We start from the raw sequence: 288,358 nt of genomic DNA on the forward strand, positions 1-288,358 counted from the left end.
AGGGCAGGAGGAGAAGGGAGCAACAGAGGAGGAGATGGTCGAATGGCATCATCAACTCAATGGACATGAGTTTGAGCAAACTCCAGGAGACAGTGAAGGGGAAGCCTGGTGTTCTGCAGTCCATGGGGTTGCAAAGAGTAGGACACGACTGAGTGACTGAACAACAACAACTCACTTCAGTATTCTTGCCTGGAGAATTCCACGGACAGAGGAGCCTGGCCTGGGAAACGCCTGTTAGGATATTCTGCTTAAAAAAAAAAGAAAAGAAACCCTCTAACCCACACACTCAGGCATCATCCAAACTTCTGAGGTTAACACGAATGACTTTTGGCTTTGGGACTGCATGTGGGACCCTAACCTTGACTCTCCAAGGTGGCCTCTGAGGCTGGGCAGATGCAGAATGTGACAGCGCTGAAGCAGAGTGCGAGTTGGAGGAAAGAGCTCTGAGGTTCACTCTGGCAAAGACAGAGACTAAGAGTGTTACTCACTCCAGCAGTGCCTGCACCTTTTTTTTTTGTTTTTGGTACCAGCATCTTATATTCCTTTCCACCAAAGAAAGGGCAATGCCAAATCCCACAGAATACCGTGGGTGAGTTTGCAGCATTAGAAGGCGGGACTCCATGCTCATATCAATTGAAAACATCATTGATTAATTCCATTCTGTGCCACAGAGAAGAATGTTTTGATCATTAGGAATACAGCAGCGAAGGCAACAGAGGAGATCTCTGGTTTCCAGGAGCTTCCATTTTAGAGGCGGAGGCAGACAACAAACAAGTAAGAAATGTCCTACAGAGTGACGCTGACGAAACAGTATGATAACAAAGCACGGGGGAAAGGTTTTTTCCTGATTGGAGTTGTTGTTCAGTTGCCAATTCGTGTCCGACTCTTTGCAACCCCATGGACTGCAGCACCCATCTTCACCATCTTTCCCTATCTCCCAGAGTTTGCTCAAACTCATTTCCATTGACTTGGATCTTGATTGGGGTATTGCTACCCTCAAATGGATGTATACCTTTGTCAAAATTCTTTATGCTGTACTTTTAAGATAGGTACATTTTATCTTTAATAAGTAGAATTTATCTTAATAAAAAACCTTCTTAAATAACGAAAAGAGTGACTGGAGAAGGAAGACATTACTAGGGTGATCAGGATGGCCTCTTTGCAGAGGGGACATCTGAGTTGAGACATGAAAAATGAGAATGAGCTAGAATAAGAATGAACTAGTTAGCCATGGTAACCATGCCGCTGAGATACTTCAGGAGGAGAAACCTGTGTGTTAAACAGCCCAAGTTGAGAATGTGTTTGGTGGCACGAGGAGGAAAGCATGAGCAAAGGGAGCAGAAGAGCAGGTGTGTGAGATGAGGTTGAGGACATAGCCAGGGGCTGCTGAGGAGGCCTTGAAGGTCTGTGTAGGAGTTCATTCTAAGTGCAGTTGGAAGTCTCTGGGAGGAATGAGAGGAAATGGAGGAAAGAGAGCTCCTGAGCCTGGTAAGCCCCAGGCCGTCTCCAGGCAGAGTCTAGAGAAGAGGGAGGAGGAAGCAGTGAAGTCAAGAAACACCTGAGAACTAACATTAGTGGCCTGGACAGCAGACAAGCAACAGGGGTCCAAGCTGTCCAGGGTAGGCATTATGCCCACAGATGGAAAGTACAGCAGGGGATGGGCAGGACGTAGAGGAGTCAGAAAGATCCAGGTTCACCTGGAGGGCTCCTAGGCCTGGAGTATTCCACAAGTGGGCACCAATATATGCCTCCTGAAATGAGCCCCAGGAACACAGTTGAAAAGTGAGTCAGAAGAATAGGGACAAGGTCGAATGCCATCAGCAGGAAGGGCACTGCCCAACCACTGACCTGAGCTCCCTGTATGCCCACTCCTAGGAGTCCAGCAGCCATCTTGTAGACACAGCCTGGGAAGTCCAGTGTTCCAGGATACAGGTGCCTGGTTGGTCCATATGGTGCATAAATTAATCCACAAGTCTGTAAGGCAAAGGGTTTCTCTCATATGGTCAGGTGACTGAAATATCAGCAGTGTGTCCCCAAAATGCCTGCACTCCTCATTGTTTCTGTCTGGTAGATACCTTTGGGTTGTCAGCTGTGCACTCTCAGAATGAAGAAAACCAACTGAAAGCTGCCACCCCAAACATCTAAATGACTTGGAGAAAGAAAAGCTAAGCTGGATATCTGAGATGGGGCCATCTGTTGTCATCTGAGAATGGAAGCGATCTCACCAAAGTGAAATAAGTTGGAACTAACTTCTGGGCAGGAGCAAGAAAATAGAGGGGCAATTTCAGCATGTCATTCAGGCTTACATAGAGAAGGGCTCCTCCCCTGAGACACACTGTCTTTCCAAAAAACACCCTCTTTCTCATCTTTCTCTGTCTGGGATCTTAATTGATTCCAGTGTTAAATGAATGACAAAGCAAAAGAACCAAAGCTTCCTTAGGTCACTAATTGCTTTTACTGACAATTATATGGTAGCTTGGAGATGGCCTAGAAGAAGGGAATGAGCTTCAGGAAGTATGGATCCTAGGAGTTGGAGGTCTGGGGTCAGCCCTGCTTTGACCTTGTTTCTCTTGGACTTTGTTTCTCGTGACTGGGCGTTATTCCAGGCTTCAAAGTTATACATTTTCTAATCTGCTAAACAGGATCATGCAACCAACTACGGGCAACATTTGTGTCTAACTTCACTGTTTCCAAAGTAGCTCAGGCTTTCCATAGTTCTGTAGATTGAAAAATGATGCCCAAAATATAAGGTCCTGATCCCTGGAACCTATAAATGTTATCTTATATGGAAAAAAGATCCTTGCAAATGTGCTTAAAGATTTTGAAAGGAAGAAATTATGGTGGAATATGGACCCTAGATAAATTCCTGGAGTGAAGGAGAAAAGCCTTTCTTTTTAGGACATCCAGGAAATTGTAAGATGGAGAATGAAGAAACAAGTTTACAAACCTGTGCTGTGGAATAGCTTTAATATTTACATCGAACAAATTGTTGCTTTTAACATATACAGATACAATGACTTCATGTAGGAGATAGTGTTCATGTCACTTGTTTCTGCGTACACACACCTGATCATTAACAGCCAGCACCTGCGTTCTTTGGCCACCAGAGTCTGTGCTCCCTGTGTACACTGCAAGCTGATGTGCTTAGGGAATGAATGGCTCCCTCCTCCCCCAAGAGCAGCCCTCTACCATTGCCTGATGAAGGTTGGTATTTAAATACCCCGGCTGTCTTGCCCTGCAGTGGGGGAACTCTGAGGTGCACTCTACAGTGTTGCCAAAGGTCTTCAGTAGGATTGAGCTGCAGTTGCCCAAGTGGTAACTTAATAACAAACCGTATATTGGCTTCCTTCCTTTCCTTCCCTTTCCTATCACACTTTCCTATTCCACCTCGTCTGCGGAATCAACTCCCAAACTAAGTTTGAATCCAAACTAAAACACAATTGTGTGTCATCTAGTGATAATGTCAAAAGCAGACATTTAAGGCACTTCATTAATTTGAACCTGAGCAAAATGACCTTGCTGGTCCTAACAGAAGCTCCAAATGGGCAAGAGATAGAGCATTAGCTCTTGACAGGACCTGTCAAAGCTGACCAAGTCATTGGTTTGAAGATGCCAGAATGCGTAGCCAGTATGGAGTCACTGATGTGAAAAGGACCACTTGGGCCTTTGGTCGGCCATGCAACCAGACACCTACAAGACTTTCCTTGTAGAGAAGAGGCACTCCCCTGCTCAGGAGAGAGGGATGTTCTTCAGCCTCCCCACCTTTTAGGGCCCTGGGGCATCCAGGTTCCTAGATGAGGAGGATGGGTTGTATCCTATCAGCAAGCACTTACAAAGGGGCTTCCCTGGTAGCTCAGTGGTAAAGAATCCACCTGCAATGCAGGAGACACAGGAGACACGGGTTTGATCCCTGGGTCGGGAAGATACCCTGGATGAGGGCATGGCAACCCACCTCGGTATTACCTGGAAAGTCCCATGGACAGAGGAGCCTGCCAGGCTATAGTACTATGGACTCACTAAGAGTCAGACATGACTGAAGTGACTTAGCAAGCACAGGATAATTTTGGATCAATTAGAATTGTTTAGGGAATCTAGAATATAAGCATATTTAGGATTTCTTGGGGTTTTTTTAATGGCCTTTTGGACTGAAAGGGTTTGGATCTATTAAAATAGATTTAAATTCATTAAAATAGATTTAAAGCAAATGTGAATTTTTTAAGGCGCTTTAGGGAGGTATGAAGCTTAAGATTTTTTAGAGTCTATTATGATCCTTAGGTCATGTAGAGTTGTTTGAGTTAGTTTAGGTAATTTGGGGCTTAAGATTTTAAGCATCATTTAAGAAACTTGAGGATGTTTTGTGTTGTTTAGGATTTAGGGTTTAGTTTTGTTTAGGATCTTTGAGGGTATTTTAGAATGTAGGGTAGTTTTAGTTTTCTTAGGATCCTTTGGGTTTATGTGGCTTCTCGCCTTGTTCAGAGTGTGATTTGTGAACCAGCACAGGGGCTCAGTTGCCTTGTGTAATCTTTGTGGACTGAGGATAGAAGCCATGTCCCCTGCACTGGGCCACCAGAGAAGTCCTATTATGATCATTTTAAATTCAGCTTCTACTTGTTTTCTTTCAGTGGGTCATGGATGTTGTAGTTTGTTCTTTCTGCTGAGTTAACTAAGGGGCTTCCCTGGTGGCTCAGATGGTGAAGAATCTGCCTGCAATTTAGGAGACCCAGGTTGGATCCCTGGATTGGGAAGATCCCCTGGAGAAAGGAAAGGCTACACACTCTAGTATTCTTGCCTGGAGAATTCCATGAAAAGAGGAGACTGGCAGGCTGCAGTCCATGGGATCACAAAGTGTTGGATGTGACTGAGGTTAGTTAACTAAAGGATTCTGGTGAGACTACTAATATTAATTTTTGTGATGACTCTTGCTATTGCCAAAATTTGGAAAAGGAACTTTAACAATTTAACTCATTACATTTCTGTAAATATGTCCCTTGCCTTTAAAAATCTTTCCTTGGGGTCATTTTGGATTCCAGGCTTTTTACAGTCCAGACATTCAATATGTGTGGGAGTTCTCATCAGCAGTTTGTTCCTGAAATTACACTTCAGACATCTCTAAGACATAATTATTTACATTAATAAGACAACCCATGCTTGTCCTGTTCCTTTGATCCAAACTTTGGTACCAACTACACTCTGGGAGGGGCTTCCCAGGTGGCCTTAGTGGTAAAGAATCCACCTGCCAGTGCAGGAGACATAAGAAACACAGGCTCGATCCCTGGGTCAGGAAGATCCCCTTCAGGAGGGCATGGCAACCCTCTCCAGTATTCTTGCCTGGAGAATCCCATGGACAGAGAAACCTGGAGGGCTACAGTCCATAAGGTCACACGCCTGAAGTGACTTGGCATGCACACTCTGGGAGCCCAGGTTTCTCTCAGTAGCGTTCCTGATCCCTTAAATGGTTCTGCAGACACAGTTAGGGTGACATTGAAAGTCACGAGTTTGAATTTGAATTGTGTTCAATTTTACAACTTAACATTTAAATCAGCATTATCAAAATAGTGATAAATAAAATATCCATGTTATAGTCTGCCTTCCACCAAAACATGGGTTTAGATTTCAGCACTACTCTAAAGTTTAAATTTAACATTTAGACTCTAATTTATGACTTTTCTTAAACATCTTACGTATTAAAATTGTGATAAGCTGCTTTTTGGCCAATGCACACAGTGACCATATTTATCACCCACACGGGGACATTTTGAGAAAAAAAGGGGGTGCTATTGATGATTACACTAGAGTAACAGACATAAGTTGGAGTTGTCCTGAGCAACCAGGACTTACAGCCCCTACCAATGAGCCCATAGTTTTAAAACTGCTAAACTTATGTATTTATAAAATATATTTATAAGTTACTATTATGATAAAGTTAACTTACATAGTTGTACAACTACTGCTGCTGCTGCTGCTGCTAAGTCGCTTCAGTCGTGTCCGACTCTGTGTGACCCCGTAGATGGCAGCCCACCAGGCTCCCCCGTCCCTGGGAATCTCCAGGCAAGAACACTGGAGTGGGTTGCCATTTCCTTCTCCAATGCATGAAAGTGAAAGGTGAAAGTGAAGTCGCTCGGTCGTGCCGGACTCTTAGCGACCCCATGGACTGCAGCCTACCAGGCTCCTCCATCCACGGGATTTTCCAGGCAAGAGTACTAGAGTGGGGTGCCATTGCCTTCTCCAATACAACTACATACTTAAATAATAAGTAAAAAATTTTACTTTGTTTGGTTGCCTTTTTTCCCCCTGCATTCCCTCCACCTCCTATTTTGTTTGGTTTTAAAACAAAAAGAGCACTGCCAGTTTTTACCCATGTTCAATTTTCAGTAGGGTTGCTTGCATCTAAGTGTTCCAGGAAAACCTACTTAAATTTAGTCAGAACTTTACAGTAAAGTCTTGCTCTCATAGCAAACTCCAGTTAGTAATAGCTTCATTACATAAAATAGATACCAACAAATTATTTCATAAAATCTGTTTTCATAAAGCAAGACAGAAACTACCAACTCCTTTGGCAGCAGCTATTAGTATTTGTTGGGTGACTTCGGGCACTCTAACTTCTATAAATTTTACTGCCTGACTTGAGGTCTTAGTAGGACCCCCAAAAAGACCATTTATCTTTTGTTTATGTTGCCTACATCCACATACTGTACAGTACAAAAACCTCAGTGCTTTATATGTGTTAGCTGTCTGCTCATCTATTTCACTCAGTTTAATTAATTCAGCACCTAAAAAGCTGCTGCTTGGAGTGAAAACTAAATATACAAGCATTGATCGGTGGCACTGATCAAAATAGAGTCTTGGTTGTTATCTTTTTCTAGAGGCCAAATTATGCTGTTCATTCTTTATGCTCCATGACCAGATATTCTAGGACAACTGTCAGTCTTATATTTAAATGTTGTAAACCAACTACACAACCTCTCTCTGTGTTAGAGTTCTGCAGAGAAATAGAACCAGCAGGATGAAGATATATATATAGATAGATACATATATAGATATATGCATATACATATATATATAGAGAGAGAGAGAGTGTTACTTTAAAGAATTGACTCATGCAATTGTGGGAGACGAGGAATCCAAAATCTCAAGGGTAGGCTGGCAGTCTGGAGGTCAGGGAAGAGCCAGTGTCGCAGCTGTAGTCCAAAGGCAGACTGGAGGCAGAATTCCCTCTCCCTCTCCCTCAGTGTTTTTCTGTTAAGGCCTTCAGTTGATTGGATGAGGCCTACTCACATTATAGACGGTGATCTGCTTTACTCAAAGTCTATTGATTTCAATGTTGCATGCATGCCAAGTCACTTCTGTCATGTCTGACTCTTTGTGACCGTATGGACTGTGGCCCGCCAGGCTCCTCTGTCCATGGGATTTTCCAGACAAGAATACTGGGGTGGGTTGCTGTGCCCTCCTCCAGGGGATCCTGCCAACCCAGGGATCAAACCTGCTTCTCTTATGGCTCCTGCATTGGCAGTTGGGTTCTTTACCATTTGTGCCACCTGGTTGATCCCATCTAAAAATATCATCACAGCAGTACCCAGACTAGTGTTTGACCAATATCTGGGTGCCATGATCTAGCCAAGTTGTGCATAAAATTAACCATATCCCTTCCCCCATACCATCTGATGGAACTTGGGCCCTAATTGGTAGGTCTTAGGTTTGGCAACCTCTGGGGGCTGCCATCAACAGAGATAAACCCAGGTCCCCAACCCAAGAGAGCGGTTTGACCATTTACAGATGAGGAAACAAGTCCTAGAAGAAGGTTCAATGAATTGGCCCCCCAAAACCCAGGGTAGAGTTAGGACAAAAATCCAGCCTCATCGAACAGCTGTCCCCAGCTATTCCTACAATTTTTGGTCCCACCAGGGGCCTGAACTCAAGATTCCTAAGGAATATTCTAATTTCACTTTCTATTTGGAAAACTGGAACCGAGTCCGAACACATTCAAACCATAAACTCTGAAGGAAGAAAATCAAAGCCTCTCCCAGATGCACCTTCACATTCCCATCTCCAACCCTCCTATAATGCAGCAGACACACATACTCGTCCACCAGAAAATTCTTTTTGAGTGCTTTATTCAACAAGATCTAGGTCAGGTGCTTTAAAACATATCAAAATGTTACAGAAATTCACAGCTCCCTACTGAGGACTTGTCAAGTTACATTAAGATATCTAAACACATCAGTTTATAAATTCAGAACCAAACATTGAACCAGGTCATGTACCATTGTTTGAAAAGCAAGTTATGATTAAGATAAAAGATACTTCACAAAGCTAAATCAAATGGGGAAACCCTTAAGAAACACTAGCAGTTATACACCAGAAACCAGCAGCTTGGAAAACAGGTCTGCAATCTGCTGGGGAGGCTCCGCAGGTAAACTGAGCTTCTCCCTTTACAGCTTGTCCATGTCTAGTGTTTGGCTACAACACAGGGGGAGCCGTAACCTCCCGTGACAGGGTAAATGCTGTCAATTCCCTCAGAAAGAAAGGGTGCCACATTTGTCTATTTTTACCTCTCTAGATCATTTCTCATCTCATCTGCCTCCAACAAGAAGACTTTGTGTAAAACAATTTAAGTAGAGACTTGACTAGAGAATCTGTACTGCTGCATCGGTGCTCAAGGAGATCTCTGCCTCCTACCTAGACCTTCACATCTTGGTTTGGGTGCTATGCTGGTGTGTTAAGTTGCTTCAGTCCTATCCGACTCTGTGCGACCCTTATGAACCATAGCCTGCCAGGCTGCTCTGTCCATGATTCTCCAGGCAACAATATTGGAGTGGGTTGCCATGCCTTTCTCCAGGGGATCTTCCTGACCTAGGGATTGAATCCGTGTCTCTGAGATCTCCTGCACTGGCAGGCAGGTTCATTACTAGTAGGGCCACCTGTGGAATTCCTTTGTTCATACAGAAATTTCTCTTGGAGATGTACCTATGGCACCGTGTTCTCTGTCCTACAGAGCTTTGAAACAGTTTTGTTTTTTAAAGAGAGCATCTCTTTTCTTTGAGAGCTTCTTCCCCTTCTGTGATCCATCTCTCCTTCCAATCTCCTAACCCTGAAATAACTGCCCAAACTCCAAAGAATTCTGGCCAAGACATTTTTGCATCAGAGAACAAGGTTTGTGTTTTGAGTGACTTTTTTATTTTTTGGTCTTTATGTCCTAAAGTCTTATCTACATAGATGACAAAATATCATTATCTGGAGGTCTCTAGGACAGTGTCTTGTTTTGTTTCTGGTAGAAAGGAGAGAAAGGTGAATTATATTATTCCTTGAAGTCTCAGGCCAAAACCTCAACCTCCGGGATCAGCATTTGTCACAGGGATGGCTAATCTCACATTCTCCCACCTTAGCCTCAACTCAGAGTTAAAATCCAAAAGCCCGGAGGTCAGTATGCATTCCTCACCAGTTTGCACAGTCAAGCCTATTTTGTGCTTTTCAGTTCTTCCTGAAGGTAACCCCTCCCCCTCCCCCTCCAATTTAACTCCTCACATTCTCACTAATGTGATTACTAAGAATGTTACCTTGTGCTTAATTCCAACATCACCTGGGGGACTGGATCCCCTTATTACCAATCAGATAAACTCAAGTTTTTCCTTCATTTGATCACCTTATAACATAAGCTCCAGGAAACAGATTAAGTCGGATGAGGCTATGTCGCTTTTCACAAGTGAGGGAAAAAAACCTATAAATTGGCCTTTTGTTCATCACACGGTTTCAGGTTCATTGCACACACTTACATAAATGCACACAAATCTGCCCAGGAGTTCAAAGCTGCAAGGCCATGTGATACCAGTGAGAAAATACAGCTCTGCATCACAGCAGTGTCTCTGTTTCAAAGAATCTTTCCAAAATTCCTGACTGGCTTATTAGTACATGAGAAATGATTTCTAAACAGGGCGAGCCAAAATGGAAAAGTGGGGTCTGCATTAAGTGGAATGTATCATGTAAGAGATTTCCCTTAATTCCACCCCAATCCCCAATCTTTAAAAAAAATCAAGCCTACCCCAGAATCACTTTCTCAGAAAGTGACCTGGCAAACTGACATTTGGCAACATTTCCATGTTTAACACTATCATAATGTTAGTGCAAATTAAAGAGAACTTTGATAAACCAAAACAGCTGTCCAATAAAAGTTAGTCATTAGTAATTTACATTGTGGAAAAATTTTTCCCAAGCCATTCAAAGAAGATTATTGGGGCCAACAAAGGCTTTGAACGTTCAAAATAAAAATAACCAGAAAAAAAGTTTTCCAAGTCATTTCTCAAACGCAAAATTCAGGAAGTATGTTTGTATTCACAAAACTGTTCTTTCCCATCTATAACAGAGGAAGCCTCTCCCTGGGCCCCTATTATTTTCTGTGTGTTTTGCAGAAGCCCACTGAGGAGGCTAAGGCCCTCCTGAATTCCAGTCCACCCTGCACAAGGCTGGTGGATATCCCCAGAGAGGCAGTAAGCTTGCTAAGAGACCCCTAGCAAAATGACAGGTGGCAGCATACCATCTTCTTGAAAGTCAACAATGAAACCACAGCTGTAAGCCATCTAAAGAGGTCTTTCTTGGAAGCCACAGTGGCAGATGGGGGCAAGGGTGCCCAGGGCAGGAAGAACACTGCTGCAAAGGTCCACTTTCCTTGCAGGCACAGATCAGTGGCTCTTCTTTCCTCAACTGCCCAGCTCTCCAAATCTTCAGAGAGGAGGTAGAGGAGAGATGGGGGGTTCTACCCCAACAAGGCTCAGACTCCTGCTGTTAGGAGCTTCTGGCCCTGCTTGGTTGACCTCCACAGCCAGCACCCTGTTCCAACCATCCATCTAACCCTCTTCAAACAGTATCAGCTGTACTGGGGCTGAGCTACTTGTCAATCTTCCCAATGGGGGCTCCAAGGGACAGACTCTTCTTGCCCTTTCCCCTCCACTGGAGTCTCTAAAGATCACCCAGGTAGATGCTCAGAGAAGCTGAGAGAGAAGCTCCATCCTAACTATGCACCATCACAGGGCAGTCCAAAAGGCATCTCTGAACCCCATACTTGGTAAATAGCAGAAGTCTTCATTCCTAAGAGTCCATTTCCACATACAAGGTGAGAGCAACTTGCAAGAATATAGTGGCTGGAAAGTTTAAAGGCTTGACTTCAAACATAGGACTTCAGCTCCAAGTGCAGGAAGACTCCTTGATTATATGCAAATGGACTGAACTTACAGGCACCTGTCATTCTACAAGAAGTCTTCACATTTCCCTAAGGAGGGGAAATTTCCCAGCCACCCAAGACTAGGCGCTAGCCTCGCCAGCCAGTCAGCACCTTATACAAATGAGTGAGACCTGTTTCATAAGACATTTCTTTCAACTCAGGAGGCACCAAAGAATTGGGGTCAACAGCTTGGCATGCTGAGAGAAACATCAGGCTGCCCTTATCTCTGAGAGGTAGCCAGGGTGGCAAGGGCCAAGGCAGAGTCCATTCTTTACTGGCATCCAGACAGACACGTCCTTGTTACTTAGAACAATCAAAGTTTCCAGTGTAAAAACCTGTGGGCTTATTGCATCTACCCCACTGATAGTTTTTCTTTTCATCAGACCTGCCTTGAGGGCATGGTTTGTTAATTAATTTATTTCCAAGGATCTCAGACTCACAGATCCTTCTAGGTATACAGAGGGACTATCTATTAACACAGTGAAAGTGAAAGTCGCTCAGTCTTGTCCGACTCTTTGCAACTCCATGGACAGTAGCCCACCAGGCTCCTCTGTCCATGGAATTCTCCAGGCAGGAATAATGGAGTGGGTAGCCATTCCCTTCTCCAAGAATCTTCCCAACCCAGGGAACAAACCCCAGTCTCCTGTATTGCAGGTGGATTCTTTATCATCTGAGCCACCAAGGAAGCCCAAGAATACTGGAGTGGGTAGCCTGTCCCTTCGCCAGGAGATCTTCCCAACCCAGAAATCGAACCAGCGTCTCCTGTATTGCAGGTGGACTCTTTACCAGCTGAGCTACCAGGGAAGCTCCTATTAACACATAAATGCCCCAGACGGTGAGTTTGCTAGGCCTTCTTTTCCTTCTAAAGTTGAGCAGACATGTATAGTTGCTCCCTGGCACTTGAGAGGAGAAATCTTTTCTTCAGTCTAAAACCCCTCAGATTGGCGGTGACTCCTCTGGTTTTCCTGCCTACAAGCAGCATATCTGCCAGCCTCAAGCCCTAGTGCTGGTTGCTTGGAACTGAACTGCATGTGAATTTATCATGTAGGCATGTGGATGTGTACCATCTGAGCACACACGTGTACACGCACATTTTGGGTCCTCCTTATAATAAAAATTGAAAGTCCTCGTGAGTGAAGGAAAGGAGCAGGGAAAGAAAGGACAGGGAGTTGCTGGCTTCTCCATTGTGGTTTGAAAGCTGGCAAGATTTGCTTTTAAATGTTTCCGTGGAAGGCATCCAGCTTCCTGTGAGTCTTCTCTGGGCCACAATGGCCTCTGCAGCATCTGGATCCCCTTCTTCTAGTGGCTCAGATTGTTGCTGGGGTCTCAGCTATCTCCTCCAGCCTCTGCCGAATCATCAGGCGGAGCACAGTGTACCTGGGGAAAGAAGAGCTGCGGTGGAGAGCGGAAAGCAACACGCTCCCTCTCGGGACCCTCCCCCACCACTTGGGTCACAGCGGGGCCAAATGTGTCAACCCTTTGCTTCTCTTACTGGCCCACTCTTGAACCACTTCATTACTTGTGTTCATTACAACAGGATGAAAGAGCTGAAGAGGCTCACTCCAAACTATTATAATTATTAGAAAATCTGACAAAGAATGAGAAGGTGAAATAACATGAACAGTAATAAGGTTCCCTTCACTGAGTGCTTAATATGCTTAAGGCACTATACACAGAGGATCATCTAATCCTCAACTAGGCTGGACCACAGGAAATTGCCATTATTTTTACCATTTGGAGGAGCCTACAAAAATGGCAACTTCATATGGTTCAACCTAATATCAGTATCTGCATTTTGCCAAAGAGGATATAGTAACTACCAGGCATGGAGGTCCATGGCTTATTGATAAGTACTGTTTTTTATACCTTTCCTGAATTATGGCAATTCAGATACTGGAGTGGACACTGTTATACAGAGTGAACATGGCTTTGCACTACACAGCAAAAACTATATTTAAAGTTTGGCATAGTAAGTGCTCAATAAATGTTAATTGCTATCATACTACTTATCACCAACACAATAAATGAAGCATTGACTTTATTCTCTAGTGGCAAGAAAACCTCAATTGTTCTTCCATCTCTGTGAAATGTAATCTACTTTGTGACTAAATATGACAAAAAAATAACAAAATCCTTCCTAGAACAAAGTTTTAGTACTGGACTTTTCAACTCAAATGCAATTTCCAGAAGAGATGTTTAAAAAAAAAAAGGAGGAAAGATACAAGGAAGGGATTTTAGAGGTACTCTGCTCAAATGAATTTCCATTACTGAGACAACCGTCCTAAAATCCTTGGAATATTTTTATGTCCCATATCAAAATGAGAAGTTGAACAAGAAGCAGAAAGATGAACACATCAATACAAGTTTCATGTCCCCACCTGACATATGGCATTGTCAACAGGAAGTCCCCTGAACAAAGTCCATAAGACCCAGATCCCGGCAGCAGCTCACATAGCCCCTGCAGGGCTCCAGAGCAGAGCCTTCTCTCATTGAGGCCTCAGGAGAATCCAACCAGCCACCCCAGGGGCCATGCTTACTTGCGCATCAGCTTCTTGACTTCCCTATCTTCTTCCTCTTGGAGCTTCTGAATGAAGCTTTTAAGGACAGGCATCTCGAACTTTATATACTGAGCCACCTGAGGAGGAAAAAGTAAGTCTGGGGTGTAAGACCCCTATCAGCACTATTCCAACTTTTTTGGGCATCTCTCTCATGGCACAAAGGCTTGGGAAATCTGTTTCTGTGCTAATTCAGGATTTCCTCAAAGACAGGAACCAAGTGTTATTCTTCTCAAGGTGGGCAGAGTCCATGATAAAGATCGCTTTATCTACATGATATTTAATACATTATCTCATGACTTCTCATTTTTATCTCATGTATTCAATACCACGAGAGGTAATGTCAAACACAGAAAAGCACTTTCTCTTAATTCAGTCATGCAGAGAAGACTGGAACTCATAATATTCAATAAACCCCTCTGATCTCCCCTAAAAGAATTTAAGGAACCATGTTCAGAATGATGATTTGTGCCTCAAGTCTCAAACAGGTATCCAAATGTGAACTTCCTCCTGAGAAGCTGTAAGTGAGAGAGTGGCCCCCACCAGCCACTCTTCCGTCCTCACCCGAGTCCTTACCCTGCTCTATCAGCTCTTCTCTATGCAAGAAGTATATGTCTTCACCCTGTTAATGTTGGGCTCAGCTATGCAACTTGCTTTGGCCAATGGAACATGTATGTGGATGTGACATATGTCAAATCCAAGTGGGGGCTTTAAATGAGCTTACATGGTTTTTTGCACTCCAGCCATCTGCCATAGGAAGCATACCTAAGTAGCCACTGCCTCTGAACCCTTGGCCTCTGAATAAGACATACAATGTAGTGAAAGTGAAAGTCACTCAGTTGTGTCCTATTCTTTGTGACCCTGTGAACTGTAGCCTACCAGGCTCTTCTGTCCATGGAATTCTCCAGGCAAGAGTACTGGAATGGGTTGCCATGTCCTTCTCCAGGGGATTTCCCCAACCCAGGTATTGAGCCTGGGTCTCCTGCATTGCAGGCAACTTCTTTACCATTGAGCCACCTGAAGTCAACCCACATCTAGAGCAGAATGACTGCTACCAGCCTGCAGAATCCTGATCAACAAAGTAAATGTTTGCTGTTTTAAGTGACTAAGATTTGGGAATGTTTGTTACTATAGCAAAAGCAGACTAATGCTCAAGGTAAAATCTCAGCTAACTTCTTGAAATTGCTTAGAAAAGGTTTGCAGAAACTTTTCAGCCCTTAAGTATACCAAAAAGCCTGAATAAATTTATTCCTTCTATGGAAATCATCTTGTGCCTGAGCATTCTTTCAATTAATTATCACAGGGCACACCCTCAGCCTAGCCTCTACATTAATTTTCCTTGGCCCCAAGATCATTACCATTCAAGAAAACCTAGTATTGAGAAATAGCAACAAAGTTGGGCAAAAAAACCAAGCTATAACCCAGTTATCATTTATCCAACCCACCCCCTACCCTCCTGGGACAGATATCAGACTGAAAAGGGACTCACATCATAGGTAACTTCCTCCACCTGGTCCTTCTCCATCAGGAACACTTTAGAGACCTGCTCACATGGGCCTTGGAGGATCCGGGCAATTAGAGGATAATCCGTGTTCTTCAGCTTCTGTTTCTCTGGAACCACACACAGCCAAGAGCAGCTCTGAGTTGCCTGAGGTCTTTCTCACTATAAGTAGCTGTCAACTCAGGGGTTCAAATGGACCCGACACCTTAGGCGATGCGGCCGTACAAGTCAGGAAACTGATTTGTAAATGAGAGATTCAACAGGTATTGTTCAAAGCAACTGCTGCCGCTCCCCTACCCCTCGGCAATATTTCCATGCCTCAAGCCTTTTGGAAGATGCTGCATTGGAGAAAATAGTTTTCTCTGTGCTTTGAGAAAATCCAGTTCTTTTTTTTATAGGCAGTTAGGTTTTAGGGTTTGTTTACTGACCATATATGGCATTCCCCAGTGAACTTACCCAGGGAGCCCACCCGCCTTGAAGACAAACAACATTTGGAGGTTTCCAAAACCAAGAACTAAGCAAATGAGGGAGAGATTCTGTTTTTAACTTGCTATTTTGAGTTAATTAAAAGTTTTAAGCGCCTTGTATTCTTTATACTTACCACCGCTGGTATGGACCACATACAGTGCAAACTCCTCTGCTGAGTTCTCAATCTGAATCGGGAAGGAGCAAAAGATACTCACTAAAAGCATATATTTACACATCTAAACTGTGGCCATTTCTTCTTCTTGAACGCTGCAAAGCTAAATAAATAATAGGCTCTTTTGAGGGGAGGACTGTTTATCTACAGTATTAAAAGTGATGAGGATATGGGGCAGGTAAGTAAGTTTATTAATAATAATAGGTAATAAGAGCTAATATTTATTGCACCATGCTAGACACAGTTCTAACAAACTCTACATGTTTTAATTCATCTAATACTCATGAAAATCCAGTGAGAAGTAAAATACTGCCTGGCATATCAGTAAACGAAAGATGTTACAGTCATCAGCGATTGCAGGCACCTCCAATGGTGAGCCAGTGAGTCCTGACAAGGACTCAGGAAGGGATCAAAAAGTACTTGCCAACTAGCAGCCATTGGACTATAGCGACTCCACACGTGACCCCAGAGGAAACTTAGGATGGGAAAAGACTGAACACTGGCCCAATAGCTGAGGTGCATATCCAAAGAACGACTTCAGGGAGCCCAGACACTTGCATCTTCCCATACCTAGAAAAACACTAAATTCCTTAACTGGAGATATCTGGTTTTCCTTTAATTCACAATAATCTTTTGACATTCAGACTACTTGCCCTTTGTTGGAAAACTATGTATTCTAGCTCCCTCCTTGTCTCCTTGGAGCAATTTTCTCAGGATTACTTGAGATGCTGCCTCCAGGGCTTGAAGTCCTAAGAATATCCGCCAAATAAAACACAGCTCTCACTCACAGACTTAGAGAATGAACTTACAGTTGCCTGCGGGGAGGAATAGTTAGGGAGTTTGGAATGGACATGTACACACTGCTGTATGTAAAATGGATAATCACCAAGGACCTACTGTATAGCACAGGGTACTCTGCTCAATGTTATGTAGCAGCCTCGAGGGGAGGAGGGTTTGAGGGAAATGGATACATGAGCATGCGTGACTCAGTCCCTTCGCTGTTCACCTGAAGCTGTTAACAACGTTGTTAATCGGCTATACTCCAAGACAAACGTCAAGATTTTGTTTAAATAGGAAAAATACATAGCTCTCAACTTTCAGGTTGAGCAATATTTTTTCTGTTGACACCAGCAATGGGTGCTCCCAACCTCATTTTACGGATGGGGAGGCAGAAGCACAGGGATTTTAAGTCACTTGTCCAACTCATCCAACCAGCAGATGATGGGTGGAGATTCAAACCCAGAGCCCATGCCTTAAATCACTAGGAGACACTGGCTTCTATAAAAATCAGAATACCTGGTTTCCAAAAGACTTAGAAGGTGATGGTGGAAAACACAGAGTAACAAGACTTTAAAAACACCATGCACTGTAATTTTCACATCTATTAAAGACTGATATTTTAAAGTAGCTTCCCTAAATGCACAGAAGTCAATATGAACATGGAGCCCTGATCCAGTCATCAGGTCTGGGGTCCTTCTCTGGTAGAGAAGGACCTGAGGGCTGGTGCTTCCCAGGCTTCAGTGGTATCAGAATCCCTGTAAGCCTTGTTGAACAGGTTCCCTGGCCTCCTCTCTGAGTTCCCGTTCCAGTGGGCCTGATTCAGGGGAGAGAGGGACCTGAAAACCTGCTTTTCCAACAAGCTCCCAGGTGATGCTGATTTTATGGGATCTAAAGAACCTAAACCTTCTCTGCCCAGTGCCCTCCTACCCTGGCAACACACACTCTCCATAGCTCCCGCCCCTATACCTCTGGGGGTCCCAAGGCACACACATCACTGTCTGAGACAGCCAGCGGAGAGAACTTGCCTTAAATTTGTTGAGCAGCAACTTCAGGACCTGTGGAGTCGTCATGGTGCTGTTGATGCGGACATTGGTGATGGAGCCATAGGCTGGCGTGAACACTGATGTCTGTCAACAGAAGAGTCTGACTCAGAGCAGGTGTACAAGAATGGGGCACTACAACCCAAGGGACAAGGACAATGGCACTCAATCTGTGCTTCCTGAGAGTCCCCTGCCCCTGACAACCTAGAAGTATCAGGCTTTAGTTCAACAAAGAGCCCTGTGTTTTGTCTAGCTCAGGAACTTGCACCCACCCCACCACAGCAGGCTGGAGGGATCTGAGCTGCCAATTTGCAGGCCTGGGGAGGGAAAGAGGAACAGATAAGGAAGGCCCTCCATCCAAACAAAACACACATAAAGCACCTTCCACTACAACTTCAACAGGAGGAAGTCTGTGATCATTCTTCCATGATGCAATTGTTTCTAGGACCAGATTAAAGCCAAATAGCAAGACTGAAGCTAGCTTGGGGTCTTGAGGTGGGAGACAGATGGGCCCCAGGCTGAACAGTTTCTCCCCGTGAGTAGAAATGCCTTAATAGTAGAAACTCCGTAAAAGCAAGATGATGGAGAAGGCTGGGCTCTGCCCAGATAAGAGATAAAAGACCACATATTTCTCAATCTTGAAGTTAAGGAAAGAAAAAAGAAAGTGAAGTCACTCAGTCATGTCTGACTCCTTGCAACCCCACGGACTGTAGCCCACCAGGCTCCTCTGTCCATGAGATTCTCCAGGCAAGAATACTGGAGTGGGTTGCCATTTCCTTCTCCAGGTGATCTTCCCAACCCAGAGATTGAACCCGTGCCTCCCGCATTGCAGGCAGATGCTTTACCATCTGAGTTACCAGGGAAGTTAAGGAGACCTTCCCAATTGCACATGCACAAAAAGGCTCCTTGGAGGTCAAAGAGGGAGGGGGTATGATGTCAACTACCCACAAGGCCTTTTCACTAGAATCTGAGGCAGGAGCTAGATGGACCACAGGCTAGGCATTTACAACTGGTCTCAGGTTTGCATTTCATGGGCAGGAAAAAGTGGGCTTCAGGCTGGACACTTACAATTAGCCTCCTGTTCATATTTCCCGAGACAGGAGATAGGTGGGCTCCAGGTTAGATATGTTTGCTCTCCAAAGGGAATAACAGAAACAGGGTAAATAGATAGGCTTTGTCTCCTATCTATTTACCTTAAGATAATAGTCATGACAGGAACAGAGATGGGCTAAATCTTATTTGAATAAAGGATAAGGAGGCCATATATTTCCCATCTTTGAGGCAAAGGAGACACTGCACATGTGCATAAAGGCTCCTTGGGGGTCAAAAGTCAGGGGACAATGCCAGGCCATGATGAGTCTTGCTTCTCCCAGGATGCTTTCCTTCAAAATCTATCTCGTCTGAAATGTACATATGCACGTAGGAGGAAGGTCTTGAGACAAATTAGCCAGGGTGGCAAAACAAGATGGTTGGCCAGGTGGAAGACAAAGACCCAAAAGGACTGCCCTATATTAAACACCTCTTAAGTATGCTCCTCCTCATTAGGGAGGACACCCAACCCTTTCTCTCCAGGTGTGTGTCTCTGCCTTTCTCATCTAAACAAACTGTTTCTCTGTGCGCTCTCCCACATGTTTGTTGTGCTATGTCTCTAATAATAAACTCTGTACTTGGATTTACAGTTTTTGCCTCCATGATACATGCATTTTTTCACTAGGAGCAAGAGCCAGGGAAAAATAGCTTCCAGCCTCAAGCCCTTGCTGGTCTGGTGGCTAGGATTCCTGGTTTTCATCCAGGCTATCCAGGTTCAGTTCCTGGGCCTGCCCTATATTAAACTGCCCTATATTAAACACCTCTTAAGTATGCTCCTCCTCATTAGGGAGGACACCCACACCCTTTCTCTCCAGGTGTGTGTCTCTGCTTCTTTCTCATCTAAACAAACTGTTTCTCTGTGCGCTCTCCCACATGTTTGTTGTGCTATGTCTCTAATAATAAACTCTGTACTTGCATTTACAGTTTTTGCCTCCATGATACATGCATTTTTTCACTAGGAGCAAGAGCCAGGGAAAAATAGCTTCCAGCCTCAAGCCCTTGCTGGTCTGGTGGCTAGGATTCCTGGTTTTCATCCAGGCTATCCAGGTTCAGTTCCTGGGCAGGGAATTAAGATTTCACTTCATGCTACTGTTCACTGGGTACCTCTCCTAGATCAAATCCATCTTGGCTAAGAGATGTGCGTGCACACAGGGGAGGACCCTGAGATATATCAAATACTGACTCAGAACTAGGCAAACCAAGATGATTGATCGAAGGAAATCTAGAAGAAATGCGCCATAAAAGTGATTCAAACTACTGTGAGGGTGTGAACTTCTCTCTCTGAGCCCTCCAGGGTGTCTATCCACACATACTGTACTCTTTCTTCCTAATAAACACTTTACTTGCTTCACTCCTTTCTGCCTGTAGGTGGAAATTCATTTCTACACAGTTGATGGGCCAATTTTGTCACTGGCCACTGGTCCCTGGTGGTCTAGTGGCTAGGATTCAGCAATTTTCCTGCTGCTGTCTGATCTCAATCTCTAACCAGAAACCAAAACCCTGCTTCAAGATGCCAAAGGCTCAGGCCACGTGAGATCAACCTGAATCCTGCAGCTCTATTTCAGGGCAGCCCTTTAACTCACAGAGAAGTCAGGCCACATAGTAGCTGGAGGCACATGGTGCAGAAAGAGAGTAACATGTGGACTGGGGGTAAAGGGGGTGATTCTGATGAGGGCTGTCTATGGGTCATCTCACATCTCACTCACTGAGACAGGAACAAAGGGGGCAGGGCACAACCATTAAAAGAACAGCACAGCCATTGTGAACAGGATCCCACAAAAACTGGTTGGTGCAAGACGTCAGCAGATTTGACTTCCAGTAGACCTTCACCTGGAGAAGGCAATGGCAACCCACTCCAGTACTCTTGCCTGGAAAATCCCATGGACGGAGGAGCCTGGTAGGCTGCAGTCCATGGGGTCTCCAAGAGTCAGACATGACTCAGAGACTTCACTTTCACCTTTCACTTTTATGCACTGGAGAAGGAAATGGCAACCCACTCCAATGTTCTTGCCTGGAGAATCCCAGGGACGGGGGAGCCTGGTGGGCTGCCGTCTATGGGGTCGCACAGAGTCGGATACAACTGAAGCGACTTAGCAGCAGCAGCAGCAGACCTTCACCTCCATATGCATCATTGTAATGCATTAGCATCTAAATGACCCACTCACAGGTGCCATGACAGTTCTGAGGTCAACCATAAGAGGCCAAAAAGTGGGTGGTACCCCAATTCATGGAAATCCCCACCCCTTCTTCAAGATAGTCAGAATATTCCTCCCACTAGGAAATTATCCACCCCATAAAAACTAACCAACTCCATAGCCCAGGGCTGCTCTCACATTCCCAGATGACCCATTGCCCTGGGGCCACCACTCTCCTTTTGAGATGGCCTACATTCTGTCTGTGGAACGTGTATCTCCCAGGGCTACACTCTCTGTGGAGTGTGTTTCTCCCAGCACTGCTCTCACTTTCTCAGGTGACCCCATGCCCTAGGTCCACCTCCCCCTTCTGAGACAGCCCACACTCTGTCTATGGAAGAATGTGTAGCTCTCTGAGTAAACCTGCCTTCACTCTACTGTGGCTCACTCTTGAATTGTGTGAAGCCAAGGACCCTCATTTGGTGGCCCATCCCAAAGGACTCACCCAAGACCTAGGACACAACCATCTTCTCACAGTTTTTCCTACACCACCACCATCTGGGGGGGCTCCTGATCTCTAACAGAGCCAGCAGCCCACCCACAAGCCAAAGACTGAGTGGTTTCCTAGGTGTCTGTAGACCTGATGTGGCAGTTGCCCAGGAAGGGCTCTTGATCCCACTAGGGCTACCCCTTGCCCCATGCTACCCTGCCTCCCCTACCTTGTGGTTGTAGAAATGGCCGTTGATAGAGAAGCGGTGGCGTCTGATTCGCCGCTGGTCACTGGGTGTCCTCACATTGCCACGACGACGTACCCCAACATCACTGCGTGTGCGCATCAACTGTGGGGTGTCTTCCTGTAGGGACTTCAGGCCCCTGGAGTCTGAGATGGAAAGAGGAAATGAGCTCTGTCTGCCTGGACCTGGGATGTGGCAGTTACAGTAACTTCTTGACCAATGCTACAGTACCTACAACTTCCCCAAAAATATATTTTATAAAAACAGTATTTCTTGCTGGGGAAAAAACATGATACATAATTTACCAAAAAGCAATGCAGTGACAAAGTTTAGAGCACAGACTTCAGAGCCAGACTCCCAGGTTCAAACCCCAGCTCTACCACTGCCATTGTAGCAAAATTTGCCGCCCCCAAATGTCACTGGTATGCTGAAAATAATCAAGACCCAAAAGACTGATAAATGGAACAATACCTGCCATATCAGTAAACAAAGGCTATCACCGTCATCAGCAACTGCAGTCATAGCCGATGGTGAGCTGGTAAGTCCTGAGAGAACTCAGGAAGGAAAGAATACCTGCCAGTTAGCAGCCACCAGACTGCAGCCACTCCCTACGGTGACCCCTGAAGAAATTCAGGAAGTGAGAACACAGGATATTTGCCTCAGATAGCTGAGGTGCATATTAAAAGAATGATTTCACTGAGCCCAGACTCTTGCATTTTCCCCTACATAGAAAAGCACTAAATTCCTTAACTTGAACTATCTGGGTTTTTAAAATTAACAATTATCTTCTGATCACCTGTCCTTTGTTGCAAAACTCCTATATATCTTAGCTGCCCACCACTGGATTCTTTGCAGCAGCTCTCTCAGACTGGGTTCCTTGAGATGCAGCCTCCCAGGCTTGAAGTCCTAAAAATTCCCTAAAATCCTTAATTTTTAGGTTGTAATAAGTTTTTAGCCAAAAAGACTCAGGAAGAAACCGACTTTTCCCCTAACTGTCTGAAGGATTTAAGATAGCAGGCCTATTATAGGACTAGAGCTACCATCAGAGATATCTACAAAGAATATGGACTAAATGTGGTAAAGGAAACAGAGATCAAAGTTCACCCCATGTCATACTGTCTTTTCAGGGCCAAGCAAACATCTGTTTACCAACCATTGCTTTTCCATTTCCGTGTGAATCGCCTTCCTCCCCTCTGAAGTCCCCAAATACCACCCCGTAAAAGGCTGGCAAGTATTAAACAAAGGGGAAACAAAGTCATCTTAGGAGAAATTTCCCTGTATCTTTGAGATGCAAATGTCCTATCTGGTCTCCTCATCTCTGCCATCTCTTTAAAATGCAAATTTTGAAAAAAGGGTAAACTAATTTAGAACTTGACTTGTTTTCCATAAATATTAGTAAAAAAGGAAGAAGCCTTTTAAATTTTTTCTTATTCTGTTATTTACAAACTAGTGAGTTCTGTATTGTGATATCTGATACGACTAAGTTTGGAAAATAAAGTATAATATTTCTTATTGTGTCTGTGTGGATATGTGTATATCTCAGTAAGTGTCTTTGGATATCAGTGTTAAGGTTAATTCATAAAAGAGCTCTGTTTAAGTTGCCTTAAAGAAAAGTAAGTGCTTACAAACCAAACAATTCTAAATACAAAGGAAATTAAGCTAAATTAGTTTTAGGTTCAGTGAACAGGAAAGTATTTAGTATTAAATTAATATCTTATGTTAATGTTTGTTGATCTAATTAATATAGATATGTCTTTGAGCCATCAACATTAAGCAGCAGTCTTTCACTGTACCTAGTTTTAATAGAGGTTAAAGGAAATTTTGTTATACCTGTTGCAAATTTGTCAGCAAGAAAAAATAACTTGCTAACTTTAGCTAAAAATCATCTGAAATAGTTTCTCCATATTTTGGTAACTATTATTTGTCTCTTGGTTTTCACTAGAAATTAAGATTGTTAGGAGTTGGGAATTCTAATTTAAATATAGAATTAAAGCTACTGAAGACAATAAAACATTTCAGTATGGTAGAATGTGTGAGGAGGTTAGGAAGGCATGAGGAGGGACTTCCTTGGTGGTCCATGTCCCTGCCAATGCAAGGGACATGGGTTTGATCCTTGGTCCCAGAAGATCCCATGTTCTGCAGAGCAATTAAGCCTGTGCTCCACAACTACTGAGCCTGCACACCTAAAGCCTGGCTCTGCAACAAGAGAAGTTAGCACATTGAGAAGCCCACACACCACAACGGAGTAGCCACCACCACCCCCTACCATCCCACACTGTAACTAGAGAAAGCCTGCATGCAGCAATGAAGATCCAGTTAATAATGTTAAAAAAGACCCAGTTAATAAGAAAACAGGAGAAGAAGGTATGAGGCATGAAATTACATTTTACTGAGAAAGTTTTATACAAGGTCAGGATTAACTAAATTTAGTCTGAAGTTGACTAGGTAAATGGATTTTGTTACGTAAACTAATATAGGGCTGGAATTTGATATATCTCTTTCTGTTAGAAGTGCTCATTTTTGATTACAGGTTGTATGAGTTTCTGGGCCCTTAGGTGATCCATATTTGCTTTCTTTTAATCATTTCGAGACTTTGGTTAAATGAATAAATATTGTTTCATAGTGACCTATGATCCTCCTGTGTTTTAAAACCTTTTTGATATTTTTAACAAACTTTCCCAAATATCAAAATCTGACTAAAGCTTTTTTAGGCTCCAGCTGACTCTGAGATACTTCAAAAGAACATCTTTGAGACATTTCAAAGAGGAAGGTCAAACTAAGTTTATTTGATATGTTAAATTACTTCAAAATTCTTGTCAAATGGTTGGAGAAGAACCTTAGGTTATAGTGTATGGATAAATGCCACTAATGTAGATATTCCAAAATTTATGTGGAATCCCTAACAGCTGATATGTCCTGATACATTATCTAAAATGTTATATGTCACAGAAATAACCAAGTTTCCTGCTAACTGCATTTTACTCAAATCTTTAACTAGGCAATTTTAAGTTTTGTACATGGACTGATGAATATGGTTTATAATTTTATGACTTGGAGAAATATATTAGATTTAATTTAAAAAAAAAGCTTTCATGGTATGACCTACAATAAGCTGACAAAGTATACCTTTGCAAACAAAGCTGAAATATTTATCATTTTCTATCTGATCCTGCCAAAATTTGGAGGCCCCAGCTGGCTCTCCTGTGGACTTGATATTTTATTGCAATTGGACTCCCTGGTGCCTCAGATGGTAAAGAATCTGCCTGGAGTACAGGAGACCCAGGTTAGATCCCCGCGTTGGGAAGATTCCCTGGAGGAGGGAATCGCTACTCACTCCAGAATTCTTGCCTGGAGAATTCCCTGGACAGGAGATTAGTGAGCTACAGTCTGTGGGGTCACAAAAAGTCGGACATGACTGAGCGACTAACACTACAACTAGCTATGCTAATCATCACTTTAGTTTGTTCTTTGTTTCCAAGTTGTTTGTGCTCTGTGTCTCCCTGCGGCACTAAGCCTTTGTCAATGTTACTAGCTGCATCACTTATATCCTGTCTTTTTTACAAGATTATCGTCTCTTACGGTACCGTGTGTAACCAGGCCTCCAACAAAACTTCTATGGCTAAACATCTTGAGAAACAGACCACATTTATTACATAAAGTAATTGTAATAGTGTGATTCTAGGTATGGGAAGAAGTAACAAGGGAGAATGTCTCTTGGATCATAATTAGACAGAAGATCTGGATAATCTTTAATTATTGACAGGGCCTAACCAAAAATTTAGCACCTGGAGTGGCATATCAAGAATGCTCGCCTGATCTTGGATGAGCCTCCCAGCCAGCAGCAGGGGACAAAGTTTGATTATGAAATGTTTCCCAAATGTTGGCCAAATTCCTAACCAAGAGGAGATCAGTCATCAGCACTTGCAGCTCTCCAGTGTGAGCTGATGAGCCCTGAGGGAACTCAAGAAGGAAGGACTATTTGCCATTTGCAGCCATCAGATTGTGGCTACTCCCTATGGTGAGCCCTGAGGAAACTCAGAACGTGAGAATAGAGGATACAGGTCCTTAGTTAACTGAGAAGTGTATCAAAAGAATGATTTCAGTGAGCCCAGACTCTTGTATCTTCCCATATGTAGCACGGAATTCCTTAACTTGAGATGCTGCCTCCTGAGTTTGAAGTCCTAAAAAATTCTTGCTGAATAAAACCTAACTCTCAACTTTTAGATTGTGAATATTTTTAAGTCTACAAGTACAAAGAAGACACTTTTCAAAGGGGAACAAAAGAAGACAAATCTCAACATTTGGAACACTGGCACCAATGGTGAACATTCCCAGATAGGTCCATCTGATAAAGCAGTTAGAATGGTCATCACCCCCTTCCACAAGATTGTGGAACAGACATTGACAGTGGGGGATTATAATACGGAAAAGCCAATTTTGATTCCATGTTGGACTTTACCTTTTTTTTTTTATTATTATTATAATAATACATAATGGCCTGCCTCAAGGAACTCTGCCCCTCTGTCTAACTGTTAAGCTAAAGTGGCTTTGTTCAGTTCACAGGGAGACAATCTGACCCTACCCACCAATGAATGGTTGCAGAAAAGATGAATTTAACAGATCTCCTATATTACAAGATAAATGGCCTTTTTACTTTATGTCCTCACCTTCTCTCCTTCTCTGTTCTACAAAAGAAACTGGAATCCAGACCCTGATAATATGGGTTTTTTGGAGACACTACTTTGCCATCTTCTCAGTCTATGGCTTTCCAATTCATATTCTTTGCCTCAGCACCTCAGCTTTCAGGTTATTGGCCTGTTGTGTGGTGGAGCAGAATGAGCTTGGACTCGGTAACAGGTAGAGAAAAATGTCTTCCTTCCCGACACCATATATCACTAACCTCTCTGGTCCTCAGCTACATCACCTATAGAAGGGGTTAATAATAGCATCTACCTCACAAGACTGTTGTATGGGTTTAAATAAGTTGATTAATTGAAAGCACTTAGAACAGTGTCAGGCACAGGATAAGCATGATATAAGGACTTGCAAGATATTATGAACTGATAATATCTATCAAAATTACAAATGCACACAGCCTCAGACCTAGAAACTTAATTTGAAAGAATTCTACAGACACAAATGTGTGAAATGAGACATGTACAAGGATATTGTCTACACTTTTGTTTGTCTAAGGACTAGAAATGACTTAAATGTTTATCAATAGGAAGTGATTAAATTATTTATTCATACAATTAAATACTGCAGAGCTGTAAAGAATGCAGAGGTTCTTTCTGGGTTTGTATGGAACAATCCTCAAGACAAACTAACAGAAATGGGATGTGCAAAATGCTGCCACTTATAGAAGAAAAGGAAAGAAAAAAATGACATCCAAACATTAAGCTTTGTTGGTGTGTGTTTCCTTGTGTTTGCAAAGAATATCTTGGGAAGAAAGCCTTCAGATTGCTTCTAGGGAGGGAAAATCAGGGGGTGGATGAGATGTGAAACTTTCAGTTCTTTTTTCTTAATAAGTTTTGAATCTCAAACTATGTGAATTTTATATTTCCAAAAAATAAGTAACAGTATACAACATTCATCACATCAGTCTTCATACAGTTGGCCCCAACTGGAGGATCCTCCCACCATGCACATACCTGTGGGGCTCAGTGTCTGATCACTCTCAGGCAGGGCATCCACCTCTGAGATCGGAATGTTGGGCATGGTGAGGGGCTTCAGGATGGTACTGGGAAGCAAAAACAAACAAAAGGTTCAGCCCCTGCAGAGGAACTCCCTCAGTCCCACCCCATCCCACTCATGCAAAGCGAATAGTTCTGGGGATCACCATGCAGTAGGTGATGAAGGACATGGTAGGCTGTGCTGAAGGCCTCATGAGGCTGGCCCAGCTCCTGAGCCAAGCACTGAGCAAGGAAGGTGAATTCTGGAGGGAGAAAGTGCTTGCTCCCAGCATTTGTAGCAACATCAAGCCCAGGACAGAGAACAATAATAATACCTGTGTGGTACCTGTGCTGGGTTTCTAAGCACCTACAAAGTCTATGCCTTATTTAGAAAACCCTAATAATGGTCATTTTTTTAAGGACAAGATTCTAGTACAGACCCATTTATGTTGGAGGAATTACTCAGAAATTTCTTCTGGAATCTAACAGGAATGGAAAGTAATAGGTTGGTTGCTCTGAGAGTCAGAATAACTATAGAAGTGGCACTGATGGCCGTGTGCTCAGGGTTGCTGGAGACAGGGTCACACGCAGGCAATCTGAGTTGAGACCTGGAATTGCCCTGATAACTGGGAAATAACTTCCCAAAGCTCAGAAGGACAATGGAAGCAGCTCAGAGAAACACACCCAAAATCAACAGAGGATTTGGCTAGAAAGGAGAATCATATTTGACCAATTAAGACCTTCCCATGGTGAGAAGAATGTAGGTGCCCTGGTGAAACCAATCAAGACCCTATGGGGGCTTCCGAGGAACAGACCCCTGCATCCTCTTCTTCTTGTTAAAAAGCTTTAGCCTTCTAGGCCTTCCCTGAGTTCCAAAAAAAAACAAAAACAAAACAAAACATAATCAGAGAAGTGAGAAAATGCAGAAACAAAGGAAAACAGCCAAGCAAGACAAAAAAATAATAGTTTAGCCATAAAACAATTCAAGAACCTTTAGTTCCTCCTCAGGGGCTATAGATAATATCCTGAGCCATATCCAGGAGTTGTTTTGCAGATACTGACTCCTCCACCAGGGATATGAAGTTAACTGCCTTCTGACCACAAGCAGGTAAACCCCAAACCAGCTGGAACCAGATGATGTTGACTCCTGAAGTACCACCTAATTACCTCACCACCAAATTAATGAGAAGAGCATCTACCACCCTGCAACAGTCTCCCTCACCTTGCCTTTAAAAACTCTTCCCTGAAAGCCATCAAAGAGTTCAGGTCTTTTGAGCATGAGCTGCCTATACTCCTTGCTTGGACTTGCAATAAATGCAGCACCTTCCTTCACCATAACCTCATGTCAGTAAATTGGCTTTACTGCATGTAGGTGAGCAGACGCAAATTTGGTTTGGTAATACTATGACTCAGCAGACATAGGACTTACAGTCCAGGGATGACATTTTTTTGTTTTTTGCCACATCATGTGGCTTGTGGGATCTTAGTTCCCTGGCCAGGGACTGAACCTGAGCCCTCTGCAGTGAGAATATGGAGTCCTAATCACTGGACCGCCAGGGATGATAATTTTAAGGAAAGACAATTGAACATTGAAAATCTGAAAGAACTACCTGTTGTATAGTTATAATCTGAGCCCCAGAATGAAATCAGAGCCTCTCAGGAATGGTGTATACTTGGCACCCACAGCAGCCACTGCCCACTCCCTAGTCTGAAACCCTCTTTATTGCCCAAGCAGAAACTGGTCTCAGCATGTTTAAAAAAAAAACAAACAAAAAAAAACCCACAACTTTTTATTTTGTATTGGGGTATAGCCAATTAATAATGTTGTGATAGTTTCAGGTAAACAGCGAAGGGACTCAATCATATATATACATGTATCCATTCTCCTCCAAAGTCAGCATCCTTCTTAAAACAGTGGTCCAGGCATTCACTTTACTATAGCAGGCACTGGAATAACATTATTTATCATTCCTGAAAACTCTGTTAAAGTATTTGCAGGTTTCAAGAAGCAACCAAGACCAGCTTGATGCCATTAGGAAGGGAAAAGAAACAAGTGTACAGCCTGAAAGACGCTGGAGTAGGCCAGCCAAAGGCCACATGGTCAAATGGAATTTTAAAAACCATCTCACTTAGGGAACGAAATGTAATACTCCACGGGCTAGGCTGGTGCTATGGAATGGGTTTGGCCTGCTTGAAACCAAATCAGTGAGAATGCCGAAAGCAAAGCAGAGTATGAAACTGCAAAGTTCGATGAAACCAAAGAACCTTGACTGGACCTCTCCGCAGCTCCCCCTATACCCCGCACCCCCAGCACTGATGGTACAAGCAAAGATTTTCCTCCTTAAATTCCCTTGGAAATAAACCAGATCAGCTACAGGCTTTGGGCAACATTGTAGCTTTCTCTTAAATTCAGCCAAGAATAGATTTGGCTGTGGAGTTGAACAAAATGTTCAATGGGGCCAACAGAGAGGGCTTGGTTCTCATTTAAAACAGAAAAAAAACATCACTGTGGTTTTGGCTGGGATCTTGGTGCATTCCATCATGCTCTGGCCCCAAGGCAGTCAGCATTAGCAAATTTTAGGATGGAGCAAAGGGTTGTCACTTTATCCTAAAAACTGAAATCCCAGATAGTAGGGATTTCCCTGGTGGTCCAATGGTTAAGAATCTGCCCGCCAACGGAGAGGACATGGGTTCAATCCCTGGTTTGGGAACTAAGATTCCTCATGCTGCAGGACAACTAAGCCTGTGCATCACAACTACTGAAGCCCACACACCCTAGAGCCTGTGCTCTGCCAGGAGAAGCCACGTCAATGAGAAGCCTGTGCATTTTAGTTAGAGAAAGCCTGCATGCAGCAATGAAGAGCTCATGCACCACAAGAAGACCCAACACAGCCACACACACACACACACACACACACACAAAACAGTAAAGAGGGTGTGCCTTGCTAGATGTACAGAGCTACTCATTTGGCTAAGGAAGGAACAGGCTTAGTCTTCACAGACCTTCTAGTGGGAACACAGGAGAGGGGACCTCCCAGACCATCACACCACCACCCAACTCCAGGTATAGCCAAGGAAGCAGAGCTTGCTTGGCTGGCTTGGTCAGGGCCTGACATTCTTTCCCCACTTCCAGGTTCCTCTAAGACACAGAGAGCTTTGGACAGAAGTTTTGAGCCCTAAATGACTCTGGGGTGGGGTCATTCTGTGAGGAGTGGTCCCAGTGGGGAGGATGCTGGGGTATTGGGTGTCCTGTCAGAAATCTTCAGACTGAGCCTGGCTAGCCACTACAATGCCCCTTAGAGAGGTAGGGTCTCCATGAGCGATGGCACGCTGCTCACTCAAGCCTTAGTGCTTCTCCTCTTGGACTCAGCATCTCCCTTCCTCACTCATTCATTGATTGTGATGACAGTTCTGGAAGCCCAGTAACACCAACATATGACCCTTTCTCCTCATTCCAAGTCTAGAGCAGGGGGGAGTGGGAATGGGAGCTTGGATCAAGGCTTGCTGGAAGTAGGTAGCATTTACCAGCTTGAGAACACATGCAATCCCCAGATACCTCTGGTCAACCCCCAGTCCTATCTCTCTTTACTCACCCCTGAGCCCCCAAGTTACAGCCAGAGTGCCAAGAGGAAGAGGATGGAGGAGGTCGAATGCGTTCATTGTCATCCTGCATCTGTAGACGAATGGGCCGGCGCAGTCCCCAGGAGATGTTCAGCAGCCCCTCCACAATAAACTCATCTTCTTCCTGCCACAAAGCAATTGGATAAGTCCAGAAAAGTCCCAAAGAAGCCAGCACCATGTTGTTTGTGGTAAATGACAGTTTTCTTGATGTGCCCAGGTAGGTGCACCCAAGTTATAGTCACACCTCAGCTCCAAGACACTCTCCAGGCTCTCAAGCTGAGCTCGGAGGTCAGCACACATTGCCTCAAAATTCATAGACATGTGCAAATTCTAACAATGGTTTCTTTGTTGTTTTTTATACTAATGACTTTAAAGAACAATAAATATATTTCTTAAAGTATGTGAGAAAATAGCCTGCTATTCTTAAATTACGCTAACAGAAGCAAGAGCTAAAACCTTGAATTAGCTATTTTTCCCCTCCCCTACTATAGAAAGTGATGTGTCTTTCATTATAACATGTTTAGCAATCTGACCCACTGGTTGATGATTTAAAGTAACATTTCCTCAAGTTTGTTCAACAGAATACTAGCTCATCTGGCAGATGAACTGTTACCTTAAAAAGAGTATCAAGTGATCTTGTGAGTTGGGAGATGCTGTGTTATCAGATTTCTTAACAGCAGAACTTCGGAGAGCCAATAATTAACTAATGTGCTACATAATAACTCTCCAAGAGGTGAATAAATTCTGCAAGAATTCCAAATTTATACTCAAGGGTTGTTAACTGATAAGAATTTAAATGTGAAGGCCTTCTAAAAATACCTGATGTTTTATCCCAAAGAGATGGATCTCAGGAATCACCATATCCCTTGAGTCATCTACAGGACATACCTCAGAAAAGCTGTTTAAGGACCAAAATCTTGCTACTGATCCAGCCACTAATTAGTAGAAGGTTTGAGGACAGTGCCTAAAGAATCAGGTCTTCTTTCTAGAATCTCAGCAAAACCTTTTGAACCCATGTTTTATAAGCAGGGTCAAGACTAAGGTCTGGGCTATGGCCACATCTTCAGGACAAGCCCCATGAAAGATGACACATGTTCAGTGAACAACCAATCCGGGTCCCAGGATCATCCTTAGAGAGGGAGGGGGTAATAAAAGAAGGCAGGAGAGGTGTGGAACAACTTTAGGGTGTTTGGGGATCTTAAGGAGAAAAGCGTTATTTAAGCACAGGTTACATGTATGGTCTTCTAAGCGGTCAAGGCTGGCATCAATACTTTATACCACATGATTAGAGGGCAGAATTTAACCCAAAGTAGGACTTTGCCTAAGTGGTGTAGTGTGAGGAACATACAAAAACCACTACATACTATCCCCAACCAGCCTGCCTTAGTAGCTGAAATTCTACCATCTGATATCTGTTTCTACAGATTAAATCAATATGGCTTGATAAGCTGAAAATGTGTTTAGAAGGGTATTACATGTACCTTCTTATCAGCCAAGAACACTTGAGTATAAATTACTCTGCCAGGCTCCCATATAATTCACCATCTACCCGAAACAGGCTCTACAGAAATGGATACAGGGTGAGTAAACTTAGACTTAGGAAGGGGGCTGAGGAAAGACATATGGATAACAAAAGACATGCTAAGAAGGCATTCTAGGAAGGCTGCTGCAGTTGTGGGGAAAAGCCAAGAGTTACCACCCAAAGCTTATGTAACTTGTCCAGATTGCTGCAACAGCACATGGGCCAGATGTGGCAACACAGAGGACAGGGTGAGGCTCCTGAATTGCCCAAGAGGAAAAAGGTTGCTTGAGTACCATCTGAAATAGCCATTTCATGAAAGCATCCTTTTGGAGGGTCCTCCTTCTGAGGCTAGTATTAGTCCAGCCACAGGAATATCTCCAAAACAGAAAACTCATTCTTTTTAGAAAAAATCTGGGCCCAGGGTGTACTTCCAAAGAACTCTAGGGACTCCCAATAACATCACTAACATTGAGAGGCTACTCACTGTGGCAAAAGAGGCAGAGACCCTCTTGGTGAGGGTGACATGGAGACATGGAGACCCAGAAGACATGGAGACGAAGACTGGGCTGGCCACTAGGGGAGGAGCCCCAAGACCTTCCCTGTGACTCCTTACCTCACGATGTCGGAGCTGCAAATTTTGGCCTTCGTAGTACAAGTTGTAGGTCTTCAAATGCAGAAGAAGTTCATTCCTTACGAGAAAAATACAAGAGGTGTCACAATCTCAGCTAAAATCACTTATAATGCAATTACTCCCTCTTTTTCTCACCTCTAATCTGGCCTTCAGTCACTCCAGTCGGGGTGTTTGTCTACATGTGTACATACACACAAATACACACCCATGGTGTGTAGAACCACCAATCTTCCATCACAAACTTTCCCAGGATCAAGATCAAGAGTAAATACTACCTAGAACAGACTTAATGTAAGGAGCAACTCCAGAAACCAAGGAGGTCTGGTCTGCTGACAATGGTTAGCAGCTCTCACTACATTTCTCAAACCCAAGCTAAATACAGAGGCCTTGTTAAACCACAGATTCATAGAAGCGAATGCACTTTAAAGCCCGCACACAAGGTTTCTTTAGCCTCTCCACAGACTTTCCTCTCTCACAAATGCTGTGAGAAGAGGACATTCACTACAGACCTTCATGAGACTCAGAAACTCCAAGGATTTCAGGAAGTTAAAAGGGAGAGCTCTGGGCCCCATTGACTTAGGCTTCATTGACATACCTTTGTTGTTTAGTCGCTAAGTTGTATCCAAGTCTTTACAACCCCATGGACTATAGTCACCAGGCTCCTCTGTTCGTGGGATTCCCCAGGCAAGAATACTGAAATGGGGTGCTATTCCTTTCTCCAGGGGATTCTCCCAATCCAGGTATTGAACCCATGTCTCCTGCATTGCAGGCAGATTATTTACCGTTGAACCACATGGGAACCCCTAATGTAATATTCTGCATTACTCTTCTAATGTACTTTTCTACTCTCCTTCAAGAGGTGCTTTTGTCTCTTTATCCTACGTGCTTTTAGTTTATAAAAACATTTTTTAAAAACCTTACAAGGCCTCTAAATACTGGTTTCCAAGTTGTTCCCCTGGGACCATAGCTGTCAATACTAAACATGGAAGAGAGAGCATATGACACCCTTTGTGATCAGAGTGAGAGCTGTCAAACCTGAAAATGCTCTGATCAAGTTTTATCCGAAAGTGAATGCAGGGAGGCCTGGGAGGAGGGAGGAGCTTGCGGAGACTGAAGTATGCTTCTGCCTCTTCTCAGGCAAGAGGCAAGGGCGTTCTGTCACTTTAAGTCCAGTCATTCAGTGTAAAGATTTGGGGCTGTCACAACCAACTCCTCCTCCTAGAAACTCTCCAGGACATCAACTCTTCCGAGCCTCTAAAGGTACCATGTCTTGACCCCCTTAACTTCACTCCCTATGGCCAGGCTCTGGGGGCATGTTCTTTATCTGTAGCAGCAAACTTGCTTGATGCTCTCACTAGTCCACACGCAGTTGCTTTCTCCTTCTCACACACATGAGCTCCTCTCGTGTACAGAGGAGGCTCCTCTGCCAGTGGCTTCCCTCCACATGGGACCGGCCACTGCAAGGACAATACCATAACAAAAAATCTTACTTGGAAATGTATTTATCTTGTCCACACGGGACTAGGGAAGTTTGGTGATGGTAGTCCATTCTTCCTTTCTCTTTTCATCAGAAGAAGAGGCCTATATTTGAAAGAAGATAGCAGTTAATGTCCAGTTGGGTCTTTAAGAAGTCAGCAGAACATGGTCCAGGGGGTGGGAGCACATGGTTCTTTGTCCCTGCCCCAGATACATAGCTTGAGCAGCCCAGCACTGACAAAGGGCCAGGGAGATGCCACACTGTTGGCTGCTGCCTCTGCTTGCCAGAGCTTCTGAGAAAAAAACCCAAACAAAAGATGACAATCCGGGCACAGCCCCAAAACAAATGCCCAAGCCACAGCCACAGACGATGCTGGCACCCAAGCTGATTTGAAGGAATGAATCTTCCTGAAGAGAACTTCACTACACAGAATAGAGATTTGTCTGAAAAGGAAGGTTGATAGTACTGAGATATACTAAAGATTGGTAAACAACCTAAAAGAATGCCCAAAGAAAAATGGGCACAATAAATCACAGCATATACATCATCATTAAAACATGACAATATGAAAGGCAATTTAATTACCTGAGAAAATGACAATACATTATGAAAACAAAGTTATAAAACTATGAGTCCAATTTTGTTTAATATACATGTAAGGCTCCCCTTGTGGCTCAGATGGTAAAGAATCTGCCTGCAATGTTGGAGACCCAGGTTCGATCCCTGGGTTGGGAAGATTCCTTGGAGAAGGAAATGGCAATCCACTCCAGTATTCTTGCCTAGAGAATTCCATAGACACTGGAGCCTGGCAGGCTACAATCCAAGGAGTCTCAAAGAGTTGGACAAAACTGAGCAATTATACTTTCAAGGGTAGTTACCTTAGTGATAAAGAATTCACCTGCCAATGCAGGAGACACAGGAGGAGATGTGAGTTGGATCCCAGGGTCAAGAAGATCCCCTGAAGGAGGAAATGGCAACCCAATCCAGTATTCTTGCCTGGGAAATCCCATAGACAGAGGAGCCAGGCAGGCTACAGTCCATGGGGCCGCAAAGCTCCATGATGTGACTGAGCAGGCATGCATGCAAGCATACAATATGCATATATATACACATTACTTTGTTGCATGCCAGCAAAGTAACGCTCAAAATTCTCCATGCCAGACTTTAACAGTACGTGAACCAAGAACTTCCAGATGTACAAGTTGGATTTAGAAAAGGAAGAGGAATCAGAGACCAAATTGCCAACATCTGCTGCATCATAGTAAAAGCAAGAGAACTTTAGAAAAACATCTATTTGTGCTTCAAAGACTATGCTAAAGCCTATGACTGTGTGGCTCACAACCACTGTAGAAAATTCTTAAAGAGATGGGAATACCAGATCACCTTACCAACCTCCTGAGAAACCTGTAGGCAGGTCAAGAAGGAACAGGTAGAACCAGACATGGAACAATGGACTGGCTCAAAATTGAGAAAGGAGTACATCAAGGCTGTATATTGTTACCCTGCTTATTTAACTTCTATGCAGAGTACATTATGCAAAATGCTGGGCTGGATGAAGCACAAGCTGGAATGAAGATTGCCGGGAGAAATATCAATAAGCTCAGATATGCAGATGACATCACCCTAATGGCAGAAAGAGAAAAGGAATTAAAGAGCTTCTTGATGAAGGTGAAAGAGGAGAGTGAAAAAGTTGACTTAAAACTCAATATTCAATAAATGAAGATCATGGCATCTGGTCCCATCACCTCATGGCAAATAGATGGGGACAAAGTGGAAACAGTGACAGACTTTATTTTCTTGGGCTCCAAAATCACTGCAGGTGGTGACTGCAGCCACGAAATTAAAAGATGCTTGCTCCTTGGAAGAAAACCTATGACAAACCTAGAGAGCATATTAAAAAGAAGAAACATTATTTTGCCAGCAAAGGTCCATCTAGTCAAAGATATGGTTTTTCCAGTAGTCATGTGTGGATGTGAGAGGCAGACCATAAAGAAGGCTGAATGCTGAAGAACAGATGTTTTTGAGCTGTGATGTTGAAGAAGACTCTTGAGAGTCCCTTGGATTGCAAGATCAAACCAGTCAATAATAAAGGAAATCAGTCTTGAATATTCACTGGAAGGACTGATGTGAAGCTCCAATACTTTGGCTACATGATGCAAACAGCCAATTCATTAGAAAAGACCCTGAGGCTGGGAAAGATTGAAGGCAGGAGGAGAAGGGGACGACAGAGGATGAGATGGTTGGATGGCACACTGACTCAATGGACGTGAGTATGAGCAAGCTCCAGGGGTTGGTGAAGGACAGGGAAGCCTGGCGTGCTATGATCCATGGGGTTGCAAAAAGTCAGACACGACTGAACGACTGAACAAGAACAACATACATTCATCTGAATGGATATATGTATAAATATTAGGGTTTTTCAACCTCAGCACTATTGACTTTGGGGGCTAGGTCAGTCTTTGTTGTGAGGGCTGTGCTGTGCATTGAAACATGTTTAGCAGTATCTTTCGCCCTTACCCACCAGATGCCAGCAGCATGGCCCCCAGTCATGACGATCAAAAACGTCTCAGGACATTACCACTGTCCCCTGGGAACTAATCTGCCCCCAGTTGAGAACTTTTGGCATATGTATATGTAAGTGAATGAAAGGCCAGCTCTCTCAGGTAACAGTATTATTAGAATTTTTCTCAAGTATTTTATTCTGAAATTTTTCAGAAACGAAATTTAAGAAGACAAGGAATACCAATATACTTTTGGCTAGTCTATCCTTAACATTTACTATCCTTACATTATAACACATCTGTCCATCTCTTTATCCATTCAATAATTCATCTTATTTTTCACAAAAAGAAGATGTCCTTTTCATCATAGGGGACTGGAATGCAAAAGTACAAAGTTAAGAGAAACCTGGAGTAACAGGCAAGTTTGGCCTTGAAATACAAAATGAAGCAGGGCAAAGGATAACAGTTTTGCCAAGACAACACAACTCGTCATAGCAAACACCCTCTTCCAACAACACAAGAGAGGACTCTACACATGGATATCACCAGATGGTCAATACCGAAATCAAATTGATTATATTCTTTGCAACTGAAGATGAAGAAGCTGTTTACAGTCAGCATAAACAAGACCGGGAGCTGACTGTGGGTCAGATTATGAACTCCTTATTGCTAAATTCACATTTAAATTGAAGAAATTAGGGAAAACCACTAGACCATTCAGGTGTGACCTAAATCAAATCACTTATGATTATACAGTGGAAGTGACAAATAGATTGAAGGGATTAGATCTGATAGAGTGCCTGAAGAACTATGAACAGAGGTTCATGATATTGTACATTGTACAGGAGGCAGTGATCAAAACCATCCCCAAGAAAAAGAAATTCAAAATGGTTGTCTGAGGAGTCCTTACAAATAGCTGAGAAAAGAAGAGAAGTGCAAGGCACAGAGTAAAGGAAAGATATAAGCATCTGAATGCAGAGTTCCAAAGAATAGCAAGGAGAGATAAGAAAGCCTTCCTCAGTGATCAATGCAAAGAAATAGAGGAAAACAACAGAATGCAAAAGACCAGAGATCTCTTCAAGAAAATTAGAGATACCAAGGGAACATTTCATGCAAAGATGGGCTCGATAAAGGACAGAAATGGTATGGACCTAACAGAAGAGAAGATATTAAGAAGAGGTGGCAAGAATACACAAAAGAACTATACAAAAAAGATCTTCATGACACAGATAACCATGGTGTTGTGATCACTCACCAAGAGCCAGACATCCTGGAATGCAAACTCAAGTAGGCCTTAGGAAGCGGTAGCAAGAACAAAGCTAGTGGAGGTGATGGAATTCCAGTTGAGCTATTTCAAATCTTAAAAGATGATGCTGTTGAAGTTCTGCACTCAATATGCCAGCAAATTTGGAAGACTCAGCAGTGGCCACAGGACTGGAAGGTCAGTTTTCATTCCAATCCCAAAGAATGTTGCATCTACTACACAATTGCAGTCATTTCACATGCCTGCAAAGCAATGCTCAAAATTCTCCAAGCCAGGCTTCAACAGTACATGAACTGTGAACTTCCAGATGTTCAAGCTGGATTTAGAAAAGGCAGAGGAACCAGAGATCAAATTGCCAACATCCATTGGATTATAGAAAAAGCAAGAGAGTTCCAGAAAAACATCTACTTCTGCTTTATTGATTACGCCAAAGCCTTTGACTGTGTAGATCACAACAAATTGTGGAAAATTCTTCAAGAGATGCGAATACCGGACCACTTTACCTGTTTCCTGAGAAATCTGTATGCAGGTCAAAAAGCAACAGTTAGAATTGGACATGGAACAAAAGACTGGTCCAAAATTGGGAAAGGAGTACGTCAAGGCCATATATTGTCACCCTGCTTATTTAACTTATATGCAGAGTACATCACATGAAATGCTGGGCTGGATGAAGCACAAGCTGGAATGAAGATTGCTGGGAGAAATATCAATAACCTCAGATATGCAAATAACACCATCCTTATGGCAGAAAGTGAAGAAGAACTAAAGAGCCTCTTGATGAACGTGAAAGAGGAGAGTGAAAAAGTTGGCTTAAAACACAAGATTCAGAAAACTAAGATCATGGCATCTGGTCCCATCACTTCATGGCAAATAGATGGGGAAACAATGGAAACAGTGAGAGACTTTATTTCTTGGGGCTCCAAAATCACTGCAGATGGTGACTGCCACCATGAAATTAAAAGATGCTTCCTCCTTGGAAGAAAAGCTATGACCAACCTAGACAGCATATTAAAAAGCAGAGACATTACTTTGCCAACAAAGGTCCAACTAGTCAAAGCTATGGTTTTTCTAGTATTCATGTATGGATGTAAGGGCTGGACTATAAAGATAGCTGAGCACTGAAGAATTGATGCTTTTGAACTGTGGTGTTGGAGAAGACTCTTGAGAGTTCCTTGGACTGCAAGATCCAATCAGTCCATCCTAAAGGAAATCAGTCCTGAATATTCATTGGAAGGACGGATGCTAAAGTTGAAACTCTAATACTTTGGCCACCTGATGTGAAGAACTGACTCATTGGAAAAGACCCTGAGCCTGGGAAAGATTGAAAGCAGGAGGAGAAGGGGACGACAGAGGATGAGATGGTTGGATGGCATCACCAACTCGACGGACATGAGTTTGAGCAAGCTCCAGGAGTTGGTGATGGACAGGGAAGCCTGGCAGGCTGCAGTCCACGGGGGCAGAAAGAGTCGGACACAACTCTTCAGTTCAGTGATTAAACTGAACTGAACCCTTAACATTTACTATTCTTACACTATCACACATCTGTCCATCCCTTTATCCATTCAATAATTCATCTTATTCTTCATACATTTCAAAGTAAATTACACACAAAACATCTTAGCAATTTAAGAAGCTGAAATCATACTATCTTTTCCAACCACAGTGTATTAAATTAAAAATCAATAGTAGAAAAAAACTGAAAAATTCACAAATACGTGGAAATTACACAACACACTCCTGAAAAACCAAAGAGACAAAGAAGAAACAAAAAAGAAATTTAAAAACATCTTAAATAGAAACAGAAGCAAACACACTAAGTTATGAGATACACCAAAAGCACCTCTAAGAGGGAAGTTTATAGCAATACACACCTACATTAAAAAAAAAAAAAAAAATCTATAATGAACAATCTAATTTTACACCTTAAAAAACTAAAAAAGAAAAAACTAAATCTACAACTAGCAAAAAGAAGGAAACAGCAAATATCAGAGCAGAAATAAATGAAATGGAAACCGGGAAAATGATAGAAAAGGTCAATGAAACTAAGAGCTGGGTTTTTTTTAAACAAGATAAACAAGCAGAAATGTATAAGTTGAATCAATAATTACATTTATTGATTTGTATATATTGAACCATACTTGTATTCCAAGGGAAAATCTCACTTGACCATTCGTGCATGATCCTTTTAATGCACTGTCGAAATTCAGTTTGCCAGTATTTTGTTGAGAATTTTTCTATTCATATTCATCTAGTATTTTGACCTTGGTTGTTGTTCAGTCGCTCAGTTGTGTTGGACTTTTTGCGACGCTATGGACTGCAGCATGCCAGGCTTCCCTGTCCTTCACTATCTCCTAAAGTTTGCTCAAACTCATGTCCATTGAGTCAGTGATCCCATCCAACCATCTCATTCTCTGTCACCTTCTTCTCCTCCTGCCCTCAATCTTTCCCAGCATCAGGGTCTTTTCCAATTAGTTGGCTTGTAGCTGTTTTTTTTTTGTAATGTCTTTATCTGGCTTTGGTATCTGGCCTTGTAAAATGAGTTTGACAGTGTTCCATCCTCTTCAATTTTTTGTAAGAATTTGAGAAGGATCAATATTAACACTTCTTTAGACATTTGGTAGAATTCACCAGTGAAACCATTTGATCTTGGGCTTTCCTTTGTTGAGAGATTTCTAACTGTGGATGCTCAATATCACTAATAATCAGGGAAACACAGATTATGCAACCTATTAAATATAGGATGGATAAACAATAAAGTCCTACTGTACAGCACAGGGAAATACATTCATCATTCTGTGATAAACTATGATGGAAAAAATATGAAAAAGAATATGTAGGTGTACAACTGAGTCACTTTACTATACAGCAATAATTAAATATGACATTATAAATCAACTATACCTCGATAAATTATATAAAAAAAAAAAACACAATGAGATATCATTTCACACCTGTTAGAATGGCTATCATTACAAAGACATGAGACAACAAGCGCTGGTGAGGATGCAGGAAAATTGAAACCCTTATGAACCACAAGTGAGACTGTGAAATGGTGCAGCCACTATAGGAAACAGTATGGCAATTTCTGAAAACACAATGACCTAAAAGCTATGGGAAGAGGTGAAAGCAGTTCCAAGAGGGAAGTTGACAGCAATACAAGTTTACCTCAAGAAATGAGAAAAACATCCAATAAACAACCTTACCTTACACCTAAGCAAATGAAAAAGCACAAAATCCACTAAAGTTGGTAGAAGGAAAGAAAACTATAAAGAGTAGAAATAAATGAAAAAGAAACAAAGGAAACAATAGCAAAGATCAGTAAAACTAAAAGCTGGTTCTTTGAGAAGATTAACAACATTGGTAAACCATTAGCCAGACTTATCAAGAGAAAAAGGAAGAAGACTCAAATCAATAAAATTGAAAATGAAAAAGAAGTTACAACAGACAATGCAGAAATAGAAAGGGTCATAAGAGACTACTATGAGCAACTCTATGCCAATAAAACGGATAACCTGGAAGAAACAGGCAAATTCTTAGAAAAGTACAACCTTCCAAAACTGAACCAGGAAGAAAGATAAATCATGAACAGACCAATCACAAGCACTGAAATCGAAACTGTGATCAAAAATATTCCAACAAACAAAAGCCCAGGGTCAATGGCTTCACAGTTTAATTCTGTCAAACATTTAGAGAAGAGCTAACACCTATCCTTCTCAAATTATTCCAAAAAACTTGCAGAGGGAGGAAAACTCAAAACTCATTCTATGAGGCCACAATCACCCTGATATCAAAACCAGGTAAAGATGTCACATAAAAAGAAAATTACAGGCTAATATCACTAATGAACATAGATGCAAAAATCCTGAACAGAATACTAGCAAACAAATCTGACAACACATTAAAAGGATCATACACCATGATCAAGTGGGATTTATCCCAGGGGTACAAGAATTCTTCAGTATATGCAAATCAATCAAAGTGATACACCATATTAACAAATTGAAAGATATAAACCATATGATCATCTCAATAGCTGCAGAAAAAGCTCCTGAAAAAATTCAATGCTGATTTATGATAAAAGAAACTCTGCAGAAAATGGGCATAGAAGGAACATACCTCAATATAATAAAGGCCATATATGACAAACCCAGAGCAAACATTATTCTCAATGGTGAAAAACTGAAAGCACTTTCTCTAAGATCATGAATAGGACAAGGGTGCCCACTCTCACCATTATTATTCAGTATAGTTTCAGAAGTCCTAGCCATGTAAATCAGAGAAGACAAAGAAATAAAAGCAATCCAGATTGAAAAAGAAGTAAAACTCTTACTATTTGTAGATGACACAATACTATACATAGAAAACCCTGAAGATGCCACCAGAAAATTACTAGAGCTAATCAATGAATTTACTTAAAGTTGCAGGATACAAAATTAATACACTGAAATCTCTTGCATTCCTATACACTAAGAATGAAAAATCAGAAAGAGAAATTTAGGAAACAATCCCATTTACCACTGGAACAACAACAAAAAATAAAATATCTAGGAATAAACCTACCTAAACAGACAAAAGACCTATGGGTATGTGGGCTCAGTTTCTCAGTGGTATCTGACTCTCTGCAGCCCCACAGACTGTAGCCCACCAGGCTCCTCTGTCCATGGAATATTGCAAGCAAGAACACTGGAGCCAGTTGCATTTCCTGTTCCAGAGGATCTTCCCAATCCAGGGACTGAACCCATGTCTCCTGTGCCTCCTGCACTGGCAAGTGGATTCTGTACCACTGAGCCACCTGGAAAGCCCAAAGCCCTGTACACAGAAAACTATAAGACACTAATGAAAGAAATCAAAAATGACACAAACAAATAAAGACATATATCATGTTCCTGGATTGGAAGAATCAATATTGTGAACATGACTATACTACCCTAAGCAATCTGCATATTCAATGCAATCCCTAGCAAATTACCAGTTGCATTTTTTGCAGAACTAGAACAAAAAAACTTCACAATTTCTATGGAAATACAAAGGATCCCAAATAGCCAAAACAATCTTGAAAAAGCAGAATAGAGCTGCAGGAATCAACCTTCCTAACTTCAGACTACACTACGAACCTACAGTCATCAAGATAGTATGGTACTGGTACAAAAACAGAAATATAGATCAGTGGAACAAGATAGAAAGCCCAGAGATAAACCCATGCACCTATAGGCAACTTATCTTTGACAAAGGAGGCAAGAATATATAACAGAGAAAAGAGTCTTTCAATAAGTGGTGCTGGGAAAACTGAACAGCTATGTGTAAAAGAATGAAATTAGAACACTTCCTAATAACATACACAAAAATAAACTCAAAATAGATTAAAGATCTAAACGTAAAGCTAGAAACTATGAAACTCTTAAGAGGAAAATATAGGCAGAACATTCAGACATAAATCACAGCAATATTCTCTTTGACCTGCCTCCTAGAGTAATGGAAATAAAAACAAAAATAAACAAGTGGGACCTAATTAAACTTTAAAGTTTTTACACAGCAAAGGAAATTATGAACAATTTTGAAAAGACAACCCTCAGAATGGGAGAAAATAATTGCAAATGAAACAACTGACAAAAGGTTATAATCTCCAAAATATACAAGCAGTTCATACAGCTCAATACCAGAAAAACAAACAACCCAATCAAAAAATGGTCAGAACACCTAAACAGACATTTCTCCAAAGAAGACACACAGATGGTCAACAAGCAAGATGCTCAACACTGCTCATTATTCAGTTCAGTTCAGTTCAATTCAGTCTCTCAGTCATGTCCGACTCTTTGCAACCTAATTGCCTGGAGAATCCCAGGGACGGGGAAGCCTGGTGGGCTTCCATCTATGGGGTTGCACAGAGTCGGACATGACTGAAGTGACTTAGCAGCAGCAGCAGAAGCAGACTGCAGAATGCCAGGCCTCCCTGTCCATCACCAACTCCCGGAGTTGACTCAAACTCATGCCCATTGAGTACGTGATGCCACTCAACCATCTCATCGTCTATTTCCCTGATGCTGGGAAAGATTCTTCAGTCTTTCCCAGCATTAGGCTCTTTTCTAATGAGTCAGTTCTTCATATCAGGTGGCCAAATTATTGGAGTTTCAGCTTCAACATCAGTCCTTCCAATGAATATTCAGGACTGATTTCCTTTAGGATGGACTGGTTGGATCTCCTTGCAGACCAAGGGACTTTCAAGAGTCTTCTCCAACACCACAGTTCAAAAGTATCAATTCTATAGCACTCAGCTTTCTTTATATTCCAACTTTCACATCCATACATGACTACTGGAAAAACCACAGCTTTGACTAGACAGACCTTTGTTGGCAAAGTAATGTCTCTGCTTTTTAATATGCTGTCTAGGTTGGTCATAATTTTTCTTCCAAGTAGCAAACGTCTTTTAATTTCATGACTGCAGTCACTATCTGCAGTGATTTTGGAGCCGAAAAAAATGAAGTCTGTCACCGTTTCCACTGTTTCCCCATCTATTTGCCATGAAGTGATGGGTCCAGATGCCATGATCTTAGTTTTCTGAATGTTGAGTTTTATGCCAACTTTTTCACTCTCCTCTTTCACTTTCATCAAGAGGCTCTTTAGTTCTTCTTTGCTTTCTGCCGTAAGGGTGGTGTCATCTGCATATCACCCATTATTAGAGAAATGCAAATCAAAACTACAATGAGGTATCACCTCACATCAGTCAGAATGGCCATCATCCAAAAAAAACACAAAAAAAACAAAAAAAATCTACAAATAATAAATCCTGGAGAATATGTGGAGAAAAGGGAATCCTCTTGCATAGTTGGTGGGAATGTTGACATAGCCACTGTGGAGAATGGTATGGAGATGCGTTAAAAAAAAAAAAAAAAAAAAAACTAGGACTAAAACTACCATATGACCCAGCAATGCCACTATGGGGCATATACCCTGAGAAAACCTTAACTGAAAAAGACACACGCACCCCAATGTTTCTTACAGCACTATTTACACTAGATAGGACATGGAAGCAACTTAGATGTCCATCAATAGATAAATGGATAAAGAAGCTGGTAGATACATACAAGGAATTATTACTCAGTCATAAAAAGGAACACATTTAAGTTAGTTCTACTGAGGTAGATGAACCTAGAGCCTGTTATACTGAGTGAAGTAAGTCAGAAAGAGAAAAACAAATATTGTATATTAATGCACATACATGGAATCTAGAAAAATGGTACTGATGAACCTATATTTTCAGGATAGAAACAGAGATGTAGACATAGAAAACAGACTGGACGCAGTGGGGAAAAGAAAGGGTGGGACGGGTTTGAGAGAATAGCCATGAAACATGTACATTACCATATGTAAAATGGATAGCTATTGGAAAGTTGCTGTATAGCACAGGGAGCTCAACCTAGTACTCTGAGACAACCTAGAGGAGTGGAATGAGATGGAGGGTGGGAGAGAGGGAGGCTCAAGAAGGAGGGGACATGTGTATATTTATGGCTGACTCATTCCCACTCCAGTACTCTTGCCTGGAAAATCCCATGGATGGAGGAGCCTGATGGGCTGCAGTCCATGGGGCCGCTAAGAGTTGGACACGGCTGAGCGGCTTGACTTTCACTTTTCACTTTCATCCATTGGAGAAGGAATGGCAACCTACTCCAGTGTTCTTGCCTGGAGAATCCCAGGGATGGGGGAGCCTGGTGGGGTCGCACAGGGTCGGACACGACTGAAGTGACTTAGCAGCATGTTGTTGAATGGGAGAAACCAACACAACGTTGTAAAGCAATTATCCTGCTTGGGGCTGGCGCCCTGGGATGACCCAGAGGGATGGTACAGAGATGGAGGTGGGAGGGGGGTTCAGGATGGGGAACACGTGTATACCCGTGGCGGATTCATGTTGATGTATGGCAAAACCAATACAATATCGTAAAGTAATTAACCTCCAATTAAAATAAATAAATTTATATAAAAAAACAAAAAACAAAACAAAAACACAGTATGGCAGTTTCTCAAAAACTTAAAAATAGAACTGCCATACAATCCAGCAATTCTACTTCTGGGTACATACCCCAGAGAACTGAAAGTAGGACCTGAAATGATATTTGTACACCCATGTTCTTCATAGCATTTATAACAAAAGCCACTCAGGTACCTATTAGCAGATGACTAGATTAATAATACATCTATACAATTCAGACTTAAAAATGAACGATACCCTGTCATATGTTACAACATGGATGAACCATGGGGACATTACAGCAAGTGAAATAATCTAGTCACAAAATGATAAATACTGTATAATTTTGCTTAAATGAGGTACCTAGGTCAAATCCAAAGAGACAAGAAAGTAGAATGGTGGTTGCCAGGGGTTGGGGAAAGGGAAATAGCAAGTTACTACTGACATTTAATGGGTATAGTTTTAATTTTGCAGGATGAAGAGTTCCGTGGATGGATAATGTGATGGCTGCACAACCATGTGAATGTACTTAATGCTACTGAACTGTACACTTACAAATGGTTATAGTGGTACATTTTATGTATGTTTTGCCACAAAACTTTAAATGGAAAAACCAGGCAGAAAATCAGTGTTATAGTGACATAATGTGAAAAAGATTCAACGCACTCCTGCTGGCTTTGAAGCTGGAGGAAGAAGGGTGTGAGCAGAAGAAATGTGGGAAAGGCTTTTAGAAGCTGGAAAGGACAAGGAAACACCCTTAATCTGGACTTGCGTGGTGTCCCAGGTGCTTTCTGGAGGAAGTGAACTCTAAACTGAGACCTCAGTGACGAGACGGAGCTGGCAAAGGTGAAGGGCAGAGTGGTCCAGGCAGAAGGCGCATGCACCAAGACGCGGTAGTACACATGCTGGAGCTTGACCATGTCAGGGAGTTTGGACTCTGAAGTGCAATGGGATGGGGTGTGTGGTAGGCTGAACAATGGCCACCAAAGATATCTAGGTCCTAATCCCTGGAACCTGTCCATGTCACTTTATATGAAGATAGGGACTTTGCAGGTGTGATTAAGTATCTGGAAACAGGAAGACTACCTAGATTACCTGCACACGTGCACTCAGTCATGTCCCTCTCTTTATGACCCCATGAACTGTAGCCCACTATAGTCCTCTGTCCATGGAATTTTCCAGGCAAGAATACTGGAGTGGGTGGCCACCTAGCTCAGTTCAGTTCAGTTGTTCAGTCGTGTCCGACTCTTTGCAACCCCATGGACTCAGCAGGCCAGGCCTCCCTGTCCATCACCAACTCCCAGAGTTGACTCAAACTCAGGTCCATTGAGTTGGTGATTCTATCCAACCATCTCATCCTCTGTCATCCCTTCTCCTCCCGCCTTCAATCTTTCCCAGCATCAGGCTCTTTTCCAATGAGTTAGTTCTTCGCATCAGGTGGCCAAAGTATTGGAGTTTCAGCTTCAGCATCAGTCCTTTCAATGAATACTCAGGGCTGATTTCCTTTAGGATGGACTAGTTGGATCTCCTTGTAGTCCAAGGGACTCTCAAGAGTCTTCTCCAACACCACAGTTCAAAAGCATCAATTCTTCAGTGCTCAGCTTTCTTTATATAAGCCTAATTAGATTACCTGAGTGGACCTTAAATATAATCACACGTATCCTTAAAAGAAAGTCAGAGGGAGATTCTGCTACAGACAGCCTCAACAGAGAAAGATATTTGAAGATGCTACTCTGGATGAAAGATGGAGAAAGGGACCATTAGCCAAGGAACACAGCGAGAAAAGGCAAGGAAATTAACCCTCCCCCTCACCCCTCCCCAAAGGCTCTAGAGGGAGGGCAACCCTACTAACTCCTTGGTTTCAGCCCACTGAAACCAATGTCAGGCTTCTGGCCTCCAGAAGGTAAGAGAGTACATTTTTGTTGTTTTAAGCCATCAAGTCTGTGATCATTTTTTACAGTGGCAACAGGAAAATAAGGGGAGTTATAAGGGAAGGGTGTAATCTGATTTGAATTTTGGAATGATTACCTCATTCTACTCTTTACTTTGAGATAGGATAAGGGAAGAAAACAGAGGCAAAGGGACCAATTGAGAGGCCTGTCCCAGGGAAGCAGGCAGTGGGGATGGAGTAACAGTGTCCAGTGAGTTTAAAGAGGTAGAGAAAAAAGTCACACTCCATCAGTAAAAAGATTTGGAAAGGGCCAGATTCCCACATTACACTGGGCTGCTAGGTAGCCATGCAGTCACAAACACTGCTGTGAGGAATATGGGCCGAGTCTGAGGCAGGTCACGGAACCCTATGATGCTGAAGACAGGAAACCCTGCCAGGTCTGTGCCCCAGGAAAGAGCCAGTGTGGAGCTCCCAGAGAGGGAATCCTGGCCCTGCTGAGGGGAGGGAGGTCAGGAGAGTGGCAAGGTCACCAAGGAGAGAGTAGGGAGGACTAAAGGGCAGGGCCAAGGGCAGGGATCCAATGAACCCACTAGGTTAGGCATAGGCAGGAAAAAAAGAGTCCCTGGAAGAGGAGGAAAAAGAGGAGACAGTATCTTGGAAACCAAGAGAAGGAGTCCGTGATCAGCAGAGCCAGGAGCTGGTGGTGGGAACCCAAGGAATAGAAACAAAGAGCAGTCTCTGATTTACCACATAAGGTCATGAGGGACCTCAGCCAGAGCCAGTTCCTAAGTTTAGATAGAGTGGAAATCAGATTAGTGGTGCCTGTCCATTGACAGACCTCATCCTGAACATTCAAGTCTTTCTCCAGCCAGGGAAATGTTATCCTATACTAGCTTTGATTGCTGCTTCTCTTCCTTCCATTCTTGGTTTATCTTCTGCAATGTCTGTCCTCTCCAGCACTATTCAGTTCGGTTCAGCTGCTCAGTTGTGTCTGACTCCTTGCAACCCCATGGACTGCAGCACACCAGGCTTCCCTGTCCATCACTAACTCCCAGAGCTTGCTCAAACTCATGTTGCTGATGCGATCCAACCATCTCATCCTCCGCTGTCCCCTTCTCCTCCTGCCTTCAATCTTTCCAAGCATCAGGGTCTTTTCCAGTGAGTCAGTTCTTTTCATCAGGTAGCCAAAGTATTGGAGCTTCAGCATCAGCCTTTCCAATGAACACTCAGGGCTGATCTCCTTTAGGGTTGACTGGTTTGATATCCTTGCAGTCCAAAGGACTCTCAAGAGTCTTCTCCAACACCACAGCTCAAAAGCATTAATTCTTTGGTGTTCAGCCTTCTTTCCATCTCTCACATCCATACATACTTTTTTACTTACCAGGTTGATAAAAACCATCAAGTAGTCTGATGGCCCAAATGTGGGAATTCTCAAAAGTTAAGTCGCTCTCTCCCTAGCGAGTGATTTCACAAGGCCATCACTATAAATCTGACCTAGGCTTCCGAGGTGGCACAGTGGCAAAGAATTCGCCTGGTATACCAATGCAGGAGATGCAAGAGATGTGGGTTAGATCCCTGAGTAGGAAAGATCCTCTGGAGTAGGAAATGTCAACCTGCTGCAATATTCTTGCCTGGAAAATTCCATGGAAAGAGGAGCGTGGCGGGCTACAGTCCATGGGGTCACAAAGAGTTGCACACAACGGAGCACACACACAGATTCATTTGGCCCAATCTTTGTCTCCAGCCTGACTTCTCCCCACCTGCTTTTTCGTTTTTGTTTTGACTTTTACATTTCTTGGATTAGGAATGTTAGGAAAATACTTACACAGTCTACCATATTGTTGAACTGAAATTGCAGATAACTGATTTTAGGGCCCAAGCCCTTCTTTGTCTGTCTCAAGGATAACATCTGCATCTGTCTTCATAAACTTTCCAACCATCACCACAAATCACTGGCTACCCCCAGCCAGCAGAAGAGGGGAAAAAAAGCTAGCTAAATTTACCTACACTTTAAGGCAAACACAGAGCAAACAAAAGGCCAGAATTTAGAGTTCAGTCCAATCTTCCTTAAACAGAATATTGCTTCTCATACAAGGAAGAGTCAGAGGAAGATGATTGATGGGGCTGGGATATGGATTCAATTGGACACTTTTGCCAAGGATGCCCACCAGTATCTACAGTCTTGAAGAGAGAGATCTGCTCAGCTAGCTAGTTGCAATTCTTCTGTCTTCTCTGTTAACAAGAATTTATGAAGCCCTTTTGGACTCCAAAATGCCTTGTAAGGATCATTTCCAAGCATCGCTTCCACACTGCCTTGAGAATACAGAACAACTCTTCACCATCTCTTGGAAGAGGGGAAAGTAAGAGAGAGGGGAAGGAGGGGGCTTCCCACATCAGCCAGCATCTCAGGCACAGAACTGAAACAGCTTACTGAGTCCCATACAGAGAAAGGAGAAGAGAGAAAGCATGGGACAGGAATGAAAGGGCAGATTTGACACAAATAATCTTTGACATTTAAAACATATTTAAACCTACTGAACCCCCACGCTGTGAACATGACCACTTAGCCCTCAAGAATTCTAAATCAGTACAACTTCTCTTTAGAAAAACGTTAAAAGATGGAATGCATGCATGTGTGTGTGCTAAGTGGCTTCAGTTGTATCCGACTCTTTGCAACTCTATGAACTGCCAGGCTCCTCTGTCCATAAGATTCTACAGGGAATAACACTGAAGTGGGTTGCAGTGCCCTTCTTCAGAAGATCTTTCCAACCCAGGGATCAAACCCACATCTCTTATGTCTCCTGCATTGGCAGGCAGGTTCTTTACCACTAGCATCACCTGGGAAGCCCCATTAACTATAAAGCGCATCTGCTAAAATGTCTAGAGACATGAATACTATTGGTCTTGCAGAGTCAGGACATGAGCCTCCTAGTCACCTAGACACTGGACACTTGCTGAGGCCACTAACCAATCAGTCCTCTCTTCTGGCACCACTTCATGCCCTAGCAGAATGTTCTAGGTTCTACTCAGCTCCATTAAATACCTGTGTGATGCCATGCAGCTTGTCAGCAGAATCTAGTACTTCTCACATGAAGACCCTTCCTGCCTGCTCCCAGGACAACTTGAGGACACAATCTTCCCTAAGATCCAAGACAATGTCTTGACAAACCAAAGGTTCCTAAGCTACTGAAGATGATGACATCCCAGCTACAGAGAACTTATGGGGCCTGCTTTTCATGCTCTGTGAGGGTACTCCTTCTTCTCAGACCCAAGGAAACTCACACATTCCCTAAACCCTGCCAAAACCACCTCCCCCTACAAACTGTTCCCACTATCCCTGGGTAGTGTTGAGGGGACGGCACCCACACCTCAGCCCGTCCTTCATCACAGCACTTACCACCACACAGAAACCACTCATTTAGTGTTTCTTTCTTCTCCTGAGCTTAGAGGTTTCTCTCTTTGGGGCCCAGATCCCACACTGTGTCTCTCTCCTGAAAATATTCCCATTCTTATTATTAGTTATTCGGTAACAATGGATTCAACAGTCAGCCCTAGGAAAGCTAGCCTGCTGTTTTATGTCAGGGAATTCCTAGAGGCAGAGGATTCTTGTGCACATGAGTTACTGAGGAAGTGACTTCAGGAGAAACCTGTAAGGAAGTGAGGGAAGCAAGACTGGGCTGGGGAAGGAACTGGAGCCTAGCCACAGCCTGATCCCATGGGAGCTCTAGGGTGTGAACAACTTCATGGAACTGTCCCACTCTAAGAGAGGCAGACCAGGCCTTTGTATCTGGCACTAGTCAGTCATTGGCTGAGAGTCACCCCTGGGAGGAGGGGGTGAGTGCCGAGGCATTCCCTGAAGAGCAGTTCTCAAGACTAGGGAGCAACTGAGACCTGTCAATAGTCCACACTTATAACATGCGGTAGATAAAGGAGATTGGGTGGATACCAGCAGCGACCACCACACATGCCCCACGTTAGGGCTTGAAACAGCTCCTGGCTCTGTCACCTTCTTCCACCCACTCTCAAGCTGGGAGGAAACAGCTGCCCACCCAGCATCAATGGGTGCAATGCAAGGCTGAGCTGCAGAAACGGGGACAGATGCCCGAGCCCTGGACCAGTAAAAACCCTGCAGCTACCCTGTAGCTGTTGCACAAGGGAGTTTTTCCTTTCTCTTTTCACAGACTCTCCACTCACAGGTGTTTCCAGACTCCCCAAGAATAAACAAGGGGCTCTCCAGGCCCTTGAAATTAACCAGCTCAACTTCCTATGAGAAGAGAAAGCATTAAATCCTTAGGAAGCTTAAGAAGGTAGAAAAGGCATTCGACGTTGTCTTAAAAGAACAGCTTTGTCTGTTCTTGGTTCTTGGTTCCTCCAAATTCCTGTGCCCTCACTCCCTTTCTGTCAGGGAGCCCAGAGAACACACTGAAGCTAATCTGGTTTCAGAGCATCGCCAGGAGGCGGCTAATCCCTACAAAGCTTCTGATTCAGCCTAGAGACCAAGTGTCTCTCATTTTATTGATCAACTGGAAAGTCCCAGAAGGCAAATAAAGAACAGAAACAGGGAAACCCCCGGCAGGAAAGCCCAGAGTGAGATGAAGAACCTCTTCAGTGGTTTCTTTGCTTCTTTGTTTCTGTCTTCCTGTTTCCAGAACCAGAGTCAGGCCCCACATCCTGACTCCCACCTCAGCTCCCCGGGTAGGATGGGAGTGAGGGAACAACAGCCAATTTATAGGACCCAGGCAGTCCCAGTCTCTAAGAAGATATAACTGGAAGAGGGAGACAGGCTGGGAAAGGGGAGGGCTTATTCCACAAAGCATTCCCAGTGGGGCAAACCCCACGGAGCTATGCCCTGACCAGTGAGAAGGATATGCACTTGGCCAGGCCTCAACTGAAACCTAGGTGGAAAGGAGTAACAGTTGACCTCAAGACACACAGCATCTGAGGTTCTAATTCTGGGTGCTCATCTGACTCTCTTGGAGTAGGAATGGGGTATGTTGGTGTGTGCTGTTGTGTCCGACTCTCTGAGACCCCCTTGACTATAGCCCACCAGACTCCTCTGCCGGTGGAATTTTCCAGGCAAGAATATGAGAGTGGGTTGCCATTTTCTATTCCAAGGGATCTTCCTGATCTAGGGATCAACCCACATCTTCTGTGTCTCCTGCACTGGCAGGCAGATTCCTTACTACCTCACCACGTGGGAAGCCAAGGGAGTGGGGTAGGAGGGTTGATTTGAAATTCCTGATGTTGAGGCTGCAACTCCGACCAATTTCTTCAGACCCTCCAGGAAGAGGTCCAGGCATGAGCATTTTTAAAACCTCCCCACGTCATGCCAATGTACAACCACGGCTGAGAGCCACCATGAAATATGATGGAGATAGAGCTGTATAAACTGAGGACACCCCCAAACGCATCTCAAAGTAGTCTTTCAAGAATGGAAGGAAAAGAATTTCCTAAAAACAAATGAGTTGTCTTTTGCACCCCCCTCCCATTACCAAACTTCAAAGGGGAGAGGGGACCGCATAGAGCATCCCCAAGGATGAGAAAAGATGCACAGAGCAGATGCAAGGGGCCCCATCCAGCAAACCAGGGCACCACACCACAGAAACCAGGAAGTCAGCTACAGGCCCCAGATGCAAATGAAACACCAACTGGAGGCCTGCAGCTTCCCCTTTTGAGGCCTCTCTCTACCCCTTTTCTGAACCCTGCTCTGCCCTGCCCTCTGGGGACAATCTGGAGCTCCAAGGTTGGAGAAAAAAGCTCTCTGACATGGTGCTTTATACTAGAGCATTGATCACTGCTTCATCAGGTCTCCAGAGGGACTCCACTTTATAACCAGGCAGTGAAAGAGGAGATAGTGCTGCCCCTCTGCACTTCAGCTCGCTAGGATGGCAGCAGGAAGAAGTATCAATGGCAAACAGGAAACCCCAGTCCTATTGCACCACATATGGAAGGAGACTTGAGCTATGGCCTGGGGCCCTGCCAAGATCTAGAGATTACAAGAGATGCCACCTGAGCCTGTCCTAGACAATGGCAAAATCTGGACTGCCTAGGAAGGAACAGCATACTTTCCCTTCCATTGCTTTCTTCAGTAAAAGGTCCACTTTCTGGCCAAACCCACATGCCTCCTCCATTCCTTTCCCACCCCTGGTGTCCAGGCCTCCAGGGAACCACCTACAGGGCTCTCAGTCACTCTGCTCTAGAAAAGAGCACTAAACAGCACAAAAAGGAGAGATAAGGTCAAGTGTACTGGGTATATGTACTCCATTTCCTCAGCTTTATTATGACTGCGAATACAAAGCTCTGCCCCTCTGCACCCAAAAAGATGTTAGAGGTTAGAGAAAAGGGAGAGGGGAAGGTAGTAAGTTGGTGCAAAAGTAACTGCAATTTTTGTATTGTTAAAATTTGCTGTTTGATCCTGGAATGCATTCTTAAATAAATGTGGTTATATGGCATCATTTTAATGCATATTTCTTGCTTTATTTATTTATTTTTGGCTAATGACTTACTACTTGTTGTTTATATTCATTTTAGATTATGGAAATGACATTAGACAAAAAGCAAATTCGAGCAATTTTCTTCTTAACTTGCAACATCAACAACACATTTGGCCTGGGAACTCCTAATGAACAGTGTGGTGGTGGTTCAATAAGTTTTGTAAAGGAGATGAGAGCCTTGAAGATGAGGAATGTAGTGGCCGGCCATCAGAAGTTGACAATGACCAACTGAGAGCCATCACTGAAACTTAGAACCACATGGGAAGTTGCTGAAGAACTCAGCATTGACAATTCTATGGTCATTTGACATTTGAAGCAAACTGGAAAGGTGAAAAAGCTTAATAAGTGGGTGCCTCATAAGCTGACTGCAAATCAAAAAAATTGTCGCTTTAAAGTGTCATCTCTTATTCTACACAACAACAAACCATTTCTTGATCGGACTGTGGCGTGCGACAAAAACGTGATGACCAGCTCAGCAGTTGGACTGAGAAGATGCTTCAAACCACTTCCCAAAGCCAACCTTACACCAAAAAAAGGTCATGATCATTGTTTGGTGGTCTGTTGACAGTCTGATCCACTATAGCTTTCTGAATCCTGGTAAAACCATAACATCTGAGAAGTACGCTCAGCAAATCAATGATATACACCAAAAATTGCCATGCCTGCTGCTGGCATTGGTCAACAGAAAGGGCCCAATTCTTTTCCACCACAATATCCGAATTCATGTCGCACAACCAATGCTTCAAAAGTTTAACGAATTGGGCTGTGAAGTTTTGCCTCATCCGCCATATTCACTTGCCCTCTCACCAGCTCATGGACAGAGGAGCCTGGCAGGCTGCAGTCCATGGGGTCACAAAGAGTCGGACACGACTGAGGAACTTTCACTTCACTTCACTCACCAACAAACTACCACTTCTTCAAGCATCTCGACCACTTTTTTGCAGAGAAAATACTTCCACAACCAACAGAATACAGAAAATGCTTTCCAAGAGTTTGTGGAATCCCAAAGCAGGGATTTTTAAGCTACAGGAATAAACAAACTTATTTCTCATTGGCAAAAATGTGATTGCAATGGTACCTATTTTGATTAATAAAGATGTGTTTAAACCTAGTTACAATGATTTAAATTTAAAAATTTATAGTCCAAAACCACAAAAATGTTTGCACCAACCTAAATAACTAAGAGGTTGGTGCGTCCTGCCTGAGGAGGGATGGCACTTTCATGCAGAGGCAGGCAGCAAAAACAACTAACAGAAGACTAGTCAAAGGAAGCCCTGATCACCCGTTTTCCTCACAAATAGTGAACAGAACAATCACAACAATATTACTACGCTAATAATAAAACAACAAATGTGAATAATAGATGACTAACAGAAACGCAAGCTTACTACAGGCTACCTATTACCTGTTTTGACTCATTTAATGTCCATAACAACCCCATGTAGAAAGAAATCTTAATAGTCTCACTTTGCACATGAAGCAAACGAAGCACAAAGAAGTTAAGTATTAATAACTTGTCCAAAGACACACAGTGAGGAAGAGAGAGCTGGAGTTCAAACTCAGGACTGTCTGATGCAAAACAGAACTTATATTTACTACAGCTGCCTTGCAGTGAAGAAGTTTTCAGCTAAAAATCACCTGACCCGGCCATATTCTAGAGAAATATATATCAGAATCCCCCAGTTCAGTTCAGTCGCTCAGTCGTGTCCGACTATTTGCGACCCCATGAATCGCAGCACGCCAGGCCTCCCTGTCCATCACCAACTCCCGGAGTTCACTCAGACTCACGTCCATCGAGTCAGTGATGCCATCCAGCCATCTCATCCTCTGTCGTCCCCTTCTCCTCCTGCCCCCAATCCCTCCCAGCATCAGAGTCTTTTCCAATGAGTCAACTCTTCACATGAGGTGGCCAAAGTACTGGAGTTTCAGCTTTAGCATCATTCCTTCCAAAGAATCCCCCAGAGGGCTCATTAAATACAGATTCCTTTTCTCCCACCCCCCAATTTCTGATTCAACACTTCTGGAATGGAGTCTGATAAGGTATATCCCTAACAAGCTTCCAAATGCTGCTGGTGCTCCTGGTAACAAGACTCTAAAAGCTTTTGCCTATTCCTTAAAAGAACTCTTTATTTTTGTCACTTTCAGTTCAGTTCAGTTCAGTTCAGTCACTCAGTCGTGTCCGACTCTTTGCAACCCCATGAATCGCAGCACGCCAGGCCTCCCTGTCCATCACCAACTCCCGGAGTTCACTCAAACTCACGTCCATCGAGTCAGTGATGCCATCCAGCCATCTCATCCTCTGTTGTCCCCTTCTCCTCTTGCCCCCAACCCCTCCCAGCATCAGGGTCTTTTCCAATGAGTCAACTCTTCACATGAGGTGGCCAAAGTACTGGAGTTTTAGCTTTAGCATCATTTCTTCAAAAGAACAGCCAGGACTTTCCCACTTTAAAGATGAGGAAACAGAAGGTTGTGTGACTTGTCCCAGGTCACAGAGCTGACATGAACAGTGTTCCTTTTCTGGTGCCTTGGCTAAGCACTGGGCATGAGGGGCTCCAAGTAGGACAGGCAGCTGGAGGCTGGCTTCAGCTGCTGGCCACAGAATGCCCCAGAGTCCTGGGGAAGACAGGTGAGTCAGTGACTGGCCTGGCAGACAACCTGCAGGAAAAGCAGACCCTGCAGGAGATAGAGATCCCACCCAGAGACCTGGGTACTTGCAATGTCACAGGGCCATGAATGCCCAGACATATCTCACCCTCTGTCTACAGAACAAGCTATTCCTCACACTCATGGGCCCCACAAACTGTCTGTTCCTCGTTCTGGAAAATGCCTGGGGGTCTAACAATAGCTCCAAGGCCCCTGCTGACAGGGAACCTCACTCCTATCCCGGAGAAGCCTCTGTCTGGTACACCTGCCAGACGAGTACATGAGATTCGGCAGGTGGTCAAGTGGGCTCCCTCGTGCCAGGAGCATGGTCTGCAAAAGCCCCAGCTTCTTCCACTGACAGCTTGGGCATTGATCCTTCTTGCTCAGGCCTTTTGCACACTGGTCTGAATTCTTCAGTGTGCCTGTGGAAGCTCTGAGGAAATGGTCTGTTTCCTGCTAAGAAGACCTGTCTCCTACTCCCATGCTAGTAGGCAGGTGGCCAGGTGAGTGACCTGGAGAGTCACAACAAACCCCCCCCCGCCCTACAATCACACCCCCCGCCCCCCACAATCCCGCTCTCCTAAACAATCACCTCACAGACCCAGGTGAGTGACCTGGAGAGTCACAACAAACCGCTCCCCCTACAATCACACCCCCCGCCCCCCACAATCCTGCTCTCCTAAACAATCACCTCACAGGCCCAGATGAGTGATCTGGAGAGTCACAACAAACCCCCCCCTGACAATCACACCCCCCGCCCCCCACAATCCCGCTCTCCTAAACAATCACCTCACAGGCCCAGGTGAGCAACTACTTGTTTATAGGGAAGTCTCATCTACATCCACAAGTTTTTGACTTTCTGGATGCATATTTAGAAGGAAACCCAAAGACCCTTAGCTTCATGTCAAATAAGCAGGGTGTTGGAATGGGACCAAAAAGACATAAAGGAAGCAAAAACTCCATATAGAAAAAGCTCTGTGTGTGAATGTGTAGGTGTAGATGTGTGAGGAAATGTATAGGTGTAAATGTGTAAGAGAGTATGCATGTGTAAATGTGTAAGTATCGGTGTGAGGGAGAGTGTAAGTAAGTGTGCAAATGAATGTGTAGGTAGGGGTGTATGACAGAGTGTATGGAGAGAGAGGGAGTGTGTGTGTGTGTGTGTGTGTGTATAAAGAACTTTGACTATAGCTCAGAGAACCTACAAGACTTAGAAAGATAACTTCCAGTATCTACAGGCCCCCAGGGAAGGGCCTAGTCACCTCTTCCTCCCTAAAGCAGCACCTCCATCACCTTCACCCAAAGGGGTTCTGCCAAGATGTGTCCCCTCACAGGATAAAACTCAACGAAGTGCAAAATTCCATATAACTGACTTGGCACGAGCAAAGAATGGGAAGTTGGTGGAGGCAAATAAGACTAAACATTCCTTGACCTGCATTTCTCAAAACCGAGGGTTATTTTATGGGATATTTAAAGTCCTACCTTCCGAAGGGCAAATTAAGCTCTCCTCCAGCCCAATAATTACAAGATTCAAGTGGAGCCCTGTCTCACAGGGAGGGCCCAAAATCTGTGTCACCCCTCGTGCTCTGAGCCTCCACTTGCCATCAGCTCGGCAGGGAGTGCTGGCTTACCCAGGCCAAGCTGGGAGGCGGCCGCCAATGCCCCACTTCCTACAAGCACAGGTTTCTCTCTGGCCACACTTCCTGTTTACTGAGTGCTTCTCTGAGACTCATCTCTGACCTCACATCCCCTTCCTAAGGATACCCCAGCGGTCCTTCCCTTTTTTGGTGCTACTGACTGAGACTCAGCTTTGTGTGCAGAGATCTTAGGGTTTCCCCTCCTTGCTTCCCCGGAGCCAGGATAGGAAACGCAAAAGCCTAAAGTGCTGGCTTCCTTCACCCCCAGGTATGGGCAGGTTCCTTGCCCTTGGAAGCAGTAAGGAAGGGCAGGCAGAGGAGGGTCCAGCAAGTACTGAGCCTCCCCCTGGGGGCAGCCATGGTGCATCTGATATCCACCCTTTCTTAACCTCGTTAACACCCTACAGTATATACAGGCAGGGAAATTCAGCCTCACACAGCAGATCTTGGACCCAGGAGAGACAGCTCATCCAGGGGTTTCCAGAACATTTCCAGGAGGCTCAGGGGAAGTTTTACACAAAACCACACTCACACTCTCCTCCTCCTGTCCTGCAACCAGCTGACTAACCTAAAGAAAAATCAGCACCATGAAAAACTGAACTTCTCAAAATGGTCTTCAAAGGCCATTTCTGTAAAGTCTTTTCACTTCCCCCTCACTGTCTGGGATTCAAAGAGCAGCTGGGCAGAGAGAAAACAGACAGAGCCAGGTAAAGTAATTTCCAGAGAGCACAGTACGTACATCTGTCCCTCCCAGACCTACATTTTCTCAGCAACTTGCTGGAGGGCGGGCAGTTTCCTCTGGGAGCTTGATTAATGAGGAACTTAAAGCATTTTCCATAGAACAAGGCGTCCCACAGCAAAGCCACTTGACCTACTCCCTTGACCCCTGAATACAGTCACGCAACCTAGTACCCAGGTTCTGGGGACTGACGCTTCCTGATGTCCTCTCACCTCAGACCAGACTGAAACACACATACATACCACCTCCCCTGCCTCCACTCCTCTGCTCCATGTCCCTGATTATCCTGTCAAATACACAACCCACCATGCACACAAGAGAGCAATCCTTGGCCCAGATGTCTATAAAAGCTTGCATGGAGCTTTAGGAAGAGGGCACTGATTATCTGAGGCCACTACCCTTTTCCCAGAGTACTTAGGATCTCATGGACTCCACCAGTTAAAGTCTTCTCTGCATCCCAGGCAGGCTGACCCTGCCTGTGGACAAAGCATTCAGCAGCCGCCACAGGTGCCATGGTGGGTATTTAGTAAGTTGAGCTGAGCCACAGGATCTGGAATACACAAAGGATGTTTCAAATAGAAAGGCTGAGGCTCTCATTCTCATTCTTTAAGGAAGACGGTATCAACAATCCAACTTCCATCTGGTTTGGACCTTATTCACTACAGGATAGCTGTTAGGTTTAAAGCACAGTAAATCCCAAGCACACTCTCTGTCCCACCACCACACACAAAAAACCCTGGGATATGATGATTTAGCAGTAGAGGCCTGGGGCCCAAGGCCCAGCTGCTAGCAACCATTAAGTCCCAAATGTGATTAGTTGTGACGCCCACTGGCTGTCCACCTTTGTTCTGCTCGGCTGAGATGGAGGTCAGACCTTGACCCCCATCCCAGGTGATGGCAGCAGAAGCAACAAGGATGGCCAGGTCCTTGTGGTCCAGTCTGAAATGAAAATGCAAGAGACCAAATACCACAGTTCTCTTCACGGCTTCCTTGTTCCTTTTCTTCTTTTATACGAGCAAAACGGATTTTTTTTTTAAATTTTAAAGATATAGAAAATCAAAAAGATTAAGATCAACAAAAGGACAATTACAGTACAATTCCACTCTTAAAAGAAACCTAGAGTAGGCAAACTCAAGAAGATGTTAACAGAAGTTACCAGCAGCTGGGGTGAGGGGAATGAATGGAGAGTTAGTGTTCAATGGTACAGAGTCTCTGGAAAAGTTCTGGAAATGAATAGTGGTTACGGTCATACAACACAGTGAATGCACTCAATGCCATTGCTATGGTCTGAATGTTTGTGTCCTCTCCCAACTCATATGCTGAAATCCTATGATGGCATTAGGGGAAGGGGTCGGGGGTGGGCTTTGGGAGGTAAATTAGATCACAAAGGTAGAGCCATGAATGGGATTAAAAGAGACCCCCAGCTGCTTCTGCCACAGGAGTGTATAATAATAAGTCTGTGATCTTGAAGAGGACCCTCACCTGACCATGTTCACAGCCTGATCTGACTCCCAGCCTCCAGAACTGTGAGCAGTAAGTTTCTGTTTTTTATAAGTCACTCATTCTGTGGCATTTGTTATACAATATAGCTCAAACGGACTAAGACAGCCACTGAACTGTACACTTAAAAACAGTTAAAAAGGTGAATTTTATATTGTGCATATTTTAAACACAATAAAAAACTGAAAATACTTAATATAAGAAAATGTAAGATTAAAATCTTCCAAAATTCCACCAGTCAACGACAATCACTGTTAATATTTTTCCATATACCCTTTCAGAGGCAAATATAAATGGACCTTACAAAACCAGCACATTGTTTGGAAATGGCAATTGAAGAAAATGGCAACCCATTTCAGTATTCTTGCCTGAGGAATCCCATGGACAGAGCCTGGTGGGCTACAGTCCATGGGGTCGTTAAGGAGTTGGACACAACTGGATGACTGAACAGTAACAACAACAGCACAATGTTTGGTAACCTACTCTTTACAAATGTATATTTTTCCATGTTAACAGATACATATCTATATCCTAAATATTTTGTAATCACATTTTAATGTATTTTAATGTAGAGATACACCATGATTAACAAATTTACTATTTGGGGGCATTTAGTCTCCATTTTTGGTTTTATTATTATTATAAACAATATTTCACAGGACATTGCTCATGCACTTATTTTTCTGCACGTGTCCAATTCCTCTGGGTGGAACTGCTGAATCAGGGACTCCCTCAGAAGGATTATCAATAGAGCCTTATGAGTAAAACCCAACCAGGAAGGCTGAATTCTGTCATATAGAAGTCTCTTCTTCCACATGAACTTTTCCTGGATTCCATGTGGGTGTCTACAACTTTGCACAGTGGTTCAGGAAAGGGCGTATCATTTCCATATCCTCTTTACCCACTCCCCAGTCCTCCTGGGGACATATCATGCCTAGGTCATTAAGTGAAACTGGCACACAAGGAAGGCAAAATTTACTGAGATGGTTCCACTGAAATCTCCTGTGCCAGCAGGAAAGACTATAGTAAAACTAAAACTCTAGGATGGCCCAGTGCTGGATGCCCCATGGTGAGTAACCTCTGTGTAGACACATGAAAGGTTTTTTTTTGTTAAAGGTTTTTTTTGTATGGACAGAAGGAGATTGCAATGGACTCTTCTTGAGGAGACCAGGGATTAGAAGGGACCTGTGGAATCATCTAATCTCTACCCTTGGAGGAGAGGAAATCAAGGCTCCACCCCAAAACTCATAGCATAGACACTTCAATAATTTTTAACTGAACCCCATAAGTGTCTCATACACAATGATTCAGTCAGTTTAGGGCACAGTTGAACATACCCAAATTTTGACACCTAATACAATTCTTTTTTTAAAAATATTTTGGGCCATGCTGCATGGCTTCTGGGATCTTAGTTCCCCAAACAAGGATCCAACCCACGCCCCCTGCAGTGGAAGCACTAGAAGTGTGGAGTCTTAACCACTGGACTCTGCCAGGGGAGTTCCGACACCTAGTATTTCTTTTTACCTAGTAATTACCTGCTGCTGCTGCTAAGTTGCTTCAGTCGTGTCCGACTATGTGTGACCCCATAGACGGCAGCCCACTAGGCTCCCCCGTCCCTGGGATTCTCCAGGCAAGAACACTGGAGTGGGTTGCCATTTCCTTCTCCAATGCATGAAAGTGAAAAATGAAAATGAAGTCGCTCAGTTGTGTCTGGCTCTTTGCGACCCCATGGACAGCAGCCTACAAGGCTCCTCCGTCCATGGGATTTTCCAGGCAAGAGTACTGGAGTGGGCTGCCATCGCCTTCTCCTAGTAATTACCTAGGTAATTCTTATCCTCCTCACCTGTGTACAAAATCGGAAATTAAGACACTGATCACATCCCAGTCCGGTCAAGGCCAGGCGTGTGCTGGAGCTGGCTCCTACTGGCTCTCGAGCCTCTCTCTCCAAAGCATAATTCTTCATGGTCCACCACAATACCCATTCCCAAATCCATCACAGCCTCACCTGTACTATTCAAAGAGCCAGCAAACGTTTGCCGGATGCTCGCTGTGTCTGAGCACGTATCACAGTGAGACAGCTATCATTTCCATCATTCAGTTGGGGAAACTGAGACTCAGAGCCTTTTTTTTTCTTCTCACTTTTTATTAACTCAACCATATTTAAAAGGAATCCAAGATGTCAAAAGCATTTTGCAGGATGCTACTGAAGTATCAGTCAAGGACTCAGCTCTCAAATTGCACAAGGTGAGAGAGAGACAACAACCGAACAAGGAAGAAAGAGATGGGCAAAATGTGAATGAGAATGCAAACGAGGGGGCTATACTCCCATGGGGCACAGTCAGGGAACAATTCCTGGATGCAGTGACATTGGAAGTAGCTGGAAACATGGCCCCAAGCTTTTCAGGTCCTGCTGGGTGGGAGGAATCTTCCACTTTTTATCAGAACCAAGGTTTATTTTTATTTTTTCCGTTATGGTTTATTACAGGATATTGAATATAGTTCCCTGTGGTGCACAATATGACCTTGTTGTTTATCCATTCTACATATAATAGTTTTCATCTGCTGGTCCCAAACTCCTAATCCAACCCTCTCCTGCACTCCTCCCCTTTGGCAAGATCTATTCTCTATGGAGAGGCAAAGACTTAAAATGACTTTTAACTACAAACTAAAGACTTAGGTTGGTTCCCCCAGAGGTTGACCATAGGGCAAGGATTCAAGTCCAAGTGGAAAGGGAGTGGGAAAGTGAAAGAGGGAAGGGAAGGCAGCCAGTGACAGGAGTCAGTTATTATTATAAGCAACTGTGAAATGGTCTTACTAAGCAACTCTGAAAGACAGCATAGAATATGCCCCAAAGCTGCCCCAGCAGAGAAGTGAGGGAGCTGGAGCATTTATACACTTGCTCCCAACAGCATTGGTTGAGGTCAAGGGAACACAGAATGGATGCTGACAGCATCTATTCCATTGCCCAAGATTATGCAGCTAGAAAATTTGAAAGTCATTCAAACTCCAAACCCAATACCTTTTTCATTATAGAAAGGAGCAGTTAATCAAACTAAGACTATGGGCAAAGTGCCATGCTGGTAAAAGTAAATGTATTTGCCAAATGACCTTGGTGTAATATGTCCAAGGAAATAAAATGTATCTTTTTGCTAATTTTTATCAACATAAGGATTAGGAAAAGCCATTCTAAGTCACTTTGCTCATCCCACAAGAATTAACCAAATGCCCATTCCCTGCCCTTTCTTCAGTGAGAGGTTGCCTTCTCTAGTTCAGTCACAGCTGCCTTGGGCAGCAATTCTACAGCCTCAAGCAGTCGTCCTTGAGCAGCTGCATCAACCTCTGATTACAGGCTCCAGAGTCCACCATCCAAGGGATGATTAAAAATGACCTCCTGGCCACCTAGCCAATGGAATCTGGAGGATGTTCCTGTTTACTGCGCTCTGCTTCCCCTCTGCCTCCCGCTCCATCCCCTCCCCCACCACGTCCTCCATAGGAACCCACAAATAATCAAACAATTGAAGTCAGCAATCATGGGCCTGTGGTAGCTAACCCAGCCTTAAGGATTTATTTAAAATTCTTCTGGAGAGGCAGGGAGTGTTTAAATAGCACGGTATGTCACTGGGATAAATAACTGGACCATATTGTGATGAGTAGTGGGATGAGCGAGGAGGTGCAGAAAAGGACAACTGCCCTAGTTTTATAAACCCTATAAATTGCAACTATGGCTTGAAGACAGACTGGATGTCTTGTTCCATCCCCCAAAACACTGCTGAGACCTTCCCAGTTTCTCACTCTGGGCAGAGGAAAAGGAATGTGGACAAATCCTGAGACTGCTCTTGGGATCGTCCAGTTTCCCCAAGCTCTCCAAGGGATTCTTTGATAATCTCGTCCCACCTCTGCATGAACCCCAGAGACGTGGACTCTGGAGCAGGGTGAAACCACTCTCAGGAGGGTGGGGATGCTGCCAGCTAGAAATACAGCAGGGGCAGATACTGCGCAGGCCCTGGCCTGCTCGGCCAGGTGCAGAGGGCATATTACCTTCCCCTGGACAAGGATGTGACTAGGGGCTCCAGGTCCCCTGGCCTTCTCTCAACCGGGTCTGCCAAAGGTGTCCTCATCATTCTAACTGGATTTCACCAGCATAAAAACAAGGACAGAGGAACATGGGGTGTGTTTAGGTTGCATGTCAAAGATCTACTCAGTACTCCACTTCTGCTCTCCCTTTTTCTGAAGGAGGAGCAGGATTCACCTGCCAGCTTTCTTAGCCCAGGGAATCCTGAATTGAACCAGCCCAGACTCCCAGGCATCTCTACATCCTTACCCCAGGGCAAGAACTACCCTCTTTCTAAAGCTACCCTGCCTCTCTGAGCTCAGCCATCCTTTGAGGCCCTCTTCCATCCCCTTGAGGCCCACTGGATTGCTGCAGCTCCCAGGCATCAGGCTGACCTGTTCAGAGGAGAAAGCACAGTTGCTGCCCATACTCATGGCCTTACTCGAGTCTCTCATCCCAAATGGGCACCTTGCAGGCTGACTTCAATTTTAGTCCCTAAACACTGAGTTTGGACACAAGTTTAAAACAAAACAACAAAAACAAGCAAACAAACAAACAAAACCTCTTCTCAAACAATGTAATATAGCTTAGCCACAAGAGGTTTAATTCTTCAGACCACCTGAAGAAAAAGTTTCCAGTAAGTAAATGTAGATTGATGAATAAAATAAATCCATCCCCAGATTCTTCAACCAGATGCTCTGGAAAGAAGGCCCCTGGTTCTGTCTCACAGCTGTTTAAAAGAATCATTGTTTCTTTCTTCCCATTGTACCAAGATCAACTGTGACAGGAATTGTTATTTGTCAGCTCATTGGTGCCTACATTCACTCATCACATGTAAAGTACATACTATGAACTTGGCCAGCTCTAGACAACTCTGTTCTCTGGGAGAACAAGCTCTAGGGATCCAGATTCCACACACCTGGGAATAAAGTGCATCGCAGGGTTCAGAAGCCTGGCCCTCAGCTCCTTCTGTCACTGAGGGGCAGAGGTGCAGTGAGCAACTCAGGACCCAAAGAGCGCCCCAGGATAAAATGGAGCCGCATGTCTCCCTGTCAGGCCACTGTGCCTCTCTCTGTCCCTAGGGCTCTCCCAGCTTAGGAACTGAGTGCAATGCAGGCGCTCAAAATGCAGTGGTGGCCAGAGTCGGCCCAAGGCACTTGCCTCTTCAGTGAGGCAGGACGCAAAGCTGAGGTTCTCAACGACCTCAGGCTCTGGAGGCAGGCCACGAGCCGGCAAAGGGGAAGTGCAAGGAGGACCCAGGGCCCTAGGCGTCCAACGCCCTTCTGAAGGCCAAGGGAGGCTCAGGCGCTGTTGGTTGGAACTCGCCTCCAGGGAACCCTCGGTTCAGTCGGGAATCGGGAAGAAGAGAACCGGATTAAGATCGGACACCACCACCCACCCAAGCCCCCGGGCTGTCGGGCCTGAGGTCCCTGCACCTGCCCGCCCGGCAACTTCTCGCCAGGGAGTCCCGGGGGACCCCGGGAATAAGGTGGCCGGGGGGGGGGTAGGGGGGTAGGGAGGGCTTCCTGACGCCGCCCTTGGCGCGGAGAGAAGGAAGAACCCCCCAGGGAATCGAGGGGGAAGGACGAGCCTGGACCACTCTGTCCCTCAGAAGGCGGGCTGGCCGGGGTTCCGCGCCTACGCGGCCCCAGCGGAGTCCGCACGCCCTGGAACCCCCAGCGTCTGGGAAAGGAGAGAGGAGAACAGGCGCTGAGGGACTGAGGGGCTGACACGGAGGAAGCGGGGGACACTGCGAGAAAACTTTCCGCCGGGGGAGAGAGGACCGCCCAGTGCGCCACACCTCGCGCCCCGCAACTTGCTCCGGGAGCCTCGCTCCCAGCCGCCCGCGCCCCGCGCCTTGCCTGCGTCCGGAACCGGCTGCATCTCGCGCGCGCTGCGGGGACCGTGGAATTGGAAAGTAGGGGGGCGGGGGTGGCCGCGGAGCTCGTTCAGCAGTCGGCGGGCCAGGCTCCCTAGCAGCTCGGCAGAGCTTGCTGCAGCCGCGCAGTTGGGGGTCGGGCGCCCCGCCCCCCTCCGCCCTTTTTCGTCCTCTCTCCTGCCCCTCTGTCTTTATCTGCCTCTATCGGATCTGACCGCCCTCCCTTACTCTTTTCTCTAGCTCTCCACCTCTCCCTCCACCCTGCTTCCCTGGCCTTTCTTCTTCCCCCTCCTCTCGCGGCCCCCCGCCCCCTGGGGGCGGGGCTTCTCCCCTCCCTCCCAGACAAAGCTGTGGCTGCGCGTCGCCTCCTTCCCTCCTGCGAGTCGGGGCTCAGGCTGCAGGCGCCTCTTCCGGCCTGGGGTGGAGGGTTGGAAGTAAGAGGGTGGGGAGGATGAGCTGGCTCATTCACTGCATTCTCCGAAACCTCCGAAAGGGATGTAGTCTTGGCCCTTGGCTCGCTCTGGACCGTGATAGCCACTCCCCGCGAAGCCCTCGTCGAGCGCCCTGGATTCCCCAAGCAGAGAATATGGGATATTTTTTCTAACACCTGCTTATTCCAGAAAGGGTTTGAGCTGAGCAAGGCCCTTTGGACTTCGCGGGCTTTCGCGGGCTGGCACACATGACAGCAATATACAGGCCAAGTTTCTTTGTCCTCCTCTCACCTCCCCCTCTTAGTCATCCCTGAGCCTCCATGGCCTCTCAGTGTACAGGGATCCCTAGAGTACCCCAGATGAGGGGCGCTTTATCTGTTCCCTCCTTATCGCAATTCTCCCCAGCCCCACAAACATACTATGGGCTTCCTGCAATGCAGGAGACCTGGGTTCTATCCCTGGGTCAAGAAGATCCCCTGGAGAAGGGAATGGCAAGCCACTCCAGTATTCTTGCCTGGAGAATTCCATGGACAAAGGAGCCTGACGGGCTATAGTCCATGGAGTCGCAGAGTCAGAGACGATTGAGCGACTAACATACATACTCCAGCCCTGTAGAGTTGATCTCCAGGCCTTTTGGTGTCAGAGACTAAGGGTTAAACTATACCTCAGGATACAGCTAGGTCAGCTCATCCCTCCTGGAAGCCAGACACACTTTATAAATTCATTGTTTGGTGCATGCAATGTGTTTCCCTTAGAAACAATGTTATAAATGGTGATCTGCTTCCCAGGCTGGCCACAAAAGTCTTTTGAATCCAAAATGCAGCTGAAGGTTAGTGGTGAAAGCTGTGTCAGCTACCCCAGAACAAGGAGACCACTGATCAACTTTTTCTATAGGAAAAAACTCTTCTGGCTCCTTCCCAGTGAGCTGTAAAACACAAAGCTCAATCATTAATCCCCCCTCCCCCACCCCCCAAACTTTGGAGTTAATTCTCAGTAAGCTTCTTTGCTTTGCAGGTAATAGGAGCACCTTCAGGGAAATGTATTTTGAGGACATGAGGATTTCCCTCCAACATTAAGGTCAAAATTACAGGCAGAGCTCCGTAAGAAGCAAATACAGAACTTGAAGGGCTTCCAGTAACCCAGAAGGTCTTCTCTGAGAAGCCAACTCTTCTCTTTCATCATAGACTGGCCTTCCCTGCACCCCAGACATATGCCAAAGAGTGGCCATCACTTCCATCACTGGGGCTTAACGCTCCTGTTGAAGAAAGCAGCCAGATAATTTTTTATGTTTTCTTGCAAACTTCTACCCCAGGAGGCACATGACCTCAAAGCAGCAGCAGAAAAGTATTTCTAGAGCCATCCTCCAGTAGAAATACAATGCATGCCCACAGATGCAATTTAAAACCTTCTAGTCACATTAAAAATAGTAAAAAACAAAAAAAGTGAAATTAATTTTAACAATATATTTTATATAAACCAACATAACCAAAATATTACTATTTCAATGTGTAGACAATATAAAGAAAGTTATTCATAAAATATTTTACATTCCATTTTTGTATTAAGGTTGAAATCAGGTATGTATTTACACTTCAGTTCAGTTCAGTCACTCAGTCGTATCCAACTCTTTGCCACCCCATGAACCACAGCATGCCAGGCCTCCCTGTCCATCACCAACTCCCGGAGTCCACCCAAACCCATGTCCATTGAGTTGGTGATGCCATCCAACCATCTCATCCTCTGTTGTCCCCTTCTCCTCCTACCCTCAATCTTTCCAGGCATCAGGGTCTTTTCAGAAACTCTCAATTTGAGGATTAAATTTTGAAATAAAAATTTAAAAATATTTGATCTGTATTAAGGTTTTATGAAACTTTCACTTGAAAAAAGTATATTCACATGTACCCAAGTTGTTCCAACATGCTTAAAATTTCCCAATAATTGAATTATCAGTTTTTAAATTTGTTTTAATAATTAAGCTTACATAAACTTAATATTCAGTTCCACTAGTCACATTTCAAGTGCATAACAGTGACATGTGGTTAGTAGCTACCATATTGGGACTGCACAAATTTAAAGAGCAAGGAGGTCACTGAGGAGCTTGGAGTCTCAAAGCTGATTTCCCTTTTCTCTTTAGCGAAACAGTGACAGAAGTATCAAGCATGGTCAGAGAAAATGATTTTCAATATTGTTCTATCTTCCCCTGTAACATCTCAAGAGGCAGACTTTGCCTACCAAGATCAGAGTTCTACTTTGTGCCTGGGAAGAAAAGCAGGAGATGCAGAGAAGTCAGGAGGTCCAAAGCCTACTCTTCAATTGCACTGTTTTCTGGGGGAAGGGAAGGAAAAGTAGGGGATATAGACAGTAGGAAATGCTACAACTTCTTTGTTTGTGATTTCAACCAGAGTGCGAAGATATGTTGATGGACCAAAGGGAGTTCTGGGGATAAAATAGAGGAGATCACCTCACTGGCTGCCTCCTTCTTTCTCCAAGGTTCTCAGACACTGACCCGAGGGTGGAGGGGAGCCTCATTAAAGTCAACTTAGTGGATTGTTTATGTTACCCAAAGGGAGGGCCTGGGTTTAGCTTTCTGGGGTCACCCACAGTTCCTGCATGGCATGGAACTGATGTAGAGTTCTCACCTGCTCCCAAGGACCAGGGACCTCAGAAGAAAGCTAAAGGGTGAACCATGCCCTTCTGTTGCACCAATCTTAGTTTGAGCTTCCTCAAGCAGAATGTGAGGAAAGAACTTGGGTGTAAGTCATGTAATTAGGAGTAGATCTCAGAAAGCAGTGGCATGAGACAAACAAGGAGAAAAAGTTAATACAGTATATACAACTGGTCCTGCATTCCTTTGGGGCCTCTAAGCAACTCTAAAATGCACCTCAGAATTGTTCTCTCTGAAGGTCAGGCAGCTGGAAATTTATCCACTGACTCTCATTCCACAACAGTTGAGGATTATTCCCAAGAAAGTTTACCTCTTCTTACTTCCTGGTTGTGTGAATATCTTTGATCTCAAGGAAACATCTGAGGTAGAAAAGCCAGAACCACTGCCGTTGACACTTGAGGTAGGAGGAACTACTGTGCGTGGAGCTGCCCACCCTAGCTATGCTGGGAGTGAACAGTGGGCTGAGGGAAGGTGACACAAAACATCTGCTCTAAGACCCAACTCGGAGAGGGCAAGTTGACCCTGGAAGCTGATGGGGACTCAGAGGACCATTGGTGAGGGCTGAGTTAAGGTTAGAGAAGACAGGGAGCACTGCAGAGCTCTGAAGGAGAATGGAGCACCCAAACCATGAGGTATACAAGCTGCAGATATTAGCGGTATCTGCCAACCAAACACTGATGAATGGGGACACCACCCCTCAGCATTCTGCTTTCAAGGGATGGTGCAAAGCAGTCCCTCTGCAGGGCAGTCAAGCGAGCTGAGGCACTAGCCTTGAGAAGGGAAGAGAATATCCCCTAAAGATCCATCTTGGAGAGAGCTGGAAAGAGAGGAATAACTCAGAATTTTTAAACTAAGGAGACCAGCAGGACTGTTTATCACATCAGACTCCATTTTTTCCATCTGCAATGTAGGAGGTGAGAATCTGCAAAGGAGGATCCAGTGAGTTAATAGAGAAATTGGGAAGCCTAAGTGAGGTCTGCCCCTGGCACCTCAATACATCTGGACATGTCTGGCACACTAGCATAGTGGGCTATCTAGAAATCTGTTTGAGAGGTGAAAAAAAGGCCCTCTTGGGAGATAATCTTCATTCTAGAGAAAGAAGAAACCAAGTTTGACCCAGTAACAAAGCTTTAGTTGAAAGAAAGGAGGTGAGGTTGTCATTGAGCTTTGCCTCCAACCTGATTCCCTCAACAAATAGTGAGGGGAGGGGTTGAGAAGATAAAAGAGGCTCTAAGTCATAACTTAAAGGAACAGATTGGGTCATAAACTTCAGGGATACTCTGGGGCTCAACCAGACATGCTTGGGGATCCTGCTGCTAAGTAATATTTAAGGTAACAACACTCTAACACTCAGCTTCTCAAATTCAAGATCTTGGTATGTTGACAACATTACCCAGAAAGTGGTAGATGGATTGCCAGAATGATTACAAGTATCCTCTTTCTGCATACACTTGGCAGTTCCTCTCACAGAGGTAGAGTCTCCTTATCTACCTTGAATCTGGGTTGACATTGCAGCTTGCTTTGGCCAATACATTAGAATGTGGCAGAAGTCATACTGTACCTCTTCAGAACCTGGGCCTCAAGAAACCTTGCAGTGTTCTGCTCTATTGGAACATTGCTCTGCCATGTGAATAAACATGCATTAGCTGGCTGGAGAATGTCCCAGAGAAAAGGCAGCCCAGCTAGTCATCCAAGGCCCCAGATGTATGGGAGACTACAAACAAGATCACTAAAGCCCCTTACCCAACCCAGAATTGACCACCGATGCATGGGGGAGCCCAGCTGAATCTAGCCCAAATAGCCAACCAATAAAAGCATAAGGTAAATAGATGGTTGTTATTCTAAGTCACTAAATTTGAGGCAGTTTTGATCTTGGATGGCCTCAGCCTACAGCAACTCGAAGCAGAACTTTAGTTCCTGGCCAGGGATTGAGGTCAGGTCACAGTGCCGAGAGTGTCAAATCCTAGCCATTGGACTAGTGATCAGCTGAAAAAAAATTCCTACAAAAATGGAAAATAGTGAAACAAGGAGGAAAAAGAGTACAGTATGTGTGAATAGACACATGGGCAGACTCGTGTCATTGAGTCACACCCTAGTGGCAATTTGAATAACTTTTATGGGGAATTTCTTCCAGTTTTCCTTTGGCCAATCATTTTGATTTGCCTGGTTCTGAGGCCATAGTTGGTATGTTTCAAGAACCTCTCATATGTGCATGTTTATCTCTTAGTCAAGATGGATTCTAGTGAAGAGGCTTATGGGTGGTTGTCATCACTTACAATGATGTGCTGCCCCTTCCCTTTCTGACCTCCAAGGAGTCTTCTGGCACATGTGTAGTCAGGAGGTCTCCTTAACTTGGAGAATGAAGAATATGTTGTCTTTTACTCTTATCTGAGCAGGGCCCAGCCTCCTCCATCATCCTTTTTTTTTTTTAATTTTATTTTTAAACTTTACAATATTGTATTAGTTTTGCCAAACATCGAAATGAATCCGCCAGAGGTATACCTGTGTTCCCCATCCTGAACCCTCCTCCCTCCTCCCTCCCCATACCCTCCCTCTGGGTCGTCCCAGTGCACCAGCCCCAAGCATCCAGTATCGTGCATCGAACCTGGACTGGCAACTCGTTTCATATATGATATTGTACATGTTTCAATGCCATTCTCCCAAATCTCCCCACCCTCTCCCTCTCCCACAGAGTCCATAAGACTGATCTAAAAATATGGAACGCTTCACGAATTTGCATGTCATCCTTGCGCAGGGGCCATGCTAATCTTCTCTGTATCGTTCCAATTTTAGTATATGTGCTGCCGAAGCGAGCACTATCATCCTGATTTTATAGAGTTTCTATACACAGGGGAGAAACTGTTCAGCCTGGGGCCCATCTATCTCCTGCCTCAGTTTGTTACATGGCAGTAGCTAACTGTTAAAGAATGTAGCGGAATTTTTTTAAAAAGGTAACTGTGTGAGGTGATGGATTAGTTAAATAACTTTATGGGTGTAATTATTTTACAATATATATATATACATCAAATCATCACACTGTACCCCTTAAATCCATATGTCAATTATACCTCAATAAACCTGGGGAAAAAGGAAACACAAAAAATGAAAGTCTTTAATACAAAGAAAAAAAAAGAATAGGATAAAGTATCCAGGCTGACATGACTGGGTTATTAGTGGACACAAGTCTGGAGTCCTCTGGATTATGTATGAGCCTGTGAGAGAGATGCACCTGGGGAACTCTCCTCCTACACACACCCCCTTCCAAAGCAATACAGAGGTATTGTCAGATGGCCAAAGCCTGAGTGAGCTGATAATATTTATATTTATGACTGTTAGTGTGATCCCATTTGTTCTCATAAATGGAGGAACTAAAGGACATTTTAGTAACAAAGATTTTGTCATTGAACGCCACAAGTTTATCTTTCATGAGGAAGGACTATCTTAATTAAGAGTTTACTTTATCCACTGATAAGAAGTTTTCATAGCATCTAAAATACCTATATGCAGAGTACCTCATGAGAAATGCTGGGCTGGAAGAAGCACAAACTGGAATCAAGATTTCCAGGAGAAATATCAATAACCTCAAATATGCAGATGACACAACCTTTACGGCAGAAAGCGAAGAAGAACTAAAGACCCTCTTGATGAAAGTGAGAGAGTGAAGTTGGCTTAAAGCTCAACATTCAAAAACAAAGATCATGGCATCTGGTCTTATCACTTCATGGCAAATAGATGGGGAAACAGTGCAAACAGTGGCTGACTTTATTTCTGGGGATTTCTGGGGCTCCAAAATCACTGCAGATGGTGATCGCAGCCATGAAATTAAAAGATGCTTACTCCTTGGAAGGAAAGTTATGACCAACCTAGATAGCATATTCAAAGGCAGAGACATTACTTTGCCAACAAAGGTCCGTCTAGTCAGTTCAGTTCAGTTTAGTTCAGTCGCTCAGTCATGTCCAACTCTTTGCGACCCCATGAATCGCAGCATGCCAGGCCTCCCTGTCCATCACCAACTCCTGGAGTTCACTCAAACTCATGTGCATTCAGTCGGTGATGCCATCCAGCCATCTCATCCTCTTGTTGTCTCCTTTCCCTCCTGCCCTCAATCCCTCCCAGCATCAGAGTCTTTTCCAATGAGTCAACTCTTCGCATGAGGTGGCCAAAGTACTGGAGTTTCAGCCTTAGCATCATTCCTTCCAAATAACACCCAGGGCTGATCTCCTTTAGAATGGGCTGGTTGGATCTCCTTGCAGTCCAAGGAACTCTCAAGAGTCTTCTCCAACACCACAGTTCAAAAACATCAATTTTTCGGCGCTCAGCTTTCTTCACAGTCCAACTCTCACATCCATACATGACCACTGGAAAAACCATAGCCTTGACTAGATGGACCTTTGTTGGCAAAGTAATGTCTCTGCTTTTCAATATGCTATCTAGGCTGGTCATAACTTTCCTTCCAAGGAGTAAGCATCTTTTAATTTCATGGCTGCAGTCACCATCTGCAGTGATTTTGGAGCCCCCAAAATAAAGTCTGACACTGTTTCCACTGTTTCCCCATCTATTTGCCATGAAGTGATGGGACTGGATTCCATGATCGTTGTTTTCTGAATGTTGAGCTTTAAGCCAACCTTTTCACTCTCCTCTTTCACTTTCATCAAGAGGCTTTTTAGTTCCTCTTCATTTTCTGCCATAAGGGTGGTGTCATCTGCATATCTGAGGTTATTGATATTTCTCCTGACAATCTTGATTCCAGCTTGTGCTTCTTCCAGCCCAGCGTTTCTCATGATGTACTCTGCATAGAAGTTAAATAAGCAGGGTGACAGTATACAGCCTTGACATACTCCTTTTCCTATTTGGAACCAGTCTGTTGTTCCATGTCCAGTTCTAACTGTTGCTTCCTGACCTGCATATAGGTTTCTCAAGAGGCAGGTCAGGTGGTCTGATATTCCCATCTCTTGAAGACTTTTCCACAGTTTATTAAAGAAAATAAATAAAATAAATCCACCTTTCTTTTATTAGGAAGGGTATATTGTCACCCTACTTATTTAACTCATATGCAGAGTACATCATACAAAATGCCAGGCTGGATGAAGCACAAGCTGGAATCAAGATTGCTGGGAGAAATATGTAAGCTCAGATATGCAGATGATACCACCTTTGTGGTAGAAAACGAAGAAGAACTAAAGAGCCTCTTGATGAAAGTGAAAGAGGAAAGTGAAAAAGTTGGCTTAAAACTCAACATTCAAAAAACTAAGATCATGGCATCTGGTCCCATCACTTCATGGCAAATAGATGGGGAAACAATGGAAACCGAAATTTTATATTTTGGGGCTCCAAAATCACTGCAGATGGTGACTGCAGCCATAAAATTAAAAGATGCTTGCTCCTTGGAAGAAAAGATATGACCAACCTAGTCAGCATATTAAAAAGCAGAGACATTACTCTGCCAACAAATGTCTGTCTAGTCAAAGATATGGTTTTTCCAGTAATCATGTATGGATGTGAGAGTTGGACTATAAAGAAAGCTGACTGCTGAAAAATTGATGCTTTTGAACTGTGGTGTTGGAGAAGACTCTTGAGAGTCCCTTGGACTGCAAGGAGATCCAAACAGTCCATTCTAAAGGAAATCACTCCTGAATATTCATTGGAAGGACTGATGCTGAAGCTGAAACTCTAATACTTTGGCCACTGATGTGAAGAGCTGACTCACTGGAAAAGACCCTAAGGCTGGGCAAGATTGAAGGTGGGAGGAGAAGGGGATGACAGAGGATGAGATGGTTGGACAGTATCTGGAATCAAGATTGCCTGGAGAAATATGAACGACATCAATGACAGAGGATGAGATGGTTGGATGGCATCACTGACATGAGTCTGAGCAAGCTCTGGGAGTTAGTGATGGACAGGGAAGCCTGGTGTGCTGTAGTCCGTGGAGTCGCAAAGAGTCGACATGACTGAGTGACTGAACTGAATTTCTTTTATGAAGCCACAATAACCTGAACATTTAATTCTGATTTGGAAATACAAAAACTAAAAACTATAATCAATTGCCCTTCTGAATATGGTTGTAAAAATCCTTAAAGATTGCTAGCAAATAGAACTCATCCATGGACCCAGAGTGTGACACTGTGACAATGTGTGATATATTTCAAGAATGCAAGGCGAGTTCAAAATCAGCAAATCTGGCAATTTAATTCATTATAATAAATTAAAGGACCAAGAACATATAATAAATAATTAAATGGTGAAAAGCCATTTGATAAAAGTGAGCAGCCACCCAATTAAAATGCTAAATAAAATTAAAAACTTTAAATATATAATAAAGACAATTTACCAAGATTCAGTGACAAATATTCTAAGAACAAACACTTAACCTAAATCAGCAACTTCAGAGGATGCCCAACTTCATTATTATTATACAGTATCACCTTGGAACTCTAGTAATTGCAATATGGACAGAAAAAAAAAGAAAATCTAACTGACTAATTAAAAAACACTAAAGTGATTAAGAAAATAATTTAATCGTATCTGACTAGATATAAGACAAATATATAAAAATAAATATCTAGTCTGTACAATACATGCAGAGAAATAGATATTGGATATATAGCCCATGTAAAATACCAAAAAAGACTATTAGAATGTTCTGGAAGACTTCATCCAACAAGCCATGTCATTTATTAGGTGAAACCTTCCTATGCAGGACAAAAGGTGGTAAATATACATGCATTAGCTTTAGCACTTTCATTATTTTACTGAGATATATTTGATTACGATTATTTTAATGTCAACTACAGTCAGAGGAATACATATTTTATATGCCAAAGCCTTTGATTGTGTGGATCACAACAAACTGTGGAAAATTCTTAAAGAGATGGGAATACTGGATTACCTGACCTGCCTCTTGAGAAATCTGTTTGCAGGTCAGGAAGCAACTAGTTAGAACTGGACATGGAACAACAGACTGGTTCCAAATAGGAAAAGGAGTATGTCAAGGCTGTATATTGTCACCTGTATTTGTGCTGTATATTGTGCTTATTTAACTTATATGTAGAGTAAATCATGAGAAACTCTGGGCCGGATGAAGCACAAGCTGGAATCAAGATTGCCTGGAGAAATATCAATAACCTCAGATATGCAGATGACACCACCCTTATGGCAGAAAGCGAAGAAGAACTAAAGAGCCTCTTGATGAAAATGAAAGAGGAGAATGAAAAAGTTGGCTTAAAATTCAACATTCAGGAAACTAAGATAATGAGATTTGGTCCCATCACTTCATGGCAAATAGATGGGGAAACAATGGAAACTGTGAGAGACTTTATTTTGGGGGGCTCACAAAATCATCTAATCACACTGGGACCACAGCCTTGTCTAACTCAATGAAACTAAGCCATGCCCTGTGGGGGTCACCCAAGACGGGCGGCTCATGGTGGAGAGGTCTGACAGAATGTGGTCCACTGGAGAAGGGAATGGCAAACCACTTCAGTATTCTTGCCTTGAGAACCCCATGAACAGTATGAAAAGGCAAAATGATAGGATACTGAAAGAGGAACTCCCCAGGTCGGTAGGTGCCCAATATGCTACTGGAGATCAGTGGAGAAATAACTCCAGAAAGAATGAAGGGATGGAGCCAAAGCAAAAACAATACCCAGCTGTGGATATGACTGGTGATAGAAGCAAGATCCGATGCTGTAAAGAGCAATATTGCATAGGAACCTGGAATGTCAGGTCCATGAATCAAGGCAAATTGGAAGTAGTCAAACAGGAGATGGCAAGAGTGAATGTTGACATTCTAGGAATCGGTGAACTAAAATGGACTGGAATGGGTGAATTTAACTCAGATGACCATTATATCTACTATTGCAGGCAGGAATCCCTTAGAAGAAATGGAGTAGCCATCATGGTCACCAAAAGATTCCGAAATGCAGTACTTGGATGCAATCTCAAAAACGAAAGAATGATCTCTGTTTGTTTCCAAGGCAAACCATTCAATATCACAGTAATCCAAGTCTATGCCCAAACCAGTAATGCTGAAGAAGCTGAAGTTGAATGGTTCTATGAAGACCTACAAGACCTTCTAGAACTAACACCAAAAAGATGTCCTTTTCATTATAGGGGACTGGAATGCAAAACTAGGAAGTCAAGAAACACCTGGGGTAACAGGCAAATTGGCCTTGGAGTACGGAATGAAGCAGGGCAAAGGCTAACAGAGTTTTGCCAAGAGAACGCACTGGTCATAGCAAACATCCTCTTCCAACAACACAAGAGATGACTCTACACATGGACATCATCAGATGGTCAACACCGAAATCAGATTGATTATATTCTTTGCAGCCAAAGATGGAGAAGCTCTATACAGTCAACAAAAACAAGACCGGGAGCTGACTGTGGCTCAGATCATGAGCTACTTATTGCCAAATTCAGACTTAAATTGAAGAAAGTAGGGAAAAACACTAGATCATTCAGGTATGACCTAAATCAAATCCTTTGTGATTATACAGTGGAAGTGAGAAATAGATTTAAGGGACTAGATCTGATAGAGTGCCTGATGAACTATGGATGGAGGTTCATGACATTGTATAGGAGACAGGGATCAAGACCATCCCCATGGAAAAGAAATGCAAAAAAGCAAAATGGCTGTCTGAGGAGGCCTTACAAATAGCTGTGAAAAGAAGCGAAGCGAAAAGCAAAGGAGAAAAGGAAATATATAAGCATCTGAATGCAGAGTTCCAAGGAATAGCAAGAAGAGATAAGAAAGCCTTCCTCAGCGATCAATGCAAAGAAATAGAGGAAAACAACAGAATGGGAAAGACTAGGGATCTCTTCAAGAAAACTAGAGATACCAAGGGAACATTTCATGCAAACATGGGCTCAATAAAGGACAGAGATGGTATGGACCTAACAGAAGCAGAAGATATTAAGAAGAGGTGGCAAGAATACACAGAAGAACTGTACAAAAAAGATCTTCACGACCCAGATAATCACGATGGTATGATCACTCACCTAGAGCCAGACATCCTGGAATGTGAAGTCAAGTGGGCCTTAGGAAGCATCACTACGAACAAAGCTAGTGGAGGTGATGGAATTCCAGTTGAGCTATTTCAAATCCTGAAAGATGATGCTGGGAAAGTGCTGCACTCAATATGCCAGCAAATTTGGAAAAATCAGCAGGGGCCACAGGACTGGAAAGTGTCAGTTTTCATTCCAATCCCAAAGAAAGGCAATGCCAAAGAATGCTCAAACTACCGCACAATTGCACTCATCTCACACGCTAGTAAAGGAATGCTCAAAATTCTCCAAGCCAGGCTTCAGCAGTACGTGAACCGTGAACTTCCAGATGTTCAAGCTGGTTTTAGAAAAGGCAGAGGAACAAGAGATCAAATTGCCAACATCCGCTGGATCATCGAAAAAGCAAGAGAGTTCCAGAAAAACATCTATTTCTGCTTTATTGACTATGCCAAAGCCTTTGACTGTGTGGATCACAATAAACTGTGGAAAATTCTGAAAGAGATGGGAATGCCAGACCACCTGACCTGCCTCTTGGAAACCTATATGCAGGTCAGGAAGCAACAGTTAGAACTGGACATGGAACAACAGGCTGGTTCCAAGTAGGAAAAGGAGTACATCAAGGCTGTATACTGTCACCCTGTTTATTTAACTTCTATGCAGAGTACATCATGAGAAACGCTGGGCTGGAAGAAGCACAAGCTGGAATCAAGATTGCTGGAAGAAACATCAATAACCTCAGATATGCAGATGACACCACCCTTACGGCAGAAAGTGAAGAACTAAAAAGCCTCTTGATGAAAGTGAAAGAGGAGAGTGAAAAGGTTGGCTTAAAGCTCAACATTCAGAAAAAGAAGATCATGCTTAATTTTTGTCTGCCTGACATATCAAAACGGAAGTACTGGACTCTCCCACTGGCTGGTGGACTTTTATCAATTTCTTCCTCTAGTTCCACCCATTTATACTGCATAAATTTTGAGGTTATCTCATTAGGTGCATATGTCTAAAATACTCCTCTTTGTCAATTGAACTTTCCCATCCTGTTTTTCGGCGGCACCACACAGCTTGTGGGATCTTATTTCCCCAACCAGGGATTGAACCCAGGCCCATGGCAGTGAAAGCTCTAGTCCTAACACTGGACCACCAAAGAATTCCCAGAACCTCCCTATCCTTAGCAACTTTCGTCTTAGGATTTGTCTGCAAATAATATAATAGATGGTTAGTATTTGCCCCCTGAGATTCTTTCACCCATGCTTTTACTTTCAGTTTTGTACACTCTTATGTAAACCAGTCTGTAAATAGTACTTCTAGACACATCTGTGATGAAGGATCATTTTTTTTGTTTTTCCCAATCCATTATAGGTTAAGACTTTCATAAAATATACCAAAAAATAAATTCCTAGAATTAAAGACATGCAAACTACAGGCCAGATATTTTAGTACTGGACTCAACATATATAAAAATGACAGGCAAATAGCTTTTATCAACTTCTGGACATAAGTTGTTGCAGCCTTCAACAATCACAGCCACACTTATGAACTCAGTGTTGCAAACGAGTATATGATCAGGATTTCATTCTGCTACCTGGTCTAACAATCTACTTTTTAATTGACAAGTTTAGTCCATTTATTGATATTGGTACACTGGGCTTGTTTTTCTCATCTCTGTAAGTCTCTCTCCTTCCATCACCAAGTTGATATGGCCTGAAATATAATTTGAGCATATTATTGGCATTTTTTTTCCTTTGGCCTTCACTACATTTTAACGACCAAGTGCTATATTGCGTCTACCCAAATTCATATACTGAAACCTAATCTCCAGTGTGTTGGTACTAAGAGGTGGGGCTTTGGGGGGGTAGTTAGGTCAGGAGGAGAAGGGGATGACAGAGAATGATGGTTGGATGGCATCACCAACTCTATGGACATGAGTTTGAGTAAGCTCTGGGAGTTGGTGATGGACAGGGAAGCCTGGCGTGCTGCAGTCCATGGGGTTGCAGAGTGGGACATGACTGAATGACTGAAGTGAAAAATGTAACTCCACTAACAGGGTTGATGGAAAATTTGGCATTCATGGGATGATCCTAGCTCTACAGGGCTTCGTTCTTGCTCATTCTCTCTGGAAGCTTATGTACCAACATGAAATAATCTCACAATAGTAAAATGTGACAGCTCATACACCTTTTAAATGTCCGAAAACATGCAAAACTAAACAGTAAGTGGTATAGAAATGTATATATATGCAAAACTGTGAAGAAAAGCAAGTAAAGGATAAACCCAAAATCCAGGTAGTGGGCCTCTCTTGGGGAGGAATGGGGGTGTACCAGGTGAGAGGTCCATGGGATAGGGGGTGGGGCTTTAATATTGACACGTGCTGTTGTCCCAACTAGGGGTGAGAACATGGGCATGAAATACCTCACATGTATTTTCCTCACGTATATAGTGGTGTAAGGTGCAACAGTTCATCTTGTAACTGGATGCTTAGCAGTGACTCATAGGTCAGGATATTGGGAACTGGAAGCAGCAGGCTGAATTCCTATGGAAGCAGCTGTGGTGTTCACTATGGCTCAAACTGCCAGAGACAAACGAGGGATACAGATGTGGATTTATTGTTGTTGTTCAGTCGCTGTGTCTGACTCTTTGAGAGCCCATGGACTACAGGACACCAGGCCTCCCTGTCTTTCACCGTCTCCTGGAGTTTGCCCAAGTTTATGTCCATTGAATCAGTGATACCATCCAACCACCTCTTCCTCTGCCACTCTCTTCTCCTTTTGCCTCATTAGAAAAGACCCTGATGCTGGGAAAGACTAAAGGCAACTAGTTGGAGAAAAGATGGGGATGGAGGAGCTCTAAGTCTGCTCTAAATTAAGAAATATGCCCAAAAAGCACCTTTGGATTTGTCTTCATATTCCGCTGGGAACCATGCCTTTGACTGAATGAGCAGCTCTCAAGCTTGGCTTTGAGCTTTTTCTGGCACCCACACCTCTGCATTTCCTGTACCAGCCTCAATCCTAAAGGAGCCAAGATTGCTCTGGGAACCTTAGATTCCACTGTGTGGACACGACAGTCTTTCTGGTCACCAATACCTAAAAGGTCTCCAGCCTCCAGATGTCACTAACTTACTAAGAGACTCATAATTTCACCCCAAAGCCCAGCATGAGGGCATCCTCCAACCAAGGTCTCCTTTCCCTGTTAGGTATTCTCCCAAGGAGACAAATGTTCTCTAGCCATGGGGGCCAATGATACTTCAGCAACTGCTATCCTCCTTTGAGTTTTAATGTATTAGAACCTGCTGAACTGAAATTTTTATTAGTTGATTTCCCTCTCCTAGGTGATGACTTTTAATTAATGACAAGTTTCTTAAAGACCAGCCAAAGTACATGAACAGCAGAATTGCGTCCAGGAGAGCTTTTATTTGTACGGAACAGTTTTAAAAATACAGAATAAAATAGCTTTATCTCTACTATTATTCACAACATCTGGTCCAAATATTACATATTAAAATACTTAAACGTTTAATGAAGGTATGTTAGAAAAACAATATGAAAATTCTTTTTAAAAACGCCATAAAAGAATTAGACATAAAAAACAACCCCACCCCAAATACCCTCAATATGCAAAATAAAAATAAAAACCAAACAAAATCCCAGAAAGGTATATAGCCAAAGTCAGTCACAAAAACTTAAGGAAAATATAGGCATCCCTACTGTTTTAAGAACAGTCAGAAACTGACTAACATGACAAAGGTTGCTATGAATGAACAAAAAGTGTTTTAACTTGACCGTCAGTAAGATGGCACCACTGGGGAGGGTGTCCTAAGTGCCAGGAAACACACAGAGCAATTCTAAGGAGGCTGGATGTCACCAGTGTAGGGTGAGGACAAGGAGGTCAAGAATAGACTAAAAGGACAGGAATGTGTGAGAGGCAGCTGAAAAGGGATCTTCAGTGTTAACATGCTTCAAGGGTCCAAGGGCAGAAGCTGAGGACTGGCAAAAAATGGGCAACTGTCTTGCACTACTCCACTTGTGACTGCAGGAGGAATGGAGGGTAGAGGAGGTCCTATTCTCTGTGTCAAAATCGTAAGGGGACAGAGCACAATACAAGTAACATATGAGGCCCCAAGTGTTTTCCTAAGACCAAGGGGTAGCTCCCTGGAGAAGTGGGCCCTGTGAGAGCTCAGGCTGCCAGGGCATTCAGGGGGCACAGCCGGGTGAGCAAACCAGCAGGCAGCAACAGCCATGCCAGGCATGCTGCCCGCAGCTGTGTGTCCACCCCAAGCTGTGGGGGTGAGTATGCAGGATGCTGCCTTTCTGTGCATCAGACAGGTTCTGGGATGAGGCTTCTGCCTCAGTTCCTTATTCATCTCCTATCTGGCCTGACCACTCTTGTGGCATTGATTGTTATGGAAGATTATAGTTGTCAACTTCAAGTCCAAGTTGCTAGTACTAATATTTCAGCAGGGACATGAATTAAAGAAATAACAACTTAGCTCATGGTCATAAAATATATGCGTGGGTAAATAAAGTATAAACACATACTAGAGATTCATCAATGGAGAAATTCTATCATCACATGACATTGTCATGAAAATTACATTCCCTCCCTGGAAAACTGTGACTATTATCCTGGGTAGAAATATTATTTTACTATATGGAAATACTGCAATATTCATGCATAAACCAGGTTATCATTATGAAAGTCAGTATTCTACAGTATGAAGTAAATTCTGTGTATGAATTTGTTACCATGAAAACGAGAAACCATCAGGACCCTTGCCTTGATCAATCACAAGAAACTTACTACAATCTAACACTGAAGCCCTCTTAAGAAATATTCTGTATCAGTAAATCTATGTGAAATTTGTGAGAATAAGAATGAAAATTGCCTACAAAGACTGGAGCCATTTCCCATTTTTCTATGATCCATGTTAGATATGTTATCAAAACCAGTGTGGCTTCTCCCTTGCCCCCCAACCAGTGATACTGCAGCGTCTTTTGTCCTATTTTTAAGTTTCTACTTTTCACATCATGATCACCAATATAAATGGGAAAATGCGGGGGTAGGTGTTCAAGTGGGAATTGGAGAATGAATGCTATGTCCAAGGACATTCACATTCAAAACATCCTACAACATTCAACTGGCCAAAGCATGGGGTGTATGTGGCCCCAATAACGCACATGGCAGGTGCACAGGCACAGTATCCCCCAAAACCTCCTTTTCAGGTATGTGCTCAAACCAAGAAGCAGATGAATATAGTTTTTTTTCATCTACAGACTCATTCTGCAGTGTGTCTGCAAGCAAGAGGACATTTTCTAACCTCCTATGCCTTCCCCCCCCACCATGGACAGAGAATCTAAGTTGGCCCCAATGGAACGAGAAGGGGGAAAACCCTCTTTTTCCAATAGGAGGTGTGGGCACAGGGCTTCTTTGCACATTTTGAAGACTTGCACACGTCCTGAGTGTTACCCATTGGGAGAGAAGATGCCTGGGTCAAGTTAAGCTGAAGGGAACTTGTTCCTGAATTACCAATGGTTCAGAGGCTTTCATTTGGGTATTTGGTCATTCTGCTCATCTAGAGAGCAAGAATACTGCAAATCTCTGGGATGTTTAACAGTTTTCCCCACTGTTCAGAGGAGAGAAATTGGAGATGCTAAGCAAAATACAAACAGAATAAACTAGGCAATTAAGGTGACAACTAGGGCTGTCAGTCTTCAGGACTCACCAAGTCAACAGGATGAAAATCATTAACCAGTGTGCTTCTAAATATGCTCCCCCCCAAAAAAAACCCATACAAATTTAAATTTAGAGTCTTTCTTTACTTAATTTGCAATAAGGTTTTGGCAAAACAATGCAGTAGCTCTGGAGTGTTCTTGCCAGAATAGGCCTTAAAGCCCCAAACTTTATAGGAGTCAAGGCCAGTTGTGGGGGCCAGAAATTCACCATGTGGATTCAAGGCTGCCAAGAGCCATGTGCCCACTGCCTGTAAACAATCAGGTAAATAAACACTCAAGAAGTACTATCTCATGAAACAAGGTCACTCAGGTTTTTCTTTTGACTGAAAATTTCAAACCAAATTCAGTTAAGTCATTTTTGTCAGAAATAATGTTATTAATAAGAATTTAAGAGAGGGGGACTGCTAGCTGCTTTTCTTACCCCTTCAACAAGAAAGGAAGCATTTGGTCAGGGGATCTAGTCTTCCCCTCTGGAAAATAAAAATCCAGTGGACATTCAACATGACAACCCACAGAAAGTCTCCTTAAGCCTTAACTGCCAGATGTGAATGGCAACTTAACTGCAGTGATTAATTTACCAGGATGCGGAACCATTCAATACGGCAGCTGTTTTGTCACCTGCCCTGGCTTCCCTTCTTCAGAAAACAAATCAACGTATAACTTAACTCATGGTTTCTGGGCTCTGGTCCAGCAGTCAGTTTGATAAACAGATTAAGCATTATGTATTTACACTTTCATGGTATCAAGCAATACAAAACACAACCACAAAAATGGTTACTGGCCTTCTAGAGCCATGACAACAAACTTCCCTGTTGGTGTCCATAGCTTTAACAAATGCTGGTTCCTTTCTTAATGGGGGATAGGAGATAAGGGACAAGTAATAGGGATGTAAGGTAAGAGGGTCACATGGAAAAACACTGATTTAAAAAATCCATAATCAGTAACATTAAATAGGAATAAAATCTTGTAATTACAAATACACACAACGATAACTGACATCCACATGTCAGCAGAGCCAAGATCCTCATAAATATCTGCTTGGTGCCTTTGTGCAGCACTCTATACCCGTCACACCAGCCAGGAGTGATGAATACCAAATAGAGTGTCTCAGCTACTAGTAAAAAGGAGACCAATAAGAGATGGGTTGGCCTAGCTTGGGCCAGGGTGGCACCAAGAAAGTGTACTTGAGAATCAGATACTGATTTCAAGGTACTTTCCCTTCCTGTCCAATCCCCCAATTTCCATTCTATCTGTACAGACTTTACCCATGCACAGATCTGGGCACAGTGTAAAGCATCTCACTGTTTTCAACTGGCTAGCAGCCACCTACACACAGTATCAGGCATCATAAAATCACACTTGACCAGTCAGTTGTGACAATGCAAGGATATTGGTACCTCCTGACCAGAGGAGGTCTCTATAGGTACAGGTCCTGGTGCTTTCAAGGACAGAAAGCCCTGGAGGTGCCCTGTAAGTAAGCTAGCACAGGGTGTTAGAAGGGGACTGCAAACAAGGAGTCACTGTAGACTTCAAGCATCCACTCCCACAGGAGAGCAGGAACTTCAAATTCAGTGACCATGACTATCAACGGATGTTCTCAAGGGCTTAAATAAAAAGATAGATGAGACATCGTATTAGACATGATCACAACCCACAAGAAAAAGCTACCTGTAATCTGTCTTAGCTCTGGGGTGGAGAATGTAAATGCAGATCTACAAACATATATGTTACTGCTTGTTACTCAGCAAGGAACTATAGGTTCATGCCTCACTGTGGCCAGGCCACAGGATGAGCTACGGCTATACTGTGGCCTGCGAGTCTTCATCTGAACTCCGGCTACTAGCGCTCTTCCCGAGGCCTTTCCATGTGTAGCCTGCAAAGGTTGGGCTGATGGGTAAGTAGCTGAAACATCTGTATTTTTTAATAATGTTCATGCCAAATGGCAAATCATAGGATTCCATGCCATCGAGAGACTTGCTCCCTTTGCCCACGCCCTTCTTCCATTTTCTGATTCCTCTTTCCTCTGGAGTACCTGTGGAACACACACAGCAAAACAAAAACAGAACAATGGAATGTTTAGTTAAACAGTTCTACCAAGAATTGAGATTCTCTGCTTCTGTTGTCCTGTAGATTGAATGGAATAGGATGACAGAAAAGAGCACTTGAGGAAGTAGTAGTTGATGCTTAAGCCAGAAATCTAAGAATCACTAACCACTCAAAACAAATATTTCTAAAACACAGATTTGATCTTGCAAAATAGGATCAGAATCCTTATTACATCTCACAATGACTTCACTACTCGGTCACTGCACACCCACGACCCCCCTCATCTAGACATCAGTTCAGTTCAGTTCCGTTCAGTCACTCTGTCATGTCCAACCCTTTGAAACCCCATGGACTGCAGCATGCCAGGCCTCCCTGTCCATCACCAACTCCTGGAGATGACCCAAACTCATGTCCATTGAGTCGGTGATGCCATCCAACCATCTCATCCTCTGTCATCCCCTTCTCCCGCCTTCAATCTTTCCCAGCATCAGGGTCTTTTCAAATGAGTCAGTTCTTCACATCAGGTGGCCAAAGTATTGGAGTTTCGGCTTCAGTCCATCCAATGAACATTCAGGACTGATTTCCTTTAGGATGGACTGGTTGGATCTCCTTGATGTGCAAGGGACTCTCAAGAGTCTTCTCCAACACCACAGTTCAAAAGCATCAATTCTTCGGCACTCAGCTTTCTTTATGTAGACATACCTTTTTTATATTGCTTTGCTCCATTTTACTGGGGGGTGGGGTGCATTTGTCACAAATTCCCCACTTGTGGTCCTATGAGGATGAACGTCCACTGGTGTAACACTCTTGGCAATTCTGCACCCTGACAGATGAGTCAACAAGAAAGATCTGGATCTTCATGGCTCAGTACTCCTGGGCTCCTTTCCAAAAGTCTTTACAGTGCAGATAGCACTGGTACCTGCTTTTAGCTCCATGGGAGCCCTAACAATATAGTTCTCTGCCTGAGCCTGGGTGATGAGGTCTATCCTATGGTGCAGGGCTTAAGAACTTCTCATTATTTTCGCATATATAAGCTATACCCTCCCATGGGCATTTCAGTAATGAAACTGACCATTTCCATCTGCCTGACTCCTTCGTCTCTCTTTCTATTAAGTGCTGACTTAGGAAAGAAAGAGGATATTACTGACCTCCCACAAATTTAACACCTTCCACCTACTCATGTGTGTGATTCCTTCTGCCCGATGTGTTCATCTCTCATTTCCCCAGTGACCTGTTCTTGATTGAGGCTTTTGGAGGTAGATTAAGGGCAAAATCTCAACAGAACCTTTAAGCTCAAAAATAAACATCACCCTTCCTTGACAGGATGAATCTACCAGTGTGTCCATGGCGGCATTTCACAACAATATAAAGTAGCCTTCTCTAGGAAGCCACAAGGCAGGGCCACATCGCACCTTAAGTCTGTCACCCAGCACTTGGCATAGAAGGAGGAGGAGTGCTGTCCGCTGGTAGCAGCTGGCTCAGAAGTATGTGAACAAGTCAATGAAAGCCAAATTGCAGGGCTCCAGGCAAGGCTGAGCAGGAGGGCAGGTAGCTGGAGCATGCTCAAAGCATCCTGCTGCCATATCACCATATACAAAGAATTCATCTGTTTTCTCTTAGAAATAACTCAGCAAGAAGGAAAAAAACTAAGTTTACTAGCAAAAAAGTGATTCATGAAAGGTGGCTCAAGGTATCATCTTAACCACTTTAGAAAAGTGTAATCAGTGATGGCTTTGAACTGATTCATGCTTCCTGCTTCCCATATTTATTTGGCAAAAAGGTAAGTCACATATATAATAAGCATGTTTGATATATGCCACATACCTGGGATGGTGTTATCCAAAATAAAAGCCACACAGCCTCCTACAAACATAGCAGTTGTGAGAAGAACATTCAACACTTGATCGATTCCTGTTATCCCTAAAAACAACATAGCAACAGGTCACAGACAGAATAGACTTGTCCTTGACTTAAAAAGGAACACTGGGGTGGACCCTAATTGCCAATCAATGCAGTGCATGAAAGTGTAAATTTCTATTGCGCATGTATAAATTTTCGCCAGTAATGCCTTAAACTACTATGACAATAATAGTAAATAAATTATTTAAACTACTTTCAACAATAATCAAGTTATCGCCATAAGGAAAATTTCTAACAATGATTCACAGAAAGTAAATCTAACAGAGGGGACTTCCTCAGTGGTCCAATGGTTAAGAATTCCAATGCAGGGGACGAGGGTTCGGTCCCTAGTTAGGGAACTAAGACCCCACATGCCTCAGAGCAACTAAGCCTGTGTACCACGACTAGAGAACCTGCACTCTGCTCGATGAAAGATCCTGTGTACCACAACTAAGACCCAGCACAGTCCCCACCCCAAATCTCATAGAATGAAGTTCATTCTATAATAAACTATGAAGCCTTCAGGGGTGTGGGGGAGTGCTGCTTGCAGATTATTAAAAAAAAAAAAAAAAAACCAATATAAAAGATGGCTACTTTAAGGTTGAAAAGTTTACAAAGTGAATAACAAGATGACAAAAATATTTGTGAGATCAGCAATCAAATGAAGGGCTTCAAAATTCTGGGTTACTAATTAGTGCTTAGCTGCTTTTAATTTAGAGCAAATTTATTTCTAAAGATGTCATTATATGAATGAGATACATTAAAATAGAAATTCACACACTTTTTATATTTAAAAATATAATGATCTCCAACAGAAAAATAACATGTTTGGTGAGAATGTGGAGAAAGAGAAATCACTGTGTTCAACATACCTGATGGGAATGTTGTGAGCAATGTCCCATAGCTCACCTGCTATGGAAAACAGGTATTCCTCAAACAGTTACACAGAATGGCCCAACAATTCTATTCCTAGCCATACACCCAAAAGAATTAAAAACAGGTACTCAAACAGTCCTCATTACCAGGCAGATTCTGCTGTTTGTGAATTGCCTACACACTAAAATTTATTTGTAAACCCAAAATGAATACTCGTGGTGCTTTTAGTCATTCACAGACATGTACAAAGCAGTGAAAATTTTGAGTCACCCAACACACATGTTCCCAGCTGAGGTTAAACAAGGTAATGCTCTGCCTTCTGGTTTCAGCTCTCAGACCGTAAACAATATTCTTTTAGCAGTCTGTATAATAACACTTTTTTTTTTTTTTGCATCTTTGTGGTTCTTCATTGGTGATCTCGCTATTTAAAACAGCCCCATTGCAAAATGGCCATGAGGTGCCTAATGGAGAAAATATGTGAGATGAATGTCATTCAGGCATGAGATCTAGTGCTATTGACTGTGTTCTCCCAAGAGCTATGGTTCAGGATTTGCTAGGTCTATATTCACGGGGATTTTATAGAACATAACTACCATGAGTGAGAACTGCCTGTATTTGCACATCAATGTCCGTAACAGTACTATTTACACTAGTCCAAAAGTAGAAACAACTCAAATGTGCATCAGTGGAAAAATGGATAAACAGATTATGGTATACACATACAATGGAATATTATCTAGCCATAAAAAGAAATGAAATACTTATATATGGATAAATCTTGAAAACATTCTGACAAGTGAAAGCCAGACATAAAAAGTCACATAATGTAGGATTCCATTTATGAAACATCCAGAATAGGTAAATTTATAGAAATAGAAAGCAGACTGGTGGTTGCCAGGAGCTGAGAGGAAGGGAAATGATGGGGGTTAACTATTTAATGGGTATGAAATCTTATTTTGGGCTGATGAGAATGTTTTGGAAACCAGAGAGAGGTGGTGATTATACAACATTGTAAATGTACTAAAATACCACTGAACTGCTCACTTTAACATGATTAATTTTGTTATGTGAACATCAGCTAAATAAAAAATATACACATATATAAAATGATCCCCAATTCTGCATAAAATGTCAGCAGCAAAAGTTGTTTCTTAAGATGTTCTTCCTTTGTTCATTCTTTATGATATTTGGGTATTAACATAAAAAGGAATTAGGGACTTCCCTGGTGGTCCAGTGGTTAAGACTTTGTCCTCCAATGCAGGGGTTGCAGGTTTGAACCCTGGTCAAGGAGCTAAGATCCGACATGCTTTGTGGCCAAAAAGTCAAAACATAAAACAGAAGTAATGTTGTCACCAAGTTCAATAAAGACTTTAAAAATAGGCCACATCACAAAGAACTTTTTAAAAAAGGAATTAAACATACACACACTACTACATATAAAACAGGTAACTAATGAGCGCCTACTGTATAGCACAGAGAATTCTACTCAGTGCTCTGTGGTGACCTAAATGGGAAGGAAATCCATAAAAGAGGGGGGTATGTATGTTTGTATAATGATTCACTTTGCTGTACAATAGAAATGTATGCAATATTGTAAAGCAACTATATTTCAATAAAAATTTTTTTAAGAAGGTTGATCTTGAACTCAAAATAGTTGTAATTCCAACAGAAAAACATGTATATGAAGTTAAGTTTCAAGAAATTCTATATTTTAATATAGCCTTAGTCTGAAAAATCAAAAGGTTTTACAGACGCATTCTCCCAAAGGGTAGGGTCCTGATTTGTTTGGCTTTTTTTTCAAAAAATGAACAGATGGAAGCAGGGAGAGGAAGAAGGAAAAAAGGAGACTGCCACGCACATCAGTTACATGCATGTGCCAACTCAAGTGGGGAGTGTTGCAAAGGGATTCAAGTTAAACTTCAGCCAAGCGGACTGCAATGAATACACAGAGGAACATTCATTGAAATGATTCCTGAAGTTCCATGAACTGGTGTTTGTGGTTCCAATTTTGCCACAAGATTCAAGGCCTGTTTCTCCTACCTGTGACGAGAGGGTTCTGTCTGAGGTAACTTGGAAGGACGAGCCCAAAGAAGATTGAAAATCCAAGCACAAAGAGGTTCCGGGAAGAATTTAAATCAATGAACTGCAAGTTAGAGAGTCCAACAGCTGTGATCATTCCTAGAGAGAAAACATCAGACCACAAGTTCCATTATCTCACCTATGGCATGGATGACAAGTATGCTGTCCAGGGCAGACTCCCTACAATGGCCTTTCTCTGTCCCATCAGAAACAAGTTGGGAGACCTGTGAGGTGTCAGGATGGAACCAGAAAGTGACCACCTGACTCAGGCACTATCTGGGTTTATTCAGAGGCATAAACATTACACTTTCTTTAGACCAGGCAGAAAACTAAAGACAATGGTTCCCCTTAAAAACTCAATTCAAACATTTCAATTACATCAGGATATGGGCCTGAATATCAGGTCCCTGATTACTAACGTGAATGGCACAGAGATCAAATTGACTCCCTTCTGTAAAAACTGACAGTCTTGAATGGCCTACAGGGAGACGATATCTGAGCTCAGATCAATTAGAAATGGCAACTAGGGACCTCCTTGGTGGTCCAGTAGTTAAGACCGTGCTTACAATGCAGGGGGTGTGGGTTCCATTCCTGGTCAGAGAACTGGGAACTAAGATCCCACACCCTTGTCTATGGCCATACCATCCTGAACATGCCCTATTTCATCTGATCTCAGAAACCAAGCAGGGTTCGGCCTAGTTAGTACTTGCATGGGAGATCCCACATGCTGTACAGTATGGGCAAACGAAAGAGAAAAGAAAAGAACGTTGCTCCTGAAGGTCTTATCTGCAACTAAATCTGTAATGGAATAATTCAGATACAAGAAAAGAAACAGCTTCTATACCACATTAAAAAAATGTGATATCCAAAGATATCTGCAGAGGATATTCAAGGCAGTATGGTTTCAATAAAGCATGATAAGAACCTTAAAAAAATGGCAACTAGAGACTAAAATTTAATCTGATTTTTCCTAGCTCAGTTATTCTACCTTTAATATCAATTCAACTCAGAAAGTGATATGCATTTATATGTTTATAAGGTATATCCTTTTGTATTTTAAAATAGAAATTTATCATTATCTTCAGTCTCACTGAAGGAATTCCTTAGCAATGTGAAGAAAGAAAAGGAGCTTGAGAAGAAAGCCAACTATCAAAGAAATGGAATTTTACCAAAGAGAGTACAGAAGAGGGCACCAAGCACAGGATCTGGAAGGGAGGCGAAGAGCGCACTGAACTTTCCGATCATCCCCAACGCAAGCATGAGGGCTGCGCCGTACTGTATCACGCGACGACTGCCAACCTGCAGGACACACAGAGGGCAGAGACAGGCATTCACCTTGAGGTCCTCCAAGAGCACACTCAGGTCCTAGCAGGCAAATGTGACCAAAACCCACAGACAAAATCTAGGTTACCCTTAAAACTTTTAGTTAAGAGGGTCTAACTTTACAATGAGGATTGATATCAATACATAACTACTGAAAACACATCCAGGGTAAAAAGATTCTCACCACCTTTCCTTGTTCCCGTCCCATCTGGTTCCTGCTGGATTTGACTATGGGGACTCCAGGGCTTGACCTATGGGTCTCTGAGCCCTGGGCAATGTCACCTCACTCTGCACTCACTCCTGAGCTGTGGTCTTGGGTTTCTTAATGCCTACAGCCACCAGCCAGGATGATCTGGTAGTGTCTCAAATCCAAAATGCGAAAAGTACACTTGACCCCTGCTTTTCTTCTGGGTTCCGGCAGATGAGACAAAACAGTTCTGGAACTTCTCCTCCCAGCATATTAATCATGAGAGGTGGCACAGCCTAGAGACCACCGTGTGCAGGATTCTAGAGCTGAGAGGCCTGACTCCTATCTCTGCTCCATCTCTAACCATATGATGGGCATTAGCCTCTCTGGGTGGCAGGATCCTCATCTCCGTGACAATGAACAGCGTGCTTCTGCTTTGAGGATTTATAAGCTCCATGTAAAATAGTCTGAACAACATCTGGCAAGCATTAGGTTATTTGATAGCCTCCCACCTGAACTTGCTTCCTCTGGCCTTTCTTCTGCCCACCTGTCCTCTCCATTGTAACGGAGTAACCTCTTTAATATCATGATTTAGGAGATCAGGTCCCTGCCTAAGTCTTCTGGTGCTCATCCCCCTCCTGGCCAGTTCTGACACATATCAAAGTACTGATACTACCCTAAAGCTACCTCCCCTGCAAAGCCTTCTTTCATTCCAAGGCTCGATTCTCCCAACATTGGACTTCTGCAGCATCACACACAGCATTTCCCATGTGGACTCAACTTTATTGGTTAAGTTTGATCTCTGCCTTCTAGAAGCGTCCATCTAGTTCACTGTCACTCAGGTAACAAGAGACAGAGCTGGCACTGGGCTCAAGAATCCTGCACTATTGGTCTCCACTCTGTGCTGCCTCTCCCAAGAGAACATCCTGAGGACATAAACTGGATTAAAGAGCTTCCAGAAATGGAATAGTGTCCACAATGCTTTATGTGGGAGTTACAATGAATAGGAAATGGCTATTTAAATAATTAAAATGAAATGAAATGTAAAACCGGACTCAGTTGTACTAGCTACATTTCAAGTGTTCAGTAGGAATAAGCGGCTGGGGGCTCCCTCAGGGGATAGTGCAAGTACAGAACATTTCCACTGCTGCACCATTCTCCTGGATGATTGCTGGGCTAGACCTTGCAAGAGCTTCTCAATGAGCCCAAGGGTCAAGTTCAGAGTAAGAAGCAAATCTTGTACTGAGCTACCCGGCTAGAATCAGTCACAGCTGATGCTGGAGCCTAGCTTCCATTATTCCAATTTACAGCTCATCCCCTTATACCACCACTAAGTGCAGGGATGCAGCAAAAAGGGCCATGCAAATTGGCAATGGAGCAAAAATGACTGACGCTTGGCTATATTACATGATAAGGAAGCCTTTCATTTACAAAAAGCAAGCATTTTCAGCAAACATTTTCAAGGACCAGCACTTCAGAGTGAGGGGGAGGTGATGGATACAAATACAAGTAAATCATAAGCTTATGATCAAATACTGATACTGCTGCAATTATTAGGTTGTGGGTTGTCCAGTGGGAAGAAAAAACTCTGAGAAGTTGGGGAGGATTCCCTAGAGATGGTCTTGAGGGATGAGTAAGACAAAGAGCAACCAGACAGAGGGATCCATCTCCCAGCAGAGTCAGTCCTGTTAGATGTGCAGTGGGGAGGACTGGGCTGGCCCTAAGGATGCTGAAACAATAAATCTTGTATGAAAACCATGCATGGAGGGCTGATCTCCCTTAGACGCTGTCCAAAAAAAGCAGCAAGTTAGTCACTCTTTTGTTCAACAAACATTAACCAAGTGCCTGTTATACATTTCTATTCTAAACACCAGAGACACAGCCCTAAAATCCCTGCCCTCCTGGTGCTTATGTGAAGCCTTCACATCTTTCTCACTGCACTCTCCCTGGAACCACTTCCTAGGCTCCCTTCTGATCTCCTTCTTGAGTTGCAGCTCTGCCTCCAGGGCCACTGAAAAATTGACACTGCATTTCTGACTTTCCAAAAGTGTTCAACAGGGTGGTATGCTGCAGAGGAGAACTGATCTCCTTTTGGATACCATCAAAAAAGATAGTATGGCCAAGAAGATGGTGTTTACTCTTCCTAGAAATAAACTTAGGTCTAAATATTATATAACAATATCTCTAGTTTGCTTATCTAAGCACATGCTAAATGCTTTACATGAAGTAATTCCAAAATTCTGCAAGAAATTCAGAGAGAAGATGTAACTTGCCCATGGTCATGTCAGAAGAATATGACAGAGCCAGGGCTGAATCCAAAGCAACCACCTCCCTACCATGTCATGCTGCCCTTTTCTGTGGGACAGACAGTGGAACACTCTCAACATAGCAGTCCTGCATATGGAATCCAACCCATTCAACCTGCAGAACTTCAGAACATACAGCAGGGTAGGCAGCCTCACCTCTAATCAAGTAGTCAGAATGTCCATGTCTGTACATGGAATGCCATAACTGGATAAAGGACAGTAAATAGTAGAGTTGCCAGGAAATGGAGACAGATCCTCAGAAAGAGCCACAGATCACCCTCTTTCTATATGTTCTGGAAGACTGGTACAATGGTCCAGACTAATGCTGTCTGAAAGAATTTCACACAATGATGGAAATGTTCTGTACCTGTGCTTTCCTTTGGCATCCACCAGCCACATGTGGCTACTGACTACCATACTGTACAACATAGACATAGATCTAGAACTGCTAGATTTCACATATGAGTTCTTATCAGAAAAGCAACTGTTCCAAGCCCTTCAGCTGGATAAAAGGCAGGATACAGCCTTAAAACTTTTGCTTCCTTTTTCCTGGGCAGGGATCTCCCATTAGCCACATGGTTTAGGCCACAGAGAAGTTTCTGGTGCTAGTCCTACTTCCCAACCCCAAGGCATTTGTATAGATGTCTCAATTATAGCCCCTTGTGAGTAAGAGTAATGGAGCCAACTCCCTCAAATTGATAAGGCCTCTGCTAGGGGAAGTGGCTCCAAAGGAATTCAGAGAGAAGATCAATTGGCTCAATTAAAAAATGCTGGCAGGGTGCCTTTTCAGAATAAGCCAGCACCATCTAAATTATAATAAAGGTAATTATTTCTCAAACCATCTCAGTAATGTTTTAGAAGGAACCCTAATGACAGCACTACTTACTCCCTATAGTGACTCTAGTTAAATTATCTGTGATGTATTTTAAAGAGGTGCAGAAAGAGAGCTAGCTTATTAAACTGTTTCCCCAAGAGTCCCTCCATCTATAATAATTTTACCATTATGTTATTTTGGATTAGTTACAGGTCTACAGGTTCATGGCAGCAAACTTGCTAGAGAGTTAATGGCTTACACCCCATTTGGTGCCCATTTGACCCTCTCCTTAGCTCTGTGTGCTCAGTATCTGCAGCAATAGGACCCAGGGATCCTGGAAGGAAATGCCCATCAGGCAGCCCTCACATGTCATGCACAAGGAGAGACAGGCAGCCAGCGTGGCCACTGGCACACCTAAGGTTGAGCTCTGTGATGGCCTGGCCAATTTACAGAAAAACCAACCAGCAAGTCAGGCTTGTACAATGTATGCTCCACTCCCTCTGACCTGGATTTGCAGTTAAAATTACCCAAACCAAGTATCTGGTTTCTTTTTCCTGATTATAGAATAGTGCAAAGAGCTGGAGGAAGATTTCTAATTTTAAAGAGGTCAAATGATTCCAGAATGCTCCAACTCACCCCCAAGTTCTCAAGATACAAGGTTGAGGAGAGGGAGACCTCTGACCCATGCAGTCCATCTTGGATGATGCTGAACCAGTTCTAACCGTGTCTAGCTGCGCAGCATACAATGGCCAGGGCCGAGCTGCATTCCTCAACACCCTGGGCTAACAGCAAGCATTGGCCCAAAGCAACTGGGATATAAAATTTATTTCCTAATAAATCTGAAAGGCCGAGAAGCAGCCTCCTTGTTCCTGAAGCTAGATTATGGTATGTATACTTGGAGTGGGGTTAGGGGGAAAGACAAGTGGGGAGGACTTCAGACCAGGTACCGCTTCAACCTGAGTGACTTGCTATGGCTTGTTGTGTTCACTAACTCCACAACAGATTTCATCTGAAAGAGAATGATGCTGCTACAGTTTGAAAACTTCATTAATTCTTTACTGTAAGATTGATTTATTTGTAATGGGTAAAGCAATTTCTGGGGCTTCCCTGGTAGCTCAGCTGGTAAAGAATCTGCTTGCAATGCAGGAGACCCTGGTTCAATTCCTGGGTCGGGAAGTTTCCCTGGAGAAGGGATAGGCTACCCGCTCCAGTATTCTCGGGCTTCCCTGATGGCTCACACAGTAAAGAATCTGCCTGCAACCTGCCTGGGTTTGATCCCTAGGTTCGGAATATCCCCTGGAGGAGGGCATGGCAACCCACTCCAGTATTTTTGCCTGGAGTATTCCCATGGACAGAGGAGACTGGCGGGCTGCAGTCTAAGGGGTCGCAAAGAGTCAGACATGACTGAGCAACTAAGCACAGAGATAGAATGCAATTTCTAATCTAGAATTAGTGCCATCTCCTAACTGGTCTCCTGTTTCCACCCTCTTCCCAGACCCCAGTCGTCTACTTTCATCATAGCAGCCATAGTAATTCTAAAAAAAAAACACCCAAAACAAAACCAGATGGACTCACACCCGGCGGGACTCTCTGACTACTTCCACTTAGGCTTTGGCAGCCTTTAAGGCCTACATGACCTGGTCCTCAGTTACCTCAAGAACCTCATCTGCTCTTACCCAATGACCCCCACTCCCATCTCTGCTCCTGCCCCACTGGCCTCCTTGCTGAGCTGCAGCATACCAGGGTGGTTCTGTGATAGCACTCTGCCCCCTGTCTGAAAGCCCCTTCCCTAGGTACCTGCACAGTTCCCTCCCTCAGTTCTGTCAGGCCTTTGCTCAAGGTCACCTTCTCAGTGAGGCTTAGCCTGATCACCCTAACTTACCCCTCTGATCCCCCCATTTTGCCCCATATTTCTGTCATACTTATTATGCTTACTATTTATTGCTTGTCTTCCTCTGATAGAATGTAAACTCCATAAATGATGGAAATATTTTTCTTTTTCATTCACTGATGTATCCCAAGTGCCTAGAATAGTGGCCTCACAAAGGGTCAGTGCTTAATAAAAATTTGTAGAATGCATGAAGAAATAGCACCTGAATGCCTGCCTACCCAGGCCAGTCAAGGGGAAAGAGACCTCTATCAGCATTCCAAAAACTCATCAATGAATCAAAAAGAGATGGGGAAGAAGATAATCTCAGAATTGGAGGCCATCATTTCGGAACTCACAGTGGCCAGACCAATCAACAAAACGGATCAACATTTAGAGGCCCAACCATTTAATTATAAAAATATCTGTACCTTAGTAATTCCCAAAACTCCAATGTTGGGACTGGATGAAGTAGAGCCATTCCCAGTTCCAAAAATGCCATCGAGAACACAGGAGAGACCCTCCACGAAAATCCCCCTAAAATGTAAAGGAATGGAGTAAAGAAAAATATTAATTCAATGGGAGAAACACTCTGAAATAGTCTAAATGGTTATGACCCAAAGGCAGGGTCCACAGACCTGTAGCCTCTACTCTCCCCAGGAGGGGTTAACAATGCAGAATCCCAGGCCTGAAGATGCACATTTTAACAGGGTTCTCCATGCTCATTCATGGAGAAATGAAAGATGTGCTTTCAGAAGCACATCTCTGAATCACACATTAGATGCAAGTGTTGAAAAATTATTCCAAATTAAAATATTTTTGCCAGAAAATAATCATTTGTGGTAATCTAAGACAACATAGGTCATCCATAGATTTGACTCCTTTCTTATTAATACAGTTTTATCAGAAAGAAAATGCTTTGTGATTTTATAAATGTTGGAACTTTCAAAAGAGCCAATATATAAATAATTTATTCATACGCACTAGCTCCATTAGAGAAAAATGGAAAAGCTAGGGCTCCAAACACCAACAGAAGCAATGCAAAAGATGCAGAGGTATCAGCCCTTTCGTTCTCATCACACACAATTCCTTCTGGAAGGGTGGCAGCTGGCTGGGAAAGGTGGGATGATCTGGGCTACTTTATTTTCTTTACAGCTTCTATACAGCCCAATTTAACCCCAGCATTGAGAAACTGAAGACTATATCTACTGAGAATATAAACTTCACAGCTCATAAACCTCTAGATTTTATAGACTTCATTTATTTCTGCTCTTGTCTCTCTCTATATGAATTGTAACTGTGAAATGAACAGTAGGGAAAACAAGAAATCAAAGGGGACAATACATCCATGATCCCAAACCAAGCAAAGAACAATGGCAGTGTCTGGCACTTGTTTTGCTGAGTTTAAGGTCTGGCGAGATCTCACAGAGAATGTCTTATACGATTGTCACCATGAGAAAGAAGGGTGGGAATTCTGCTCTATATTATTTGGATGTGGAAAATGAGAGCAAAACAGGGGCAGTTACTTATTCAAAACAAACAGCCAATAAAGAGCCCTGATGCTTGGCTACTTCATGTTGAAACTCTTGACTGTCCAAACCAAAGAGCAAAGTATAAGGCACTGGGCCCAGTGAAGAGTTCATTTTCTCAGGAACCCACCTGTTTATTGCATGGATGGGAGGTGATGGGGCACAGGACAACCTTGCACAGGCATAGTAGTCCCCGATAGACTCGATAATACTGGCAACAACCGCACTGAGCATGCCGATGACACCAGCTGCAGAGACAGTGGGCAGTCCCCACTGAACTAAGGAAGAAAAACAAGCATGAAAGCCTCATAAACTTTCTTAGAGGGGCAGGCGAAAGTTATCAGGATATTGAGTCATTCAGTATGTCAGGACTCTATAAGAACCACTCAGATTTTTAAAGCTCATGGTAACTATTTTTACACATAAGTCATCAGTGCAAAATGCCTGGGAATAGTTCCTGAGTTGAATGAAAACAGTAATAATCAGGATTGATCTGCTTTATTTAAAAGAAATTGTTTGACTGGAAGAGGCGGGTGCTCCTCTTTCTTGCTTCAAAGCCACACTCAGTGTCTGCTAAATTAGAATTTAACACAGCCTGCTGTGTTGGGATGGGTATTTGTATGCAGAGAATGTTTAGCCCTGCTGTGCAAAGCATGGTACAAAACAGTGCTCCTGTCCAGAGGGAGGCATCAAATGGAAAAGCAGTGAAAAGTCATCACGTAAATTTAAATGCCAACAGTCGAGCATGGCACAAAGTATAGACAACCCTTTTCTAGTATAATACCAGCACTTTTTTAAAAGTACATCATGTTACAGAAAACTAAAGAGTTTCCTTTAAGAAAGCAAAGCAAAGACCCCAGGTAGATTCATTTTGAGTATCCGGATTTAAAAGTGTATCTATTTGGACACTGAAAACCACTGATCTTCTTTAATAAAAACAGCATGAGGAACCTTCACTGCTAAAATGAATAGACTTCTTTGTGAAGTACCTAGACTTTCTTTCCCTGAACCATTAGTTATTACAGAGCTACTCAGTAGAAAGTACATGAAGAGAAATGTGTAGAATGTCTTGTGCAGGGGCCAACAATATACCTAAAAGATTTCAACAGTGCAATGGTTGGATGTCGCAATCAGTACCAGTTAGGAAGTCAGGAAGTGCCACAGTCTCTGTTGAAGAAGAGTCTGGAAAGCAGCACACAGAGCGGAGAAGGCGTTCTGGAGGGGCAATCAGTGGATGGACAGAGCCGGGGAGAAATAGGCTGCTGCTCACCAGAGGAGGCCTGGGGCAGGTGGGCTTGGAAGGCCTTAACCAACCTCCTGGAGGGGCTTGGCCTCTGGCTCCTGGGTGATGGAGCAACCCCAAGTTTAGGAGGGGAAAGATAACACATAAAGTAAGATGTACAGAATATCCCTTGTGTGTGTGTATGGACAGAACTTTTCCTTCCTGGAGCTCACTTTGCCCCATGGGAGCTGACCAGGGGATGTTGAGGCAGTTTATATTCAGGGGTTCAAGGTCCAGACCCACCAGCAACTGGTTTGGTCAACATCTCGTCCCTGGACTAGTTTGGAATGGATTCTTCTCATGCAGATGATTTCTTTATCAAGCAACATTTTGTGTTTTCTAAATAACCTTTGATACAGTTTTCTTTACTAAGGCAGCAATATGGTTTCATTTATGTGTCTAGATTTTGGGATGGGAGTCTTATTTTATTTTGCCATTTATTATTTATCAGAAATTGCCTTTTATTTTCTCAGACTTTTTACTTTAATTGCTTTCTTATCCCCCACACTTTGCCTGAAATCCTCAGCAAGATTTTTAAAATCTTTATCCTATTTACTTCAACATTTAAAATTTATAATCTTAATTTTTGACCCCTTTTCCTTCAGATTATTTATTTAAAATTTAAACCTGTTGGCCTCCAGCCTTCTATTTAAGCCTGTTACTTCATCTTTCTTTTCATCTAGAACTTTTAGTTTGTTACTTGATAGCAGGGTTTCTCAGCCTGGCACTTTTGACATTTTGGATGTGAAATCTGTATTTTAACAACCAGTCCAAGTAATTCCTAGCATACTAAAGACTAAGAACCACTGGTCTAGATATATAAAAACTTGTCTCTGGATTAAGATACATGAAAACTTATCTCTGGATTAGGAAGTACATAAGACTACACCCTTCTGGCTCAGGGAACAGCTCTTTATCTAGGGAAGCTCTGGCAATAGAGGAGCTGGTAGCACTCAAGGGCTGTTGTGAAAAGAAACCAGACAGCACCCTCTGCAATCATAATGTTAAGGACCTGCCCACTTGGTTATGCCTCCCTGTGCACAGGCCCCATGGTCCCTGAGCAAAGTCTCATCTCTCAACACACGCACAGCTGCTTCTCTGGGACAGCCCGCTCTGTGTTTCTATTAATATTTGTGCTCATCTTGGGAGCCACATGTATAGGCAGAGAGGACCACCCATATGTGCTGTGGGGGCTACCTGCCTTCCCATGGCTTCAACTGACTCCCTCATCAACAGACTTTTAATCTCATTTTATCTCAGATTACATGTATGTTTATGAACCTTGTATGGAGGGGACAGGCATACATAAATACATACTTAAACCATATAATCTGATGAGATTCAGAATGCTTTAGAAAGACTAAACTTTTTACAGTGTTTGTAAATGTGTTAAGACCAGGACGAACAACTTCCAGAATCACTATCGTTTAACATGCTTAGAACATTTATCTTTGACCCAATCTTAATATTTTTGGCTTTTCCTCATTGTCAGAAAATATGAAAATGTGACAATTGGATAGGGGTGTAAACTGAAACAATCTGACTAAGCTCAGGCCTTATTCTAACAAAAACCTTAAATGCTGGGAACAGTCTTCACATTACAACAAGTATGTAATAATCACTGGGTTCACACAAAACGCTTCTGGGGCTAGGGTCCAGAAAATGCTACACATGAATCCAAGTGACACCTCACAGCTGGGGTTCATACACCCCTGCCACCTGGCCAAGAGTTACCCAACAATGAAATTATAACTTAAGATCCATTGTCTGTTTGTGAATATTAGTTTACCTGACAGCTGTGACCAAAAAAAAAAAAAAAAGAATGATTATGGCTACCTATTGAAAGATTATACAAATTCCACCAGGCTTGAGCAGTCTACTAATCTTCAGGCCCCTCCTACTCAAGTCTGTTCATTTCGGTGGTTTGGGTACTGTGCAGCTCTATACTTGCCTTTCTAAGCAGCTGACCTCAAATCCTGGCCATTAGAGCTCAAATCTGGCAAGAGGCTCCTTGAGCCTGAGATTTTGTCCTAATGGAACCAAAAGAATCAACTAGTACAACTGAGAAGAGAGCTGGTTAGTCTCTACAGTCCTCTGGAAACAGAGCCTCCTGCCTCCCTTCTCTGCTAATCTAATCCTCTGAAGGCCAGAATGGTACGACTTTCGGGGCATGCTCTGCAACAAAGAAGACCTTTGGTGTTGCAGAGCTTCCTGCCAACTCCCAACTCCTCTAGGTTGGACCCGTGTGAGCTCCTGACCACTCATGACCACCAGAATACTTACATGGGTATGGGACCTTAAACCACGGGGCTACCAGAAGCACACCCTGCCTGGCATCAGTTCGAGCATAGAAGCCATACTTCGTGCTGTCAGGAGGGAAGACATCTGTCACTGTGAAGATGAAGCAGAGTAGCCAGGATACAAGGATGGCCAGGATGATCTGAAGTGGTCAAAGGAAAAAGCTCTGTCAGGCCAACAGAACTGGTAGTTGCTAGCAAAACATGCCTTCCTGCAATGGGATTATTATATCTCAGAGCCCATCAGTACTTTGCAGAAAAAAACATATAAAGGATCTGTGTAAAACCTATTCCTTGAATGGAATCACATTTAGAGACAGTAGTTTCATATAGTAAAGTTATTTAGTTTGAAACTGGCTAGTAAAATAAGAATAATGGACAATGGGCCTGAAAAGGCCACGTGGAGTCAGACCTCCCTCAGCTCCAAGGAGAATCAATGTCCTCTTACATACTGTTAAAAAGACTCCATGGTCTCTTGGATGGCATTGCCAACTTGATGGACATGAGTTTGAGCAAGCTCTGGGAGTTGGTGATGGACAAGGAAGCCTGGCGTGCTGCAGTCCATGGGGTTGCAAAGAGTCAGACACAACTGAGTGACTGAACTGAAAAGGACTCCAGGACTGGAAACTTCTACCACTTCTAAAATTTAGGTCCATGATGGTCATTAGAAGTCTGAGATCATCACACAGACATGGTCCCTCAGGACAACATGCCTAACCCCCTCTTCTCATTATAAACTTTTTACATATGAACCAAATGCAATAGTGTCAAAAAAAAAAAAAAAAAGGTAATTACTCACAGGGAACATTTTGAAAAGCTGTAACTTATATGCAGTCCATCCTTTCTTGGATTTGTAAATTGGGAGAGGAAATTTAACATTTCTGGCATATTGAGAAAATAGTAATACTAGGAAAATAGTCCTGAGGAGAGAAAGAAAATGAACTAGGTTAAAGGCTGTTACATCTACGTTAAAAATAATACTCAAAGTTTCAATGACAAAATTGACCACATGTGTTCAATTCATTTCTCTAGAAAGCTGCTATTCCTCTATTATTTGGGAAATGTCTTTTGGAAATGTCATTTTTACATCTTAACATTTCCAAATATGGAAATGAGATTGTCATGTAAATGCTTCAGCTAAATATCCCTTAGGAGATGAAGAAAAACTGAAGAATGTACATACTGATAGGAAAAGTTCACGCTATGTGAGAAAAAGACAAGATGCCAGATACAACAATACAAAATTATAACTACGAATTAACTAAAAAACAAGCAACTACCACACAAGAGTGCATGTGTATACACATGCATGAACGCAAACAGGTAAGAAGGACATGATCCAGATGCTCACAAGGATTGGTTTAGTCCCCATTTTTCTGTATGTTCTGATTTACTTGGAAGGAACATAAATTACTTTTAAAAAGAAAAAACTAAACTTAAATATTTAAGAAAGCTATATACAATAGCATTCAATATTAATAATAATATTCCTGGGCTTCCCTAGCGTGGCTCAGTGATAAAGACTCTGCCTGTCAATGCAGGAGACATGGGTTCGATCCCTGATCCAAGAAGATCCCACACGCAACAACGCAACTAAACCCATGTGCCGCAATTACTGAGCCTGTGCTCTAGAGCCCAGGAGCCTCAACTACTGAAGCCTGTGCTCTGCAACAAGAGAAACCACCTCAATAAGAAGCCCATACATTGCAACTAGAATAGCCCCTGCTTGCAACAACTAGAGAAAAGCCCAAGCAGCAACAAAGACCTAGCACAGCCAAAAATAAATTTTTAAAAATTATATATATGTATACGTATATATGTGCATGTGTGCTTAGTCGCTCAGTTGTGTCTGACTCTTTGTGACCCCATGGACTGTAGCCTGCCATGTTCCTGTTCCTCCCTCCACAAGGATTCTCCAGGCATGAATACTGGAGTGGGTTGCCATGCTCTCCTCCAGGGGATCTTCCCAATTCAGAGATCGAACCCAGGTCTCCTGCAATGCAGGCAGATTCTTTACCATCTGAGCCACCAGGGAAACCCAAGAATACTGGAGTGGGTAGCTAACTATCCCTTCTCCAGGTGAACTTCCTGATTCAGGAACTGAACTGTGGTCTTCTGCATTGCAGGTGGATTTTTTACCAGCTGAGCTACCCGGGAAGCCCATGAAATATATTCATATATAAACAATATTCCTGAGAGATTTCTGTCTCAAGACATTATGCACTGGTCTTCCCGCCCATTAGCCTACTCTTCCACAGTAGCTTCTATAATCATTTACTTTACAGACAGACAAAGCCAGCAGTCCAAGATCATGCAGCTATGTTGGCCAGGGGTCTAGCTCTACAGCCTGGGCTCTGAACTATGCTGCCACATTGTGAGGGCAGGGATGTCTGGGCGGACTCAAAAGTTTATGTGTAACAAGTCCTATACTCTTGATCCAGCTATGCTGAATGCTGTAGGAAGCAGGTGGTCCAGTGACCCCCTGGAGCAGAACCCAACACATCCTCACGTGTCTGGTGCCCCATGTATGGCAGGTGTGGGATAGCTTCCCATATTGAAACAATGAAGGTATACCATAATATGTCTCATCACCTGTAGGGACTCATTCTTTCTCTTATTACCTTAGAGTTGACAGGAAGAGAGGATTCTCAAAGTTAAGCTTAACTGTTCCTGGGAACAGTTCTAATTGCTGAAATGGAATTATCAGTTCCATTGACAGCCAGTTAAGTGCCGCTTCACAGTCACACTCCAAATGAGGTGTGGATTGCAGCTGGCTGCCACTCTACCATTTCCTCACCTATGCAGGCACTTCACTGACCTGGTGCCACCACAAAGTCATCAGATCAGTACCAGTTCAAGGATGAAGACATACATGGTGCCCGAGTTATTCCAACTCCCCCATGAATGGGTGATGTTTAACAAAAACCAGTATGACAATGAAGGAAACGAAAAGAGGTGTATTTTAAACTTAGATCAACATAAATTTTTCACATCTTAAAAAACGTTACTGATTTACTTCCAATTATATACTAAGATCCAAAAAGCCTGGTATCTGTTATTACTGTTATTATTAGTGCAGGTGACATGTCACCTGACAGTTACATCTGACAGTTACGGTGTCCACTTTTCAAAGCACGTTTAAAAAGGGAAAGGGGACACATAACAGAGTCCAAGGAAGGACACCCACACTTCAGGTTCAAATCTGGCAACTGAAATTGAAAAGTGAACTGAGCAGGATTCTTCTGTTTTAATTTTAATCCTTGAATACACCTGTGGGACAGGTAGGGCAGCAGCCCCATTGCAGAAAGGCAAGAGCAGAGGCTCAGCACTGGATGCTGTGTCAGAGTTCACAAGACTTGGCCCAGCACAGAAGAGACAGGATCTGAGACTTGATGCTCAGCCCACAGTTCTGTCCACCACACCAGGATTTCCATCTCATGTGACATTCTGCTTATCTGTCTACCTTTGTTTTAACTTTACCTATATTATGCAAGCAATACATACTAAAATGTAGAAAAACTATAAAAGGCAGATAAGTGAAAAGAAAGACTCAAAATCTTGAAGACTGCTCATCATCTCATATTGGATGACAAGGATGCAGCACTCTGGTCTACTGAATCCCAGGGCTTTTAGAGCATGTTATTGGGTCCCAGGCACTGGGATTAGAAAGAGAAACAGGACTATCTGATGTCATCCTTGCCCTTGGAGCACAAACAGGTCATCAACTGGCCCCAAAAGGAATCAATCATATTTTACATGCTGCTTCCCAACTACCCTGCAGCCCCAGTTAAGGCCTGACCTCAAGAGATGGCAACCTCCATCAGCATCTTAGTGGCTGCTCAGCATTCCATCTAGTGGCTGTACCATACCACATCTTATTTAAACACGTCCCTAAAGTATGACATTGGGAGCAACATAACTGCAATGAATCATCTTTCCCTGGCACCAGTGTGAATATCTGCTTATGACAAGTTCCCAGGACTAGAATAGATCTGTCAAACAATGAATACCTTACTGAAAAGTGCTTTGATACAAACCGCTAAATATTAAATACATACAGAAACGTTGGGTGAATTTACAATCACATTCAGAGACCAAGAATGTCCATGTGCTAATGTGATCAGCAAAGGCTTAATTTCCAAAATATACAAACAGCTCATATATCTCAACAACAACAAAAAACCCAACTGGAAAATGGGCAGAGAGCCTAAATAGACATTTCTCCAAAGAACATATACAGATGACCAACAGGCATATGAAAAGATACTCAACATCACTACTTATTAGAGCAATGCAAATCAAAACTACAATGAGGTATTATCTTACACTGGTCAGAATGGCCATCATTAAGAAGTCCAGAAATAATATATCTGAAGATCAGACCGAAAAAGTTCTACAAATGCTGGAGAGGGTGTAGAGAGCTCTCCACACTGTTAGTGAGAATGTAAACTGGCACAGTCACTATGGAAAACAGTATAGAGGTTCCCCAAAAAACTAAAAATAGAGTTGCTATATGATCCTGCAATCCCATTCACGAGCACATGTCTGGAGAAATTTAAAAAGATACGTGCACCCCAATGTTCACTGCAGCACTATTTACAATAGCCAAGAAACGGAAACAACTTAAATGTCCATTAACAGGTGAATGGACAAAGAGGATGTGGTATAGAAACTAATCAACTAGACTTCAATGAAAATTAAAATCGAGTGAAATTTGCTCAGTATTGTTCGACTCTTTGCGACCCCATGGACTGTAGCCTGCCAGGCTCCTCTGTCCATGGGGTTCTCCAGGCAATGATACTGGAGTGGTTTGCCATTTCCTCCTCCAGGGGATCTTCCTGACCCAGGGACTAAACCCAAGTCTCCTGCATTGCAGGCAGACTCTTTACCGAGTAAGCTACAAGGGAAGCCCAAAATTAAAATAACCTATACTAAAAAAAAATGATGTGACAGACAGACACACAGACACACACACACACACACACACACACACACAATGGACTACTACTCAGCCATAAAAAAGAATGAAACAATGCCATTCACAGCAACGTGGATGGCTCTACAGGTTATCATACTAAGTAAAATAAGTCAGGAGAAAGACAATACCATTATCACTTACATCTGGAATCTAAAATATGACACAAATGAACTTATCTATAAAATAGCTTCACAGACACAGAGAATAGATTTGTAGTTGTCAAGGTGGTGTAAGGGAGGGATGGACTGGGATTTGGGGATTAGCAGATGCAAAATATTATATATAGAATGGATAAACAACAAGGTCATGGGACTTCCTTAGCAGTCTAATGGTTAAGACTCCATGCTTCTACTGCAGGGGACATGTGTTCAATCCCTGGCTGGGGAACTAAGATCCCATATGCTACATGGCCTGGCCAGAAAAAACCAGAACCAAACGAGAAAACAAGGTCCTAATGTATAGCACAGGAAACTATATTCAATATCCTGTGATAAACCATAATGAAAAATGTGTGTGTGTGTATATATACACACACATATATATGGATAACGGAATCACTGCTATACATTAGAAATTAACACAAAACTGTAAATAAACTACACTTCTGTGAAATAAATTTTTTTAAATATCCATTTCCTATTCACTGTAGCAGGGGGGTTTATACTTTTAAAAGTGAAAGTGAAAACTGCTCAGTCATGTCTGAATCTTTGTGACCCCATGGATTATACAGTCCATGGAATTCTCCAGGCCAGAATACTGGAGTGGGTAGCCATTCCCTTCTCCAGGGGGTCTTCCCAACCCAGGGATCAAACCCAGGTCTCCTGCATTGCAGGCAGATTCCTTACCACCTCAAACAAGGGGAAGCCCAAGAATACTGGAGTGGGTAGCCTATCCCTTCTCCAGGGGATCTTCCCAACCCAGGAATCAAACTGGAGTCTCCTGCATTGCAGGTGGATTCTTTACCAACTGAGCTATCAGGGAAGCCCTTTATTCTTTTAAATCCCTACCAATTTCATCAATTTAAAAACACTATCATCATTTTAATATTCATTCTTTAACATGAAAAAAGGTATTTCAGCATTGTTTGCAACAGGAAATATTTTAAATAACATGCTTGTGTATCAACTGGGAAATGGCTTGTGTGCGTGTGTGTGCTCAGTCATGTCTGACTCTTTGTGACCCTATGGACTATAGCCTGTCAGGTTCCTCTGTCCATGGGATTTCCCAGGCAGGAATACTGGAGTGGGTTGCCATTTCTTCCTCCAGGGGATCTTCCTGACCCAGGGATCAAACCTCCATCTTCTACATTGGCAGGTGGAGTCTTTACTGTTGCATCACCTGGGAGTAATTTAATATAGACTATTTGACACTACTTACATTGTGCAGCTGTAGAAAGAATGAAATAGATTTAAACAGATTGTCTTGGGAAGGTGACCCCAACAAATTATTGAGATGAAAAGTTATAAAACAACGATAAAGCTGTATATGTACACGTTTGTATTTCTGCAATAATGCAAAATATGGAAGGAGAAACACTATATTATTGTTAGTTATTCAAGAGAAGATTTTTTTGAGGGATGGGGTGTATGGGAGGGACTATTATTTTACTTTAGATTTCTCTGTTTAATGATTATTAAACTCCAAATGCCAAGAATCTCAACGAATTTGAGGATATAGGTAAAATGAGACTTTTCTGGAATGTTTGGTGATGGTACATGGCAATTTATTAAACTATTCTACTTTTGAATAGATTTTAAGTTATCCATAAGAAAAGTAAACAGAAAAATATTTTCAGGAAAAACAGTTCCCACTCAGAATTTATGTACAGTGTTAGAAATGGCAGGTAGTAATTCACCACATTGACTCTTCCTTTAGAGACAGTCTGTCTCTAAAGGCCACATCTATTGGTTGACTTAGGAGCACAGTGACCCACCACCAATACTCCTACTGCTAATGGGTCCCCTTCCATGTGAATATGCATAATGATAACAAGTGAAGATAGCCCTTTTTAAACACTGATTGGTTATTTGTATTATTATGTTTTTGTTAAGTGGTTGTTCATACTACATCCTTCATTTATTACTCTACCAGGACTCTCTCTCCTTTAAATTAACTGGTGAAATTCTATGAATTGGGAACATTATCCTTTCTTATGGAGTTTGCTGTATTTTCTCAGATACACTTAAAATTTATTATCAATGGTTTTTGATATGAGCTTTAAATTAATCAGTGGTAAAACCAATCTTTCTCTTTTCCTATCTGCCTTATCTAGCCTATTTAATATAGGTTTCCTTATAGCCCTTTCATGATTTTATTTTCTACATTTGAGTCTTTAATTCAACTGAAATGTAATTTGATATAAATCAGAAATCTAACTTTTTCCCAAATAATTATTTTTTACACAGTTCATTCTCCACTGATTTCAAGCATCATGTATAAGTATTAATTTTTTTTATTGGCCATGTTTCTATCCTTTATGTTCTACTCTATCAATGTCTACCCTGTCCCAGATCACAGTATTAAGTCCTAGAATGTGCTTTAATTATCGTTAAGGGCAAGTCATCAAGCCCTTCTCCCTATTCCTGCATTGATCCATATTATTTTACTTTGTCTTATTTACTGGCTAGCACATTCAAAACTTTAAATGATTCTGATAATAAACATTCTTATCTCAGTTTATGATTACAATAGGCTGTCTAATTTAAGTTTTTCACCATTAATGTATGTTGTTGTTCAGTCACTAAGTCGTGTCCAACTCTCTGCAAACCCAGGGACTACAGCACACAAGGTTTCCCTGTCCTTCAGTATCTGGCAGAATTTGCTCAAACTCATGTCCATTGAGTCGACGATGCCATCGAACCATCTCATCCTCTGTCAGCCCCTTCTCCTGCCCTCCATCTTTCCCGGCATGAGCCTTTTCCAATGAGTCAGTTCTTTGCATCAGGTAGCCAAAGTATTGGAGCTTCAGCTTCAGCCCTTCTAATGAATATTCAGGGTTGACTTCTTTTAGGATTGATTGGTTTGATCTCCTTGCTGTTCAAGAGGCTCACAAAAGTCTTCTCCAGCACCCCAGTTCAAAAGCATCAATTCTTCGGTACTCAGCTTTCTTTATGGTCCAACTCTCACATTCATACATGACCACTAGAAAAACCATAGATTTGACTATACAGAACTCTATCAGCAAAGTGATGTCTCTGCTTTTTAATCTGCCATCTAAGTTTGTTATAGCTTTTCTTCCATGAAGCAAGCATCTTTTAATTTTATGGTGGCAGACATCGTCCACAGTAATACTGGAGTCCAAGAAAATAAAATCTGTCACTGCTTCCACTTTTTCCCCCATCTATTTGCCATGAAGTGATGGCATCAGATGCCATGATCTTAATTTTTTGAATGTTGAGTTTTAAGTCTGCTTTTTCACTCTTTCACTCTCATCAAGAGGCTCTTTAGTTTCTCTTCACTTTCTGCCAGTAGAGTGGTATCATCTGCATATCTGAGGTTGCTGATATTTCTCCCACAATCTTGATTACAGCTTGTGAGCCATCCAGCCCAGCATTTTGAATGATATACTCTGCATATAAGTTAAATAAGCAAAGTGACAATTTACAGCCTTGACGTATTTCTTTCCCAATTTTGAACCAATCCATTGTTCCATGTACGGTTTTAAATGTTGCTTCTTGACCTGCATACAGGTTTCTCAGGACGCAAGTAAGGTGTATGGGGCATTTAAAAATCATATTTATCACTGCTAACAGTCTGCAGTTGGAACATAGGTTGATCAATTTTTAAAAATCATCACCATGTTTTTTAAATAAAAAAACATAGTGGATTTTAATAAAATTAAATTTTCTAATATTTAATCATCCTTGAGTTCCTGAAATGACAAATACATTGCCCTTTTACTGTATTATCTGTAGCAGCATTTTCCCAAACCATGTTCCAAGGAACATTCTTTTCAGATATGTTTATAGGTGCAGCACTTAAAAAAATTAAGTATGTACAGAGCTGTATAGTAAGGCCCTTTTCTGAAAGTTTTCTACACACTTGCATCTTAGAGACTGTATCGAGCCTTTTAAGACACTGAGTTTTAGATGCTACTACCTGAACATACTTCCTTAGGGTTTTATACAACCCTAGGAAGGAAAAAGTTGATCCAGGATCTCCCTTCTGCATTAGCTCTGTCACAATTTGCCATTAAGATAAAACTGTGAAGTTTCCCTTCTTTTTCAAAGCTCCAGTACAGATTAAACGGTACAGGAATTCTCTCTTCCTTGGAGATGTAATATACTCAATGCTTAACCAGTAAAGCACATCCTTTAGGAATGAAAGTCCTTCCACAACATCCTCGACTTTTCTTCCCAGAGTCAAGGGTGTGGTCACACCTCCCGCTCCTCCCCTAACTTATTCACAATGCTCTTACTGAAGATCCCTGCTCTGAACAGATAGTGAGCCAAGTACTGGCAGTGTCATGGTGATTACTATAGAGCTGAGGTCCTGCCCTCACAGAGCTGACATCCAAGCACAATAGAAGAGCTCTGGAAAATAAAAAACAAGACAGCAGAAATAAAAAAAACTCAAGAGAAGGAGTCACAGATAAAGCTGAGGAAAATTCCTAGGAACAGAGGAAAAAAACAAAGAGATGAAAGAAGAGGAAAGTAAGAGGACAACTTTGGGAGGACCAACATCCTAGAAGTTCCAGAAAAAGAGAGACAAGCAGGGATGGAAGCAGGGGGGTATCTGTGAAATAATTCAAGATCATCTCCCATGAACACCCAAGATTACAAAGTAAAACAGCCCGGAGTGCCAAGCCTGAGATGTAAACAGACCACCAAAGAGTAGCAGGCAAGGTTTCAGACATCGTGATGACAGGAAGACCTAAAAGATTCTAGAATCCGGCAAGAATTGGGGACAGAAGAGAAAGTCTTGAAGAGATAATGATCAAGCATTTTATAGGACTGACAATGCAAAGGAAGGGAGAAAAAAATAAATCGGAGACCAGTTTGGAAGTGATGGCTGAGTGTTGTGGCAATGATGACCAAGGACAGAATCAGGATTTTTTTCTGGAGGTAGGAGAGAATGATGGGTCGTGCATGGTGAATGAGGACGTGAAGAACAAAGGATCACTGCAGGGCTTCTGGCTTAAGCACCTGTGCTACCACTGCACCTGTGGCTGTGCTACTGCGAGGATGGCCTCAGAAGGAAATGGTTTATGGGCAAGGAGGGAGTCAAAAGTTGGAGTTTTCTTAAAGTTTGAGGTGTCTTGTGTAACAGCAAATGGACAAGGCAAGTCAGGGCTTTGATCTGAAAGTCTGAGTTTAGAGGTCCACATTACAGGTTCATGTGGAGCCCACCAGCATAATGCATGTCTGCTGATGTCATGAACTCGATGAAATACCCCAGAGGAAGAGAATGGAGACAGAAGGAGGCCCAGGACCAAGTTCTGAGGAGCCCCAACATCCAGAGGTCTGGGGGAGAAGGGGGCAGTTTTGATTATTTACCAAAAAAACAGCTGGAAAACCACCTATTTTATATATATATATATATATATATATTTAAACTTAGATCTAACTCATCCTCCCTAGAACTAAGTTTTATCACTGCTTTGTGTGTGCATTCCCTTCTCACCTTAATTAGCCCTGCCCGAAGTCTATCTGTATGTTTGCCATTTTCCAAAAAACCAGCTTTGGCATGCATCACTTCTATTTGTTTCTTATTTTTTATTTTGTTGTTCAGTTGCTCAGTTGTGTCCGACTCTTGGCAACTCCATGGATTGCAGCATGCCAGGCCTCCCTGTCCCTCATCATCTCCCAGAGCTTGCTCAAACTCACGTCCACTGAGTCGATGATGCCATCCAACCATCTCATCCTCTGTCATCCCCTTCTCCTCCTGCCTTCAATCTTTCCCAGCATCAGGGCCTTTTCCAATGAGTCAGCTCTTCTTATCAGGTGACCAAAGTATTGGTCCTTCAGCTTCAGCATCACCCTTCCAAATAATATTCAGGGTTGATTTCCTTTAGGATCTCCTATAGTCCCAGGGACTCTCAAGAGTCTTCTCCAGCACCATAGTTCAAAAGCATCAATTCTTCAGCACTCAGCCTTTTTTTATGTCCAGCTCCCACATCCATACACGACTACTGGAAAAACCATAGTTTTGACTACACAGACCTTTGTAGGCCAAGTAACATCTCTGCTTTTTAAAAAGCAGGGTGATTTTAAATAAGCCTTGATGTACTGCTTTCCCAATTTTGAACCAGTCCGTTTTTCCATGTCCAGTTCTATCTAACTGTTGCTTCTTGATCTGCATACAGGTTTCGCAGGAGGCAGGTAGCAGGTAAGGAGGTCTGGTATTTCCGTCTCTTTAAGAATTTTCCACAGTTTGTTGTGATCTACACAGTCAAAGACTTTAATATAGTCAATGAAGCAAATATTTTCCGGAATTCTCTAGCTTTTCCTATGATCCAATGGATGTTGGCAATTTATCTCTGGTTCCTCTGCCTTTTCTAAATCCAGCTTGTACATCTGGAAGCTCTCAGTTCATATACCATTAAAGACTAGGTTGAAGGATCTTAAGCATTACTTTGCTAGCATATTTTTTGTATCTCTACCAATGTTTTCCCCTGCTTTAACTGCGCTCATTTTTCATCCTGTTTTTCTCATTTCTGAAGATAAGCTCTTCATTTTTATTTGACTCTTCTTGAGAACTGAGCGTTCAATAAGTGTGACTAGTCCTGTTATCATCATTTTCTAAATTGTCAGCAATTGTAAAGTTTGGAGTTCTTCTCTGAGTTATTTATAATGGTATTCTCTTGCTTCTAAGTGGTTTGGGGGTTTTATTCATTCTTTTATTATTGGTTCCTAAAGTTTACAGCAGGACAGTAAACACAATTTCTCCTTTTTGGAACTTACTGCATTTCACTGAGTGAACATTCTCACGTGCCTTCAACACACCCATCCTGATATGGAAATATTGACAACCTTTGGTGAAATGAGAAAACTAAGAACAATGCTGGATGTTTTCTCATACTTTAATTTATAATGATATATGGATTACAATTATGTAAGGATTCACTTTATTTGTAAACCACATTCTAACACAGAGAGGCAGAATTAAGTGTCAAGGGTTAAGTTCGAATCAGACTATTTGGGTTTTGAAAAGCATCCTGGCTAACTGTGTGACCCTGAAAAACTAACACTGCATCTTTGTCCCTGGATTTCTTTACTTGTTAAACAGGGATAACACTGGTACCTACCTTAATTTATAATATATACAACCAGTGTTATGTAAAGCATGATATGTAGGCTCAATACATAGTGTTTTTCATTGAATAATTACAGAAATTTTCACAAAACAAAAACAATTAGAAATCCTCTTGTGTTACTTAATTTTTTAAGAAATCTGACTGATTGCAAAAATTCTAGAGTCTTAGAATCATTTCTTATGAGGTGGTCAACTCTTACGTATGCTCTATAGAAATATGCTCTACAGAAATATGCTCTACAGAGATATGCAGAGACTGTGGGTTCTATCTGCGGTACACAGAAAGCAGTGGCTCTAATAATCAACCTTATAAAGTTCTGAATGTCTTTACTGACATTACTGAAAAAAGGGATAAGTGACATATTTAATTCACTTCAAGTACTGTGCGAAAGGACTGGCACCGACCAGCAGGACTCTGGCAGAAATGACAGCTTTGTGACAGGTGTGCAGAGCTGTCTGACCTGAGAGCCACATGACCCTTGATGCCAACACTGCAGGCCACAGCTCTGTCTCCTGCCAGTCTGGAAATATTTTTGAGTCTCATTTAAAGGATTCAGCTTCTTAGTATTTCAATTTCCATATATGAGACTTGGCATGACCCCAGAAGTCAAGAGTTAATGGCACCCCCATCTTACTCCTTTCTCTAAGTTTAAAACCTTACAACCCTCCCAATCTTTAGAATACCTTGACTGCATGGCACTTTAATAATTCCCTGGCATGAAACAAATAAAGTTTAAACTATCAGACTAATCTTACATATCTCCTAAAGTCTGTATAAATTTTCAAAACATTCAAAGAAGCTGTCCCTCGGTGTTGGGAAGAAAGGAGATTTTTTTACTGTCCACTCCTGAGTGGCCTTGGAACACTTACAGCATGGCGATGCCCCAGTGCTTCCCTGCTCTCTCTCCTGCTGCCTGGAAACCAGAGAGGCCAATGAGGGCCACCGTGGGTGTGATGGTCAGGGGCCCGATGTATTTCAGCAGAGCCCCAGGCAGGCCCAGGAGGCCGATGACCACTTCTATCAATGAGGACATGATGATGGCTCCCTGGATCTGGAGCAAGAGAGGACACAGACATAAGAGCAAGCTGCTTATAAATCACACACTCTTAAATGTCACCTGCAACCACAACTGATAATTCTGTAAGGCATCAAGCTATTATAAAATAGGCATGACATAGCTGAGAAATTCCTGGGAAACCCTAAAGATACCAGTGGGTGTGATTGGGACCTAGCAAACCTAAGTATCACCAGACTGATGTAAGAGTATTACCGAAATGGGCACTGGACACAAAATCAGCTTTCCTATTGCACTGATTGAGACAGACATAATTTATCATTCTCATTTAAGACACAACATTCAAAACAAGCCTCAAAGGTACAATGCAATACAAAGATTCTTGACTTTAAGAAGTAGCTCCTGCAGGACATTTAAAAGGTAGTGTTACTGACAAAAATTCTAAAGGAATATTTCTATTGTACAGAATGGTCATATCTGTTAATTCTAAACTAATGGTGAATGGTTTTACAGGTTTTGGAAGATATGGATAAAATGTCAGTCATTCTTTGTATCTAAGGACTCCCATACCCTCCCTATTCTATCCAAGTGCACCGAAGCAGACAAATGGCTTTAATTCCTTCAACCAACACAGACAAACACTGAGGCAAGAATAAATCGTTTTGCAACCTATCAACTCTGTGGCTCCCTCCAAAGGGAGCCATGTCCCTCGGCTGGTTATGCTGGAGGGTGTAAGCAGACAGGTCTGTGGCAGCACAGGAGAGGAGGAAGAGAAAGAAGGACAGAAAAGAGGGCAAGAAACAATACTGTCTGGTGGCACAAAGCACTTCTACAAGCTTTATTTTATAGCGATGTCATCTAAATTGAATTTCACAACACAAATGAACATATGAGTAGCTGGAAAAAAAAAGAGCTCAGTGTAAGCAACTTCAGTATACTGGGCATGACCAACACTGAAGATGAGAAGAAACACAAAGAAGCCGTAGTAGACAATGCTCATCATTTACCTCGCGTATTCGGGGATACCAGATGTGTTCTGTGTGTAACAGCGCTGTCGTTCCGTTGGCAACCGAAACATCTTGAAAACAAAAACAAAGACAAAATTTTTCTTGGAGTGACACTGATGTTTGATGGGACATATGCATTTTACTCTTTTTAAGAAGAATTTTCTCCCTGTTCTAAGTATATCTGTATAAATACCCAACCCTAAAATTCAAGTTACAACAGTACAGCATATCATACTGAAAGGTGGATTCCCTATCGCTAATATAACCAAATTTATTCACCAACAAGAGCTCCCAGCTTCTCAGAAGCTGACTGAACTGCTGATACACACTGCTAGTCCCAGTCTCATACGAAGACCAACCTTTGCAAGCAGCTTATTGAAATGACCAATAGCAAGGTTGCCTGACTAAGGTTTTAAAAACCTAGATAAAACTGAGGCCCTTTTTCTGTTCCTAAATCAAATCAGTGGTCACAAAGTAACTCCTAGGAGCAAGGAAGGAAATAAAGACTAGAAAATTCTGCTCCTAGAGCCTAAAAATTTAACAGTATTTTGAGAGTACAACAGGTCTGTCTGCTTTCCTCAAATCCCCTATCTGATCTCTTCCTGACCTTACTGGGTTATTTAAGGATCTTTGCAATCACTATGAGGAGGATAGGAGGTGGAATGAAAGTCATTTGCAGAAAACCAAAGCAGCTAGATCCTTAAAAAGCAAAGATGTTTCAGAGAAAGGATGCTGATGCAGCAAAGAGAGTGACTACTGGTGGTTCGTAAAATCCACTGAAAGAAAGAGGCAGAAAAACAGCACAAATATTTTTCTATTCTGTTTCCATATTTATCAATTTCATTAGCACAGAGAAATGAGGTCCTTTACTGGTCCTTACTTGCTCTGGGGGTAGGGATGAATGAGTGGATACAGAGAGAGACAGAAACACGATCCACAGATTGGAGTATTCTAAGCTATTTTGTTGGTTGTGTGTTCTGTGCCTGATTCCAGAAAGGATTTACCACTGCTGGGGGCAGCACATCCAGGCCTCCCTTCTATCATCTGCATTAAAGGACCCCAATGACATATGTGGAAATAACTGCAATTACCTGTGGTGTTACATTTCCATTTATCTAAAGACAGGATGGCTCGAGCAGGGGCCAGAAATGCAAAAGCACTGGCCTGAAACAGGGGTAACCTAAAAGAAACGAGACCAAAACCATGATCACGGCATCAGGAACTACCGAGGTAGTTCACTATTTGACAGCTTAACAGTCTTTTCCATAGACAAACAGCACATGAGTAAACGCAGGCACACCTGGAAAAAAAGCCCCAGTCTGCAAAGATATCCTTGGCCATGCAGCCAGGGACGCTGGCTTCTCCATTCTCCCCTCCTAATGCTCTCTCCCCAGAGAGCCCCAGGGTAGGTTCTGGGGGAGCTCTCTAGTCAGTGCCAGCACCCCAATACCAGCCCCTGACATTACCACCTTTCCCCTTGGTGGGGGGAATGCAGGCATTGGGGTGTCTCTGTCCTGCTGAGCTTGTGAGCTCCTTATTAAACATCAATGTACCTCTTCTATTTTACCATCCTCCTCCCTTTCAAATTCTTATTGGTTATCATGGGAGAAAAACCTATCTCCCCCTGTCATTCCATTTTGTAAGTCAAAAACTGCCATGAATCACTGGGGATAAGCATTAAGATTATGTTAGTTATCTATTGAGAAAAAGGAAAACTGCAAGTTACAAATCAACAGTAGATAAAACATTCTGCTTAATCATAAAAAATACTCAAAAAAGCGCTTGTACCCTTATTTCTAAAGGACCCAGAAAACTTGCAGATTCTGTTAAATTTCCTGCCTACACTATCAAACTAAATGCAGAGATCCTCAGATACCATCATTCAATTACATTCTAGATAATTCATATTGATTTTATGAGCACGGGTGCTACTCAAATTCAAAAGATTTTATTATTTATTATTAGAGTATAATAGAGTGTTTTCCACTGGAGTTGTGTTAAGGTGGCTCTAATGGGCTAACAAAGGAACTCAATCACTATCTTTAACATTATTTTGAGGGTAAAATATGAAACTAGCCCTTTGGTTTGCAGGGTTTGGAACTTTCAGATATCCAGATCATTCTTAAAATACTCCTAAGCAGCCTTGAATCAGTGTCCTGGCCAGTAGGATAGGAACCCAGCCAGGCTCTCCTCTGAGCTGACAGTACGTCCTGCCCTGAGCGACACAGTAACTGGATTGAGAAACAGTGGCTCTGGCTGAAGGACATAGAGCCACTTTACAAATACAGAGCTGATACACACTATTCTGAGGTAGATGAGGCTCTTCCCCCATACAATCATCTAAACTTCAGATCCCTGGGCTCTCCAAGCAGACAGGACTGTCTGTTCTTTTACTCTGTACTGATGACTGGAAAGGAAACAAATTAAACTGTGCTTTTCTTTACACAAGGAGTTGGAAAACCACCTGGTTTTATGAGTAAAGTTTCACTGGGACACAGCCACCACCCTCACTCATTCATGAGCTGTCTTCGCCTACTTTTATGCTTCAATGGTAGAGCTGAATAGTTACAACAGGGAACACACAGCCTAAAATATTCACTGGTTAACACACTACAGAAAAAATAAAATTGCTAACCTTGACTACAGGGAAAGTATATCTTAAATATGTGAAGATAACCCAAAAATGTAGAATTTTTTTTTTAGTAGACATTTTAAAAGTTAATAAATAGTGTTAACTAGATGTCATTAATGGAGAAGGCAATGGCACCTCACTCCAGTACTCTTGCCTGGAAAATCCCATGGATGGAGGAGCCTGGTGGGCTGAAGCCCATGGGGTCGCTAAGAGTCAGACACAACTGAGTGATTCACTTTCACTTTTCACTTTCATGCATTGGAAAAGGATATGGCAACCCACTCCAGTGTTCTTGCCTGGAGAATCCCAGGGACGGGGAGCCTGGTGGGCTGCCGTCTATGGGGTCACACAGAGTTGGACACGACTGAAGTGACTTAGCAGCAGTAGCAGATGTCATTAAGAAAATATGAGCAGATTTTGTAGCCCCAGGAGAGAAAAAGAACCTTAACAAGCCCCACACAAGTTCTTACTTTGTTCAAAACTCTGCTGGAGGTGCCTCATTTCCTCTTGAGCATCCAGGTGACCTGAATCCATTTCCCAGTCTAGTCTCTCACCCATCATGTCACACACCTGCACTCCAGGCAAGCAGTCTATGTTCTTGCCTCTGAGCCTTTGCTTATCTCTTCAGTTATCAATTCATTTCTAAAGCTCCATTTCTATTCAACATTTAAAGGCCACAGAAAATACCATCTCCTCCAGGAACTATTCTTGGCTCTCCTAAGGATCTATAATGCATTCCCCTACTGAGGACATTCTGGCCATGATTTCTACAAGTTACTCCCCAAGTTGCCAGGGAACTGCTTCATGATTCCCTGGGGTGGCGTGGGGGGGTGGTGGGCGCTGGTTAAAAATGAACATTTCTTCATCTCACTCAGTCCAAGTTAATCAGAGTCTCAGGTGGAGTCTCTGTGCATTTTGAATAATTACTTCTGGGTGAGGCTGACACACTAGGCATCGACCCCTATGCCAGATGAAGTGATTTATCATTTTGGTCTCTTGATGAACGTTTCCTGGGTGTCTGCTTGACACAGGCACACTTATGAACAGATGAGACAATGGGAAAAACCACCCCTGGGCCCTTGAGGGGTTTCTGTTGTGTGAAACAGATTATCTATCATGGCTATACATGAAGGGTAGTGAGGGAGACGGTACAAGATGCCATGGGAGTCTGTTATCACTTAAAGGACAATAGGTACTTTGGCCCATAAGCAAGAAGTTAGTAATCCAGGCAGAGGAGAGCAGATGCAAATGAGAGCCACAAAACAGACCCAGAAATCCTCAAAGAATTGCAGATACTTTACTGTGGGTGGGAATTGGTGTGGTGAAGGTCAGAGGGGACCAAAGAGCAAATGCCTTGCAATTTTCTTGTAAACAAGAGAAAAACTAGTGAAGAACCTTGCTCTGAAAGGATCACTTCTGGGGGGAAAATGCAAAAGTTGACCTTAACTCCAAAACTATTCTCAAGGCATTCCAAGAGGCTGTGACAGAGCTCTGGTTAGTGGTCCTCGTTTCACTGACTCCACCCATCCTGTGGTGGCAGTTCAGATGACCAGCCTGCCCATGTCAGGTTTCGGCCTCTACAGCTCCCTTCACAGCACTGAAGCATCTGTATTGAAGAGCTCCCTGCTGCTAACCTGCTCATCTCCCCAAGGGGTGGTATCGCCCTGACAGTAGGAACTGAGCCTGTTTACCCATCACTGGACCCCCAGCACTAACTTTCGCTTAGTAATTAATGAAGGTGCTATTGACAAATATCTTTCGAGAGGAATTTTATTAGACTAGAAATAAGAGGTTATGTCTTTCTGCCATGTTGATTTTAACTGCAAATTTGGGGGAGAACTTTTTTAAGATTAAAGGCACTGGGTAGAGACTGTGGAGAAGGCAGTGGCAATCCACTCCAGTACTCTTGCCTGGAAAATCCCATGGACAGAGGAGCCTGGTAGGCTGCAGTCCATGGCGTCGCTACGAGTCAGACACGACTGAGCAACTTCACTTTCACGCACTGGAGAAGGAAATGGCAACCCACTCCAGTGTTCTTGCCTGGAGAATCCCAGGGATGGGAAGCCTGGTGGGCTGCCGTCTATGGGGTCGCACAGAGTCGGACATGACTGAAGCGACTTAGCAGCAGCAGCAGCAGAGAGAGTACAGAGTTCAATGTGCATGGATTTTCAAGATAAAATCAGATAACTCCCCCATGCCCCAGAGGCTGGCCGTCCTCTATGGTGCCATCAAAGAAAAGGTATCAAAAAGTTTAAAAGGAAACAGTCCCACTAGCAGCACCAAGAAGGGATGAAATGCATCTGCCCAGAACTAAACCATTTAATGAAAATGAATAAAGCAAACACATAATTCAACAGCACAGAGAATACACTCTGTGCCTGGCTTCCTCCATCTACCAAGAAAGTAATCAAGTTGGTAACAAAAACTTTCATCACCAAGTAAACATTTACTTGAATCTAAGCTGCAGCACAATTGCAAGTTTGGCCTTAAGAAAAGCAAAATACAATGTGTCAAAGAATATTCTTTTCTTAATTGGAAATATTTCCATACTGTTTACTACACCTACATGTATGTATGTATCTGCTGGACTGCTGAAAAGGAGCTTGTGGGCATGGAGTCCTCTACCCAAACACTTTAGCAGGCATCTCTTAAGAATAAATAAATCCTTCCACATCATTGCCCCCTGCCCCATAATCACACCCAAGAAAGGTGACATGAATTTTAATAACAAGGCCTAATAGTTAGGCCATACTTAAATTCCCCAAATTCTTTTAAGATTTTTTTTTTTTATGTGGACCATTTTTTAAGTCTTTACTGAATTTGTTACAATATTGCTTCTGTTTTACATTTTTTGCATTTTTTTGGCCAAAGGCATGTGGGACCTTAGTTCCCTAGTCAGGGATCAAACTTGCACCCCTTGCATTAGAAGGTGAAATCTGTCACTAGACAGAAGTCCCTAATTGTTTATAAAAGTGCTTATATCCAATCACAGTTTCTACACTGCAGCTGGTTATCGTGCATCATACTTAAGAGTCAGGCTAAACATTTTTGGCAAAGACTACTCAGGTGTCACTGCCTTCTTTGGTAGCTCAGCTGGTAAAGAATCACCTGCGATGCAGGAGACCCCATTTCCATTCCTGGGTGGTGAAGATCACCTGGAGAAGGGATAGGCTCCCAGTTCAATTCCTGGGTGGGGAAGATCCACTAGAGAAATGGATAGGCTACCCACTCCAGTATTCTTGAACTTCCTTGGTGCTCAGCTGGTAAAGAATCCGCCTGCAATGCGGAAGACCTGGGTTTGATCCCTGGGTTGGGAAGATCCCCTGGAGAAGGGAACGGCTACCCATTCCAGTATTCCAGCCTGGAGAATTCCATGGACTGTACAGTCCATGGGGTCACAAAGAGTCGGAAATAACTGAGCGACTTTCACTTCCAAATACTTCTGGCAAAGACTGCTCAGGTGTCGTACCTTTCTTATAGCATCACATCAGGAGGCCTGTCAGGCTGTCCCATGAAGTAAGAAAACTTGGTCAGGGTAGTGACTACTGGAACTCTCCATTTTAAAAGTGCCTCTTCCTTTTGTAATGAATAAATTATCTATAAGGTGATTCTTAAATTGTACAAATATTATATTCTCACTAGTTTATTAACATTCTTACAGTGTGGCTTAAAAACTATAATTTTTAATTTTATCATTCCATTGATATTAATTAGTGTCCTTTTGGTTTGTTTGTTTGATTGTTTTTAAATGCTTTTATTTATTTGGCTGTGCCAGGTCTTAGGTGCAGCATGTGGGATCTAGTTCCCTGACCAGGGATCGAACCCAGACCCCCTGCATTGGGAGCTCGGAGTCTTAGCCACCGGACCACCAAGGAAGTCCCTTTGTGTCCTTTTGTAAAGAGCTTTTCTTTTTGTCCAAAAGAAAATATCATCATAAACACATGGACTAATTTTTCATTCAGTTTAATAACACACTTCCATGACTATTCCTTTTAATATAAACTGTCCCAAATTTGCCCAAAGCACCACAGTTCCAGAATTATACCAATGTCACTACTAATAAGACTACTAAGTTTAAGGTTGAAGCTGAAACTCCAATACTCTGGCCACCTGATGCAAAGAGCTGACTCATTTGAAAAGACCCTGATGCTGGGAAAGACTGAGGGCAGGAGGAGAAGGGGACAACAGAGCATGAGATGGTTGGATGGCATCACCGACTCAATGGACATGGGTTTGGGTAGACTCCAGGAGTTGGTGATGGACGGGGAGGCCTGGCGTGCTGAGGTTCATGGGGTCGCAAAGTTGGAAAGGACTGAGCGACTGAACCAAACTGAAAGTTTAAGGTTTCTCTTTTTTTTTCCTTTAGAATATATTTCATTCAGAGTGTGCATAGTACTATGTTCTAAAGTCTATGAATTAATTCTTTTCCCATGTGGCCAGCAATTTGTCATAGGTTCACTTGTTTCTGTTTGTATTCAATTTTAGGATTTGTGTTTCTTCATCCTTTTAGAGTTTGTGTTTTGAACATGTTGAATATTTTATAGTTTTAAAATAAAACCATAAAACATATGGTCACTCCCATTCCTATCACCTCCACCCTCCAAATCTCACTTATCATTAACCATTTTTATTAATTTCTAACTTATCCTTATTTCTTCAAACATACACACTGTTTTACAACTTGCTTTTTCCAATATATCCTTAGAACATACTCTATACCAGTTCAAGAAGCTCTTCCTTATTCTTTCTCAGAGCTGCATTCACTGTGATGTATGATAGTCTCCTACATATGGGCATTTAAGTTGTGTTAACTATTTTGTCATTACAAATTACACAGCAATAAAAAAACTTTCTGCATTTATTTTGCATTTGTGGGAGCGTATCTGCAGGGTAAATTTCTAGAAGTAGGACTGTTAGATCAAATGGTAAATGCATATGTGCTCTCAATACTGTAACACCCCTCCTCATAGGGACTGAACTATTTTCACTCCTGACAGCAACATGTAACAATGCCTGTTCTCCTACAGGCTTGTTAAAATTATTTTTGTTAATCTGACAAGACAAATTGTGTCTTAGGGTAGATTTAGTTTCTGAAAAACTGAAAGTGTCACTCAGTCATGTCCAACTCTTTGAAACCCCATAGACTGTAGCCCGCCAGATTCCTCTGTTCATGGAATTCTCCAGGGAAGAATATTGGAGTGGGTAGCCATTCCCTTCTCCAAGGAATCTTCCCAACCCAGGGATTGAACTCAGGTCTCCTGCATTGCAGGCTGATTCTTTACTGTCTGAGCCACACACTCCTGACAGCAATGTGTAACAATGCCCATTCTCTCAGTTTTGCCATCAGAGTGGCTTGTCCAAATTATTTTTTGTCAATTGACAAAGGAGACAAATGGTGTCTCAGAGTAGATTTAGTTCGTACTTCTCTTATTATAAAGTCAATTTGATCCTTTCCTATGATGAAGGGCCATCATACATATAGCTTTTTTGAGAATTGTCTATTTGTGTCTTTTGCTTTTTCTATATATATATATTTTTTTTTAACTTTGATTGTAAGAGTTCTTTCTATATTAGACACATTGTTGTTTAGTTGCTAAATTGTGTCCAACTCTTTTGTGACCCCATGGACTGTAGCCTGCCAGGCTCCTCTGTCCATGGGATTTACCAGGCAAGAATACTGGATTGGGTTGCCATTTCTTTCTCCATGGGGAATCTTCTTGACCCAGGGATCGAACCTGAGTCTCCTGCATTGGCAGGCAGATTCTTTGCCACTGAGCCATCTGGGAAGCCCCAGTTAGAGATATTAGAACTTACCTGTATTACAAATATTTTCTCCAGTTTGCCATTTTTTATATTTTTTACAATGCAAAGCTTAAAATTTTAAAACACTTAATGGCATTATATTTTAATCCTTTTATTGATTCTAGAGTTTGAGTCCTATTTTAAAACTCTTTCCCTACTCAAGTTATAAAGGAATTCACCCTGGTTTTATTCTAACAGTTATATGGTTTCACATTTCTTGCATTTGGATTTCTAATCCATTTTGAGTTGATTCAAAGAAAACTCTTAACTAAAGGCAAGTCTAATGTTTATCTTCATGTCCATGATATTCTGGTCTTATATGCAAATATCAAAATTATATGAATTAGCTCAGTTAACACTTTCAGTTAGACACACTCCTGGGGGACCTCAGTAGAAAGCAGCCAACTGGCTACTCTCCCAGCAGGAGGCTTTGTCCAGACAGAGCACAGGAATTTAGGGGGCCTGGCTGGGTCCAATTTTGATAACCTCTTTTTCAAGCATGATAGTATTAACTATTTCAAGTCAAAAGTTTATTACATTACTTAAATATCTAGTCAGTCACAGAGAAGCATAAGGGAATTCTTTGATGTGGACGATGCTCTATCTATTGGTTGTGGTGGTGATTAAGTGACTGTACACATGAGTAAAAATTCATCTAACTATGCACAGGAAAAAAGGAAAATTTTACTCTGTGTCAATTACCCTTCAATCGATAGACTTAAAAAAATTTTCTCTATAAAGTGTCTTTCTTGGAGGAGAAATGGGGGGATGATTCCTTAAAGTACTAGAGTTATGTCAAATAGTTACAAAAACACAAAACTGAAAAAGAAAAGAGCTTCACTCTGGGTATTGACAAGAAGCTCTATCTGTGGCTCGTGTGTAGTGCTGCTCTATCCCGGTGCAGCTTTTGTCAGGCAGTCCACCTGCCTGAAAAGGAAGGATAAAAGGGAGAGTCAGTGGGCCATGAGGAAGACGTGCATTTTAGAACACGTGGAAACATAAGGGGCAAGTGAGATGTCACAGTCAAAGAAAAAAGACTGTGGGGAACTAAATTCATTAACCCCACATATAAGAGGACTTAGTCTCCTAGTCATCTGAAGCATCAGAAATATTAGCAAACAGAGAAATAACATGTTAACTGAAGGGGGAGACCACTCAGAAAAGCTCGAGTTGAAGGAGTTCACCAGTGGTCGTGTGGCCAAGGAGTGCACTCAACCCCTGTTGTGTCATCAAGCACTAGCAGCTCCATTTGGTGTCCCAGAGCAGGTGCACCCTCATCTGCCTCACCTACACACCCTTCCGAGGGGCCACTAAACTAATAAGCACCAACAGGCAAGTGTGGACAGGTGCCAGATATTATCTTATTTGATGCTTACTAACAACTTTATTACTATTACCATTCTGGAGAGGAGAGAAGGGGTTTTGAGACCAGTCAACTAGCCAAAGCCACACAGCTGAGGACTTCCCTGGTGATCCAGTGGTTAAGAATCCACCTTCCAGTGCAGAGGATGTGGGTTTGAATCCTGGTTGGGTAACTAAGATCCCACATGCCAAAGAGCAACTAAGCCCGCTTGCTGTAACTACAGAAGCCCACCTGCCACAACAAAATATCCTGTATTCCTAAATGAAGAGCCCTCATGCCGCAACAAAGCTCCAACGCAGTCAAACAAATAAATGTTTTTAAAAAAGTAAACGGGAGAATGGGAGTGATGTCACCTCTGAAGCCAAAGCCCCACTATACAGCTGGTGAGGGGAGCCAGGCAAAGCTCCCCTCTTTCTCCAAGGTAGTGACCTCTAGTTTTTCACTGATGCCCATGTTTTTAATATACTACCTAAATTTTTTGAGTTAAATAGTATATATATATATATTTTTTTTTTTTTTTTACATGGAGGCAGGAAAAACCTACAACTTGCCATTAAGAACCTACTTAACATGATACACTCACTATCATCTATACAGTAATGCTGGCAAAAATGTTCATTCTGAATCAACCATGCCTTTGGACCCAGCTCCCAGTTTAGAATTGTGGAACAAATCAAATACCACCCCCAAGAACACAAGTAGACACATTCAGACCATGGAACGTTCAACAAGACAACTGCCCTGGACTCTTTAAAAAGAGGATCATGTATTTCAATTTTTAAATTCTACCTGTAAGTGGAAACATGATATTCGTCTTCCTCTATCTGACTTATTTACTTAGTATAACATGCTCTAGGTTCATGCATGTTGTCACAAATAGCAAGGTTTCATTCTTTTTTATAGATGAGTACTATTCCATTGTGTGTATATATATGTGTGTCTGTGTGTATATATATATAAATATATATATAAACCACATCTTCTTTATCCATTCATCTATCAATGAACACATAAAAATCAAAATAAATGAACAAACATAACAAAACAGAAATAGATTCATAGATACAGAAAAAAACTGGTGATCATTAGAGGCAGAGGGTGGAAGGGATGAGTAAAACATGTGAGGGAGTTAAAGAAGTACAAACTTCCAGTTTAAAAACAAATGTCACTAGGATAAAATATACAGCAGGAGTCAATAAATAAAATAATCACAATTTTATAGTCAATAAAAATTGTAATAATTTTGTATGGTGACAAATGGTAACTAGACTTACTGTGGCAATCATTTTTTAATGTATAGAAATATCAACTCGGAACTGACACAGTGTTATAGGTTAAATAGACTTCAATTTAAAACAAAAAGGTTGACATCTTCCACTATGATAGTGTATTTCTCTATTTCTTTTTATAGTTCTATTAGTTCTTGATTTCTACATCTTGAGCATTGTTGTTATGTTTATGTATGGTTAGAATTATTATTTATCTTCCTGCCAAATAAAACCTTTAATCATTACGTAAAAAAAACTGGATCATGTGGAAGAAAAATGTATCAGACCACAGAAACACAACAAATGCACCATACAAACTTAACTGGATCCTGGTTCAGAGAGGTGGCCAGAATAGCCATAATAGGTATTTTAGGGACAACTAGGGTAATTAGACGGAGAAGGCAATGGCACCCCACTCCAGTACTCTTGCCTGGAAAATCCCATGGATGGAGGAGCCTGGGAGGCTGCAGTCCATGGGGTCGCTAAGAGTCGGACACGACTGAGCGACTTCACTTTCACTTTTCACTTTCATACATTGGAGAAGGAAATGGCAACCCACTCCAGTGTTTTTGCCTGGAAAATCCCAGGGACGGGGGAGCCTGGTGGGCTGCCGTCTGTGGGGTCGCACAGAGTCGGACACGACTGAGGTGACTTAGCAGTAGCAGCAGGGTAATTAGATATAGACTGCATATTAGATGATATGACTCAAATTTCTCAGGTGTGGTAAATAGTTACACAAGAGACCCTCATTTCTAGGAGAGTATTTAGGAGTGAGGTATCACCATGCTGCCTGGAACTCTCAATTAATTAAAAAAGTTGCATATATACCCCAGCACAAATACATATACAGAGAAAGAATGTGAGAGAAATCCCAGTCTCCCATATCCCAATCTAAGCCCTGCATCTCTCCACTGTTCTAAATATCATCAAGTGAAGAGTTCAAAGCCTCCAACTTGAGATCTTGAAGTATCCTGGAGCCACCCCCTACAGTGAGTGAGCACACAACATGTACCAGCCCCGGAACCCAAGGAGGTGAGAAACAGGGGAGCTTCCTCCTCAGGACAGACAACTCTGTTAGAGGTCAGGCTGCTGTGCTAGCTACTGTCTTAGCCAAAACCCTACCTTTTCTCAGCAAAGAAAAATTCTGTGAGTCTCCAGCAGGCCTGTTATAGCCAGGAGAGGCTCTCAAGGAAAGGGCCTCTCAGCCCGCAATTTTTTCTTTTTCTGGAGAGCTGACAGAAAGGACTCTGAGAGGAACCTAGAACAAAAGACTGGATGTGGTCCCCAAACACAGCACCTGCACACCTCAGGGAAGGTCGGAAAAGGTCAGCATGATGTGCAAGGGGCAGGGTCCATCCCAGAGGGCCCTCCTTCATCCCCAGCTATGCACTAACACCTGCAGTCAAGGGCAGGGACTTGGGAAGCTTAGAGCTGCTACCCAGGCTTGGTCTCTGATGGAAAAGACAATAACAGCCAAAGTGATGCATTAACTGAGTCCTCCCCAAAGCTAGGGAGGCCTGGCTGCTGCGGGCTGGTTAACACTTGGGTTGGGGGACTCTGACCCTTGCCCCCGCTCATGGGATTTTAAAGGCTTTGCACTAATTCCTAGAAAGACCCCAAGGGGTAAGGTGGATTGAAATCAACCAGAATGAGAACTGCTGAAACCTTACTCAAGGGCACTGAGCAATAAAGACCTTGTTAAAAGCCAAGTGCAGGGGACCAAAGTCAAAGGAAATAAGGAAGAAGGAAAAAGTCGGATGGAAGAAAGGGGATGAAAGAAGCAGCTGTAACAGAAACATCCCATCCCCAACAGGCAGAGGCTCTGGGAAGCACTGAAGCCACAGAAGTCACACAACTGGGGCTGAGACACATGATCTCCATTCCAAAATAAGTCATGATCTCTGGAGGAAAGGAAACCACGTTCATGCCAGGGGAGATGTTCAGGGAAGGAAGGAGGGTCTGCAGCATGTGCTGCATCAGACACATTTTCTGTGGCCTTAGCCAGCCCAGCTCATGGAAAACAGACCCCCAAAGGAGTATTTTTGACACTGAATCCTAAAGCTGGCACTGCAAGCTCATGGTTCAGGTTTGCAAAGGCACACCTCTGTTTCACTCTCACTTTTTCCATATCACTTTTGGTTATTTTTATGCAATGAAACAGCTTTCCAGAAACAGCACACCACTCTTCAGCACACCCATGTGAAATGTGGCCAGAGCCCAGAGAATGGAAATGGTTACACTTCCTTCCCCTGCTCTAGACCTGCAATTATGGTTTTAGCTTCTTCACAATAAAGGCCCCATCCCTCAGAGGCATGGGCCATCTACCCATGACATTCAGTGCAGGGGAGTTCTGGGTACTACACGGGAGTCAGGCAAACACACCAAGAAATAGACAGAACTCAGACACACATGGCAAACCACTCAGTTAGAAAAGTCTGAAAATCTGCCCTAGAAATCATGACAGCTGAACATGAAAGTCTTTTTCTTCTGCAGCTCTCCAGCTAACTCCACCTAACTTTTTCTTTTGCAGCTCTCCAGTGTGAACTGCAAACACCAACAAACACGCAGAGGCCACCTGCAATCTTTACGGCTGTGATACTGGGAATAAATTCCACTCTTGGCCATGTCAGCCTTTCTTTTGCACTGTCCCACCCTTGTATTTCCACAGCCCCAACTGCTTTATCCGTTTGTTTGATTCTCTTGTGATCAGAAAGTAAATGCACAAGTCTGTAAACATGACAATTCAAAATCGACGATGAGGGTCTATGTCAGTAAGCAGCAGAATTAGAAGGTTTTTCATATTATTTATACTCTTGTAACTTTTCAAATGTATTTTAGGAAGAAGCATATAATATAATAATCTACAAACACACAACGATGGCAAGTGTCATCCACAGGACACCTTAGGAAGAGCCTCCTATCATTTTCACAAAAGCAAACTGGGAGCTGGAGAGGTCTTCTGTCCAGAGTTGTAACACTGCATAGGTCTCTCTAACTCCTCATACGCACTCATTTCACTCCCCCATGTGCGAACGGCAAAGAAACCATTTGCCATGTGGCATGAGCTAATGCTTTATTGGGAACTATAGAATCTGACTGCCCGTGGGATTACAGTTTTATCATTACAATGGTCAATAACTTGATTTTAACCAACACTGGCAATGCTGCTGCTCTGACTCTGCTGAATAGACATCCCTGGAATAGACTTAGGGATGCTCAACCCTGACCCGTTCTGAGTAAGTACTGGGTGTCTGAGTACCAGGGGTAGGTCCCCACTCTCCTGAGGTCTGAGTGTCAACCTTGGTCTGCTGGAAATACTAGGTGGGTGTGGTATTTAGCCATTCTTGAGATCTCTGCTCTTCTTTTACAAAAGCCACAGGAGACCTAGGGGCAAGAATCTGAGAGGTGATTCAGCTGGAAGGGGTAGCCCTGCCTCTTCAGGCACAGTGAAACAAAGGGAAGTTGGGAAAAGAGGAGTTAGAGTTTTAACAGAAAAGGGTGAAGGACAGGGAGATGCAGGGGATGGGGGAGATGGGATACTGCAAACAAACAGGGGACATGGGGCACAGCAAACAAACAGCCTCAGAGGTGGTGACCAGTCAAGCAGGGAGGGAAATGCCTCTCATACACCTCATCATCTGGGCTCGCCTTCACACAGCAGGCCCTCAAATGTATGCTGGACAAAACTTAAAAGAATGTATCAACAACAGCTTGTGGCTTTGAGGAGTTGGAAACCAAGCCACTGAGTGCCTTCTCACTCTTTCCCTACTAGATGGAAGCTTCGAGGCAAGGATCCCAGGCAAGAAAAAGGTGCTGTGTGTTAGCACAAAGAGGGAAGTAGAGTCAGGAGTGGCCTTCCTGATATGAGACCAGGGCAGAGCTGTACCTGGTACCTGCCATACCACGGTAAACACGTCTTTCATTTCCTCTTCAAGTCAACCAACAATTCTCAACTAGAGGCACTGCCTAAATTTATAGATGATTTGTGCTACAAGTTCTCTGATGAGCTAGCTGTTTAGAAAACAAGTATTTCCCCAGAGAACCAGTTCCCCATGTACAAGGTAAGGCCCTTGAGTCAGCCAATAAAAACTTTCTAAACCACCCTGGCTTTGAAACACAAAATCTTGAATGCTGTAACAAAAGAATGAAAGATGCTATCAGCCAAGTTTAACTACCTGAGCACTAAGAAACTTAATCAAGCCCTCTCTGGAGTGTCCAAATACATCTCCTTCCCCTAACAGGTGAGTAACACGCTGCCTTTCCCTCAGGGGTCCCCTAAGACGACCCTCCTTTCTGAGGTAAGGGATCTGCTCAGCATGGTGGCTTCAGGCAGTCCTGCAGGGGCTGGGGACTGGAGAATCCGAGGAGCTGGCCAACCCTTTCAGCCTTCCTTGCGTCATCAGACCTGCTATGGAGCTGTCATATTCCTTATGAGGACACTGCTTAAGCTGCCACCCAAAATGCCCTAACACTGTCCTTCCCATATTCTCCTGTCCCCTGTAAGTGAAGGTTGTTCTGAGGATTCTGACTCACTGAATACAGTCCATGATTACCAGGCTGCCTTCTTTGCCCTCTGAGTTTGCTCCCGCTTCCCTAGCAGGGAGACACAGAACTTATACGTTTACTCTGCTGTCCTTGCCCTGAGAATAGTCCTGTCACCACAGGCTCCCCACCTTGAGCAACATCCTAGGGTAAAGGAAAAGGCTGAATGTGAAGAGGGTGGAAAAAGGGGACAGGAGGGGACAAAGCAAGACTGCAGGAGAAGGTAAAAGAAGACAGTTCTTTTCCTTCCTATGCCAGCCCCATATCCATGTAAGCTGGGGCCTGGGGATGCAAAGTGCACTTTGCACTTTGAGGGAACACACATCAGCAAGAAAAGACACAAACAAAAAAGGACAAAGTGGAATAAGAGTCACATTAGAAGAACATACACAAGATGCATGTGTGGGAATTCAGAGAGAACAACGGAGGCGTGGGGAAGTCAAGGGTGCTTCACAGAGAAAAGAGGAACAAGCCAGGACTGGAAGGCCGCAGGGCAGCACAAGCTCAGGTAAGACAGCACAGCGGGCTTGAGGAGGAGCTCATTTCTTGGTGAGTGCACGGGAGGAGACTGCAGGGCTCAGGGACATACCTGGGTGGGACAGAGAACAAAGGAGACGCCTACAAATGGGCACATCCCAGTGTTTAAACAGGGAGTAGGGCTGTAGCCTCCTAGCACCCAGGAAGATGCAAACATTGAAAAAATGACACCAGGGTAGCACACAGAGCGGGGCAGAGGACAGTAGCCTTGGAGGCAGGGAGACCAACTGGAAACCTAGTCAAACACAGTCCAGGTCTGAACTTCAGGAACTGGGGAAGTGACAGAGTACTAGAGAAAACTTGCCCTGCCAGCTGGTGGGATGGAAGGAGCTGAGTTCCAGCCTGCACAACTGGCCAGGAAGTGGTGCCACCCACCTAGAGAAGAAACACAACAGGACTGGGAGAGGCAAGGCAAAGGCCCCTAGGCCACACTTCCCCATACTCCAGTCAGTCCTTCCAAGCAGCCCTGGGTGGATGTGCACAATGCCCCGTGGGCACGTCAGCATTCCCAATTCAGTGCCCCAATCTCACCTGCATCCAAAAGTGGTCTGCAGCAAAGTTGTGATTCCCACGCAGAAGAAAATGGTCCCAATGAGCTGGCTGGTGGCCCACTGGTCATACCCCACACACATGGCATCGGCCAGCAGAAAGGGCACTGCGATGGTGCCGCTAAAACACGTCAGGTAATGCTGTGGGGACAGAGAGACAGAGGGGAGAAGTTCATCTTTTTTTGTATTTTGTCTGATTTTACCCTAACTTTGACCACTCCCCTGTTGCTTTTAAAAAGTAGCACACATGAATTTGTTTTTTTAGGTACACACTCATCATATGCCAAATTGTTTTTTTCTCCCCCCAGCATTTCTATTACATTTTCTCGTCTTCTAACTCACCTGTATTATTACTTATTACTTGCATGAATCCAGGCCAGCACAAAGGAAACGCAATACAAACACCAGTAATGTTTTATCTATAGAATTTTTACTGAGAATATTTGCTTTTTAACTGCTTTTCACCACCAATTGCTAAAACCATAGATCTTTCCCCTCGAATCTGTTAACATGAATTCTGTGGCATTGAACCATTCTTGAAACAAACCCTAGTTAGTCATGTTAGATTTTGATTTGCCTATATTTTATGTAGAATTTTACAACTATGTTTTGAGATAATTCATCCTTTTTAAAAAATTCTTTTAGGTCTGGGGATTAAAGCTACAAGCTTCACTGCACAAGGCATTTTCCATCTTTTCCTATGACCTGGCATTATTTAACAGCAGTCAGGGAAGCGCTACACTCACAAGCAGCTGTGGGAATCATTCAGAAAGAGCTGGTCCCACTCCTCCTTTAGGACCCCTCCCCAATTCCCTACAGCCCTGGCAGAACATTCCAGCTCTCACTGCTCACATCCCTTCCTCCCAGAGGCTTGCCTGTTGAGTTCTTACTTCTGTTGTGCAAATTTCCTCTTTTCTTCCTAACAGTTCCCCATCTCTGCTCATTTTTGCCAAAATGCGCTGCTTGCAGCCCCAAAAGACGAACTGTAAAACACTAACAGGTGTTTGGTGAAGGGAAGAGAACATTCCCATCAGGACTTCCCAGAGCTGCTCACGATTGCACTGTCAAGAAGGGAGTGATGCATCAGAGTTTCCCAATTTCATCTGAAAGGGGAGACTACTTCTAGACACATCTATCAACATTTCAAAAAGCAAGTTTCCTGAACCTCGTTTGAGACATTCAGTCCTAGGGAAATCATTTGCCTAACCAGTCAGGTCCTCTGGTTATGCCTTCTTTATTAGAATGCCTTTCTGTCCAGTTTACCAACTGTTTTAATACCTAAGATGGGGTAGGGCCTGGAAACTGAACCAAAGTATCAGCTGTCAGCAGATATAGTCCACCTCCAAGAGAATAAACTTGTCTGGGTAATGAGACTGATTTCCTTAGCATGAACTGATCATTCAAACTTGAGAAAGTAAGAATGCAAAGTGAGACCTCAAAACCAAGGCACACACAGACCAGAGCTATGTGTCTGGGCAAAGAGCCTTCCATGTCATCCCCTTTCTCCTAAAGCCCACTTCAATCGTAAGTGGGAAAAGGGAGTGGTGGCTGGGGGGAGGGGGGGAGTGGATACCAAAGATGCAGAAGTCCTGCACCAGCTTGGGTCACCTCTCGCCCCATCCCTCCTACCCGTTCCTTGGCAGCCTCCTTGCTCTGCTCCCACTGGAAATTGCAAGCAGACATTACCAAGGCAAGCCTGCCTTCCTTTAAAAATAAGACTGAAGCCTCCACATTTATGTCCTGACCAACACAGCACTTCTTTTTTTTTTTCTTTTTAATTGAAGGATAATTGCTTTAAAGAATTCTGTTGTTTTCTGTCAAACCTCAACATGAAACAGCCATAAGTATACATGTATCCCCTCCCTTTTGAACCTCCTTCCCATCTCCTGCACCATCCCACCCTTCTAGATTGATACAGAGCCCCCATTTGAGTTTCCTGAGCCATACAGCAAATTCCCATTGGCTATCTATTTTACATATGGTAATGTGAGTTTCCATGTTACTCTTTCCATACATCTCACCCTCTCCTTCCCTCTCCCCATGTCCATAAGTCTATTCTCTGTCTGTTTCTTCATTGCTGCCCTGTAAATAAATTCTTCAGTACCATTCTTTTAGATTCCATATATATGTGTTAGAATATGATGTTTATCTTTCTCTTTCTGACTCGCTTTACTCTGTATAATAGGTTCTAGGTTCATCCACCTCATCAGAACTGACTCAAATGCATTCCTTTTTATGACAACATAGCACTTCTTAATGCCACCCATATTTCACGGCAGTTGACAGTGACTATGGATTGGTTAACTAGGAATGAGAGATGAACACTAATCCTTCTTATCTCTATTCCTCTACATTCTCTTCCCTCTATTCTCCCCCTTTCCATACACCTATGATCTTTTTTCCTTCCTTCCATGTCATTTCTATTGCTTATTCCCTGAATATTTTCCTTTTTTCCTATCATGGTTAACCCACTCCTCCTATTTACCTTTCACTGTTTTGAAATTCATATTAACAATTACCATTCATCATCCTTAAAAGAGTAATTTAAAGCTGTCAATAAGTAAAAAATAAAAATTGAATTTTAAATAATCTAGACAGACAATTCAAGCATCTGCTGGTGGTTACATTCCAAAGGAATCATCTTACCTGCAACCCCAGAAATATGCACAGGTACCAGGGCGGAACATCTTCTATGGTATAAATCATATCTGATCTCTGGGGGTCTAGACTGCCAGTGCTATCCAAGGTCTCAGCAAGGGAGCTCTGTGAGCAAGGGAGAAAAGAAGTTGTTCAATAAAAGCAAGGTCTAAGGTTAACTCAGCATAGGCTGTTACTGAAAAACAATTTTATAAAGTGGCTGTCACTCTAATGTAAAATTAAGCCTTTATTACCTTTGACACAATGTTAAGCACACTCAGTGGGACGGTCTGTTATCAGGATTTAGGGGCTCAGTATCACTTGCCGTCAACTCATCCCCAAGAGCAACCAGCTTGCTCAGAGCTTCTCCCAAACCTGGGCACCTCCTGCATAGAGAGAGATGCTCCCAAGGTTGACACCACAAAGTAGTACCATGGCATGAGTGATACCATCCTTGGGTGGTAACCTGAATTAAGAAATATTATAAAATGCTAACTACTTTCAATAGCACTAATCTGCCCCTCCTATCCCAACCCATCCCTGCAAGGAAAAAGATTTTTGTACCTAAACATCCTTCTTTTATTTATTTTTGAATTTTATTTTTGGCTGTGCTGGGTCTTTGTTGCTATATGTGGGCTTTCTCTAGTTGCAGCAAGTGGGGGCTACTCTCGAGTTGCGCTGAACAGGCTTCTCATTGCAGTGGCCTCTCTTTTCACAGAGCATGGGGTCCAGAGCATGCGGGTTTCCGTAGCTGCTGCAATGCAGGGCTCAGCAGTTGTGGCACATGGGCTTAGCTGCTCCACGGCATGTGGGATCTTCCTGGACCAGGGATCAAACCCATGTCCTCTACACTGGCTCGCAGATTCTTAACCACTGGACCACTAAGGAAATCTCAGGAAACATCCTTCTTTTAAAACACTTTTGCTCAGACACAAATGTGAGTGAAGAGAGCAAAGGTATACAGATACTATGATTCAAAGAAACCAATACAATTCTGTAAAACGATTATCCTTCAATTAAAAAATAAATTTTAAAAAAGAAAAAAAATTTAAAGATGCTCAAAAAAAAGACTAAAAATATATTTATAGTTGAGGATAACCCCACCAACCCCCATTACTGAAGATTTTTTTTAATGTTGTGTTGTCTGCTTTATAAACCAGAATCTTTACAGAGACCACAGGTTATACTCCAGACATTTCTGATCAACTTCAGTGTCACTTCTGAACTCATCCAGTATCTGAGCCAAACTGAAAACTTGGGGGATTCCCCTATATACCCTCAATGTTACCCTGTTTCTAAAACCATACTAACAATTTCTTGGAATCCAAGATGTGCCTTTTAAAGTTTTTTAATAATAAAGCGCCTAAGAGGAAACAAAATTACAAGATGTACCACAAAAGAGATAAAGATGACAATATTCTAAACCTTGGTCACATCTAGCCCAATTTGTTCCACTTTCCAATGGATCTGATCCACAGAAAGATTCTGAGAAAGATGCTGACTCCTTGTTTATCACTCCATTTTTCTTACACTGGAATTTGAACATACACTGGCCAAATACTCTTGAACAAAGTGTTGTATTAGTGACACACTTCAGCGTCACTCTCGAAAGCCTAAAGGTAAATATCAAAAGTAAACGGACATTTGATCTAATCCAAATGTGAACTGAATATGATCTTTCTGAAAGAATTTTTCTTCCATTCAAACAATGGATATTGGCAGGTCCCCAAACCCCTCTGTCCGTGGGGATTCTCCAGGCAAGAATACTGGAGTGGGAAGCCATTACCTTCTCCAGAGGATCTGCCCAACCCAGGGATCGAATCCGCATCTCTTGCATTGCAGGCAGATTCTTTACTATTGCCACCAGGGAAGCCATGATATGCAGTGATATGCAGTAAAGGATTAACTCAGCAGGTCTGGGCTGTTCAAACCCTGAACATTTGAAAGAAAAGTTTGGTCCTTACCTGACACCTGGAAGATACTTTAATGTTTTTAGAATATCCTTCCTCTTAAGAGTGCATTTGTTTACCTGAGCCCTTCACAGATTATTCTAACAGTGCAATTGACGATGGGGGCCTTGGGCCACATGGTATCAGTTTGACTCCAGAGGGCCTGGCAACGCTTCTTGAGTGTCCTCACACATTGTTTTGGGGGAAATTAAGCACTGCCACATGACTCCATTAGGAAGAGGACAACTGAAAGTTTGCTCAGTGTCTACATGGGTTTTTTTAATCGATTTTAATCTGAACCCTTTTTCTCAAATAAGCTACAACCAGAAGCTTTTCTGAATTCTATGAGTCGGCTTTGTTGTTCAGTCACTAAGTCATGCCCAACTCTTTGCGACCCCATGGACTACAGCATGCCAGGTTTCCCTGTCCTTCACTATCTCCCTGAGTTTGCTCAAATTCATGTCCACTGAGTCAGTGTGAGTCATCCAAGCCAATCATTGAACCTGATTCGGGACTCCTAAACCAGTCCTGGATATCTCTGAACGAGGCTGACCATTTGCTGATATGATGCAACAATGGACACTGGACTCACTACACAAAGGACAACTCAACACTATCATAGGGCCTACAGGCAGGAGTGTTACTGCTCACAAAGTAACAAAAAGAAATGTCTGAAAACAGAGTATAGTAACACTACACTTATTAGATTAGTATAATCTGTTAAAATAGTATTGTAAGCATTATTACTCTAATGATTCCCAAATGGCTAGTTTTACGTATAAAACACACGAACAGAACTGAAAAGACTGAATCTGTCCTCTTTATAACCTGGAGGGCTAAGATTAAGATGTGTACACAAATATATATATATACATACACACATACACACACACTGTATACACACAATTTTTCTTAGTAATGAGGGTGGTTCTACAACTCAGTAATGGGACTAATGTCAATGTCCACTGATGATATCAAGAAAAAGCAGGAAATTGTGTGGTCAAGGGGATCAGTGAAGCCTGTCAGACAAATGCTACACTGCCCTCCCTGAGATAGAAGGAGAATGGTCACTGTGGACCATGGTACCACAGTCTGTTATCACAGCATGAACAATATGAACCATTTTAAAACTGCAAAAACAAAAACCTCCAACAGAGAAGTTTCTTTGAAAGATGATCACATTAAGTCAGACAGAGTAGGAGAAATATTGGATGACTTCCCTTCTATGTGGAATCTAAAAAGAAATGAAAGAAATGAACTCGCAAAACAGAAGAGACTCACAGACTTACAGTGAGGGTGAGGGAGTGAGGATCGGGGGAAGATGGAAGGAGGGAGAGTTATGGAGCTTGGGGTGGACATATACAAACCCTGTATTTAAAGTGGATAACCAATAAGGGCCTACTGTATTGCACATGGAACTCTGCTCAGTGTTCTATGGCAGCCTGAATTAGAGGGGAGTTTGGGGGAGAATGGACACATGTATATGTATGGCTGAGTCCCTTCACTATTCACCCTATCGTAACATTGTTAACTGACTATACCCCATTATTTCTGGAATACGTAGAGCATCTGTATGAGCTGTGACCCATCTGGGAGAGGGAAAGACTCCACAACATAGGTGCTGGAGGGGAAAGGTATAAAGAAGTGAGCTGGTTGACCAATGGAAGCTGAGAAATGCTCTATGCTTGAAGGCAGAAGACAGGATAGGGATGGGAAAAAGATGGGATTTAACTCCAATCAGCCACACTGCTGCCTGCCAACTGCTATCCTCAGCCTGCAAGACACAAAAATGTATTATTTGAAGAATACAAATCAGAAATACCTCAGACTGAGGAATACTATGTGTGGTTTTAACCCACAAGCATGAATAGTTGAGATCCTTATCTGTTTCCAGAATGCCAGAAGCTACAGGAAGACTAGAGGACTCCTTTCCAGATGATCTGATCAGCCTCAGAGACAAAACACTACCATCTACAGAGCCTACAGTGACAAGATAACTCTCCCTATTCAGTGGAAAGGCTGAACAGAAAACTTTATCCACACACAATGATTCTACAATCATATCTTTTTATTGCCTCACATTCCTCCAAAAATAAGAGCCAAATAGAGGAAATAGGTCCATGTAGTAGAAAGAAAACACACTGGCAGGGGGAGAAACCTGTCTCTTCACAAAAGTATTTTGAACCTGGGAGGAAAGAAATGTCATTTTCAAAGCTCTAATCAGTAAGTAAAAACAAAGAGTAAAAAAGACCTTAGGAACTAAAAACAGGATAGGAAAAAAAACTCAACAAACGGGTTGAGAGTCCCAAATAACATGTGCCCCAAATAACAAAAAGACAAATGTAGGTTAAGAACAATTTTTATGGGAGAAAACAGAATATAAGAATCAAAGAAATAAGAAAATTTCTAAGAACTAAAGGATATGCTTGCAAATTAGAAAAATACGCTAAGTTTTCAATAAATTAATTAAAAAAGATTCAGCTATCTTTGAAAACTCAACAAAAGAATCTAGTATGTCAAGAAATTTAAGGACAAAGGGGAAATAAAACATGAGTTTTAAGAATTTGGACAGAAGGGGGAAAAAAAGAAAAATCAAAATGGTAGGAGCACAAGAGGGAAAGACAACATGAAAAAAGGATAAGAGAAAACAAGATTAGAGAGAAGTGAGAGAGGGCAGACAAAGTAGATCCAGAACAGACATAAATGGAGCCTCCAAATAAGAAAACCAAAAGAAACCAGAATAAAAAATAAAGATATAATTCAAGACAACACTGCTGAAGTAACAGGAGACTTGAAGCTAAATACTGAAAGTGCCAGGAAAAGCTGACACAGAAGGTCAGCTTCAAAACTTATGACTATTATTATATGACAGTCAGTAAAGTTACTGAATATAAAAGATAAATAATCCACAGAAAAGGCAAAAAGATCAAGATATTGATTTACAAGGGGGAAAAAAAAGACCAGCCTGAGTTCTTCAAAGCCATCTTCAACACCAGAAAATGAGAAAAGAGCAAACAATAAGGTATGATTCAATTATTTCCTTAATTTTATATTATATAATTTTTCAAAACTATACAGTGGTAGAAGAAACATCAAATGCCTGCCCTATATCTATCCCCAGCTCCAGCTTCAAAATTTATTATCCCTGGATTCTTATTTAATCTATTCCCCATCTCATTCTAACTTTACTGGAGTAAAGGGATGGATTATTTTAAACTGAATCCTCAAAATACATATATTTGCTCAGAAACACATATATGTCTCTTAAGCAGATAAAGACCCTTAAAAAGAACGGAAATACCATTACAAACTAAATCAAATTTCTTCATATCAGCTAATACCCAAGGCTTATTACAAATTTTTCATCCTATGTTAAAATTTTGTTACAGCTGATTTATTTGAGTCAGGATCTAAACAATGTCCTAAAGATTTTACATACAGCCAAACTTCCTTCAAGCCTAAATGCTATAGATAAATTCTCATCCAAAATTATTCCCCTGATTCAGTTCTTCAGTGTTATTTCTCTAACTTTAATGAACATATCAAATCACATAGGAATCATATGAAAATGCAAATTCTGATTCAGCAGGTTTTGGTTGGGGCAGAGATTCTACATTTCTAACAAGCTTGTAGGTAATGATGTCAACAAAGCTGATGCATGGACTACACTTTAATATCAAGGGCCAGGAGGATGAACTTCAGTCAACCAAGAAATTACTGGTGAAAATCAGCAAAAGGTTTGACTCAAATTAGCTGTAGAAATAAAACTAAAAGTAGGAAGTAGGTAACCAGAATGTATAAAACTCACGTGCACCAAAAAGATACAAACATTACAATTAACAAAATGTGAGAGAGGAAAAGAAAAAGGCAAGCAGTAAATTGTAATCTAATATAGTTGGAAGTCAAAGCATGATACTGAAAGCTGACAAATCAATTATAATGGAAAGTGTAAGTAGTATTTCTGACCAAAATCAGATAGTAGAAGAAAAGGGAAGGAAGAAAAATCACCAATTTTGTTATTGTTCACGGTAGATAAGTGAAAATTATTAAGCTTTATTTTAAAATTACAATTAATGAGATCTATTATCAATAATAGTTTTATCAATGTGAATATTCTAACGTCCTTGTTTTTAGAAATACACACTGAAATATTTAGGGAAAAAGGAGTATTATGTCTGTAATTTACTTTCAAACAGTTCAGAAATAATAGGTGTATATACAGCAAATGATTTTTTAAATCATGAGATTATCTATTCAAAATATTAAAATTAATTTTTAAAAATAAAAAAATTCCACATACATTTAGTAACCTAGTGAGGTATACACGTTATGTAGGTGGGGTAGAGACTAGTAGCTCACTGTCTATAGTACAACACTCTCAGATATGTGTGTTCATGAGTGGAAAAGCATGTGGAATACACACATCAGACTGCCAGTTGTCAGTTATGCTCGGGAGACCAAGAATGGAAGCAGCACATTTCAAACTTTTTAATACAATTTTGGGCTGTTTATGTTAAACAAGTATGCTCAAGAACAAACGGTAATAAAAGGTAAAGAAAATCTGGAAGTGAGGGGGAGGAGCCTCCGCAATGGCACCCACCCTCACTGGCTTCACAAGGTAGAAAACACTCCCCAGCATGTAACGCAGCCACCTCCACCTCTCCAGGAGACTGTCCAAGACCAGTAGTAAATTCCCACTCATTTTACATATGAGCACCGAAATCGCAACTAGCTATTGAACAACCATTGACAGAAGACACTAGAACCCACTAAAAAAGATACCCAGTATCCAGGGACAAAGGAGAAGCCAAAACGAAATGGTAGGAGGGGAATAATTATGATAAAATCAAATCCTATACCTGCCAGGTGGGCGACTCACAAATTGGAGAACAATTATAGCAAAGAAGCTCCCCACTGTTGTGAAGATTCTAGGCCCCACATCAGGCTCCCCAGCCTGGGGATCTGGCCAAGGGACTGGGAATCCCCAGGGAATCTGACTTTGAAGGCCAGTGGGATTTGATTACAGAGCTCCCATAGGACTGGGGGGAACAAGAGATTCTTAGAGGGCACAAACAAAATCTTGTGCACACCAGGTCCCAAAGGAAAGGAGGAGTGACCCCACAGAAGACTGAGTCAGACATACCTGTGGGTGTTTGAGGGTCTCCTGTAGAAGCATGGGCTGGCAGTGGCCTGCCATGGAGACAGGGACACTCTAAGCCCTCTTGGAGGTCGCTGATAGTCCTACTACAGAAACCTATAGACTCCAGGACTGGGTCACCTCAGGCCAAACAACTAACAGGGAGGGGAGCATAGCCCCACCCATCAGCAGACAATTGTATTCAAGTTTTACTAAGCACAGCCCTGCCCACCAGACCAAGACCCAGTTTCCCCCACAGCCTGTCCCTACCATTAGGAAGCTTATACAAGCCTCTTATTCTCATCTACCAGAAGGCAGACAGAAGAAATAACCACAATCCCATCAGCCTCTAGAACTAATACCACAATCACAGAAAACTACCCAAAATGACATAGGATTATGTACCAGATGAAGAAACAAGATAAATACCCAGAAACACAACTAAATGAAATGGAGATAGGCAACCTCCCAGAAAAAGAATTCAGAATAATGCCAGTGAAGATGATTCAGCATCTCTGAAAAAGACTGGAGGTGAAGATTAAGGTGATGCAAGAAATGTTTACCAAGGACCTAGAAGAACTAAAGAACAAACAAACAGAGATGAACAATACACTAGACAGAATCAAGCACAGAATAACTGAAGCAGAAGAATGGATAAGTGACCTGGAAGATAGAATGATAGAAATCAATGCTGCAAAATGGAATATAGGAAAAAGAATGAAAAGAAATGAAGACAGCCTAACAGACCTCTGGGACAACATTAAACACACCAATATTCACATTATATGGGTCCCGGAAGGAGAAAAGAGAAAGGACCCAAGAAAATATCTGAAGAGATAACAGGTGAAAACATCCCCCACATGGGAAAGGAAATAGTCAATCATGTTCAGGAAGCAGAGTCCCAGGAAGGATAAACCCAAGGAGGAACACATCAAAACACATGGTAATCAAACTGACAAAAATTAAAGATAAATCATTAAAAGAAACAAGGGAAAAAAGACAAATAACATACAAGGGAAAACCTATAAGGTTATCAGCCTATTTCTCAACAGAAACTCTACAAGCCAGAAGGGAATGGCATAATATATTTCAAATGATAAAAAGGAAGAACCTACAACTAAGAATACCCTACCCAACTAGACTCTTTCAGATTTGATATTGAAATCAAAAGCTTTCCAGACAAGCAAAATTAAGAGAATTCAGCACCACTAAATCAGCTTTACAACAAATGCAAAAGGAACTTCTCTGGGCAGGAAACACAAGAGAAGGAACTGATCTATAAAAAATAAACCCCAAACAAAAAAATCAGAGTAGGATCATATATATCAATAATTACCTTAAATGTAAATGAATTAAATGCACCAACCAAAACATAAACTGGCTGAGTGGACACAAAAACAAGACCCAAATATATATTGTCTATAAGAGACCCACTTCATACCTAGGGATACTTACAGACTGAAAATAAGGGGATGGGAGAAGGTATTTCATGCAAATAGAAATCATAAGAAAGCTGGAGTAGCAATACTCATATCAGACAAAACAAACTTTAAAACAAAGACTGTTATAAGAGACAAAGAAGGACACTACATAATGATCAAGAGTTCAATAACAATTATAAATATATATGCACCCAACACAGAAGCACCTCAATATGTAAGACAAATACAAACAAACATAAAGGGAGAAATCGACAGTAACAAAATTAATAGTGGAAGACTTTGATATCCCACTTTCAACAATGGACAGATCATTCAGACAGAAAATCAGTAAGGAAATGCAGGCCTTTGTTGTTGTTGTTCAGTCGCTCAGTCATGTCCGACTCTTTCAACCCCATGGACTGCAGCACATCAGTTTCCCTTGTCCTTCACTATCTCCGGAGCTTGCTCAAACTCACATCCACTGAGTCGATGAGGCCATACAACCATTTCATCCTCTGTCATCCCCTTCTTCTCCTGCCTTCAATCTTCCCCAGCATCAGGATTTTTTCTAATGAGTCAGCTCTTCGCATCAGGTGGCCAAAGCACTGGAGCTTCAGCTTCAGCATCACTCCTTCCAATGAATACTCAGGACTGATTTCCTTTACGACTGACTGGTGTGATCTCCTTGCAGTCCAAGGGACTCTCAAGAGTCTTCTCCAACATCACAGTTCAAAAACACCAACTTTTGGTGCTCAGCCTTCTTATTGGTCCAGCTCTCACATCCATACATGACTGCTGGAAAAACCATAGCCTTGACTATACGGATCTTTGGTGGTAAAGTGATGTCTCTGCTTTTTAATATGCTGTCTAGCTCTGTCATGGCTTTCCTTCCAAGAAGCAAGTGTCTTTTCATTTCATGGCTGCAGTCACCATCAGCAGTGATTTTGGAGCCCCCAAAAATAAAATCTGTCACTGTTTCCATTGTTTCCCTATGTATTTGCCATGAAGTGATGGGACCAGAGGCCACGATCTTCGCTTTTTCAATGTTGAGTTTTAAGCCAGCTTTTTCACTCTCCTCTTTCATTTTCATTAAGAGACTCTTTAGCTCCTCTTCACTTTCTGCCATAAGGGTGGTGTCATTTGCATGTCTGAGGTTATTGATATTTCTCCCTGTAATCTTGATTCTGGCTTGTGCTTCATCCAGCCCAGCATTTCACATGATGCACGCTGCATAAAAGTTAAATAAGCAAGGTGACAATATATGGCCTTGATATAGTCTTTTCCCAATTTTGAACCAGTCCATTGTTCCATGTCTGGTTCTAACTGCTGCTTCTTGACCTGCATACAAGTTTCTCAGGAGACAGGTAAGGTGGTCTGGTATTCCCATCTCTTTAAGAATTTTCCTCAGGTTGTTGTGATCCACACAGTCAAAGGCTGTAGTGTAGTCAATGAAGAAGAAGTAGATGTTCTGCTAGAATTCTCTTGCTTTTTCTATGACCCAACAGATGTTGGCAATTTGATCTCTGGTTCCTCTGCCTTTTCTAAATCCAGCTTGAACATCTTGAAGTTCTCGGTTCACATACTGTTGAAGTCAAGTTTGGAGAATTTTCAGCATTACTTTGCTAGCCTGTGAAATGAGTGAATTGTGTGGTAGTTTGAACATTCTTTGGCATTGCCTTTCATTGAGATTGGAATGAAAACTGACCTTTTCCAATCCTGTGGCTACTGCTGAGTTTTCCAAATTTGCTGGCATATTGAGTACAACACTTTCATAGCATCATCTTTTAGGATCTGAAATAGCTCAGCTGGAACTCCATCACCTCCACTAGCTTTCTTTGTAGTGATGCTTCCTAAGCCCACTTGACTTCGGACTCCAGGGTGTCTGGCTCTAGGTGAGTCATCACACCATTGTGATTATCCGGGTCATTAAGATTTTTTTCCTATAGTTCTTCTGTGTATTCTTGCCACCTAGGATATTTTAGATGACTTAGACTTAATTGTTATTTATAAAGAATCCCATCCAAAAGCAGCAGACTTCACATTTTTCTCAAGTGCACACAGAACATTCTCCAGGATTGACCACATGCTGGGCCACAAGGCAAGCCTTGGCAAATTTAAGGAAATCGAAATCATATCAAGCTTCTTTTCTGATCACAGTGCTATGAGATGAGAAATAAACTACAAGGAAAAAACCTCTAAGAAACACAAACACATGGCAGCTAAACAATATGCTACTAAACAACCACTGGTTCACTGAAGAAATCAAAAGAAAAAAAAAAAAAACCTACAGACAAATGAAAATGCAAGCACAACAGCTCAAAACCTGCTAGATGCAGCAAAAGTAGTTACAATACAATCTTACTTCAAGAAACAAGAAAAAATTTCAAATAGACAACTTAACCTTACACCTAAAACAACTAGATAAAGAAAAACAAACAAAACCTAAAGTTAGTAGAAGGAAGGAAATCATAAAAGTCAGAGCAGAAATAAATGAAATAGAAACAAAGAAAACAATCACAAAGATCAATGAAACTAAAAGCTGGTTCTTTGAAAAGATAAACAAGATTGATAAACCTTTAGCCAGATTCATTAAAAAAAAAAAACAAATGGAGAGAACTCAAAGCAGTAAAATTAGAAATGAAAAGAGACTACTATGAACAACTGCATGCCAATAAAATGGACAACCTGGAAGAAATGGACAAACTCTTGGAAAGGTACAGTGCCCCCAGACTGAACCAGGAAGAAACAGAAAGAAAATATCAACAGATCAGGCACAAGCACTGAAATTGAAACCATGATTAAAAACCTCCCCAAAAACATAAATCCAGGACCCGACAGCTTCACAGGCTAATTTTATCAAGCATTTAAGAGAACAGTTAACATCTATCCTTCTGAAACTGTTCCAAAAGGCCACAGAGGAAGGAATACTTACCAACTCGTTTTAAAGCAAAGATATGACAAAAAAAAGGAAGAAAACTAGAGACCAGCATCACTGATGAACATAAATGCAAAACAAATACTAGCAATCCATATCTAACAACACATTAAAAAGATCATACACCAGGATCAAGTGGGATTCATCCCAGGGATGCAAGGATTTTCAACATCTGTAAATCAATTAAATTGAAGAATAAAAACCATATAATCATCTCAATAGATGCAGAAAAGGCTTTAGACAAAATCCAGTGCTCATTTATAATAAAAACTCTCCAGGCCGGCGGCGGCCGGGCGGGCTATCGCGGACTCTGCTTCCCGGCGCGCCGCGCCAGGCGGCGGGGCGGCGGGCAGAGGGCGGGTCGACGCGAGTGGCCCGGACGTGAGGCCTGAGTGGCGCTCTGCGCCGGGCCGCGCGCGTCCTGCCGCCTCCGAAATAAATTATTAAAAAAAAAAAAAAAAAAAAACTCTCCAGAAAGTGGGCACAGAGAGTACAAACCTCAACATAATAAAGGCCATATATGACAAACCCACAGCTAACATCATACTTAATGTGAAAAGCTGAAAGCATTCCCTCTAAGATCAGGAACAAGACAAGGATGTCCACTCTCACCACTTTTAATCAATATGGTTCTGAAAGTCCTAGCTACAGCAATCAGAGAAGAAAAAGAAGTAAAGGGAATCCAAATTGGAAAATAAAACGTTAAACTGTCACTGTTTACAGATGATATATTATACACAGAAGATCCCAAAGATGCTACCAGAAAATTACTAGAAGTCGTCAATGAATTTGGTAAACTTGCAGGTTACAAAATTAATACACAAAAAGTCTGTTGCATTTCTATACACTAACAATGAAAGATTAGAAAGAGAATTACAAGAAGCAATTCCATTTACTATCGCATCAAAAAGAATAAAATACCTAAGAATAAACCTACCTAAGGGACAAAAGACCTGTACTCCCGAAACCGTTAAGATACAGATGAAAGAAATTGGACGACAAACAGATGGAAAGATATACCATGTTCATGGATTGAAAGAACTCATATTGTTAAAATAACTATACTACCCAAAGCAATCTATAGATTCAATGCAATCTCTATGAAATTACCAATGGCATTTTCCACAGTACTAGAACAAAAAATTTCAAGATTTGTATGGAGATACAAAAGACCATGAACAGCTAAAGCAATCCTGAAAAAGAAAAACAGAGCTGGAGGAATCAGGCTCCCTGACTTCAGGCTATATTACAAAGCCACAGTCAACCAGACAGTATGGTACTGGCACAAAAATAGGAATAGATCAACAGAACAGGATAAAAAAAAAAAAACAGAAATAAGCCCATGCACCTATAGTCAATTAATCTATGACAAAAGAAGCAAGACTACACAATGTGGGAATGACAGTCTCTTCAATAAATGATGCTAGTAAAAATGGAAAACCACATGTAAAAAATATTAGATCATTCTTTGACCCCATACACAAAAATAAGCTTAAAGTGGATTAAAGATCTAAATGTTCAGCTGGACACTATAAACTCTTAGAGGAAAACATAGGCAGACCACACTCTGACATAAATCACAGCAATGTCTTTTTTAACTCATCTCCCAGACTAATGGAAACAAAAGCAAAAATAAACAAACTGGACCTACTTAAACTCAAAAGCTTTTACACAGCAAAGGAAACAATAAACAAAACAAAAAGACAACCCACAGATTGGGAGAAAATATTTGCAAATAATGGGACTGATAAGGGATTAGTTTCCAAAATTTACAAAGAGTTTATGACATTTAATGGCAACCCACTTCAGTATTCTTGCCTGGAAAATCCTATGGATGGAGTAGCCTGGTAGCCTACAGTCCATGAGTTTGCAAAGAGTCGGACATGACTGAGTGACTTCACTTTCTTTCTTTCTTTATGACATTTAATACAAACAACCCACTCAAAAATGGGCAGAAGACCTGAATAGACATTTCTCTACAGATGGCCAACAGGCACATGAAAAGATGTTCAAAATTGCTAGTTATTAGAGAATGCAAATCAAAACTACAATGAGATATCACCTCACACTAGCCAGAATGGCTATCATCAAAAAATCCACAAACAACAAATGCTGGAGAGGGTGTAGAGAGAAGGGAATCCTTCCGTGCTGTTGGTGGGAATGTAAAATACAGTCACTACAGAGAACAGTATGGAGGTTCCTTAAAAAACTAAAACTATGAGCTACCATATGACCCCGCAGTTCCACTTCTGGGCATATACCCAGAGAAAAACATGGCCTGAAAAGACACATGCATGCCACTGTTCATTGCAGCACTGTTTACAATGGACAAGACATGGAAACAATCTAAATGTCAATTGACAGAGGAATGGATAAAGAAGATGTGGTACATATATACAATGGAATATTACCCAGCCATCAAAAAGAATGAAATAAGGCCATTTGCAGCAACATAGATGGACCTAGAGAGTGTATACTGAGTGAAGTAAGTCACACAGAGAAGAAATATCATATGACATCCCTTATGTGTGGAATCTAAAATGATACAAATGAACTTACTCACAAAACAGAAGGAGACTCACAGACTTAGAAAACAAACTCATGGTTGCCATGGGGAAGGGATAGTTAAGGACTTTGGGAAGGTCATGTACACAATGCTATATTTAAAACAGATAACCAACAAAAACTTATTGTATACACATGGAACTCTGCTCAATGTTATGTGCCAGCCTGGACAGAGGGGGATTAGGGGGAGAATGGATATATGTATACATATGGCTGAGTTCCTTCACTGTTCACCTGAAACTATCACAATATTGTTAATTGGCTATATCCCAATACAAAATGTTTTTGGTATTAAAGAGAGAGAGAGAGAATCTGCATGGTTCATAAATCAAAAAAGGTTAAAACTTAAAAAAGAAACACCCTCATTATGAAGTTCAAGTCCCTCAGCCTCCCTAACTGAAGAATCCTAATGATACTGAGGTCCATACTAAGAAAGTACTGGACATGAGTCCCAACATCATCCTACGGACTTATGATTGATGATCTGGGGCACTAACCTTCTGGTCTTTTCAGCAAAAAAATCCCTTTGAGCAAATTCCAAAATGAGTCTCTTATAGCTAATATCAGATTAGCCAGAATTTTTTTTTTTCCCACGTAAGGTCACTCAGATGAAAGGGGAATAAATACTTCTGTCCTACATTGATATTTGCAGAACAGCAGATATTATGGATGCTAGGTTGCATCTCAATGTTCAACCTTCACTGAGAGATACACTTTTATAAATTATGAAAACTATGTTTGTAAATAGAGAAGTGAATTGTGGACATAAAATGGTCATGCCATTTGCTTAATGGCACTGGGCAGCATTTATGTCATAATGACAAATTCATGACTAGTAATATATATAAAATAAAATTTTCTTTGCAGTAAAAAAAAAAAAAAAAGAAATTCAAGAGTTTTAATGGACACCAGAAAAGCAAAGTTTTTAATAAAATAAGTAAGTACATTAAAATGAATAGCTAAGAAACCCTACGGATATGGAGAACACTTGGGACAGAATCTCTTGCTTTCAGTTCTTTTGTCTTTCCTTGAATGGTTCATTCTTATTTCATAGTCAAGTGTTCAGAGAGCCTTTCAATGCCATCTGAAAAGCAAGATCCCAAAGAGTAAAATCTCTGGTGTCAAGTTTTCTTTACACAAATTCAAGACAACAAAAGACCTAATATTTCATTTTCTTCACCTTTAAAACAAGGATAGTGATGGTACCTTTCTCACAGGGTTGCTAAGAGGACTAAATGTGACAGGCTGCTGAAGCTAAGGGTCTGGACCTTTGGCACTATTCAAGGTACGAGAATTGTTACTATTCTTGCCATTTCGTAGGAAAAGAAAAAGGACCAGTAAAATAGAAGATATTCTATTTCACTAGTGTTCAAGGAAATACACACCGATTAAAGTTCAGATGATAAAGAAAATGTTCACCCGAACAATAAATGTCTAGCATAAACGTGCTAACATTACCGTACTAGACATTTTTCCTGCCAGCAGATCAGTAAAAGGTACACCTACAGATATTTTACAACCTGAAAAATTAATACTCTATCAATCATTTCAAAAGAGAGCCATCAATTCCTGGATAATGAACATCCAAAATCATGACAGCCTTCAGCCTGGAAATTCTGGTGACTCTCTGATTAAGGATCAAATATCTGTGGTTAGGATGGAGTTCAACAAGTCTGTAAAAGACAGAAGCACTTTGCTACAAAATTTGTCTCTTGGATGTTGAAACTCAAGCCAGATAAGGAGTAAGCCCCCAGATCCTGCCCTATGTAAAGAGTCTCTGCTGCAGACCAAAGCCTCAACAATGGCTGCTCCCATCTCCATGCTCTGAGGAGCAACTCAGAAATCAGTACTATAGAAATTTCAACATCTTGGCATGAATCTATAATTAAGATTCACGTAACTTATAATAGCTTGACCAAACAACAGCAATATTGGTCAAGATAGCCAAAAATGAAATTTCCATCTCCCAAACTAGAAAAGAAAGAAAAAGAGAGAAAGAGAAAAAGAAATTACAGACACAAAAATTTGATTATTTAAGAATTTCAACATAATTTATTTTGTTCTTTACCTTTTTTGTGATTGTACTGTATACTTACTGCACTAGTACCTGAGCTAGGAATTATATTTGTACATATCAACTTCCCAGGGGTCTGTTATTAGAATACACAGTATATACTGTCTACAGTATAATATAGCAATTCTAGAATATAACACATCATTATATAAGTTAATGATAAAAAATAAAATCTGTCTTAAAAATCTGTCAAATGAAACTCAAATGAAATTGAGACGTCTAAGGGCTGCAAAGCAGTCTGGAAATTCCATGTTATTATACTTTTTACATATTTCAGACACAGTAGCAGATACAAAGAGAAAAAGAAATTACGGCATGCGGATCCTCTCTGGGCAGCTTTCTCCAGGCCCCTATGAATATGGTCATACATTCTATGGTCACACAGACTGATTTGCCAAGCAGATGGGATGAAGGATCACCCACTTCAGTGTGTGATTCTCAAATATCTTTGTTCAAGGCATTTTCACAGTCTACATAATTTATCTACTGGTGTCTTTTATTTACTGTACACAGTATATACTGTGTGCTGCAGTCCACGGGGTCGCAAACAGTTGGACACAACTGAGCGACCGAACAGAATTGAACAGTATGTACCAGGCACAATGCTAATAACTTTATATATATTATTTCAATACCCACAACTTTACGGCAGATGCTGATATTTTTATATCCATTTTAGAGGTGAGGAAACTAATACCCAGAAAGCTTAAGTAATTCCCTCAGGACTGGAGTCATATTAGTATCCAGACCTAACGACAGACCTCAAACTCCTAACCACTTCACTGTGGGATCCTGGCTGAGGTTTAAAAATATCTAGTTAAAGACCTCTACATGGTTCTGACTTAAATATTGCCATTAAAACAATAAAAATTTCTAAGTACTATTCCTTATCACTCCTTCTATTTCCATTATAAAGAACACAAACACATATACACTCAGAAAGGAAGAGACAAAAACTCCAGATGGATACCCACTTCCTTATATAGGCTCTTCCTTGTATAGTAGTGGGTGAATGGATGGGGCTGATGAAAGAGGTACCTTTTCTGCGATGCCGTTTTCTGTTGTATATATTGCCATGAGCTCGGTGTCTTCATTGTCCTGTTCACCACTGGATGTGGCCCCTCCATTGATCACCACCTGAAGAGAAACAATTCATTCAGAGGTTTGTTTCACCCTATACCACTCTGTTGTATAAAAATGTTTTCCCTCAAAGAAAATAACTGCATGAATTCCCCTATCAGACTAGCCAAGTTTTAAGTTTTCTTAAATGAAGCTCCTGACATACACATATGCACCAGGGACCACACATGTTTCTGATGCGAATGCATCATGTGTCCTATAGAATGAGGATACGTGAATGGGAGTCAGCTGAAGGACACCAGAAATGGAACGCTCTGAGGAACTATAAGGGGCAGGACCCCAGCAGCCTCTAGGGACAAGGGAAGCTTGGGTGTGAGGACAATGCTACAATTTCTGAGCAGGTGAGAAGCATCCTGAGCGGCCTTGGTTAAGGTCCTTTCCCAATGCCAGATTAACAACTTCTATGTCCCTACAGGGAAGAAATGTATGCCAATTCGAGCAATTCATGCACTGCTGTTACCCTCATTTACTAATTTATATTCCTCACAGCAATTAAATAAACTAGCCCACTGGTGTGTCCACTTCTTTGTGGCACTGAGGGGATGTGGATGGGTAGTGGCTGTCTATGACAACAAAATTGAGTTTCTAGACCCTCAAGATAAGGACTAGAAGTTATCCTGAGATTCAAAGAAAACCTGGCCACTTGGTAGGTCATGACCTTCTTCATGCCTACCCTTGGTGAGGTGCAACTTAGGTCCTGGCTGACTGCAGCAAATATCTGAAAATATTTTCAGTCTTTAGCTTAGTGATTCAATTTTTAAAAATTATCTTGAAAAAAATAATACTGAAAGTGATTTTATGTGTGAATAACAACACAACTACATTTTTTAAATACTGAGGAAAAAAAGAAAAACTACATTAAAAGTTTAAATTCTAGTGTGATAAAACACACTAAGGAGATGTAAAAAGATGAGTGATGGTGTAAGAGAAAACAGGGCAACACATAACAAATGATTGGTACTAGTAATTCAAAAAGAATACCTACAAATAACCCAAAGGATAAGAATCTATCCATAGGAAAAAAAAGTAAAATATCCAATGAGACAAACAAAAACCCGTTCAACCTTAGCTAAAACTACAAAAGTTACAAAATATAATTTTATTTTTTAACATAAATTAGGAGGAAATTTTAAAAGAGGAATCTGGTGTTGACCAGGGCGTAGAGAGATTATGTTCCTGGTGGAATGAGCTTTCTGGAGAGTAACTTAGCACTGGGATTTGAAATAGGCATTTTCTTGGAGCCAGCAATTTTACTTACAGAAACTTATCCTCCAGAAATATCTATGCAATATATATGTTCACAGTTGATGACTACAGCATTACTTAAAATGCTGAATACTTGGAAAACCATAAATGTTTATCAAAAAGTCATTGTTAAAGTATCATGTATCTATTTCAAGAATAGCATTCAGCCATTAAAAAAATTTTTTTGGCTACGCTGCACAGCTTGCAGGATCTTAGTTCCCCAACCAGGGCTTGAATCTGGCCAACAGCAGTGAAAGTAACAAATCCAAAGCACTGGACAGCTAAGGAATTCTCAATATTCAGCCATTTTAAAGAATAAAACGGACTTTCCCGGTGGTCCAGTGGTTAGGAATCTGCCTGTCAGTGCAGGGGACATGCGTTTGATCCCTGATCTGAGAAGATCCCATGTGCTGCGGGGCAACCAAGCCTGTTGTGCTGCAACTGCTGAGCCTGTGCACCCTAGAGCACTGCAACAAGAAAAGCCGCTGCAATGAGAGCCCTGTGCACAGCAACTAGAGAACAGCCCCTACCTGACACAGAAGAGAAAGCCCACACAGCAACGAAGACCCAGCACAGTCAAAAATAAATAAATGATAAAATAAAATAAAAAATAGAAGCATAAAACTGATGCACTGACAAGGAAACAAGTCCAAGAAATTCTGTTGGTTTTTTTTTAAGTCACAAGTATAAGCCTACAATTATCCGGATTATGATAAAAAAAAAAAAAAACAATTTTAATACCCTCTCTATCTCTCCAAAATATGTGGGAAAGGATCCAGAAAAGTCAAAATCACTAATAGGCTGCCCTCAGGGCAAGGAGTCGGAGAAGGCAATGGCACCCCACTCCAGGACTTTTGCCTGGAAAATCCCATGGACGGAGGAGCCTGGTAGGCTGCAATCCATGGGGTAGCTAAGAGTCGGACACGACTGAGCGACTTCACTTTCACTTTCCACTTTCATGCATTGGAGGAGGAAATGGTAACCCACTCCAGTGTTCTTGCCTGGAGAATCCCAGGGACGGGGAAGCCTGGTGGGCTGTCATCTATGGGGTCGCACAGAGTCAGACACGACTGAAGCGACTTAGCAGCAGCAGCAGCAGGGCAAGGAGTAATGATAGGCACTTTTCATTCCCAACCCTTCTGGACTAGGATCCAGAAGGATCTGGATCTTTTTTTCTCTTTTGGCTGTGCTGGGTCTTCGATGTAGCATGCAGGCTTCCTCTAGCTATGGTGTGCAAGCTTCTCATTGCAGTGGCTTCTCTTGTTGCAGAGTATGGGTTCTAGGGAGCATGGGCTCAGTAGCTGCAGTGCAACAGGCTTAACTGTCCCAAGGCGGGTGAGATCTTCCCAGACTAGGGATCAAAGCCGTCTCCTGCACTGGCAAACAGATTCCCAACCACTGGACCATCAGGGAAGTCCTGGATCTTTTATAATCAGTACACATTCAGGTGTTGTTTGTACACTGCTTTTTAAAAGGGCTAATATAAAAGGCATACACCAGTATACCAAAATAGTAACAGTGATTGCCTTTAATCAATGGAGCCATTTTTACCCTCTTTTTCTCTTTACAGATTTTGGTAATTTTCCACAATGGAGACAATTTATTTTTATAACAGGGAAGACTTTAAAAAGACTAAATAAAGATCTGAGCAGCATGGCTTGGCTAAGGCAGTCCAGAGAGATTTCAATCCACCTATTTCTGCAGTTGAAGAAATAAGGCCACAGAAAACTTTAATTTCTTATTCAAGGTCATACAGATTATATAACCCAAGTATAAGGCTAGTTTCAAAGTATTCCAAAAAAATCTGAATTCACTAGTATATAATTCTTACAGTATAAAATAGTCTTAATTCAAATAAAAAATTGCTTTTAAAACTACCTTTAAGTCATGCTATGGCTTTTTACGCAAGACAACTGGGTTTGTGACATTTCTTTGCCTACACAACTAGCTGCCAGCAGGATACATCTCCCAGCCAAGTTTAAGTCCACAACATGAAACTCTCACTACTATAAAGAACCATGTTCCAACCATGATCCAAACTCCATATTTTCCAATGAATCAGCTCTTCGCATCAGGTGACCAAAGTATCAGAGCTTCAGTTTTAGCATCAGTCCTTTCAATAAATATTCAGGGTTGATTTCCTTTAGGACTGAGTGGTTTGATCTCCTTGCTGTCCAAGGGGAAAATCTTTCAAGCTAGGTTGCAGCAGTACATAAACCAAGAACTTCCAGATGTATAAGTTAGATTAGACAAGGCAGCAGAATCAGAGATCAAATTGCCAGCATCTGGTGGATCACAGAAAAAGCAAGGGAGTTCCAAAAAACATCTACTTCTGCTTTATTGACTACGCCAAAGCCTTTAACTGTGTGGATCACAACAAACTCTGGAAAATTATTAAAGAGATGGGAATACCAGACCTCCTTACCTGTCTCCTGAGAAATGTGTATAGGACAAGAAGCAATAGGTAGAACTGGACATGGAACAATGAACTGGTTCAAAACTGCAAAAAGGAGTACATCAATGCTGCATATTATCACCCTGCTTATTTAACTTACATGCAGAGTACATCATGCAAAATGCCTGGCTGCATGACTTATAAGCTGGAATCAGGATTGCTGGGAGAAATATCAACAACCTCAGATATGCAGATGATACCACTTTAATGGCAGAAAGTGAAGAGGAACTAAGAGCCTCTTGATGAAGGTCAAAGAGGAGAGTGAAAAAGCTGACTTAAAACTCAACATTCAAAAAAACTAAGATTATGGTATCTGGTCCTTCACTTCATGGCAAATAGAAGGGGAAAAAAAACGGAAACAGTGACAGACTTTATTTTCTTGGGTTCCAAAATCATTGTGGATGGTGACTGCAGCCATGAAATTAAAAGATGCTTGCTCCTTGGAAGAAAAATTATGACAAAGCTAGACAGTAGATTAAAAAGCAGAAACATCACTTTGCCAACAAAGGCCTGTATAGTCAAAGTTACAGTTTTTCTGGTAGTCATGTACAGATGTGAAAGTTGAACCATAAAGATGGATGAGTGCCAAAGAACTGATGCTTTCAAACTGTGGTACTGGAGAAGAGAGTCTCTTGAAAACATGGAGATCAAACCAGTCAATCCTAAAGGAAATCAATCCTGACTATTCACTGGAAGGACTGATGCTGAAGTTCCAATACACTGGCCACCTGATGGGAAGAGCCAACTCACTGGAAAAAACCCTGATTCTGGGAAAGACTAAAGGCAAAAGGAGAAGGGGGCAAAAGAGGATGAGATGGTTGGATGGCATCACTGACTCAATGCACATGAGTTTGTTGAAACTCCAGGAGACAGTCAAGGACAGGGAAGCATGGCGCGCTGCAGTTCAAGAGGTTGCAAAGAGTTGGACACATCTTAGTGACTGAACAACTAAAATTAATACATGACTTTTTGTTATAATTAAAGTGACTGGATATCAACCAAACCAGGACCCTTGTGAGCATAAAGGGGAGATGTATCAACAAGTATGACTTGTCTTCTAGCAGCCTACTTCTGCTAGAAGACAAGAGGGAAAAGACCTCAGACGACTGTGTGACTTCACTTTCACTTTTCACTTACATGCACCGGAGAAGGAAATGGCAACCCACTCCAGTGTTCTTCCCTGGAGAATCCCAGGGATGGGGGAGCCTGGTGGGCTGCCGTCTCTGGGGTCACACAGAGTCGGACACAACTGAAGCGACTTAGTAGCAGCAGCAGCAGCAAAGGAATCAATCACGGCTTTCCTGACTATATATGAATGTGAACACAAAGCATAATGAAAGAATACAGAATTAAAGATTCTGCTCTATCAATTCATTACTTCCTCACACCAACTTAAAAATGTTCCTGTCTGTGTGTCTCTTACTTCAGCAAAAGGGGCCACCATACACCCAGGTGGCCTATCCCAACCTCCTCAAGTCATTCCTGACTTCCTATTGTATACCCTACCACCCACACTTAAGACAACACCAAATTTGGTCACATCTGTACCTTTAGCGCCTCTCAAAGCTGCCTGTTCCCGATCTACCCATCTTTCCTCTTAGGAAAGATGGACCCTAATTCCATCTTATGACCTAATTCCAAGGACCCTAATTCCCAGTTTCCTGACCTCAGCAGGACTGCCAAGCCCAAATGCCTCTTCAACATCTTATGCCTCAGAGCTCATGATGCATCAGCCTTAATTCCCTCTTTACCCCATCTTAGGACCACGGCACATCACTACAGTCACTCTCGCACAAACCTTCACTGTCCTCTCTGGTGCTCACCTGGCTAAGTCAAGTCATCCATCCTTACTCTTCATCCAGCTTACTTTTGCAATGCCTTCCTCACTGGCTGCTTATGCACACCAAGGAGAATGTCATTCTCCCGCTCAAACAATGACCTCTCTTGACGTCTCCCTTCCACCTAAGCTACCACTCCTTCCTTCTCCCTACTGCTGGTCCTCCTCAGCTTCCATACTTCCAAACACCACATCTCTTCAGTGCAGGGTCCGCAGACACTCTTGCTCTCTTAGGGGCATCTATCCCTAGGAGATACCATCTAATCCCTTGGCTTTACACCATCTCCACACTGCCCACATGCAGGGAACAGCTTCAGCCACACCGCTGCCCTTCCCTGCTTTCTATCCAGTGTCTCCATGGTCACACTAAACTCACGACTCCCTCTGCCTTGTACCATCTCAGTACTTGGCCAATTCATCTCGCAGATGCTCGGGGGGAAACCTGAAGCCATCCTTGGTTCCTCTCTCTTGTTCCTACTCTCATCTAGTCCGTCAGCATCCAGGTCAGCTCTCCTCCAGTGCCCGACCACTTGTCACCACCCCTACACTGCTGGCACCCTACCTGGAGCCCTGTCAGCCCACCTGCTCTGTGGGAATCACCTCCCGACTGATCTTCTGCTTGCTTCTTCAGTTGGCTTCCCACTCAGCAGTCAGAAGGAGCCTTTAAAATTAGGCAGAGCACATCACACCTCTGCTCAAAGCTCACTACCAGCTTTTTATCTAACTTGAAAAGCCAAAATCCTCACCAGGGCCATGAGGCCTACATAGTCTACTGACATCACCCCACCCTCTGTCCAGCCACACCTCCTGCTCAGGGCTGCTCAGACACACCAGGCACCTCTTGCCTCAGTGTCTGCACTTGCAGCTCACACACTGCCATGATGGTCTTCCATTTTCTAGTGCCACCTTTCCTGGCCAACTGAAAGTTTAACATATCAGCCTGAGCAGTTTCTATCCCTCTTCCTGGTTTTATTTTTTCCTTGGTGCTTAGATATACATCTACACATGTGATCTATTTTTAGTGTACATTACCTGTCTCCCCTGCCAGAATGAAAGCTTTGTGAGGTCAGGGCAGGTTGCTGTTTAATTCACTGCTGTTCCCTAGAGTTTTGAACCAGAGGGAAATAACCAAGAGCATTTTTTAAAGGATAAATTAATCAACAGTCTGCAGGTACTGAATGACCAGTGTGACTTCACATTCTATCCCTTGCTATCTCCCTTCCTTGATTTATTTTTGTCACAGAACTTGTCACCAGCTGCCACATGATGCTTCTGCTTATTTATCATCTGTCTTCTCTCACCACCTGGAGATTTCACAGGGGTAGGAATCTGTGTTCCCAGAGCCTCACATGAAGCATCTGGGAAGCAAAGAATTCCTTTCCTTTCTGCTCTCCCAGGTCAAGTCATAATCAGTCCCACCTGAACTGTTTTAAACCCTAGCTCTCCTTCCAATCTCCAGACCTCCTCGTGCCCACAGCAGGAATTCTCTACCCTAAAACTTGAGTGCAACTGTTTCTGTTACAACCGTTCATGAGCACCCCTACTGCCCAACCCAACTCTACCGTATTGTTTACAATGAACCTGTACCCAGGGCAGGAGATGGATGCCACTATTCCCTCAGTCAAAAGATCCTCGTTCTCCCTCCTCTGGACCTGCTACACCCAGACATTTCTCAGGACTCGTGTCATCTTCTGTGTGGTTGGGCAGGGGTTCCTCATGGGCACGCCCACAGCACCCTTACTGAATTCAAACCCTAATACTTATGGTTTGTTTGCTGACTTGCTGTGTCTTCTACTATATTAGAAAAATCCAGTTTGGTCTACCTACTCCCATCTTTTCTGTCTCCTTTATTGCTCACACAGAATACTTCACCTCTGACACTCCTGCCACCAAATGAGAGAGGATTTTTCTCCACAGCAAGGAATTCTCTGTGAAATCAGCTAGACGTTCTGCAATTTAACTCAACTCTGACAGTCTACCTAGACAGTGTTAAGGGCTCAGTCCCACATGACTGCTCCCCCTACTACTTTTGACGTCAATCCCAAGTAGTAATCCAAGCCTTTCCCACAACTTCTGCCCAATTTATCTACAAATTGGAGGTTGCCACAACCCCCTCCTCAGGTCTGATTAATTTGCTAGAGGTCACAGAACTCAGGGAAATACTTTATGTCTGCCAGTTTATTAAAGGATATAATAAAGGATACAGGAAAACAGCCAGATAAAGAGATACAGAGAGCAAGGTCTAGACAGGAGCATCAGTCCCTGTGGAACCAGGGTCAATCATCCTATTGGTGCGAACATTTTCACCAACCTGGGAATTCTCCAAGTTCTCCACTACTAGATTGTATGGAGACTCTCTCCAGTACACATAATCAATCATTAACTCCATTTCCAGCAACTCTTCTCTCTCCAGAGGATGAGGTATGAGGCTGAAATTTCCAAGCTTCAAATCATGGCTTGGTCTTTTTGGTGACCAGTCTCCAACCAGAAGCCATCCAGAAGCCCACCCAGAGTCACCTCCTTAAAACATGATGCTCCTAGTGTACTTCTCACTTAGGAAATTACAAGGGGTTCCAGAGCTCTGTGCCAGGAGCCAGGGGCAAAGACATACATACACACACACACACACACACACACACACACACACACACATATATACACACACACATACTTTTTTTTTTTCCCCTAATATCTCACACCCCAACTGGGCTGTAAGTAGCTTGTTACAAGGTTTGCGTGGTACCTACCAAGTTAGGGATCACGGGTTCTTAACATTATATGGCTCTAAAGAAAATATACCAAGGAAATCTGAAATAACAGATTTGTATGAACACTGATGAATATTTTTCCTATTCTTTGATAAAATTGAACCTAATAAAGCTACTCCTCAGACCATCCCCTTAATATCTCCAGATTGAATGATCTATTCTTGGCACCCAAGAGAGGTGCCAAGTTTTCAAATACTCTCACAGAGCCTGTTAGAAGGAGAAAAAAACAAAAACTTAAGGCTCAGTGGAAACACTAGACTGTATCATCACTCTATGCCAACAGTAAGTTCAACCTATTTACTTAGTTTTCCTTGGATGTCCTTCCAGGTTCAGAAGATATAGGAGCTAGCAACACAGGGGAACTGCACAGTAAACCACTTCCTGGCTGTGCTTCCTGGCCAGTGTCCTTAGGGTATGGCAGTTCTTTAAGACTTCTGTTTGTTTCTGGTTCTGATTTCGTGCTGGTCTACATTCATTCCTTACACACATCCTCAGCTGAGTTCAGTTCAGTCACTCAGTCATGTCTGACTCTTTGCAATTCCATGAATCGCAGCACGCCGGCCTCCCTGTAGATCACCAACTCCCAGAGTCCACCCAACCCATTTCCACTGAGTCAGTGATGCTATCCAACCATCTCGTCCTCTGTCGTCCCCTTCTCCTCCTGCACTCAATCTTTCCCAGCATCAGGGTCTTTTCCAAAAGTCAGCTCTTCACATCAGGTGGCCAAAGTATTCGAGTTTCGGCTTCAGGATCAGTCCTGCCAATGAACACCCAGGACTGATCTCCTTTAGGGTGGACTGGTTAGATCTCCTTGCAGTCCAAGGGACTCTCAAGAGTCTTCTCCAACACCACAGGTCAAAAGCATCAATTCTTCAGTGCTCAGCTTTCTTCACAGTCCAACTCTGACATCCATACATGACTACTGGAAAAACCATAGCCTTGACTAGATGGACCTTTGTTGGCAAAGTAATGTCTCTGCTTTTGAATATGTTGTCTAGGTTGGTCATAACTTTCCTTCCAAGGAGTAAGCATCTTTTAATTTCATGGCTGCAATCACCATCTGCAGTGATTTTGGAGCCCCAAAAAATAAAGTCTGACACTGCTTCTCCATCTATTTCCCATGAAGTGATGGGACTGGATGCCATGATCTTAGTTTTCTGAATGTTGAGCTTTAAGCAAACTTTTTCACTCTCCTCTTTTACTTTCATCAAGAGGCTCTTTAGTTCTTCTTCACTTTCTGCCATAAGGGTGGTGTCATCTGCATATCTGAGGTTATTGATATTTCTCCAGGCAATCTTGATTCCAGCTTGTGCTTTTTCCAGCCCAGCATTTCTCATGATGTACTCTACACAGAAGTTAAATAAGCAGGGTGACAGTATACAGCCTTGACGTACTCCTTTTCCTATTTGGAACCAGTCTGTTGTTCCATGTTCAGTTCTAACTGTTGCTTCCTGACCTGCATACAGGTTTCTCAAGAGGCAGCTCAGGTGGTCTGGTATGCCCATCTCTTTCAGAATTTTCCACAGTTCCTTGTGAGCCACACAGTCAAAGGCTTTGGCATAGTCAATAAAACAGAAATAGATGTTTTTCTGAAACTCTCTTGCTTTTCCCATGATCCAGCTGATGTTGGCAATTTGATCTCTTGTTTCTCTGCCTTTTCTAAAACCAGCTTGAACATCTGGAAGTTCATGGTTCACGTATTGCTGAAGCCTGGCTTACAGAATTTTAAGCATTACTTTACTAGCATGTGAGATGAGTGCAATTTTGCGGCAGTTTGAGCATTCTTTGGCATTGCCATGCAAACTGACCTTTTCCAGTCCTGTGGCCACTGCTGAGTTTTCCAAATTTGCTGGCATATTGAGCGTCGCACCCTACCTCTAAAAGCACACAAACTTGCCTAACAAGATTTCCCTGGGATATAGAGAAGCTCTTTTACTATCTTTCTCCTATGTAATATCAACTCTGAACATAGCAGAGATATTACTTTGCCAACAAAGGTCCATCTAGTCAATGCTATGTTTTTTCCAGTGGTCATGTATGGATGTGAGAGTTGGACTGTGAAGAAAGCTGAGCGCCGAAGAATTGATGCTTTTGAACTGTGGTGTTGGAGAGACTCTTGAGAGTCCCTTGGACTGCAAGGAGATCCAACCAGTCCACCCTAAAGGATATCAGTCCTGGGTGTTCATTGGAAGGACTGATGCTGAAGCTGAAACTCCAATACTTTGGCTACCTGATGCGAAGAGTTGACTCACTGGCTAGGAGGCATTGGGGGCAGGAGAAGGGGATGACAGCGTATGAGATGGCTGGATGGCATCACTGACTCAATGGACATGAGTCTGAGTGAACTCCGGGAGTTGGTGATGGACAGGGAGGCCTGGAGTGCTGTGATTCATGGGGTCGCAAAGAGTTGGACACGACTGAGTGACTGAACTGAACTGAACATATGACCTAATTTCTATGAACCTTGGGGCTTTGCATGTCTCTTGATTTTAATGTGATTTATTCATTATTCTTCCTCTATGTATGGCTTACTCTCTCATTATTGTCATGAGTCTTTGTTTTATTTTAAGAATAAAATAAAATAAATTTTCATTTATTTCCTTCCATAGGAATTGTTTTTGAAAATATCAGCACTTGTAACGTTTGAGGAAACAATTATCTAACATAGGATGCCCCGAGATCTTGAACACCTGTACCCCCAGCAACCCATTCCTGAGACCATCACCAAACCTGGTTCTGAGTAACAGCCAGCTTTGTTCCCACTGTCCCACCTCCCTGCACTCCAGCACACTGGCCTCTAGATGTCTTAGCCAGCCTGAGGCCCAACTTCTAACTCCAAAGCAAACAAGGAAATAAGAGCCTGAATTTTAGAGTCTAGGAAGGGCTTGATCAGCTAACAAATTAAAAAAAAAAAAAAGTTGACTAGTCCAACTGAGAGACTGGACTTATATTTTATCTAATTTTAATTAATTTGCATTTAAATCGCCAGATATGGCTAGCAGCTACTGTGCTAGTAGCACAAGACCTAGAGAATCTAGAGGTGGCACAGATCTAGAGAAAAAAACAAATACAGAGCTGCCCTATTGGTTACTTTTCTATGTTTACATTTTGGAAAGCCAAGATGAAGTAAGGCCCTGGCAGGCAGTGATGTCCTTGTCCCAGTGCTCTAAGACGCCCACAGGCAGGCATCTCCAACAGCGAGATTCTCAACTCTCCTTTCTTCCCATGCCAGCTCTCTTTGGATTCAGCCAGCAGCCACCTTAGCCCCATGTGTTTAAGAGAATTTATTATTATTATTACACTCCTGCTTCTCTGTGCTTCAAGTTCCATGGCCCCAGTGTCTGCAGGAATTTCATCAGCATCTCAAATCCACAATTTCTCAAATGCAATCCATTATCTTCTATCTTCCCCCATCCTCCAAACCTATGATTTTCCCTGTACTCCTTCTTTTCTGCAAAGGTTCCATCACACAACCAGGTTCCCTTTATATAAATCTAAATGTCACCCTTAACTTTCTCCTCTCTCTCAGCTCTCAAAATCTCCTCAGCATCTCTTCTATCAGCCTCATCTCCATTCCTGCTGCATTTACCCACACTTAAGACTTTGGTATCTCCGAAGCCTCCCTGACTCTCCCTGTCCTAACCTGTCTTCACCCCAACCAGTTTTCCCCAAATGAGTCCAGGGCCCTTCTGCTGCTAAGTCGCTTCAGTCGTGTCTGACTCTGTGCAACTCCATAGACGGCAGCCACCAGGCTCCACCATCCCTGGGATTCTCCAGGCAAGAACACTGGAGTGGGCTGCCATTTCCTTCTCCAGTGCATGAAAGTGAAAAGTGCAAGTGAAGTCGCTCAGTCGTGTCCGACTCTGAGCGACCCCATAGACTGCAGACTACCAGGCTCCTCCGTCCATGGGATTTTCCAGGCTAGAGTACTGGAGTGGGTTGCCATTGCCTTTTCTGCAGGGCCCTTCTAGTCAGCCCAACTGTATGCTCCAGGAATTCCTACTGCAATGCTCACTCTACTGTGCTGGAACTGTCCACTTACTGCTTCTGTTCATCCACTGCTGCTGCTGCTGCTGCTAAGTCGCTTCAGTCATGTTCGACTCTGTGCGACCCCTGAGACGGCAGCCCACCAGGCTCCCCCGTCCCTGGGATTCTCCAGGCAAGAATACTGGAATGGGTTGCCATTTCCTTCTCCAATGCATGAAAGTGAAAAGTGCAAGTGAAGTCTCTCAGTCGTGTCCAACTCTGAGCGACCCCATAGACTGCAGCCTACCAGGCTCCTCCATCCATGGGATTTTCCAGGCAAGAATACTGGAGTGGGGTGCCATTGCCTTCTCCAGCTCACCCGCTACTTGAGGGCAAAAAGTAAATTGGAAGGTTTTATGCATAGATATGGGCCATCTCTAATACAGAATGTGTTCAATAAATACTTGCTAAATGAGAACTACAACAGATATCTGTTATGGATTCAATGTTTTGTCCCCCTAAAATTCATTATGTTGAAGCCTTAACTCCCAAGATGATTAGAAGGTAGGGCCTTTGAAAGGTAACTCAATTTAGATAATGTCTTAAGGGTAGAACCCCCATAACAGGCTTAGTATTCTTTTAAGAAGAGACACCAGAGCTTCTTCTCTCAGTCTTGTCAGGATCCTGTGAGAAGGCAGCTATCTGCAAGCCAAGAAGAGTCCCCATCAAGAATCAAATCTGCTAGTACCTTGATCTTGTTCTTCCCTGACTCCAACAAAACTGTAAGAAAGAAATGTCTGTGGAAGTGTTAGTCACTCAGTTGTATCTGACTCTTTAAGACCCCATGGACTGTAGCCCACCAGGCTCCTCTCTGTCCATGGAATTCTTCAGGTAAGAATACCGGAGTGGGTAGCCATTTCCTTCTCCAGAGGATCTTCCTGACCCAGGGATCGAACCCAGGCTTCCTGCATTGCAGGAGGATTCTTTGCTGTCTGAGCCACGAGGAAAACCCTTAAGTCACCCAGTCTATGGTAAATTGTTACAGAAGCCAGCATTGACTAAAATGACACTTCTCTTTGTCTAATTGTGCCCAACTCCAGTGTGTTCTAAAGTGCAACCTTTTAGGTTATTCCCCTAGTCAAAACTCTTGGGAGAGCTTTTTACTGATAGACTATAAAGTTCTAAACTTTTTAGCCAATCATTCAGGAACTACCTGGAATCTCAGCTTCCAGCCTACTGTTCTGACACCATCCTCCACACCTTTACTCTTCTCCCCCTGACTTGCCTCAGATTGCTCCCTTCCCCTGCACTATCCTGACATGTTCTGACCCTGCCTCCTTTCACTTCAGGGTCCATTTCAGCTGCCACTGCATCCAGGGACCAACACAGCCAAGGGTCCTCTCCCCACCTCAACATCCCTTGCCTTTCCCCACACCTGTCTTTTTCTAATGCAATCATATTTTCCATGAGAGAATATAGTCAGAAGAAAAAAAATCACCTATATTTGAAACTGGCTTAGAGATTCTCTTAGGAGGACTAACCTTCTAATCCAAAACACCATTTCTCAAATGCACTGAGGGGCCACATTTTAGGGAAAAGAAAACAAAACCACAACCAGAACCACAAAGTCAGTCAGATGCTAACACTGACAAACAGCTGTAAGAAACAAAACTGAGTATCACTTTTCACCACTGCTCCCACTGGAGCATCAACTACAGCAGTTAAATCACCACCACTCCCAACTCTTTATTTGGAAGACTATCCCCAGGAACATCAGTGAAACTCAGATGATCAATGCATGTGCAGCCCCTGTCTTGCTCACCTGGCTATGAACTCTTTGGGGACAAGAGCCTGTGTGATCCAACTGATAAACTTAACACATCACGTTAGCTAGATGCTTTGGGCAAAGCCCTACATTTCACCTTCCCACAGAACCACTACGAAAGTTCTAAAGCCACTTTCAACTCTAAGACTATCAGATTCTATGAAATTAGTGTGCAGACCCTGTGGTCTCTGAATGAGGAAGGAGAGACAGATGCATGTCCTAAGAGCAGAGAGGCAGTGACCAAAATAATCCCACCAACTGGGTATCAAAAAGGGACCAGCTCCAACCTAACCCCCTACCTCTGCCCTATCAACAACAAGTCATTCAAAATGAGATTCAAAATCCCACTAGGATGCTCCACCGGCTAAGACTCCACATGCTCAATGCAAGAGCCAGGCCTGATCCCCTAGTCAGGCAACTAGAGCCCACGTGATGCAACTAACAGTTTGCATGCTGCAATGGAAATCAAAGATCCCCCACACACAGCAAGAACCAGCACAGCAAATAAATAATAACAAATATTTTCAAATGGTCTTCTACCTTATTTTTTCAGTTTTCTTAGAGTAAGTAATTTAACTAGTGATTAAATAAGGGCAGCATACTGTTCCTGTTTTTATTATATTACAAAATATTTTCTAACAAAACTTTCTACAACCTCAAATTCCAACACATGAACTATTTCTTCATGAACATTTTTGGATAAGCTTTTGTTTTCATTGGTTTTCCTTCTTTTATTTCATATTCTATTTTCTTATACGCTCTGAGGGAGCCCATGTTAACACACTTCTTGGCATCCCTGTTCTATGGCATCCTGGTGGCTCATGTGCTGATTTTTACAGCTTCTCCCCTTGATATGTCACATCCTTCCCAGTAGCTCAATCCCATTGATTTCAACTCTATTACTCCTCTATTTCTTCTCCCTTTTTAATGCTTAACTTTTATAGCCAAAGAATAAAGTAAAAATTCCATAACATCTCTAAATGAAACTGCTCGAGTGTTAAATTAACTTTATATTCACATTATTTTTAAGTCTAACTACACAGTATATCTATATTCCCAGCTCCCATGTTCTTGTTGTACTCTTGGTGAAAATGAATCTGGAAATTAAGGCTTTGAGGAATTCTCCTTCCCAACTACACCCCTAAAAAAACAATGGCATTTGGAAAACCTCCAAACAGGCAAGGCTAGAAACTGACAAGTCTTTTAGAATACAAGAAACATAAAACAATGAATGGGTGGACATTGGGACCCAAGAAGCTCTGGGCCCAGAAGACCTTGGTCAGGCAACTTCCATGGGGAAACAGGGGCTCAGGGGTCCCTGCATAAGGGGAGGGCCAGAATCAGGCGGTACACAAGGGCCAGCAGGTCTCCTCACTCCTTCATGCTATGGTCTGTACCACCGGGGGAAGACGGGAAGACCTCCCACTGTAAGACCAGGTTCTGGACTGGATCCAGGAAAAGAAAAGGCAAAACTATAGAGAGAGAAGCAGGGATTGGCAGGGAGAGAGAAGAAAATATCAAAAGAAACAAGAGGACTTCACACCAGATGAAAGTATAATAGAACAATGAGAAAAATAGTACATTAGGGTCATTTGTACATTTTAAAATGCACAAACATTTAAAAACACATACATATAAGAAATTAAGAACTAAAAATAGGCAGATACAAACTGAATAGTAACTTTAGAAATAAGAAATACAATCATGGCAATAAAAGTTCAATATAAACACACAACTGTACACAAAGAATTAATAAACTGAAAAATAACACTGGGGAATCCAGCCAGAAGGAAGCACTAGAAAAAGACCTACAAATCATAAGAAAGCAGTTAAAGAAAAATGGAGATAGAATGGGAGGCTGTACCGTACAGTTAAGAGAAGTCCATTCAAGAATTCAGAGCAAAATACAGTTGTTTTCAGAAGTGCAAACACACAAAGACAGTGGCCATTCATAGACCCTTGGTATGGTTTAAAAGACAAGTGAACAGAGAAGAGGGACACAAAAAACAACAGTGAATATGAAAACTGATAACATATATTGGTGAATTTAACTGCTAATTGTGCACTATCACAATCTGAATGCTAAAATAAGCCTAAATCTCTAAACCATAATGACAAAGCAGACTCAAGTGAACTAAAGTTTTTGTCTCTCAAGTAGAGTAGGGCAGGGTAAATGGTCTGCTGAGCAAATGGTGCAGAAGAGACAAGTCAAAACCCAGGCATGAACTTTCCTTTTCATTTTTCAAAGATGCTCTAGTTTAAACCTGGAAACCTGATTTCTCTGTTGCTCTAGATAAGCCTTCAGTATAACAGAAATTTTTACTTTGAAGAAAGAAAACAAGTAACACCACTTACAAAATCAGTGGAAAATCTCCCTGATTTCACAGAGTAAAAATCAAAATATAACTGCAGATTTGGTCAACCAATGTACTTAAAGATGCTGTGTTCATATCTTTCTTACTGGGTATTTGCAGCAAGGCAAATTCCAGGACCCTGTTTTAAAGAATCCTAGAATGGTATTCTTGATATTACCATTTCTAATACTAAGGGGAAAAAAACCTGAGGCAAGATCCCTCTAAAGAGCTTTTTTCTTTTTTAAACCAACACTTTAGGTATCTTTACACACATCAAGTCATAATCCTACATCTGAAAAAAAATATTAGCACTGAATATAATGAATGTGTGTCATCAACCTTATCCGACTTATCTGATATCACTTATCCAGGTAAAATATCTCTATCTTGGATGCTATTACCATAATACAAGTCATGGACATTTGGGTTCCAAACAATGAATGCACTCATTCATCCTCCCACCTTGAAATCCAAGTCTGAAGTTGGGTCACAGATTATTTCATAAAAACACATTTTTGGAGATAAAATTAAGCCTTCAACACCCTCTAGTGCACAGTGAACACTGGGCCAGTTTTACAGTGTTCACAGCAAGGCATGCTTCCTTCTTGGAATTAATCCCAGCAGGTGACTCTAGGCAGTGAGTGAGTGAAGTCACTCAGTTGAGTCCGACTCTGCGACCCCATGGACTGTAGACTACCAGGCTTCTCTGTCCATGGGATTCTCCAGGCAAGAATACTGGAGTGGGTTGCCATTTCCTTCTCCAGGGGATCTTCTCAACCCAGGGATCAAACCCAGGTCTCCCGCTTTACAGGCAGACGCTTTACCCTCTGAGCCACTAGGAAAGCCCTGACTCTAGGCAGAGAGCAAGGCTAAAACCACTGTCAGACAACAGGGTTCCCAAAGACTATCTTGTGTGAAAAGCATTTGCTCTTCAATCGCCTTAACTTTCACTGAGAACAGAAGTATTAATGTTAATCCTATTCAATGCAGAAACTACTTTAGAGTGACTTAACAAGAAAGGAAGACAGGGAATGCTGTTACCGGAAGAGTAAAGAAAGACGGGTGCTTCGCTTCATCTTCATATTTGCCTTCAGCTGAACTTCCAGCCTCCATGGATTTGGATGTAGTGTTCTTACCAATACCCATCATTAAGAGAAAAAGAGTAGCTTGGGGACTGAAGTGGTTGGAAGTTAAGGCTTGTCAATACAAGGAGCCCAGATCAGAGTCAGCTCTTCCAGTGCCGATTCTCAGGCAGAGATGAGCCCCACAAGTGCCATTTCTTAGCACCTAGAAAAAGAGAAAGCAGCCAAATCATGTCAAGCATACAAACAACATAAGACACACAGACATTGTATTTCCTGCACAGGAAAGTCAGAGTACAATTATATCCAAACATTAAAAAAACTCCAGAGAAGGCAATGGCACCCCACTCAGTACTCTTGCCTGGAAAATCCCATGGATGGAGGAGCCTGGTGGGCTGCAGTCCATGGGGTTCGCTAAGAGTCGGACACGACTGAGCGACTTCACTTTCTCTTTTCACTTTCATGCATTGGAGAAGGAAATGGCAACCCACTCCAGTGTTCTTGCCTGGAGAATCCCAGGGACGGGGAAGCCTGGTGGGCTGCCGTCTATGGGGTCACACAGAGTCGGACACGACTGAAGTGACTTAGCATAGCATAGCATTAAAAAACTCATTACTTAATCACTTTTCAAGTCCTCATCCACTTTCATTTATAGTCATTCAGATTCTGAACCACCCTCTGGAGAGGGGGACCACCAAAATTGACTATCAAAAATATTAGAATACTAGGGAGGAAAAAAATAGAAGAGGCATTTCTTTGACATGCATTACAGTATCTATCTTTTAGTCCAGCACTATCCAACAGAACCTTTCTACAATGATGGAAATATCCTACATCTGTCTTGTCCAATACATTCGTCACTAGTCACAGGATACTAAGCACTTAAAATGTGACAAGCGCAAGTCTTCCCTGGGGGCTCAGTGGTAAAGAACCCAACTGTTAATGCCGGAGACACGGGTGTGATCCCTGGTCCGGGAAGATTCCACATGCCGAGAGGCAACTAAGACTGTGCCACAATTACTGAGCCTGTGCTCTAGAGCCTGGGAGCTACAACTGCTGCAGCCTGTGCACCCTGGAGCCTGTGCTCCACAACAAGACAAGCGGCACAAGGAGAAGCCCCCACACAGCAACTAGAGTAGCCCCCTCTTGCAATAACTAGAGAAAAGCCCACAGCAACAAAGATATAGTGCAACCATAAATAAATAAATAAAATTATTTTAAAAATGTAACTAGTGCAGATACAGAAACTGAACCTTTATTTGTATCAAATTTAAGTTTGGCTAGCGGTGATCATACTAGACAGCTCAGCCACAGCCAACGTACTAGGAATGAATGGATCTTAGCTCCCCAACCAGCGACTGAACCTGAACCTTCAGCAGTGAAAGTGTGGAGTCTTAGCCACAGGACCACCAGGGAATTCCCTAAGATAGAAAAAAAAAATACCACATGCAGGTAGAGGGGAGAAGGGACAGGAAACCTTCACTGGCTCTCAGGTTAGAACAATGTCAGATCTTAGCGTCAATTAACTTCCCACAGAGAATGAATAAGCCAGACAAGTTGTCCTGCAAATGAGAAGGCAGCCCTACAAGAAGTTTGGAAAGACAAGTAGAAAACCTTCTGTTTAGGAAATTTTCTTAAGACACCTCAATCAACAAATACTTTAGATAGGCTGGAGAAAAACAGAAATATAAACAAGAAAACACAAAATTGGAGAATTCAACAGTTAAAGGGCAAAAAGGAAAAATAATAGAAATAGCTGCCAGAATGTCAAGTTGCCGCAATGGGATAGAGCTAGGTACACAAACACAAAAATTTTTGAGGTGGCTCTTTCGGTTTAACTGTTCATCCACATTCTGCATTCTTGTTCACATCTCATCCATGACTCTTTAAAGCAGTGGCTCTCAGTGAGGAGTGATTTTTTTTTTCCCTCCAGGGGATATCTGGCAATGTCTGAAGACACTTTTAGTCATCACAACTGGGAGATAACTGCTGCTGCTGCTGCTAAGCTGCTAAGTTGCTTCAGTCGTGTCCGACTCTGTGCGACCCCATAGACAGCAGCCCCTCTGTCCCTGGGATTCTCCAGGCGGGAACACTGGAGTGGGTTGCCATTTCCTTCTCCAATGCATGAAAGTGAAAAGAGAAAGTGAAGTCGCTCAGTGTGTCCGACTCTAAGCGACCCCATGGACTGCAGCCCACCAGGCTCCTCTGTCCGTGGGATTTTCCAGGCAAGAGGACTGGAGTGGGGTGCCATTGCCTTCTCCGGGAAAATTGCTACTAGTATCTAATAAGTGGAGGCCAGGTGTGCTGCTAAAGATTCTGTAGAATGCATAGGATAGATAATACTTTTTTGTTATATTTGATGCAAATATCTTAGTCCAGGGTTTTGCTTGCTCGCAAATTCTATGAATGATCTTTTAGAATTGTTTTTATTTTTATGTAACCAAATCCATCAGTCTTCTACATTGTGATTTGGCCACTGCCATCCATCAGTTTTCCAAGATCTGAACAAAAAAAGAGTGTGACAACAACCATACCTAAATGTATTAATAAAATATGCCTGAAGAGACCCTGACAGATTTTTACCATGGCCAAGACCTTATGTTTTCCAGAAGATAGGACAAGCAAAGAGGATGGTGAAAACTGTTGGGTCTTTATAAGACTACTTGCCATAGAGTCACATCCAGAGGGACCATAACCTCTTTGCTGTATATCCAGCCCCACTGCCATATGCATGCCAGCAGAGCTTTCAAATCTACACTTACCCAAGTTAGGGGAAATGAAAGAACTTTAATGTAGAATACATTTATTCTACTTGCTGGGGAAGACTGAAGGCAGGAGAAGGAGACGACAGAGGATGAGATGGTTGGATGGCATCACCGACTCAATGGACATGAGTTTGAGCAAGCTCCATGAGTTGGTGATGGACAGGGAAGCCTGGCATGTTGCAATCCATGCAGTCACAGAGTCGAACATGACTGAACAACTGAACTGAACTAAACCCATGTAAACTTTAGCTAAAACATAGGACTTTAGTGTAGAATACATTTATTTTACTAGGCTAATTTTATCTTCATGTTTGTTTCAGATGTATACGTCCACTGCAGGAGCCAACCCTTCCCATTGGCCCTCATCACCAGAAACAGAGAGGGGTAAAATTCCATCTGGACAAGACCACTTTCATCAAGTACTCTGTACTCCATTTCTCTACCCAATGTTTAACTGACCCTTACAAGCTTCCTGGAGTGTGTAGTCAAGTGGGCCTTAGGAAGCATTACTATAAACAAAGCTAGTGGAGGTTATGCATTTCCAGCTGAGCTGTTTAAAGATGATGCTGTTGAAGTGCTGTACTCAGTATACCAGCAAATTTGGAAAACTCAGCAGTGGTCACAGGGCTCGAAAAGGTCAGTTTTCATTCCAATCCCAAAGAAGCACAAGGCCAAAGAATGTTACAACTACTGCACAATTGTACCTACCTCACATGCTAGGCAAGATAATGCTCAAAATCTTCAAGCTAGGCTTCAACAGTATGTGAATCAAGAACTTCCAGGTGTACAAAAGTAAAGTCAGTCGCTCAGTCATGTCAGACTCTTTGTGACCCCATGGACTGTAGCCCACCAGGATCCTCTGTCCATGGAATTCTCCAGGCAAGAATTCTGGACTGGGTTGCCATTTCCTTCTCCAGGGGATCTTCCCAACCCCGGGATCAAAGCCAGGTCACCCGCATTGCAACAGACTATTTACCAACTGAGCCACCAGGGAAGCCTTAAGTGTAGATGCACAAGCTAGATTTAAAACAGGTAGAGAAACCAGAGATAAAATTACCAACATCCACTTGATCATAGAAAAAACAAGGGAATCCCAGAAAAACATCTATTTCTGCTTCACTGACTACACTAAAGCTTTTGTGTGGATCACAAGGAACTCTGGAAAGAGATGGGGATACCAGACGGCCTTACCTGCCTCCTCAGAAACCTGTATACAGGTCAAGAAGCAACAGTTAGACTTGGACATAGAACAATAGGTTGGTTCAAAATTGGGAAAGGAGTACATCAAGGCAGTATATTGTCACCCTGCTTATTTAACATATTCAGAGTATATCATATGAAATGCTGGGCTGGATGAAGCACAAGCTGGAATCATGATTGCAGGGAGAAATATCAATAACCTCAGATATCCAGATGACACCACCCTAACAGCAGAAAGTAAAGAGGAACTAATGAGCCTCTTGATGAAGGTGAAAGAGGAGACTGAAAAAGCTGACTTAAAACTCAACATACAAAAAATTAAGATCATGGCGTCCGGCCCCATCACTTCATGGCAAATAGAGAGGGGAAAAATGCAAACAGTGACAGACTTTATTTTCTTGGGCTCCAAAATCACTGTGGATGGTGTCTGCAGCCATGAAATTAAAAGACACTTGCTCCATGGAAGAGAAGCTATGACAAACCTAGGCAGTGGATTAAAAAGCAGAGACATCACATTGCTAACAAAGATTCATCTAGTCAAAGGTTTTTCCAGTAGTCATGTATGGTTGTGACAACTGGACCAATAAGAAGGCCGAGCACCAAAGAACTGATGCTTTCAAACTGTGGTGTTGGAGAAGACTCTTGAGAGTCCTTTGGACAGCAGGGAGATCAAACTAGTCAATGCTAAAGGCAAACAACCTTGAATATTCATTGGAAGGGCTGAAGCTGAAGCTCTAATCCTTTGGCATTCTGATGCTAAGAGTCAACTTACTGAAAAAGACCTTGATGCTGGTAAAGACTGAGGGCAGGGGAGAAGGCAGTTGTATGGATCATCAACGCAGTGGACATGAGTTTGAGATAGTGAAGGACAAGGAAGCCTGGCGTGCTGCACTCCATGGGGTTGCAAAGAGTGGGACCCGACTGGGCGACTGAACAACAACACAAGCTATACTGAGGGGACCCATCCACTCCTTTTTGCCTGTCTATTACAGAACATCAGCCTTTGGAAAGCCCTAAAGACGTAGACCCAAGTGAGCATAAAAGGTTTTGGGGCCAAAGAAAGTATAGGGCAGGAAGTTTGAGAAAGGTTTTGGGGCAGAGGGCTGCAAAGTCCAAGATGGACAAATGGAGGGAAGAAGAAGAGGAAGAAAAGGAGAAGACGGTGACCACTGAAAATAAAAATATATTCTTGAAAGTCCCAAAATGACAAAGCACTCAACAGCCAAGTACTCAAGACTTATGAAGACAGCCTCAAGGCCAGAAACCACGCACTAACCTGAGATGAGAGTCTTTTATGTGTAGAGTTGAACTTTCAAGTGGGGAAATGCCAAGGCCCAAAGGCAAACACAGCAAAAGATTTTAAACAGTGACGTTTAGGGTCTATGTTAGAATTTGTGGTAAAACAGAAGGCAAAATCTGCCAAAAAACCTGAAATGGGAAAGTGTCCTCCCCCAGTGCCTAATTGACCCTTCTTCCTACTCTGTGCAAAACAAAGAGAACAAGCAAGCCCATGCTGTCTGCATGCTGCATCACTCATTCAATGGACATGAACTTAAGCAAACTCCAGGAGACAGTTAAGGACAGGGAAGCCTGGTGGGCTTCAGTCCATGGGGTCACAAAGAGTCGGATACGACTGAGCGACTGAACAAGTGCTATCTTGCCCCTGAACCCAAGACAAGGGGAAAGACGGGGCTGAGGGATAAAAGGTCTGATTCATCAATAATGAAAATGAAAATAATGACAGTAGTTTTCCAGCTATGTGTCCATGTGTGCCAGAGACATCTCTTACCTCTCATTATATAAACAAAAATTACTACTTGACAGGCACACTAACTCTATAAAAGTGGAAACTGAGCTTCAGAGAAATTAAAAGTAACTTGCCAAAGGACACCCAGTTATAAGCAGTGCAGCAGCAGAACTCAAACTTTAAATCAGTATTCCTGTCCTAACAATGCTTATACAAACAAGACATAAGCTTTAAGATGGCAGAGCTCCTTCTCCAGAGCTTAAGCCTGCCCTCCTCAGACCAAGAACTCCCAAATATGTGCACTTCCACTGCATAAACCATCATCTCAACAGCACAAAAGCCTCCTGTTTGTTTCATCTTGATGGCTCTACTGCACCAGGAATGGCCATGCTACAGAAACTACCATACCATTTGATGGTGTCCTAATTAGCCAAAGAATGACACCCAAATTGCTTCACGAGGTTTCAGGTCCACTGTGAAGCCTACTATGTAACTTGATCCTGCTATGCTGTGGTTTCCATCTTTCAGTTAATTCCTTGATGGCATCAGATCCTAGCCCTCCGGCCCTTGCACATGCTGTTCCTCCAAACACATTCATCTCACCCATTTCCCTCAGGGGGTAACTCCATCAGTCTGGCCTCTGATCACCATAGTTCATCATAGCATCTGGGAACCATAAAGATGGTTACGACACAGCAAGATAATGTCTACCTGCTCAGCCAGACAAGTACAGAACAAGAGGCACTATCCCCAGTGCTGAACTTAGCACCTGTATTAAACATGCCCCAAAATATGCAGAGTAAATGATGCTTAAAAATTAATAATAAAGGTCAATCATATAATATAACAGAAGATCTCGGTTCGATTCCTGGGTCAGGAAGATCCCCTGGAGAAGGGAATGGCTACACACTCCAGTATTCCTGCCTGGAGAATTCCATGGACAGAGGAGCCTGGTGTGCTACAGTCCATGGCGTCACAAAATGTCAGACACAACTGAGTAACTTTCACTTTCATATAATGTAACAATCATTCCTGCTTAATACTTTTATTTAATCTTGGAAAAGGAAATCAACAGCCAATATTAAATTCATCTGTGATACAAGAGACTGTTGTTGCAATTTAGTGGCCAAGTCATGCCTGACTCTCTTGCAGACTAGCTTTCCAAGTTCCTCTGTCCATGGGATTTCCCAGGCAAGAATATTGGAATGGGTTGCCATTTCCTTCTCCAAGGGATCTTCCCTACCGACCCAGGGATCAGTTGCGTCTCCTCCACTGGCAGGCAGATTCTTTTACACTGTGCCACCACGGAAGCCCAAAACCATGGTATGATCCTACAGAGGAATGCCACTATAGCCATTAAAAAGATAGCACAGAAATACTGACTGACATGGGGAAATGTGTGCCCTAAGTTATATACAAAAACTGGTATTAAAAAAAAAAAACAGTATTATATTAATAAACCAGTCACAGGACAAATACCGCACAATTCCACTTGTATGACGTATATGAAACAGTCAATCACAGAAGCAGAGAGTAGAATGGTGGTTGCCAGGAACTGGTGCAGAGGGGAAAGCAGGATGCTGCTTTTCAGCAGATATAAAGTTTATTATGCAAGATGAAGATCTCTATAAGTTATAGAGATCTGTTGCAGCTAACAACAATGTACTGTTCATCTAAAAGTTCATTAAGAGGGTAGACCTCAGCAATATATAACAATATCAATTTCCTAAAATGATACAATGAATGAAAAGGATTAAAAGCAATTTAAAAAATGAAAGAAGCAGTATGTACAGCAATAACTCATTGTGTATGTGTAAGTGTGCCACATGTATAAACACACCAAAATGTTAACCGTAATGTTTACTGGTGGGACAGCAAAGGACTTATTTTCTTCCTCTTATTCCTCTGTATTTCCTAAAGTTATGTACTTAACAATGAAAGCTATGCTCACTTTCTCACCCAAGAGCCACATCAGCACCCAGCTCTTCCCTGCTATTAAGAATCAAATCCAGAGAAGTAATCATTTCTCCTTACCAAGGGGACACACAGCAAAGTGGTATAGAATACAGTTCTCATGTTTAAAGTTATAAAGTAGTTTTTGTTGTCAGAAGAGCATGGAGAAAAGCCAAGGATTTGTAAATTATACTTAGCAAGTGAAGGAGGGAACTCACAATAAACGAGGTATACCATGACTCTATGTTGAAACCACTTAAGAACTTTAAAAATACCTAGAGTCTATCGAATAGGACTGCCCAGCCTGGGCATCTAGATTTTGTTTAACTCTCCTGCAGCCAGAGTTAAAAATCACTACCTTAGAGCAAGTAAGAAATCACTATAGACTCAAAAAAATAATAAATCAACCTCAATAAACATAATGCTGACATGGTAGGAAAATAGCAATTTGGGAGATTCTGCTATAAATAAAAAGTAAAAATAATCAGATCTTCAACAAATCTTTCAGTTCCCTAAAGACTGAGCCACCAGCTCTCTAGCCATCAGGGTGTGTATGGGTGTGGGTGTGTGTCTCAGCCATCAGAGTGTGTGTACGTGTGTGCGCATGCTCTTTATGACCACGCTCTTTGTGACCTCATGGACTATAGACCCCCAGGCTCTTCTGTCCATGGAATTTTCCACGGAAGAATACTGGAGCAGGTTGCCATTTCCTAGTCCAGGGCATCTTCCCAACCCAGGAATCAAACCTGCATCTCCTGCATCTTCAGCGTTGGCAGGCCACCAATAATCATGCACAAATGCAGAATAACAATTTTTTATAATTAAATGTATTTATTTTTAGTTGAAGGATAATTGCTCTACAACATTGTGTTGGTTTCTGCCAAACATCAACATGAATCAGCCATAGATATATCTGTGTCCCCTCCCTCCCCATCCCACCCCTCAAAACAGAACCCTGGTTTGAGTTCCCCGAGTCACAGCAAATTCCCATTGGCTATCTATTTTACCTATTATAATGTATACGTTTCCAAGCAGAATAATTTTTAATCGATGTTTATTTCATGAGCTATTCATCAGCTATTCAGTCAGTGGTTGTTTCTTTTGCATTGAATTTTTTTATCTGACCATTTTTCCCTTGTCAATGTCAACTCCTTCAACTATGACTTACCATTTCACCCCCGTAAACATTCCATCTTTATATTTAAAAAGCTTTAGCAGACCTGATTGCAAAGCAACTGTCAATCCAAGACCAGCCTTCCCTTTGGCCCAGGTGTCTTCGGAACTCTTCGTAACCCACTACAACTGCCAAAGGTCCAGGCTCTAGACTCCTGCATTCTGCTACACCTACAAATGCCAACTCTTTCAATAGTACTTTTTAAATCTTGCCATGGAGGCTCCTTCAAATTTCAGCAGCACCAATTGGTTATAAATCATTCAGTTTTCCAGGTCGGGCAGCCTGCAATTCTTGGATGGCCTCTCCACACAATAGCACCAAGCACTTAAACCACACAAAAAACCCCACCTCAAATAGTAATTTCTTAGACTTGAATCTCCTGCCACAGCACAACACAGGTCTGAGACGGATCCCTATAGCAGGGAAGTTCATGTATAGCCTTTGAGAATTTGTGAATAAGTCTGGCGTTCAGGTTGTTGTGTGGTGTGTGTGCTAAGTCTCTTCAGTCATGTCCAACTCTTTGTGATCCTATGGACTGCAGCCCGCCAGGCTCCCTTGTCCACAGGATTCTCCAGGCAAGAAAACCAGAGTGGGTTGCCATGCCCTCCTCCAGGGGATCTTTCCAACCCAGGATCGAACCTGAGTCTCCCACATCTCCTGAACTGGCAGGCGGGTTCTTTACCACTAGTGCCACCTGGGAAGCCCTCTGTCAGGCAGATAGGGAGTTCTTAAAACAATACACAACAAATATTGATAAGGTACACATTTACCCCAAAAAGGTGGCATTGAATAAATGCTACACTGAAACCATAACTGCACAGCAAATCCACTGTTTGATACAGATACAAAACCTACAGTTCTCTAAAATGACACAGAATAAGAAAGAAAAGAAGAGAGGGTAAGAATCAGTGGTTCGTATCCGTAAAACTCAAGTGGGAATCTTATTCAGTATACACATTTCTTCTATACAAATACTGGCAGAAAAATATTCAAAGCTATCATCATCATCATTATTATTATTATTATTATCAGAGCTTCCCTGGTAGCTCAGCTGGTAAGGAATCTGCCTGCAATGCAGGAGACCCTGGTTCAATTCCTGAGTCAGGAAGATCCCCTGGAGAAGGGATAGGCTACCCACTCCAGTATTCTTGGGCTTCCTTCCCCTGTGGCTCAGGTGGTAAAGAATCTGCCTGTAACGTGGGAGAGCTGGGTTTTTATGATAACGTTCCCAAATTAAAGACACAGAAAACTCTATCAACAGGCAAATAGATAAGCAAATCATGGTGGGTCGAAACAAAGGGATACTAAGCAGTTAGAAGGAAGCAACTATTGATGTACCTAACAAGAAGGAGAAATGACAGATACTACTTTGAGTGGAAGAAGCCAGACACAAGATATGTTGCCTGATTCCCTATAGACAAAACTAATCTTTGGTGGCTGGAAGCAGAAAATGGTGGCCTACAGAGCAAAGGTGGGAAGAAGGGACTCCAAAAGCAGAGGAAGGAACCTATGGAGTGACAGAAATGTTCCATATCTTAGATATGATTCTGGTGGCTCCATTCATTGGCTTCCTGGTGGTTCAGATGGTAAAGAATCCACCTGCAATACAGGAGACCTGGGTTCAATCCTTGGGTTGGGAAGATACTCAAGAGAAGGGAATGGCTACCCACTCCACTATTCCTGCCTGGAGAATCTCATGAACAGAGGAGTCTGGAGGGCCAAGGTCCATGGGATCAAAGAGTTGGACACAACTGAGTGACTAACACTTTCACTTCTTCCATTTATTGTATGTAAACTATGGCTCAATAAAATTGATTTTAGAAGAAAAGAAACTTAATTAACTCTCACCCCACCAACATTAAAAAATGTCCCTTCCCCCAAATTCTGATTCCATAGACCTGCATTGAAACCTGGGGCTGACATTTTTAACAAGTACATAATGTTCTAATGCTAGTGGTCAGATCAACACCTTTGGATTGGGCAACCTGGGGTGGGATCCAGCTATGCTCTCTACAAGCAGAAACATATCTAAACAGGTGTGAGTAAATGACCAAGAAGGAAAACTCTGGAATAAGTAAACTCAAAACCTGAACTTACCAAGTGGTAGTCTGGTCCTTCCAAAGACACAAACAAGAACTCTCAGAGCCAGCCAGGTTCAATGATAAAGCACATTTTAAGTCAATCTCTGGCTCTCTGCTTAAATCCCATCATTAGGGGATTATAGATGAACTGTGGCTCTCCATTACATTCTGTTAAATACTAACATGTGACCTAAATACTTTTAATTCAAGCCAAAAGAAAGATTACCGGGAAAAATAACCTCAACTTGTACCTGATCAAACTCCCTTTAAATATAATGACTTAAATGGTTGCCTAACATAGAGTCTTGCTTTGAGGTTTAAAATTCAGTTTAAAATTCTGACCCTGGCTAGTTATCATTATTTCATTTAAGCAGTAATGAAATGAATAAGAAGTGGTTATTATTTGATCTTGTGATTACAGTTAAGCTCACAGGCTGTAACTAGCCGGGGTGGGAACCATTCTACAGTCATTTCCAAAACACTCTTAAGAACTCTTGCTCTTATTTTTCAAACTGCAAGTCATCATCCACTAATGGGCCAAGAAATCAACTTGATCTCAACCAGAATTTGTACAACAATGAAATTTAATAGAATAAAGAAAATTCAGAGCACACCTCACAAGATAAGGGTAACCCTTATCAAGGTAAAAACTGTGGGTCAGTCAAAAAGAGTCTAAAAGTCAGTGATGTAAACTAAAGCTCTGCCCAGTGACACAAAAGGCAGTTTAATACATGTTATTTGCTAAACTTTAACATACTCACAAAAATAATTTGCCAAAGTGATACAAGATGACAACACTGATAACAAAATATAACATCACCTTGCCTTAACAATGGAGAGAGTGCCCAGAATCATGGCTTCAGAGTGGCCTTTCTTTAAAATCTTTCAGAGCCCAAAATCAAAACACCTCAGTAACTGCATTCAAGACAGTATCTGTTTACATTGCAGTGAGTTGTGTAAGCTTCTGGCACTGTCTTGGTTTGTCAATTTGTTCTCAAGAAGGGAATTTTTAAAAAGTCAAATAGAACCTGGTTTTCTGAAGGGCAATCAGGGTTGGCTGCCAGGTTTCATCTCAGAAACCACCTGCTAACAACCTCAGAAGCCCCAGGACCTACGAGGAGCGTATGGTGCAAGCCTACAGGGAACGTGGAAGGGAAAGGCCCCAGGACGAATGTTGCTCAACTACTTAGTGAGTGATAGTCACTCAGTCATGTCCGACTCTGTGACCCCAGGGACTATAGCCCACCAGGCTCCTCTGTCCGTGCAATTCTCCAAGCAATACTGGAGTGGGTTGCCATTTTCTTCTCCAGGGGCTTGACTACTTAGGAATCACTTAAAAATGGAGTCAGGGTCCTCAACAGAGGGGACACAAAGCCATTGGAAAGACATGGCAAATATTCCTGGCACATCTATGGTGTAAAGAAGACCACTCCTAATTCAAAGCAAATTTTTTGGAGCATAAGATGAAATGACAAAATGATAGATGTTAAAAAGTATTCTCTGAATGCAGAAGACCCCTTTGGTTCCTTCCAGAGACATGGCCTGGGAAGTCTTTGGCACAGAATAACCTCCAGTCCCAAACTAAACTCTAAACCCTAAAGAAGCTTAGATCCAGCCCAAGATAGGCTGTTTCGCTGATGACAGTCTACACACAGCCTGAGTCATGAAATTCGTGGGTCATGCGATCTGGAGAAGATAATGACTCATTGGTTGCTCCATTAGGGGAAAACTAGAGTCAAGTTTACAGTAAGAGGACAAAGCAACTGATGTTCTGTTAGTTTGATGGCTCTAAAATACAAAGTCATCATTGATCGCTGTTTTTTGACTTAATGTAGGTGTCAGATGCTGTGCCTAGTATCATCCAACAGAAATCTTTTCCCCAAACTTTATTTAAAATTATAAGACTTTAAGATCCATCATCTTCACTGTGCCTCTCCTGCCCCAAATACTACCCACGTGAACCATGCTGACACGCAGAGTTCCCAGGTCTTAGCTCAAAAAGCCTCCTCCTATAGGGAAGTATTCCTGGGTTAGTTGTCCCTCCACTTTCCTGTTTGCATAGTACATAGTTTCTTGGTCCAGCTCCCCATCCAGGCAGGGATTGGGCAGGGACACGGTGTTCATCACATAAAAGGCATTCAAATATGTGGAGAAATCCTCAGCATTTTTCCAAGCACCAGTTAGCCATACAAGCAAAACAAAACCTATTCCCTGCTCTCCAGGTTTGTTCAAGGAAAACATATGGCTGGGATAAGAGAGAAGGCGAGGGAGAGGTAATAGAGGAGAAGGTATAGCCTGTGGGCCAGGATTAAAATATACATAGATATTTGAGAAAACTCAAGCAGAATCAAGATGCATTCTATTGCATTTACTTCTGTGTGATTTAACACGTCACTTTTTGTACAAATGGTATTTTTTATTGAAACACTATTTTTAATGTATTAATGTTATTTTTAATGTACAGGGCACTGAAAAGTTAATTTTACACGCGATTTTAATGGCAAAATGTGAAAAACTGCGTAATTTCACTTAACTTTATTCAAATTCTAGGAGGGGTTGTTATTATCCCCACAGTTTAGAAAACTGAAGCACAGAGAGGTTGACATACCCTTGGACAAAAGCCAAGGGGAAGTGGCAAACACATCGATCACTGAGAGCACAAAAACGGCTCCTATTCCCTCACGGACTGACTAACAGAACAAGGCTCTAAAGATGAACTGCCAGTAAAGGCCTGAGATGTTAGGTCTGATGGTCATTTTGGAGGAAGCTGAGCAAAGTCCCAGTTATTATCAGGGAATAAAAAGACACTTCTATACCTCCAAGTAACCTTTGTCGTCTGATGTTTCCCTCCCATCCACCTTTCCAGTACAACAGCAACCCTGAGTGCTCAAGTAATCTCCAGGGGATGGCCCTGCCCCCACTAACTCTGTGCCCCTCAGTACCCACTTCAGCTCCTGCTGCATCCTCCCTTTCCAGCACAGCTGATGACTCATCTGTCACCTCCAGCTAGCCCCCACTGCAGAAGAGAAGACACTGTTCATGTGCTGGGAACAGCATCTCGATGCTTCAAGCTCAAACTGACTTACCAGCTCTCTCCTTGAATTACTCTTCAGACTAATCCATTCCTCTTTGGAATGCTCTCACCTTTCCTCTGCCCCAACTGCCAAAACAAAATTTCTTTCTTGCACCTGCAGAGAGAGGTCAAGCTCCACCTTTCCCTAATTTCCTGACTACCCACTATATCTGCTCTGTTTTGCTGGACTTTGGCCCACTTACTTCTCTCAACTACCTGTTCTCTTCCTATATCTGGAAGAAATCCCATTTGCAAATCTCTTCTATAGTAATTTTTTTCTCCTCACTCACCCCTGCTGCCCCCTATTCCAGTTTACTAAGAGTTCTGTCTCCTCCTCACAGACTCTCCCAAGATAAGAAAAGGGGCGCTCTGCAATTTCACCCACCTTGATGGACTACCTGAAGGCTGAATAGTGGAATGTGCTTAGTCCCTCAGTTGTGTCAGACTCTTTGCAACCCCATGGACTGTATAGCCTGCCAGGCTACTCTGTCCATGGGGGTTCTCCAGGCAAGAATATTGGAGTGGGCTGTCATGCCCTCCTTCAGAGGATCTTCTCAACCCAGGTCTCCCGCATTGCCGGCAGACCCTTAATCATCTGAGCGACCAGGGAAGCCACACCAGGGTGTAACTGCACTGTACTGCAAATGCCTGGGGTGGGGACACTGATTTTTCTCCAGACTCACACCAAGGACACAGTGACTGAAACAGCTTTTCCTCGACTTTCATTGAATGGGAGCCTTTTTCCTGACCTTTAATAAACATCCCATACCTTTCTTTTTTTCCTTCAGAGGGGTATGTTCCTCCTAACCTATTTAAAAAAGAAGAAAAAGAAAGAAAAGAAAACCACATCCAATTGATACAGAGACTACAATTACTTAGAATCCTATGGCACAGATATATGGCTTTTGTTGGTGTCTAAATCTGACATTTTTACACCTCCACAACCTTAAAAGAATTAAAAAATGGATGTATTCAGCTATAAAAGAGGATCCAGCTCTCCTTGAGGGTTGTTTAATCTATGTTCCTTGCTGTCTGTGTACTTACTTTTCCTCAAACCCCTAAAATTCTGTATAAAAGAGCACACAAGGCCTGGAAAGTTCCTGGACTGGACCTCACTCAGAGAATAAGGTAAATGAACACCTGAAAAACACTCAATCTAACTTTTGGGGGGGCCAAGATACTTGGCACGCAAGAACTTACTTTCCTGACAGATCTAAGGATGGAATCTATGCCCCCTGCATTGGGAACTCCAGAATCTCAGCCACTGGACCACCAGGGAATTCCCTGAATTTAACATTTTAATTGCTGCAGATCAGATTTTTTATTGGCACTCTCACATATTTAATGAAGAGCACTGTCTTCTAAGAGTTGCATAAATGTTAATGTTATTAATATTCAAATAATGTCTGACAGCACCAAAAACGACTTTGGAGATTTTCTAGCAACCCAGCTGGGGAAACTCAAGCTATAGGTGCCTTACCCACCTACGGAGCCATGTATTAGCCAAAAAAAAAAAAAAAAAAAATCCCCACCCCCCAAACCAGCACACAGTCATAGACGGGGCACACACAGTCACAGATGCATATGCATGGAAACAGACACCCAGAACTCAGATGCAGAGACAGACAGACAGACGCAGACACTAATTCCCCAAAGTACAGCTTATGTACCAAGAAATGGTCTTACCTGAAGAATGAAACCTTACTGTAGTATCTCCCAAAAATACTTTGTATTCACTGCCCCCACCCACCAATTCTGTGCTGGGCTCTGCTCAAGGATGGGATCATTCTGATGCTCAGCATGAGACGCTTCAGGTGCTGAAGGAACTTCGGTTTTTATAACCCACAGAGGCTTACCAAAATTGTATAACCACCCCACCTAATCAGAAATGCTATCTACTTTGTATTACACAACAGCCACCACCTGGTTACAAACTGTTACTGCATGCCTCCAGTATGGTCTGTTTACCATCAATCTGTGGCAGGTTTCTATGTGGCAAGCTGGATACCACTGTGGAAACCAAGCAACTGCTGGGATTACATATCTCAAACTTACACAAATAAGGAAAATTAAAACCTATCTTTCCAATCCCTTCCATTCAGATGAACAAGTCCACCCACACTGCTTTCTGCTCAGTGAAAAGGGAGATTAATTTTACTCCTTATTTTGGGGGGGGGTCATTTTTCATTTCCCCAATCAGGGGCCCACAGACAACTGTTTTCAAAACTCAGAGACTTTCAGAGATTAAAAATGTATCTGCAGGTATGATTTCTTCATTAAATGACAGGCAGAGCCAATAATAACTGTTACATTGAAAGCTAACCCCTGGGGCCCAGCTGGATGTGGCACCTGTTGTATGCACTCCCAGCTGCAGAGGCCCCACCAGACAGTGGAAGTGCCCATGAAGACACAGAAAGGGGCAGATATACACTGAAAGGGAAAAAGCTGCACCTGCAATCAGACTTTGTCCTTTCCAGTCCTGACCTACCAAAGGACTGCCAAAACCTGGGCAATGGGCACCTCATCTCTGCTGTGAGAGGACAAATACTAGCCTTCATCTTGCCACCACCACTGCACTTCCCAAATTCAAACAGAAAACCAAGAAACTCAGATGAGAAACAGCCAGACAGAAGATGCATCTTGGAAGATGAGATCCCTGAGATAAAAGCAGAAGAAAGAGGAGGACAACTTCTGGAGAGAAAAGCAGCATTAAGTGTTACTTATTCATGAGTAATCTTAAGGAAATCAACAATGAACAAAAGAGGAAGATGCCACTGGACTAGGGGAGAAGCTACAGCAGAAGCCAGAGGGATGGCTGGAAGCCAAGCACTTCAACTGTTCAGGGGCAAGAGATCACAACTACAAGCGCCCAAAACACAGGTGACATGTGACACACTCGACCCACCAGGCAACACGCCCAGGTACTCCCTCGCTCCAAGGTGAGCTAACCCAGGGTCCAGCCTATGGAAAAAGCACTCAAGTCTCAGTATCCTGAATACAAGAACTATAATCAGGATGTTCTGTGAAGACAAGCTTCAGAAAGGAACCAAAACAAAATTTCAATTTGGAAAAAAAGGAGCAAAGGAAAAAAAAAAGTTGAGTATAAACACAGGAAACAGGATCAAACAGTTACATGAAGAAAATGGTCTAAGACCAAGAGACAACAAGCTGGGGTGGGGAAGAATTATGAGGAAACAAAAAGCACAGAATTAGTTTAGAAGCAATAAAGAGAAGTGAAACTGCATAAAACAGCAGAAAAACGAAAGGTAAAGGACAAGCCTGAGAAACTCCTAGATGTGGAAAAAGCCAGAAAGGCAGTAACAGTTCAGAGATGAGTATCATGGAGGGGACAAAGCAAAGAGCAAAGTCAAGACATGAATAATCCAGTGCTTCTTAAATGGACTTAAAAACAAAAAACAAAGAAGCCAGTCACGCTGTAGGATTCCATTTATATGAAATGTCCAGAATAGACAAATCTATAGGAACAGGAAGATTAGTGGTTGCCTGGGGCTGGGGCAGAAATAGGGGACAGGAATGGGAGTGATTTAATGGGTTTGGGATTTATTTATAGGATGAAGAAAATTTCTAAAACTTGATTGTCGTGACAGTTGCCCAAGGCTGATTCACCAGAAGCCACTGAACTGTACACTTTTAAATGGGAGAACTTTACAGTTTCTGATTTATACCTCAATAAAAAAATTTTTTCTAAAGAACAATGAAGAGGACTTCCCTGGCAGTCCAGTGGTTAAGAATCTGCCTTCCAATACATGAGATGCAAGTTTGATCCCTGGTCAGGGAACGAAAATCCCACAGGTCACGGGGCAACTAAACCTTGGCATCAAAGATCCTGCATGCTGCCCCCAGGCTCCGGAGCCCTTGTGTCACAACTAGAGAAGCCCCAGTGCCGCAACAAAGACCCACACGCCACAACAAGGTTCCCTAGTGCTGCAACTAAGACCTGACGCAACCAAATAAACAATGAAACCAGATACAAAAGATGCAGGGAAAAATCACAACCAATTCTGAGATTAAGAAAAATCTGAGTACAGAGATGGGCACACCAGGCTTCCCAGGTGGCTCAATGGTAAAGAAACTGCCTGCCAATGCAGGACGAAAGAGATGTGTGTTCAACCCCTGGGTCAGGAAGATCCTCTGGAGTAAGAAATGGCAACCCACTCCAGTATTCTTGACTGGAAAATTCCATGGACGGAGGAGTCTGACGAGTCACAGAGTCAGACATGACTGAGTACACACATACATGGGCGCACCAGAGTCATTAAAAAGTCAAGGCAAGAAATTAAACTTGAACATATCCTGGCAAAATAATTTAGCTATGGGATGAAACAGACACACTCAGGGAGATGGAGAAAATGTTTGGTTTACTTAAATGGTAGCAATAATTAAGATTAGCCCCAGGATTTTCCAAGACAGTAATAAACACCAGAAGTCGAAAGAAAATACAGATCTGTAAAGAGCTGGAGAAAAAGGTTTCCCAAAGAATTTTATAATCAAACAAGTTGCCCTTTGTGTGTTAAAGCCAAAAACTTCAGAAATGCATGAAATAGAAAAGCAAAGCCTGGGGCTATATTCTAGCCACGTAAGAAGCAAAATTCAGAGAGGTCACTAGTAAACAAGACTATATACTGAAAGTGAAAGTATTAGTCACTCAGTCGTGTCTGACTCTGCAACGCTATGGACCGCAGCTCTCCAGAATCCTCTGTCCATGGAATTCTCCAGGCAAGAATACTGGCGTGGGTAGCCATTCCGTTCTCCAGGGGATCTTCCAACCCAGAGATCGAACCCAGGTTTCCGGCACTGCAGGCAGATTCTTTACCATCTGAGCCACTACATGATGTTAAAAATGTAATTAAAAACAAAGCAGAGTGAACAAGAGAACATTAAAGACTGAACACAGAAAATGAGAAGATGATGAAGCCCTTCCACACAGACAGGAATGGAAAAAATACCACTAGATTTCAGCTATGACAACTGAAAAAAGTTGTTTTCCATTTTTTTTTTTTTAATTTAAAAGAAACCATTATTAGAATTTGAAGACTAAAACTACAGACTAAAACTAAACCTGTAAATCAAATTCATTTCATTAAAAATATTCCCTGTTTTGTCAAAAAATAAACGCCTAAGATAGACCTTAAAAACGAAGCAAGGGGAATTCCCTGGGGATCCCATGGTTAAAAAATGAAACATAAATAGACCCTGCGCTCTTTTTTAAAAGTTCAGGATTTATAAGGGATCAAACTGAAGGGACTTCAAAGAAGTTGTGCGTATGCTACCAAGACCCCAGTCCTAGTGCATCAATCTGGAAATCAGTGGCGTGGCTGCTCTGTCACACTCTAGGTCCCTTGATTAATGGCTCTGAGGGCATAGGCTGTAAGAGGTGGTAGAGGGACTTTCTTGGACGTTCAGTGGTTATAACTCCAAGCTTCCACAGGACACTTGGGTTCAAACCCTGGTTTACTTAAACAGTAGCAATAATTGAGATTAGCCCCTGGATCTTCTGATAAATGTCAGAAGTCGAAAGAAAAAAGAGATCTGTAAAGAGGTGGAGAAAAGAGTTTCCCAAAGAATTTTATAATCATGTGGGAACTAAGAACATGTGGTCCTGGAGAAGTCTCTTGAGAGTCTCTTGGAAAGGAAGGAGATCAAACCAGTTGATCTTAAAAAGAAATCAACCCTGAATATTCTTTGGAAGGACTGATGCTGAAGCTGAAGCTCCAAAACACTGGCCACCTGAAGCAAACAGTTGACTCACTGGAAAAGACCCTGATGCTGGGAAAGGTCGAAGGCAGGAGAAGAGGGCAACAGAGGATGAGATGGTTGGATGGCATTACCAATTCAATGGACATGAACTTGGGCAAACTCTGGGAGATGGTGAGGGACAGGGAAGCCTGGCGTGCTGCAGTCCATGGGGTCCAAAGAGTCAGACACCGACTTGGCAACTGAACAACAATTGTTATTTTTAAATGTCAGACACAATGGAATTCATGCCAGAAAGTATTAAAACGGAGAAAAAGGATCATTTTACATTGCTAAATTATAAAATTGACAATAGAAGTATGTTAATTTTTATGTTCTGAACATTATTTCACTGAAATGAGGTCCATAATGTTTATCAACACAGAAGAATGACTAAAATTTTATAAACATACCTACTGGTCTCCAAGAAGATAGGAGGCAAGAGGGTAGAGGGGAAATGAGCAGAGACTTGATCTCCATGTTAATTCTATTGTGCATCAATTAGAGAATCTGACCAATATCATGAATAAGGCTAATAAAGTAAGTATCAAACTTTGCATACCACAGAAAGTAGAGCTTTATTTTCAATGGCTAAGAAGCATTAGTGAAAACTGACCACCATGACGAATAAAAATTTCAGCCTCCACAAAAAGAACACTTCTGATTGTTTGCTCATAATGTTAAAAACAGATTTAAAAGAATTATCAACCAAGAAAATTTAACAACTTCAAAATTTTCTGCCTTTCTCCCAAATACGTTAGTTCAAAGGTAAAACTAAGACTGTTAAAAAATATCTTTACAATTAAAAAAAGAATAAGCAACAAAATACTCTAAAGAAAGTTAAAAATATTGGAGAAGGAAATGGCAACCCACTCCAGTGTTCTTGCCTGGAGAATCCCAGGGACGGCGGGGCCTGGTGGGCTAGCGTCTGTGGGGTCGTAGAGTCGGACACGACTGAAGCGACTTAGCAGCAGAGTTACGTTAACTTTTATCTTGACCATAAAATCTTCCTGAAAAACCACAGTAGATGTCACTTACCTGGATTTTGAGCAGTATTTTCAGCTTTTCCAACATACTAGAGGAACTATTTTTTCTAGAGGAAAATGCGCCCTAGAGGAGGCAATTTCTGACTGGAAGGGAATACTATGCTTCATAAGTAAGAGGCCTTTTAATACTTGAATAGATGGTTGCATGTAACTGTCCCTTAATTCAATAGTTACTCTTGTATACTTAGTTTGCTCTGTTCTGACAGGATTTCTACATGGATGGGTCTAAATATGGGGTAAAATTCTGAATTGGTCATTTTACCCTTTTTGTTACATTTAAGTGCACATATTTTAGTTGTGATAAAGGCTATGACTTTTCTAAAAATTTTATATAATAAAAAAAAAAAAAGTTAAAAATAAAGGAAGAGAAAATAGCTAAGAAATAAGCAGCAGAGTTGATAAATTTGATAAATACATCCAAGAAAGCTCTTAAACAAGCCTTTTGGCACTTCCCAGATGGCACAGCGATAGCGATAAAGGATCTGCCTGCCAATGCAGGAGACGCAAGAGACACAAGTTTGATCCCTGAATCTGGACGATCCCCTGGGGTAAGAAATGGCAACCCACTCCAATATTCTTGCCTGGAAAACTCCATGGAAAGAGAGGCCTGGTGGGCTCAGCCCATGGGATTGCAAAGAGTTGGACGTGGCTGAGCATGCACGCACAAGGCCAAAGCAGATAGAGACCTTCCATTCAAAAACACACTGGGCTCAGATGCATATGCTACAGAGACCCCAGTCCTGGTGCATCATCCCTCTACAACTTGGAAACCCAAGGCATTTCCCAGGCAAATGCCTCCCAGTATAAGGAAGTTTCTTCCTATGCTACTCAGTGCCAAAGCACTGGTAAAGGATGACAAGCTTGTCAATCATTTTAGAATCTAAGCATAACCCTGACTCCACATTTAACAAAGCACAAGAGAAGGGAAAAAGCTAGTATTACATTTCATATCTACAGGCAGAAGGGAGAAAACCATTAAGAGCCAAAAAGAAAATCAGAAACCAAAAAGGGATTTAATAAAGCTCAAAATCAATTTTCAAATGAAATCTGTCATGCATTCCAATATAGAAGAAAAATGTCCCCCAAAAGAATCCCTATCTCATGCCAAAAACCAACGAGATACTTTCTCTGAAAAATCCAGCAAGGTCATATTAAAGCCAAAAACAGAAGGGAGTGTGATGTCTCCATTAGAAAAGACTGTTCTGGAAGTTCTAATTCAGTACGAAAAGGATTTTAAAGTTCAAACAGCAGAAAAGGAAGGGGACTTCCATGTTAAGTCCACTAGTTAAGACTTCACCTGCCAATGCAGGGGGTGCTGGTTCAGTCTGTGGTTGGGGAGCTAACCCAAATTCCACATGCCTCACTGCCAAGGGAAATAAAAAAAAAAAACCAAAACACAAAACAGAAGCAATGTTGCAACAAATTCAACAGAGATTTTTAAAATGGTCCATGTCAAAAAAATAAAAATAAAAAAAGGAAGACAAAAGAATTATTCACAGATCTGTCTACAGAGAAAATGAGTTATAGGGGTGAGGGGGAGCACTGGAACCTGATGCTTCAAAAGAGCAGCCATTTACAAACAAAGGGAAACCCCACCCCATGGACTGGCATTACCTCAAAGGATAACCCTCTCTTAAAGTACTGCATAGATATACATGCAAGCAGGCTACAGTGGTTATCTCTGCAAAGTGTGATTATAATTGTTTTTACTTTGTAGAAAAGTTTTAATTTAAGCTTTAGTTTTGTCCCTCCCAATGTATTAGAAGGCAAAATTAGTAGTAGCTCAATACTTAGCACCTATATATGGTTAGTAAATCTAGAACCAAAAATTAGGCAAAACAACCAAAAGGCTTTAAACATGGCCAAATACTGAAAGAAAAAAAAAGTTTAATTCTTCAGAAATAATTATGTATTTGAAAATATCTAATTTGATTAATGTAATCGCTGATTTATATTTTTTCCTTTAAGGACAAATATAAACTCTTTTTTTAAACCTTACACATTTGGTAATTATCTATTTCTGCCTTTCCAGATAAATGTTACATATTGACATTTGAGCATCCCTGTTTTTGTAAAACTGAGTAAAACAATAAAGAAGGTTTACAATTATCAACTGGACAAAACTACTCTGATCCTGGTAATAAGATTAACTGAGGCAGAGGGGGCAGTAGGTAGGTAAGTGTTTGTGCTCAGTCGTGTTCAGACTCTGCAACCCTTTGGACTGCAGCCCGCCAGGCTCCTCTGTCCATAAGATTTTTCAGGCAAGGATACTGAAGTAGGCTGCCATTTCCGAGAATTCTCCAGGGCATCTTCCTAATCCAGGGATTGAACCTGTGTCTCCTGCAACTCCCGCACTGCAGGCAGATTCTATATCCTAAGCCATCAGGGGAGCGGGGAGCGAATTCCGTAAACACTAAAAGGAAACATATTAACAGGACCCTCTAGTGTTACAAGGGCTTCCCTGGTGGCTCAGATGGTAAAAAGTCTGCCTGCAGTGCAGGAGACGGGGGTTTGATCCCTGGGTCAGAAGATCCCCTGGAGAAGGAAATGGCTATCCACTCCAGTGTTCTTGCCTGGAGAAACCCATGGACAGAGGAGCCTGGCAGGCTACAATCTATGGGGTTGTAAAGAGTCGGACATGACTAAGCGACTTCATTTTCTAGTGTTATAAGACAAACTAAAATATATGAAAATTATTTTATTAATATTTTGGAAAATTTCACACAAAAAGTAGACAAAACTACATTTTAACTTCATATCCAATTTATTTCTGACTATATATTGTTTTGATTCACATGGCAACTTCTCTACTTCATTAGAAGTGTCAAGAGACTACCAGGTGTTTGTGAATCTGCTGCCATTCAATTAATAATTAAACTAATAAAAAGCCTTGATTTTAAGTTGAACACACAACCAACTAAATTCAGGCAACACTTCCCAGCCTCCCTTGCAGCCAGAGGTGGCCATGTGATTATGTTTGGCCAATGGGATGGAAGTTGAAATAAACATGTGCTCCTTTCCCTTTTCCCACTGACTGAAGCAAACATCCTGAGCCATGTGAATGAATAAATACTCTAGAAATGGTGAAACTATAAGAAAAAAAGGAGCCAGATTATGTGAAAAGCTATTTCATATTTGTGTATATTGAAACAAAACTATACCCCATCTCCAAAAAATAACAAAACACACGTAAAAGAAAATCTGATAAGACAACATATTTAGAATAAACCCAGCTACTAAATTTTCAATAGGAAATAAACCAGTACATATTTCAAACCTGACTGAATGCTACTCTCCAGAGATGGATCACAATAAAGAATACACATTTGCATGAGGTGAATAAATTCACTGTTTCCCTTGACTACCAAAGGCTTCACTGGCAAACACTTAAACGCTGGCCTTTCATACATAATCTCAGAGCACAACTCGGAAGAATTCAGCAATAAAAGTAAACTTTTTCCACTCTGAAAGTAAATCCATAGCGAAGACCGCATCCTTCAAACTGAAGATTCACATTATGGTGTGCTGTCAACAGAACCTTGGCGTAGAATACAAGGGGTGGGAAAACAGAACTCACTGAGCATCCAGAAGCCCATGCTATAGACCATGCACAATTGTGCAGACCATGAATGATGGTGTAAGTGCAGGAAAACCATTATCCAGTGGGCCTCAGATGTCTTCCTCTGTAAAATAAGGACGTTGGTCTAAATCTATGGTTTCTGCACTTTTGCTGTTAGTAATGAAATAAGCATCCTCAAATTCAAAGCTAGGAGGGGGAGTGGTTTACATAAGTAGGTAGATGATGTTATTAAAATGAGGACTTGATACTCTTTACTGTAAAGTTTTAATACACACTTTCCAGAATACCAAAAAAAAAATGTCCACCAGTATATCAAAGATTCCATAACCATACGAACTTTGCTGAGAGCAGCAAGAAAAGTACATTTACAAGCTTTCTAGCAGCGGCGGCATGCAAATGTTATGCTGCACTACACCATCATTATTTAGTTACCTTAACACAATGTTGGGGAAACAGTGGAAACAGTGTCAGACTTTATTTTTCTGGGCTCCAAAATCACTACAGATGGTGACTGCAGCCATGAAATTAAAAGACGCTTACTCCTTGGAAGGAAAGTTATGACCAACCCAGATAGCATATTCAAAAGCAGAGACATTACTTTGCCAACACAGGTCCATCTAGTCAAGGCTATGGTTTTTCCTGTGGTCACGTATGGATGTGAGAGTTGGACTGTGAAGAAGGCTGAGCGCCGAAGAATTGATGCTGTTGAACTGTGGTGTTGGAGAAGACTCTTGAGAGTCCCTTGGACTGCAAGGAGATCCAACCAGTCCATTCTGAAGGAGATCAGCCCTGGGATTTCTTTGGAAGGAATGATGCCAAAGCTGGAACTCCAGTACTTTGGCCACCTCATGCGAAGAGTTGACTCATTGGAAAAGACTCTGATGCTGGGAGGGATTGGGGGCAGGAGGAGAAGGGGACGACAGAGGATGAGATGGCTGGATGGCATCACTGACTCGATGGACGTGAGTCTCAGTGAACTCCAGGAGTTGGTGATGGACAGGGAGGCCTGGCGTGCTGTGATTCACAGGGTCGAAAAGAGTCAGACACGACTGAGCGACTGATCTGATCTGATCTGATCTGATAACACAATGTTGATTTTGAATTAAAGGGGGACTTCCTCGGCGGTACAGTGATTAACACTCTGCCTTCCAATGTGGAGGCATGGGTTCAATCCCTGGTCAGGGAACTGAGATCCCACATGCCTGTTAGTACGGGCAAATAAATAAATAAGTAGAACAAAGAACCATTTAAAAAATTTATTTTAAAAAATGGGGGAGGCAATGGGGAGAATATGCAAGACCAAAGAAGGCAAAAATATCAACTACTTTAATTAATCTAAAAATATAATCCATTTTTAAATTTAATTCTTTGAGTTAAAAAAATATGACATTCCTATTAGAATGGCTAAAACAAAAAGAAACTGCTAACACCAAATGCTAATAAGGACACAAAGTAACTGGAACTCTCATACACTTCTGATGGGTTTGTTAAAATGGCACAATCACTAAAACCCAGCAATATACTCCTGGGTATCTTATTAGCAATACACTCCAGAGAAATGACAACTTATGCTCAAACAAAGTCTGTAACATAAATGTTTATAGTGGTTTATAATAGCCCAAATCTGGAAACAACATTCACCTTTGACTAGTGAATGAATAAACAAACCATGGCACATGCCAATTAAAATGTGATATCATTTCACACCTATCAGATAATGCAGGAATAAAAGAGTTTAATAATACCAAGTGTTAGTGAGGCTGCTGATAAACAGGAATTTTCCCACCATTGCCAGAAGTGTAAATTAGTTGAAATACTTGGGAGAATAATTTGGTAACATCTAGCAGGTTGAATGGAGAAGGCAATGGCACCCCACTCCAGTACTCTTGCCTGGAAAATCCCATGGACGGAGGAGCCTGGTGGGCTGCCATCAATGGGGTCACACACAGTCGGACACGACTGAAGCGATTTAGCAACAGCAGCAGGTTGAAGATGTGTGTGCCCTATGATCCAGCAATGACACTTCTCCCCTAATTTACCAGTATGCAACCAACACATCAATAGGACAATATAAAAATAAGTCCTGGTATGTTTAAACAGCAGAATAAAACAGAGCAGTTAAAACAAGTGAACTCTAGCTACTTGGATCAACATGGCTTGAAAACATACTTGAATGAGCAAGTAGGCTGCAGAAAACATATCACATGAAATCTTTTATTATGATTATAGGTTTTAAATCAGTCAATATTATATGTGGGCTTATGGATATAGAAACATGTGATACAAAAGTAAAAATGTGGATTGCAAAGTTACCTATAGGAGAGAAAGAGGGAGAAAGATTAGGATATAAAAAGGGTATTTAAAATGTTTCATTTTCTTATTAAAAAAAAAAAAAACCCTAAAGCAAAGATAACATATTTATTTATTAGACTGAGGTATCTGACATATGAGGGTTCATTCTTTCAATTTCTTTCTATTTGAAATGTCCCAATTAAAAACAAATTTTTAACAAAGAATCTCTAGAAGTATACACAAAACACAGACAAAAACTGGTAAAAGCAGTTGCCTCCAGAGAGGTAAGCTGGGATCAGACAGGAGGGAGACTTACTTTCCCTGTCTGTCTTCATGTACTTTCTGAATTTTGTTCCATGTATATCTACTATTTTTTTTTAATTACAAATAAATTTGACATACTCTTCACCTCCAAGGGGGAAAAAGAAAACTAAAGTATTTTTTATTTTGGATAAAGAAATGCCACGAATGGAGATTCCAGCCCAGACTTGCCATGAATGAGCTCTGTCATCTTGGGAGGCGATTTAATCCACCCTTCTCCAAGTGTTGTGCCACTTCTAAAATCCTACCTTCTGTGAAAACACAAACATCTCTCCATAAATGAGAGATTAGAAGTTCTAAGTACACCAGCAAGGAACAATAAGCAGTTTTCCTGTAACCCTGGGTGGAAAACTTTTAGAATCTGTTATAACAGGTCTACATAGACCATCTGCAGTGATTGCCTCATGTCCTCTGTGGAAAAACGTGGGTAGAGATGTACACAGATATTCACTGTTACTCAACACTCAATGAGGCAGGAAGTTGAGGGAGCACTTATCTGATGACTTATTTTCTTACTGATCTAAAAAGTGGAGGTCACGGTGAAAAGTAAGGAGGCCAAGGATGAAATCTGGGAAAGGGATGAGTAAAATGACTGACAAAGGGAAAAAAAAAGTCAAGGATCTAACGGAGTCCAAACTTAGAAATATGTAAAGAAAGTCATCATGCTAGCCGATTTCTCTCCAGCAGAGCGCAACTAACAACAACAAAAAGACAGAAAAGTTACATAAGTAGGACTGCACCACGGACAAAAGCTGGCAAGTTATGCAGCCAGTTCAGAGAATGAGAAAACCAAGCTGTTGGTGAGATGAGAGTCACATGACTCCCTGGAGTCCACAGCAGGTAAGACAGATTGGGAAGCCTAGAGGAAGCCAGAGAACACCCAAGTACCCAAAGATCAAGGACCACTGGAGGAGAACAAATGAGAGTATGAAGGACAGGATGTTTGTAGATGGGAGATTCTCCAAGCTCAAGGTTCGAAAGTATCATCTGGGAGATAACAAGGCCCAAGAAAGCTTAAGTGAACTGGATGTAAAACTCCCTGGAAAAGATAATGTGAAGGAACACAAGGTTGGAAGACTGGATGAGCCAACAACTTAGAGATGATGTTAGAAGACACAGTGCAAAGAAACAGAGCAAGGCAGGAGCCAACATCCAAGGCCACATAATGGCCAAGTTTATAGATGATGGCAAAAAAGTAAAGGGAGAATGCTATCAAAAATTGGTATGAACTTCAAACAGACAGGGATTATGGCTAGAGAATACAGCCAGCTATTCTCACTACCTGGAACGCTACATCTAGAGAATTCCTACTCATACTTCAGACCTCTGTTTAAATGATCAATTGCTCAGCAATTCCTTAGCAGTAGCCTCAAAAGCCAAATTAAACTGCTCATCTCCCTTCACTGTTCCTTTCAAAGCAATGACACAACTCATACCAATTCTTTACACAAATTGATGTTCTTCCTGAGTTCATACAGCAAGGAATCCACATTTTCCTTAATCTATCTGGTTCCTAAGTTTGGACTAGCAAAATAGGATTTCAGAAAGGGAAGGGTATACCCAAGAATCTATCCAGAGCTGCCAGGTCAGGAAGGCAGGTTCTCTAACAAACTAGTTTTGTTATGGCTAAGGACACCTTAGCCATACACACTCAAAAGTAGTTTACTTGGCAAGAATTTCTAACATATTAAGATTCCTTTTTTATTTTAATGTGATTCTCACTATACTGCTGATGGGAATATAATTATGTGTAATTTTTCTTATGATAATATAAGAAACCCAAAAGTGCATAAATAAAATTTACTCAACAAACCATATAACTACTAAATAATTTATTTCTTTTAAAAATACTTATTAATTTATTTGGCTGCACTGGGTCTTAGTTGCATGCTTGCCACAACTAGAGAAACCCCACATGTAGCAACAAATAGTGAAATAAAAAAATATTTACAAAAAAAATTTTTTTCTACTTCTCAGGCTATGGAATAAATGGATTAACATCTAGAAATACTGCCTATCAACTGATCTAATTTTGGTGGTTCAGTAACATTTTTTGGACAATGGGAAACCTCTATATTTGACAGGAAAAAAATGAGAAAGGGGAAGCTGATAGAAACATCCTAAACTATGAGTACATTTTATTACCCAGTCCTTCAATGGAAGTGGCCTCCATTATTAAATATTCAAACATCCAGAAGCTTAGAACTTGACAACTCAGTAGTAGATAAAGTAATGTGGTCTTGAGCTGTGCCACCCAATGCCACCAGCCCTGTGTAACTACTGAGACCTGAGATCTGGTCAGCCCAATTGAGAATAATAATGAAGCGATAATAATAATTACTAATAATAATCAATTTTATAACATTTTATAAAATATGTTACTAAAATAAATTTTACCTGTTTTTAACTTTATTCACCATAGCTACCAGAAAATTATGTATGTGACTTCCATTGTAATTGTATCAGACAGCCCAGTCTAAGAAAGTGGGTATTACTAGTAATAAAATATGACCAAGGTTAAAAAAAGTAGGTATCAGGGAAAAAAGTAAATGCTATTTCATAGTACATAACCAGTACGTAATCAGACTCATTCAAAGAGCGTATTCTGACACCTTTCTATAAATACACATGTACACAACACGGGCATCTTAGTCCAAATATCAAAGCGAATCCTATATCATGTCCTACATAATCAACTTTGCAGCTGGCTCTGTGATAGATGGGAACACGTGCCTTCACCTAATTTCTCACTCATAGCACCGAGAGGAGGAAGGGAAAAGGTCAAAGCTGAAATCCATGTGGTAACAAGCACAAGCTGAAAGGCCAAAAGAGGAGTCAGGAGCTCTTCTTAAGAAGCTCAGAACCAGAATAAATCTAAATAAAAACACAGGGCCCATCCAAGGGTAAACTCTACTACAAACCTAAAGGGGTGTTTTTTTTTTGCAGGAGCTATGCTGGGTCTTCCCTGCTTGAGCTGGGCTTTTCTCTAGTGGTGGTGAGCAGGGGCTACTCTCTGGTTGCAGTGCTCGAGTTTCTCATTGTGGTGGCTTCTCCTGTTGCAGAGAAGGGGCTCCAGGATGCACAGGCTTTAGTAGTTGTGGCGCATGGGCTCAGCACTTGTTGTTCTCAGGCTCTAGAGCATAGGCTCAATAGTTGTGGTGCAGGGGCTGAGCTGTTCCTTGGCTTGTGGGATCTGGGATCGAACCCGTGTCTCTGGCACAGGCAGGCAGATTTTTTTTATCACTGAGCCACCAAGGAGACCCCAAAGGGGCTTTATAATTACTGAATTGTAAGTTCAGGTTTTACATGGCTAACCTAAAACAAAATACTTGTATTTAAAAGGGAATCTGATGGGAACTTGTCCCATCAGAGGGAATGGGACATTTACTGTCTATACCAAACAAATTAAGCAATTTATATGTCTTAATTCAACACTAACATGTTGATTTTAAAATATATCCAACTGAAGAGACCACAGCTGTTCTAATATGCTTGGAATCTCTTCGTATAACCATTACATAACTCTTCCATCTTCCTCTTTCTTATGCAAGCTCTGTAATCATTAGTGTTTATACAGTTTTTTGAAACTACGCAATTTCTCTCATAAATATTTAATTCCCTTGTTGCCACTGATTGAACTATTAATGTAAACAACACAGCATTTCTATATGACGTTTTTAGTCATGAGAAAATAGGACTCTGATGTCAACAGCACGAAGAGTTTATAAACCAAAAACACCAGAATTACCGGACACAGTGAGGTCTCTCAGAATCAGCCTCCAAAAAAAAAAAAAAAAAAAGAAATCAGCCTCCAATAAAACAGAAATTTCCCTTCCCTGCTCAGTTTTTCATTCAGTATATTTATCCGAGACCCTTCAGATCTGTAGTAGTCAAATAAACTCCTAAAATGCACGTGAGTCAGCATCCAGTCTGCAGGCTCCAGGGACTGGGCAGAGCTGTTGTTCTCAGCCATGAACACCCAGGCAGTGAACTGTCACCTGTGTGCTCTTGATAACAATAATGAAAAGTACTATTAAGCCTTTGCTTTTTCTTAGCTCAGTAAGAGCTCAGTAGTTTATCATCTGTACTGATAATCTCAAAAAAATGGAATAAACCAACTGTTCAGCTAGCTTCCTGAACCACAACTATCTTAGCACTGGGATGGAAATTAAGAGTACACGTGAAGCAACATACCACCTAACTGGACAGACTGGGACAACTACTGAATTTAAAAAACATAGCATAATTATCAAACAGTGCATGAGAGCTCAGAAAAGTAGCAACTCAACAAGGCTTCAAACTGTTAGAAATGACTTTTGGAAAGTGGGACTTGGCACCAGCCTTGAAGGATGGAGAGTCTTGAGCAGGAGGTCATCATGGAGTCCAGAGGTAGGCATGAAAACAGGTTAAAGAGGGCACACAGTGGGCGATGGAGGAAGAAGACCCCTCACATGGTCACTGGAGTCTCTGAAGTCCATGTGACTGCAACACAGCTTTATGACACATGAGCTTCTGGGTGTGTGAGGAGAGTAGAAAGAGCCCACCGCTGGATAACCAAGATAGCCGATAAAGCAGCCACCACGTTAATCCAAGTATATGGATCTTGGCAAGTGGGACGACAGAAGCAACAAGGATAAAAAGGGATGGCTAGAGGGAGCAGTTCCAAAAATAACTAAGACTTAGTGTTAAAGATGACCTCTGGGAAAACAAGACTGTCTCTACTCACAAATACGTAAGGAACAGATTTGATGGCGAGTAGTGAATGAAGTTTGAACGTTGTGAATTTGAGCTGGTGGTGGCATGTACATTTGACAAGGGGTCATCAAAGACCACCAGAAATTGAGAGAAGCTCTGTGAAAGGCTTCCCTCATCAGTCAGTAAAGAATCTGCCTGCAGTGCAGGAGACCTGGGTTTGATTCCTCGGTCAGGAAGATCCCCTGGAGAAGGAAATGGCAATCCACTCCAGTATCCTTGCCTGGAAAACCGCCTGGACAGAGGAGCCTGGTGGGCTGCAGTCCTTGGGGTCACAGAGTCCAGCACGACTAAGCAACTAACACTTCACTTCACTTCTGTGAAAGAACATAGCAGAGAAAGATCTGTCAACTGAAATATGAAAATAGTAACTGAAACTCTGGGAGCTAGGAGACCATTTATTTTGCAGATATCCACAGGCAGAACTGCCTTCCCCTCACCTCCCTTTTCATTAGTAACTGTCACTTTAAGAATGCAAAACATACAATTTAATGATGTCTTATGTGAAAAAAACTACACACAGAAAACAAAAAGAATGAAATAAATACACAAAAATATTCACAGTGCTGTTGTTAAAAACAGGATCAAGGATATTTTCTTCTTCCTAATTTTTGTTATTTCCCAAATTTTATTTAATTTTTAAATAGAATTCTATTAGAAAACTGGGTGGTTAGTCACCTAGAGCCAGATATTCTGGACTGAAAAGTCAAGTGGGCCTTATGAAGCACTGCTATCAATAAAGATAGTGGATGTGATGAAATTCCAGCAGAAATGTTCAAATCCCTAAAGGATGATGCCATAAGGTTTTGCATTCATTATGTCAGCAAATCTGGAAGACCCAGCAGTGGCCACAGGACTGGAAAAGGTCAATCCTCATCCCAATTCCCAAGAAGGGAAGTACTAAAGAATATGATAACCATCGGACAACTGCTTTCATCTACCATGCTAATAAGGTCATGCTTAAAATCTTGCATGACAGGCTTCAGCATTAGGCGAACCAAGAACTTCCAGATGTCCAGACTAGGTTTAGAAAAGGAAGAGGACCTAGAGATCAAATTGCCAACATTTGCTGGATTATAGAGAAAGCTAGGGGATTTCAGAAAAACATCTATCTCGGTTTCATCGACTACGCTAAAGCTTTTGACTGCATGGATCATGACAAACTATAGAAAGCTCTTAGAGAGACGGAAAACCAGACCACCTTACTTGTCTCCTGAGAAACTTGTGAGTCAAGCAACAGTAAAAACCCTGTATAGAACAACTGTGTGGTTCAAGATTGAGAAAGGAGCACAAAAGGGCAGTCTGCTGTCACCCTGTTTGTTTAACCTGTACACTAAGTACATCATGAGAACTGCTGGGCTGAGTTACAAGCTGGAATCAAGACAGGCGGAAGAAACATCAACAACCTCTAATGTGGATGATACCACTCTAATGGCAGAAAGCCAACAGGAACTAAAGAGCCTCTAGAGAAGGGTGAGGGAGGGGTGTGAAAGAGCCAGCTTATGACTAAATAATAAAAAAAACTAGATCATGGCATCTGGCCCCATACTGCATGGCAAATAGAAAGGGAAACAGTGGAAGTAGTGACGATTCCCTCTCCTTGGGCTCCAAAATCACTGCAGACGGTGACTGCAGCCATGAAATCAGAAGACAATTGCTTCTTGGCAAGAAAGCTATGACAAACCTAGACAGTGTGTTGAAAAGCAGAGATATTACTCTCTGACAAACGTCCCTATAGTCAAGGCTATGGTCTTCCCAGTGGTCACATATGGCTGTGAGAGCTGGATTGTAAAGAAGGCAGAACGCCAAAGAATTGATGCCTTCCAACTGGTGGTGCTGGAGAACACTTCTGAAAGCTCCTTTGACAGCAAGGAAATCAAACCAGTCAATCTTAAGGGAGATCAACCCTGAATATTCACTGGAAGGACTGATGCTGAAGCGCCAGTATTATGGTCATCTGATGGGAACACATGACTCATTGGAAAAGTCCCTGATGCTGGGAAAGATTGAGGGTGTCAGAGGATGAGATGGCTGGACAGCATCACTGATGCGATGAACGTGAACTTGGGCAAACTCTGGGAGATGGTGAGGGATAGGGAGGCCTGGCGTGCTGCCGTCCACGGGGTCGCAAGGAGTCAGACACGGCTGGGCGAATGAACAACAAAAACATTAGAAAATTAAAAATGTTTTAAAAAGGAATGATCTCCTCTAAGTATTTTTTAAATTTTATTTATTTTTGGCTGTGCTGGGTCTTTTGGTGCTTCAAGCGGGCTTTCTGTAGTTGCGGTAGGTGAGGACTACTCTCTAGTTGCAGGGCTCAGGCTTCTCATTGTGGTGGCTTCTCTCGTTGCAGAGCACAGGTTCTAAGATGCACAGACTTCGGTATTTGTGGTGCACAGGCTCAGCAGTTGCAGCTCACAGGCACTACAGAGCAGGCTCAGTAGTTGTGATGCTAGGGCTTAACTGTCCCACAGCATGTGGAATCCTCCCTGACCAGGGACTGAACCTGTGTCCTGTGCACTGGCATGAGGATTCTTTATCACAGGACCACCAGGGAAGTCTCCCTCTGAGCATTTTTGAAAGTTCTTGTAAGTTTTCACTCAGCGAATTAATTTTACTGTATGTAAATTAAAATTATCATTGAAAAAATATTTTACATTCACCATGCTGAATAAATTTAGCTGTAACAAGGCAAAGCAGAGCATAAATTCTTCCATTCAGTTCAGTTCAGTCACTCAGTCCTGTCCAACTCTTTGCGACCCCATGAATCGCAGCACGCCAGGCCTCCCTGTCCATCACCAACTCCTGGAGTTCAGTCAAACTCATGTGCATCGAGTCAGTGATGCCATCCAGCCATCTCATCCTCTGTCATCCCCTTCTCCTCCTGCCCCCAATCCCTCCCAGCATCAGAGTCTTTTCCAATGAGTCAACTCTTCGCATGAGGTGGCCAAAGTACTGGAGTTTCAGCTTCAGCATCATTCCCTCCAAAGAAATCCAAGGACTGATCTCCTTCAGAATGGACTGGTTGGATCTCCTTGCAGTCCAAGGGACTCTCAAGAGTCTTCTCCAACACCACAGTTCAAAAGCATCAATTCTTCAGTGCTCAGCCTTCTTCACAGTCCAACTCTCACATCCATACATGACCACTGGAAAAACCATAGCCTTGACTAGACGGACCTTTGTTGACAAAGTAATGTCTCTGCTTATAAATTCTTGCAGTGTCTCAATTCTCAGTTTGCCAATCCATCAAAGTTAACTGGAAAATCTTATCACTGTGCCCAACAATTTTACTCCTAGAATTTCTCTTCAAAGTACATACAAGAAAAGTCTCTTCAAAGTACATACAAGAAATTTCACTTCAGTGTTATTTATAACAGCAAAAAATTTTAAATGACCAAAATGGCCCTCAAGCTTTGGGTTGAGGGAAATGGTAGGAGGAAACAAGAGGAAAAAAAAGAAATGTTTCTTAGTAAGGTGTTTGTGCATAGTCTCACTACTTAAGTTGGTGAGTACCTGAATTAAAGCAAGGCGACAGGTCTTCAATTTTTTTACCCCCCAGGCTTCACATCTGTGACCCTGACCAAGAACTCCAACAGCAATAGACGTTTAAATGTCTGTGGATTAAAAAAAAGTCAAAAGCCCACGTAAATGAAAATGAAAATATTTACCTCCTACCTTGTAATTAGTGTAAGTGGCAAGACTGTGCCTGTTTGTTTTCTAGTTTAATCTACTTATGTGGAATTTGGCCTCAAAGAAGTCCATTACCTTATCATTAGCACCAACCTAATGATTATTCCCAGGATTGCATTTAGATCTTTGCTGACCCGTGCAAAGGGCAAAGTCAAGCGCAAAGGGACCCTCAGCACAACTCTGTCACAAAACGCACAACAGGCAAGGTTGTGTTTTGGATGCACCTAAATGCAGACATGTCCATACGCTTTCCATTACCAGCGGCCAAGCTATAATTCCCTGTGCTGCCAAAGTCCAAGCTCAGAGGAGCATGTGGAGTCCCGGTTATGAAGTCAAAACCTAGCTAGAGAAAAGCAAATGGTAAATCAAAATAAAAAGTAATAATAAACCTGGCAGGAGGCACTAGGCATGAATGCAGTCTACTTTTCACTGGGCCATGCTCAATCCTAGAACTCCCTCTCTTACTTCTTTCCTCCAGAGGAAAATATCCAAGGCCCTAAACCATCCCTGGGCAGGATTACAAATTGAACCTTCAGTCCCTCAAAAAGTAACTCCCCGTTTGCACAAAATATTTTAGAAGACAGTATTTTAGAGTGGCAGGAGAAAGCAATTTTGTACCCAATGGGCTTTTTTGATAACTCCACATGCCTTAACACAACGCCTCTATTTTTAAAAAGTTTTTAAAGATTTCAGTTCTCACTATGTGTCAGGCACTGTACTCTACATCGTATGTGTAACATTTCATCTTCAAACAACCCTTGATAACTGGGCCCACACTTTACGAATAAGAAAACCCAGAAGGGGTGAGGCCTCCTGGTCAAGGTCCTGGAGGTGTGACAGTACACAGAACAGAGCCCCAAGAGGATTGAGACAGCAGAACCTTCACCTTTCATTATGACTCTACACTGCCTTCAAGGCCACCCCTAGAATAAACTGAGGCTAATATATTTTGAGAGGAAAATAGAAGACTTAATTACTCAAAAATCATTTTCTTAATGTTTATTAAATAAACATCTTAATGTTTATTAAATGAAACCATTTCATGCACTCTTGTACGTATGCATGAATTTCACAATAAAAACCCAGAGCCTGACTTAGGCAGCATCTCTGGAACGGCCAGTGCAATTAGGAGCCTGGCTCTCCATTATAACGAGAAATGCATGAGATGACTACAGTTCAGCCAGATACCAACAAGTTCTTCACTGGGAAATATTTAGGCTGTGAATCTTTCAACATCACTGATTATTCTAGGCCAACTTAGCATTACCACTCACAGATGACTCTAGGTAAATAAGTAAATAAATGCCAACAGAGCTGTACCAGTCGCCTTCAAGAAGCCTCCAGTGATCTTGTATATTTAACTTCAGAAACTAAACAATGGTCTTTTGCTGTTTGGAACAAAAGACACTACTCATTTTAAATGATACAGAATATGAATAGAGAAACTATGGTTTTCTCCATCTAAAACATACTCTGCATACAAGGGGAAAAAAAAAAGCATAATTTACTTTCCAAAACTAAATCTTCAAAAACATAAATCTACTTTAATCTATGTTTATTAAAAACTTAGACTCAAAAGGGAGGTAACAATCAATGAAGATTAGCCAAGAAGAGGAATACTGGAAAGAACATGGGAAAAAAAGTAAGAAAAGCTTTAAAAGAACATCTTATTTTTAGTGAAATAAATTATACATTTTGTATTTTGAAAAATGCAAGCTGTACAATATGCATAGCGTCATTTGACTTTTATTATAATTACACAGACCATATTTGTGGACACAGGAATGAGCTGAAAAGGATAAACATTAAACTGCCTTGAGTGTAGGGGGTGTAAGAATCTATATAACTTTCAAATTTTACTTTATCCAATTCTGACTATTTAGAATTAGTTAGAATTCTCATTATTTAGAGTTAGAATTAGTTATTTTCCAACATGCATATGCTTGTTTTATAAATATATAAGAATCTATGACTTTCAAAATTTACGTTATCCAATTCTGATTATTTAGAATTAGTTAGAATTCTGATTAGAGTCAGAATTGGTTATTCTCCAACATGCATATGCTTCTTTTATAAATCCTTTAGAAAGTTAGAAAAAAAATTGTTTTAAAAAAAAAGGTTCCATGATAGCAAAGCTGCAAATTAACAAAATATCATTTAGACATATGATAGAAAAATTCTGAAAGTGAAAGAACTATGACTCTGAATACTTATCTTTGGAAAATATTTTGTAAAGCTGAATACAAGAACTCACTTTCTACTCTACTGAACAACTATCAGAAACCAAAACAGAATTGGGTCAGAGGTTCTAATATTGGGGAAATGCAAACATTTTAAAGAAAAGAATCTGGAGAAAGAAATTAAGCAGAAGCCACTCAACAAAAACAAGACTGAGTTATCAAATGAGCATCCACAGTGCCACTGGAACACCTCTCCCTTCATACTCTGAAAACCTGTCCTTTGCACACAAGGCTACACAGCTGACGTCACAGCCTAGGCCCAAGTACTACATGCAGTGATTTCCAACTGTGATTTCCTAGAGAAAAAAATCATCAAAAAAAAAAAAATGGGAGGGACATCCCTTGTGGCCCAGTGGCTAAGACTCCACACTTCCAATTCAAGGGACCTGGGTTCAATCCCTGAGCAGGGAACTAGAACCCACAAGCAGCAACTAAGACTTTGTATATCACAACTAAAAGATCCTGCATGGACAAGCGAGACCGAAGATGCTGCTTGCCATAACTAAGATCCGGTGCAGTCAACTAAATAAAAACATTTTTCAAATGTAGTGAGAATAATACAGAACTGTCATTTTTGCATTCACCATTTCCTTAAAAAGGAACATTAACACTTCAAAAGCAGGACAAACCTAACCCCAGAGCTAATATAATTCACAGGCCAGAAACTCTAAGAAGCAAAATTATTACATCAATTCAGTAGATGCCAAATAGGCTGTCAAAACACCTATTCTGATTTTTATTATTATTACTGGCCGCACCATGCGGCAAGCAGAATGTCCCAGACCCATGCCCCCTGCAGTGTAAGTGTGGTATCTTAACCACTGGACCACCAGAGAAGTCCCACCTACTCTGGATTCAAAAAACAAAAACAAAACCTCTTCAATTAAAATTAAAATGATACTTGCTGAATATGACAAAGAATATCTTCTGAAAACAAGGGCAAACACAAAATACACTTTTCATGCTTTTACATTTATATTTTTTTAAAGAATTTACAAAAGCACTTGTATGTACCTGAAAATATAGATTAATGAGCAAATTTTTAGTAAAACTATTTTTTGAGATCCTGAATAAGTAATAATAACTACAGAAAAATATAAAAGCAAAAGAATTATTCTCAAGAAAGTGTCAGCCTCAGACAAATTCACAGGCCAGTTACTTCCTAAACTTTCTGGAAAGAAATGGGAAATTGGTAACCTTCCCAATTTCTTCTAGAAAAATTGACAAGCTAACAAACAAAGAACAGAAGAAAACTGTATGTTAACCTCACTTGCCATTTCTAGATTTTTTTAACTTTTGCAAATTTGACATGCAAAAAATGACACCTGGTTTTAATCTTGATTTCTTTGATCCATGTGTATATAGTTCTCCTATGAATTGTAAATGCCTTTTTTCTTTTTTAAATAAATTTCTAGATTTTTTAAATTAATTAATTTTATTTTTGGCTGCTCTGGATCTTCGTTGCTGTACGCGGGCATCTCCAGTTGCAGTGTGCAGGCTTCTCACTGCATGGCTTCTCCTATGGCGGAGCATGGGCTCTGGGCATTTGGGCTTCAGTAGTTGCACCCCTGGAGAAGGCAATGGCACCCCACTACAGTGCTCTTGCCTGGAAAATCCCATGGCTGGAGGAGCCTGGTGGGCTGCAGTCCATGGGGTCGCTAAGAGTCGGACACGACTGAGCGACTTCACTTTCACTTTTCACTTTCATGCATTGGAGAAGGAAATGGCAACCCACTCCAGTGTTCTTGCCTGGAGAATCCCAGGGACGGCGGGGCCTGGTAGGCTGCTGTCTATGGAGTCGCACAGAGTTGGACCTGACTGAAGCGACTTAGCAGCAGCAGCAGCAGTTGCAGCCCCTGGATCCTTAGGGCAGGCAGGCTTCAGTAGCCTAAAGTATATGGGCTTCCCTGGTGGCTCATACAGTAAAAAATCTGCCTGTAATGTGGAAGACTCAGGTTCAATCCCTGAGTCGGGAAGATCCCCCGGATGAGGGCATGACAATCCACTCCAGTATTGTTGCCTGGAGAATCCCATGGACAGAGGAGCCTGGAGGGCTACCGTCCATACGGTGGCAGAGTCAGAGACGACTGAAGTGACTTAGAACACATGCACGCAAGGCTATTACCAAAATATGACACAAAAGTCTCAGATTTTACTTTTTAATAGTACTGGAGCAAAAGTAAGGAATTAAGGCACAAGAGTGCCATCAACCCAAAAGAGACATCGTATGTATGCTATGCACTAAAGTGAAAGTGAAGTCACTCAGTCGTGTCCGACTCTGTGACCCTGTGGGCTGTAGCCTACCAGGCTTCTCCATCCACGGGATTCTCCAGGCAAGAATACTGGAGTGGGTTACCATTTCCTTCTCCAGGAGATCTTCCTGACCCAGGGATCGAACCCAGGTCTCCTGCATTGGAGGCAGACGCTTTAACCTCTGAGCCACCAGGGAAGCCTATGCACTAAGACAAGTACTAAGCACCAAAAGTACCCAAATTTAAAACTTGGGTGGAAAAGCTTATAAATGACTCCCAGTCTCCCATTCTGGCTGCTTAGAATAAGAGCACCCAACTTCCAGACCATAACAGTTTAAGTTCCCATTTATTGGGACCAAGATGTTGACAACTTCTAAAGTTCAAATTTTACTTTTTAATTCAGGTGATTAACCCAAGCATATTTTAAAAGAGAAGCAAATTTGAAATCTGAAAAAATTTTAAACAAAATCACGTTCTGATCATTCATCCATAAGAAAAATATTTCCTTTGAAAAATGAGATTTTTATTTTGAAAACCAAATCCCAAGAAAAACGATCTACAAATCAAAAGCTTATGTCTTAAATACATCATAAAATTACAAGAAAAAATGGGTGGGCAAGTATTAAAGTGTTAATATCTAGGATATAAAAAGAACTGCTATAAATCACCAGGAAAAAGATGAACACAGGATTATAAAAACTAGTGAAAGAAATAAGTCAAACAAAAAAAAACTCATTAAAAAGTGTTCAAATTCACTAGTTATCAAAGCAAAAGAAACATGGTTCTTCTTGGTTTAAAAAAAATTTTTAAGTTTAAATAGTAAGATTAATTCCCTAACCTGGATGCAGAAATATCTGGCATATATGTTACATATGTATCAAAGCTTTAAAAATGCAAATGATATCCCTTCTTCTAAAAATGTAGTCTGAAGAAAAAAATCAGAAAAAAGCATATAGATTTCCATACAAGGCTATTCACTGTTGTATTCTGTTCACTACAGGGGGGAAATAAATAGCTCATAAACTAAATACCCAATAGTAGAAAGATCTGTCTAATAAAACATGATGTATTCAGCACAAATGAGCTGTTAAAAAATATGTTTTAAGGGACTATTTAATGATTTAGTTATAAGCCTAAGACACATTGCTAAGCTTAAAAACGGGATTTAAAAGGCCCCTGTAATCACTGCAGATGGTGACTGCAGCCATGAAATTAAAAGACACTTACTCCTTGGAAGGAAAGTTATGACCAACCTAGATAGCATATTCAAAAGCAGAGACATTACTTTGCCAATAAAGGTCCGTCTAGTCTAGGCTATGGTTTTTCCTGTGGTCATGTATGGATGTGAGAGTTGGACTGTGAAGAAGGCTGAGCACTGAAGAATTGATGCTTTTGAACTGTGGTGTTGGAGAAGACTCTTGAGAGTCCCTTGGACTGCAAGGAGATCTAACTAGTCCATTCTGAAGGAGATCAGTCCTGGGTGTTCTTTGGAAGGAATGATGCTGAAGCTGAAACTCCAGTACTTTGGCCACCTCACGTGAAGAGCTGACTCATTGGAAAAGACTCTGATGCTGGGAGGGATTGGGGGCAGGAGGAAAAGGGGACGACAGAGGATGAGATGGATGGATGGCATCACTGACTCGATGGACGTGAGTCTCAGTGAACTCCAGGAGCTGGTGATGGACAGGGAGGCCTGGCGTGTTGCGATTCATGGGGTCGCAAAGAGTCGGACACGACTGAGCAACTGAACTGAACTGAACTGTATGTATGGAAATTCCTTGGCAGTCCAGTGGTTGGGACTCGGGGCTGTCACTGCAGCAGCCCAGATTCAATCCTGGAAGGGGGAACTAAGATCCCACGAGTTGTGTGGCAAGGACAAAAATAAAAGGCCCCATGAGATCTCTATTTTGAAACACACACAAATAAACATATATATATGCATAAGTGAAAGACAGTATACATTCAAACAAATCAGAAAAAAAGAGGGAACATCACTGAGTAAACTAAGCTTTTTTGTGTATAAGTTTTCACCACAATTCCCAAATTCCTTAAAATCTCTAAGATGGGACACTGGTCCCACTTTCAGATCTTAATCCTGACCAATGCCTTCATATACTTCAGTAGCAATTCTAATCCCATATCATAATTAATTACTGTGAATTTCCTGCATATTCTTCTCAAATCAGCCCATTTCCTATAGCAAAAAGAAAAAGGACACAAAACTTCCTGAGAAATAACAGACACTCTCCAGGGAGTGCACTCTGTCTTTGCTCTCTGTACAGACTGGGTACAACTATACACACCTAGCAGGAAGGCTAAAGCAAAACCACTCCTTGAGACAATGACATCAGTGATAATATTAAAAGGAAATAAAAAAAAAAAAAAGAGGAAATGCACAGACTTCTCTAATATTGAATACAATCTTCACCAAAATGACTGAAAGCTTCACACATGAGGCTCTCACTACTACAAAAATTCTTTTATAGCAATGGTTCACAAACTCTAGATGCACACTGTAATCACCTGGGAGAGTTTTTTTTAACCCCTACACTTATATGCTATACTCTGATCAACTGCACCCTAGCTGATTCCAATTTGCTGTTAAGGAAATTAAGGCTGTTAATTTGCTGTTAAGGTTGCTGACTTGAAGCATTTTTTCCAAACATCATACCAGAGTGAGTGGAGAAATCAATTCAGTAGACCGGGGCCAGCAATATTTTTAATTAAAAAATCAATAAAAATAAAAGAATGGGACTTCCCTGGTGGACCAGTGGTCTTGCAATGCAGGGCACTCAGTTTCCATCCCTGTCGGGGAACTGGGATCCCACATGCCCCTGAGCAACCAAGCCCGCACACCGAAACTACTGAGCCCGTGAGACTCGAGTTAGTCCCATGCAAAGCAAGGAAAGATCCTGCATGATTCAACCAAGATCCCATGTACCGCAACTGAGACCCTACTCAGTCAGATAAATAAATATTGAAAAAAAAAAAGAATGGAATGAATACATCAGAAAATATCAGAATGTATTACTGCTAGCACAGATACATATTTTCCCATGAAATTTTTTGTTTATAATATGTAATTCTTGGCAATACTACCCAGATTGACCTACAGATTGAATGTAATCACTATCAAAAATCTCAGTTGTCTTTTTGGAAAAAATTGACAAATTGATCCTAAAATTCAAATGGAAATGTAAAGGACATAGAATAGTCAAAACAATCCTGAAAGAGAACAAAACTGGAGCACTCACACTTTCTAATTTCAAAACTTAATAAAAAGTTGTGATAATTAAGACAACATAGTCCTGGTACAAACTGTTAGTCACTCAGTTGTGTCCGATTCTTTTGCAACACTACGGACTATAACCCACCAGGTTCCTCTGTCTATGGAATTTTCCAGGCAAGAATACTGGAGTGGGTAGCCACTCCCTTCTCCCGAGGGATTTTCTCGACCTGCATTGCATACAGATAAGACATACAAATGAACAGAATAAAATTGAGAATTCAGAAATAAATCTTAATGTTTGTCAGGTAAATTTGGACAAGGATGCCAGGACAATTCAACGGGGGGAAAGAATAGCCTTTTTTAAAAATGTTGCTGGAAATCCATATACAAAGAATTGAAGTTGGAGCCCCCCTACCTCACACCATATACAAAAAGGATCAAAGACGCAAATCTATGAGATAAAACTATAAAACTCTTAGAAGAAAACAAAGCGGTAAATCTTCTTAGAAATTACAACGAAACTATAAGCAATAAAAAGATAAATAGTACCTTATCAAAATTAAAAAGCAGAAGTTTTTAATTAAAACTTCAGAAAGTTTAGCTTAATTTAAAACTCGGAAAGTTTCAAAGGACATCGGCAAAAAAATAAAGACAACCCATAAAATGGAAAAAGTTATTTGTAAAATTATGTATCAGGTAAGGGACACGTCACATATATTAAGAAAATTTATAACTCAACAATAAAAAGACAATCCAACTGAAAAATGAGCAAAGAACTTAAGACATTTCTCCAAAGACAACATAAAACTGCTGAACAAGCACATGAAAAACTGCCCCACATCATTAGGAAAATGTAAATAAAAACCACAGTGAGACACTGCTTCACACCTACTGGGATGGCTATACTCAAAGACAGACAATAACACATGTGGAGAAATTAGAACCCTCATAAATTGCTGATGCCTCCACTTGGAAAAAATTTGGCAGTTCTTCAAAATGTTAAACAAAGAATTACCATATGATCCAGTAATTCCACTCCCTGATATTTACTAAAGAAAAATTTAAAACATGATCACACCAATGTTCACAGCACCATTCTTAACAGTAGCTAAAATCTAGAAACAACCCAATGACCATCAACTCATTAGTAGATAAAATGTGGCACTGATTCTTGCAACAATACAGATGTCTTAAGAACACTATGCTAAGTAAAAAGCCAATCACAAAAGACCACATATTGTACGATTCCATTTATATGAAATACCCAGATAAGGCAAATTCACAGAAACAGTGCAGATTAGCGTTGCCAAGGCCTGCTGGGGAGGGGAAAAGGGGGGATGACTGTTAATAGGTATGTGGTTTCTCAAATTAAGACAGTGGTGATGGTTACACAACTCTAAAAACAACTGAAACATACCTTTCAAAGTGAAGACTTTCTGGTGTGTGAATTCTATCTCAATAAAGCTTTTCTTTTAAGGTTATTCTGTCAAGAGCCCCTTCCCTGTCATTCCCACAGAACCTTATGTGGTTCCTTTACCATAAGATAGAAAGGTTATTTATTCATACTAACCCAAAGGCCTTACTTCAGAGTCTTATATTTGACAACCAGATCAAAAAATCACTTTGGATGTCACAACTAATTTTTTCCATTAAGTAGAAAAAGTAAATATCAGAATATACATCATATAATATTTTTGTGAAACTTGTTTTTGAGATACACACACAGACATATATATGTCGGTGAAAAGTGAGTCAGTCAAGACAAAGTCTGGAAAACATATTTTAGGAGTTGACAGACACCTACTCAAGGAACAAAACGAAAAGTACAAGATCTCAGAGTTGAAAACAAAATGCAAGAAAGCTGAAACCACTTTGGAGCATTACCCTAGGCACTGAACTAAACACTAGAAGTGAACTGGACTCTTATGTCTGTTTTTACTGGTCAAGTGAATAAAAGATTCCCTACCCTGTTAACTTCCCAGGACTTCTGAGAGGGTTCAGAGGAGCCTCCTGCTCCCAGGAAGTTCAGGATCACTGCTGGAAATACAGGACCCCAACTTACACTGGGTGTCAAAAAGCATGTACAAATAGGAGAACTTCAACAGAAAAGGAAAAATCGATACTGCTAGTATATTCAGTTTATCTCCACAGGTAAGAAAAAAAGAAAACAAGAACCCACAAAACTGCTCTGAGGGAAGGAACATTTTCAAAGACTGAGGGTCAGAATCCCTGATACAAAAGATATGAACAGCACAGGATACCTGAACCTGAAGCAAAGGTATAAATTGTGTAGTTCCTTCCAGCTAAAAATCTGAGCTCATCCTTAAAACAGCACAAAAAACGAATTTGGAGAATTACAAAAACAGGGACAGATTCTACCAAAAATTTATTTCCAGGGTCAATCTCAAGATGAGAAATTTTTTGTTCATTCAAACACTAAGTACGATATTGTAATTAAGTCAAAAATACACTGAAAATAGGACACTTTAATATCATTAAATATTATATACATTAATGCACACCAATAAATATTGAAAATAAAAAGGACCACTATCACATTTAGACCTGTTCTGTAAGTACTCTGCAGTTTGTATTAGGAAAAAGAAGTATTTAAGAAGAAAACAAAACAAGACCTTTTGCAGCTAGCATGACTGTCTATCCAAGAAACTCAAGAGAATCAACTGAAAAGTAAAACTTCACAGAGTTTGGTCAGGTCGTATGCCAGACACAGTGCTGCTTCATTTCCCTTGAGGACACACAAATGACTCCCCTTGCATCTAGGATATGGCCTATGGGAGAAAATATTACTAATTCCAAGCTCAGCCCATAAGAAAACCCTTCCATGCACAAAATCTGACAAAATCTCACAAAATTAAAGGCCAGATTTTGAAGTCAATTGTGATATAAGATGGAAGGAGCCTAAATTCCCAACTTACCTGTTAGGGGAGAATCACCTAGAAAAATGTGAGCAAGAAATAACTTTTTATTTTGTTAGTGTACAGATTTGGGCTAGAATTAATTAAGCTGAATAATATAGGTGGTCAGGTATAAAATATATGGACTGCATATACATACTTTCTTTACACTTGCTTTATAAAATTAGGAAATAGGGTACGGAAGGGAGGAGGAAGAAAATCATCTCACTCTAAATAGCAAATATTTTAAAATAAAGAGCAATAAATAAGTGATCTGTAGACCATACATTAGTGAGAACTTTAAAAATAAGAGCTATTAAATCTGCATGAATCAAAAGATTTGTTCATAGACAGAACAATTCAATATTATAGGATGAAAAGTCTCCCCAAATTAACATATATTCAACGAAACTGCCCATTAAAAGTTATTTTGAAACCCTAATTTTGTTCCTTTTTATGGATGAGTAGTATTCTATTATATATATTATATATACCACATCTTCTTTATCCATTCATTTCTCAATGGACATTTAGGCTGCTTCCATGTCTTGGCTATTGTGAATAGTGTGGCTATGAACATAGGGCGCATGTATATTTTTGAATTATAGTTTTGTCAAGATATATGCCCAGGAGTGGTACTGTTGGATCATACAGTAAATCTATTTTCAGTGTTCTGAGGAGCCTCCATACTGTTTTCCATAGTGGCTGTACAAACTTACAGTCCCCCCAACAGTGCAGAAGAGTTCCCTTTCTCCATACCCTCTCCAGCATTTGTTTAAAAAATGCAAATCTTAATAGCATATTTCTCAAACAGAGTGAAAGCAAAATCAAATATAACTTGTCTAGCAGCATCAACTTTACTCAAAGATTAGAGAGGAAAAGTGTTTAAAGTTAAGCCAAGTACTGATGTTTCTGGAATAGAATATAATATTCACATTAATTTTAGATAAAAAGACTTAAAAGTGTCAGAGTTTTCATACTCCCAGCACTTCAAAATATGCAAATATTCCCCTATACCACACTTTTGTACAGTAATTTGTGAAGCGGTGTCTTAATATAGAAACAGCTCTTGACAATAAAATGTGAACTCAAACTTTTCAGTACTAATCACATAAATATTAATTATTACTATGAAGCAGGAATAAGCAAACTTTCTACAAAAAGCCAGATAGCAAATATTTCAGGCTTGCTGGTCATATAGTGTCCTGAATGGTCACAACTATGTTTCAATAAAACTTGTTTTACAAAAACAGATGCTGGTGGTTCCCCAATCAGCAACATTCTCATCACTTGAGAACTGGTTAGAAATTCAGATTACCAGGCCTCACCCCAGAACTTCTGAATGAGAAACTCTTAAGTTTAAGATCTACCATGTCAGACAAAAAAGAGCCTGTACCCCCAGCCAGGTGATGTGCCTTTTGGAGACAGCAAAGGATTTAAGCCAGCACTGCAGAGGGGACAATAGTCTCCAAATTGGATACTGAAATATCAACCACAGAAGAAACAGCATTTCAAGTAGTGCTTTTCATCAGAAGCAGGAGAAGACCACCCACAGAGTTATTATACCAACACCTTTGTAATGAAGTTTTGGTCCAGAATGGAAAAGTTCACGCAAGTTTAACACTGGGGCATGTATATTGTTACTTGAACAAAGGGTTAGAGGGAAGCCACCTCAAAGGAAGACTATAAAAGAAAGGTGAATGTGTTGGGGTTGAGGGCTTGTGGGATGTTCCTACAGGAACAAATGAGGGAACAGAAGGAATAAAGAACTCCAAGTTGGGGTGCAGACCAGACTTGGGTCAAATTCTGACTCAGCTACCATGATCCTGGGGAAGGAGCTAACCACCACCAACTTCAGCATTCTCAGATGTAAAATGAGAATAATACCTACTTCCACAGGGCTGCTGTTAGTGAATACAAGAAGTGCCAGGCTAAGCACCTGGTGACCAATTGACACTATCTTCTCTGCTCTCTTCTATGCCAAAAGGAGCTAAGAAACATAGACCTTCAAGCAAGACTTGGGTACAGCATTCTATCACTAAGGGACCCAAGCTTTATTGAAGCATTAAGAGCAGAATTCAAGACCCAAGAGTTAACTTAGAAAAGTTAACCAAGCTCCAGTTTCTTCATTGATAAGATGCAGACCAGAACCACGTTGGCTGCCAGTTGGAATCAACAATAACGACCTCAAGTGCTCAATACATAGCTAGTGCCCATCAGTACTGTCTGGTCTTTCCTGGGTCCCCTCTATTGCTTAGAGAGGTTCCTGGAGAGAAGAACAATTTTTAAACTTCTTTTGAGTTCAGCTTACAAGATAGGAAGATTCAACCCTGCAAGATTCACATGCACACAAATGAGAACGGTCGCCACCCAGATAGGCAGGCCTAGACCAGGCACTCACTGAGACACCCCAGGGCAACTGACACGAGGAGACTGTAAGGATCAGCTGCTTTCGGAAAAGCCTGTGGAAAGAACCCAGGACTAAAGAAGGCTTTCTGGACCGCAGAACAGAAAAAGCCATGGCTTATGGTCCAATGCAACCTTGACCTCCTCATATGAAAAGAAGAAAGTGAAAAACTCATCAATGCTATAGAAAAACAACGATGAAGGAAGAACCAGAGTCAAGACCATAGCCAACAGAAAGAGGCTGTGAGTTGCACTCTGAAGTTGCTGAAAAGTTCATGGGCAGTGAGACTAAATTAGTTGAAATCTTAAGTATGATCCTCCATAAGATTATGCACTGCCCACTACTGCACCCATTACACTTGAATACTTCTATATTAGGCCTGCAAAAAAAAAAAAGAAGAAGTAATGCAAGAGACAGTTATGGGAAAAAAAATAAGTAGATGGAATTTTTCTTTATGGGATAAACTTTCAAGGAAGGTTTTAGAGGCCACCCAGACCTGAGGTCAGGGATTTGCCTGCCTGAGGTCAGAGGACAGAATTAAGACAAAGGACGATGAGAAGTTCCAAGAAGATTTACATTTCCATGCAAGACCTGTTTCAAGGAAGAACAAAATCTGACTCCATATTGGATCTGTTTCTTCTACTTTAACCTTTGCTTCCAGTTGCTTTTGTTCGCTAAAAGGTTCCTGTCCACACATAATGGTCTGCCTAGGGGAACCCTGTCCCTCTGCTTGAATCTTTGTTCAGAACCCTGTCTACCTGTGGATAGCTACAGGGAAGGAAGAAATTAACATATCTGCTCTCCCCCACAAGGCTGGCCATTCCAGGAGATATTTGCAAGATCAATGGCCTTTTTACTTTACTTCCTTACCTCCCACCCCTCTATAAAGGAACCTAGCATCCAGACTCCAATAAGATGGCTATTTTGAGACATTAGTCTGCCATCTTCTCAGTCTGTCAGCTCTCCAAATAAAGTCGTTATTCCTTCCTTCAACATCTGGTTTCTGATCTATTGGCCTGTCCTACTGCAAGCAGGCTTCCCTGGTAGCTCAGAGGTAAAGAATCCATCTGCCAATGCAAGAGAATAGGGTTTAACCCCTAGGTCAGGAAGATGCCCTGGAGAAGGAAAAGGCCTCTCCAATATTTTTACCTGGGAAACCCCATGGACAGAGGAGCCTAGCAGGCTTGCAAAAGAGTCAGACATGACTTAGCAACTAAAACAACAACCTGTGGCAAGCAGAGAAAGCTTTGACTAAGTAACAGAATCCCCCATCAAACACTCACCCCACCCTTTACTACTGCATTTGGTCACACCAGGTTGGCATGGCAACTTAACATGCCATGGAATGTGTGATTCCTAGGGCAGCCACTTTCCTTCTAGGTGCTTGGGCCAGAACTCTACTCTTGCCCTCAACTCCCTCTCTCATTCCCCACATATGGCCCATCAGCAATCTCCTCAGCCCCATCTCACAAAATGACTACTTCTCACCACCACCCCCCTCCACTCAATCACCATCTTCAGCCCTGTACTAGCTAGCTCCCCTGCAGACCTACCCTGCTCACCCAGACTTCAGTCTATTCACACGTATCAACAATCAGCATGTCTCTGTCCCCTCTCTGTTCAAAACTCTCCAATGGCTCCCACCACCAACCCCGCTTTCAAAGTAAAATCTACAGGCCTTCCTCCTAGGTGCCTGTGGCCTACCATGACTCAACTCCCATAGTCTTTCTGACCTCAAAATCATTCTCTCTTCCTCCTGCCTCAGGGCCTTTGAATCTGCAGTTTCCTCCACTGGGAATGCTCTTACCCCAGACATCCACATGACTCGCTTCCTACCGTCTCCACTCAAAGATGACTCAGAGCTTCCTGTTCTACCTTTCCTAAAATTTCAGCTCCCACCCAACACTTACTACCCCCAATCCTGCCAGATTCTTCTTCAGACCACAAAGTCTCATTGTCTGCCTCCATACTAGTGTGTGAACTGTGTGTGTGGAGGAAATCTCCATATAGCATCTGGAGCACCAAGAGCATTACCTGGCACACAGTCTGCAGTCAATACATGCACTAAATGTGGAGAGGGCTATGAAAAGCCTAAGCTGCAAGCAGATCTCAAATCTTGGACAGCCAACAGTCTAGAACTGGTTACAAAACAACAGGCCAGAAACAGCAAAGCCAGGGAGAAAATGAAGAGAGTACCATAAGGAGCACCAATGACCAGTAAACCCCATGGTGGTAGCTCATAGCCTAACCTTAAGCAGGAATTCTTCCCCAGCAAAAGAATGAAAGAAAGTCCAGAGTTAGGCCCTCTGAGGGAAGAATAACTGGAAGAAAAGCAGGGAGTGAAAAAGAATAAATAAGGTTACCTCGCATTGGGAACAGGCTAGTGTGTTGGGAGTTCTTTAGGCAAGACCTGGAAACAGGTCAGGGAAGGATTGCAAAATGTTTAAATTAAAATAACCTAAGAGTATTAAATAAAAATAAATCAGCTTTTTAAAAGCTTCCATTTACAAGTACAAGCTCTATAGAACTACAAATTATGACTGCTAACTTCTAATTCCTTTAATCATAATGGGAAAATTCCTTAAGCCATCAGTAATACAAGAAACGAGTCCCCAAACGGATCCCAGGTTTTTCTATGGAGACACTGAAGAGGGTGGCAACAACCAACTCAGAATTTCCAGTATCTAAAGACTAGGTTTCAGTCAATAATGTTTGGATTAATAGCATCAGTCACCAAATTAGCTGAGGTACACCTAACTCATTTCTGCAATGCTATGAGCTTTTGCTACATAAAAGAGATAGGCGGTATGGTCTGAAACCTAGCCAATGTTCTAGACAGGTACTTTCATAAGCATTTTTGAAATATCCTAACAGACATTAAAATTCAACTTAATTAGTACTTCCCTGATGGTCCATTGGCTAAGACTACACACTCCCAATGCAGGGAGCTGCGGGGCTAGGGTTCCACCCTGGGGCAGAAAACTATATCCCTGTGAGGCACCTAAGTCCCAGCACAGCCAAATAGAGAAATATTTTTTTTAAATAAAGATTAAAAAAAAAAAAAATCGACTTAAGTGACTTGCCACAGTCAGAAAATACAACTGCCACACAACCATTTGAGGCATGGGGGTGGAGAACTAATACAAAAAGGTATTAAGATACCAAGTTTCTTTAAAAAAAAAAAAAATTCACTCCCTACTCCAAGCAAAGAAGTGAAATGCCCTCGGATTCAAAGAAAGAATCTGGTCAACATTTCAGCAAAGGAAATAGTCTAGAAAGCAGATAGCTCATGTTCAGGCTGTCAGGTAAAACAAGTAGTCAGCTGGACACACCCACTCACCCCCTTTTAACTAAAACATGTGCCATGAAGGCTTACTCTGTGCACACTCACTGCTGGGCTTTTAAAAGACAAGTGCCCAGAAAGCTATTAAATTCTGGATGAGTGCAGAGAATTCAGAATTCTGAGCTGAAAGGCTCTTTTTATAAATCTCATATAAGACTCACCTTCAGGGGCTAAATAGGCAAAGTCATTTGTAAAGGTGAAAACGCAGGTACAGACAACTGGCAGAGAGAAGTCTCAGTCCAACAGCATCCAAACGCAAAAAATGTAAAAATTAAAATGTTCCAACCACCACTGCCTCTAGCCTCTGGCTTCAAAGAGGAACAAACTGGGAAAGGAAGGTCACATGGCAATTCATGACAGCTCATACCAGACTGTCTCAGGACTCCCAGCCATGTCCTCACACTGTCCAGCCTTCTCTGAACATGGACGTCCAAATATTAGCTGGGTTAGCATCTTCCCTCTCCTCTGTTACAGCACCGCAAGACTAAAAGTAGAGCGACTCCTAATGCCTCAGACCCAGAAATCCCCTATGGGTGACTTGCTTCCACCTGCAGTTGCCCTCATTTACCCTTTGCACTGACAATCAAGAATTTTAAGTCATGTTTAAAACCCCCAGCCTGCAGGCCGAATTCCTGTCAGCTACCCATCAAAGGGACATCTAGAGTCAAAGGAAGGAGAAAATTCTGCGCCCATAAACTAGTCATACTCGAAAATGTCAATTTCTTTTAACAAGAAGGTGGCAACAGGGGGACCCCGACCCCCAAGAGTCTTGTCAGAAAGAACGGCCCTGGGGACTGGGCAGGAGCTCCTAAAATTACTTGGCGCAGCCACTGTAGGAGAGAAAGAAAGCAAAAATATAAAGGGCACCCCCCCCCCGCCGCCTCTGCCGTCCCTCTTGATGGCCCTGCATTCCTGGGGGCACAGAGATGCCCGCGCGCACCGCCTGCGGAGGGCCGACCGGAGAGCGATCGCAGGCTGCGCGGGCCGAGGGCCGGGGAGACCCCACTAGCCTGCCCGCCGCGCGGCCTGAGGGCCCGAGCGCCCCGCGGCTCCGGCCACGAGCAGAGGTGAGCGCTCAGGGGCCCGGCGGGGGCTGGGGGTCGCCAGGCATCCCTGGGTCCCGCGGCCAGGATGACCTGCCGGTGCAGGGACCCGGCAGATGGGCCCGGGTATGGGGGCGCAGGCCGCACCGCGGGGCCACTGACAGCGCGCGGGGGCCGTGCCTGGTTGGCCTCGTGGGCGCCGCAGGCCCCTCGCTGCCGGGCCTGGCAAGTGCGGCCCGCGGGCCAGGTAGGGGGCGCGGCGGCCGGGCTCTCACCTGGCTGCAGCTCGCCGGGCTCCAGTCCTGCCGGCTGCGCCTCCGCTCCGCAGTACCAGCCGTTGCCTCTGGCTCCCGCGACTGCCGCCTGCAAAATGGCGCCGCGGAGGGGCGGGCCGGGGGCGGGGAGCCGTGGAGCCGCCCGCCCCCGCGCGGACCTGGACCCACCTCTCTCTCCGCGCCCGACCCCCGCCCTCTTGTCTCCCCCGCGGGAGGGGCTCCCCGCCCGTCCGCAAAGCCAAGCCAGCCGTCAGGCCCCCCATATGCCCTCCCCTAATCGTCCTCTCTGCCCCGCCGCTCTCCTTTTATTTCCCACCGCCCCTCGCGTGGGAAGCGCGCCCCTTCTCGTGCCTTCCAGTCTCATCGCTCTTGCGGACCCACTTGGACTATAGAGCGCTTGCCTGGAGTCTCGCCCTCCTCGTATCCCCTTTTTACCGAGCCTGACACCGAGCGAGCCCTGTCGTCTCTCAGAGAAGGTAATAAAGCAATCTGCGGCGCCTTGGGCTCAGTGGATTGGATGTCTTAAGGCACTTTCACTGTTTCTCCAGTTAGGCTGTCAGGGTTTTTTTTTTTTGAACTTGGGAAGAGGTCCTCGTTACATTGTGCAGAACGAGGCTTCTCAGACTCCCCTGAAGGTCGTGTTTAGTTGCGGCTTCTGATTCAGTGCGTTGGGATGCAGCCTGAGAGTCTACATTTCTATTAAAAAAAAAAAAAAAAAAGCGATGTCGCTGGATAAGGGTGGCTTAGCGGAAAGGCCGCAAATAAATCCGTGGCCGTCAGTCTTTAGCGCACCGCAGCCTCACCTTGACCATATCAAGATGGCTGGGTCCCACCCCTAGGGCTTTTGAGACCAGAGGTGTGGAGTGAGGCTCCTGATTTTTCGTTTCTGACAAGTTCCCCGTGATGATCATGCTGTTCTCTGGGGTTCACACTTTGCGAGCCACTGCTGAAGACTATCTGAACTCAAGCCCAAACAAACAAAAACCTAATAATTAATACTCTCATAGCACCTTCCATCTTGAAGTTTGTCTAGTTGTTGTTACAACTGAGTAATAACTGATTAGTGCCCCCAAACAACTCTAGAGAGCTAAAGAACAGTGGACGGTGTCTGATCTTACATTAGGAGGAGATTTTATCATCGAATTTCTGCCTGTTTTACACAGTTTGGAGGCCTCGGTGTTATGGATATCACAGATGTCAATGATGGAGGGTGGTGACCAGCAACTGTGGGAATTTCATAAAATAGATGTGGTCTGAGCCTTTGGAGAAGGAAATGGCAACCCACTCCAGTGTTCTTGCCTGGAGAATCCCAGGGAAGGCGGAGCCTGGTGGGCTGCCGGCTATGGGGTCACACAGAGTCCGACACGACTGAAGCAACTTAGCAGCAGCAGCAGAGCCTTTGAGAATCAATGTCATCCTATTTACTTCTCTAATAACTTGTGTTTTTAAAATACAAGAGTTGGCTTGTAAAATTCAGTACACCCTGGAAGGCCAGGTGTTTTGATCCACACTGAAGATGGAGAAAATGAGACAAAAATTCTGTGACCAGTACCTGAAGAAAAGTTCACACTGCCTGTCCGTTTTAACATCTACACCATCCTCCTATACCAGAGAGAGCCTTTTCCAGCCAATCTGTTATGGGGGGCTGTGGAATGTGGACAGGAGGTACTACTGTTTTGTTCAGCCAGGGATGAGAGATCTCTAATAGAGAAAGGGAGCTAACTATTGCATCCTCAGTATCTCCCTCTCCTTCCCTAGACATGTACAGGTTTTTCCTATTCTGAAAAACTTGCGCTATCCTGGCCTCTCCCACCCTCCTACCTTTCTTCCTTTCCTGTCCTTCTCCTCACTCCTCAGGTACTGTCACCCTTTGCTTTTCCTAATGACAAAGTTACCAGTGACCTTCTAGTTGCCAAATCCAACTACCTGTATACAGACCTTTTCTTCCTTGATGCCTCTGTAACATTCCATTGATTTCTCCCTCCTTCTCAAAACTCTTTTCTAGCAATAATACCACTGGGTCTTACTTATCATTCTACACCCATTGCCTCTCAGTGAATTACTCATGCCTCTAGAAATGTTAGTTTTCCTTAGTATCTCCTTTCTCTCCATCTTTTCCCCTGCCCTGTCCTTCTCTGAAAGTCAGCCATCTCCTTATGATTCCTAAATCTCTCTCCAGACCAGACAGACATCTTCCTGAACTTCTAGGCACACATTTCCAATTGTCTTCCAGATAACCTCTCCTGGATACTATCTAGGAATTTTAAATATGGCATCTCCACAAAATTTTTATTGATGAAATTCAAAATACAATAATCATCGATATAATATTTTTGTAATTCAGGGCACTAATGAGAATAGAATTGGCAGTGGAAGGGGAGATTTTGCTTAATTGGGATCCAATTAATTAGTTGGAGTCCTACCATTAAATTGATTGCAAATGTGTTCATCTGTAAAATCATTCTTAGCTGAGACCAGAACAGCACATGCATTGTAGTTTGCTGACCCCTGAGAAAGTGCTTGGAGAGGAGGGCAAAAGCTTCCTCCCTACACCATCTCTTGGTGTCAGGGGAACTGATGCTTTCTAAATCAGTCCCATACTGAGACATACCTAGGCATGGCACAGCATGGGAGGGCCCAAGACCTACCTGAAACCGTATCTTTTTTTTTTTTGCATGTTCAATGATGTACATTGCATCATTTTTTAAAATGAAAGAAAGAAAGAATAAAAGGGAAAGAAAGACCCAATGTCCATTAACTGGGGAATGGCTCTATAAACTGTGGTATAGCATTGTATGGAGTATCATGTAGCCCTCTCCCCAATCCCACCTCCTTACTTCCCTTTTTTTTAATTGAGATATAATTCACATACTATAATATTCACCTTTTTAAAGTACATAATTCAATAGTTTTAATTTGTTCACAAAGCTGTACAACCATCACCACTATCTAATTTTAGAACATTTCCATCACCCCAAAATGAAACATCATACCTATTAGCAGTCATTCACTCTTCCTTGCCTCCTGCCAGCCCCTGGCAACCACTAATCTACACTCTATTTCTATGTATTTGCCTAATCTGGATATTTAATATAAATAGAATGATATGACATGTTATCTTTTGTGACTGGCATCTTTCACTTAACAGAATGTTTTCAGGGTTAAAACATATTGTAGCATGTCCGTATTTCATTCCTTGTTTTATTGTGGTAAAATAAACACAACATAAAATTTACCATTTTAGTCATTTTTAAATGTACAATTCAGTTGCATTAAGTGCACTTATGTTGTTTTGTAACCATCACCACTATCCATCTCCAGAACTTTTTTATCATCCCATACTGAAATTCTGTACCCATTAAACAATAACTTCCCATGCCCCCAGGTAACTACTATTCTATTTACTGTCTCTGAATTTTCCTGTTCTAGGTATATCATCTAACAGGACTCATACAATATTTGTCCTTTTGTATCTGACTTCTTTCACTTAGCCTAAGTGAACAATCATCCCAGTTGTAGCACATATCAGAATTCCATTCTTTTTTAAAAAATACTTATTTATTTATTTGGCTGGACTGGGTTAAAGTTCAGCAAGCAAACTCTTACTTGCAGCATGCGGAATCTAGTTCCCTAACTAGGCATCAGACCCAGGCCTTCTGCGTTGGGAGCACAGAAGCTTGGCCACTGGACCACCAGGGAAGTTCTCATTCTTTTTTAAGGTCAGAATGTATTCTATATATAGACGCACCATAAGATGACATCTTCACCACCAGGCTGACACCAAGAGAGACAGCTGTGGGTAGCAGTGTCCTCAAGGTGCAGGCCAGGACTGGGAGTACAGGTGAGAAATCTGCCAGAGAAGTCAACATAAAAAGATAAGAAGCTGAGGCTTCTTCAGCAGGAGGGCTGGGCTTGGTGGAGATGTCCAGGTGGTGAGTGAGCAGGAAAGCGAGAGCTGGCCTGAGGCTTGGAGAGACTTGTGCTTTGCGTTTGATCACTATAGAAAATGACTCAGTCCCTCTCTGAGAGCTGGGACCTCTATTCCCTAAAAAGGAACAAAAATTTAGGCATCGTTGTATCATTTTCCAGCTATCAGATTGGCAAAGATTAATAAGAAGGTTGGTTATGGCAAGGGAATCTGTGGGAGGAAGTCTAAACTGGTCTACCCTTTCCACATCTCTGCCTTGCTAAATGACCCTGGGGAAACCATTTAACCAGGCTACGTGTAGGTGTCCCATTATGCAAACTTAAGATAATTCTGTCTACTCTATCTACCACCTAGTGAATATATGGATTAAATGATATAATTACTGTGAAAATATTTTCTACAAATGTTTTTCATAGCCCTTTACAAATAAAAATTACATATTACTATAAGAGGCCTAATCTAGCTGTAAAACTGAGCCCATAGCTGGTTTTGAGCCATAAAAATGAGCCATACCACACACTCATTCTTTCCCTAGACTATGTTTACATTCTATCTATAATGAATTTCATTCTCTTTGTTTTTGATAAGATCTCCAGTTATATAAGGTCACTTGGAATTTAGGTCCTTTGTGCCCAGATTGTTGACTGCTCCACTTACTCATCTAAGTTAGTATAGCCACGTCATTGGTCACGTGTTACCAGGCAGGCACTGGGCATCACTGACAAAGCTCACCTCACCTGCCGCAGTGAGCCTATACACTGGTAAGTATGGGAGGTCAGGAGAGAAATAATTGTATACCCAATGTCTAGCTGGGCTCCTGGTACCTAGTGGACTTGTATTCTAAGTCATGAAATGGTAACCAGTAAGTAAGTAAAATTTGTGTCTGTGATAAATGCTAAAAAGGGACAATAAAAGGGGCTGACTATAATCCAGGTTGGGGCACCATCTTAGATAAAGTAGTAAAAAAGGCCTAAAGGGACATTGTTGCTGTGACTCAAAGTCAATTATACTCAGTTGGGAAAGACCATTCCAAAAAGAGGAGTAGCAAGTATAAATGTCCTGAAGCAGGAAAAAGCATGTCATGTTTGATAAATTGAAAAGCAGTTGATGTGATTAGGACACAGAGATGAAATGAGATTGGGGAAGAGGTCATGAGAGGCCCAGATGACACAGGGTTTCTAAGTATAATAGGAAATCATTAGAGGGTATGAGCAGGGAAATAATATGATCTCATTTCTGTTTTAAGATGATCACTCTGTTGCTATGTGGTTTGGGATACGTCAAAAGTAAATCAAACACAGAACAGGGAGGAGTTATAGTAGCTCAGATGGAAGAAGGTGGCTTGACCTAAAGTGAGAGCAGTACAAATGAACATAAGGAGGCAAATTCAAAATATCCTTGGAAGATAAAATGACAGGGATTGCTAACAGGCTGTATACGGAGTGCAAAGGAAAGGGAGGTATCAAGGAAGGCTTTTGGGTTTGGAGCTTAGGCAGTCAGATAGGTGAGGAACTACTTCATAGACAGGATGAATGGAGGAGCTTTGGAAAAGTCTTCTATCTGTGACATCTCAAGAGGGAACAATTGGATAGCTATATCCAGATTCACTCTTATGGGCTCAGGGAGGAGGGTTGGGCTGGACTTAAACACTTGGGAGTCATCAGCTCTGTGTAATATTTAAAACCAATGAATCCAATAGGATCATGTAGGAGAGTATACAGATGGAGAGGAGTGAAGTCCCAGAGATGAGCCCAAAGAGTCTTCACCAGCACAGGAGACTGCATAATACCCAATGTTGGTGAAGACATGAGGAAATTAAAACCCTCCCACACTCTTGACAGGAGTTAAATCAGTACAACCTTTCTGGAAACCTTGGCAAGGTATATTTTAAATCTTTAAAAACTGCTTACACTTTAATCTTACAAGTCTATAGAAGTTTCAGTTCAGTTCAGTTCAGTCACTCAGTCATGTCCGACTCTTTGCTACCCCATGAACTGCAGCATGCCAGGCCTCCCTGTCCATCACCAACTCCTGGACTTTACCCAAACTCATATCCATTGAGTCAGTGATGCCATCCAACCATCTCATCCTCTGTTATCCCCTTCTCCTCCTGCCTTCAATCTTTCCCAGCATCAAGGTCTTTTCCAATGAGTCAGCTCTTTGCATCAGGTGGCCAAAATATTGGAGTTTCAACTTCAACATCAGTCCTTCCAATGAACACCCGGGACTGATCTTCTTTAGGATGGACTGGTTGGGTCTCCTTGCAGTCCAAGGGACTCTCAAGAGTCTTCTCCAACACCACAGTTCAAAAGCATCAATTCTTCGGAGCTCACCTTTCTTTATAGTCCAACTCTTACATCCATACATAACTACTGGGAAACCATAGGCTTGACTAGACAGACCTTTGTTGACAAAGTAAGGTCTCTGCTTTTTAATATGATGTCTAGTTTGGTCATAACTTTCCTTCCAGGAATAAGCGTCTTTTAATTTCATGGCTACAATCACCATCTGCAGTGATTTTGGAGCCCCAAAAAATGAAGTCTGACCCTGTTTCCACTGTTTCGCTGTCTATTTGCCATGAAGTGATAGGACCAGATGCCATGATCTTAGTTTTCTGAATGTTGAGTTTTAAGCCAACTTTTTCACTCTCCTCTTTCACTTTCATCAAGAGGCTCTTTAGTTCCTCTTTGCTTTCTGCCATAAGGGTGGTGTCATCTGCATATCTGAGGTTATTGATATTTCTCCCGGCAATCTTGATTCCAGCTTGTGCTTATTCCCAGCCCAGAGTTTCTCATGATGTACTCTGCATTGAAGTTAAATAAGCAGGGTGACAATATACAGCCTTGACATACTCCTTTTCCTATTTGGAACCAGTCTGTCGTTCCATGTCCAGTTCTAACTCTTGCTTCCTGACCTGCATACAGGTTTCTCAAGAGGCAGGTCAAGTGGTCTGCTATTCCCATCTCTTTCAGAATTTTCCACAGTTTATCGTGATCCACACAAAGGCTTTTGGCATAGTCAATAAAGCAGAAATAGATGTTTTTCTGGAACTCTCTTGCTTTTCCTGTGATCCAACAGATGTTGGCAATTTGATCTCTGGTTCCTCTGCCCTTTCTAAAACCAGCATGAACATCTGGAAGTTCATGGTTCATGTATTTCTGAAGCCTGGCTTGGAGAATTTTGAGTATTACTTGACTAGCGTGTGAGGTGAGTGCAATTGTGTGGTAGTTTGAGCATTCTTTGACATTGCCTTTCTTTGGGATTGGAATGAAAACTGACCTTTTCCAGTCCTGTGGTCACTGCTGAGTTTTCCAAATTTCCTGCCATATTGAGTGCAGCACTTTCACAGCATCATCTTTTAGGATTTGAAATAGCTCAACTGGAATTCAATCACCTCCACTAGCTTTGTTCGTAGTGATGCTTCCTAAGGCCCACTTGACCTCACATTCCAGGATGTCTGGCTCTAGTTGAGTGATCACACCATTGTGATTATCTGGGTCATAAAGATCTTTTTTGTATAGTTCTTGTGTGTATTCTTGTGACCTCTTCTTAATATCTTCCGCTTCTGTTAGGTCCATACCATTTCTGTCCTTTATTGAGCCCATCTTTGCATTAAATGCTCCCTTGGTATCTCTAATTTTCTTGAAGAGATCTCTAGTCTTTATCTTTCTGTTGTTTTCCTCTACATCTTTGCATTCTAGGCATAGGAACCTAGAATGTCGGTCCATGAATCAAGGAAAATTGAAGTGGTCAAACATGAGATGGCAAGAGTGAACATCGACATTCTAGGAATCAGTGAACTAAGATGGACTGGAATGGGTGAATTTAACTCAGATGATCATTATATCTACTACTGTGGGCAGGAATCCCTTAGAAGAAATGGAGTAGCCATCATGGTCAACAGGAGAGTCTGAAATGCAGTACTTGGATGCAATCTCAAAAACGACAGAATGATCTCTGTTCGTTTCCAAGGCAAACCATTCAATATCATAGTAATCCAAGTCTATGCCCCTACCAGTAACACTGAAGAAGCTGAAGTTGAACAGTTGTATGAAAACCTACAAGACCTTTTAGAACTAATACCCAAAAAAGATGTCCTTTTCTTTATAGGGGACTGGAATGCAAAAGTAGGAAGTCAAGAAACACCTGGAGTAACAGGCAAATTTGGCCTTGGAGTACAGGATGAAACATGGCAAAGGCTAATAGAGTTTTGCCAAGAGAATGCACTGGTCATAGCAAACATCCTCTTCCAACAACACAAGAGAAAACTCTACACATGGACATCACCAGATGGTCGACACTGAAATCAGATTGATTATATTTTTTGCAGCCAAAGATGGAGAAGCTGTATACACTCAGCAAAAACATGAGCTGACTGTGGCTCAGATCATGAACTCCTTATTGCCAAATTCAGACTTAAATTGAAGAAAGTGGGGAAAACCACTAGACCATTCAGGTATGACCTATCAAAGTTTATCCTATGGAAATATTTATGAATGTATGCAAAGGTTTATGGACATGGATGTCTATTGTAGCATAATTTGTAATAATAAAAAAATGGGAAATCTCCTAAACATCTAATAAGAGAGATTTTTAAGTTTTTTCTTTTTCTTTTTGGCCTGAGCTGCACAGCATGCAGGATCTTAGTTCTCTGTCCAAGGATCAAACCCAAGGCCCCTGCAGTGGAGTGGTGGAGTCCTAACCACTGGGCTACCATAGAATTCTCAAGAGGAATTACTAAATACATTTCAACACAAGTGTTATGCAACTATTTTGTTTGATGATGTAGAAAAATATCAAATGATTGGAAACAGTGTTCATGAAACATAAATCAAAAGCAGTTTGAAGTGCATATAAATTAAATTACCTTTGACTGAAAATAACAAAGAATGCTGAATCTTATTTATGCGTAAGGAATAAAGAATGTAAGGGCATAAGGAAAATGTATTTTCTCTGCTAACAAAAGCCCAGAGGTAAGGATGGATTTAGGATTGATTAATAGTTTCATACCACCTTTGAGGACCCAGATTCTTTCCAGGGTGTGGGCAGGGTGTGAAAAAGGTTAGGAAACAGTGACTTAGACCAATGGTTCTCAAAGGGTAATACTTAAACCACCAGTTTCAATTGGGATTTTTTTAAAAAAAAACAAATTCTTGGGTTCCATCCCAGACTTTCTAACTCATAAACTCTGGAGGTACGACCCAGTAATCTATGTTTTAACAAACTCTCCAGGTAATTATAATGTTTGAAAATCATTGGCTTAGACTATTCAGGATTTACTCTTGAATAGGGAATACCTGAAAAATGTGACTGTGGCACATGACTAGGGAGAGGTTGATGGACAGTCATGGTTAATACTGGGATTGGTTTCCCAGCATATTTTCCTGGACAAAGAAGGCTAGAAGCTAAAACTCCCACCCGTCAGAACTTCCACCCCTCAAAATGCTCCTGTGGACCTGTGGATGAAAGCTGAATCATGTGCAGGAGAGGCAGGACTCAGAAAAGACTGGCTGCTGGTGTGAATATGGCACGTGCGTGTGTGCTCAGTTGCTCAATCGTGTCCAAGTCTGCAGTCCTATAGGCTGCATCCCACCAGGCTCCTCTGTCCATGGGATTATCCAGGCAAGAATACTGGAGTAGGTGGCCATTTCTTCCTCCAGGGGTTCTTCCCAACCCAGGCATCAAAACCTGCCTCTCCTGCATCTCCTGTGTTGGCAGGTGGATTCTTTATCACTGAGCCACTTGGGAATGGTGCACAGGGGTTAGGATTCTGGAGGTGGCAGGAGTTTCCTCATCTGCAGTATCCTGACTGTGGCATGGGCAGTAGGGTCGTTGGCATCCCAGTTCTCAGTGCAGTTTGGGAAGTCATTCTGTGACTCCTTTTTTTTTTTATTCTGGTAAAAAAAAACTATCATCTTAACCATTTTTAAGTTCAGCCATGTTGAGTATATTTGCATTGTTGTACAACAAATCACTAGGACCTTTTCCTCTTGCAAAACTGAAACTACCCATTAAACATGAATTCCTCCCTCCCCTAACCCTTGGCAACCAATTTTTGACCTTGTTGCTATGCTTTTTACTACTTTAGAAATTTCATGTTAGTGAACTCATATAGTATTTGTCCTTTTGAAGCTGGCTTATTTCACTTAACACAATGTCCTCAAGGTTCATTGCTGTTATAGCATGTGACAGGTTTTCCTCCTTTTTTAAGGCTGTGTGATATTCCATTCGTCTAGTCAAGGCTATGGTTTTTCCTGTGGTCATGTATGGATGTGAGAGTTGGACTGTGAAGAAGGCTGAGCACCGAAAGAATTGATGCTTTTGAACTGTGGTGTTAGAGAAGACTCTTGAGAGTCCCTTGGACTGCAAGGAGATCCAACCAGTCCATTCTGAAGGAGATCAGCCCTGGGATTTCTTTGGAAGGAATGATTCTAAAGCTGAAACTCCAGTACTTTGGCCACCTCATGCGAAGAGTTGACTCATTGGAAAAGACTCTGATGCTGGGAGGGATTGGGAGCAGGAGGAGAAGGGGACGACAGAGGATGAGATGGATGGATGGCATCACTGACTCGATGGACGTGAGTCTGAGTGAGCTCCGGGAGTTGGTGATGGACAGGGAGGCCTGGCGTGCTGCGATTCATGGGGTTGCAAAGAGTCGGACACGACTGGGTGACTGATCTGATCTAATCTGATATTCCATTGTATGTATGTGTGTTGGTGTGCTAGTCGTTCAGTCGTGTCTGACTCTTTGCAATTCCATGGACTGTAGCCTACCAGGCTCCTCTATCCATGTGATTTCCCAGGCAAGAATACTGCAGTGGGTTACCATTTCCTTCTCCAGGAGATCTTCCTGACCCAGGGATCAAACCCTGGTCTCCTATATTGCAGGAAGATTATTTCTCTGTATCATAAACACAAACAAGATATACCACATTATCTTGTTTGTTTGTGTTTTTTTGACCATGCCATGTGGTATGTGGGATCTTAGCTCCCTCACCAGGAATTGAACTCATGCCTCTTGCATTGGAAGCACCAAGTCTTAACCACTGGACCACCAGGTAAATCTCATTTTCTTGATCCATTTCTCTGTCAATGGCATTAAGATTATTTCCATCTTTGGCTGTTGTAAGTAGTACTGCAATAAACATGGGTATGCAAACATCTCTTTAAGATCCCGCCTTGAATTCTTTTGGACATATACACCCACAAGTGGTATTGCTGGATCATATGGTAATTCTGTTTTTATTTTTTTTGAAGAACCTCCATACTATAGTGGATTCACCATTCTGACTTTTTCTTAAAGGGCCAAGTGGTAAATATTTTAAGCTTTGTGTATTATATATGGTCTCTGTCACAACTACTCAACTCTGCATTGTAGTGTGAAAGCAACTATAGACAATATGTAGACAAAAGAGTGTTACTATGTTTTAATAAAACTCTATTTGTAAAAATAGGCAGTAAGTCTGCTGGCCATAGTTTACCCACCTCTAACATAGATCATGTTTCTTCAGCCCTGCCAATGATTCTGTGAACAACATACTTTCTGCTAGAGAAGATTATGTTGTCTGCTGCTAAGAATCCCAAAAAATAAAACATTAATGAGTTGGTGCTGTGTTAACAATAAAGAAAAAGGAAATGGCAGTTGAGTGAGCAACCAGTATAATTTCCTATAAAAGATAGTGTGTACAATTGAAAAAGAGAGACAGAGAAATACAAAATGAAAGAGAAGAATGGAAGGGGATCATGATAACCGACCTCCCGAAAGGCCCCCAATGATCCTTTCCTTCTATTATTCATACACTTGTGAATGGTTTTTGGGTAGGTGAATGATTTACAGGGTAGTTCCCTCCCACAATGAACAAAGCTGACCTGTGTAATCAAAGAAGTTTGGAAAAAGAACAATGTGTGACTTCTAAGGCTATGAACACCTTGTGTCTTTTATCTTGTTTTCTCTTGGATCCCTTGCTTTAGGGGAAGCTAGCAGTCATGCCGTGAGGATACTCAAGCAGCTCTTGCGAGAGGTTCATGTGACAAAAATCTGAGGCCCCCTGCCAAAGGCCTTGTGAGCATGTCATCTTGGAAGAGGATTTTTCAGTCCCAGTCAGACCTTCAACTGACTGCAGACCCAGTTAATGTCTTAAAACTGCAACCTCCCAGGACCCTAAGCCTGAACCCCAGCTAGGCTGTTCCTGAATTCCTGACCACAGAAGTTATATAATAAATGTTTAGTTTTGTTTTAGGCCTCTACATCTGGGGATAATTTATTGTACAACAATAGATAACTAACAGGAATACAATAAGATATCAGTTATGAGTAGTAATTATCCATGAGTTGGTCGGATTACAAGTGACTCAATTTCTTTGTTGTACTTGAAGTTCTGAAGTTTATGCAATGAACATATACTAGAATCTTCATATTACCTTTCTCTCTCTAGTCGATTCTTCCCACCTGCTTTTCCACAGTACTCAGGTTAGTCTCCTGTACAATGCCATGTGTCTCTTGGCTGGCCAAGAAACCATGATGTCTCACCTAGTAGTCAAATTCTGTCTTCTCCAGGTGATCCACAAGGCTAATACTACATAGTTCATTCATAGAGGTCAAGTGCTACAAAACTAAAAACAGAAACCAGGAGAAATTCCTGAGAGCCTTGTAAGATCCAATGTCTTCGATCAGATTTTCCAGAACCAGACAAAGGTTTGTTTGCAGGTGATTTATGAAGGAAAGGCTGCCAGGAGAAATTGCTAAGACAGTGGGGAATGCAAAATGAGGAGAACAGAAGCTAAGAGAGAAGTGATTTTAGGTAAGGTCTCAGCCTCATCCTGATCTCATAGGGGAGTTCTGGAGAAGAAGTTATATCTCAATAAGGGAGCTGGGTGCTCGTACCCAGTACTTGACAGTCAAGACATAAGCTCCTGTCCTCTCTGTGCTTTTAGGCAGAACAATTCCAGTAGCCCAGTACAGATGTAGGATAGTCCTCTAAATAGATGTAGACCTTTGGAAACAAAAGCACAGAGAAGCCAGGTGTATGACGAACAGCTGTTGTCAGTGGAACCCAGGGGGAGTTGAGCATTTGGGTGGAACACTGAGAGCATCTACTAAGCACCCCTTATAGGCATTTGAGGTGTTTCTTGTGTGGAGGATGGAGAGGTGGACAAAGAAATGGATGGAGAGAAGACTGCTTAGAAGGTGATGAAAAGTCTATATGAGAAGTGATTCATTAATGCTATGGCAATAGGGATAGATATGAAGAGCCAGACTGGAAAAACTCAATTAGCTGAGCTTGGAAGAGTTACTTAACCTATCTGGTCATCACCTGTGAAATGGGTCAATTTTAATAATAGTGAAAAAATAAAATTAGTGGCAATAATGTTTGTTGAGCACTTTACTACAATCAAGATACTGACTGTTCCAAATACTTCACAATTGTTATTTTTAGTGTAACCCTCACAACCACCCCATGAAGTACACGGTTCTTGTCCCCATATGACAAAGATACTGAGGCTCAGAGAGATTAAGGTCCCATGACTAGCACCTTTCTCAAAATATGGTTGAAACAATAAAATGGCAGCCATAAATAATAATTATCATCATTATTTTTATTATTGCTGATATTAGGAGTGACAAGATTTAAAAGACAGCAGATTTGGGGAGAAAGGCTAAAGATGAAAATCATCTAAGAGTCCAATTTGGTGGATGGTTAGATGTTGACTTCACAGATGACGTGGTGTTATTGGGAACATGGGAGTGTGAATGGAGGGTTGAGAGGCTGGAGACCAGAGGGCAAAAAGGACTTTGTGTCTGACTCTTGTTAAGGTTTGCATGTTTGTGGAACACCAGACTAGGAATGCCTGATGATATTTAGAAACACGAGTCAGGAGCTTGGGAGACAGTTTAGGGCTGGAGATAAAGACTTGGCCATTTATGGAGATTTATTCATCTCCATAAATCTACCCAGAGGATATTAGGGGGCCACAGAGCAGCAGGGACACCTCATCCTGGAGAGACAGAAGAAGGGAGAGTCAGCCAAGACCTGACTTGGTCTTACGGGACTCAAAATTTTCTGATTTTTGTTTCTGTGAAAAGGAAACTTTTCCCTGAAGTTTTTTTTTTTTTTTTTTAACAGGTTTTATTTATCCATTAAAAAATTTTTTGGTCACACCCTCCAGCATATGGGATCTTAGTTCCCCAGTTCCCCCATCAGGGATCAAACCCATACTCTCTGCATTAGAAGACCATATCACTGGGCCACCAGGGAAGTCCTCCCCTGAGTTTCAATATCTCTCATCAGCCCCCATTTCCATCATCACCAGTCCGTTTCCAATTTCACTGAGTTTTTCTCATTCTCACCAACCTTGGATTTCCCCACCATTTGCCACCCCTCAGCTTCCTCTAGGCTCTTTCTCAAAATCACCTATTTCTTCTTTGATTCAACAAAGGTGATATCAATAATAGCCCCAGCTTAATAATAAGCTACTATTTACTGATGCCATAAATACCTGTAGAAGACTTACTGTGGGTAGGGTACTGCACTCTGATTCAAATAGAGCAAGATGAGAGTGAGTAGAGATGAATCCATGTTAATACAACATCCAGGACAGCTTCTCTGAAGAGGCTTCTTGGCCCTGGGACCAAAAAGAGGATTTGTTGTTCAGTCGCTAAGTTGTGTCTGACTCTGTGACTCCATGGACTGCAGCATGCCAGGCTTCCCTGTCCTTCACTATCTCCCAGAGTTTGCTCAAACTCATGTCCATTGAGTCAGTGATGCCATCCAACCATCTCATCCTCTGTTGCCCCCTTCTCCTCTTGCCCTCAGTCTTTCTCAGCATCAGGGTCTTCCAGTGAGTTGCCTTTTTGAATCAGGTGGCCAAAGTATTGGAGCTTCAGCCTCAAATCCTTCATTCATTGGAAGGACTGATGAATCTTGAAATGGGTGGTGGTTATATGGATGTATATAAGGGTAGATAGTCATTCAGATGTCTGCTTAAGATCTTCACATTTTCTCCATGTAAATTATACTACAGGTAAAAATATTAAAGGTTGTTCCTTGACTTTGGCTGGCAGGCAACTTATTCTTGTTTGGTTAAACACCCCAGCATCCCCTATCCCGCCGCCTTCACCCTGTGCTGTACCTTTAGTTATAGTAATACTAAAAGAAGGTGGGTATTCTGCCTTTTGAGCAGGAGTAGTCCTTCCAATGGGTATTCAGTCCTTCCAGTGAATATTCAGGGTTGATTTCCTTTAGGGTTGACTGGTTTGATCTCCTTGTTGTCCAAGGGACTCTCAAGAGTCTTCTCCAGCACCACAATTCAAAAGCATCAATTCTTCGGCACTCAGCCTTCTTTATGGTCCAAATCTCACATCCAGACATGACTATTGGAAAAACTATCCCTTTGACTATACAGACCTTTGTCAGGAAAGGAAAAAGTCAAAACAGTAACAGGTTTTATTTTCTTGGGCTCCAAAATCACAGTGAATTGCCTGAAATTAAAAGATACTTGCTCCTTGGAAGGAAAACTATAACAAACCTAGACAGCGTATTAAAAAGCAGAGATACCACTTTGCAGACAAAATTCTGTATGGTCAAAAGAGCAGGCAGGTGTGCAAAGACCTCAAAAACAAGCTGAAGGAAGCTTGAGGTCAAACAACAAGATTCCTAGACCAGTGCCAGGTGCTTTACATACAATTTTTGTTCTAGCAAGTTCCTTCCTTTCTGAGTCAAAAGTCCCTTTACATCGTGACTCATCTCTTTTCCCTCCTGGTAGGGCACTGCTGAGTAGCTGCCCTGAGCCCCAGCCCCCTCCCCAGGTCAGAGCCAGCCCTAATCCTGCTCAAAAGGCAGAATACCCATCTTTTAGTATTACTACAACTAAAGGTACAGCACAGGGTGAAGGGGACAGAAGCGGGGCGTGGGGGGGGGGGGGTGGGGATGGGGGTGCCGGGTGTTTAACCAAACAAGAATAAGTTGCCTGCCAGCCAAAGTCAAGGAATAACCTTTAATATTTTTACCTGTGGTATAATTTACATGGAGAAAATGTGAAGATCTTAAGTAGACATCTGGGTGACTATCTACCCTTATATATACCCACATAATCACCACCCATTTCAAGATTCAGAATGTCTCCATCACTCTAGGAATTCCTCCATGTCACTTCCCAGTTAGTAACCTTCCAAGAGGTAACCATTTTCTGACTTTTTTCATCATCGATTAGGTTTACCACATAAATGAAATAACACAGTGTATATACAATTTTTGTGTCTGGCTTCTTTCACTCAGCATAATGTTTTAGAGGTTTACCTGTATTGTTGCAAGCAGCAATCATTCATTCCTTTTTATTGCTGATAGATGTCCCATTCCATTGTATGAAGATACTGTTAATGGATATTTGGAATTATTTATCTAATTTTTTGGCTTTTATGACTAAGACTGTTATGAATACTCATGTACAAGTGTTTGTTTTTTTATTTTTTTTACAGATAAATGTTTTCCGTTCATGTGGATAAATACCAAGAGTGGAATTACTGGTTATGGGGTTAGAGAGCAATCAGATTTCTAAAGTGATTGCAACATTTTTACACTCCCACCATCAGTGTATGAGATTTTTAGTTGCTTCACACACCCCCAATCCTAGATATTATTAATTTAAAAAATTTTAACCATCTAGTATGCATAAAAAGATACCTTGAAGTAATTTTAACTTATATTTTCTTTTTAAAGATGTATTTTATTTTTATTTATTTATTTATTTAGACCACACCATCAACCATATGGGATCTTAGTTCCCCAATCAGAGATTGAACCTGTGCCCCTGCTTTGAAGCGCAGAGTCTTAACCACTGAACCACCAGGGAAGTCCCTAACTTATATTTTCTCAATTACAGTGAAGATTAATATATTGTCATGTGTTTATTGGTCATTGTAATATGTTCTGTTGTGAAATATTTAAGACTTTTGCCCATTTTTAAAAATTATTTGCCCCTTGTTACTAATTTCTGAGTTCTTCCACAATATCAATGAACCTTGTAAACATGCTTAGTGAAAGAAGCAAGTCACAACAGACCACACACTGTATGATTCCATTTATACAAAATGTCCAAAATAGGCAAAGTCACAAAGACAGAAAGTAGGTCAGTGGTTGCCTAAGGCTGGAGGAATTGGAAGGAAATGGAGAATGGCTGCTAATGGGAGTGATGAAAAGGCTCAGAACTTGATTGTGATCATAATTGCACACACTCTGTAAAATACACTCAATTTTAATTTGCACATTCAATAAAGCTATTTTTTGAATATAAAATGGCCAACGGGTAACTTAAAATATGGAAATTTGTGCTATGTGTGTATAGAAAATTAGTAATTGGTTTTATGGTAATAAACAGCACTTCATCATGGTTTAAAAAAAGAGTTCTTTATACATTCTGGACATTCTGGACACGGAGACTTTCTCAGATACATCTACAAGTACTGCAAGAACTGGCCTCAGGCAAAATTGTGAAACTGAAGGTCACATTAAGATTTTTTTTTTTCCTTCCAACAAAAGCTCTTACATATTTGTTACCAAGCCAAAGCACTAGTGCAGAAACACTGACACAAAGAGGAAAATCATTTCCGCAGTAGAACACAGCCAGCTGTTCAGGTAGTGATGTTCTCAGAGTGGTATGATAAGATGCACGTGACCTTGACACAACATAAGTGTGCTTGCCTCGTGTGTGGGGCTCCTTACAGACCCAGCTTGGTTCTGCTCCAGCGTCTTCTCTTGGAGTTGTACCTGTTCTATTGCCAGCTTTCATTTTAATTCGTTAGGGAATAGGAAAACCTTGCTTTTGTTTCTTCCCAGGAATCATTGACCCTGAAAGTCTTGTGAGATGATGCAGCAAGGAGCATATTCAACTGAACACAGGATGGTGGAGAAGAGACAAGAATACCACATGAACATTTATGTGTGTCTACCGGGTGCCAGGTGCTCCTTGCACCATGTTTTTCTCCCTATCCCTTTGCAGGGAGGCATTATTTCCTCCATTTTCACTCTAAGATTACAGAGCCTGAGAGGTTCAGTAACCTTGCTCAATGTTGCACAAGATTTAAGGTGATGAGCTAGAATTCTAAGAAAGCTGTCTGAATTCTGTCCCTTGAAGAAAGCATACTTAAATCAATAACTCTCACTTCTCTCTCTCCACTTTTTTTCTCATTCTCTTCATTGTTAACACCCTCATCTCCCATAAACCTCAGCTAGTTTATCTTTCTCCCCAACTTGTCAGTTACTTTCCTCTGGGGTGCCTTCTTCACTGCCCCCTTTTCACTGTTCCCTCACCAGCTCATATTAAGGGGCCTTTCCAAATCACTTATCACACCATTTCGTCATCTGTCCTCAAGACTGGCTCAGAGTTTATAGTGAGAGTATAGCAATGTCTCTCTTGTTAGGCACTGTGATAGGGATGGCAGAGATGTTTTTAAGTAGGGGAGCCTGGCCAAACATCAGGACTGCAAATCATACACATATACATCATGAAAGACAAAAAAAAAAAAAACTCCTGCAGATTAAAATATTAAAGAGGTGTGACAGCTAAATGCAACATACAACATGTGAACCTTAATTGGATTTAAGATCTAAAAGAAACATATATATAAAGGACATTATTAGGACAAATAAGGAAATTTTAATATAGACTGATATTAGAGATCAATACCATAACAATTTTTATTTTGAAAACTTCAAACCCTCAGGAAAAGTTGTAAGAAAGATATTGGAGAAGGAAATGGCAACCCACTCCAGTATTCTTGCCTGGAAAAGTCCATGGACAGAGGAGCCTGGCAGGCTGCAGTCCATAGGGTTACATGACTGAGCATGTGTGCATGAGGGTGGAGGGTCACGGGTTGGTAGCAATAAACTGGTAGAACTAAAAAAAAAAAAAATTTGTAAGAAAGATATAATAAATACTCATTTATTTATAATAAATACTAGATCTTCCAGTTGTACCTCCTCTCTCTCATTCTCCCTTTTTTCACCTGGCTGAACCATTTGGGAGTGGCACCCCACTCCAGTACTCTTGCCTGGAAAATCCCATGGACAGAGGAGCCTGGTGGGCTGCAGTCCATGGGGTCCACTAAGAATCGGACACGACTGAGCAACTTCACTTTCACTTTTCACTTCCATGCATTGGAGAAGGAAATGGCAACCCACTCCAGTGTTCTTGCCTGGAGAATCCCAGGGATGGGAGAGCCTAGTGGGCTGCCGTCTATGGGGTCGCACAGAGTTGGACCCGACTGAATCAACTTAGCAGCAGCAGCAGCAGCAGACATCATATTTCACCTCCAAACACTTCACCGTAAGTCTCCTATGAACAAAAACATTCTATACAACCACAATATCACTTTCAGGAAATTTAATATTGTCAAGGTTAAAAAGTCAGAAGATTAAACATTGGAATCAGGATTTCATGCTTCTCGTGAAAAATCAAAAGTCCTGTTGATCCCTCTGCTGTGGTATGACCACCACCTTTGGGGCTGGATCTGAGGGTCCTTCCCCACTGGGGGTAAGGGGTGGCGTCTCCCTGCCATTCATCAGTCCCACATAGTGGGCTCATCATTCATTTATTGGACGTTCCTAGTCCCAGCAGTTCACTAAATCTGAAGTCCCTGGTTTGGTCCCTCATTAACAAAGGCTTGAAGTATTTCTAAATCATCTAAAGTCAACGTAGATTCTGATTCAGCAGTTCTGAGTCAGGGCTCAAGATCCTGCCTTTTTTGCATGCTTCCAGGTGATGGATGCTGATATTCCTGGTCAACAGACCATTCCTTGAGAACCGAGGTTCTAGTTTCTCCCCTCTCTAATCCATTTTGCACATCATTGTGCATTAATTTTTCTAGAATGCTGTGTTTCACTGTTTTAAAAATCCCAGTGGTGGTTGAATATCCGTGGCAGTTGCTCTTTTTTGGGGGTGGTGGTATTTATTTATTTATTTATTTATTTTAACTGGAGTGTTACAATGTTGTGGTGGTTTTTGCCATACATTGACATGAATCAGCCGTGGCAGTTACTCTTTACTACTTTAATTTTTCATACTGCAGAATCTTTTGGCTTCCCAAACAATGCTATCGCTCGGGTCCCTGCTGCACAAATGAGAGAGAATGTGGGTGCTACTGAGGTTAAAGACGGGACCTTGGGAAATACACCCCTGGAGTTTCCACCCACCCCATTGATCCTTGTGACGTAGCCACAGAAATTTCAAATTGCATGGAACTTAGTTGAAAGTCAGAGACCTTATTCTGGTATTCCAAGGCTTTGGGAGTTAAGTAACTTGCCCAAGGTCACACAGCTGCAAAGCACTTGATTTCCCGAACCCCTAGTGCATTCTTGTCCCAAAGCTCCATTCACACCCTTTCCTCCCAACACCCAGGTCAAATTCTCCCATTTGACTGCAGGCTTTTGTCACTCTGGTCACACCACATCCTTAGCTACTCTAAGGGCACTCTATTGATCCAGCCTCTCCTTCATCTCTTTTTATCCTTATCACTCCTTCACCCCAAGTTATGTTAAAACAAGGCTTTAAAGTACTAAGAAAAAGTCTGTGTCTTTCATCCTTCTCCTACCATTCTCTCCAAAATGGTGCATTTTGGCAAAAGGTGGGAAACCAAGTAACTAGGATGAAGTTCTACCTCCTTGACTTGGCCTCTAGGTCTCCATCACGTGGCTGTGGCCTTTGTGCCAAATAAGCATCCCGCCTTGCTTATCTCTCACCTTCACCTGAAGTCACCTTTGGTGCCTCTGCCTAGCCCATGGACCCTTGTTTACCCTGTCCCCTACACACTTAGAATGTGGCATTTAATGTTTTCTTTTTAAATTGCAATTAAATTTTAAAATTGTTAATGACTATAACTAGGAGTATCTGAGAAATTAACAGCTCCTCCCCCATGTCTTTTGGAGGCTTATCTCAGAACAGAACAAGAGCATATCTTTCTTTGTCACCTTTCCATGTTTACCCAACCCTGCAAGGGAGCAGAGATGAGCAGCTCTCCTAAAACTCTGAACTCAGTATTTTAAACTATACCTTTGAAAAATGAGATAAAGTAGACAATTACTGGTAAAAATATGACTTACCAAAAAATTATTCAAGAAATAGAAAACTTGAATAGATTTATACATTAAAGAAATTGAATCCAAATAAAAAATTCTAGGCACAAAAGTACTTCACCAAACCTAGATGTCTTTGTAGGCACCTATATTACCTTCAAGAAACAGAAAAACTCTGTCTTACCCAAACTCAGAAATAAGATTCACCAATTTGTGTGAGGCTAGTCACTAACCATCCCTTAAAGAGATGGGAATACCAGACCACCTTACCTGCCTCCTGAGAAACCTTTATGCAGGTCAAGAAGCAATAGTTACAATGAAATATGGAACAACAGGTTAGTTCAAAATTGGAAAAAGTGTACATCAAGGCTGTAAATAGTCACCTTGCTTATTTAACTTCTATGCAGAGTACATCATGCAAAACACTGGGCTGGATGAATCACAAGCTGGAATCAAGATTTCCAGGAGAAATATCAACAACCTCAGATATGCAGATGATGCCACTCTAATAGCAGAAAGTAGAGACAAACTAAAGAGCCTCTTGATGAAGGTAAAAGAGGAGAGTGAAGAAGCTGGCTTAAAATTCAGCATTCAAAAAACAAAGATCATGGCATCCGATCCCATCACTTCATGGCAAATAGAAGGGGAAAAGTGGAATCAATGACAGATTTTATTTTCTTGGGCTCTAAAATCACTGCAGACAGTGACTGCAGCCATGATTTTAAAAGACACTTGCTCCTTGGAAGGAAAGCTATGACAAACCTAGATAATATATTATAAAGCAGAGATATCACTTTGCCAAAAAAGGTCCATATAGTGAAAGCTATGGTTTTTCCAAAAGTCATGTATGGATGTGAGATAGACCATGAAGAAGGTTGACTGCTGAACTGATGGTTTCAAATTGTGGTGCTGGAGAAGACTTGAGAATCACTTGGACAGCAAGGAAATCAAACCAGTCAATCCTAAAGGAAATCAACCCTGATTTGGAAGGACTAATACTGAAGCTGAAGCTCCAATACTTTGGCCACCAGGTGCAAAGAGCTGACTCACTGGAAAAGACCCTGATGCTGGGAAAGATTGAGGGCAAGAAGAGAAGGGGGCAACAGAGGATGAGATGGTTGAGTAGCATCACTGACTCAGTGCGCATGAGTTTGAACAACTCTGGAAGATAGTGAAGGATGGGGAAGCCTGACGCATTGCAGTCCATAGGGTCTCAGAGTCAGAGACAACTTAGTGACCAAACAACACCAGGTCACTAACCACTGCTAGTGTAACATTCACAGCAAATCAGAAAGGACAGTGAAAGAAGGACACTGATAGTTCAGCCTCACTTTACAGATGTAACAAGTATAAATAAACCACTAGCTAACCAAATGGGGCTTCCCAGGTGGCACAAAGGTAAAGAGTCTGCCTGCCAATGCAGAAGATGCAGATTCGACCCCTGGGTCAGGAAGATCCCCTGGAGTAGGAAATGGCAACTCACTCCAATATTCTTGCCTGGAAAAATCCCATGGACAGAGGAGGACCTTGGTGGGCTACAGTCTGTGGGGTCACAAAGAGTTGGACATGACTGAGTGATTGAGCATGTATGCACAGCTAACTAAATGCAGCAACTGTAGAAAACAAATGTTCCCAAGGCGTGTTTATCCCAAGAAGAAAAGGATGCCATTTAGCCACTAGAAAATAGCAATATTAATTTACCCAGCTACAGACTGAAAAGCAAAAAATCATCTCAATAGATTCAGAAAAAAAACCCACAAATAATAAATTCAACAACCATTTTATGAAAACAGTCTACAGACCCTCACAATAATCCCATCAGAGGGATGAGGGAACAAGGGGATTTATAGTCCAGTTCCTAAGAGAAGCTTCCCTGGTGGCTCAGGGGTTAAAGCGTCTGCCTGCAATGCAGGAGACCTGGGTTTGATCCCTGGATCAGGAAGATCCCCTGGAGAAGGAAATGGCAACCCACTCCAGTATTCTTGGAGGAGCCTGGTGGGCTACAGTCCACGGGGTCACAAAGAGTCCAACATGACTGAGCGGTTTCACTACACACCCTGAAGCTGTAAGAAATGGAAGGGGCTGCACTCAGCACACTAGAAACAGAAGAGAATCACTTAATTGCTTTAACCTATCTTTCATCATTAAGAATTTTACCATAAAGAAAACAAACAAGTGGAAAAAACCTAAAGCAAAAGAAAAACACCTCCTTCTCAGTGGTGAAAAATTAAAAGTTTTACCTTTAAAGGTACAAATAAGAATAGCCTCTGTCAGCACATTGTTCACAGTAAAGAAAGATCAAAAAAGAAAAGAAAAGTGAAAGCACTGGAAAGAAAACAAAAAACTATCATCATCTGCAGATAATATAATTGTCTTTAGGGAAAATCCTGAAGAATTTCACATACATGGAATTGGTATGTGTATCAGTTTTGTTGTCGCTTAGTCATGTCCAACTGTTTGCGACCCCATGGACTGCGGCATGCCAGGCCTCCCTGTCCATCACCAACTCCCGGAGTTTACTCAAACTCAAGTCCATTGAGTCAGTGATGCTATCCAACTACCTCATCCTCTGTCATCCCCTTCTCCCGCCTTCAATCTTTCCAGCATCAGGACCTTCTCTAACGAGTTGTCTCTTCACATCAGGTGGCCAAAGTACTGGAGCTTCAGCTTCTGCATCAGTCCTTCCAATGAATATTCAGAACTGATTTCCTTTAGGATTGACTGGTTGGATCTCCTTGCAATCCAAGGGACTCTCAAGAGTCTTCTCCAACACCACAGTCCAAAAGCATCAATTCTTTAGTGCTCAGCCTTCTTTATGGTCCAACTCTCACATCCATACATCACTACTGGAAAAACCATACCTTTGACTATGTGGACCTTTGTTGGCAAAGTAATGTCTCTGCTTTTTAATATGCTGCCTAGGTTGGTCATAGCTTTTCTTCCAATGAGCAATTTCATGGCTGCATCTGCAGTGATTTTGGAGCCCAAGAAAATGAAGTCTCTCACTGTTTCCATTGTTTCTCGATCTATTTGCCATGAAGTGATGGGACTGGATACCATGATATTAGTTTTCTGAATGTTGAGTTTTAAACCAACTTTTTCACTCTCCTCTTTCACTTTCATCAAGAGGCTCTTTAGTTCTTCTTCACTTTCTGCCATAAAGGTGATGTCATCTGCATATCTGAGGTTATTGATATTTCTCCCTGCAATCTTGATTCCATCTTGTGCTTCATCCAGCCCGGCATTTTGCATGATGTACTCTGCATATAAGTTAAATAAGCAGGATGACAATATACAGCCTTGATGTACTCCCTTCCCAATTTGGAACCAATCTGTTGTTCCAGTTCTAACTGCTGCTTCTTGAGCCATATACAGGTTTCTTAGGAGGCAGATAAGGTGGTCTGGTATTCCCATCTCTTTAAGAATCTTCTACAGTTTGTTTTGAGCCACACAGTCAAAGGCTTTAGCATGGTCAATGAAACAGAAGTAGATGTTTTTCTGGAATTTTCTTGCTTTTTTTCTATGATCCAATGGATGTCAGCAATTTGATGGAATACTACTCAATCATAAAAAAGGGAATGAAATTTTGCCATTTGCAGAAACATAAATGGACTTGGAGGGTATTATACTAAGTGACACAAGTCAGACAATGAAAGACAAATACTGTATGATATTACTTATGTGTGGACTCTAAAAAATAAAACAAAATAATGAGTATAACAGAAAAGAACCAGATTCACAGATATAGAGAACAAAGCAGTGATTACCAGTGGAGAAAAGGAAGAAGGTAGGGGCAAGAGAAGGGGAGAGAATTAAGAGGTACAAACTACTGTGTGTAAAGTAAATAAGCCGTGAGGATACAATACAGGGAACACAGCTGCTATTTTATATTAACTCTAAATGGAATTTAACCTTCAAAAATTGTGACTCAGTATACTGTACCCCGATACTTACATAATATTGTCATCAATTATGCTACCATTAAAAATGAAAGATAACTTTTTAAAAAATAATAAAAAATAAAAATAAAGTATGCTTTGGGAATAAAAAACTTTCTTTAATCTATTATCTTCTGTTAGAATTAGGAATGACATTATTTCATCTTAAATAAAATGTATAATATAATCCAAGCTTTTGGCCAACATGATTATTATTGAATTATTATATTATATATATTCTTTCAATTATCTGGCATTGTTATTTGGTATTACTATCAGATCAGATCAGTCGCTCAGTCGTGTCCAACTCTGGGACCCCATGAATCGCAGCACGCCAGGCCTCCCTGTCCATCACCAACTCCCGGAGTTCACTCAGACTCACGTCCATCGAGTCAGTGATGCCATCCCTTCATCTCATCCTCTGTCATCCCCTTCTCCTCCTGCCCCCAATCCCTCCCAGCATCAGAGTCTTTTCCAATGAGTCAACTCTTCGCATGAGGTGGCCAAAGTACTGGAGTTGCAGCTTTAGCATCATTCCTTCCAAAGAAATCCCAGGGCTGATCCCCTTCAGAATGGACTGTTTGGATCTCCTTGCAGTCCAAGGGACTCTCAAGAGTCTTCTCCAACACCACAGTTCAAAAGCATCAATTCTTCGGCGCTCAGCTCTACAGTAAATATGAGGACATTTGTTTTGTCCTCTATGTTAGGGGTCCCAAGCCCTGGGCCATGGACCAAAACCAATATAGTCTGTGGCCTGTTAGGAACTGGGCTGCCCAGCAGGAGGTGAGTGGCTGGTGAGTGAGCAAAGCTTCATCTGTATTTACAGCCACTCCCCACTGCTTGCATTACCACCTGAGCTTCACCTTCTGCCAGATCAGTGGTGGCATTAGATTCTCATAGGAGCATGAACTCTACTGTGAACTGCATATGTGAGGGATTTAGGTATGTGATAGCTGGTGCTGGAGCAGCAATATTCTGACCATGAGGGAAAAGACCAAGATGTCCTTTAGGACACCGGACCAAGACTAGCAACTACCTATCACTGGACATGTCATTATGTAAGCCAAATAAATTCCTGTTTTATTTAAGCCATTAGTAATTCAAGTTTTCTGAAACATGAACTCAAAATCCCTGACTGCTGTGCTAGCATGACTATAACTAATTTCTTAGAAGGAGACCAGAACAAGTGGATTAGACCTAGTAACTGAAATTATATGAGAATAATATTATCCTGAGATGAGGAAATGTGCAGATAAAAGAGCTTACCATGTACTGAATAAAATCAACAAAAATATCTGAGAAAATAATGGGGTCCAGGTAGAAAAGACAAGGATATCAACAAAGAAACAAATATCAGCCTAGTCTTAACAGTAGTATTTACAGGGTGTTATATTTTGGCTAGGATTAGCTTGTGAGCTGGCCAAAACTGTGACTGAGACAAGTGTGTACTGCAGGAAAGAGCAACAGGTACAAGTGGTAAATAAAATAATGGGCAAGTCACACACACTCTAAAATAAGTTTCAGATTCTGACTTAAAGCCTGCTGGCAGATGCAGCTGTAGAATTGGAATACATCAAACTCACCACTATAAAGTCTGCCACCAGATGCAGCTTAATTGTCACTTGCCCCTCACTGGTAGGGTTTCAATATGAGTCTGAAAGCAATTAATTTACTATGGTCTCTGTGCAGTCAAACCTCTCTGCTAATGATAATCTGTATTTCCAGCCAATCCCCAATCCTAACATCACTGCCTCAGCTCCACCTCAGATCATCAGGCATTAAAGTGTCATAAGGAGCATGCAACCCATAATTCAACAAGAAAAAAAGAAGAAGCTAGAGAGAGGAAGAGATGGCACCTAAATCAAGAAAACAAAACTGGCCCAGTAATTCCCAGAAGTCTTCAGCTTATATCTCACTGGACAGAAGAATGTTGTAAAAATAAATGTCATCTGGGGGCAAGTTCAGTTCAGTCGCTCAGTTGTGTCTGACACTTTGCGACCTCATGGACTGCAGCACAACAGGTTTCCCTGTCCATCACCAGATCCGGGAGCTTGCTCAAACTCATGTCTGTAGAGTCGGTGATGCCCATCCAGCCATCTCATCCTCTGTCATTCCCTTCTCCTCCTGCCTTCAGTCTTTCCCAGCATCAGGGTCTTCTCCAGTGAGTTGGCTCTTCACATCAGGTAGCCAAAGTATTGGAGCTTTAGCTTCAGCATCAGTCCTTCCAATGAATATTCAGGATTGATTTCCTTTAGGATTGACTGGTTGGATCTCCTTACAGTCCAAGGGATTCTCAAGAGTCTTCATCCAACATCACAGTTCAAAAGCATCAATTCTTCGGCACTCAGCTTTCTTTAAGGGAGATGGTAAAATGTATTTAATGTGAACTCCAACAAAACTAGACGTCAGCTTCTAAAGGTCATTCTCCAAAATGGATTTTAATTCTGTTCTTAAATTTTAGTTTTTCTGCAATATTTTCTGATCTCATCCATATTTCCTCTTCTAACTTACCCTACTATCTTTTTGTCTCAGCCATTTCCTTCTGTGTGACTTTTGCTTACTTTTTGAAGAAATGTGAGTTTGTCTACTGAGTATGTTAGAGTAGACATTTTTTTGGAATGCCTGCTCAGCCCATTGCCCTCCCCTCTTCTCTAAGAAAAGGCTCCCTGGCCTTGGAGGAAGATTTAAATACTATGTGACCAGCATCCTCAGTTCAGCTGACTAAACCAAAGGCAACCAATTGACTCATACTGAAAGATTACCTGCCATGGAAATATGAAATTGAAATTTAAAGGCAATGTTTTAATCTGGTTGGAAATTTGAGGAGTGTAAGGTGGCCATCCAGGACTTCCCTGGTGGTACAATTGTTAAGAATCCGATTGCCAATGCAAGGGACATGGGTTTGATTCCTGATCCAGAAAGATTCCACGTGCCACAGAGCAACCAAGCCTGTGGGCCACAACTACTGAGCCCATGCTCTAGAGCCCGAGAGAGGCAACTACTGGGCCCGAGTGCTACAACTACCGAAGCCTGTGCACCTAGAGCCTGTGCTCTGCAATAAGAGAAGCCACTGCAGTGAGAAGCCCCCACATGCAACTAGAGAAAGCTCAAGTGCAGCAATGAAGATCCAGCACCACCAAAAAAATCAAAATAAAATAAAAATAAGGTGACCATCAAGTGGTATGTTGGTAGATGTTTATGAAAAATAAATGCTTATAATAATACATAAATTTATTACAAACCCTTCTGACATAAAGGATGTGTGGCAAAAAATTTATAGATAATAAAATATACAATGTTGTTTATTGCAAATTCCACTTAGCCAATTGATTCTAACAGAAAACTTTCATTGATTTTTGCTGAACCCTTGTATTTGTAGCAAAACTATAGTTGCAATTAAAAGTGAGTATAGCTCCAACTGATTGATGCTTTTGAACCGTGGTGCTGAAGACTCTTGAGAGTACCTTGGACTGGAAGAAGATCAAACCAGTCAATCCTAAGGGAAATCAGTCCTGATTCATTGGAAGAACTGATGCTGAAGCTGAAGCTCCAATATTTTGACCACCTGATGCGAAGAACTGACTCCTTAGAAAAGACCCTGATGCTGGGAAAGATTGAAGGCATGAGGAGAAGGGGACGACAGAAGATGAGATGGTTGGATGACATCACTGACTTGATGGACATGAGTTTGAGCAAGCTCTGGGAGCTGGTGATGGACAGGGAAGCCTGTGCTGCAGTCCATGGGGTCACAAAGAGTCAGACGCTACTGAGTGACTGAACTGAACTGATAGCTCTGATATGAATGTTATGAATATGAGTTTTCATTTATGTAACCAAGGAGGACAAAAGTAAAACAACAAAAACACATTTTAGAACTTTACAAAAAAACACCTGACAGGTTTATCAGTGATAAGAAGACGTTTCTGAATGAGATTAGCACACTTCTTAATGCCATACACAAAGATAAACTCAAAATGGATGTAAGGCCAGAAACTATAAAACTCTTAGAGGAAAGCATAGGCAGAACACTCGATGACAGAAATCAAAGCAGGATCTTCTATGACCCGCCTTCTAGAGTAATGGAAATAAAAGCAAAAATGCATGAGACAGGGTGCTCAGGGCTGGTGCACTGGGATGACCCAGAGGGATGGGGTGTGGAGGGAGGTGGGAGGTGGGTTCAGGATGGGGAACACATGTAAACCCGTGGCAGATTCATATCAATGTATGGCAAAACCACTACAGTAGTGTAAAGTAATTAGCCTCCAGTTAAAATAAATAAACTTATATTTTTAAAAATATATTTTTTTAATTTTAAAAATTAAATAAAAAAAGTATTTCAGAGTGAATTAGTTAATGTTTGCTTACAAATTTTTAATGTAAAATATATGTACAACAAACTACATAAAATTAAGTGTTCATTTGCTGAATTTTTGCAAATGGATTTTATATTTATATAAATTCAACCCCATTAAAATAGACATTGCCATCAAGCCTGAAAATAAATAAATAAAAGTTTTGTGACTTTCAAAAAAGTAAAAAATAAAAGCAAAAATAAACAAGTGGGATCTAATTAAATGCAAAAGCCTTTGCACAGCAAAGGAAACTACAAACAAGGTGAAAAGACAACTCTCAGAATGGGAGAAAATAATGGCAAATGAAACAACTGGCAAAGAATTAATTTCCATAATATACAAGCAGCTCATGTAACTCAACTTCAGAGAAGCAAACAACCCAATCAAAAAGTGGGAAAAAGACCTAAACAGATTTCTCCAAAGACATACAGATGGCTAACAAACACACGAAAAAATGCTCAACATCACTCATTATTAGAAACACAAATCAAAACTACAATGAGATACCACCTCACACCAGTCAGAATGGCCATCATCAAAAAGTCTATAAATAATAAATGCGGGAAAGGGTGTGGAGAAAAGGGAACCCTCTTGCATTGCTGGTGTGAATGTAAATTGATAGAGCCACTGTGGAAGACAGTATGGAGATTCCTTTAAAAACTAGAAATAAAACCACCATATAACCCAGCAATCCCACTACTATGCATATACCCTGAAGAAACCAAAACTGAAAAAGACACATGTACCCCAATGTTCACTGCAGCAATATTTACAATAGCTAGAACGTGGAAGCAACCTAGATGTCCATCGACAGATGAATGGATATAGAAGCTGTGGTACATGAATACGACGGAATACTACCCATAAAAAGGAATGCATTTGAGTCAGTTCTAATGAGGTGGGTGAACCTAGAGCCTATTATACGGAGTGAAGTAAGTCAGAAAGAGAAATACAAATATCATACACTGATGCACACGTATGGAATCTAGAAAGACGATACTGATTAATTTGTTTTCAGGGCTGCAATGGAGAAACAGACATAGAAAAACAGACCTAAGGACCCTGGGGGAGGGATGGAGGGAGAGGGTGAGATGTATGGAGAGAGAAACACGGAAATTTATAATACCATATGTAAAATAGATAGCCAATGGGAATTTGCTGTATGACTCAGGAAACTCAAACAGGGGCTCTGTGACTATCTAGAAGGGTGAGATGGGGAGGGAGATGGGAGGGAGGGGACATGGGTGTACCTATGGCTGATTCTTGTTGATGTATGACAAAAAACCCACAAAATTCTGTGAAACAAATATCCTTCAGTTAAAAATATAAAGTGGCAAAAAAAAAAAAAAAACCAACCCAAAACTTCTTTGCTAAAAAAGGCAATGTTTTTGAACACTGGAAAATATTTCCTTAAATTTTTGTGCTATTCTCAGTGCAAAGGTTACATATATACAATATGTTAATTGTATACTATTTTTGTAGTTCATAATATACGATTTTGGAACTTTCTTGGTGGTTCGGTGGCTAAGAATCTGAGCTCCCTATGCAGGAGGCCCAGGTTTGATCCCTGGTAAGGGAACTAGATCCCCCATGAGCAACTAAGAGTTCACACGCTGCAACAAAGATTCCCCCGTGCCTCAACCAAAAGGTGCCACGTGCCAGAGGGAAGATGGCGGATCCTGTGTGGACAGTGAAACCTGGCACAGCCAAATAAATTTTTAAAAAATACTATTTTAAGCTTAATTTTTGAATGGGTAATCCTTTCACATGGTCTTTTCTGCGTTATTAACATTTTATCATTAATTTCTTAAGTTTTGACAGTCAACAAAACAATGAATCAATTATATTTTTTGCCAATTTCTGTGATGTAAAAATTCCTATCATAGCTGATTTCAGGCTACAGACATGAAGGTGAGCAAATGCAGAGTTGGGAAGAGATGCACAATGCTCTACCATTATATTGTATTCTCAACATACAAATAAAATAGACACAAATAGCCTCCAGAGCATAGGCAATAGAAAATGTAGTAAAATACATAATTAAGAATTGATGACTTTCAAGTATTTATTACTTTTATCTTTAATAAAATATGTCTATCTTTAATTTATACAACAATTTTTAATGAGTGTGTTTAAGCACTAGCCTACAAAATTCCTGAAAATAGCAATTAGCTTTCAAGAATCTATAAGGTGCTAACTCTAACATACCACTGCAGCTGCAAGGCCCAAGAAACAGAGAAAGCCAATCTGCAGGGACAGAGAAAAAGAAGTAGGAGAGGGAGGAGGAGGGGGAGGAAGGGAGAGAGGACAAAGTAAAAGAGAAGGAGAAGTAGGCTATAATGCAAAGAAAGGCCAAGAAGAAAGAGGAACTATGGCCTGGATTCCTGACTTGTCTGTCTTTCTGGTTCCAATTCTTTTCTGCAGCCTAGTGCATTTCTGCATTATAAAAACGTACCTCATATCCTTATAATAAATATTTCCTTAAAAATGTTTTTTCACTTTGCTACTTAATAGTAACAATTTGCTGAACCTGAACCAGTTTAAGATATTAAACCAAATTAATATTAATAAATTATAAATATTAATTAACTAAATTAATATTTGGTGTTGATGAGCTCAATTGTATATCATATTTTTATTATAATGCAATCACAAAGATTATATATTTATATCCATATTAATGATCTAGCTACCCAAAGTATAAATGTTCCTAAATGTATTTGACCCAAAACGCTATACAGTATATGAAGTGCTTGTTTATAACAGCAAAGCTTACTGTTCATATGTCTTGTTGATGTTAATTTTTTTAACTCAGCATTTGAATAACTTTTTCTTTTATTCTTTTTAACTTCAACTAAAGTACAGAGGTGCATGGTGCCTTTTCATAAAACTGTTAGGATTAAAACTTTAGTCCAGCTTAAAACTGTTTAATACCCACCACTCAGCTTGCTCCTAATACCATCCTTCATCACTTACCTTTCTCTGCTTACTGGAGAGACAGTCCATATTCCTTTGCAAGACCTTCAAGGCCCTTCCTAGACTGGCTCTACCTCACCCTTCCCCCAGACTCATCACAGGGTGTTAACTGGTGTTGCCTGCCCTCTCTACCTAGAATGAATGTTTATTTCCTGCCCTTGCATTCCACTTCATCTGGGAAGATGTTGCTTTTCCCCAAAGCCTCACCACCTGTGTGCCCCATTCTTGCCTGAGCCCCCCAACCTCATTATCACAGAATGCTAGGAATTGCTGTTTCACTACCCACTTGCTAGTTGTATGTGAGGCCGCCTTTCCAGCTCAAATGTGGGCTCTTGAAGGAAAAGCAGTTTGTTTTGTCCTTGAAACCCCAGAATCTCATGCAGGACCTGCCGTATAGCGGGTGCTCACTAAATTTCTCATGAATTGAACTGAACATGTTTTAGGGGCAGAAAGAACCTGATTTCCCCCTGGGAACTGCTGGGAGAATTTTTTTTGGTAAGGCTGGTAAGCAGGGCTTGTCCCTAACCTACCTTTCTGTCTTTTTGCTGCACTATTCTCTTCAAAATCTTCATCTTTTATGATATTGATTAATGTCATGACCTCAAGGACTTTTATACAAGTTACTATTGCTGTGTGAAAAATATTCTAAATTTAGTGGCATCTCCCATGGTTTCTGCCATATAGAGATTTGGGAGTTGCTTCACTGGGTGTTTCTGGCTCAGGATCTCTTTTGACGTCACAGTCAGCCAGGACTGCAGTGACCTGGAAGCTTGGCCAAGGCTCTCTCAGGGTTGGCAAGCTGGTTCCTCTCCATATGGGTTTTTCTGTGAAATTGCTGAATGGCCTTATGGCTTGGAGGCTGGCTTCTCCCAGAGAAAGCAAAGTAAGAGACCAAGGCAGAAGCAGAGTTGCCTTTTCTTATCTGGGCTTGGAAGACATCCACCATTACTATTACTTCTGCCATATTCTATTGATCACGCAGGCCAGGCTTGCTTCAGGTTGGGAGGGGATTACACAAGGGCATGAATACCATGAGGTGATTATCATGAGGACCCTCTTCAAGGCTGATGACTACAACTAGACTGAGAGATACAATGTATCTTTTTATATACCTACATGATAAGAGAAACAAAAGAATACAACCAGATGATTAGTAGACCTTATGTGTTATCTTCCAAAGGTTGTTCCTATAATCCTGAGGGCTGGAAATAATTGTATTCATGCCCAGAAGGAGGAGAGAATTTCAAACTCAGCAGCAGCATTGTGTGTGTGTTAGCCACTTGGTCACGTCCGACTCTATGGGACCTCATGGACAGTAACCCACCAGGTTTCTCTGTCCATGGGATTCTCCAGGCGTGAATACTGGAGTGGATTTCCATGCCCTCCTCCAGAGGATCTTCCCAACCCAGGGATCAAACCAGGTCTCCTGCATTGCAGGCAGATTCTTTACCATCTGAGTCACAAGGGAAGCTTAATCAATAATATTATCATTTACTAAACAATATTTCAAAATACTCATGGATCTCAAAGATAGAAGCCCATAGCCTTACATAGTATCCTCTGGTGGAGCCAAATCCCAACATTTCCTGATAATAAGCTATCTGAATTTGAGATACCCTTGTGAACATAATCAAGGAATTGTGTGGATCTTTTATTAATGGAGAAGGAAATGGCAACCCGCTCCAGTACTCTTGCCTAGAAAATTCCGTGGACTGAGGAGCCTGGTGTCCATGGGGTCGAAAAGAGTTGGAAACGACTGAGCAACTTCACTTTCACTTTCTTTATTAATGGAGGCTTACTTTCATACTCTTTAAATGGAAGCCTGTACAGTTCATGCCTGTTTAACATATTAATCAGTGATTTGAAATGAAAAACTGAAGAAATGTTTATCAAATTATAAATGACTCAAAGGTTGAAGGAACAGTTAGTACATCAGATAATAACACCAGTGTGCTAAGTCACTTCAGTCGTGTCTGACTCTTTGCGACCCTATGGATTGCAGCCTGCCAGGCTCCTCTGTCCTTAGGGAATCTCCAGGCAAGAATGCTGGAGTGGATTGCTATGCCCTCCTCCAGGGGATCTTCTCTACCCAGGATCCAATCTGAGCCTCTTATGTCTCCTGCATTGGCAGGTGGGTTCTTTACTACTAGTGCCACCTGGGAAGCCCAAGGCTCCCCTCGACCCCTGGCCCAGCTCCAAAAACACAAGGTTTTAGGGCAATTCCCATGGGTAGGCCTATATTCAGATCCACGTAGTCTTCTAAGTCTTCAACTCACATGTTCCTTGCATTAGAAAGCGTGCATAAGGCTTAGTGGTAAGGAGTCTGTCTGCCAATGCAGGAGACACAGATTCAGTCCCTGATCTGGGCAGATGCCACATGCCACAAAGCAGCTAAGCCAGTGTGCCACAACTACCAAGCCTGTGCTCTGGAGCCTGGGAGCCACAACTAATGAGCCCACATGCTCCAACAACTGAAGTCCATGCATCCTAGAGCCTGTGCTCCGCAACAAGAGAAGCCACTGTGATGAGAAGCCTGTGCATGGCAGCTAGACAGTAGCCCCTACTCGCCACAACTAGAGAAAAGCCTATGCAGCAACAAAGACCTGGTACAGCCAAAGATTAATAAACAAAATAAATAAATAAAATTATTTAAAGAAAGCACGCATGGCTCAGTCACTGTTGGTATATGTTCCCTCTTCCCTGTGTCTGATAGTCCATTCTGAACTGTAGACCCTTCTCCAGGTCCTGCATCTTCTCTCCAGGGCCAGACTAGGAGGGTCTTTAGGGTTACGGAGAAAGCAATGCAAAGGAACTAAGTAAGAAAAATCCTTTTATCACTGAGTAGGCCTCATCAGCATCCTTTTTCCCTCTTGTAACCTTCATTCTCTTCCTCCCCACAGGGAACCATACTATCCCTCATCTAAGAGTCCACCTATGTGGAAACGTGTAAGACAGTCCTTTCCATCATGACCATCCATTTGGATTTTTCTTTAAACTTCAGAGGATCTTATTTCAATCTTTTGAACACCTGAAAAACCACTGTGATCACTCATAGTCATTAATCTTTCCCTAGAGGGAATAGGTTAAAAGATATAAGTGTTTGTATAAAGGACAGAAATGGTATGGATCTAACAGAAGCAGAAGATATTAAGAAAAGGTGGCAAGAATACACAGAAGAACTATACAAAAAAGATCTTCATGACCCAGATAACCACAATTGTGTGATCACCCACCTAAAGCCAGACATCCTGGAACGTGAAGTCAAGTGGGCCTTAGGAAGCATCTCTATGAACAAAGCTAGTGGAGGTGATGGAATTCCAGTTGAGCTATTTCAAATCCTAAAAGACGATGCTGTGAAAGTGCTGCACTCAATATGCCAGCAAATCTAGAAAACTCAGCAGTGGCCACAGGACTGGAAAAGGTCAGTTTTCATTCCAATCCCAAAGAAAGGCCAAAGAATGTTCAAACTACCACACAATTGCACTCATTTCACATGCTAGTAAGGTTATACTCAAAATCTTTCAAGCTAGGTTTTATCAATACATGAACTGAGAGCTTCTAGAAGTACAAACCGAGTTTGTAGAAAAGGCAGAGGAACCAGAGATCAAGTTTCCAACATGTGTTGGATCATCGAAAAAGCAAGAGAGTTCCAGGAAAACATCTACTTCTGCTTTATAGACTACATCAAAGCCTTTGACTGTGTGGATTACAACAAACTGTGGAAAATTCTTAAAGAGATTCAAAAATCAAAAAGTCATGGAAATTTCAAAATTTCAAAAAGTCATGTTCGATTCTTTGCAACTCCATGGACTGCAGCACGCCATGCAGAGACAGGTTCTCCTGTCTCTCACTATCTCTCAAGTTTGCTCAGATTTATGTCCTTCGAGTCGGTGATACTATCTAACCATCTTATCCTCTGCTGCCCGCTTCTCCTTTTGCCTTCAATCTTTCCCAGCATCAGGATTTTTTCTAATGAGTCAGGTCTTCACATCTGGTGGCCAAAATATTGGAGTTTCAATTTTAGCATCAGTCCTTCCAATAAATATTCAGGACTGATTTCCTTTAGGACTGACTGGTTTGATCTCCTTGTAGTCCAAGGGACTCTCAAGAGTCTTCTTCAGCACCACAGTTCTAAAGTTATCAATTCTTCAGTGCTCAGCCTTCTTTATGGTCTAACTCTCACATCCATACATGACTCCTGGAAAAACCATAGGGCTGATAGTATGGACCTTTGTTGGTAAAGTAATGTCTCTGCTTTTTAATATACTATCTACTGCAGCCATGAAATTAAAAGACGCTTACTCCTTGGAAGAAAAGTTATGACCAACCGAGATAGCATATTGAAAAGCAGAGACATTACTTTGCCAACAAAGGTCCGTCTAGTCAAGACTATGGTTTTTCCAGTGGTCATGTATGGATGTTAGAGTTGGACTGTGAAGAAAGCTGAGCACTGAAGAATTGATGCTTTTGAACTGTGGTGTTGGAGAAGACTCTTGAGAGTCCCTCGGACTGCAAGGAGATCCAACCAGTCCATTCTGAAGGAGATCAGTCCTGGGTGTTCTTTGGAAGGAATGATGCTGAAGCTGAAACTCCAGTATGTCAGCCACCTCATGCAAAGAGTTGACTCATTGGAAAAGACTCTGATGCTGGGAGGGATTGGGGGCAGGAGGAGAAGGGGACGACAGAGGATGAGATGGCTGGATGGAATCACCAACTCGATGGACATGAGTCTGAGTGAACTCCAGGAGTTGGTGATGGGCAGGGAGGCCTGGCGTGCTGCGATTCATGGGGTCGCAAAGGGTCGGACACAACTGAGCAACTGAACTGAACTGAGGTTGTCGTAGTTTTTCTTTCAAGGAGCAAGTGTCTTTCAATTTTGTGGCTGTAGTCACCATTTGCAGTGATTTTGGAGCCCCCCCAAAATAAAGTCTGTCACTGGTTCCATTGTTTCCCCATCTATTTCCCATGAAGTGATGGGACCAGATGCCATGATCTTTGTTTTCTGAATGTTGAGTTTTAAGCCAGCTTTTGCACTCTCCTCTTTCACCTTCATCAAGAGGCTTTTTAGTTCCTCTTCACTTTCTGCCATAAGGGTGGTGTCATCTGCATATCTGAGGTTATTGATATTTTTCCCAGCAATCTTGATTCCAGCTAGTGCTTCATCCAGCATCAGTCCTTCTGATAAATATTCAGTTGATTTCCTTTAGGATTGACAAGTTTGATCTCCTTGCTGTCCGAGGGATTCTCAAGAATCTTCTCCAGCACCACAGTTTGAAAGTGCCCATTCTTTGGTGCTCAGCCTTCTTTATGGTCCAACTCCTCACATCCATACATGACTATTGATAAAACCACAGCTTTGACTATATGGACCTTTGTTAGCAAAGTGATGTCTCTGCTTTTTAATATGCTGTCTAGCTTTGTCATAGCTTGCCTTCTGCAGAGCAAGCATCTTTTAATTTCATGGCTGCAGTCATTGTCTGCAGTGATTTTGGAGCCCAAGAAAATAAAATCTATCCCTGATGCCACTTTTTCCCTTTCTATTTGTCGTGAAGTGATGGGACCAGATGCCATGATCTTAGTTTTTTAAATGTTGAGTTTTAAGCCAACTCTTCACTCTCCTCTTTCACCTTCATCAAGAGGCTCTTTAGTTCCTCTTCACTTTCTGCCATTAAAGTGGTATCATCTGCATATCTGAGGTTGTTGATATTTCTCCTGACAATCTTGATTCCTGTCTATGACTCATCCAGCTAGGAATTTCACATGATGTACTCTGCATATAAGTTAAATCAACAGGGTGACAACATACAGCCTTGACATACGCCTTTCCCAATTTTGAACCAGTCAATTGTTCCAAGTTCAGTCTAACTGTTGCTTCTTGAGCCATATACAGGTTTCTCAGGCGAGAGATAAGGTGGTCAGTACTCCTATCTCTTTAAGAATTTTACAGTTTATTGTGATCCACACAGTCACAGACTTTAGTGTAGTCAATGAAGCAGAAGTAGGTGTTTTTCTGGACTTCCCTTGCTTTCTCTATGATCCAGCGAACGTTGGCAACTTGATGTCTGTTTCCTCTGCCTTTTCTAAACCCAGCTTGTATATCTGAAAGTTCTCAGTTCACATACTGCTGAAGCCTAGCTTGAATTGAGCACAAATACCTTCAACTTTAATAATACTGTCAGACAGTTCTCCAAAGTGTTTGTAACTGTTTATATTCTCACCAGCAGTATAAGAAATTTCAATAGCTTTATTAGTTCTTGGTATTGTCAGAATATATTATTATTTTACAGAAATAGGAAAGTCATAGAAAGTTCATTCTCCAAGCTTGCCCCTTTTAGGGTAATATAACAGTGTCATTTTATTTTGAATTCTTTAATTGGATATCAACAATTGATAAAAATCCCTATGATAGGGGACTTCCCTGGTAGACCAGTGGTTAAGAATCCACTTTGCAATGCAGGGGACACGAGTTTGATCTATGGTTGAGTAACTAAGATATTATATGCCTGGGAGAAACAAGCCTGGGCAATGCAACTAGAGAATCCATGTTCAGTTCAGTTCAGTCACTCAGTCGTGTCCGACTCTTTGTGACACCATGGACTGCAGCACGCCAGGCCACCTTGTCCATTACCAACTCCCAGAGTTGACTCAAATTCATGTCCGTTGAGTTGGTGATGCCATCCAACCATCTCATCCTCTGTCGTCCCCTTCTCCTCCAGCCTTCAATCTTTTCCAGCATCAGGGTCTTTTCCAATGAGTCAGTTCTTCGCATGGGGTGGCCAAAGTATTGGAGTTTCAGCTTCAACATCAGTCCTTCCAATAATATTCAGGGCTGATTTCCTTTAGGATGGACTGGTTGGGTCTCCTTGCAGTCCGAGGGACTCTCAAGAGTCTTCTCCAACACCACAGTTCAAAAACATCAATTCTTCTGTACTCAGCTTTCTTTAGAGTCCAACTCTCACATCATACATGACTACTGGAAAAACCATAGTTTTGACTAGACAGACCTTTGTTGGCAAAGTAATGTCTCTCTTTTTTAATATGCTGTCTAGGTTGGTCATAACTTTTCTTCTAAGTAGCAAGCTTCTTTTCATTTCATGGCTGCAGTCAGCATCTGCAGTGATTTTGGAGCCCCCCAAAGTAAAGCCTGCACTGTTTCCACTGTTTCCCCATCTATTTGCCATGAAGTGATGGGATCAGATGCAATGATCTTAGTTTTCTGAATGCTGAGTTTTAAGCCAATTTTTTCACTCTCCTCTCTCACTTTCATCAAGAGGCTCTTTAGTTCTTCTTCACTTCCTCCCATAAGGGTGGTGTCATCTGTATATCTGAGGTTATTGATATTTCTCCTGGCAATCTTGATTCCAGCTTGTTCTTCATCTATTCCAGCATTTCTCATGATGTACTCTACATATAAGTTAAATAAACAGGGTGACAATATACTGCCTTTATGTACTCCTTTCCTGATTTGGAACCAGTCTGTTGTTCCATGTCCAGTTCTAACTGTTGCTTTTTGACCTGCACACAGATTTCTCAGGAGGCAGGTCAGGTGGTCTGGTATTCCCATCTCTTTATGAATTTTCCACAGTTTGTGGTAATCCACACAGTCAAAGGCTTTGGCATAGTCAATAAAGCAGAAGTAGATGTTTTCCTGGAACTCTCTTGCTTTTTCCATGATCCAATGGATGTTGACAATTTGATCTCTGGTTCCCCTGCCTTTTCTAAATCCAGCTTGAACATCTGGAAGTTCATGGTTCATTTATTGCTGAAGCCTGGCTTGGAGAATTTTGAGCATTAATTTGCTCGCATGTGAGATGAGTGCAGTTGTGCAGTAGTTTGAACATTCTTTGGCGTTACCTTTCTTTGGGATTGGAATGAAAACTGACCTTTTCCAGTCCTGTGGCCACTGCTGAGTTTTCCAAATTTGCTGGCATAGTGAGTGCAGCACTTTCACAGCATCATCTTTTAGGATTTGAAATAGCTCAACTGGAATTCCATCACCTCCACTAGGTTTGTTCATAGTGATGCTTCCTAAGGCCCACTTGACTTCGCATTCCAGGATGTTACAACTTTTCTTTCTCTACTCTCTTGAATAATACATCATTTTCAAAACAGAGACAGAGTTATAGGACAAAGATGACATGTATTATCAACTCATTCCTCTGTCCATGGCAAGCATTACTAATTAATTGATTATGGTATTCTTTCTCACTGAGTACAAATGTAGCCTTAGAATCCACCTCAACTCAGTGCTCTTACTACTCAAAATGTAGTCTTGGGGCATGCAGCATTAGCGTCTCCTGGGAGCTTGTTGGAAATGCAGAATACCAGACTCTTGTCCAATCTTCCAGATTCTGCATTTAAAAATATTCTCAGATGATCACCTGCACAAGTAAGTATGAGAAGTGATGGCTTGCTGCTGCTGCTGCTAAGTTGCTTCAGTCGTGTCCGACTCTGTGCGACTCCATAGACGGCAGCCCACCAGGCTCCCCCGTCCCTGGGATGGCTTAGGCAATATCTAAAAAGTATCAGTGAAATGTGTGTGTCCTCCCTATTCCAGAAACACACTGCGAGGCTCTGTCCTTGGTCCTGTCCTTCCCAAGTGCTTATCTGTGCACTGCATGGGAACATAGATGGCAAGCTGATCTGATATACCCACAGTAAGAAATCTAGAGGGGTAGCAGAAACACTGGATTTCAAAATCAAGATACAAGCACATTCAGAGTGTGGTGTGAAGGACTGGCTCTAACCTTTGGGCTAAATAAAATTTGACCAAGACTAAAGACTTTGTAGGAGCATATTTGAAAATAGTAGTGGCATATAAACATATGTATGCATAATTGATTCATTTTGCTGTACATTTCAAACTAACACAACATTGTAAATTAACTGCACTTAAATTAAAAAAAAATAAATGTTTAACAACGATAAAGAAGAAAATAGCAGTGGCATACAGTGTCTGCTGTGAAACATTACCCTTGTCCCACAGAAAGGCTGCATTCCAGATTACTTTGGGACCCACAACCATGCTCTCCTCTCCTTTTGTTATGTCAATTAATGCACTAAAAAATACAGAGGCTCTGAAGGGGTCATTTCCTCTTTGTTTGATTCAACAGTGCCCAAACAGAAACCTTTCTGTACATCACCTATTAATATCTACAGGACTGATACTATGGAACACAGTGTGGGAAACACTGGCTTGGTGTTTTAGTTTATGCTCTGGGCCATGAAAAAGAGAAAGCTGCTTTTGGAACACATTAAGAGAAGTATAGTTTTCAGGGCAAAGAGAGGAGGCACCAGTTTCCTGAAAACTAATGAATGCCATCTTGATTTCCTAGGTTTATTGAGGAGGGATTGAAACATCTCCAGAGAAGCACCGCAGGAAGTAGAGGCAAACCACACATGTCCCACTTTGAATGTCTAAGAGCAGGTTTCCCTTTCCTGGGTCAACACATGACCGTGATGGGATAGAGAGCAGAGAAGTGGGCAGTTGCAGAGCTCACCATGAAGGAGTTTCCAGGGGAGAACCACACCCCTCTCCTGCCACATGAACTGCTGGCACATATTCACTGGAGCATTCCATGAAAAAGAAATGAGAGTTTCTTTGAGGGGGATCAAAGAACAGATTTGAGGTGGATGAGAGTTATAGAAAAGTGAAAATTCACATGCGCCATATTCTCTGGCCACCATGCAACAAAATTAAAAAATAAGAAAGATTTATTTCCAAAATTTTTGGAAAAGCTTTCTAAATGATTCTTGTTTGCAAAAGGAATTTTTTATAAACTATTCAGAAATAAACAATAATTATAAACCTATATGTCAGCATCTTGGCATGTAGTCAAAGCAGTAGTCAGGAAAATGCATACCCACAGATGCATTGAGGACAAAACAAGAAAGGCTGGCATTAGATTAATTAAGTTTTCAACCTAAGAAGTTAGCAAGTGAATAGCAAAATAAATCCAAAGGAAGAATAAGCAGAAATCACTAAAGGTAAAAGCATAAATGAATAAAATGGAAACAAATAAAATCCCCAAAGAAAACTAAAAATTAACTGGAGGAAAAACAATAAAATAGACAAGTTTGAAAAGTATTATTAATATCAAAGCAAAAAGGAGAAAACAAAAATAACATTTGACAATGTTAATAAGAAAAAAATGGGCGAAATCCTGGCCCAGAGTAAGCGCTCAGGCAGTCAACACTCAGGTTCTGGCTGAACACGAGGCTAGGATTTGCAGGCAGAGTGCATGGCTGACCCATCCGTGGGCCAATGTTGACCATATCAGGCCTGGTGTAAATTATTTAAAAAAAAAAGAAAAAATTATTGGGACTTCCCAGTAGTCTAGTGGGTTCAATTCCCTCATGATGGATGAGAGAGAATAAACTATAGATACATGAATAGATTTCAAAAATTGGCACAACTTTATAAAAATAAATTTAAAAATTTAAACAAAAGTTATAATATTTTGTGAATGAAATACAAATATACAATAAACATACAAAATGATGGAAAATATAGGAAAGCAGGTTTGGTTTCATTATAAGGAGTAACTTCATAACAAGTTGGAATGATTCATGAATGCTGTGACCTTTGTTGCTAAGGAAGGGAACATTTCAGGCTCAGTTGTTCCCGAGAGGTAAGCCAGACATGTGGTCTGAGAGATGGTCTGAGAGATGGATCAGACACTGCTCCTGGCAAGATCAGGCTGGTGCTTTTGGAGGGACTGAAACAGAGAATTCTGCTTCTTTGATTTCCCTGATCTACCTCCCTTAGCAGGCTGTTGTTTTCACCAACAGGCTGTTATTCTTATGGACAGCAAAGTTGCTCTGATGATCTCCTAGAGACTAGCAGGCAGGGAAGAGGGGCAGTTGGGGTGGCCTGTTTGCCTGGCCTAGAGGAGGCTTGGCGGCTGGAGTAGAGACCGCTAACTGCTACCAGTTTCTCAGGTCCCCTGGACTCAGGTGGGGATACTTCTGAAATAATCGGGTTAAAACCAGGGCATATCTAATGACTGAACTCTGGGGCAGGGCTCCAGCATGAAGGACACGGAGTGATCAGACCACACACCGGACCACCCAGGCTGTGACTCACTGGTTGTTGGGGTGCAGGTGGTGCCCCTGTTGTTCTGGAAGCCACAATTGTAGGTCAGCTTGAAGTTGCACTGGAGATGGCAGTACCATGATGTGGGCTGGGCTGCATTGGAAACCCCATCCCTGAGGACCAGAGAAGCAGGAGCCAAACTGAGTAAGAAGCTATGGCATAGCAGAAGGCATCCACAAAATTTCCCAGCTCTGGCATTCTGTTCAGGTCTATGCCCTCACCCCCTGCTCTATTCTGCCCATGTACCCACACTGGTTTAGACTGGAAAAGTTCACTTAGCTTTGCTAAGTCATAGTCAGGCCAATAAACCAAGTAGGTGACACACCATTGCCAACCTGGCAAGCCTTCTTATGGACTGGGCTTGGACGACCTTGGGCCACTCTGTTGGCCTATCAGGATGGAATCATTCTTCTTTGCAAGATGCTGCTTTCCCTGATGGAGCATGTGGAATGGTGTTTTGTCTTCCTAGAGTCCTGGAACATCCCAGGAAAAGCAAGACTGGGAAGCAATGTCAAAACCCTCACCATACCCAAAGAACCTCCTTCCAGAGTTACACCCTCCTGTGATTCATTAAATTACTGTGAATGTTTCTGGGATTAGACAGAACATCGCTGACTTGGGCTGGCTTTCATCACCTCTCCTGGATAGGAGTGTCTTCATCTCCTGACTGACCTTGTTTCCATCTCTTGGCCATGCCTCTAGGGCCCCCAGTGCCAACTCTCATGCAACTAAGCCCTTGTTTGAAACTTCTAGGTGCACCCGATGACCTCCAACTAGTCTTAGTGTGAATCCCAACAAAGGTAGGATCTAGGTATGAGCAGTTTGGAAGTGATTGCAGGAAGAAGTGGGGAAGTGATACATGGAAAGAAGGAAATCTAAAGAGGAGAACCCTGAAGAAGTTGTCCTGATTACCAGGAATCTCACTGGTGAGAAAGCACAGCCCAGCACCTGCTCTGCCATACCCCTTTTCCAGGTGCAGTAAGGCTTTAGCTGTGGACAGGTGGCACTCTTCCACCACATTGGTTATACTCACCAAGTGGAAGTGAAAAGCGGTAATTACTGAGTGGGAGAAGACTTAAAAATTATTTGCATAAAAGGATTTTGTCCCTCTTGGGCACATAATCTGGCAGGCTTTGTTTGTTGTTATTGTTGTTGGGACCAAGTGTGGCAGAGGAAAAGAAATACACTTCTCAGAAGACATACGGAATTTTTTTGTTTTTTGTTCCTTATTGGTTAGCAGCTGACAAAGTCCTGTTTCCAGGTGAATGGCAATAGAGTGGTTGTCAGTTGTTGTTCAATCCCTATGTCATGCCCGACTCTGAGACCCCATGTAGTGCAGCACGCCAGGCTCCCCTCTCCTTCATGAGCTCCCAGAGTTTGCTCAGATTCATGTCCTTTGAATTGGTGAGGCTATTTAACCATCTCATTCATTGCCACCCCTTTCTCCTTTTTCCTCCTTTCCCAGCATCAGAATCTTTTCCAATAAATTGGCTCTTCCCATGAGGTGGCCAAAGTATTGGAGCTTCAGCTTCAGCATCAGTCCTTCCAACAAATATAGAGGGTTGATTTTTTAGAAATGACTGGTTTGATCTCCTTACAGTCCAAGGGACTCTCAAGCGTCTTCTCCAACACCACAATTTGAAAGCATCAATTCTTTGGCCCTTAGCCTTCTTTATGGTCCAACTTTCACATCCATACATGACTACATGACTAAATTGTGCAGACCTTTGGCAGCAAAGTGATATCTTTGCTTTTTAATATGTAATCTAGGTTTGTCATAGTCCCCTTCCAAGGAGCAAGTGTCTTTTAATTTCATGGCTGCAGTCATTGTCTGCAGTGATTTTGGAGCCCAAGAAAATAAAATCTGTCACTATTTCCACTTTTTCCCCTTCTTTTCGCCATGAAGTGTTGGGACCAGATGCCATGATCTTAGTTTTTTGAATATTGAGTTTTAGGTCAGCTTTTTCACTCTCCTTTTCCATCGTCATTAAGAGGCTCTTCAGTTCTTCACTTTCTGCCATTAGAGTGGTATCATCTGAATGTCTGAGAGAGATAGTTGCTCAGTCATGTCCAACTCTTTGGGACCCCATGGACTTTATCCCACCAGGCTCCTCTGTCCATGGGATTCTCCAGGCAGGAATACTGGCCATTCCTTTCTCCAGGGGATCTTCCCAAGGGATCCACACAATCAGAGGCTTTAGCGTAGTCAATGAAGCAGAAGTAGATGTTTTTCTGGAATTCCTTTGCTTTCTCTATGATCCAATGGATGTTGGTAATTTGATTTCTGGTTCCTCTGCTTTTTCTAAACTCAATTTGTACTTCTAGAAGCTTTCAGTTCATGTACTGATGAAACCTAGCTTGAAGGATTTTGAGTATAATCTTACTAGCATGTGAAATGAGTGCAATTATATGGTACTTGGAACATTCTTTGGCATTGGCCATCGTTGGGATTGGAATGAACACTGAACTTTTCCAGTCCTGTGGCCACTGCTGAGTTTTCCAAATTTGTTTACATATTGAGTGTGGCACTTTAACAGCATCATCTTTTAGGATTTGCAATAGCTCAACTGGAATTCCATCACCTCCACTAGCTTTGTTTGTAGTAATGCTTCCTAAGGCCCACTTGACTTCACACTCCAGGATGTCTGGCTCTAGGTGACTGACCACACCATCTTGCTTATCCCAGTCATCAAGGCCTTTTTTGTATAGTTCTTGTATGTATTCTTGCCACCTCTTAATATCTTCTGCTTCTGTAAGGTCCTTACTGTTTCTGTCCTTTATTGTGCCCATGCTTGCATGAAATGTTCCCTTGATATCTCCAGTTTTCTTGAAGAAATCTCTAATCTTTCCCATTCTATTGTTTTCCTCTATTTCTTTCCACTGTTCATTTAAGAAAGCCTTGTTGTCTCTTCTTGCTATTCTCTGGAACTCTGCATTCAAATGGGTATATCTTTCCCTCTCTCCTTTTCCTTTCACTTCTCTTCTTTCCCCAGCTATTTGTAAAGCCTCCTCAGACAACCAATTTGCCTTGTATTTCTTTTTCTTGGGGATGATTTTGGTCACCACTTCCTGTACAATGTTATGAAACTCTGTCCATAGTTCTTCAGGCACTCTGTCTACCAGATCTAATTCCCTGAGTCTATTCATCACCTCCACTGTATAATCATAAAGGATTTGATTTATGTCATACCTGAATGGCCTAGTAGTTTTCTCTACTTTCTTCAATTTAAGCATGAATTTTGCAACAAGGAGCTCATGATCTGAGCCACAGTCAGCTCCAAGTCTTATTTTTGCTGCCTGTATAGCATTTCTCCATCTTTGGCTGCAAAGCATATAATCAATCTGATTTCGATATTGACCATTGGTCATGTCCATGTATAGAGTCATCTCTTGTGTTGTTGGAAAAGGGTGTGCGCTATGACCAGTGTGTTCTCTTGACAAAACTCTGTTAGGCTTTGCCCTGCTTCATTCTGTACTCCAAGGTCAAACTTGCCTGTTACTCCAGGTATCTTCTCTTCCTACTTTCGCATTCCAATCTTCTATGAAAAGGACATCTTTTTTCTTGGTTGTTAGTTCTAGAAGGTCTTGTAGGTCTTCAGTGAAGTCGATCATGAGAGAAGTAGGTCGTGTATTAGGTCAGCTTCAGCTTCTTCAGCACTAGTGGTTGTGGCATAGACTTGGATTACGGTGATGTTGAACAGTTTGCTTTGGAAACTAACCAAGGTCATTCTGTCATTTTTGAGATTGCACCCAAGTACTGCATTTTGGACTCTTTTGTTGACTATGAAGACTGCTTCATTTCTTCTAAGGGATTCTTGCCCACAGTGGTAGATATATTGGACATCTGAATTAAATTCTCCCATTCCCATCCATTTCAGTTCACTGATTCCTAAGATGTCACTGTTCACTCTTGTAATCTCCTGCTTGACCTTGTCCAATTTACCTTGATTCATGGAACACTTTGGCCACCTCATGCGAAGAGATGGCTCATTGGAAGACTCTGATGCTGGGAGGGATTGGGGGCAGGAGGAGAAGGGGACGACAGAGGATGAGATGGCTGGATGGCATCACTGACTCGATGGACGTGAGTCTGAGTGAACTCCGGGAGTTGGTGATGGACAGGGAGGCCTGGCGTGCTGCGATTCATGGGGTCGCAAAGAGTCGGACACGACTGAGTGACTGATCTGATCTGATCTGATGGACCTAACATTCTAGGTTCCCATGCAATATTGTTCTTTACAGCTTCAGACTTTACTTTCACCACCAAACACATCCACAACTGAGCATCATTTCTCCTTTGGCCCAGTCACTTCATTCTTTCTGGAGCTATTAGTAATTACCCTCCACTCTTCCCCAGGAGCATATTGGACACCTTCTGATCTGGGGGGCTCATCTTCTGGTGTCACATCTTTTTTGCCTCTTCACTATTCTTGGGGTTCCAAGTAAAGAATACTAGAGTGGTTTGCCATTTCCTCCTCCATTTTGTGGACCACATTTTCTCAGAACTCTTCACTATGATCCATCTGTCTTGGGTGGCCCTGCATGGCATGGCTTATAGCTTTACTGAGTTATACAAGCCCTTTGGTAATGACAAGGCTGTGATCCACAAAGGGGTGGCTGTCAGGATGTACTCAAAAATCAGATGTTCATATCCTTAGATGCCCTGTAAAACTTGGATGGTAAAACTTGGAGTGGCAATATATTTGACTCCAATCATTAGGGAATGTCTCGGCTCAGAAAGCATGGATCACTAAACTGTGTGGTTTAATCCAGGGCAGGAGCAAGTCAAGAACACACAGTTATCCAGACAGATAAAGAAACAGGTGGGGAGATGGGGAGCTGGAGAAAGGCTAGGACGTGAATATACTTATATGGATGTATAGATTTATAATCATAGCAATATGTATAGAGGTGAATATAAATACCAATAAGTGCATGTAGAGAGAGAGAGACAGAAAAGTGTAAAGAAGTGTTATGCATGAGAGCTCATTTCCCTATGTATGATGATATTGCAAGCAGAAGTCTTTCCCTTTTGTTCATCAAACACATTGTCGTTTCCCTAAAATGAACCTGGGTATCATTTGTGCAAAAGAAAGACTTTTTTTAAAAAAAGAAAAGACAAGTCTAAAGATACAGAAAAAGTGTAAAACATTTTGTAGGAAATGCTTCAGACTAACAGACACATTCAGTTATCTCACATCTAGTTAGGGTGTTGAGGCAAGTAGAGGGCTTCCATCATTAGGAAAAAGGGGAAATCTTTAAAGCTATGTTCATGGTCCCAAATAGTTAATAATATAACTGACTATGTTTTATTTCTGTGAACTAGTTACTATTGACAAATGACCATCTTTGATAAATATCCAATTTTAAACCAAGCTGTTCCAGGACAGAGTAGTGTTTTTTGTGGGTATTTCTGATCCAGAAAGGCTTTTTAACATGCAAATTACTTTCAGAACCTGCAGCACATTTTTTTATTAATGATAATACACAAATAGGCCCATAATAAAATGGATTCATCTTATTGTAAATGATTCTTATCCTCTGAGGAAGGATTTGTTATATGAAGCATCAAAAGTTATTATTAACCAGCCTTTCCTGGTGGTCCAGTGGTTAAGAATCTGCCTTACAATGGAAGGGACACTGGTTTGATCCTTGGTCTGGAAAGAACCCACAAGCCACGGAACAACTAAGCCTGTGCACCACAGCTACTAAGCCAGTGCTCTAGAGCCCGTGCTCCGCAGCGAGAGAAGCCAGAGCCCCACAACGAAGAGCTCTACTCGCGGCAACTAGAGAAAAGCCCCCATGCAGCAACGAAGACCCACCACAGCCAAAAAATAAATAAAGTAAAAAACAAATCTAAAAGAAAAAGTTATTCTAATTATATGGGAGAACTAAGACAGTGAAGCATTGTATTAGTTGCCTGTTTCTGTGTAAAAATCACCATAAACTTACCAGCTTGAAACACACCTCTTTATTATCTTACACTTCTCTATAGTTCAGGTTATCTGGGCAAGTTTGGCTTGTTCTTCTGCTCAGGGTCTCACAAGGTTGAAATCGAGGTGGGAGTAGGGCTACATTCTTCTCCGGAGTTTCTACTGTGGTTCTTCCAAACTCCTTCTGATGTGGGCAGAATTCAATTCCTTGAAGTTTAGAGAACTGAGGGCTCTTTCTTCACTGGCTGATGACCAGGGACTTCTCTCTCAATTCCTTAATGCCAGTCACATTCCTTTTCCTGTGATCCCTGCAGTCTTCAAACCAGGAATGACATGTAAAGTCATTCTTATTCTGTGAATCATTTTTTACTTCTGCCTTCTACTGCTTTTTAAAAGGCTCACATAAGTTGATCAGGACTACCCAGATAACCTCTGTATTTTAAAGTTCCTCTGGATTGGGAACTTTAATTAGTAATTGCAACATCACCTTCCAGCAGTACCTAGGTTAGTGTTTGTTGGCTGTCCAGGGGATGAGAATCTGGGGTGGGGGGAATCCATCTTTAGAATTCTGCCAGGCATGAAATATTCAACTTGAGATGAACCAAATGCCCTACTTGAAAAAATAACTCAAAGTGCTATTTTCAGCACATACAGAAATTATTAAAATAGTGTTAAGTAATATTAAAGTTCTAAATAATTAATATAATTTTAAGTAATGTGTTTGTTTGCTATTAGTTCAGCAGATGAATTTCTTTTTTAAAAAAAGAACTTAAGAAAGAGCTGAATATGGATAAATGAGTGAGTGAAAGTTACTCAGTCATGTCCAGCTCTTTGCTCATGGACTATAGAGTCCGTGGAATTCTCCAGGCCAGAATACTGGAGTGGGTAGCCTTTCCCTTCTCCAGGGGATCTTCCCAACCCAGGGATCGAGCCCAGGTTTCCCACATTACAGACGGATTCTTCACCAGCTGGGCTACAGGGAAGCCCATGGATAAAAAAAATGTGTTACACACATACAGTGGATATTATTCAGCCTTAAAAAGAAAGGAAATTCTGACACATGCTACAACTGATAAACCTTGAAGACATTATACTAAGTGAAATAAGCCATTCACAAAAGGACAAATATTGTATGATTCCACTTACATGAGGTACCTAGGGTAGCCAGATTAAAAGAAACAGAAATTAGAACGGTGGTTGCCAGTGCTGGGGAGAGGGAAAATGAGGAGTTAGCTCACCCATTAAAGGTGCAGAATTTGTTTTGCAAAAAGAAAAGAATTCTTGAGATGGATGGTGCTGAAGGTTGCACAAGAATGTGAAGGTACTTAATGCTACTAAGTGAAGTCACTCAGTCACGTCCGACTCTGCGACCCTATGGACTGCAGCCTGCCAGGCTCTTCCATCCATAGTATTCTCCAGGCAAGTTACTGGAGTAGGTTGCCATGCCCTCTTCCAGGGGATCTTCTTGACCCAGGGATTGAACCTGTGTCTCTTGCATCTACCTGCATTGGTAGGCATGTTCTTTACCACTAGTGCCACCTGGGAAGCCCAAAAATGGTTAAGATGGCAAACTTTATGTTATGTGTACTTTACCACAGTTTTTAAAAGAAGAGTTGTATAAAATAAATAATGATGAACAATGAAACTTAATAAAACTTTGAACTAAGTCTAAGTAATTCTTGTTTATGTTGCTATTAAAAACATTACTGATATAAAAATAGTTATTAAAAGAATTAAAAATTTTTCACTATGAATAATAAAAGTTTAAATAGAAACTAGGAGGCAAGAGAAGAGGAAAAAAGAAAAATTGTGCTTAAATTACCTTACCAAATGAAAGCAATAGATTCCGTTTCATTGATGACACCTGACTAAAAAATATAAGTTCAGATGTCTTTAAATTTCAAAGGTAACTACATAAAATAAAGATGAGATATATAGCTTCCAAATCATTTGATGGAAAAAAAAAAATCAAGAGTAGGACAGCAGGATTTGAAGTGCTTAGCTTCAGATCCTAACTCCACCACTTTTAAATAGTAATTCTGAAAACTGCAGTAACAGAAATTAGTTACAATACAATTTCAATGGGAAACTAACAAGTATTTCATAACTGCAACTCTACAGAAATATGTGTGTATAGTAAAACCAAAGAAAAGGAACTCAGATGTCTTGAAAGCTTACCATGACCAAAAATGTGCCAGATAGTTCATGTACATTCTCTTATTTACTCTTCACTATAGCCATAGTGAAAGTGAAAGTCATATAGTCATGTCCGACTCTTTGTGACACCATGGACTATATAGTCCATGGAATTCTCCAGGCCAGAATACTGGAGTGGGTAGGCTTTCCCTTCTCCAGGGGATCTTTCCAACTCAGGGATCAAACCCAGGTCTCCTGCATTTTAGATGGATTCTTTACCAGCTGAGCCACAAGGGAAGCCCAAGAATATGGGAGTGGGTAGCCTATCCCTTCTCCAGCGGATCTTCCTGACCCAGGAATCAAACCAGAGTCTCCTGCATTGCAGGCGATTCTTTACCAACTGAGCTCTCATAACTTTATGTCAACTTTACATCTGATGTCAAGTAATTTTTGTAACCTTACACAAAGTATTAAGTGGCAGACCCAGAATTTGAGCCCCAAATTAACTGACTCCAGAAAATAAATTCTTGACACAAGACTGGGATAGAAAATTAAGAGGGCTGGTAATACTAAGAGTATTTCTAATTTTGATTTTTTACTACTATTAGGTTGTCTTATCTTTAAAAACTATGGTTATATTTTCAAACAACCTAGGAATTAATCAACAGCAAGTTTAAATATTGGTACACAATCGTGTGTGTGCTATGAATACAATTACATACAAAAATATCTTCAAATGACAAAAACTGAAATCAAACATTAAATATGTGGGATTGTGTTAAGGGAGAGGGCTGAGGGTAAATTTTTTTTTTTTTTTTTTTGGCCACACCACAAGGCTTGTGGAATCTTAGTTCCCTAGCCAGGGATCAAACCCAGGTCATCGTCAATGAAAGTTCTGAGTCCTAACCACTGGACTACCAGGGAATTTCCTGAGGGTAATTATTTTTATGTACAATTTTTAAATGTTGCATTATTTTCAATAACAACAATTAAAAAGTAAAGGAGAAAAAGGAGAGAGGAAGTTAAACACTGAAATTTAAAATTCTGGCTCACCCAAGCAGGAGGAGTGGTCTGCTTTGGTATGTCTCAAGACCCAGAATTCACTTAGTTTGGCCTCTAAGGTCACTGGAGCAACTTCAGCATGGTGATGGGCAGATGTTGGCCACATTGAGGTTTTCTGAGTCCTTCTATAGTAAACCAGGTCAAAAAATAAACACAAGAATGCATTGACTCATTTCTGCTCTTGTTCCCTCATTTTAGGGGGCTTGACAAGTAAATATTTGGGCTGCACAAAGTCAGCAGACTTTGGCCCTCTGTGATCTGTATTGGGACCATCTATATGCCCAGAATAGCCTTTGGACAACCTAAACTCGTGGACCTTTGTGATACTCTTGAGGGCAACTTAACCTCTCCCAAGGTCCAGGAATCAGGGTGAAGGATATTAATAATCTAGGGATATCCACAGAGACAAAGCTCTGAGTGGAGCTGAGGCTAAGAAACAGTGGAGGAACAAGTACCAAGATGGGTCAGACTGCAGCCCTGGGGTCCACCTTAACTCCAGAAAATAGAAGTTTATTGTCTGAGGACATTCCTAGAGGGCTGTGGCTCTGCCTGCTGAGTTGCACTGCCCTGTCTTCAAGGTCCCTCCTAATCTGCCCAAACTGGTAGATGGAACAGAGAAACGTTTCAGCCTGGTACCACATGAACTTGGATGGTTCCAAAAGTGACTTTCATTGACTTTGTAGGTCCTCTTCTCATCCCCAGCTTGTCACAGTTACTTGTTGTTCAGTCACGAAGTCGTGTCCAGATATTTGCAAACCCATGCGCTGCAGTACGCCAGGCCTCCCCGTCCCTCACTGTATCCTGGAGTTTGCCCAAGTTCATGTCCATTGAATTGGTAATGCCATCCAAGAAATAATCCTACTGCTGCTGCTAAGTCGCTTCAGTCGTGTCCGACTCTGTGCGACCCCATAGACAGCAGCCCACCAGGCTCCCCGGTCCCTGGGATTCTCCCAGCAAGAACACTGCCATTTCCTTCTCCAATGCATGAAAGTGAAAAGTGAAAGTGAAGTCGCTCAGTCATGTCTGACTCTGTGCGACCCCGTGGACTGCTGCCTACCAGGCTCCTCCGTCCATGGGATTTTCCAGGCAAGAGTACTGGAGTGGGGTGCCATTGCCTTCTCCTGCTAAAATACAAATTTAAGTGTATTGGTTCCCTCATAAAAAAAAAAAAAGCCCTTCAAGAACTCCTCAGTGCCTGCTGGATAGTCAAATTATTTTCCTAGTCTGTCATCATCTGACATTAATCAACTTTGCAGATACTTGAAAGACAGTGAAAGTGTTAGTCACTCAGTCATGTCCGACTCTTTAAGATCCCATGGACTCTAGCCCTCCAGGCTCCTCTGTCCATGGGATTCTCCAGGCAAGAATGCTGGAGTGGGTTTCCATTCCCTTCTCCAGGGGATCTTCCTGACCCAGGGATTGAACCCAGGTCTTCTGCATTGCAGGTAAATTCTTCAGTGGCTGAGCCCCTACAGGTACTTGACTTCAGTCAAATCAACCTAGTCAGCACCCCATTGAGATACTTGCTTGTTCCTCCCTACCTTTGGGACTGTGTGTGCACAGGTCTCTCCACCTCTCCAAACTGAACCAGCTTGGGGCATACAACAAAAGTTTCAGTAGAAATGAACTGAAAAATGACCAGGAGTATGGTAGTTATCTTTGTGAATGTAGGAGTTACAGTGGAAAAATGCCAATGAGAGAGTTGGAGAAGATGACCCTTTTTGAAGAAAATATTTTCCAAACAGTTTCCTAAAAACACTCCTCCTGGAGATATCAGTACATGTCATTGCAATCTGTGTCCTCCTGGGAGTGTCATAGTGTCCATGAGGGCATGACGGAAGTCATGTGATTAAAGAAAAAAAACCCTAGCATTTAGTCCAGAATTTCCCAAATGTATTTGATTATGGAACTCTGATTTACTGTTACACCTATTAGAATCCCTTAGAAGAAGCATTTTATAGGATATGACTGAGAAATATTACTTTAAGTCGGTCCTTTTTCACTGGGATTCAAAAATCCCAGTAGTCTTTCCCCTAAATGCCCACAAATATAAATATCTGGAAAGAGTCTTGGGAGACCAGGTGTCTCCCAATATTTCTTCTCCCCCTTTTCCAGAACAACAAATTTTAGCTGGGCACATGGCCGCCAAGAATAAAGTCAGCTCTGCCTGGCTTCTCTTGAAGCTAGATGTGGCCATAGGTCTCACTGCTGGATCTCACTCATAAAAAAAAGGAGTATGCTGTCCCTTGTTTTTCCCCCTTTCTCTACTACAGTGATGGAAGGCAGAGGGCTGGGGAGCTATATTGAATCATGTGGTCAAAAGCAACACAGAGCAGGAAAGGTAGAACAAGAAGAAAGAAGATGCCAGAGCTTCTGGCAACATGATAGAGCTGAGATGCTATACCACCTTGGACCTTTTTGTGAGAGAAAAAACTATTTCTATCTGTTTGTGCTCAGTCATGTCCAACTTTTTGCAGCCCCATGAAATTTAGCCTTCCAGGCTTCTTTGTCCATGGAATTTTTCAGTCAAGAATACTGGTGTGGAATGCCATTTCATACTCTAGGAGATCTTTCTGACCCAGGGATCGAAACTGTGTCTCTTGCATCTTCTGCATTGACAGGCGGATTCCTTACCACTTCAGTTCAGTTCAGTCGCTCAGTCGTGTCCGACTCTTTGCGACCCCATGAATCGCAGCACGCCAGGCCTCCCTGTCCATCACCAACTCCCAGAGTTCACTCAGACTCACGTCCATCGAGTCAGTGATGCCATCCAGCCATCTCATCCTCTGTCGTCCCCTTCTCCTCCTGCCCCCAATCCCTCCCAGCATCACCTTACCACTAGTGCGCTTGAAAAGCCCATTTCTATCATCTTCAGGTGGTATTATTTTTTATCTCTGTCACTTGCAGCCAAGCCTGTATTCTCACAAATGCAGTTACCATTTATTCCTCTGTCTAACCAGAACAGTGTCCCTATCACTTAGGGAATGCTTTCCTACTTTCTAACAATGTAATTCTTGGGGAGTCTGCAGAGTCCCATTTTCCTGTCCATTGTAATGGTTGCAGGAATGGATACTGGATACACTCTGGCTAAACAGAACGCTTTCTGGGATTTTTCTACCTGAAGCTGGTAGGGAAGAAACTTTTCCTTACCAGTTATGAGGCTATCAGAGCATGAACTGAAGCTTCCTAAGGATCTAGTTCTGAAATAGGAGGGAAGGGGACAGGGCACAAACTTTAAAAGAATGCCATAGCCATAGGTCATGACATAAATGGTTAGAAACAACTAGGTCCAAGATGGAAGACAAGACTTCCACTAGACTTTGAGCCTCAGCATACACTAATTGTAACACATCAGTATGCTAAATGACACACCCCTAGGCACCATGACAGTTCCAAGGTCAACCATAAAAGGTCAAAAGTGGGTCATAGCCTGATTCTTCGAACTCCCCACCCCTTCCCCTAAATAGCTGAAATACTCCTCCCACTTATTAGCCTATGAAATTAGCCACCCCTATAAAAACTGACGGCCCTGTACTCTGGTGCCACTCTCACCTGCTGAGGTAGCCCACACTCTGTTTGTGGACTGTGTTCCTCTAAATAAATCCACTTCTTCCCCAATACTTTGTCTCTCACTGAATTCTTTCTGAAATGAGATATCAAGAACCTGAGTTTCATGGAGTCCTGAGACCACATGTGTGATCTCAATTAAAAGACCATGGGTTCAAGTCCCAGTCCGAGTTGCACAGTTTCAGTTCCAGCCTTTTTATGGAGACTGATGGCCCAAGTAACTGGAGCCAACCAGCATAGTGACTTAGGTCTTATTCCCTGGAAACAGACTTTGAAAAGAGTTATGTGCAACAGATTCCTGAGGAAGGGCTTCTTAGGGGAAATTAGATGGAAGAAGATGGGGAAGCAAATCTGATTTAGGGCAGCCTTTCAGGTGCAGTCCAGCCTCACCTGAGCTCTTGAGTTACCTTGCCCTCAGGCAAGAGAACTGGACTTTTCCTTCTCCTATACTATCACTCATTGATTAAGGGCTGTCCCAGGAAACATATGGAGAAGGTGATGGCACCCCACTCCAGTACTCTTGCCTGGAAAATCCCATGGGTGGAGAAGCCTGGAAGGCTGCAGTCCATGGGGTCGCTAGGAGTCGGACACAACTGAGCGACTTCACTTTCACTTTTCACTTTCATGCATTGGAGAAGGAAATAGCAACCCACTCCAGTATTCTTGCCTGGAGAATCTCATGGACAAAGGAGCCTGGTTGGCTATAGTCCATAGAGTCACAAAGATTCAGACACAACTGAGATGCTTAGCACGCAGGGAATGTAGAATCCTAGAACTTACAGAAGAGCTCCAAGAACTCCAGAACAGTCCTCCCATGAAAGTCACAGACTTGAAAAAGAACAGAAACCCCAGGGCTGGGCACACATAACCAGTGAAAGGACTGCCAGAGGATCTGGATGCCACACTGATAGTAACTGCTGCACAGCCAAAGTTACTATCTGGAAAGTTAACTGCTGGAGCCGGCTTGGAGGGCTTGGGTGTTGTCAGGGCACTGCGGGAGGGATAGAGCTGAGGATTGAGACTGAGGCCTTGCACCAGTGACAGCACTGGGAGAGCATCTCTGGAGCCCAGGTGAAGAGCAGTTTGCCAAGCCCAGACGTGCTCTGGGATGGGTGAGCCCAAGGCCAATCTGAGGCTTGGGTTGGTGAGTGTTGATGGTGCAAGGTGAGAAAATAGGAAAAAAGCTATCTTGTCCTTTTCACTTTTTTGTTATGTTGTTAAGAAGTAGGAAAAATTTTTTGAAAGATTTATTTGCTTAATTTATTTATTTATAGTTCTCTATTTGGCTCAGCTGGGTCTTCCTTGCTGAATGTGGGCTTTATCTAGCTGCAGTGAGTGGAGGCTACTCTTCACTGTGGTGTATGGTCTTCTCATTGAGGGGGTTTCTCTTCTTGCCTGGAAAACCCCATGGACAGAGGAGCCTGGCAGGCTACAGTCCACAGGGTCGCAAAGAGTCAGACACAATGGAGCGACTAACACTTTCACCTTTTTCTTCTCTTACTGTGGCTCCCAGGCTCTAGAGCACAGGCTCAGTAGTTGTGGCACACAGGCTTAGTTGCTTCAAGGTATGTGGAAGCTTGTGCAAGCTTCCTGATGGGAGGGACTGGCCATGAGGAAAACTGGATCTTGTTCTGGTAGGCAAGGCCATGCTCAGTAAATCTTTAATCCAATTTTCTGCTAATGGGTGGGGCTGTGTTCCCTCCCTGTAGTTTGACCTGAGGCAATGGTAGGGGCAATGGTGACCTCCTTCAGAGGGACTGACACCAGCATGCTGGGCCTCCCAGGATTGTTGTAGTCAGTGCCCCTGACCCTGTGGTAGGCCAAGTTGACCCACACCTCCACCAGACTCCCAAGCACACACAGCCAAGTCTGGCTCAGTCTTTTGTGAGGTTACTGCTACTTTCTTCTGGGTCCTGGTGTGCACAAGGTTTTGCTTGTACCCTCCAAGAGTCTCTGTTTCCCCAGTCTTGTAGAAGTTCTGTAATTAAATCCTGCTGACCTTCAAAGTTGGACTCTCAGATGTAAGAGCTGGAAAATAAAAAATGGCTGAGCATTGAAGAACTGATGCTTTTGAACTGTGGTGCTGAAAAGATGCTTGAGAGTCCCTTGGACAGCAAGGAGATCAAACCAGTCAATCCTAAAGGAAGTCGACCCTGAATATTCATTGGAAGGGCTGATGCTGAAGATAAAACTCCAATACTTTGGCCATCTGATGCAAAGAGGTGACTCTCTGGAAAAGACTCTGATGCTGGGAAAGATTGAAGGCGGGAGGAGAAGGGGGTGACAGAGGATGAGATGGTTGGATGATATTACTGACTCAATGTACATGAATTTGAGCAAACTCTGGGAGATGGTAAAGGACAGGGAAGCCTGGCATGCTGCAGTTCATGGGGCTGCAAAGAATCACACACAACTGAGTGACCAAACAACAACAAATGTGGAATCTTCCCAGACCTGGGATCAAAACTGTGCCCCTTGAATTGGCAGGTGGATTCTTAACCTTTAGACCACTAGGGAAGCCCCCCACCCACTCTTGACTGTCCCTCTTGACACCTGCATCTCACTCTTCTCTGTTCCACAACTACATTCTTCTAGGCCCATGGTAGCTGTTCCCAGTGCCATCCTTGCACCTTACTCCTTTGTGTGGCACTTTTGGTAACAACTCCTCTCAAGGTAGGATGCTTGACCTCTGCCCTGGTGTTGTGCCCCTGAGCCTGCTCATCTGGCACCAGCTTTCACAGAAAATCATGGTCACATCTATTCTGTAGTGGTTTCTGTTGAAAGCCCATCTTTGACCAGCTCTGCGCACCTATCTCCAGTCAGTTTCATTGTGAATGGCTACCACTAGAAACCTTCAGAAGAGTGCCCTTGGGTATAGGTGCCTCCGTGATTACCTGGAGGGCTGGAAGTACCTGGAAATTTCCCCCCTTCTCCATGGCCAGTAGACAAACATTGGTGTGGGAGTACAATAGCCTAGTTCCTTTGCCTGGGTGTGTAATTTACTCTCAGCTCTGGAATGATCAGGCCAGGGCTGACATTCTTGCTGGGCTTCCTCTCCTTCCCTGTCCTGTTTCTCCCACCTCACCACCTTACAGGTTTGTCCTGGAAACACTTCTTTCAGAAGCCCTAAATGAAAATTCAGGTACAACCTGATCCACAACTCCAAAGTTCATCAAGGTGCTCATTTTGCAACTGGAACTCACTGAATACTAAGTGATTGACTGATATAATTGTATAAAGTACATAGCAATGATGACATTCTGATGTTGCCCCAGCAGCCATTCCCCCTTATCACCTGCACTCAATTTTCTTAATTAAAATCATCACTCTCACATTCTCAGCCAGTCAGTGCATAGAAGGTAGACTCCTACCCAAGCTCCCTCATGTATCCTAATTGGTTTAAGACTATCAATAGACTCCATTCCTCTGCCCACAGAGATTAGTTCCATCTTGGGCAGGAAACCAGACTGATCTAATGGGAAGTCATCTTACCATTGGACTGAGGAGTCATCTGTTTGGATTGCCAGGAAGGAAGAGCCTCCTCACAAGGCCCAGGAAGAAAAGGTTGGCTGCTCCCACCACCCTGGGAAGGGTTATAATACCTAGAGACAGAACTGAAATGCACTGTGGCGGATTCATTTTGATATTTGGCAAAACTAATACAATTATGTTAAGTTTAAAAATAAAATAAAATTAGAAAAAAAAAAAAAGAACTGAAATGCAAAGAGAAGCTAGTCCTGGTCCCATCATTTGAGCCCCAGATAGAAGACTATTATTTACAGGAGCCTCTAAATTCTTTTTATTAATTTAGTAGTTGATTTGAGTTGGATAGTTTTTCTTTTATTTGTACACTTAAGAGTAGTAAATGATTCCTTGACTCTTTCTGGAAGTAGTCCGATTTTGAGATTACTTTAAGGAGTTCTTTATGCATTCTGAATGCTTCATTATAAGGATGAATTAAAAGGAAACTTTTCCCTGGGGAAGAGGATTTCATGTTTAGTGGGTATACAGTTTCAATTTTTCAAGATAAAAATATTCTAGAGAATTTTGTTGTACAATGTAAATATACTTAACATTACTGAACTGTACACTTAAATCGTTATTATGGTAAACTTAATTTTGTGTATTTTTACCAAATAAAACAACATAGAATGTAAGTATATACATATATCTAAGTGCATCAAGCCATACCATTCAAATGAGTGCATTTTATGGTAAATTACAACCTAGTAAAATTATTTTTTAAAAAAAGTCTCTTTCCCTGTAGCAGCAGTCCCTAACCTTTTTGGCACCAGGAACCAATTTCATGGAAGATGATTTTTTTCCATGGACTGGGGATAAGGGCAGGGGTGGGGGGTGATTTCAGGATGATTCTCGTGAGAAGCACACAATGTATATCCCTGGAATGTGCAGTTCACAGTAGGGTTTGTGCTTTTAAGAGAATCTAATGCTGCTGCTGATCTGACAGGAGGCAGAGCTCAGACGGTGATAGGAAGCAGCTGTAAATACAGATGAAGCTTTGCTCGCTTGCCACTGCTCACCTCCTTCTGTGCAGCCCAATTCCTAACAGGCATGGGTGGCGGAGACCCTCTGTTCTATAGAGTCCCAACCTCATGACATCCTGTGTAATGAGCAATTTCACAATTACCGTCAGGATTTCCAGCAATGGGCCAAGGACCCAATTTTGTTATTGGACAGAGGATGCTGTGGTGCAGTTGTTACCCTATTCACAGGGGATAACATGATACTGTGACTTGAAACAAAATCATTAACTATTGTTGAGCAGGTGAACCAATAATGTGTGGATGCCTGTTAGATATTCTTATTGATATTCTTTAAATTCATTTGTTCACTCTTTCGATAGATATTTACTGAGTAATCACTATATGATAGGCACTGTCCTAGGTGTTGAGGATATAATAATGACCAAAATAGACAAAAATATGTGCCCTCATGGATTACATTCTAGTAGGGGAGATACACATAAATAAGATAAATGTGTAAATGTATACCATGATGGATAGTGAAAAGTATTACAGGAGAAAAATAAATAAGGAGTATGGAGGACAGAGGTTAGCTTAAATGAGAAGGCAACACTGGAGTAAAGACTTCATGAATGAAACACAAACATCAACCTCACTGCCTTGTGGAAGTATAATCTGAGGCAGCATAGTTAGGAAATTGTGTCAATTCTTCGCATGAGGTGGCCAAAGTACTAGAGTTTCAGCTTTAGCATCATTCCTTCCAAAGAAATCCCAGGGCTGATCTCCCATAGTTTATGCATAAACTATGCCCCGTCTAGTCAAGGCTATGGTTTTTCCTGTGGTCATGTATGGATGTGAGAGTTGGACTGTTAAGAAGGCTGAGTGCCGAAGAATTGATGCTGTTGGAACTGTGGTGTTGGAGAAGACTCTTGAGAGTCCTTTGGACTGCAAGGAGATCCAACCAGTCCATTCTGAAGGAGATCAGCCCTGGGATTTCTTTGGAAGGAATGATGCTAAAGCTTAAACTCCAGTACTTTGGCCACCTCATGCGAAGAGTTGACTCACTGGAAAAGACTCTGATGCTGGGAGGGATTGGGGGCAAGAGGAGAAGGGGACGACAGAGGATGAGATGGCTGGATGGCATCACTGACTCGATGGACGTGAGTCTCAGTGAACTCCAGGAGTTGGTGTTGGACAGGGAGGCCTGGCATGCTGCGATTCATGGGGTCACAAAGAGTCGGACATGACTGAGCGACTGATCTGATCTGATGCCCCAATGCATAGTTTATGCTCTGTGGTCACCATCTTGAAATTATATAAATTTTAAAACAAGGGACCCTGCATTTTAATTCTGTGCTTTATTATGTAGCTGGCCCTGCATATAGCACTTTATCTTGGGGGTTCAGCAATGCCTTTGAAGCTGAAACTCCAATAATTTCGCCACCTGATGTGAAGAACTGACTCATTAGAAAAGACCCTGATGCTGGGAAAGATGGAGGCAGGAGGAGAAGGGGACAACAGAGGATGAGATGGCTGGATGGCATCACTGGCTCAATGGGCATGAGTTTGAGTAAACTCCAGGAATTGGTGATGGACAGGGAGGCCTGGCGTGCTGCAGTCCACGGGGTCACAAAGTCTCAGACACGATTGAGCGATAGAACTGAACTGAACTGAACTGAATTGAATGCCATCCCCCTAACACTCCTCTCAAAACCACAAATACTCCAAAACATTAATACGCTGAATATTAATGATTTGCATCTCTAAAATATTGGTGTGAATTGTTTTTCTTCTAACTGATCTTGGGTGGCCTGCAATGGCTTGGAGCAGGGCTTGGATTCCCAACCAGCAATTAAGGCTAGGTTGCAGTGGTGAAAACACCAGATCCTAGCCACTAGACCAGTGGTCAGTGACAAGGGCCCTGGCTCTTTGACTTTGCAGAAAAGAATTTCCACAAAGTTGGAAAGTAGTGAAGCAAGTAAAGTATTTAGTAGGAGGGAAAAGAGTATAGTATGTGTGGAGAGACACACAGGCAGAGGGAGAGTGCTTAAGTTGCACCCACATGGCATTTAAAATCACTTATATGAGGCATTTCTTCTGGGTTTCCTTTGGCCAATCATTATGATTCCTTTGGCCAATCATTATGATTCACCTGGAAATCATATACAAATCATATCATTATGATTCACTTTCCATATTTGGTATATCTCAGGATCCTTCCTTGTGTGTGCACACATCTCTTAGCTAAGATGGATCCTACTGAAAAGTCAGCTGGGTAGAATATCCCTTGACATGACTCCCCTTTGGCCTCTAGGAGCCTTTTCTGTGTTTGTGTGATCAGAGAGATCTCCTGACTTTGGGAATGAGAAATATGTTGTATGTGCCAGATCTAGCCTCCTCCCTAATTGTCCTGCTATTCTTATCTTGGAATTTCTGTCAATAGAGATGAATCTCCATCAATATAGAATGAATCTCCAATTGCTTTACCCTGGCGGGGCTCATTTGCCTCCTGCCTCAGGACAAGTTTAAAGTGTGAGATAGAAATTATATCAGTCAGGGTAGGCTGGGTTATGATGCATAATAGAAACTCTAAATTCCAGAGGCTTTAAACAAAGGTTTATTTCTCTCTCACTACACATTTATTATGCGTCACTTAGGAGCTCTTCTGTGCATCATTCTTACTCAGGACTCACTAGAGGAAGTAGAAACAAGGGAAACTGTGCACTGGCTCTTACAGCTTATCAGAAGTGACATGCATCACTCGAACTCACATTTCATTGGCCAATACAAGTCACATGAGGACACCCAGCCCAAACGAACAAGGAAATACAAAGAGGAGTCCAGGAATGGGCACATT

The 288,358-nt window shown here is 42.0% G+C and overlaps 2 protein-coding genes, 1 long non-coding RNA gene and 2 other non-coding genes across 9 annotated transcripts; 1 reads left to right on the forward strand and 4 right to left on the reverse strand.

The window, feature by feature from the left end:
- Window positions 1-8,084: 8,084 nt before the first annotated feature.
- On the reverse strand, window positions 8,085-67,459 carry RASSF2 (Ras association domain family member 2). Of its 3 annotated transcripts, none has more exons than XM_005906532.2 (11): window positions 67,149-67,459; window positions 34,620-34,710; window positions 33,112-33,187; window positions 30,949-31,100; window positions 27,335-27,423; window positions 21,669-21,829; window positions 17,714-17,815; window positions 15,870-15,921; window positions 15,257-15,378; window positions 13,750-13,847; window positions 8,085-12,589 (listed from the first exon to the last, which is right to left on the reverse strand). In XM_005906532.2, the coding sequence occupies exons 2-11, from the start codon at window positions 34,676-34,678 to the stop codon at window positions 12,520-12,522; spliced, it is 981 nt and encodes a 326-aa protein (XP_005906594.1). In that variant the 5' UTR covers window positions 34,679-34,710; window positions 67,149-67,459; the 3' UTR covers window positions 8,085-12,519. The 3 variants fall into 3 exon arrangements, with proteins under 3 accessions (XP_005906594.1, XP_070237340.1, XP_070237339.1); XM_070381239.1 differs by lacking the exon at window positions 67,149-67,459 and adding an exon at window positions 58,991-59,031; XM_070381238.1 differs by lacking the exon at window positions 67,149-67,459 and adding an exon at window positions 58,842-58,981.
- Window positions 67,460-72,971: 5,512 nt separating this feature from the next.
- LOC138990583 (U6 spliceosomal RNA) lies at window positions 72,972-73,078 on the reverse strand. The gene has a single exon (XR_011466710.1). It is a non-coding gene; the product is annotated as a U6 spliceosomal RNA (small nuclear RNA).
- Window positions 73,079-82,651: 9,573 nt separating this feature from the next.
- SLC23A2 (solute carrier family 23 member 2) lies at window positions 82,652-225,078 on the reverse strand. Of its 3 annotated transcripts, none has more exons than XM_070381241.1 (16): window positions 224,965-225,078; window positions 171,792-172,037; window positions 154,199-154,297; window positions 137,089-137,205; window positions 134,426-134,583; window positions 118,842-118,930; window positions 117,751-117,821; window positions 116,598-116,779; window positions 104,295-104,415; window positions 103,482-103,638; window positions 100,047-100,194; window positions 98,819-98,924; window positions 93,060-93,189; window positions 91,852-91,989; window positions 88,861-88,956; window positions 82,652-87,022 (listed from the first exon to the last, which is right to left on the reverse strand). In XM_070381241.1, the coding sequence occupies exons 2-16, from the start codon at window positions 171,897-171,899 to the stop codon at window positions 86,790-86,792; spliced, it is 1,953 nt and encodes a 650-aa protein (XP_070237342.1). In that variant the 5' UTR covers window positions 171,900-172,037; window positions 224,965-225,078; the 3' UTR covers window positions 82,652-86,789. The 3 variants fall into 3 exon arrangements, with proteins under 3 accessions (XP_070237342.1, XP_070237341.1, XP_070237343.1); XM_070381240.1 differs by lacking the exon at window positions 224,965-225,078 and adding an exon at window positions 187,512-187,690; XM_070381242.1 differs by lacking the exon at window positions 171,792-172,037 and having other exon boundaries at window positions 224,965-225,039.
- Window positions 211,877-211,949, reverse strand: TRNAW-CCA (transfer RNA tryptophan (anticodon CCA)). The gene has a single exon. It is a non-coding gene; the product is annotated as a tRNA-Trp (tRNA).
- Window positions 225,079-225,207: 129 nt separating the features above from the next.
- On the forward strand, window positions 225,208-236,150 carry LOC138990525 (uncharacterized). The gene is made up of 3 exons (XR_011466666.1): window positions 225,208-225,440; window positions 233,003-233,348; window positions 235,104-236,150. It is a non-coding gene; the product is annotated as an uncharacterized lncRNA (long non-coding RNA).
- The last annotated feature ends 52,208 nt before the right edge of the window (window positions 236,151-288,358 follow it).

Source organism: Bos mutus, chromosome 13, assembly GCF_027580195.1.
Source record: "Bos mutus isolate GX-2022 chromosome 13, NWIPB_WYAK_1.1, whole genome shotgun sequence".
Lineage (NCBI taxonomy): Eukaryota > Metazoa > Chordata > Mammalia > Artiodactyla > Bovidae > Bos > Bos mutus.

Bases quoted from the DNA above. Each gene is read 5' to 3' on its own strand.
- RASSF2 (XM_005906532.2), bottom strand. From the start codon at position 34,678: ATGGACTACCATCACCAAACTTCCCTAGTCCCGTGTGGACAAGATAAA. The intron at 27,424-30,948 runs GTGAGTAAAGAG...TTTGCTTCCCAG, and splicing joins TGTAACTTGGGGGCTCAGGG to TACCATCCTGAAGCCCCTCA. The intron at 15,379-15,869 runs GTAAGTATAAAG...GTGTGGTTCCAG, and splicing joins TGTGGTCCATACCAGCGGTG to AGAAACAGAAGCTGAAGAAC.
- SLC23A2 (XM_070381241.1), bottom strand. From the start codon at position 171,899: ATGATGGGTATTGGTAAGAACACTACATCCAAATCCATGGAGGCTGGA. The intron at 117,822-118,841 runs GTAATTGCAGTT...TTTGTTTTCAAG, and splicing joins ATGGAAATGTAACACCACAG to ATGTTTCGGTTGCCAACGGA. The intron at 87,023-88,860 runs GTATGTGGCATA...TGTGTTCCACAG, and splicing joins TTTGGATAACACCATCCCAG to GTACTCCAGAGGAAAGAGGA.